The sequence below is a fragment of the Oncorhynchus nerka genome, linkage group LG5, assembly GCF_034236695.1.
Source record: "Oncorhynchus nerka isolate Pitt River linkage group LG5, Oner_Uvic_2.0, whole genome shotgun sequence".
Classification (NCBI taxonomy): domain Eukaryota; kingdom Metazoa; phylum Chordata; class Actinopteri; order Salmoniformes; family Salmonidae; genus Oncorhynchus; species Oncorhynchus nerka.
This window is the reverse complement of record NC_088400.1, coordinates 52,765,140-53,053,278: the sequence shown is the minus strand read 5'-3', so window position 1 is coordinate 53,053,278 and position 288,139 is coordinate 52,765,140. Positions and strand designations below refer to the sequence as shown.

The window sequence follows — 288,139 nt, the reverse complement described above, 5'->3', positions numbered from 1 at the left end:
TCACCTCGCTCATCAACTCATCCCTGACCGCTGGCTACGTCCCTTCCGTCTTCAAGAGAGCGAGAGTTGCACCCCTTCTGAAAAAACCTACACTCGATCCCTCCGATGTCAACAACTACAGACCAGTATCCCTTCTTTCTTTTCTCTCCAAAACTCTTGAACGTGCCGTCCTTGGCCAGCTCTCCCGCTATCTCTCTCAGAATGACCTTCTTGATCCAAATCAGTCAGGTTTCAAGACTAGTCATTCAACTGAGACTGCTCTTCTCTGTATCACGGAGGCGCTCCGCACTGCTAAAGCTAACTCTCTCTCCTCTGCTCTCATCCTTCTAGACCTATCGGCTGCCTTCGATACTGTGAACCATCAGATCCTCCTCTCCACCCTCTCCGAGTTGGGCATCTCCGGCGCGGCCCACGCTTGGATTGCGTCCTACCTGACAGGTCGCTCCTACCAGGTGGCGTGGCGAGAATCCGTCTCCACACCACGTGCTCTCACCACTGGTGTCCCCCAGGGCTCTGTTCTAGGCCCTCTCCTATTCTCGCTATACACCAAGTCACTTGGCTCTGTCATAACCTCACATGGTCTCTCCTATCATTGCTATGCAGACGACACACAATTAATCTTCTCCTTTCCCCCTTCTGATGACCAGGTGGCGAATCGCATCTCTGCATGTCTGGCAGACATATCCGTGTGGATGACGGATCACCACCTCAAGCTGAACCTCGGCAAGACGGAGCTGCTCTTCCTCCCGGGGAAGGACTGCCCGTTCCATGATCTCGCCATCACGGTTGACAACTCCATTGTGTCCTCCTCCCAGAGCGCTAAGAACCTTGGCGTGATCCTGGACAACACCCTGTCGTTCTCAACTAACATCAAGGCGGTGGCCCGTTCCTGTAGGTTCATGCTCTACAACATCCGCAGAGTACGACCCTGCCTCACACAGGAAGCGGCGCAGGTCCTAATCCAGGCACTTGTCATCTCCCGTCTGGATTACTGCAACTCGCTGTTGGCTGGGCTCCCTGCCTGTGCCATTAAACCCTACAACTCATCCAGAACGCCGCAGCCCGTCTGGTGTTCAACCTTCCCAAGTTCTCTCACGTCACCCCGCTCCTCCGCTCCCTCCACTGGCTTCCAGTTGAAGCTCGCATCCGCTACAAGACCATGGTGCTTGCCTACGGAGCTGTGAGGGGAACGGCACCTCAGTACCTCCAGGCTCTGATCAGGCCCTACACCCAAACAAGGGCACTGCGTTCATCCACCTCTGGCCTGCTCGCCTCCCTACCACTGAGGAAGTACAGTTCCCGCTCAGCCCAGTCAAAACTGTTCGCTGCTCTGGCCCCCCAATGGTGGAACAAACTCCCTCACGACGCCAGGACAGCGGAGTCAATCACCACCTTCCGGAGACACCTGAAACCCCACCTCTTTAAGGAATACCTAGGATAGGATAAAGTAATCCCTCTCACCCCCTCCCCTGAAAAGATTTAGATGCACTACTGTTCCACTGGAGGTCATAAGGTGAATGCACCAATTTGTAAGTTGCTCTGGATAAGAGCGTCTGCTAAATGACTTAAATGTAAATGTAATGTCTATATACAGTGCCTTGCGAAAGTATTCGGCCCCCTTGAACTTTGCGACCTTTTGCCACATTTCAGGCTTCAAACATAAAGATATAAAACTGTATTTTTTTGTGAAGAATCAACAACAAGTGGGACACAATCATGAAGTGGAACGACATTTATTGGATATTTCAAACTTTTTTTAACAAATCAAAAACTGAAAAATTGGGCGTGCAAAATTATTCAGCCCCCTTAAGTTAATACTTTGTAGCGCCACCTTTTGCTGCGATTACAGCTGTAAGTCGCTTGGGGTATGTCTCTATCAGTTTTGCACATCGAGAGACTGAATTTTTTCCCCATTCCTCCTTGCAAAACAGCTCGAGCTCAGTGAGGTTGGATGGAGAGCATTTGTGAACAGCAGTTTTCAGTTCTTTCCACAGATTCTCGATTGGATTCAGGTCTGGACTTTGACTTGGCCATTCTAACACCTGGATATGTTTATTTTTGAACCATTCCATTGTAGATTTTGCTTTATGTTTTGGATCATTGTCTTGTTGGAAGACAAATCTCCGTCCCAGTCTCAGGTCTTTTGCAGACTCCATCAGGTTTTCTTCCAGAATGGTCCTGTATTTGGCTCCATCCATCTTCCCATCAATTTTAACCATCTTCCCTGTCCCTGCTGAAGAAAAGCAGGACCAAACCATGATGCTGCCACCACCATGTTTGACAGTGGGGATGGTGTGTTCAGGGTGATGAGCTGTGTTGCTTTTACACCAAACATAACGTTTTGCATTGTTGCCAAAAAATTCAATTTTGGTTTCATCTGACCAGAGCACCTTCTTCCACATGTTTGGTGTGTCTCCCAGGTGGCTTGTGGCAAACTTTAAACGACACTTTTTATGGATATCTTTAAGAAATGGCTTTCTTCTTGCCACTCTTCCATAAAGGCCAGATTTGTGCAATATACGACTGACTGTTGTCCTATGGACAGAGTCTCCCACCTCAGCTGTAGATCTCTGCAGTTCATCCAGAGTGATCATGGGCCTCTTGGCTGCATCTCTGATCAGTCTTCTCCTTGTATGAGCTGAAAGTAGGCCGGCTCGGTCCTCCCCTCCTGCTCCGTGGCTCGACGACTCATTGCGAGCTCACAGAACAGGGCTCCGGGCAGCCGAGCGGAAATGGAGGAAAACTCGCCTCCCTGCGGACCTGGCATCCTTTCACTCCCTCCTCTCTACATTTTCCTCTTCTGTCTCTGCTGCTAAAGCCACTTTCTACCACTCTAAAATCCAAGCATCTGCCTCTAACCCTAGGAAGCTCTTTGCCACCTTCTCCTCCCTCCTGAATCCTCCCCCCCCCCCCCTCCTCCCTCTCTGCAGATTACTTCGTCAACCATTTTGAAAAGAAGGTCGACGACATCCGATCCTCGTTTGCTAAGTCAAACGACACCGCTGGTTCTGCTCACACTGCCCTACCCTGTGCTCTGACCTCTTTCTCCCCTCTCTCTCCAGATGAAATCTCGCGTCTTGTGACGGCCGGCCGCCCAACAACCTGCCCGCTTACATTTACATTACATTTAAGTCATTTAGCAGACGCTCTTATCCAGAGCGACTTACAAATTGGTGCATTCACCTTATGACATCCAGTGGAACAGTAGTGCATCTAAATCTTTTAAGGGGGGTGAGAGGGATTACTTTATCCTATCCTAGGTATTCCTTAAAGAGGTGGGGTTTCAGGTGTCTCCGGAAGGTGGTGATTGACTCCGCTGTCCTGGCGTCGTGAGGGAGTTTGTTCCACCATTGGGGGGCCAGAGCAGCGAACAGTTTTGACTGGGCTGAGCGGGAACTGTACTTCCTCAGTGGTAGGGAGGCGAGCAGGCCAGAGGTGGATGAACGCAGTGCCCTTGTTTGGGTGTAGGGCCTGATCAGAGCCTGGAGGTACTGAGGTGCCGTTCCCCTCACAGCTCCGTAGGCAAGCACCATGGTCTTGTAGCGGATGCGAGCTTCAACTGGAAGCCAGTGGAGAGAGCGGAGGAGCGGGGTGACGTGAGAGAACTTGGGAAGGTTGAACACCAGACGGGCTGCGGCGTTCTGGATGAGTTGTAGGGGTTTAATGGCACAGGCAGGGAGCCCAGCCAACAGCGAGTTGCAGTAATCCAGACGGGAGATGACGAGTGCCTGGATTAGGACCTGCGCCGCTTCCTGTGTGAAGCAGGGTCGTACTCTGCGGATGTTGTAGAGCATGAACCTACAGGAACGGGCCACCGCCTTGATGTTAGTTGAGAACGACAGGGTGTTGTCCAGGATCACGCCAAGGTTCTTAGCGCTCTGGGAGGAGGACACAATGGAGTTGTCAACCGTGATGGCGAGATCATGGAACGGGCAGTCCTTCCCCGGGAGGAAGAGCAGCTCCGTCTTGCCGAGGTTCAGCTTGAGGTGGTGATCCGTCATCCACACTGATATGTCTGCCAGACATGCAGAGATGCGATTCGCCACCTGATCATCAGAAGGGGAAAGGAGAAGATTAATTGTGTGTCGTCTGCATAGCAATGATAGGAGAGACCATGTGAGGTTATGACAGAGCCAAGTGACTTGGTGTATAGCGAGAATAGGAGAGGGCCTAGAACAGAGCCCTGGGGGACACCATTGGTGAGAGCACGTGGTGTGGAGACGGATTCTCGCCACGCCACCTGGTAGGAGCGACCTGTCAGGTAGGACGCAATCCAAGCGTGGGCCGCGCCGGAGATGCCCAACTCGGAGAGGGTGGAGAGGAGGATCTGATGGTTCACAGTATCGAAGGCAGCCGATAGGTCTAGAAGGATGAGAGCAGAGGAGAGAGAGTTAGCTTTAGCAGTGCGGAGCGCCTCCGTGATACAGAGAAGAGCAGTCTCAGTTGAATGACTAGTCTTGAAACCTGACTGATTTGGATCAAGAAGGTCATTCTGAGAGAGATAGCGGGAGAGCTGGCCAAGGACGGCACGTTCAAGAGTTTTGGAGAGAAAAGAAAGAAGGGATACTGGTCTGTAGTTGTTGACATCGGAGGGATCGGGTGTAGGTTTTTTCAGAAGGGGTGCAACTCTCGCTCTCTTGAAGACGGAAGGGACGTAGCCAGCGGTCAGGGATGAGTTGATGAGCGAGGTGAGGTAAGGGAGAAGGTCTCCGGAAATGGTCTGGAGAAGAGAGGAGGGGATAGGGTCAAGCGGGCAGGTTGTTGGGCGGCCGTCACAAGACGCGAGATTTCATCTGGAGAGAGGGGGAGAAAGAGGTCAGAGCACAGGGTAGGGCAGTGTGAGCAGAACCAGCGGTGTCGTTTGACTTAGCAAACGAGGATCGGATGTCGTCGACCTTCTTTTCAAAATGGTTGACGAAGTCATCTGCAGAGAGGAGGAGGGGGAGGGGAGGAGGATTCAGGAGGGAGGAGAAGGTTGCAAAGAGCTTCCTAGGGTTAGAGGCAGATGCTTGGAATTTAGAGTGGTAGAAAGTGGCTTTAGCAGCAGAGAGAGAGAGAGAGAAAATGTAGAGAGGAGGGAGTGAAAGGATGTCAGGTCCGCAGGGAGGCGAGTTTTCCTCCATTTCCGCTCGGCTGCCCGGAGCCCTGTTCTGTGAGCTCGCAATGAGTCGTTGAGCCACGGAGCGGGAGGGGAGGACCGAGCCGGCCTGGAGGATAGGGGACATAGAGAGTCAAAGGATGCAGAAAGGGAGGAGAGGAGGGTTGAGGAGGCAGAATCAGGAGATAGGTTGGAGAAGGTTTGAGCAGAGGGAAGAGATGATAGGATGGAAGAGGAGAGAGTAGCGGGGGAGAGAGAGCGAAGGTTGGGACGGCGCGATACCATCCGAGTAGGGCCAGTGTGGGAAGTGTTGGATGAGAGCGAGAGGGAGAAGGATACAAGGTAGTGGTCGGAGACTTGGAGGAGTTGCAATGAGGTTAGTGGAAGAACAGCATCTAGTAAAGATGAGGTCGAGCGTATTTCCTGCCTTGTGAGTAGGGGGGGAAGGTGAGAGGGTGAGGTCAAAAGAGGAGAGGAGTGGAAAGAAGGAGGCAGAGAGGAATGAGTCAAAGGTAGACGTGGGGAGGTTAAAGTCGCCCAGAACTGTGAGATGTGAGCCGTCCTCAGGAAAGGAGCTTATCAAGGCATCAAGCTCATTGATGAACTCTCCGAGGGAACCTGGAGGGCGATAAATGATAAGGATGTTAAGCTTGAAAGGGCTGGTAACTGTGACAGCATGGAATTCAAAGGAGGCGATAGACAGATGGATGGGTAAGGGGAGAAAGAGAGAATGACCACTTGGGAGAGATGAGGATCCCGGTGCCACCACCCCGCTGACCAGAAGCTCTCGGGGTGTGCGAGAACACGTGGGCAGACGAAGAGAGAGCAGTAGGAGTAGCAGTGTTGTCTGTGGTGATCCATGTTTCCGTCAGTGCCAAGAAGTCGAGGGACTGGAGGGAGGCATAGGCTGAGATGAACTCTGCCTTGTTGGCCGCAGATCGGCAGTTCCAGAGGCTACCGGAGACCTGGAACTCCACGTGGGTCGTGCGCGCTGGGACCACCAGATTAGGTGGCGCGGCCACGCGGTGTGGAGCGTTTGTATGGTCTGTGCAGAGAGGAGAGAACAGGGATAGACAGACACATAGTTGACAGGCTACACAAGAGGCTACGCTAATGCAAAGGAGATTGGAATGACAAGTGGACTACACGTCTCGAGTGTTCAGAAAGTTAAGCTTACGTAGCAAGAATCTGGTTGACTAAAATGATTAAAATGATACAGTACTGCTGAAGTAGGCTAGCTGGCAGAGGCTGCGTTGTTGACTATGTAGGCTAGCTGGCAGTGTCTGCGTTGTTGACACTACACTAATCAAGTCGTTCCGTTGAGTGTAATGGTTTCTACTGTGCTACTGTGCTGCTATTCGGGGCTAGCTGGCTAGCTAGCAGTGTTGATTTACGTTACGTTGCGTTAAAAGAACGACAATAGCTGGCTAGCTAACCTAGGAAATCGCTCAAGACTACACAATTATCTTTGATACAAAGACGGCTATGTAGCTAGCTATGTAGCTAGCTACGATCAAACAAATCAAGCCGTTGTACTGTAATGAAATGAAAAATGTGATACTACCTGTGGAGCGAAGCGAAATGCGACCTGATTGTTGAGTGCGGAAGTTCTGTTACGTTAAGGACGACGAATAGCTGGCTAGCTAACCTCGGTAAATTAAGATAATCACTCTAAAACTACACACTCTAAACTACACAATTATCTTGGATACGAAGACAGCAAAGACAACTATGTAGCTAGCTAACACTACACTAATCAAGTCGTTCAGTTGAGTGAAAGTTGTGCTGCTAATCGGTAGACGGTGGACTAGCTAACGGTAGACGTTAGCTAGCTAGCTAGCTGCAGGGCGGTGTAGACTGCGTTAGGACGACGAAATACGATAATTACGCAATTATCTATGATACAAAGACGGCAATGTAGCTAGCTAAGAAGAAAAATTGCTAAGATTAGACAAATCAAACCGTTGTACTATAATGAAATGTAATGAAATGTACTACTACCTACTACCTGCGGACCGAGTGCAGATGCGACCGCTCGCTCCAACCCGGAAGTCACCAAACGCTTGACCCTATTCCCTCCTCTCTTCTCCAGACCATTTCTGGAGACCTTCTCCCTTACCTCACCTCGCTCATCAACTCATCCCTGACCGCTGGCTACGTCCCTTCCGTCTTCAAGAGAGCGAGAGTTGCACCCCTTCTGAAAAAACCTACACTCGATCCCTCCGATGTCAACAACTACAGACCAGTATCCCTTCTTTCTTTTCTCTCCAAAACTCTTGAACGTGCCGTCCTTGGCCAGCTCTCCCGCTATCTCTCTCAGAATGACCTTCTTGATCCAAATCAGTCAGGTTTCAAGACTAGTCATTCAACTGAGACTGCTCTTCTCTGTATCACGGAGGCCCTCCGCACTGCTAAAGCTAACTCTCTCTCCTCTGCTCTCATCCTTCTATACCTATCGGCTGCCTTCGATACTGTGAACCATCAGATCCTCCTCTCCACCCTCTCCGAGTTGGGCATCTCCGGCGCGGCCCACGCTTGGATTGCGTCCTACCTGACAGGTCGCTCCTACCAGGTGGCGTGGCGAGAATCTGTCTCCTCACCACGCGCTCTCACCACTGGCGTCCCCAGGGCTCTGTTCTAGGCCCTCTCCTATTCTCGCTATACACCAAGTCACTTGGCTCTGTCATAACCTCACATGGTCTCTCCTATCATTGCTATGCAGACGACACACAATTAATCTTCTCCTTTCCCCCTTCTGATGACCAGGTGGCGAATCGCATCTCTGCATGTCTGGCAGACATATCAGTGTGGATGACGGATCACCACCTCAAGCTGAACCTCGTCAAGACGGAGCTGCTCTTCCTCCCGGGAAGGACTGCCCGTTCCATGATCTCGCCATCACGGTTGACAACTCCATTGTGTCCTCCTCCCAGAGCGCTAAGAACCTTGGCGTGATCCTGGACAACACCCTGTCGTTCTCAACTAACATCAAGGCGGTGGCCCGTTCTTGTAGGTTCATGCTCTACAACATCCGCAGAGTACGACCCTGCCTCACACAGGAAGCAGCGCAGGTCCTAATCCAGGCACTTGTCATCTCCCGTCTGGATTACTGCAACTCGCTGTTGGCTGGGCTCCCTGCCTGTGCCATTAAACCCCTACAACTCATCCAGAACGCCGCAGCCCGTCTGGTGTTCAACCTTCCCAAGTTCTCTCACGTCACCCCGCTCCTCCGCTCTCTCCACTGGCTTCCAGTTGAAGCTCGCATCCGCTACAAGACCATGGTGCTTGCCTACGGAGCTGTGAGGGGAACGGCACCTCAGTACCTCCAGGCTCTGATCAGGCCCTACACCCAAACAAGGGCACTGCGTTCATCCACCTCTGGCCTGCTCGCCTCCCTACCACTGAGGAAGTACAGTTCCCGCGCAGCCCAGTCAAAACTGTTCGCTGCTCTGGCCCCCCAATGGTGGAACAAACTCCCTCACGACGCCAGGACAGCGGAGTCAATCACCACCTTCCGGAGACACCTGAAACCCCACCTCTTTCAGGAATACCTAGGATAGGATAAAGTAATCCTTCTCACCCCCTTAAAAGATTTAGATGCACTATTGTAAAGTGGCTGTTCCACTGGATGTCTTAAGGTGAACGCACCAATTTGTAAGTCGCTCTGGATAAGAGCGTCTGCTAAATGACTTAAATGTAAATGTAAATGAAAGTTTAGAGGGACGGCCAGGTCTTGGTAGATTTGCAGTGGTCTGATACTCCTTCCATTTCAATATTATCGCTTGCACAGTGCTCCTTGGGATGTTTAAAGCTTGGGAAATCTTTTTGTATCCAAATGCGGCTTTAAACTTCTTCACAACAGTATCTCGGACCTGCCTGGTGTGTTCCTTGTTCTTCATGATGCTCTCTGCACTTTTAACGGACCTCTGAGACTATCACAGTGCAGGTGCATTTATACGGAGACTTGATTACACACAGGTGGATTGTATTTATCATCATTAGTCATTTAGGTCAACATTGGATCATTCAGAGATCCTCACTGAACTTCTGGAGAGAGTTTGCTGCACTGAAAGTAAAGGGGCTGAATAATTTTGCACGCCCAATTTTTCAGTTTTTGATTTGTTAAAACAGTTTGAAATATCCAATAAATGTCGTTCCACTTCATGATTGTGTCCCACTTGTTGTTGATTCTTCACAAAAAAATACAGTTTTATATCTTTATGTTTGAAGCCTGAAATGTGGCAAAAGGTCGCAAAGTTCAAGGGGGCCGAATACTTTCGCAAAGGCACTGTACATAGGGTACTAGTACCGAGTTGATGTGCAGGGGTACGAGTTATTTGAGATAGATATACACATATAACTAGAAATAAAGTGATTATTTGACCATTTGGTTAACTATTTAACTAACTCTTTAGCAGTCTTATGGCTTGGAAGTAGAAGCTGTTCAGGGTCTTGTTGGTTCTAGACTTGGCGTCACTTGAGTGGGTTGAGTCACTGATGTGATCTTCCTGTCTGGGTTGGCGCCCCCCCTTGGGTTGTGCCGTGGCGGAGATCTTTGTGGGCTATACTCGGCCTTGTCTCAGGATGGTAAGTTGGTGGTTGAAGATATCCCTCTAGTGGTGTGGGGGCTGTGCTTTGGCAAAGTGGGTGGGGTTTTATACTTCCTGTTTGGCCCTGTCCGGGGGTATCATCGGATGGGGCCACAGTGTCTCCCGACCCCTCCTTTCTCAGCCTCCAGTATTTATGCTGCAGTAGTTTATGTGTTGGGGGGCTAGGGTCAGTTTGTTATATCTGGAGAACTTCTCCTGTCTTATCTGGTGTCCTGTGTGAATTTAAGTATGCTCTCTCTAATTCTCTCTTTCTCTCTTTCTTTCTCTCTCTCAGAGGACCTGAGCCCTAGGACCATGACTCAGGACTATCTGGCATGATGACTCCTTTCTGTCCCCAGTCCACCTGGCTGTTCTGCCTGCAGCTATGGAATCCTGACCTGTTCACCGGACGTGCTACCTGTCCCAGACCTATTATTTGACCATGCTGGTCATTTATGAACATTTGTACATCTTGGCCATGTTCTGTTATAATCTCCACCCGGCACAGCCAGAAGAGGACTGGCCACCCCACATAGCCTGGTTCCTCTCTAGGTTTCTTCCTAGGTTTTGGCCTTTCTAGGGATTTTTTCCTAGCCAACGTGCTTCAACACCTGCATTGCTTGCTGTTTGGGGTTTTAGGCTGGGTTTCTGTACAGCACTTTGAGATATCAGCTGATGTACGAACAATTATATAAATAAATTTGATTTGAAATGTGATAAGTCAACAGGATGGAGAATAAACAGTAGCAGCAGCATATGTGATGAGACAAAAACGTTAGGGCAAAAAGGGTCCATGCAGAACGTCCGCGTGGCTATTTGGTTAACTATTTAACTAACTCTTTAGCAGTCTTATGGCTTGGGGGTAGACGCTGTTCAGGGTCTTGTTGGTTCGAGACTTGGCGCATCGGTACTGCTTACGAAATTTTTAGGTCCTTCCTCTGACACTGCCTGGTATAGAGGACATGGATGGGCCGTATTCACTACCCTCTGTAGAGCCTTGCGGTTGCCATCACAAGCGGTGATGCAGCCATTCAAGATGCTCTCAATGGTGCAACTGTAGAACTTTTTGGGGATCTGAGGGCCCATGCCAAATATTTTCAGCCTCCTGAGGGGGAAGAGGAGTCGTCATGCCCTCTTCACGACTGTGTTGGTGTGTATGGACCATGATAGATCCTTAGTGATGTGGACACCGAGGAACTTTAAGCTCTCGACCCACTCCACTACAGTCCCTTCGATGTGAATGGGGCGTCCTCGGCCCTCCGTGTCCTGTAGTCCACGATCAGCTCCTTTGTCTTGCTGATGTTGAGGGGGGTTGTTGTCCTGGCACTACACTGCCAGGTCTCTGACCTCCTCCATTTAAGCGGTCTCATTGTCATCAGTGATCAGGCCTGCCACTGTCGTGTCATCAGCACTCTTAATGATGGTGTCGGAGTCATGCGCAGCCACACAGACGTGGGTGAACGGGGAGTACAGGAAGAGACTATTCCGCACCCCTAAGGGGCACCAGTGTTGAGGTTCTGCATAGTGGATGTGTTGTTGCCTACCATCACCACCTGGGGGCAGCCCATCAAGAAGTCCAGGATCTAGTTGCAGAAGGCTGTGTTCAGTCCCAGGGTCCTTACCTTAGTGAAGAGCTTGGATGGCACTGTGGTATTGAACGCTGAGCTGTGAATGAACAGAATTCTCACATAGGTGTTCCTCTTGTGCAGGTGAGAGAGGGCAGTGTGGAGTGTAATAGAGATGGTGTCATGTGTGGATCTGTTTGGGCGGTATGCGAATTGGAGTGGGTCCATGGTATCTAGGATGGTGGTGTTGATGTGAGCCCTGACCAGCCTTTCAAAGCCTTTTTATGAATACAGATGTGAGTACTAGTTTACAGTGCGTACTATGAGTACTAGTTTACAGTGCGTACTATGAGTACTAGTTTACAGTGCGTACTATGAGTACTAGTTACAGTGCGTACTATGAGTACTAGTTACAGTGCGTACTATGAGTACTAGTTACAGTGCTGTGAAAAAGTATTTGCCCACTTTCTAATTTTTCTACTTTTACATATTTTTGATATTGAATGTTGTCAGATATTCAACCAAAACCTAGTTTTAGATAAAGGGAACCTGAGTGAATAAATAATGCAGCAATTACATACATATTTCATAAACAAGGTTATGCAACACCCAATGCCCTTGTGTGAAAAAAGTAATTGCCCCTATACACCCAGTAATTGGTTGTGCCACCTTTAGCTGCAATGACTCCAAACAAACTCTTCCTGTAGTTGTTGATCTGTCGCTCACATCGCAGTGGAGGAATTTTAGCCCACTCTTCCATGCAGAAATACTTTAACTCATCGGCATTTTGTTTTTTTTAAAGCATGAACTGCTCGTTTCAAGTCCTGCCACAACATCTCAATTGGGATTATGTCTGGACTTTGACTAGGCCGTTCCAAAACTTCAATTTGTTACTTTTTCAGCTATTTTCATATAGACTTGATTGTGTTTTGGATCATCGTCTTTAAAAAAAAAAGTTTTAATAATTATTTATTACAAAAAAAAACACAAGGGGTAACATTAAAGTATTAGAACATGAAGGACAAACAATACAGCATCAAGACACTATCAAACGTGTATCAGTCTTTCAGCAACAGAGCCATCCTTATGTGTCAGGGTGCGTGTGAATGATAGTGGTATAAAATATATGTCATAGTTTCCTTTTTCATGATCACAATCTTGTGAAACCCGAACCCTCCAAGATTCCCCCACAGTTCCCCAATAGCTGTCCCTCAACCATTCGAGACCCCTCCCACAGTCCCCCCCCCCCCCCAGAAGAGAAAAAATAAAAAATACAATTAATTCCATTCCCCACCCCCAAGAACCACCCAATGCACCAACAACCAAGATAATGAACTAAAGAGAAAAAAGGAAAAGACAGAAGAAAACAGCAAACAACAATGCAAATTATTTATTTTTTAAATAATACATTTAAAACAAAGGACATCAAGGACAACTGAAATAACAGCAATGCCTACTTTATATGTTTTTGTGCATTTCTGGCACTATTACATGTATGTGTGTGTTCTTGTATGTGTTTATTTGAATGAGAGTGTGTGTATATGCATGTGTACAAACACCTGCACTGCATCAGCCTCATGCAAACTGGAATTAGTTGTAAAAACACTGCCACTTAGTGTCGTTGAAATGTACTTTTAGTATGTTTTATTTTGACTTTTTTTCCCTTTATCTTTTGACCATCATTCTCTCTCTCACACAGCAACTCCACTCCCAATTCCACATACTAACCCTCAGCTTCCCTCATCCCATCTATCTCTGCTGGCCACCCACCGTGTTTCTATGATGTTTAACGTACAATTTCAATCTATCTAATCGAATATAATCTACAGATTGCGTGTTGAAGATAAATAATTTGACTAAGACTATTAGTATATTAGTAATTGACTGACCCGGTCTCTCCAGATCTCCTAACAGTACTATTTCTAGGGTCCATTTTAGATCAATGCTATGCATTTTCAGCCATTCCTGAACCTGAGACCAGAAACAATACCAAAATAAATGGTCTATTGATTCTGTATCCTCACAACAAAATCTGCAGAGCTTCGATGATTTTATGCCCCAAATATTCAACATTTTGTTGGTGGCAAAAATTTTATATAATACTTTTAGCTGAAAAGCACGAAGTCTTGAATCTTGCGTTGTTTTATATATCAACTCATACACCCTGTACCATCGAATCGGTACATCAAAAATCTCTTCCCAACTATTTTGCAATCTGTATGGCACAGTTGTCAACATCCTGGTCCTCAAATGAAACTGGTATACTTTCCTATTTATGCTATTTTTGTTCCTCTGACAGTTTTGATCCTATATTGGGCAGACAGACCAGTTCCCTACTTTCTCCCGCTGCCACCCGCCTCCTCCATTTTTGGGGCAATGCTGTAATCAATTGGTGGTACTCTTGGATTGAGCAGACCTTCCCGTACAGTTCTGATAACTCCATGAAGGACATAACTCTACCATTCCAATTTACAATATAATTTAAGAACAAAATACCCTTTTCAAACATCTTTCCCATAAATACAGATATTTTATCAACCCGCACATTTGAGTTCAGCCATAATATTTGTTGTAATATTTGTTCTATCTTTTCAGGGGGAAGAAATTTAAATTGTAGCCAGCTCTGCAATGCTTGTTTGAAAAAGAGAGATCCTTTGAAAAAAGTATCATTTTCAATTAATCAAAAATGAGACATGGCAATCTGCACAAAGGCAAAAAGTCAATTTTTAAACAATGGATGAGGTTTTCTTAGTAATCTGCTTGAGAACCATTTAGGGTTCAAATAAAACTTCTGAATGAGTGAAGCTTTTAGAGAGAGGTTTAGTGTGTTTATATTTAATAATCTCAACCCACCCAATTCATATTCATTATATAGATAGGCTCGTTTTATTTTGTCTGGTTTAGCGTCCCAGATAAAGTGAAATATTTTTTGCTCATATAATTTGAAAAACGAATCATCAGGAGTAGGCAGCGCAACAAGTAAGTGAGTAAACTGAGATATGACTAAGGAGTTAATCAAGGCAATTTTTCCATAAATAGACAGATATTTTCCTCTTCATTGCAGGATCTTGTCTATTTTTACAAGTTTTCTATCTAAATTCATTGTGAAGAGCTTATTTATATATTTTGTGATATGAATACCGAGTATGTCTACTTCACCATCAGCCTATTTTATAGGTAAGCTGCAAGGTAATGTTAAAGTTGTATTTTTTAAGGATCCAATAAGTAATATTGTACACTTATCATAATTAGGTTTTAGTCCAGAGAGTACAGAAAAGTTATCTAGATCTTTAATGAGACATTGCAGGGATCTAGCTTGCGGACTTAACATAAAACTTGAGTCATCGGCATACATGGACACCTTTGTTTTTAAGCCTTGGATTTCTAATCCTCTATTGTTGTTATTGGGGCTGATTTTAATTGCTAGCATTTCGATAGCCATAACGAATAGATATGGTGACAGCGCACACCCTTGTTTAACTCCTCTTGACAATTCAAAACGTAGCTGTTATTTACTATTTTACACCTGGGGTTACTATACATAATTTTTTACCCATTTTATAAGAAATTTTAAAAAATCCAGGCATTTATAAATAAAATCCAGTCTTACTTTATCAAATGCCTTTTCAAAATCAGCTATAAATACCATTCCTGGATTCTTATATGTTTCATGATGTTCTATTATTTCTAGTAGTTGTCGTATATTATCTCCAATGTATCATCCATGTAAAAAACCTGTCTGATCAGGATGAACAATACCTGGTAAAAACCCTTTTAATTCTGAAAAAAACAAGTAATTCTTATTTTTGTCATATATTACATTAGATCATCCTTGAATAAGTTCCTCAAGTTCTTTTTGTTTTTCCTCTAACATATTTGTATCTCTGTAGTATCGTTTGTATTGCTATCTATCTACCTGTACTATTAGTTCATGGATTTCCCTGGTTAGTCTTGTCTCTTTAGCCAGAAACTGCTTTTTTATTATTGATCAATATTGAATTGAATGACCCCTGAAGGTACATTTAAAGGTATCCCATAAAATAAGGGGATTTGCTGAACATATATTATACTGTTCAGTTAAATTCAGTTATAAATGATTTTGTCTTAGTTAAAAATAAGTTGTCTTCCAGTAAACTTTGATTAAATTTCCAATATCCCCGTCCACGTGGAAAATCTATAAGAGTTATGTGAATGCCAATTAGATGATGATCCGATCGCATTCTGTCTCCCATTAAAACTTTTTTAACCTTTGATGCAACAGAGAAAGAGACAAGAAAGTAGTCAAGACGACTAGCTTGATGAAGTCTCCTCCATGTATATCTCACTAGGTCGGGGTTTTTTAGACTCCAAATATCCACTATTTCTAATGTGTCCATAATATTTGTGGGGGCACGGTGATGATATGTTTGTAGAGTGATTATCTTTACGGTCCATTGAGGTACTTAACACTGTGTTATAGTCTCCTACCATAATGATTAGATCATTTGTTGCCTGTAAGTTCAATAAATTGGTATAAATGTTTTCGAAAAAGTGTGGATCATCCTGATTTGGACCATATAGATTAATGAGCCAAATCTCTTTTTCATCCACTTTCAAATTCAAAGGATCCACCTTCCTTGCGAATCATTCCTGATTATTTGCACATTCAGATCAACATTTTTTGTTAATTAATATCACACACCCTTTGAGTTCCTTTGTCCATGACAGAAAATGACTTCACCACCCCATTCTTTTTTCCACGCAACTTCATCTAAGGATGTAGAGTGAGTTTCCTGTAAATAGTATATGTTATATTCCTTTTCTTTTAGCCAAGTAAAGACTGATCTTCTTTTCTTATAATCTGCCAAACCTTTACAATTATAACTAGCTATACTTATTTCACCCCTTACCATAACTAGATACTATTCTCAGGCTAAATTGACCATAATTAGTGCTAGTTACTGCCATCAGAGGTATTATGAAGGTCAAAACTAGAGCTTTCAAATGTCTGATATTTAGAATTCAAGAAATAGGTTCTAGCAATATTTGTTTGTTCCCTTGCCTGTTTGCCTGTGAGCCAATGCCACAGATGTTTGAAAATTGAGACAAATTTTGTGTGTAACAAATCTGAGTAGGTTGATGTTGATGGTTGAGGTTCGCTGCTCTGGCCCCCCAATGGTGGAACAAACTCCCTCACGACGCCAGGACAGCGGAGTCAATCACCACCTTCCGGAGACACCTGAAACCCCACCTCTTTCAGGAATAACTAGGATAGGATAAAGTAATCCTTCTCACCCCCCCCCCCCCCCCTTAAAAGATTTAGATGCACTATTGTAAAGTGGCTGTTCCACTGGATGTCTTAAGGTGAACGCACCAATTTGTAAGTCGCTCTGGATAAGAGCGTCTGCTAAATGACTTAAATGTAAATGTAAATGTTGATGTGTATGATATTGGATATGATATAATGAGTGTGTATGATGTCTGTATAAGAGTAAGACTATAATGTGTGATGTCCAAATAAATAATAACTCTGCCAATTTGCATGTTTGAATGTCTATGTGTGTAACATGTAGTGCGTATAGCCTTAATATTCATAATTGTAATCCATATTGTATCACCATGATAGTTGCATCATAATTACCTTTAACATAATTGAAAAATACATCCCAGCATTTCCCTAGTTAATGACGTTTCACATGATCATGAAAGAGACCTTGCATTACCCTAGAGACGGCTTCACTACAGTCCAAATGTATTCTGTACAATATGTTATTATTCCCCAATGACCCTATTTTGATATCTTCCCCTTGCTTGTTGTAAACATACATAAACTTGTAGACAAATACATAAAAAAGATAGACAAACAATCAACACATTCAATTATAAAACGGTTCTCGACAATAGAGACAGAGGGAGAGAAGAGAAGAGAAAAGAGAGAAAGAGAGAGGGAAGAGAGCGAGATCAGGTGTGTGTGTGTATGTATAAGTCCGTATGTGTAAGCAAGTATGTAGTTGAGCACGTGTGTGTTCATATCCACTTCATAATGTTCAGATATTTTAAACAGTTCCCATAGCTTATTTTTATTCGTAACCTGAAGTCCCTGTAGAATTTAGTACAGCTACGGTGTTATGGAGCTGTCTCGGAATAGCTGTCCATCTATAAAGAGTATGTCCACAATGATGAAGGCACGCCTACCATCCATCCATCCTTTGTTTTCTTTATACCGGATACAGTCTCTTACGACTTTCGTTTATCTCCTTTGGAAATTGGTAATTGAAACTGAATTTGGTCCCTTTAAGCTCCCTTCCTCTGCTTTTGATCAGCTCCTTTTGTTGGTAGTGTTCAAATTTTGCGATGATCGGTCGGGGACCCTTGGTCTTGTTGCTCCGAGCTCCAAGTCTGTGTACTCGGTGGAAAGCCACCTTGTTTACAGTCTCTATAGGAAGTTTCAATGCGGATTTCATGAATTCTCTGATCGCGCCCTCTGGATTATCGGATGCGTGCTCAGGAATACCAGACAAAATGAGATTTTCACGCATGCTACGACTTTGTATGTCTAGTAGCGTCTCCTTCATCACCCTGTTTTCCCTGAGTAGACAATCCATGTTGGAATCGTGTATTTTTACCTTGGCTGTGAGTGTCTTGTTTTCTCTTTGGAGCTTGAGAATTTCACTCTGGCTGAACTCCAAACTCCCCCTCAGCCCTGCTACCTCCTCACACAACTTTTCCACTGTTGCACGGATTCCAGCCAGAGCACTAGCCTCTACCTCAATGGTAAGTAAATCGTCCGTGTCTGTAGATTTAATCTATTTTTCTTTTTTTTGTCGGGTTAAAGTTATTTTGTGAGGTGGTCGGGTCTTTCCACGAATGAGTATGTTGTTCCTCCATAGCTGTTGGTACTCGTCAATTTCCCTCAGGATCTGCTTTGTATCCAGATTGGCTCTATACTGCAACCAGTTGTTTTACGAAAAGATAGCAATGAGTCTTTCCCACGATGACGACCAGTGTCTGTAGTACAGCCAGCTAGCACTCGTGGAATCCACGCAACAACAAAAAAGGAACACAAACTTGCAGTCCCAGCCGTAAAGGCTAACTGCGTTGTGGAATGCTTAATAACAAAACGTTAGTTCAGATTAAAATCGATTTAATGAAAAAGTTTTAATGTAAACAACAAACCGAGTGTAGACAGTATAGTGTCCTGTTGCGCACTCTGATGACGTCGCTCTCTCGTAACGTAGCGTTCTTGATTAGGATCTAAAAGGCCAAACTAGATCAGCACTCCAACTGAGAATGTGAATACAGCTCACTTAAACAAACCTGATGGTCTACTTGCATGTATAAAAACAAATATTGAAAATATCTAAAAGAAAATCTTGAAACACCCTGATCTGTTTCACCTGTTCCTGTGATTGTCTCCACCCCTTCCAGGTTTCGCTTATTTTCCCCAGTGTATTCATCCCTGTGTTTCCTGTCTCTCTGTGCCAGTTCGTCTTGTATGTTAGTCAAGTCAACCAGCGTGTTTTTCCCGTACTCCTTTTGCTATTCTCTTTTTGATAGTCTTCCGGTTTTGACCCCTGCCTGACTCTGGACTACTTCCCGCCCACCTGATCCTCCTGGCTGCCCTGACATTGATTCTGCCTGCTCTTCGGTAGCTTTTGAACACTGAACTGGTTTTGTCCCTTTTGCCTGTCCACGACCATTCTCTTGCCTTACCGCATTGGGTGAATAAATATTGTAAGACACCAACCATCTGCATCTGGGTCTTGCCTTGTGCACTTATATAATGTCTTAGTGTGGTGTGTGAAGAAACCATTTGCGAGCGGTACAAATCCCATTATTGTGAATTAGGCCGTTTTTTTGTCTTTAATAACCTTATAGTTTAGGTTATGATGATAAGGTAAGAAAGATGTACTAAGCTCACTAGGCATAATATTCAATTAGCTGGGTATATATCATTAATTGAAATGACAAATCAAATGAAGTGCAGGACATCTTCTAGATTGTGGCTGTAGCAAAATTCCTTAAATAAACTTAACATAGAAGTATTAACAAAATCCTTGAACGCTATTGTACATAGAAGTAACACATTATTAAGGTAAAGTAACATTTTTGTGGAGCTATTTTTAATGAGTGGACCTATTAAAACCCACTCAATATCAATGCTTTATGTCTAAAAAACAAATGGTGTACATTCATATGTGCAAAAAAGGTTATTTTGGAAATGTGCTAAGGTATAGCTGCCCTACACAATTACATTAGCTTTGGTACATGCACAAAAATACTGGCCAGAAGCTACTGAAAGTAAAACAGGATTTTTTTTAAAAGTCGAATGTGGACTTTAAACCTATCTGGATCAATTGAGCAAGTGAAAAAACAGATCAAGTCGTCTCTTTATTCTTCACTATCCTGTCTCTCTCTTCCCTTTATTCACTCTCCTCTTCCACTCTGCTGTTCTGCTGCCCAGCGTCTTGGCTGCAGACTTCATGTTCTTCAGGGGAAGCCTGGTAATTTCTCCTGGTCTTCATGGAAGCCTGGTCTCTTCTCCTGGTCTGAAGGTTCACAGTGATCACAGCAAAGTCCATCCCCATAGCACAGCCCAGCATGTGAAGAGTACACAGCATATAATGTGGAGTCCATGCCAAATGGGTCTCTCTGCCCTTCAATCAAGAAGGTTGTAGTTATTGATAAACAGACCATGTTCTTCTGGTCAGAGATGAGAGCACACCAGTATCCCACTGTCCTCTGGTGAGAGGTCAGAGAGGACCAGACAGACCTAAGGGTGAAATAAATTCATTATGCCCTCCAAAACTTCAGGGAATTGTTTATACTTATCCATACATCTTGTGTCCAGAATAACATTGGCCACCTTTGTAGTCTTCCTCCGCCACTCCACCCTGTCATACTGTGGGACATCAGCTGCATGTGAGGGCAACCTCCCTTCCCTCTGAGAAAAACTCTTTGAGGGGCTCAGACTTAGGGTACACCATTAGACAATATGATATGATGACTCTTGATGGGGGCTTCTGATGGCAATCATAAAACCCTGAGTTGTTGAGCATCGGTGATGGGATGACTAGGGAGTAATTTCCTTACAATCTTCCATTCACGACGTACAATGTCTGCTTCCTTTGATGACTGAGGATTCTCCCCCACCATGTCTTTGTCCCATTGGGGTCAGGGTTGAAACAGGGAAGCACAGCCTTCTTTCCCACATAATGGTGAAAGGTGATACAGTAGATCCCTAAGATGGTTTGACTGTAAACACAACGCTGTCTCTCCACTACCAGGCATTAAATGTGAAGTTGGTCATATGGAGAGAGTATCCGTTGTCAGCCAACAGCACCCGGCCCCTTACTTCCTCCATGAAGGGATTTGCGGATTTGTTCATGTCCCAAAAGTGCTTGCGGAGCCATCTGACTGTAAAGTTACCATCCCCCCAAGAATCCCCATACTGCAGGTCCAATTTCCCTCCCAAATGAGCATACATACATACTGTATAAACTGATTATACAGCTTCAGTACTGCAGACACTGAGGTTGATGCTTTTCTGGAGTTTCATCTTGCCAGCTGTCCAGCACTCTGCCCTGTATAGTCCAGTGTCTGACAGAGATGTTCTGGATCAGGACAGTTGACATGTTATGAATCAATTTCCATCGACCCCTTAATCTCGGCATTCAGCGTGGAATATTCAGGTGAAGTGTTAGAAGAGTTCAACAAAAGCAGGCTCTCTTCAGCTTCGGATTTAAAGGTCAAACAGTTGTAAAAAGCAAGATTGTTCTAAAAAGCATACTTTCCTCCTTCTGCTTTCATCTAATAGACTTCTTAGACATCATGGATGTTTCCCATCAGAACAGAAAGTAGAATGTTCAGCTTTGTGACAGAGGCCATTGTACACACTCTGTCTCTGCTGATTGTGTTGTGACAAACCACTAGCTTTATATCGGCTTTTGCTCAGTTATCGTATGAGAGGAGAGAACGGAGTGCATTGGAAAGGTCACAGATAGGTTAAAAGATCAGAGATTGAAAAATGCTGATGTGAATTACGATTGCACCATGGGCCTTTTTATTGCTTCAGTAGCACGTTTCATTTACATATCTTAAACAGCCTGTAGCACTTTTCATATCTGCTTTTGGGTCGTTACTCGAACAGAGTACGTTTTGTGTTCCTTTGTTATTTAAATTTAAAATATTTCTCTGAAATGCTGAGTGCCTGTGATGAGAGAGCAGAGTGCAGTGGTAAAGGTCACTGATGAAAACATAACGGATTGAAAATACTGATGTGAACCATGCATCATGGGCCTGTTTCTTGCTTCTTGACAACTGAAGGTTTCCACATACATTTTTTTTGATGTTCTAACGTGAAAATGCTCTTTCTTACTTCTAATCTGACTAGGTCCTTCTTTATCCACTCCATCCCTGGCACAGAGACATCATTGCACCACTATGCGTTTTTGTGCATTCACATGACCTAAGAGCATCATTCAGCAGATGCTCTCATCCAGACCAATTTAGAATAAGTGGGTGTGCAGACTTATGTTCTTGCCCATCACTAGGGTAGGCAACATCTCCACCCCGCTGATCCTCAACACTGGGGCCCCACAAGGGTGCGTTCTGAGCCCTCTCCTGTACTCCCTGTTCACCCACGACTGCGTGGCCACGCACGCCTCCAACTCAACCATCAAGTTTGCGGACGACACAACAGTGGTAGGCTTGATTACCCACAACGACGAGACGGCCTACAGGGAGGAGGTGAGGGCCCTCGGAGTGTGGTGTCAGGAAAATAACCTCACACTCAACGTCAACAAAACTAAGGAGATGATTGTGGACTTCAGGAAACAGCAGAGGGAACACCCCCCTATCCACATTGATGGAACAGTAGTGGAGAGGGTAGTAAGTTTTAAGTTCCTCGGCGTACACATCACAGACAAACTGAATTCAAATCAAATCAAATCAAATCAAATCTTATTTGTCACATACACATGGTTAGCAGATGTTAATGCGAGTGTAGCGAAATGCTTGTGCTTCTAGTTCCGACAATGCAGTGATAACCAACAAGTAATCTAACTAACTATTCCAAAACTACTGTCTTATACACAGTGTAAGGGGATAAAGAATATGTACATAAGGATATATGAATGAGTGATGGTACAGAGCAGCATACAGTAGATGGTATCGAGTACAGTATATACATATGAGATGAGTATGTAGACAAAGTAAACAAAGTGGCATAGTTACATCGGGTTTGGGGAATTGGTCCACCCACACAGACAGCATCGTGAAGAAGGCGCAGCAGCGCCTCTTCAACCTCAGGAGGCTGAAGAAATTCGGCTTATCCCCAAAAGCACTCACAAACTTCTACAGATGCACAATCGAGAGCATCCTGTCGGGCTGTATCACCGCCTGGTACGGCAACTGTTCCGCCCACAACCGTAAGGCTCTCCAGAGGGTAGTGAGGTCTGCACAACGCATCACCGGGGGCAAACTACCTGCCCTCCAGGACACCTACACCACCCGATGTCACAGGAAGGCCATAAAGATCATCAAGGACAGCAACCACCCGAGCCACTGCCTGTTCACCCCGCTATCATCCAGAAGGCGAGGTCAGTACAGGTGCATCAAAGCTGGAACCGAGAGACTGAAAAACAGCTTCTATCTCAAGGCCATCAGACTGTTAAACAGCCACCACTAACATTGAGTGGCTGCTGCCAACACACTGACTCAACTCCAGCAACTTATAATAATGGGAATTGATGGGAAATGATGTAAAACATATCACTAGCCACTTTAAACAATGCTACCTAATATAATGTTCCCTACATTATTCATCTCATATTTATACGTATATACTGTACTCTATATCATCTACTGCATCCTTATGTAATACATGTATCACTAGCCACTTTAACTATGCCACTTTGTTTACATACTCATCTCATATGTATATACTGCACTCAATACCATCTACTGTATCTTGCCTATGCCGCTCTGTACCATCACTCATTAATATATCTTTATGTACATATTCTTTATCCCCTTACACTTGTGTCTATAAGGTAGTAGTTTTGGAATTGTTAGCTAGATTACTTGTTGGTTATTACTGCATTGTCGGAACTAGAAGCACAAGCATTTCGCTACACTCGCACTAACATCTGCTAACCATGTGTATGTGACAAATAAAATTTGATTTGATTTGACTAACACACCTGATTCAGGTATTGTACTAAGCAGTCTTCTGTCTGGACCATAAAACAAAATCAGGTGTGTTACTGCAGACCTGGACCTAAAGCCTGCACACCCAGTAGCCCAGGAGTGAAATTATACCATTTTATAGAATAATTGTAATAATTTACAATAGAGAACAATAACCTTGTATTTTTGGGGTTATGATAGGATAAGACAGATGTAATAAACCCATGAGGCATTTAGTAGTAGTTATATTCTCCAAGAATCAATGGGTACTGTTGCAGAGCAGTAGGTTAGGGCCATAAGGTGTCAACAATTTACTGTTAGTGGTGTTGAGGATCGGGGGGGGGAAAAGTAAATTCAATGTGGCACAAGAACAACCCATGATATTACATTTATTGGCAGTTTTATGCTTTTTATGAAGATACCTGCAATTAGATATCTCTGATGTGTAAGTATGCTTTATATTCTACAGAATGCGGCAGAATGCACCTAATCCTGGAGAGGATATCGGAGTATATTGACTTTTTCATGATGAGGGCCACACTTTTAAGCCTTATAGCCGATCACCAGTATCCTGCTTTCAATTCAGCCAAGGGACAAAGGAGACCAGAGATGAAATGAAAAGGCAGCTGTCACATCTGAGCTGCTTAAAAAGAAGGGGAATAAAAGAACCTTTCAAAAAAACTTATGTCCATCGCCGCGCAGCATACGCACATAAGTAGGAATCGAAAAGGGAAATCTTATCATTTGGCCCGCTCACAAAAGGTCTAGAGAGTGGCTTATCTGCTTCATCTCTCCAGTCTTTTGTGTGAGTGGAAATGGGCCCTCTGTCAATCAGCTGCCTCTCACACATCTCCTTTGTCCCCAATGAATTCGATGGCTGCCATGGACTGTCTGTCACAATGTGCGTCCCAAATGTCAACCTATGGGCTCTGGTCAAAAGTAGTGCACTACATAGGGGAAAAGGTGCTATTTGGGACACACCCACACAGTGCTCATATCTCCTGTTCATTGTGGGGCCTGGCTCAACCTCACTGTGCAGCACAGCAGGACCGTAAGGCCTCTTTTAGGTCCATATTTTATTTATTTCATTCTTCTCCCTTTTCTTTTTCCCTCTCCATGTTGTTGCTTTCCATCTGAACTGAAGTGGGTTGACTGACTGACAGTTTGATGGGCAGAGTGAGAGGAGGATAGGGGGTGTATCAATCTAAAGCTTTGGCACAGCGGTAAAATGGTAGGCCTATATTCTTGCACTTTGGAGCATGGAGAAATGTTACATTCAGATCTCAACAGAGACCAAAGGGATATCAGTTTATAAACCCATTCAACTTTGTGGTATATCTTTCTTTGGAGGGGAGGGTTGTTTTGTTTTCAGATCATGTCCTCAGTTGAATCAGTTGAGATTGTGATCTTAACACCTTTGGTTGTTCACATTGTACACAGTGTGTGTAGATGTTCCATCTCAAAAATGGCGATGTCAGATTTCAGAATCTCAGAAAGAGCAGGACATCATGTTTAGCACCACAAATGCCACAGGCTTTTATAAATCTACCCAGAAAATATGGGGAAATCATTTTCTACTTCAATCTTTGAATAAGTATAGTAGGAGAGCACTCCAAATGTCTTTCTTAATATTTACTAGAACTCCCCCGAAGAGACAAGCCAGTCTGCCAGTATCAACTCTCTGTAAGATCATAATAAACATCACTGTCTTTGACAAACCAACTTTGATAATGTCGGTTTCCACTGTGAGGGTAATCTACTATCTTGTTTTAAACACAGTATCCTGTCTAAAATTCTTATAAAGTATTTGTTAATATTTTTATTGGACAGGAGAGACAGGGAACAATAGGAATAGAGTGTTTCATAGGAAGTGGGTCGGAACGTGAATCATAGACACTGGTATATGAGTGGTGTAGGTATGGCACTAACAACTATACCACAGCCTTTAGGTATTCAATACACTTTACACCCAGGTGAAATGGTTTAGAAGGGCACGTCGTTGGTCCCTGTAGGGCACTGTCCTCTTAACGAGGAGTGTGAGAGGAAGGGAAAGGAGGAGAGAGGAGAGGAAGAAGAAGAAAGAGGAGGGGTGAAAAGAGGGGAGAAGAGGAAGGGAAAGGAGAAGAGGGAAGTGGGAGAAGATATCTCTGTCAGTCAGGCTGTCGCTGACAAACACAGACACTTTCTGAAAACGCTAAACCTTTACCACACTTCTTGGAAATAAGAATTTGTTCTTAACTGACTTGCTGAGTTAAATAAAGGTTTAATAAATTCTCAAGAGAGAGTGAGAGAGGGGGGAGAGGAATAGAGAGATAGAAGGGGGAGTTGGAGAGAGAGACACATAGAGAAAGAGCCAGAAAGGGAGATATGAAGAGAGAGAAGGGAAGAGTGAGAGATAGTGCCACATTTAAGACAAGCTTAATGAACACGTCAGCGTGGCTGTGAGAGAGACAAAAAAATAGAGGTAGCTTGAACGAGGGAAGCATTAACTCCAATGTATATGAGTGTGTGGGTAGCACAGTAAGGTAGTATGCCATGGACTTCTTGACAAGCAGCAGCTTTCGTACATTTTTACTCATTTGAGTACCATGTCTACGATGCAACAGTGCGTTTTGGTCACCAGGGGCAGTCTCGTATCATAGCTAGAGTGACTCCGAGGCTTCCTGTAACCAAAGGTCTGAAAGCACTGGCAACTGGCAAGGGAAAGAATACATTTGCAGGACTCCTCTGTCAGAAAGACAACCTTTCTGTCTGCCTGCCATTGACCTACTATGGGCCTATAGTTTTGGTGAAATATTGAAAAACAAATCACTCTTATGACAAGCAGCAGTGGTCACTACACTGTTTTGTTGACTGTCGTCTTGGGTGTTGTCATACGATATTGTATTCAAAACATTTATGTTCCATTAGTTACAGTGTAGGAGTATCACATATGTTTTTATTATTAAAAAGGGACATCCCACCAGAATTACTGCCAACAGAATACAGTGTCTTCAGAAAGTAGTCACACCCCTTATATTTGTCCACATTTTGTTGTGCTTCAGCCTGAATATAAAACAGATTAAACTGAGATTTGTCACTGGCTGGACAAATTGCTGGAAAGGAAAGAAACCACTCACCATGAGGCCAATCATGACTAAGTAAAACAGTTACAAATTATAATGGCTGGGATGGGAGAAAACTGAGAATGGATCAACAACATTCTAGTTACTCCATAATAATAACCTAACTGACAGAGTGAAAAGAAGGAAGCCTATACAGAATAAAAAATATTCTACAACATGCATCCTGTTGGCAACAAAGCACTAAAGTAATACTGCAAGAAATGTAGCAAAGCAAATCACTTTTTTCCCTGAATACAAAGTGTTATGTTTGGGGCAAATCCAGTACAACACATTAGTAAGTACCAATATCCATATTTTCAAGCATACTGGTGGCTGCATCATGTTATGGGTATGCTTGTAATCGTTAAAGGACTGGGGAGATTTTCAGGATAAAAAAAGAAACTGAATTAGCTTAACACAGGCAAAATCCTAGAGGAAAACCTGCTTCACTTTGCTTTCCACCAGACAGTGGGAGATGAATTCACCTTTCAGCAGGAAAATAACCTAAAATACAAGGCTAAATCTCCACTGGAGATGCTTACCAAGAAGTCAGCGAATGTTCATGAGTGGCTGAGTTACAGTTTTGACTTATATTTGCTTGAAAACCTACAGTTGAAGTCGGAAGTTTACATACACCTTAGCCAAATACATTTACACTCAGTTTTTCACAATTCCTGACATTTAATCCTAGACAAAAATCCCTGTTTTTGGTCAGTTAGGATCACCACTTTATTTTAAGAATGTGAAATGTCAGAATAATAGTAGAGAGAAGGATTTATTTCAGCTGATATTTCTTTCATCACATTCCCAGTGGGTCAGAACATACACAGACATACACTCAATTAGTATTTGGTAGCATTGCCTTTAAATAGCTTAACTTGAGTAAAACGTTTTTGGGTGGCCTTCCACAAGCTTCCCACAATAAGTTGGGTGAATTTTGGCCCATTCTTCCTGACAGAGCTGGTGTAACTGAGTCAGGTTTGTAGGCCTCCTTGCTCGCACACATTTGTTTTAGTTCTGCCCACACATTTTCTACAGGATTGAGGTCAGGGCTTTGTGATGGCCACTCCAATACCTTGACCTTGTTGTCCTTAAGCCATTTTGCCACAAATTTGAAAGTATGCTTGGGGTCCTTGTCCATTTGAAAGACCCATTTGTGACCAAGCTTTAATTTTCTGACTGATGTCTTGAGATGTTGCTTCAATATATCCACATAATTTCCCCCCCTCATGATGCCATCTATTTTGTGAAGTGCACCAGTCCCTCCTTCAGCAAAGCACCCCCACAACATGATGCTGCCACCCCTGTTCTTCACAGTTGGGATGATGTTCTTCGGCTTGCAAGCCTCCCCCTTTTTCCTCCATTATCATTATGGCCAAACAGTTATATTTTTGTTTCATCAGACTAGAGGACATTTCTCCAAAAAGTACGATCTTTGTCCCCATTGATTTGCACTTTTCTCACGAAAGTACATTCATCTCTAGTAGACAGAACGCGTCTCCTTCCTGAGCGGTATGACGGCTGCGTGGTCCCATGGTGTTTATACTTGCGCGCTATTGTTTGTACAGACGAACGTGGTACTTTCAGGCATTTGGAAATTGCTCCCAAGGATGAACCAGACTTGTGGAGGTCTACAAATGTATATCTGAGGTCTTGGCTCAGTGAGCTGTGACTGTAAAATCTTTGAAATTGCTTGTTGCGTTTATATTTTTGTTCAGTGTAGATGTATAGGCTACAGCATCTTGATGATCACATTGGTGGCCTCTCCTACCTCTCAAGAAGGCTAGCATGTGAGCTAGCATAGCACATCACTACAGTCTGGCTTTGCCTTAATGTACTGGGTTGCCTTTGAACATGACTTCCATTTCTATCAGTATGCTCTTTTACAGATACAGCCTACATCTAGTAATAGTTCAGAATATAATAATGTATGCCATTTTGTGGATGCTTTTATCCAAAGCAATTTACAATGGCACACAATCATGACATTGAAGAGTCATGCTTTACCAACTGCGCCACACAGTTCAGGGTCCCCAAAGTGAGCATATATAGTCCCAATCATAGCAACTATGAATAATGAACTATAAGAACTGTAGGAAGTGTTCAATTAAGTATAAGGGTTGTGATCTGGCACCCGGGGAGCACTCTGAGGATGGGTATCTTCTATCCGCAAGAGTGGGTCCTACTCCCGGTCTGGCAGGTGGCTGGAGAAACCGCCTGAAAGTAAGTGTAAAACATTTAGTCACATATATTGTTTGTCTCTGTGTGTTTTTGGATAAAGACAGGTAAAAGAGAGATAGAGAGATTGCTGAAAGTGCAGTGCGCTGGATTTAAACCCATGCTGGCAGTCCGCTAGGCCACCCCAGGCCACGTAAGCGTCAGTTTTAAAAAGAGTTACTACCGCTGCCTCGGGACAGACCGTGACAGATATTGCATTTATGTATTACCAAGAGAGGATACCCATCCATCATGTTGGTGTTTGATCATTTGCAGGCAATGCGATCCCCCCTCTAGGTGTCTGTCTGTGGGGTTGGTGGGAATGGGGAGGCCTTGGGTAGTGCAGAAGGATACAAGACAGACAGGCAGGCATATGTGTGTGAGTGTCAGGGGGTGTGTGTGTGTGTGTGTGTGTGTGTGTGTGTGTGTGTGTGTGTGTGTGTGTGTGTGTGTGCGTGTGTGCGTGTGCGTGCGTGCGTGCGTGCGTGCGTGCGTGCGTGCGTGCGTGCGTGCGTGCGTGCGTGCGTGCGTGCGTGTGTGAGAGACACGCCAGGTCAGAGCATCTGGAGACAAGGGGCTCTCACTCTGTCAAACAGGGCCGATTATTTATTTGGTTGGGGGCGTGGGAATTTGGGAAACATCTACTTTTTGACGAATAACAGTGTGTCCGGCTGGCATGTTCCTCTGCCAGTATGTTTCATGTTACGGAACCACACAAACATACATGGAATCAGCCAAGTACATGTACACATACACACAACCACACAGTACATAGATGTCACATGGACAAGCATGCACACACACTGATCTTATCTGCCCATCCTCTCTCTTACAAACATTGAATGCAGCAGATTTCATGAGTCATATTCGTAGGGATCATTTTTCTATGGTGCGTCTCTGAGTTTGACACCCTCGCCCAGACTAAGCCCAGCAGGGAGCCAGTGTCTGGAGTAGAGTGAAGCTGAGTTTCTTTCCTAGTCTGTTGGGGAATGATCTGTTGTTTCCACAACTATGTGAAAATCACCTTGAATTGCTCAAAGGGAATGTCACGGCTGTCGAATGAACTGGAACAAGGTGCAGCGTGGTGAGGGTACATATTACTTTTATTATATTGACGCCAACAAAAACAATAAACAATCAAAAACCCAACCGTAAAGCTAAATGCTATAGTGCCAGCAAACAAAGACAACTACCGACAAAGAAAAGGGCTGCCTATGTATGGTTCCCAATCAGAGACAACGATAGACAGCTGTCCCTGATTGAGAACCATACCCGGCCAAAACAAAGAAATACAAAACATAGAAAAATAAACATAGAATGCCCACTCAAATCACACCCTGACCAAACCAAAATAGAGACATAAAAAGCTCTCTAAGGTCAGGGTGTGACAGGGCCATTGATGTTTTACACAAATATGCACATATTTAACTCAGCGGTTACAATTTGTGTATTTAAAGAGTGTTTTTTTGTGCTAATGTTGCATGCCAGATGGGACATTTCTGGGCACACATTTCTTCTTTAAATATGATACTGATGGTTAAAGCTTGACTCACCACTGACCTCTGTTCTTATGTTATTTTTGCTCATAGGAAATCACGTTGTGTCTCTTTTTGCCTACTGTACAACTGCATTCGTTATAACAGCCATTGTTGTTTCTACAAGTACAGGTAGGATGGCTCCCACTCAAAATACAGAACTCAGGATATCACTGAATATGCACGAATGCACACAGATGTGTGTGCGCATATACATGTGCACACACATACAACCCCCACTTGAACGCACACATGTGAAGTCTGTGTTTCCTCCCCAAATTTGTTTGCAGGACAGGCCAGGCAGGTGGTGATGAGTCCAAGGGTCCCTTCACTGGGCATTCATAGAAATAAGCCTGGGGTGACGCCTTTATAAACAGTTTAAAAAATAAAGACCGGATATTGATGCATAACGTGGTATTTGGAGAGATATATTTTGCCCGGCGACTCTGGGGTGTTTGTTGTTTTGTGTAGTGTATTTATGGAAAGTGCAGTGCTGCCTCTTTGTGTGCGGTCTATTCATGAGAGGAAGGCCTTTTGTGAGGCTTGCTTATCCTACAGAGAACTGTTTACAGCTAGTGTCCCACTGTCCCAGTGCTGTTTGGTCTTTGTCCCAAACGGCATCCTATTCCCTACACTCTTAGAAAAAAGAGTCCCAAAAGGGTTCTTTGGCTGTACCCATAGGAAAACCCTTCTTTGTTTCCATGTCGAACCCTCTGTGGAAATGGTTCTACATTGAACCTAAGAGGGTTCTACCTGGAACAGAAAAGGGTTCTTCAAAGGGTCTCCTATTGGGACAGCGGAAGAACACTTTCAGGTTCTATTTTTTTTTAACCAGTGCCAATATTGAATAGGGTGGGTGCCATTTGGGATGAAAACTTTGTCTTAAAATCTTGAGAGATCTTGAGAGAGACTGATAACAGCATTAGGCCCTATTTCCTATCAATTATATTTGACTTTATAACAAAAATTGAACAATTCTTTATGACCTTTCCTCTGTCTTCTCTCTCTGTTACCTTCATCCCCAGCTATTTCTGTCATCCTTGCATCGTCTTCTAGCTATCTTCAACCACCTCCTCTCTCAGTGTGCGTGTGCTTCTACGTATGTGTGTGTGTGTGTGTGTGTGTGTGTGTGTGTGTGTGTGTGTGTGGAGTCTCACCACACTGTGCCTAGAGATTCCTATCTCCTGTACTGCATTATCATCTTCTCGCTAAAACAATACCATGCAGGAACATTCCTGGGATTTGCGAAGATAAATTCTACATTCCATATGTCTTCCATAAATTCCTCATGAACACTTCCATATCATCATTCATAAGTGATTGAAAGAGGTTCTGATCTGGGTGCACGTGTGTTTGCATGCTTTCATGTGTGTGTGCGTACCTCAGTGGTTTGAATGATGCTAAGCTTAGTCTTTGAGCAGCTGACGGGTTGTAAGTCCTCTCTCCCCTGGGTGCTGTTACTTAGAGCAGCACAGAACTATCAGTCAGAGAGAGAGGGGGGGAAAGAGCCAAGAGGGGTATCATCACAGTCATTACGTAAAGTACAGTCACACACGCGGGCAAACACACACGCGGGCGGGCACTTGCCCACGTGGACAAAAGTGTGTGTGTTTGTGTGCGCGCACGCATGCAGGCACGCAGACACACACTGTCAAGGTCTGTGAACATACCTCCTACAAGGCATGGGAACGTCCGTCAACAAAACCCCTGCTCACTCAGTGAGCGATAATGAACAGAACAAACCATCAGTCAACATTAAAAGAGCAGATTGGGTAAATCATTTGTTGAATAAGAGTGAATTCAGATGCAGATTATTTATGGGCAAACCTTTATAGGCTCAAAGTTGTTTTTTTTGTAACAACATTGTCAATTATTCTGAAACATATTGAAGTGCCATTGAATTTTATTATCGCTTCAATAGAGTCTGTAATGAAAGAGAAGACATTTGAGGGAAATTATGAGAAGGCCATTTGAATTATTATTCACAAAACAAAAGACAAAAATCTGCCTGCCACATAATAAAAACAAAAGAAAGATCTTGAGAACAATTGGCTGAATGATGGGCCTCAAGTTGTGTTCAGTGCATTCCGTTGTTGAGGGTGACTCATTTCTATTGAAAGTAAAGGATTTTCAATTTTACATACTTGATTGCTGGTTTTCAATATGAAATACAGTATGTCACTTTGTTTTTCACCCAGATTTATATTGACTCACTCCCATTTAAATAATTGGGTAATAATATGGCAACCAGAACTGGACAAACAATAGTTGTATTTTGTGGTTTATTAAAAAAGACCAACTTTTCAAATACTCAAAGTAGTCAAGTATACAGTACCAGTCAAAAGTTTAGACACACTGACTCATTCAAGGGTTTTCCTTTATTTGTACTATTTTCTACATTGTAGAATAATAGTGAAGACATCAAAACCCACCCACCACCTGCCAACCCCTCTTTTATGCCTCTGCTACTCTCTGTTGATCATATATGGATAGTCACTTTAACGATATCTACATGTACATACTACCTGAATCAGCCTGATTAACCGGTGTCTGTATGTAGCCTCGCTACTTTTATAGCCTCGCTACTGTATATAGCCTGTCTTTTTACTGTTGTTTAATTTCTTTACCTACCTATTGTTCACCTAACACCTTTTTTGCACTATTGATTAGAGCCTGTAAGTAAGCACTTCATTGTAAGGTCTACCTACACCTGTTGTATTCGGCGCACATGACAAATAAACTTTGATTTGATTAAAACGATGAAATAACACATATGGAAGCAAAAAGGCAGTAACTGCTCATAGCGTGGAACTGAGAAAAATGGCTTCAAAGTTTAATTGTCCAGCCAAATTAATTCTAGGGAGATAATTGGAGATGTAATGATCTGTTGCCTTAATATGAGTGAATATTTTATTAATGTTGACCCTGACATGACCTTTGACCCTTAAAAGGCAGTTACTGCCTTCCTCCTTGGCATGACATGTTATAAATTGCAGGGTAATACCAAAGCAAAGAGCAGTATCTGACATTTTCATTTGTTAGTATACTCTACTTGTCAGTGATTGGGTGCAGAGTGAAAGCGGAGTCAGGCGCAGGACACAGGTATGGAGTAATCCAATTGAAATTCCAAAATGGAACATACAACAAAACTAACACGAACACAACCATTAACGACATAAACAATCACGGACAGAACAGAAATGTATGTCAGATGGTTAAATAGGGAATGTAATGAGGGAATGTAAAACAGGTGTGTATGTAATCAGACAAAACGAAACAGAAAAATGGATCGGTAGTGCCGGTGACCGGTAAAGCCGGTGACGTCGACCACCGAACACCACCCGAACTAGGAGAGGGGCCGACTTCGGCGGAAGTCGTGACTGTACCCCCCCCTTGACGCGCGGCTCCAGCAGCACGCCGACACCGGCCTCGGGGACGACCAGGAGGACTGGAGGCAGGGCGATCCGGGTGGAGATGGTGAAACTCCTGTAGTAATGAGGGATCTAGGATGTCCTCCACCGGTACCCAGCATCTCTCCTCCGGGCCGTACCCCTCCCACTCCACCAGGTACTGAAGGCCCCTCGCCAGATGCCTTGAGTCCATGATGGCTTGTACGGTATACACCGGGACCCCCTCGATGTCCAGAGGGGGCGGAGGAACCTCCCGCACCTCAAACTGCTGGAGTGGACCAGCCACCACCGGCCTGAGGAGAGACATATGGAACGAGGGGTTAATGTGATAATGAGGGGGAGTTGTAACCTATAACAAACCTCGTTCAGTCTCCTCAGGCCCCAAAAACCGCAGACTCAGCTTCCGGCAGGGCAGGTGAAGGGGTAGGTTTTGGGTCGAGAGCCAGACCCGATCCCCCGGTGTATGGGTTACATACATACACACACCGGGGCCTCACTGTGGTAGTGGTCAGCACTCGCCTTTTGCCTCCTGACGGCCCGTTGTAGCTGCACATGGGCAGCGTCTCCTCTGAGTGCCGAAACCATTCATCCACCGCAGGAGCCTCGATCTGGCTCTGATGCCATGGTGCCAGGACCGGCTGATAACCCTGCACACATTGAAATGGTGATAGGTTGGTAGAGGAGTGGCGGAGGGAGGTTGGTAGAGGAGTGGCGGAGGGAGTTTTGGGCCATCTCCTCCCAGGGGATGTAAACCGCCCACTCCCTTGGCCGGTCCTGGCAATAGGACCGCAGAAACCTACCCACATCCTGGTTGACTCTTTCCACCGGCCCGTTACTATCGGGGTGAAAACCTGAGGTAAGGCTGACCGAGACCCCCAGGCATTCCATAAACGCCTTCCATACTCTAGATGTGAATTGGGGACCCCGATCAGAAACTTTATCCTCAGGCACCCCGTAGTGCCGGAATACGTGGGTGAACAGGGCCTCCGCAGTTTGTAGAGCCGTAGGGAGACCGGGCAAAGGAAGAAGGCGGCAGGACTTAGAAAACCAATCCACAACGACCAGGATCGTGGTGTTACCCCGCGATGGGGGAAGATCCGTCATGAAATCCACCGATAGGTGTGACCATGGTCGTTGTGGAACGGGAAGGGGTTGTAATTTCCCTCTGGGCAGGTGTTTAGGTGCCTTGCACTGTGAGCATACCGAACAGGAGGAAACATACACCCTCACGTCCTTAGCTAAAGTGGGCCACCAGTACTTCCCAGCAAGACAGCGTACCGTCCGACCGATGCCAGGATGACCAGAGGAGGGTGACGTGTGAGCCCAACAGATCAAACGATCCCGGACATCAAACGGAACATACAGACGCCCAGCTGGATATTCAGGGGGAGTGGGCTCTGCACGTGACGCCCGCTCGATGTCCGCGTCCACCTCCCATACCACCGGTGCCACCAGGCGAGAAGCTGGAATTATGGGAGTGGGATCCGTGGACCGCTCCTCTGTATCATACAGCCGGGACAGTGAGTCTGCCTTCACGTTCTGGGAACCTGGTTTGTAGGAAAGGGTGAAAACAAAACGGGTAAAAAAACATGGCCCACCTTGCTTGACGAGGGTTCAGTCTCCTCTCTGCTCAAATGTACTCCAGATTGCGGTGGTCAGTCCAAATGAGAAAAGGGTGTCTAAGCCCCCTCAAGCCAATGTCTCCACGCTTTCAGAGCCATAACAACAGCTAACACTCTCCCGGTCCCCCATATCATAGTTTCGCTCCGCCAGGCGGAGCTTCTTCGATGAAAATGCACAGGGGCGGAGCTTTAGTGGCGTACCTGAGCGCTGAGACAGCACAGCCCCTATCCCTGTCTCGGACGCGTCCACCTCAACTATGAACGCTAAGGAGGGATCAGGATGAGCCAACACGGGAGCCGAGGTAAACAGAGCCTTCAGGTGACCAAAATCCCTGTCCGCCTCTGCTGTCCACTGAAGTCACACCGGTCCCCCCCTTCAGCAGTGAGGTAATGGGAGCCCTCCGGTAGTAGTTGGCAAACCCTAAAAACCGCTGCACCTCCTTTACTGTGGTTGGAGTCGGCCAATTAAGCACGGTTGAAAAGCAATCATTGTCCATCTCTACCCCTGACGCTGAAAAGCGGTACCCTAGGAAGGAGATGGACTGTTGGAAGAACAGACATTTCTCAGCCTTGATGTACAGGTCATGTTCCAATAGTCTACCAAGCACCCTGCGTACCAGGGACACATGCTTGGCGCGTGTAGCGGAGTATATTAGTATGTCATCTATATACACCACTACACCCTGCCCGTGCAGGTCACTGAAAATCTCATCTACAAAGGATTGGAAGACTAATGGAGCATTCATCAACCCGTACGGCATGACGAGGTACTCATAATGCCCAGAAGTGGTGCTAAATGCTGTCTTCCACTCATCTCCCCCCGGATACGCACCAGGTTTTAAGGGCTCCTGTGGTCCAATTTTGTGAAGAAGCTTGCCCAGTGTAATGACTCGGTCATACTGGCTATGAGCGGTAGCGGGTAACTGTATTTTACCGTGATCTTATTCAAAACTCGATAATCAATACACAGGCACAAACCTCCATCCTTTTTCTTCACAAAAAAGAAACTTGAGGAGACAGGTGAGATGGAAGGTTGAATGTATCCCTGACCCTGAGATTCGGTGACATAGGTCTCCATAGCCGCTGTCTCCTCCTGTGACAGAGGATACACATGACTCCTGGGAAGTGCAGCATCTACCAAGAGATCTATCGCACAATCCCCCTGTCGATGGGGTGGTAAATGAGTTGCCTTCTTTTTACAGGAGGCGAGGGCCAAATCGACATATTCGGGGGGAATGTGCATGGTGGAAACCTGGTTTGGACTTTCCACCGTAGTGGCACCTAAGGAAACACCAACACACCTACCTGAACACTGACAGGACCATTCCTTGAGAGCCCTCTGTTGCCACGAAATATTAGGATCATGAGAGGCCAACCAAGGAAGACCCAATACAACAGGAAATGCAGGAGAGTCGATGCATCTATTAATTTCATTCCTGCTCCCAAAAAGGCTCTTAAATTTGCATCTTTATTTACAAATACCCAAAAATTGCATGGATGGACATTGACAGGAATAAAACCTAATATTGACGTGGTTGTACTGTCCTAATACACCCTCCTCACATGGCAACTTTGATCCGCATAGATGCCAATCATCTAGACCACAGGGATTGGTTGAAGTCATTTTGGCAAAACTGTTTTTTTTCCACATTCATGTAATGATGGCACTGAAGCAGACACATTGAGCACACATTTGTCATGTCAAAGCTTGTTGTACTAATTACATATGCCACCAACAAAGGTGATGGATACAATTTGGGATTTTAACTTTCTTGACCGAGACAGTCACACGATACTGGAATATAAAAGAAAACCAGAAACCCTGAACATGTGAGTATCTGTATTATTAATGAGCTAGCAATGCTGTGTGTGTGCGCTCAACCGAAAAATGAGTGTGGGTGGCTTTTGACAGTTCAGTATGGGGTGCACGTCCAACTGACCGTCAGCTGATCGATTGTGTGGTGTAAAGTTAGTGATTCAAATAACTCATTAAATGTCACAATACAACTATAGGGATTATAGTCATTCCAGATATAATAGATTGAAGCTAGTATAAACTGCAGATCGCCTCTTATGAGAGCATGTAGCACAAATCTATTGCTTCAAGCTAATGCTAGCCAGGCGCGTCAGTTTTAGCTAGGTGGCTGTCACAGGCAAGAAATTGTGTGTATGGTGTACTGATTCAAAGAAACAATCAGATGAAATCTATGAATATAATTCATTATATGGCTAATAGATTGAAGTTAGTATCAATTGCAGATCTCTCTTACGAGAGCAGGTAGCATTGGTCTATGCTAGCTAGCTAGTTAGCTAGCTTGCTAGTTAATTCATTTTGGTCTCAGATTTACTTAGCTAGCTAAAAAAGAAGAAGAAAGAAATTCTACTTAGCTAGCTAGTTCTTACCAGTGTCTGGATGTCGGCGTTTCAGAGCAAGTTCGAACATCATTTTCCCCCTGGAATGCTGTACCATGGTGTTGTATCCCTAGATTAGCAATGTACAGTTGAAGTCAGAAGTTTACATACACCTTAGCCAAATACATTTAAACAGAGTTTTTTCACAATTCCTGACATTTAATCCTAATAAAAATGGAATTTTCTACATTTAGAATTTCAATTGCTCCTTGGTCATGTGACCTGGTGACTTCAAACAAGGTTCAGAATATCCACCCCCGTGGGCCTACACAAACTAAGGGGTGTGCAACATGTAGGGCCACTGAGTGGACATTCTGAACCTTGTTTGAAGTCACCAGGTCACGTGACCAAGGAGCTATTGAAATTCTAAATTTAGAAAAATTCATGTAAAACCATGTGAGATGAAAATGGACAAACTAAAGGGTGTGCAATGTGTGTCTGTGCCATCGAGTTAGCTACAACCAGTTTTGAAAGTGTTAGGAGTAATGGTTAAAGAGCTATTGAAATTTGAAAAAATAGATTTGTCACTATGTTGATGGTCCCTAACTGCTGTTGGTGGACGTAAGGAAAACTACAGGTGAATATCCGTTGAATATCCAACCTCAAACTGTCTTTACCTTGGTCGCAAACCGACATTTGCATCACACGCCCTACACTCGTCTGTCCAATGCATGTAAATAACTTGCCCGTTCCATAGCAAGTTTCTCCATCCTCAAAGATTGGTGAAGTAATTTAATGTTGAGCTAAATGTAAAAAATAAATAATTTAAAGGTTTAAAAAAGAACAGAAAGAAACCGTTACTTTCTTTTGGTTTGAACCGGTTCAGAACTTTATTTTGTTGGTCGGAACAGTGGAACCGAATGAAACAAATAGTGGTTCTGTTCAGAACTAAATTATTAGAAAATAATTTCAGTTCCAATTCCTGATTCAAATAGTTTTGAAATTGTAGTTACTTTCTGAGATCTGTTTTCACATAGTTTTAAAAAGTAGTCATTCCCAGGTCTGATGGCCACATTGTTGTGGTCTGATGTGCTTGACTCATGATGTATCGTCTGTGGTGGCACTGGACACACTCAGTTTGTGCAACCGATAAACAACATATTTGTCACAACTGTTTTGCTATAATGAACCGTTTTTCTGAGCAAAAATATTTTACACAACTGTTGTTGAGACACCTCACAATAGTTGTGCGTGCCAACACTTTTGTGCAGACAAACTCTCAGTTGAATCACAAAAATATCTATTGTATCACAACTAGGGCAGTGGTATTCATGAAATTTTGCCAGCTGGTGATTGTCAAGCAAATAACTGTCGGTCTCATGGTAATTGACCACAATTAACATAAACACATTTAGCATCTCCTGGCTTCCATGCATGGCCTACCAGCCACTGATGCAGACCTTTGGAACATCTACATTTTTAAAAAGTCTAAAAATCCATTTAATAAAGCCTACACAATCACAATAAGTTATTTATTTTAGACAGTTCTAAAGAAACATGATATGAAGAAAATGTATTATATTTCAGAAGAGCAGAACGGTATACTCTGAGTTGTCCTTATGTGTTGAGCGGTTAACAAATACATGTAGAGTTATTAATGTAACTTTAGTTTTTCTTACAAGTGGCCAGTGGCCGTTGTGCCCTTGAGTTAAATTGAATAAATAGAATTCCCTACTCCCGGCTGCGTGCCGAAGCAACTCTCACTCACAAGTGAAGACCGACACATCGGGGATGCAACTGTGAGAGTCCTTATCCAATTCCGAGGTGCATATTGAAGATATTGGAAGAACTGTCCACATGTACTTTTCGTCAGCCAACAATATGAGTGGGCCTAACGAACTTCAAAAGCACTAGGCTATGTCAATCTACTTATCCCCCATAGTACAAGTGTTGACCTATTGTATTCTGTGCGAGAAATAAATATTCCAAACAAAGTATGGGACAGTTGTGGGATCCAATAGATCCCAAAGCAATACAACCATTAGCATCAGCAAACCTGTTTTACGCAATGAGCCTGACTCAACAGATGAGAACGTTTAGATCGAAATGTTGGTAAACTATATGGCTATTTCTTCACATTATAAGCGCACCAATGCACACACAGCCGTAGGCTAAAAGCGCAAATGTTCCATTAGCAGGAAAAGTGAACACAAATGCGATTATGCATGTTATGCTTTTGTTCTAAAGGTGCATTTTTATGGTGGAAATGATCTTCCCCCTAACTTGAAATTTACATGCTGCATATGTATTCCAGTTAGACACTACTACACCTGTTGTAAAGCGGATTAATATGCTTCATTTTAAGAAGTTATTTGGTCACTTTAATTGTGATACAAACATTATCAAGACATATAGGCCTATGGGCTAGGCTACATGAGGTGTTCGACGATGATTTGAAAAAGTCGCAAAAAAAAGCATTGTGATGTTTCTTGCCTTAAACTGGGCAGCATTCACAAGTGATGATGTATCATTCACAAGTGATAATGTATCATTCACAAGTGATGATGTATCATTCACAAGTGATGATGTATCATTCACAATTGATAGGCTAATATTGTCACCCATCACACTATTCTTGATTTAATTTAGTATTTACATATATTATATAATTATTGCTTGAATTTTTTAAATTTTTAGAATGGACCATTATCATGTAACTGTCTCGAAACAGGCAGGAGGAAAGAATACATGTCATCTGTGCACTTAAATAGCGAATGGAGGACGCTTTTCCCTATGGTTTATATTCATGCCTGCCGGGTAGGCTATACTCCTGTTGTAAAGATAAGCAAAGTGCTCGATATTAGCAAAGTTGAGAAGTAAATATAGTAGACCTAGCCTATAGAAAGCTGATGGGTTCCTCAACTTTTTAATAGAGGCCATCACTCTGTTTTCTCACACAATTGCATAGCCTATAGAAATGTTGTGCAACATGAGTTCATGGGCTCTATTAAAAAGTGTTTGATTAGATTAGAAGGACAATAGAGTGCCAAGTACCAGGCAGTTAGCAAGTTCGGTAGAATACTAATGACCATCAGCAGCATCAGAGCTTGGAGAAGCTTAATTACCGTGACTAAATGGTCACGTGGAATTTGACTGCTGTTATGACCGCCGTGTGACGGTAATACGGTCACTGTAACAGCCCTAATCACAACCAGTGTATCAAATGGTTTGTACATCAGTTGTACAACATGAGTGAGTATGGGGCCAGAGTGAAATATTGTCTGTGGTGGCAGTTGACATGTTGCATTGAGAAGAGAGAAGAGGAGCACATTAAGCTGGTGACCTTATGCAGACAACTGAGGACCGATTTTCTGTCACAAACAGATAGTGAAAGTAGCGACAAAAGGTTATGGGGTGTGCGGGATTACACCCCGCACATCCCGTAATCCCAAAAAGTTATTTTTCATGAGGGGCATAAACAATTTCTAGTAATGCTGCATACTTCAAGAAAGGTTTAATCTCACTTTTCTGGTAAAAATAGTCATACATTGCTGAGGTGTAATCACCTTTGAGGACACAAGCTCAAGTACACAGTATAAATATGATACATCCTATAAAATATATCATATTTTAATATTTTTTATTTCCTATTCAACATAACTGTATGAATAAATGTGCATATTTTCTAAATCCTTGACTTCGTCATTTACAAAATAGCCTCCAACACTCTACTCAGCAAATTGGATGCAGTCTATCACAGTGCCATCCGTTTTGTCACCAAAGCCCCATATACTACTCTCATTGGCTGGCCCTCGCTTCATATTCGTCGCCAAACCCACTGGCTCCAGGTCATCTATAAGTCTTTGCTAGGTAAAGCCCCACCTTATCTCAGCTCACTGGTCACCATAGCAGCACCCACCCGTAGCATGTGCTCCAGCAGGTATATTTCACTGGTCATCCCCAAAGCCAATTCCTACTTTGGCCACCTTTCCTTTCAGTTCTCTGCAGCCAATGACTGGAACGAACTGCAAAAATCACTGAAGCTGGAGACTCATATATCCCTCACTAACTATAAGCACCAGCTGTCAGAGCAGCTCACAGATCACTGCACCTGTACTGTACATAATCCATCTGTAAATAGCCCATCCAACTACCCCATCCCCCATACTGTTTATTTGATTAATATTGCTCCTTTGCACCCCAGTATCTCTACTTGCACACTCATCTTCTGCACGTCTATCACTCCAGTGTTTAATTGCTATATTGTAATTATTTTGCCACTATGGCCTATTTATTGCCTTACCTCCCTTATCCTAGCTCATTTACACACACTGTATATATACTTTGTCTATTGTATTATTGACTGCATGTTTGTTTATTCCATGTGTAACACTGTGTTGTTGTTTGTGTCGCACTGCTTTGCTTTATCTTGGCCAGGTCGCAGTTGTAAATGAGATCTTGTTCTCAACTAGCCTACCTGGTTAAATAAAGGTGAAATAAATCAATAAAAAGAAAAAGGTCTCTCTTTTAAACAAAACGTCTTCCCCCACCGCTGTGACCGCCACACAGCTCTAGCGAGTTGGATGACCATTCAAAACCATTTATCTCAGTCGGAGCTAGTATCTTTCCCAGTTGTCTTGAACGCACTGAAGTCGGAGTTCCCAGTTGCTTTGAATGTGTCGTAAGGATTGCAGGTATGTGCTTAACTAGTGGCTTTAACGTGGGGTTTTAGCCAGAAGTTTATGGACAGTCATAAGAGCGAATTAAATGGTAGGAGGGAAATCCCAACTTCAAGTGGTGACAGATTTCACATCCTACATCACACAGGCGGAAGAGATATACTTCTGTGTCCGTGAGAACCAGGGCTATGCCTTCGATCTACAGTGTCCACAGATCTATATACAAGCAACAATTTTGGTCGGAACCAGTACCAAAACCACACAGGTCCCCTAAACAGGGGACTTTATATCTATGAGGTTGTTTTTATTTTTTAAATGTAACCTTTATTTAACTAGGCAAGTCAGTTAAGAACAAATTCTTTCTCACAATGACGGCCTACCCCGGCCAAACCTGGACGACGCTGGGCCAATTGTGCGCCGCCCTATGAGACTCACAACCAGATGTGTTGCAGCCTGGATTCAAACCAGGAACTGCATTGATGCCTGAGATGCAGTGTCTTAGACCACTGCGCCACTCCGGAGCCCCATAGATATTAGATCTTTATGAAAAACATTTGACCTCAAAGGTCGACTAATAACTTGAGAAATTACCATCTGAATGGTAATTACAAACAGAGCAATACATTGATAATTGAAGGTTTCCTCTGGCTGTCTTCAGCTTTAGGAGCGCATCATTCAATCAGCTCACAGGGAATATGTATACTGAGGGAATTTCCTCCATGATGACCTTCCATGACAGGGGAGCGAGAACCAGGCTGCGTCCCAAATGGCAATCTATTCCCTGTATAGTGGTGTACTTACACTACTACAAAGTTGTGCACTATGCAGGGAATAGGGTTACATTTGGGACACAGATCCACATTGAGTCTGGCCTAGTTTGAGCTCACAAACAGAGATACTCTATGTTCTTGTTCTAATATTTCCTCCATTTATTTGCTTTCAGAAGCCATATCCTGTAGTGGCGGAGAATGAATCGCTAGGAAAGAGTGACAGCCTGTCTTTCTGTAAATGTTTAGATAGGTGGCTGTGGATGTCACTGTGTTTGGGCGATAGCGATCATAGAAATATAATTACTAGAAGGGAGGCATTTAGGTTAGCCTATGGAAGTACTCAATGTGGCCGCCAGTCCACCTATCACAGAACATTGACTTGAATGGGATAATCTATTCTAGAATCTAATTCCATTTCTATGGCAGCAGCAGCCCGGATCCCCTGTACACCCCTCCTCTGACCCAGATATAAGCTTTGAACCATTGGCACACAGGACAGGCAGGGATGTGACTGGGCTGACTTCCCAGCATGCCTTGTGAGACAGGGGGGCTGCTCAGTGGAAGGGAGAAGGAGTGTGTGTGTGGGGGGAGGGAGGGAGTGATGTGAGGGGTCTGGATACTGCTGAAAGGAATACTGGGTCAGTCTCTTGGTGCTTCTCTGTGGTCCGCTCCTGTTAATCACTGATGGGGAGAATGGACTGTCACTCCATCTCGATCAGATCCAACTCGCCCAGACTGTCAATAGGTCTATCTCTCATTTGTCGATTCAGTCACAGAGAAAATCCACTCAAACCAACTAACCTACATTCAACAAATACACCAACAACCAACAAAATATACAGCAACACCCAATCACACCACACAACACTCTCCTCTCTACATGTAATCAAGATACAAATAAATGATTGGACCTACAAAGTCCCGCAGCATAATCGCAAAACTTTTAGTGGAGCAACCACTGTAACCCTCACACAGACACTGTGATTACAGAATGAGTAATGAGCTGTGCGTCCACTGGCGCTGCCGCTCTTAATCTGGCCCTATCAGTTTACAGATGCTTTGAAGGCTGGTCTGGCAGGGTGCAACGTTAGAAGCGAGACGTCTCTCTGAGCTCATGTGGAGTATTCCATTTCCAACTCACAGAGAAAAGGGAAAAAACATAATTTTTCTTTTTTTATAATTTGAGTCTTAAGAACCTAGCCCCCCCCCCTGCACAGAACAACGACAATCAGTCTTCTTTGGTAGTTTCTTGTTGACGGTTCGGTCATGGTTTGTGTCTGGTGTGCTAGCTCGTTTCTGCTGGGATCAATCACACTTGCTCGCTAGCTAACAGATGGTGGTGTGCTCCTCTGTTGGTTCGGGTGTTGCGTTTAGGGACCATAATTGGCCTGTTATGTTGCACCGCAGAGCGTGCTAACAGCCGCGCACCCACTTTGACTGGGTAACAACATGTGTCGAGGCTCTGAATCACTGGTTGTGGAGCAGTGGGTATTACGCCCTCAGTAAAGAGCCAACTAACTCTAAGCTGAGCCACGGTTCCCAGGAAGTAGCTAACAGTGAATGTTGTCAATCCATTGTGAGGGATATGAAAGGTTATGAGACAATTACCTTTTTGGTCTGTTGTGAGGCAAATTTCCCCCTTCAAGGGATAGTTTAGCGAATTACGAAATTTCATTAAACCTTCCCTTTAAATTCAATACACGGCCTATTCATATTATGACTGTATCCATTTCCTCCCTCTTACTAATGCCAGCCAAAGAAATCCTTGCAGTCACGGATATGTTACAGGCCATACCTTCTGGTTGTGTTAGTGTTTAGGTATGAGGGCTGACATGGCCAAACAAAACCATGTGTAGGAGATGGGGAGCCATGTAAATGGAGGAAGCAGAGTAATCATATGTGTGTGTGTGTGCTTTGTGTGTTATTGTGTGTGTGTGTGTGTGTGTGTGTGTGTGTGAGAGAGATGCTGGGCACTTCAAAGCTTTGATGTTGGAGCTCCTGAACAAGGGCGACTAGAGGTCTGGGCTAATGGGAGGCCATGGAGAGATGAGAGGAAAACTATGGCTGGCTGACACTGTGTGTATGCATGTCTGTTTTCATGTTTGTGTTTGAAAGCCTGTGTGTGTGACCTATACAGAGAGTTTGTGAATACAAACGGTGTACAGTGTGTGAATAGAAATGTGCCTGTGAGGGTGTTTGGTTTGTTAGAGTGTACAAGTGTGTACATGGCTATGGACGATACAATGTACTGTGTGTGCGTGTGTGTGTGTGTACAAGCCGAGGTTACCTCAGTGTCCTCATACTAACAACCCATCTGAAACTCACACAAAGCAAGACAAATGAGCACATCCAGCGATGACCACCAACGTTCTCTGTATGGTATAAATCCTTTATTAAATAATCAGAATAACAATAATAATAACAATCATAAAAAGAACATTTCTGTACAAAGCCCCCAAGCAACAATTAGGTCTGACCAGTGTCAAGGTCGTCCTCGTGAGGTCTCTTGCCCAGAGGGGTGAGTTTGACTCATTCTTGCCCGGGGAGGTGTGTTTTAGCCCCTCCCGCCCAGACAGATTGGGCTACTGTTCTGTATCTGTAATCTGATACGGGCTACAAAGGCAAGCTGGATCACAGAAGCTCCAAGGCACTTGGAAGAGAGTCAGTGGGGTCCAGTGATGGGAGCCTCTGGGATAGGAGAGGGAATGTGGGTTGGTGGGGTGGAGGGTGGAAGGGAGAAGGGGATAGACTCTACCTCACGGCCCAGCGACCCCTCCCCCAACAACCTGGGCCTCTCGGTCAGCACAAGCCTGGGTCCACTTCAGTGCATCCAGACGCACACAGCCCTATACATGCCCAGCATTGCATCAGAATGACCAGGATACTCTGTCTTCGGTGTGTGTGTGCGCTAGCATGTGCACGCTGTGTATGCATGTGTGTTTGTGATCAGTGTGTGTGAAAGTGAGAAGTCTGAGGTACAGTGGAAAGATTTACTGTTCTCTTTCCCACTCCTCCTTCACAAGGCTAGAGAGTCCAGAGGGAGCAGATGTGTGTTTAAATCCTCCTGATTTACCTCTCCCCATAAACCTGTTTCCTGTTAACACGCCAGCCTCACCGTGACAACGTCAAAGTGTGAAAAAGAGCAACAAACATCAAACGAGGAGAGCACAAGTGAAGAACCATGACACCAAGACCACGTTGGTCCACTCTGAGGAAATGGTGTCCTTCCATTGGTGTTTCCTCTGCCAATCGCTGACTTAAAGCTCAGATGTGTGTCCACTGTCAAGTAACGATCTAGAATATATATATCTCTTTTTTTTTTTGTATCCCACTTTGTGTTTTATCGTCGATTCGTTCCTGATCCAACACACAGAGTACATTGTCCCCAGAGAGGTTGATTTAGGACTTTGTGCTCCATTGATTCATCATTTTGTTTCCTTATTCTCTCTTCATCAGTTCTCATTTGTAGATGGCTATTCAGTCTCTGCCTGGATTTCCCAGCAATCCATAGGTTGCACTGCCCAAAACCATCTCCACCTTAACCTTTTACTTCACCTAGCCACAGTTTACTGTAAACACGACTGTCAACCTTCTTTTCGATACAAACCCACCGGCAACAACAGCCTGAAACTAAATCTAACAAACTCCCTTGCTTTCTATCTTCAAAATGAACACGTTTAGAAGAGAACATGATTAGAACCCCCCCCCCCCCTTTCTCCCCCCATTCTCTCCTTTCTTTATCAGCATTCACAGGCTGGCAAAGGGCCAAAACGAGAAAGAAAACAGAGAAGAATTGAACAAATAACAAAAAGACACACCAAAGATGGTGATTAATCTAAAAATACCCCAGACCTGTCAGAAAATGGGGTGGAGAACTGAGGCTGATGTGTTACAGAGACGCAAGAGTCTAACTCAACGAAAACACTTCATAAAGAATTCACTTCACTAGGTTCTAGGCCACTGTGTCCACGTGATAGAGAAATACTATCTAAGCACTGCATGAACACCTGTCTAAGGCGTTTCCTGTGTCAAGGAGTTTAGCATAACATCTTTCCAGTTTAAAAACTAGGCCTAGAAAACTATGATGTATTTATATGGAATTTGGGGGGGGTAGTAGGTATTGATATGTGTTGATATTTGAACTCCCCTGGCAATGGAACAGTCCGCTATAGGGACCACTTTGGGAATTACCCGGTCCTTCCCTCATTGGTTTTGGTCCAGAAAACCCCACCCTGGACTGCACCACTTTGATTGAAGCAGGGTGGAAGGGTCTCAAGATCAGTCTAAAAAAGTGTATTTTCCCCAAAATGTCCTTCCATCTGGCAGGTGTAGTCCTTCAGCTCAGAAAGGAAATTCACGGTCCAAGCAAAGGAGAGAAAACAAAGGAGAAAATAATCTCCTCAAAATGGCCGCCTCTCTACATTCCTCTACCCCTCTCCCCTCTCTACTCTTTCCCCTCATGCCTCGGTGCAGCAGCGCTGCTGGTTGAGCTTCACCTTGTGCTTGAGGCCGTCGTACAGCTCAAAGTTGTAGTTCTCCAGCGTGGTAGAACTACGCGATGACAGGCCACTGTAGGAGCACGTGCAGTAGAGCAGCATGCCGGCGCACACAGCGCCCAGCAGCACGCCCAGGGAGCTCATAACGATGATGGTGACCAGGATGGGGTCCAGCGTGTACAGCCACGAGTTGTCCTTGTCTGCCGAGGAGGAGACGCGCGTCTCCAGTGGCTCGGAGGACGGGGCTGCGGAACTCAACTCCTCGGGGAACGCCCAGCCTGGACGACAGGAGGAAGAGAGAGAGAGAGAGAGAGAGAGAGAGAGAGAGAGAGAGAAAGGAGGAGTAGAGAAGGAGAGAAAAAGAGAGATGCTTATTAGAAACTATTTGGAAAAACCTATTGCAGTAATGGACACATGAAATACATTGTAGTTGATGGAAGCACTTACCTCCATCTAACTGGTCCCTGCCATTAAAAAGTCTGCTGTCTCCAAACTCTGGTCTCTTATCTATGAGAGAAGAAGATACAACAGAACAATTGTACAAAGTATGTACAATGCCAAGCATCCACACAGTACATTTTGGTTACATGCAATAATGTAGGCTGTCTATGTCAAATCTTCCTTCACTGTAATTACTAATGCCAGTAATGAATTACTATAATATGTGTTGGGGCTGCTAAAGTCCAATGGCATACAGACACATACCACAATGTAGAAAAATATCACTTTATTACCACAGACCATACTATATTCACATTCATTTAACTATTTCAAATCACACTTTCGACATAGCTCACAAAGAGGTGCAAAGCCCAAGTAAAGTATCAGCAAACAGTTTTATCATCATCATCATCATCGTACAAATAGATTATGCATTGAGCGCTAAACAGACAACGAGACAATCAAACACAGTTCCCTCCTGGCTTCCACCCACTGCGTTGTGATGTGGTGCGATCATCATGAGATACCAATGAGTATCAGCACTGAGAGTGGTGCTTAGGAGTGCATGAGCCCTCCGTTCAACGCCCCAAAATTCACCCCGACGCCGTTTTTGAAAAGGCCACTTTAACTTCAGGTTGATTTTCATCTCAAGAGGTGTGTGCGCAACACTTGGCATGTGGACAGGGGTGGGAGTAAGTGCTTGGCAGGAACACCTTAACTGGAGCCCTCAACGAGAATCATTAATATGGTCTCTAGGGGCAACTGCTGTTGGCTGCTGGTGTGTGTGTGTGTGGGGGGGGGTGCAGTGTGTGTGTCGGGGGAGGGGTGCATGTGCGCATGTGTGAGAGAGACTGCATGTGGGTGTGTGTGTGTGTTTGCATGAGAGATTGTGTCTGTGTGTACAGGAGATGGGAAAAGAGAAAAGTGCTTACCACAGCCTAAATAAATGTTATCGCTCCATTACCTAATTAGAGATATTAAGAGCTTGGAGCGGACCTACGGTGAGATGGACAGAGTGGGGTGCCCAACCCCCAGTTGATTTAAAAGCACATTGTGAGTGGATGCCAAAAAAACTCCTCTTAACTCTGAGAAAAGTAAAAAGCCTGATTGCCATACACATTCACCCAACTCTATGGGAAGACTCTATGGGAAGACTCCTTAAAGCCTTCTTCAACCCCCCCTGATAACATGGTGGCTTCCATAGAAATGTTCTATTTAATTCTGTGGAGGCATCACTCTAACCCAAACACGGTTGTCCTACTTAAAGGGACAGTTCATTCCAAACTCCAAGTTTGTCAGATGCTTTCAGACCTGGGAATTGGTCTTACGTTGCGATAAGTTCACATCCCAGGCCACCGGTTGCAAAATGGAAGCACCATCATTTGCTGATTTGATGTTTATCTTTTCCACTCATTCGAGGTTGAGGCATATAGCTGGATCTACGCAACTATGGGACGTGGACTCATCTCATAGACTACTTTTGAGGTCGGAAAACACCTTTGACATATTTGGTGGTTAAATGGGCTGAATGGGCAGGTATTGAACTAAACTAGCTCAGGATGTACAATAATGGATAGTTCAACCAAACTACACAATTAAAAAAAAAAAATATTCCCCTGAAAGCAGTCTATAGAATCCATGCTTCGGCTTTGTTTACATGGCCACTGTTTTGTAATTTGTGTGAACTTCCCCTTTAAGGGCCATCTGATTCACAGAGCTCTACATAACCACTAACAAACCAACCAACTTAAATATGTGCTAACTATAATCATAATTGGGCCTGGTCCCATTTTAAACATATTTCCAATTCTCTTGGCCACCAGTTGTTATACCATTACATTCTTTGCCATTTTGTTTATGCCCCCAATGTTCTAATGAGGGATGCATCCCGCCAGCATCGTTTGCAGTTTGTCCCTGGTTTCCATGATGTTTTGGTGCATTCTCAACTAAGAGCACACGCAACAGGAAAAAAAAACGTCTTTCAGCTGTTTGAGAGTATTGCATAGAGTTGGATGTGGGGCTTACCAGCCACATTTCTTACCAGCATCATGTCTTACCAGCATCATGTCTTACCAGACACATGTTTTCACATGGGCGACCCCATTGAGGACTTTCCAAGATAGAACACAAACAATGTGGGAATGAGCATTAATCACAGGTGATGATGATGATGATGATGATGATGATGATGATGTTGATAATGATATTATAAAGACGGGGACTCTGCTCACAGACTGACTGAGGGGTCATATTCAATCAAAAGCTTGATGCGGGGTTTCCGGTGTGGGACTACTAAAATATTATTCTTGAGCTGCGTGAATGAGATTGATTCCTCAGGTCAATAAGGGCGACACAAAAATGCTCAACTTCATATTCAAACATGCTTTTAGTCTTACACTGGAATACCCAATAACCCGGCCCACTCATAATAAACAAAACGCACATAATCGTTACAGTGTATCTATTTAACATCTCCTTCAGTAATAGTAACACTGACATCTTAGCAACCTGTCCTGAAGCACCATCTTTACAATGAAGCCTCTCCTGTAGGCACATCCATCGTCTCTGTCTGTAACATTCCCCCTCTCGCTCTTCTCTCTTCTCGGAGTGTCCCAGCGGAGCTGTCAGCAAGACACTGTCTCTCGCTTGTCTGTTTGTGGTCTGACAGTGCTGGAGGTTTTGCATGGCTGAACTACTGCACCCACACAGGGCCGGGAGGTTAGCCCACACTGAGTGTGTCTGTGCTGGTGTGATTTCAGGAAACCCCAGGGGGTAGGAATCAGAACTTGAACCAATAGTCCTGCAAGGCTGGAGGTTGGGTTTGAAACGAGCCACTCACATAGATCGCTTCATCTCTCTCTGAATCACATCACCCCAGCTTGAAGTGTGAAATGTCAACGACCAACTCCCCCAGAAAAACAGTGGCCAAAACTACGTCCATAGACCGTAGACAGATTCAAATGATAGAAATAGTGTTCGAAGAGTTAGTCTGTGAACAATAACATCCGCTGCTGATGAAAGCAGGACCCAACAGAAAATGTCACTGTCAATACCACTCCGATCCTTGTCCCCCGTTGCATCATCCATGATCCATGCCATCAAAAGGGGAGGTGCTTAGCTGTAAGCCCCACCTCTTCCTTTCAGCAGAGGGCATATGTTTGGTGGCCGTGGTTGTCTAGCCTCACGGTGAGCACGGGCTCCGTCCCTGGAGCGGCCGTCACCGGGTTACTGGCTGAGCACTGGGAGTACTGAAAGTACTGGGATTGGCTGTGGTAGGACACAGAGAGCTGGCTCTTCTTCGCTGCCAGCCTTCGTCGATGGCAACAGAGCGCCCGTACCAAGATGGACACTGCCAGGAGTATCAGGGCACCCCCGGCGGCCACGAGGTAGTACCAGAGGGTGGGTATGAGTGGCAGCGCCAACGTGTCTACTGTGGGGTCACTCCCGCCAGGAACACCTCCCCCTGGTGGAGAGATAAGGAATATGTTGGCTCGGGAGGGGGGGAGTAGAGAGGAGGCAAGCTAAGCACATCCAATTGACCGCTTTGTTTTTTGTGGGGGGTTTTCTCCCCTGTGGCTTTCCATCACATGAACAGCAGGCGTACGAGCACATGGGCATGCACAAGCATGCCAGCTCAAACGGGGAAAAAGTTATTCATCACAGATAATGGCTAAAACAAATCAAATGCATCAGGGTTTTTTTTTGATCTGAGGATTGAAGCTTGGGTTGCAGTCGATGGTGAGAGAGGTGATTTTCACACTAAGAGCAGTAGAGTATAGATACAGATTTTAAATGAGTCTGTGGGATTGAATTGATCCAATGCTCAAATGAATAAAGCTCTCATGTAATAACTTGGGTGTGAAACAAAGGGTGTGATAATTAGCTGTAACAGAACGGATGCACGCACGCACACACACACACACACAGATGTACACACACACAGAGACCCACTGGACAGATACATCTGAACAATTTGAATTGATACCTAATTAACTTGACAACAAACATCAATTCAGTTTGAAAGAAATCAAACCAAAGAGGTTTCAACCCCTGTGGTTGATTTATGATTGAAACCTGGGTTGGATCATGATACAAAAAGTCACTGATGCAACGTTACGTGACTACGCTGATGAAGTCAAATATTTTTTGTTCCCAATGAGGAGCCACTACTTCCTGTTGGTACAGGAAATCCCAGTGCTCCACTGACCAATCATAAGACCCCATGGAGCCTACATAGGAATGTTCTGGATTGTTCTCTCTTTAATTTGGAGACAGTGATGGAATATGTTGGGCAGGTTCAAATGGGTTTATTTGGAAGACACATTGCTGTTCTGTCCAAGTCTTTGTTTTTGTTGCTCTCTTGGTCAGTTCTTTCCTCTTCAAGCCAAGAAGTATCTCAGTGGAGACCCTCCTCTACTAACACAGATCCTCCACTTCAATCCTATGAACCCCTCTCACATTCTTTGCGCAATCGCCCTAACAACGTCTTCCTATGCATACAGGTCTGTGAAATCAGACGCCGACAACAGTTTCCAAGCACTCTTAGGTCTCATCTAGGAAAATGGACCAAAAGCAGCAGTTTAAGGGCCCGAGAGAGAGAGAGAGAGAGAGAGAGAGAGAGAGAGAGAGAGAGAGAGAGAGAGAGAGAAAGTGAGAGACAGCTGAGAGACTCCATGTACGGTGTAGAGTTGAAGCCACCCTGAGTATTCGACCATGTCACATAATTAGAGGGAAATGGCGCGTGTACCTGCCACTGCACTGTGCACACGCTCATTAGACAGAGCTGAGAGGATGAGAGAGACACCGACGTCGCAGCTGAGTCACTCTATTTGATTACGTTTCACTGGGAAGTGTGTATGTGTGAGTTTTTGTGCGTGTGCTTTTGTGTGTCTGTGTGGGTGTGCGTGCGTGCGTGCATGCATGTGTGTATGAGTCTCTGTGTGTCTGTGTGTGTGTTTGCGTGCGTCACGGTGGAGGAAGAAAGTGCACACCTCACACACACACATTCCCAAGCTCTTATCTTATTGGAATCAGCAGCCAAAAACGCTATATCAAGCAATAACACCAATCCCTAGAGCTCTCCCAATATTACTACTGAGGCAGACAGTTCTTTTAAAACCATGGATGTCAAAGCAATAGTATGAATTTCTCTGCAATAAACTGGATACTGCTGGATTCAGTGGGCTCTGATGTCATTTGATGATGTCTGGATGCTGATGATGATTTTGGGAATCGTTTGTCACCAAGGCAGCATTAATCAAGTGGCGAACACAGCTCTTGCACGCCCATTTCTTTTGATTGGACTGGGCTTGTCACATGGGTGCCATCAAGCAAAGCTCCCATTAGCCAAAGCTGTACAGTGCAGCGCAGCGAGCAGGAAGCGGAAACATTTGCACAGGAAGTGACATCATTACACGGCTAAAGGGACGCAAACTCACCTGTCATGTCGGGAGGGAAGGCAGCAAAGGGTTCTGAAAGAGAGAAAGAAGACTGTTTTTAACAATAGCTAGGAAAGACAGCCAAACCAACATTTAAACAAATTTAATTAAGATTCTTTTGGCACTGATATCACTCTATAGCCTATTGACAACTTTCTCAGTACTGCAAGTCAAAAGAAATAGAATGAAAGAGCCTGTAGGTATGTATGTTCTTGGGGTAGAATGCAATGTCAAAAAGTGTGTTATTGTGAGTTGGGAGACTTGGAGGGCGACTGTGTGAAGTTTGAGTCATTCAAAGCTGTGGAGTCCAGTTGAGCTGGGGAAGGCTGCTGTCTGGCTGGCTGACTGCACACACAACGTTCAGTCTGATTGACTTGGAATGGCAACAAAAAGAATTGGGGCCTGCGAGAGGGGTGACTTGGGAAGTGGAGCCTTTTTGGCGGTAACACCAATGTGCTGTGAACAAACTCGACTGCGCTGGTTGATAAGAGCACTCCCAGCATGCCTTGGGAATGAGGAATAAGGAGAAAATGGGTAGAGAGGGGGAGAGGCACTTCCTACCGGTTGACAGAGGAGGGACGGGTTTTCATCTTTCGTCTCACAACCACACTACCGTACACACGCACACTCACTAACCCAAACCACCCCACCCCCACCCCCACAGCCCAAATCTATGAAGTCAGACTCGATGATGGCAGGTTTTTGGCTCAGAACCCACAGTCTGTCAATGATCTGTTTAAGACCTACTCCTAAACCCCCCCTGCTCTGGCTAGATTAAAAAGCCCAGCACACACACACGCACACAAACACACCTGTGCCGGATCTATTGCTTTGACGGCTCTGGAAAGCTCTGTTTACAGATACGAGAGGAGAAGAAGAAATCTAACGAAACATAGATTAGCATCGCGGGGGCCCACGGGGCATTTATGGCCTACTTTCTATTCTTCCTTTCTTTTTCTGGCAGAGGAATAACACTCCACTCTTTCGTTCATTCTCTCTCCTTTCATCTCTTCGCCCCAGCTTTCAGAAGTACCAGTCAGTCTATCCCCGAGATTCTGATGAGGGAACTTGGGGTGCGTGTTTGTGTTTGTGTGTGTGTGGGGTGTTTAAAGCACAACTGGAGTGACAGGTCGGGGACCCCAAGGGAGGAGAGAAGGAGGAGGAGGAGGAGACGGAGGTAGAGAAGGAATGAGAGAGAGAGAGGGGGGAACAGAAGTTGAGTGGTGTGGTGGTGGGATGACGGAGGAAAATAACTGGGGTGCTGGAGGGTCAGGTGTGTGTATACACATGTATGTATGTGTGTCAGTGTGTGTGTACACATGTTTGTATAATCTGCAGACTTACGTGTGCACTCCTCCAAAGGTGTACCAGAACTCATGTGGATATTGTCGATCATGATATGGCCCTTGGTTCCGTGGTCAAAGAAGCCTTCCATAACCACCTGAGAGGAGGAGGAAGAGTATGGGAAGGAGGAGGAGGAAGAGTAGGGGAAGGAGGAGGAGGAAGAGTAGGGGAAGGAGGAGGAGGAAGAGTAGGGGAAGGAGGAGGAAGAGTAGGGGAAGGAGGAGGAAGAGGAGGGGAAGGAGGAGGAAGAGGAGGAAGAGTAAGAGAAGGAGGAGGAGGAAGAATAGGGGAAGGAGGAGGAGGAAGAGTAAGGGAATGAGGAGGAAGAAGCAAATTACCTACATGTAGATGCAGGGATACATCTTATACATGGAATCGATAACCATGAATATGGACCACTGCAACACATAACCACTAGTAATATACTTCTACTTGTTTCTCCAGCTAACTCTTTTCCAGCTAACTCTCCTCCAGCTAACTCTTCTCCAGCTAACTCCAACAGAAAAAAAATTCTGGAAGGGAGAGGGGAGCATGCTGACGCCCGAATACCTGGAACTCTTTAGGGGATCGGGGCAGGATGGTGCGACCCTCCTTCCAAACGGGGCCCTGGTCGCCGCGGAGTGCCCAGAGAAGGGTCTCCTTGTGATGGGCATCGCGGAGAAGGATGCGCAGGGTGCCCTGGGCCTCTCCCCACAGCTGGTAGGAGAAGAGCAGGCAGAGAGGCCCCGTGTCGGGTCCCACCATGGGGCTTAGGATCCTGGCTCGCTGCCGCTCCGTCTTGGGGTTGGCTTCGATGTACAGGTAGCTATTCAGGTCTGTGTGGGGCAGGGAGACAATGCAGTGGTGGGTTTAGAGACTTGAGATGATGCAGTGAGGGGAACACAGTATGTATACACACATATGGGCAATGCATACACATAGGCACATGTGCACACACACGAGGGAGTGTACACACACACACACGAGCGCACATCAACGCATCTGCACACACAAGAATAAAACCACACAATACCACAACTACAAGGTCAGACTTCCAATAGCACAGGGACGTGATACATACCAAAACACGCCTAACAGAAGAATAGGGTCAGTGAGAGAGTCAAGCGCTAAGGGAAGGTGATGCATTCACAGCCAACCCAAGGGAGCCATTCCCATTGGTATTCAGGTAGACCCATTACATAATAGCATTGGGTTAAACACAGACAGTTGTTTATAGAAGAGGATGTTTAGTTAGTCAATTGGATGTGGACTTTGGAATCCTTTGTGGGATTGAACCTGACAGGGTGTGTGTGTGTGTAGAGTTAAGTGGGCTACGGACCAGTATCAACACATTCCTGACAGGATCACATGTGCTTTAATCGCAGTGTGTGTTAGAGCAGTTAGGTGACGGAACTACAGATAAAAATGTGTGTGTGTGTGTGTGTGTGTGCGTGTGTGTGTGTGTGTGTGTGTGTGAGTGAGTGAGTGAGTGAGTGAGTGAGTGAGTGAGTGAGTGAGTGAGTGAGTGAGTGAGTGAGTGGGAATATTGTCCAAGAGGCACTAGGTACTAAGTTATGGATATTAGCATCACCATATTCCAGGTGAATGTTCATGTATAAACTGTTATATATTACAAACTGACATGGAAATATGTAATATATATAAATAGTATATGTCATGTCCCCTGGACTCAGGCAACAGGTGTAAATTGAAAACAATGTCTATCTTCAAAATATGATTAAAATGATCATTTTGACCCCATGGACTTTCAGTCCTTGTATCTATAGCTCCATCTACAAATTGTTTGGTGATTACATTTCTACAGCTTCATAGAGAACATTTATTTTATTTATTTCATAGAAAACACATTTTTATTAAGGAATGGCCCTCATTGCTTTTTGGTTCAAGCTAGACAATAGAATTCAAAGAACTTGAGAACACGTGCACGTCATAGTCATTGACCTCGATTGTGATGCATCTGTGATGTCATCCGAACACCTGTGAAGCAACGTTCTAGAGGTCAACCAAATCATTTAGGCACTTGAAAGCATTGCCATCTGCTCTGAACAATTGAAAAATATAGAATTACTCCAAGCTCTTTCAATAATGGACTATCTCCAATATCTGAGCCAGTTCCATCCCTTCCTTTTGGACCAGTTGATCTGGAAAGTGTTGAGGATGGTTCCTAACGACGTTCTCGCCTCATGGCTGATCACACAGATGACTGGAGGATCTCCAGCGCCTGGAGTGGCTACCTACCAGGACCTGAACCAGGTTTGTTTGGCCTAGATTATAGTGAGTAGTCTGAAATGGCAACGTATTCCCTATATAGCTAGTGAAATACTTTTGACCAGAGCCCTGGGCCTAGGGTGGGTTACTCTAAAACACGTTGTGACAAATGCTGATGTAAAAAGGCCTTTATAAGTAAAATGTGATTTAAAGATTGATTCATTGCAGGGACAATGGCAAAGTACATTTTTGAATACCCCACTTGCACGCCAGTTCCAGCCCAACTCAGCCCCTGCCACCTTCCAGCTAAACTCCAGCTATGGACAAGACCAGGACAATTTTATGGACTGGAAAGAGGGGCCCCAGATCAACAACAACAATCAAGTGCATTGTCATCAATATGTGGAGCCAATGGATGTCGATGTTGTTGTGGAGGTGAAAGACAACAGCCAATCAGTAGCCACTTGGCAGGCAACAGTCTGGCCCAGCCAATCAGCAGCCACTACCAAGACAACAGTCTGGCCCAGCCAATCAGCAGCCGCTACCAAGACAGCAGTCTGGCCCAGCCAATCAGCAGCCGCTACCAAGACAACAGTCTGGCCCAGCCAATCAGCAGCCGCTACCAAGACAACAGTCTGGCCCAGCCAATCAGAAGCCACTACCAAGACAACAGTCTGGCCCAGCCAATCAGCAGCCGCTACCATGACAACAGTCTGGCCCAGCCAATCAGCAGCCACTACCAAGACAACAGTCTGGCCCAGCCAATCAGCAGCCGCTACATTTTGGCCATCGAGCCAGACAACCACTAAACAATTATCCACTAGCCAGAATGCCACGAGCCAGACAGCATTCTCCAACAACCAATCAGCAGCCTTCACTATGAGAGATGGTGGCGACATGAGGAGCAGCAGCACTCACCAGGTCTATGACCCCAAGAGGAGGATGTAAATGTGGGAGACTCTTAAGGGTCATTTTTTTCCCAAAAATGGAGGGTCAGAGTCACAAGACTCAGTCCATCACAGAGACCTTGATGTGTGGATCACAGCATAAGAAGCTGTAGAACCACAAGCTTGACTATTTTTTTATAGAAAAATACATGTTTGATTGATTGCAAACTAAATCCAGCATGGCTCTTTTGTGTCCATGTTATGGTGGTTACTGTAGCTACATGTACATCGAAAAATAGTGTGTTGTCGTGGAGGGAACTAAATCATTTATTTGATTATATTAAACGTTTAGGCCACCTGTAGAAGGACAGCAATCAGCATCCATAATGTAAATGCAGATAACTCACTTGTAATGAATTTAACACTTTATCAAGGAAATGTACACTCTACAATTTGTACCTAACTTAAATCTGGGAGACGACTGAAGTTTGTATTGTATGTGAGAGGGAGAGAAAGCTTGAGTACATTCAAGAGTGTATTCTACTGTGCAGTATGTGCATGTGTGTGTAGCCACCCTAATAGTCGGTCACGATGACTCTCCCCCCTCTGCTCTCTAGTGTGTGTGCCACATCAGTGTGTGTGTGCTTGTAAGGAGCCCTCCCATGCAGCACCATACAGCACTGTCTATCGCTGTGCGTCTATCTGTGTGTGAGTGTGTGCGTGCGCGAGTGTGTGACTGCATGGGTGTGTGACTGTGTGTATGAGTGTGTGTGCGCGAGGGTGAGCATGCGTCCGTACGTCTGCGCGTGTGTATGTGTGGGTCTTCACCACACAGAAAACATCACCACTTTATCAAACTGATCTTAATGCGTTCGCAGAGGCCCCCCTCTCCCTACACCTCGGGTGAACCCGGCGTCTCTGAACGCTCCCCCCATTGTTCCGCAGCTTGTTCAGCAGACAGCTCATAATCGAGAGGGGCGCGTTCACGTGATATGATGCAACAGCATTATTAATCCATTTTCTCAGCAGTCTCCTGCAGCGAGCGAAGACAAAGAGATCTCAATCTACAAACACAGGCCTCGTTATGGACGCCGCAGGCACCACGCGTTGATATGCTTCGCCGCTAGTTCTCCGGCTGTTATGTTTTCACATTTTAGAGAGAGAGATCAAGAGGTTACTGGGTCTGAGTTTTCTGGGTCACGAGAGAGATAAAGGAAGGGAGGGAGGGAGAGAGGGGGAGGGAGAGAGAGGAAGAAGGGGGAGCGTGGGACAGTGAGATGGAGATAGAGAGAGAAAGGGAGAATGAGAGAGAGAGAGAGAGAACCTCTCTCTTAGGCTAACCACTAACAGAGTGATGCGATGCGATTGGGTGATTTGGCTACAATCCTCGACCTACATACCCAGGGATTCCCCGATCTAAAGCCCAGGTGACATCAGAGATTCCGAACCACTTTGAGCGCGAGCAGGTCCTGAGACTCCCCCTTTTAATTCTTCACAGCTGCAGCTTGTTAAATATTTCATGGGCCCCCATTCGAAATATATCAAAACCAATGAATTTTAAAACAAGGTCAGGATAACAATCCCTTTAACCCTCATTTGCCGGAGTCCGAAATGGCCCCCTGTTCCCTATTATAGTGCACTGCTTTTGACCAGTACCCATAGGACCGGCTCATAGGGACCTTGTCAAAAGTAGTGCACTATATAGGGAATAGGATGCCATTTATAGCACGGTCAGTGTAAGAAAACCTCAAAGAAAAACTCCAAACTGCTCATATCTTTAATTAATATGCCAAAAGCTTCACTCTTTTTTGATCTGGGGGTGTGTATAAAGGGGACTTCGTAATTGCTCTAAGTACATGGAAGGCTACATAGGGAGCCAGAGATTTGCCTGCAAGGTAATCGAGGGGCAGGAATGCACGGCTGGGAATATGGTTTTCCTGTTTTCTTCCCTCTAGAATCTCTTGCCTCTGTAGTTAATAAGTGCTACTGGTTCTTAGCTGTTAGCGTCACAGAGTTGTAGCGCATTCACAGGGAGCAGACTGGAGGAGTTACACGTTATAAGTGTGTGCGTGTGTGTGTAGGTCTGTGTGGTTGTGTGTGTTTATAAGTCACAAAATCAGCCTCGGCTGAGGCTCAAACAGAGTTTTTGTACCTCCACATGTTTACGAACACCAAACAAGTACTTCACTGTATATCAAGCTAAATTAGCCCCAAGTGGCGATCTAAACCTCTTTCTTGCCTTCTGAACATGGTGATTGTGAACCACCATTGCCAACCCTGACTTATGGGGGGAAGTTAGCTGTGCTATGCTCAGGGAGACTCACCGGTGGGGGGCAGAGCGAGATCCAGGCTGGGGCCCTGGGCTGGGGCTTTGGAGCTGCTGTGGAGGGACCAATGGAGAGGGGCGCTGAGGTCGTGAGTCCAGCCACACAGACCCTGCTCAAGGTCACACACACCACCCATTGACGGAGGGGAGGAGCTAGCTCCTGGAGAGAAAGGGTGGGAGAGGGACAGAGAAAGACAGAGAGAGAGAGAGAGAGAGAGCGAGAGAGACATCAACCATCAAACATTCTACAATATTATACAAACATAAAGTTTGCAACATTTCCACACAGTATGCTTACAGACACTCACCTCTGCCCGACCGCTGGGCAGTGCTACTCTCCATTGTACCAGACAAAGTCGGCGTGGCTGTGTCAGCCAGCGTGCTGGTTTCTATGGAGGCACAACACATAAGTGTTGTCAGTTACATCCAAGATGCTCAAAATGAAACATACTCAATGAAACAACATCGTATTGTGAATGTGACCACAGCTTTCTGACTAATCAACAATTTGCCCATGAATACAATTTCTCAATCTCTGCTTCTCACAGAATCTCTGCTTCTCACAGACTAGTGCTTACTCCACACACCTAAATGAGAGTCTGCGGTCATCTCCAATGCTCCTTCCCTCCCTCCCTCCCCCTCCCAGACGAGGTGACATGCTGAGCGAGGCGGTGATAGCCCAGTCATGTTGTGTCTCTTAGCCCCGACATCTCCCTCCCTCCATGGGTCTGTTAGCTCAGACATCTCCCTCCCTCCATGGGTCTCGACCATCCTCCACCTCCATCCACAGCCCAGTCAGACCAGTGGCTGGGGCCCTGTCAGGACAGGCCAGACACCAGTCTCCATGGGGGATGAATGGGCCTAGCTAGTTCACCCTCGAATGGATGCACACACATACACACGAGCAAGCGCGTACACACACGGATGCATGCGAGTGCGAGTGCACACACACACACTCCTTCCAGCAGCACATGGTCTACAGACTGCATTAGGAATGTTATCGGCGATAAGTGGCCATGCTATTGGGACCAGATGGGACAACCCTGGCTCCGTTATGCAATGACAGAGGGAAAGGTTTGGGTCAGCTCTGCATTCTAACCACAATCTAACCAAGGTCCTAATCATATTATCATACACCCATGGCCCCATATATCGCATCATGGGAATTTGTGGAAACTCTGTTCCAGGCTCCGTTCCAAAAGTTTGGGAACCACTGCCTCAGAGTATACTTGTGCTTTCTGATCATTTCTATGTAAAAAATCTGTATCCAAGATGGCAAAACATCCCCCCCCCCCCCAAGCATTCATACTTTCCCCAAGATGTCATTTAGGAGCGTGCAATGACTGGAGAGACACACCAAACTCGAACATCTGGAAAGCAAAGACTGCTAGTGCAGAATCTGGATGCATCTGCAGTCCAAAGACATAGCTGCTAGATAATAGCTACATCAGTGTAATGATGCTTCCTGGGCATGGCTAGCGCCGTTAGCGCTGAGCGGGCGTTTGAGAAGCACAGACGACAACAAACATGGAGGGAAGTTGATTACGTTGTCCATATTAGGACAGATTGAAACGAGTCCTGCTGGGACTGAGGCTGTCCTAATATGGACACCATAGTTGATTGATCCTTTGACATTTTACCGTGACACAACTGCTTGTGAGGAAAAAAATGAAACGGATGAAATGAATGAAACGTACACAGCCGGACGTCTGGCGCAGTGGAAAAACACAGCTAAAATAGCGCTACATGAAAGAATAGTGCCCAGCTGTTGAGGTCTCTGACTGCGTGACATTAGCCTAACGTTAATGTCACACCCTTTACTGAGGCAATTAGTTGGCCGATCAGATTTTAATCACCAAGGAGCTATGGGGACCCCACCGGAAATACGTTAACCCCCTACTCCTCCCTAACCTTTTTCACATCCGAGGACCGTGTATCCTGTTATTTTATCCCCCTTAGCGCAAGCCATTCGTACAAGCCGTTGCATCTCCGTGCTTTCAAAGGTCAGGCCTTGTCACTGTGGAAACAGATTGACCTTTGTGGGGTGTGACAGGGGTGTGTGTGTGTGTGTGTCTGTCTGTGTCTGCGTGTATGACAGAGGTGTCAGGGGTACCGGGAGAGAGACGAGGAGCTATGACCTGCCTGCCTCTCCCCGAGGGCTCTCTACTCCTTGACATGTGTGAGGACACAGCTACAGAGCTGCGTCGAGAGGCCGGCCTTTATACAGTATCACTGTTCCTTTCTCCTTGCGCAGAAGGCCTCCTCGTGCAGGAGGGCCTCCTCGTGCAGCAGAAGCAGGAGAAGGACTAGACGTGCAGGGAGAGGATCCCCTCATTCAGGAGAAGGACTCCTTATTCAGGTAGAGCGTCCCCTCATGCATCAGAAGGCCTCCTCATGCAGGGAGAGGGACCCTCGTGCAGGAACAGCCCCTGTGATTTGTCACATGCACCGAATACAACAGCTGTAGACCTTACAGTGAAATGCTTACTTACAAGCCCTTAACCAACAATGCTTTAAGAGGTTTTATAAGAAAAAGTGTGAAGTAAAAAAAAAATATATATATATATATAAGTAACAAATAATTAAACATCATTAGTAAAATAACAATAGGGAGGCTAAATACAGGGGGTACCGGTACAGAGTCAATGTGCAGTCGAGGAGAATGAGGCCTGCACCTCAGACCGGAAAGGAGTACAGGGCTCATATGTACAGAATCAAGTGTCTTATAGTAGGAAGATTGTTTTTTTAAGATCGACTCAGCCCTCTTATCTATGTTATGTCATCTGCTGTGATCTAAAAACGCAAAACCGATCCTAAATCAGAAGTCCTACACTGAGACACTTGATACAAACGGCACCAGGGGAACTGTCATGTTTCAGAGAATACAGTGAACAGCGCTCCACCCCTTCCCTTTGCTCACTGTTCTCGACCCCCCCCCCCCCTCCGCTCCTTCTCTTCTGGAAAACAGCCATAGCACTCGCTGAACAATCTGACTCAACAAAATTTGAGAAAGAAAAAAAGGTCAATTATGTAAAGAGCCTCTGTAAAACTCACAAACACACACCCGCCCACCCATACATTAAACCAGCGCAATTGTCAAACGCACGTTCCTTTGCAAATTCGACCTGTTAAAGCCGGCGCTCTTCTATTTTCAAACCCTGGATTGATTTTTTACCTGTTTTTTGAGCTTGCTTGTGCTGAGGTGGGAGGGGTGTTAATATTTTAGCGGTGTCCTTAAAAACGTGCGCCAAAGTGCCAATTTCAGGCAGCGCTCGTGAGGATATTTAAGACCAACCAGAAGCTTGTTTTAGCAATAAGACAGCAGATGCACATGGAACAAGAGATCAAGAGATAGACACAAAAACGTTTCCCCCCCCCCATTTATTTGTATTATTATTAAAAACCAAGCATAGCCTCCCCTGCAGTCGATGAAGGCAGGTTTTGTTTTAGTCCTGCCCAATGCATTTGTTTTAGTCCTGCCCAATGCATTTGTTTTAGTCCTGCCCAATCCATTCGCTCACTTTGAAAACAATCTTAAATCACCAAAGCTTTATTAAAACATCAAGGGAGCACATCAACATTTGGGAGCAGCAAAAACAGTGAGCAGACATCCCCTTTCTATCTATGTACTCTTGTACATTATTTTATCCAGCTCCTGTTATTATTTTGGATGTGCGTAAAAACCCCTCCACGCAGGCTACATGCCCAACATGGAAAGATAGATTATATAAAGGGTATATTATATATAGGTTCCTGTAACAATAGGTTGTTTTCTGTTTAGTTTGATTAAAAAACAAGCCCTTATAGGCTAACCTTACGCTACTATAACGAAAGCTGGTTCAACAGCAATGTGTCTGGTGTCTTTCTCATTAGCCAAAAAGGCTATCCATAAAAGGTTTACAAATGTTTTTTTAATTTTTGTTATTTAACCTTTATTTAACTAGGCAAGTCAGTTAAGAACAAAATCTTATTTACAATGTCGGCCTACATTGCTGTTTCGTTGTAGTAGGGTAAGGGTAGCCTACACTGGCTTGTTTTTTAATCAAACAAAACTGAAATGTTTCTAAATAAGATTGTCACCGGATCATCTCATCTATCTTTCCATGACGGGCATTTAGCCTGCGTGGACGGTTAACTGCCTTGTTCAGGGGCAGAACGACAGATTGTCAGCTCGGGGATTTGATCCAGCAACCTTTCGGCCCAACGTTTTAACCGCTAGGCTACCTGCCGCCCCTGAAATGTTTCACTCTTAGTCGTCATGCGTTTGCATTATTCCCAATTCACATAGGCCTACCTGCAGTGCACAGGCAACTCTATTCGGCTGGTATACGTCACCATTCCAAACATATTCAGTCCTATAACGCCATATCAGCGGTAGGCCCAGGCTACATGTGGCTTATTGAGAACGTGCCTCACACATACAAGACAATTCACAGGAGCCTAGTATTACTATTTATTTGAAGTGCGATGCGTAAAGGCCTTTATTCATTGACGCCAATTACAACAATTATGACTGTCAACACTCCAAACATATTGAGCAAACACCGGCTGTTTTTAAAGTTTTTTTTTACTGTGCTATTACTCATTACTGGAGCCTATGCTATTCAATCCACAATGGACTCTGAAAAATAATACTCCGTGCCACCAGCCTAATTGTAGTCGATGACAACGCAACCTGAGGCAACAGCATGCAGTATTAAGCCATGAAATGTGTTGACCAATTTATTTATTCATCAAAACCCAGAATGTCATTAATATTTGTCATAAATTCATAATAGACATGATTTTTAAAAAATCTGCCCAAAAATATGTCCAACTTTTTTGTGAGGTGTATACTTTTGTTTCAAAGTAGATTTGTTTAAGATTACAGAGAAGCACTCTGTGTGACCCTAATTTAGCCCACTGCAGTAAAAGGTTCAAATAGAGCCCAATATGTCCTTGAAGACTGTAAAACAAAGCCTAAGAGAAACCTCCGAAGTTGATCTTGAAAGAAGGCAGAAAGAGATATCCAGGCAGAGTTTTGTGTCCAAGGCATGTGTGTGTGTGTGTGTGTGCGTGTGTGTGTGTGTGTGTGTGTGTGTGTGTGTGTGCATAAGTGTGTATGTGTGTGAGGTGTGTGTGTAAGAAATGAGACCAAAGAGCCTGGAATGGACAGCAGAAAACAGAGAGGGGGAGTGTGTGATGAGAAACAGCAGAGGAGAGTGGAGGAAATAAGAAGAACAAAAACATTTACAGACCCACGCACTATGCCTAAGGGTGGGAACAGAGAGAGGAGAGGAGAGAACAGAGCCATGTGTGGGATTTAACAGTGAGAGAGAGAGAGACAGAGAGACAGAGAGAGACAGAGAGACAGAGAGAGACAGAGAGACAGAGAGATACAGAGCAAGGAGAGAAAGAGAGAGAATAAGAGCGAGAATGAGAAAGAGAGGTGGTGGGAGAAAAAAGGAGGGGTGACAAAAGATTTACAATCCTCCCTCCTGTGTTACGAGGCATAGCACTCCAACCCTCCCGCACTGTGAACACTTGTGGACCAAATGCTCTGTTGAACACCAGTGTGGTGTGAAACTACTCCATCTCTCTGGGATGTCCTCCATGTCCAATAAAGAGGAGCCTGTGACGGATTGCTTTAACACAGGGCTTTCACCTGGTCTCAATGCCTTTTACATGTGGCAGGGTTAACACCGGAATGGCTGTGGCCTCAAGGTGAAGGGTTGCCGGTGTGAATCCCAGGGCCTGTGTGTAGACCCCACTAGGGGCAGCAGCAGGAAGCGATGGGGCGAGGAGGAAGTGACATAGGACAGCAAGGAGAGAGAGATGTAGGGAGGGGAGGAATGCAGCTCATTTGTCAGTCAGTCATGTAGGCCAATCATGGGTGTGGTACTGAGGGTCCCTAACAAAGGGCACTAGCCTGTTATTCTGACAGAGAGAGAGCGTGTGTGTGTTTTGTGTCCTCTTGTTCTATGTTAACAGAGGGTTCTGGTCTTGTTTCTCCTCTCTAATGGCATAGTGAGTGAGTCAGAGAGGAGTGGGATGAAATATTAAGAGGTCCACATCCTCCTTACACCACCGAACAGGGCTGTGTTCCTTACGCACAGATGCACACGCACACACACACACGCACACACACAAGCTCTCCCCTAACACTGATTACAGTGTGTAGGTGTAGGTGTTGAGAATTCAGCGCAGACGTCCTGTGTAGGCCCATTAGGAGCCATTATAGTGTCTGTCTGTGTGTGTTTATGTGTATGTGTTGAACATCCTAGTCAGGGTGGGAACAGAGAGAGGGGTCTATAGAACCAGCTCAGGGGAGATGAGGTGTGTGTGTGTGTGTGTGTGTGTGTGTGTGTGTGTGTGTGTGTGTGTGTGTGTGTGTGTGGTGTGAGCCCACTGTCTGGTGCTGTAGCTCAGGTGTCCTGTGTAGGCCCAGTGGGAGTAGTGAGCAGTGAGAGGCCAGATGTGTCTACTACCTCACATCTGGATAGCAGACCATACCAGCAGTGTGTGCGTGCATGGTACCCTTGGGACAGATTGCTCAAAACCCGTCCAACCCTTTCTCCACTCCCTGTAACTTTAACCTTCACTCTTTCCAAGACTCCCCTGATTTTTCCACTTCCACTTGCTTTCCAACTCCCTAATCATGTATCCAGTAGACTCACAGATGATATATAGTACGCACATGCCCACACACTTTTTAAAAATATACCCAAACCGTTCAAAAGTTTGGGGTCACTTAGAATAGTCCTTGATTTTGCAAGAAAAGCTTGTTTTTTGTCCATTAAAATAACATCAGATTGATCAGAAATACAATGTAGACATTGTTCATGTTGTAAATGACTATTGTAGCTGGAAACAGCTGATCAAAGAAGCAATAAAACTGGCCATCTTTAGACTAGTTGAGTATCTGGAGCATCAGCATTTGGGTGTTCGATTACAGGCTCAAAATGGCCAGAAACAAACACCTTTCTTCTGAAACTCGTCAGTCTTCTTGTTCAGAGAAATGAAGGCTATTCCATGCGAGAAATTGCCAAGAAACTGAAGATCTCATACAACGCTCTGTACTACTCCCTTCACAGAACAGTGCAAACTGGCTCTCACCAGAATAGAGGACATTTCTAAAATGACCCCAAACTTTTGAACAGTAGTGTATATTTGTAGGATATTTTGGCAGTTATGAAATGACAGAGAGGAGAAACAGATTGAATGTTTGGAGCGGGGATTGAACCCCGGTCTCTGGTGGGGAGAGGAGTGTGCATGTGTCTAAGCTGAGAATGTTAATATAATTCCACAGGCTTACCTGGCACGTCACAGCCCAATATTTCTACTCTCATCCCGATCCCGGCAGGAGACCACCTCTCTGGATAGATCCTGATGAACTGGGCCAGGGTCTCCTCAAAACGCCGTAGCTCAGGGGTGTCGTAGTGGGTATTCCCCTCAAATATCTGCAACACACACACAGAAATAAAGCAGAAATATTGAAATGTACTGTGGCAAAAATCTTTATGTAGATTATTTAAATGAGTATAATCATACTTTACCCTGACACGCACGCACACACAACCCCAACATCACCCCCACCCCTACACATGTCCCCCTCCCCAACACCCACCTTGGGCAGGCTGGTCTTGCTGTCCATAACGAACCCCCAGTCCTTCCCGTCTAGACTGTGAGCCACGCGGTACTTCCTCACAAAGGCCCTGTTGTCCGTGCTGCTTGTCCCTTCTCCGCCCCTCGCCCCCTGGGTAATAATCCCCCGACAGTCTTGGGGACACCCAGGTCCACTTGGAGCCACTCCACCCCAGCCAGGGGCTGAGCGGGGCCGGGGAACCAGCCTGAGTGGCTGCCCACCAGGCGGGCATTCCCAGGGGACCACAGCATGTCTCGAGCTGACGAGGCTGAGATCTGGGCGTCGGGGAGCAGGCCAGAGAGGAGGCCCTGCATCTCTGAACACGGAGCATCTGAAATTAGGGAAGTAGATGGGTGGGGAGAGGGATGGGGAAGGGAGGGGGAGTGGGAAGGGAAATGATTCATCAAAATCCCCTTTATTGGGTAAATGTCATACATTACACAAAACTATCACATTTCAACCCTCACATATTATCTGTAAAAGAAGCAACGAGAGAGAAGGAGGGAGAGAAGGGGAGGGGTTACAGGAGATGAAAGAGGAGGAAGAGAGAGAGAGATGGAACTAGGAGAGAGAAGAAAGAAAGATCGAGGGAGAATGGTAGAGAGAGAGAGAAAGAGGACGGTAGAGGAGATTAGCGAGGAAGAGACCGAGGGAGAAACAGGGGGAGAGAAGACCAGAGACAAGACGAGACAGAGGGAGTGAGACCGAGAGAGGAGAGAGAGAGAGAGAGGAGGAGAAGAGAGGAGAGAGAGTGAGGAGGAGAAGAGAGGAGAGCATTAGTAGGGTTGACGGTTTAAGAGCACACAGATCAAAGTTTCATGCTGTTATCTCACAGCACTAGCAATGAATGTAAATTATGGATAAATGGCAACAGAAATGCATGTGTGTGTGTGTGTGTGTGTGTGTGTGACTGTGTGTATCGACGTGAGGTCATTGTGCTTGTCTTCAAGTGACTATGTGTGTACCTGAACGGTGAGAGCCAGTCTAACATGCACTTGCAATACTAGCTAATGAGTGGTACTCTCTCTCCCCCTGTGAATCACAGTTCAAGATTTACAAGTGAACAAGAGTGTCATGAATGATTGATTGTGACCCATTCTTGTGACATACTGCATCTGCGAGATTGTAGGGGTTGAGAGAAAGTAGGTTGATATCCTGAAGTCAAAAAAACAGTTTAAAGGGCAGGAGAGGGAGAGGGAGAGGAAGAGGGAAAAGGGGAGAGACAGAGAATTACTCAGAGGTAGAGAAAGGCTATTGATAGAGAGAATTGGAGTAGGTGGAGAGGGAGCGAGGGAGGGAGAAAGAGTGAAAAGCAAGAACAGAGTATGGAATGAGAGAGAAAGTGAGAGAAAATAAATGATTACGAGGGAGAAATTTAGGAGAAGGAGGAAGGAGAGCAGAAACATAGTGGAAATATAGAGCGAATGAGAGTGAGGGAAACGTCGAATGTGGAGGAGGAAGTGATTGGAGACGTGCTGGCTGAGAACGGAGTAAAACTTTGATTAGACTAATGCTCTGGTTGCTGTCGGAAGTTCTTATGTTTGCATGTGTGAGTGTGTGTGTGTGAGTGTGTGTGTGTGTGTGTGTGTGTGCTCATGTTACTGCGTAGTTAATGCATAAACTGTCTGGCATTTCTTCTAATGGGATATTTTAAGTTTCTTCACTGACAGTGCAGGAGATGCCGGAACACATTTTGTCTCTCAAAAATACTCTGTTTTGACGTGGAGTGGGACAGAGGACATAATGTAAAGGATGCTTCAAGTATCTAAGGCAAAATAACTGAGACACCCGTTTCCCCGTGGCTCCCTCTCACACACACCTATGATCTGGCAGCCGTAGAGCTCGAAACGCAGGGCAATGCCGTTCTTCCAGACCTGAGGCCGGATGCGTACGAAGCGGGCTAAGACGGGCTGGGGTATGCGGTTCAACACCACCTCATATGGGTCTGTGTTGGCATGGAACACCTGGAGAACACACAGAGAGGGGTATATGGTTAGACGCTGATACCAATCAAAAGATACCACATACATTTTATACCACACACACACGCGCACACACACACACACACACGCACGCGCACACACACAAACCAGCAGTGCTAGGGCACGGTGTTGAAGGTGGCCACACACCGACAGAAGTGGATAGCCTTTGTTGCTGCTCGATGCATCAGCCGGCGCGAAGGGGATGAGTGAGTGACACAGTGAAAGGAGAGGATTGCTGCGCTCAATTTCTTGACCGTAAATCGCTCTGGATAAGAGCATCTGCTAAATTACCAACATGTAAATGTGTATTAAATCTGCAGGTGTGTGGAGCTATGAGCTGTTCGTGTCAAAAAGAGGGGATTTTTGTCCTCACATTCCAAACAATAATCTTGGGACTTTATTTTTTACAAAAAGTGAAAAAGTGTGCGAGGAAGTTTTCAGTTCTCTCTTCCTCGCAATCTCTCTCTACCACAAACATCCATAGCCCGCAGTGTGAGTCTCGCTTCGCTAGACACACACAGAGCCCCAGCTAAGCACAGACAACCTAAACACAGATCCAATGACACCCACCCAGCTGTCTGTCTGTGTTTGTGGGGCAAACGGTGAGGGATGGTAGGGGTTTGGGAGGGCAGACAAACACGCTACGAACACACACACATCCCAAACACACACTCCCCTTCCCCCACCGTACACACACACTACCACCCTGGGGGGACTGAACAGTGGACAGAAATGCTTGATGGACATGACAGGGCAAGGTCGGACAGGATTGGGCGTTCTGTAACAATAACAGGAAGTCTCTGCAGGAGGGCAGGACAAGTCCAAGGACTACTTCCTGTGGCATCCGTCCTGAACGTCCACCCCACTCCTTACACCTCCCTTCCTTTCTTGACCCCTCAGGGAGCGAGGTTAGAGATCAGAGGGTAAATGTGACTGTAGGAGAGGAGCCTCTCCCTTGTTTAGGGGAAGGACACAGACAGACAACAGACGTCCCCTCATGCCCGTGGGAGGAACCAATGGTGAGAGACGTCTGACCCACCTCATGTCCTATCCCTCTATCCAGTCTGGAGGTCTTCCACCAACCACACCCCATCAAAACATCTCTCTCTCTCTACTCTCTCTCCATTCTCTGTTCCACTCCCCCTCTCTCTCTCTCCCTCCAGTGAGGCTCATTGCCAGTCTGAAACCACAGAGAGACACAGGAAACAACAAGACCGTCCTCTGGGGTGCGATGTTATATTTTCCTCTCCTCTCTATGTATCGGAGGCTATAATCATTGTACCAACCTTTCCTTCACTCTCTCTTCCTCTTCCTCACTACAGTCTTTTCACTCTCTTCCGATCTTCCTCTCCCTGTGTCCGAGGCCACTCTGTCCCCCGGTATTTTGATTGGCCCTGTGCACTGTGTATGCTCATACGCATGTGTGTTAACCGAACACCCATGAGTCCAAACCACAAACCGCCCTCCACAAGTAAACATAGCCAGTTCTCACCTGCTGCCAGATGGTATAGAGATAATGTCACTTATCTTTTAACGGCCCAAACTACATTTTAGAACTCCATTTTGTGACGTCAAGACACATTCTGTGGGGGGGGCTTGAGGGCGAGAGGGAGGGTTTTTAGAAAATAAAGAAGGATATGAGAGAGGGAGAAATAGAGAGAGAGAGGGTGGGGGATAGGAGAAGGAGAGTCGTGCTGCAGACATCCCCAGTCCCCTCTGTTTCCTCTTCCTCTCTCATATCCTTCTTTATTTACATCCTTACCCCTGACCTCAATTACCCTATCAGCAGGGTCAAAGGTCATTCCGCTCATTAGACACCTGGACATGTGCTGGAAACAGGAGAAGGGTCATAAAGTTGTGTGTGTGTGGGTTAGAGTTGATGTTTGGGTATATGAGTGTGCATGAGTTTTTGTTAGAGCATGTGTATGCTCTATGTACATCATATGTGTTCATGCAAATTACATGAGTGTGTTATTGTATGTGATGCTATGGGATGTCCCATTGTTGCTCTGGCAGACTGTGGGTGTCATTCAGCCAGTCGTCTGGGCAAACCTTGTAATCTGCCTGACGATGGGAAGGAATAGGGGGGGGGGACCAGTCTAGCTCCGCCTCTATACAGCACACAGGGCAAAGAGGGCTAAATAATTAACATTGTCATGTTGTCTCCTCGTGTGGCAGGTCATGAAATTATAACGAACCCCCCAACGAACCCCTTAACCCACCCTACCCTAGCCCTACTGCACCACTTCACACATATACACACCCCGGAACCCCTCCCACATTTATGTGACGGTCAAATGCCTGGAGCGGATGGACACCGGTGGAACAGAGGCACCATGGATATTTAACTATTGATGACCCTCCGGAGAAGAATGGGGTCACCGCGAAAGAGAAGGAGTGTGTGTGAGTGTGTGCAGAGGAGTGGAAGGAGATAGTGTCAGACTGGGCTGAGTCTCCCAGATGAAAACACTTCTCTAAAAACAAGCTGGAGAGAAAACAAAGAATAACAAATGGAGACTTACGAGAGAGAGAGGGAGAGAGAGAGAGAGACAGAGAGAGAGAGAGAGAGAGAGAGAGACAGAGAGACAGAGAGAGAGAGAGAGAGAGAGAGAGAGAGAGAGAGAGAGAGAGAGAGAGAGAGAGAGAGAGAGAGACAGAGAGAGAGAGAGAGAGAGAGAGAGAGAGAGAGACAGAGAGACAGAGAGAGAGAGAGAGGGAGAGAGAGAGAGACATGCTTATTCATTTTATCTTGTGTCCTTTAACTATTTGTACATTGTATATATATATATATATAATATGACATTTGTAATGTCTTTACTGTTTTGAAACTTCTGTATGTGTAATGTTTACTGTTAATTTTGGTTGTTTTTCACTTTATATATTCACTTTGTATGTTGTCTACCTCACTTGCTTTGGCAATGTTAACACATGTTTCCCATGCCAATAAAGCCCTTGAATTGAATTGAATTGAGACAGAGAGAGAGAGAGAGAGAGAGAGGGAGAGAGAGAGAGAGAGAGAGAGAGAGAGAGAGAGACAGAGAGAGAGAGAGATAGAGGGAGAGAGAGAGAGAGAGAGAGAGAGAGAGAGAGAGAGAGAGACAGAGAGAGAGAGAGAGGAGAGACAGAGAGACAGAGAGAGAGAGAGAGAGAGAGAGAGAGAGAGAGAGAGAGAGAGAGAGAGAGAGAGAGAGAGAGAGAGAGAGAGAGAGAGAGAGAGAGAGAGAGAGAGAGAGAGAGAGAGACAGAGACAGAGACAGAGAGAGGGAGAGACAGAGAGAGAGAGAGAGAGACAGAGAGAGAGGGAGAGAGAGGGAGAGAGAGAGAGACAGAGAGAGAGAGAGAGAGAGAGAGGAGAGAGAGAGAGAGAGAGACAGAGAGAGAGAGAGAGAGAGAGAGAGGGAGAGACAGAGAGAAAGGGAGAGACTCAACTCATTCTGAGATGATCCATTTGCCTTCTCTCTGTCCCTGCTGTGTTCCCTTCAAGCTGATGGCACCACAGGGAGATGTGGCCAAGCTCTGCACAAGACATTCTCTCTCTGTCTTTCTATCCATCCCCCTCCCTCCCTCCCGCCTTCCGTTTCTCGCTCTGTATGAAGATGTTGACAATTGGTTCCAACTGGCTGCTTTCCACTAGTGGCTTGAAGAGGGGGCCAGCAGGGCTGAGGAGTGTGTATGTGTGTGTGTGTGTGTGTGTGTGTGTGTGTGTGTATGTGTGTGTGTGTGTGTGTGTGTGTGTGTGTGTGTGTGTGTGTCTACATGAGGAGTGCTGAGGTACTCCTTTGAAATGGTCTCCCACCCCTTCACACAGTTGTTTTTGTCAATGTCTCCCACTCTGCCCCACTTCCCTCATTTCTCTCTCATCACACTGTAAGTGTGTGCGTGGGTTAGTGTGTGGGTGAGTGTGTGTGTGCTAGGTGTATGTGTGTCTACATGCCTGTGTGTGTGTGTGTGTCTATGTGCTTGAGTGTGTAGACATGCCTGCGTATATGTTTGTGTGTGTGTGTCTACGTGCCTGCGTAAATGCGTGTGTTTCTACATTTGAGTGTGTGTGTGTTTGACACAGCTAGCGTGTGTGACTGACAGTAACAGGCTGTAACTGCAGTGTGGGCTGTTTTTCTCCCAGGTCACAGAGTGGCAGATTTAGCACAGTAAGACAATGCATTTCTGCAAAACACACCATGTCTGTTTATTATTTGGGCTAATGTGATTCCCCCATTCAGGCACAATGTGTGTTTGTGTATGCGAATGTGAATGCATGTGTGTATGTCTTTATGAGTGCATGTGTGTATGTGTATGTGAGAGAGCTGTGTCAAGTAACGATGTGCATGTGTGAGTAGCATGATGCCTATTTAATAAGTCACACATGCTCCAACAATAAACGCTCACAGAGGAAGAGGAATAGCAATTTGGCACAAATGGAACTCTATGCTATGATGCCATTTCAGTCAAAATCATAGACATGGGGTGTATTTACTAGGAACTAAACTGAAGCAAACAGGCTGAAAAGGGGAGGGAGCCAACTGAATTTGTCCAATAAGAATTGCTTCGTTTCGTTTTTCTGTTTGCTACGGCGTGCACTAATGAATAAGGCCCTGGTGTTACTTGCATGATTCTACAGATCCGCTTTATGAGAACTGCTGATGTTTCCAACCTTCTGTCGCTCACTACGGAACAATGACTAGAAACCTCCAGCTGCTGTATCCATGTGTCGGCACCCTGCTCCCAAACATACTTTGACGCACACGCACACACACGCATACACACACACACACGCACACACAGCTCTGGAAAAAATTACAAGACATACTGCAAAATGATCCGTTTCTCTGGTTTTACCATTTATAGGTGCAGTTGAAGTCGGAAGTTTACATACACCATTTAAACTCAGTTTTTTCCACAATTCCTGGAAATGTAATCCTAGGAAAAAATTCCATGTCTTAGGTCAGTTAGGATCACCACTTTATTTCAAGAATCTGAAATGTCAGAATAATAATAGAGAGAATGGGTCAGAAGTAGGTCAGAAGTTTACATACACTCAATTAATATTTGGCAGTATTGCCTTTAAATGGTTTAACTTGGGGAAAACATTTTGGGTAGCCTTCCACAAGCTTCCCACAATAAGTTGGGTGAATTTTGGCCCATTCCTCCTGACAGAGCTAGTGTAACTGAGTCAGGTTTGTAGGCCTCCTTGCTTGCACACGCTTTTCAGTTCTGCCCACTAATTTTCTATAGGATTGAGGTCAGGGCTTTGCGATGGCCACTCCAATACCTTGACTTTGTTGTCCTTAAGCCATTTTGCCACAACTTTGGAAGTGTGCTTGGGGTCATTGTCCATTTGGAAGACCCATTTGAGACCAAGCTTTAACTTCCTGACTGATGTCTTGAGATGTTGCGTCAATATATCCACATATTTTTCCCTCCTCATGATCCCATCTATTTTGTGAAGTGCATCAGTCCCTCCTGCAGCAAATCACCCCCACAACATGATGCTGCCATGGTTGGGATGGTGTTCTTCGGCTTGAAAGCCTCCCCCTTTTTCCTCCAAAACAAAATTATGTTCATTATGGCCAAACAGTTCTATTTTTGTTTCATCAGACCAGAGGACATTTCTCCAAAAAGTGCAATCTTTGTCCCCATGTGCAGATGCAAACAGTAGTCTGGCTTTTTTATGGCGGTTTTGGAGCAGTTGCTTCTTCCTTGCTGAGCGGCCTTTCAGGTTATGTTGATATAGGACTCATTTTACTGTGGATATAGATAATTTTGTACCTGTTTCCTCCAGCATCTTCACAAGGGCCTTTGCTGTTGTTCTGGGATTGATTTACACATTTCGCACCAAAGTACATTCATCTATAGGAGACAGAACGCGTCTCCTTCCTGAGCGGTGTGACGACTGTGTGGTACCATGGTGTTTATACTTGCGTACTATTGTTTGTACAGATGAACATGGTACCTTTAGGCGTTTAGAAATTGCTCCCAAGGATGAACCAGACTTTCTGAGGTCTTTCCCATGATGTCAAGCAAAGAGGCACTGAGTTTGAAGGTAGGTATACCTCCAATTAACTCAAATGATGTCAATTAGCCTATCAGAAGCTTCTAAAGCCATGACATCATTTTCGGGAATTTTCCAAGCTGTTTAAAGGCACAGTCAACTTAGTGCATGTAAACTTCTGACCCACTGGAATTGTGATATAGTGAATTATAAGTGAAATAATCTGTCTGTAAACAATTGTTGGAAAAATTACTTGTGTCTTGCACAAAGTAGATGTCCAAACCAACTTGCCAAAACGATAGTTTGTTATCAAGAAATGTGTGGAGTGATTAAAAAACTAGTTTTAATGACTCCAACCTAAGTGTATGTATACTTCCGACTTCAACTGTATGTGTTTGGGCAAAATTTACATTTTTATTTTATTCTATAAACTACTGACAACATTTCTCCCAAATTCCAAATAAAACTATGGTCATTTAGAGAATTTATTTGCAGAAAATGACAACTGGTCAAAAATAACAAAATTTCACAGTGAGTGCGAGACCTGGAGAGTCCTACAAGCCACAGTGTCTCGCGCCCACTGTCAAATTTGGTGGAGGATCGGTGATGATCTGGTGATGCTTCAGCAAGGCTGGAATTGGGCAGATGTGTCTTTGTGAAGAATGCATGAATCAAGCCACGTACAAAGGTTGTCCTGGAAGAAAATGGGGCGGCAGGGTAGCCTAGTGGTTAGAGCGTTGGACTAGTAACCGAAAGGTTGCAAGTTCAAATCCCCGAGCTGACAAGGTACAAATCGTTCTGCCCCTGATCAGGCAGTTAACCCACTGTTCCTAGGGCGTCATTGAAAATAAGAATTTGTTCTTAACCTAGTAAAATAAAGGTACATTTAAAAAAAACATGCTTCTTTCTACTCTAACAATGCTCCCCAAATCTGAGGATTGGTTTTTCTAGCAGGACAATGCTCCATGCCACACAGCCAGGTCAATCAAGGTGTTTATGGAGGACCACCCAATTTCCAGACCTGAACCCCATTGAAAACCTCTGGAATGTGATAAAGAGGAAGATGGATGGTCACAAGCCGTCAAACAAAGCTGAGCCGCTTGAAGTTTTGCGCCAGGAGTGGAGTCACCCAACATCAATGTGAATGACTGGTGGAGAGCAGGACAAGACGCATGAAAGCTGTGATTGAAAATCAGAGTTATTCCACCAAATATTGATTTCTGAACTCTTTCTAAGTTAAAAAAAATAGTATTGTGTTGTTTAAAACTGAATATGAACTTATTTTATTTGCATTATTCGAGATCTGACAACACTGCATCTTCTTTGTTATTTTGACCAGTTGCCATTTTCTGCAAATCAATGCTCTAAATGACAATATTGTTTGGGGGAATTTGGGAGAAATGTTGTCAGTAGTTTATAGAATAAAACAAACATGTCAATTTTACCCAAACACATACCTATATATAGTAAATACAGAGGAAGTGATCATTTTGCAGTGGTCTCTTCATTTTTTCCAGAGCTGTATAGGCACACATCCTCACACACGCACACACTTCTGCACATAAATAAATACACACGCAGACATGCACAGATTCATAGTCAAACACATCCTGCAAACACACACACACACTCAGCAGACGGACAGGAAGTCCCAATCCCTTTACTCATACTGTAGTTGACTTATACCTGACTACATATCACCAGTGTGACATGCGCGCACGCGCGCGCACACACGCACACACGCACGCACGCACGCACGCACGCACGCACACACACACACACACACACACACACACACACACACACACACACACACACACACACACACACACACACACACACACTCCCATTACCAGCCCATTCGTTTAGCTAGAAACTAACTGTTAAATGACAATCAGAAGGGCAAATGTCCTTTCATTGCCATGCCCCCCATCGTGTTCCCTGGTTTAAACACTTAAAGGATCTCTAAGGGCTTAGGGCCAGGCTAACTCTAACTCGGACTCTGTGTGTCTGTCAGACGCCACCATTGTTGGATTAACTGTCACGGAACATACATATGGACAGAGGACTTTCTATCTTGCACGGCTCCAGATAACCCCTGGTCAAAACTCATCTCCAGTCCCAGACACCCCGCTCTGAGGTCAGTGGTGGTGTGTGTGTGTGTGTGTGTGTGTGGGGGGGGGGGGTCCAGCTGTTGGGTGTTTTTTTATTTAATTCTAAATCCATTTGCTCAAATAATCGCCTCACAGACATTGTATGCCCCCCACTGTCACCCAAAGCTGAAACAGACAAAGAGGCGCCCCAAAGGGAGAAAGGAGGTTGGGATAAAAAAGCTGATGACTCTCCCCCTCTATGAGGCTGCTGTTGTCCACATAAACTCAGGGAAAAAAGAAACATCCCTTTTTCAGGACCCTGTCATTCAAAGATCATTCGTAAAAATCCAAATAACTTTACACATCTTCATTGTAAAGGGTTTAAACACTGTTTCCCATGCTTTTTAATTAATTAACAGGAACCTGTGGAAAAGTCATTAAGACACTAACAGCTTACAGATGGTAGGCAATTAAGGTCACAGTTCTGAAAACTTAGGACACTAAAGAGGCCTTTCTACGGACTCTGAAAAACACCAAAAGAAAGATGCACAGGGTCCCTGCACATCTGCGTGAACATGCCTTAGGCATGCTGCAAGGAGGCACGAGGACTGCAGATGTGGCCAGAGCAAGAAATTGCAATGTTCATACTGTGAGACACCTAAGACAGCGCTACAGGGAGACAGGACGGACAGGTGATCGTCCTCGCAGTGGCAGACCACATGTAACAACATCTGCACAGGATCGGTACATCCGAACATCACACCTGTGGGACAGGTACAGGATGACAACAACAACTGCCAGAGTTACACCAGGAACACACAATCCCTCCATCAGTGCTCAGACTGTCCGCAATAGGCTGAGAGAGGCTGGACTGAGGGCTTGTAAGCCTGCTGTAAGGCAGGTCCTCACCAGACATCACCGGCAACAACGTCGCCTATGGGCACAAACCCACCGTCGTTGGACCAGACAGGATTAGCAAAAAGTGCTCTTCACTGACGAGTCGCGGTTTTGTCTCACCAGGGGTGATGGTCGGATTCGCGTTTATCGTCAAAGGAATGAGCGTTACACCGAGGCCTGTACTCTGGAGCGGGATCGATTTGGAGGTGGAGGGTCCGTCATGGTCTGGGGCGGTGTGTCACAGCATCATCGGACTGAGCTTGTTGTCATTGCAGGCAATCTCAACGCTGTGCGATACAGGGAAGACATCCTCCTCCCTCATGTGGCACCCTTTCTGCAGGCTCATCCTGACATGACCCTCCAGTATGACAATGCCTCCAGCCATACTGCTCGTTCTGTGCGTGATTTCCTGCAAGACAGGAATATCAGTGTTCTGCCATGGCCAGCGAAGAGCCCAGATCTCAATCCCATTGAACATGTTTGGGACCTGTTGGATCGGAGGGTGAGGGCCATTCCCCACCAGAAATGTCTGGGAACTTGCAGGTGCCTTGGTGGAAGAGTGGGGTAACATCTAACAGCAAAAACTGGCACATCTGGTGCAGTTCATGAGGAGGAGATGCACTGCAGTACTTAATGCAGCGGGTGGCTGACTGTTACTTTTGATTTTGACCCCCCCTTTGTTCAGGGACACATCATTCCATTTCTGTTAGTCACATGTCTGTGGAACTCACTCAGTTTACGTCTCAGTTGTTGAATCTTATGTTCATACAAATATTTACACGTTAAGTTTGCTGAAAATAAACGCAGTTGACAGTGAGGACGTTTCTTTTTTTGCTGAGTTTACATATCTGGGTCAAAGTTCACATTTACATTGAGTATGAGTACTATATTCGTACCTTATCCCATTGACAAACATAAACAAACGCAAGCACGCACGGACACACACACCTCTTCCACACTCCGGCCGTGTTTACAACCACTGGTGTGTGTTTGTGTGTGTGTAAAAGGATGATGAATTGCAGAGATAGATAAGGGCACACAGAGGACTCTATTGTTCATGTTTGGCAGGTTCCTCCCTCCTTCTTTCCATCTCTCCCTCCTTCCCTCCTTTCTCAATCTATCAGGAAGACACTTCATGGGATAGAGACATGACTCATGTCAACACACATTCCCAACAGGAATCTCAAAATAATTCCCAGTCATTCCCACACTATCATCGGAAGAGCACCAACAGAGCAGCTCTCCTGGCCTTGATAACTGGGACATATTTCAGACAAATTAAGAACATTTTAATCTAGTATTAGTCTGTATATTTGAATAAAACAGCCCCAATACAACAGCTTCAATACCTCCTCGCTTAGGGCCAAACTACTCCCATTTTCAATGTGGTTTAAATGGTTGAGTCAATCACACAAGCTTAATAGAGATTCGTCTTGGGAGCAGTGTACTTTTGTATTACCTGACCCATGTGGGAATTACATTACATTTACATTTGAGCAATTTAAATGTCGGGATAGGACATGCTTATCCAGAGCAAATGGAACCAGCTAGTCTCCCAGAGGGCAAAACTGTTAGAAATGACGTCATCACAACCAATTTCACATTCCTTACGACGTCATTACAACAAATTTCACATTCCTTACGACGTTGTTTTAACCAATTTCACATTCCTTACGACGTCATTACAACCAATTTCACATTCCTTACGACGTTGTTTCAACCAATTTCACATTTCTTACGACGTTGTTTCAACCAATTTCACATTCCTTTCGACGTCATTACAACCAATTTCACATTCCTTACGACGTTGTTTCAACCAATTTCACATTCCTTACGACGTTGTTTCAACCGGTTTTGCCAGCTAGGCTGCAGTTGAAAAAATGGATATAAAACCAACTTTGACTTTGAGAACTGGGTTCCACATTGGAGTTCTAGGTTTCACATTTGGGTTCTAGGTTCCAGGTGCTACATTGGGGTTTTAGATTACCTTGTGATTCTTGCCGTAGCGATAGGTCATCCAGTCCTCTCCATTGGTGCTGACCTCCAGCTTGAAGGTGGACACGTAGTAGGACTTCTGCGTCTCCTTGGAGACTGCTCCCTGGGTGGCGATGCCTGTCAGCACCTTGAGGAAGTGGAGGTCCACCTGGGAGAGAGAGACATGGAGAGAGAGAGAGAGAGAGAGAGACAGGGAGAGAGAGAGAGAAAGAGAGAGAGAGACAGAGAGAGACAGAGAGAGAGAGAAAGAGAGAGAGAGAGAGAGAGAGAGAGAAAGAGAGAGAGAGAGAGAGAGAGAGAGAGAGAGAGAGAGAGAGAGAGAGAGAGAGAGAGAGAGAGAGAGAGAGAGAGAGAGAGAGAGAGAAAGAGAGAGACAGTGAGAGAGAGAGAGAGAGACAGAGAGAGAGAGAGAGAGAGAGAGAGAGAGAGAGAAAGAGAGAGAGAGAGAGAGAAAGAGAGAGAGAGAGAGAGAGAGAAAGAGAGAGAGAGCGAGAGAGAAAGAGAGAGACAGTGAGAGAGAGAGAGAGAGAGACAGAGAGAGAGAGAGAGAGAGAAAGAGAGAGAGAGAGAGAGAGAGAGAGAGAGAGAGAAAGAGAGAGACAGGGAGAGAGAGAGAGACAGAGAGAGAGACAGGGAGAGAGAGAGAGACAGGGAGAGAGAGAGAGAGAGAGAGAGAGAGAGGTAGAAGGGGGAAGAGAAGGGCAGAGATTGAAATAATGAGATACATTTCAGAAGAAGCGCAAGATACATTTCCATTTATTACAAATACAAATAGATGACAATAAAGTATAAAGTCAACTTTATTCTATTCTACCTTCCTCCATTTTCCCAGGCACAGAGAGAGAACGAGAGACGTAAGTAGGTAAGGTTATTGGTACATAGAGATATGAAGGAACTATGCAGATCCTGCACTCCTTTAAGTCATATACCCCCATAGATAGGTCTAGACATCACTGTCAGGTTAAGAGCTATGTCCATCTGTCACAAAGACAGTGGGGAGTGCTGCCAGGCCCTATGAGGCTGCTGTTGGGGAGGAAGAGTGGCATAAGGGAGAGGAGGTAAAAATCAATGGCACACTCTTCCACTGCTAACAGCGCATTCCTGAGTAGCAAAATAATCTATCAAGTGACAGATAGCATCCTGCATCCGCTCCGCACACTGAATATTATCAAAACAGTGTTTGATTGTTTGTGTGTGTGGTGGGGGAGGGTGTGTGTGTGTGTGTGTATCTCTGTATCCCTCTCTCCCTCTCTTTCTCTCTCGCTATGTCTCTTTTTGACTGTCTGACCTGGATGTACTCCTTGGGGCTGTCCTCGCTGGGAGTCCAGGCGTTGTCGATGTTGTTGAGCCTGGCCTGGCGAGGGGACCAGCGGCCGTCGTAGAAGGAGGACGAGGCTGAGATCTGGTCGTCCGAAATCTTTCCTGACTCCAGACCAAACGCTGTACTGCAGTGGAACGCTGTGGAGAGGGGGGGGGTTAGAGGGGAATTGAGAGAAAAGGGCCAGGTGAGGGAGGATGTGGTTAGGAGACAGGGAGTTTGGGGGAAAGAGGGGGACCAGAGTTAGAGGGGGAGAGACCAGAGGGGGAGAGAGAGAGAGAGGTTGGGGAGAGGGAAAGAAAGAGAGAGAAGAGGGAGTGAAAGGGAGATCAAGAGAGGTAGAGATAGAATGTGACTATGCAGACTATAGGACACATATAGAATGGTAGAGGGAGAGAGAGATTGGAAGGAGAGAGAGAGAGAGAGAGAGAGAGAGAGAGAAAAGAAAGGGATATAGAATGCGAGAACAGGAGAATGAGAAAACGAGAGACAGACGGACGGACAGAGTCAGAGGGGTTGGGCTACTTACTGTCACTGACTTCTTTGTGCGTCATGTTGTAGCGGGCTGAGAAGCCGTCTTTGGCCACAGCCATGTCCGTGTGGAAGGACAGAGACAGTAGACCAGACGACGACTTGATCTCAGGAGGAATCTTAGTACCACAGTAACGACCAATCAGAGGGCCCACTAGAAACCCAGACAGACACAAATAGTTAGGAGGGATCTTCATGCAACATATACAGTATGTTTTCAGTGTTTGACAAAAACTGAAGAAAATACCTGTTAGACCTTTTAATGTATCTATTTCATAAAATAAAATAAAAACTTGCACGTTTTTTCGATATCATCAAAGGATTCCTACACACCTGCAAAAAAAGCAAACTCGGATGTGTTTCCTATCTTTTATATATTTATTTCAGGGTGTAACATGTTTTATTAGCATCAGTGTATTTTATGGAATGTGAGCATCTCCATTGAAAGTGCTTTTAAGTCCAGAAATAGGCTTAAACTGGAGTAAGCAACTAATGAAAACGCTGAAGGTCTGTGTCTCAGCATGAGACTCTCCCTCTCGTGTGGTTTAGGCTGGGATTAAGACCCACTGTGGGGGCAGACTTTAGATTATACACTGCTGTCACCCAATCTTCTCAATCCCACCCAATCCCACCCAATCCCACCTAATCCCACCCAGCTCCCCAGGATTACAGACAATGTTCCTAAAGATTCCCCAAATCAGTTTTCCATTCCTTTCCTTCAGATCTAAAGACTCTTCAGTGTTTCGACTAATGTGCTTGATGGGGTTGGGCTCAATTCAGTCAATCAAGGAAGTCATTTGACGTTCTTCATTCAAGTAACGAAAAATCCCTTGCTCAAAAAAACGATTCTTAAATTGGAATTTCAATGCATTTCAATGAATATTGTCTCTCTTCTCTGAGCCCAATACTTTAGTTTTTATTATGTATAGTTTTAGTCTGTAAATGTAATGTAATTCCCACATGGGTCAGGTAATACAAAAGTACACTGCTCTCAAGACCAGTCTCTATTAAGCTTGTGTGATTGACCCAACCACTTAAACCACATTGAAAAAGGGAGTCGTTTGGCCCTAAGCGAGGAGGTATTGAAGCTGTTGTATTGGGGCCGCCATTTCAAGTTTAAAATATTTGAGCAAGTGAGAGTCAAAATTCTCCTCTCTACTAACCGAACATCATCTTGCTCCCAGCCCCAGCGGTAGATACAAAGCTCTTTGATGACCGCTCTCCAGAGCTTTCTCCCACTAGTGTTCCCCTTCCCTTCCTTTCCCGATCTCTCCTGATACCACTAGCATGTAGCTATGGTGCATTATGTAACTCCGCCCACAGGCGCCTCACCGCCACGGCAACCGATACCCCTCATGCACTGCACTCTCACTCTCGCTTCAGTGTGAAGTTTCCCCTAGGTACAGATCTAGGATTAGCTTCCCCTCCCCCAATGCTAACCTTAACTACTTGTGAGAAAAATGCAAAACTGACCCAAGAACAGCATCTAGGGGCAACTTCACCATACTCCCTATTCCCAAACAGAAAGAAAGTGCTGTGTGATAAGGGCAGATTGAAGCGAGGGGGAAGTGGGGCAAAGTAGGCGTGATGAAGTGGATGAATGGGAAACAGGTCATGGGAAAGTCCTGGGAGGTGTAGAATGGCTAATGCAGGAATGGGCTAGTTCCGGGATTGTTATTGAGACAAAGGCTGCAGGAAAAGCTTCATTGAGGTATTGTAGATGACGTGTGTGTGTATGTGTTTGTGTTCAAATACATGCAGGTACCTCATATAGTGTGTATGTGTGTGTGTATGAAAGTGTATGTGTGAATGCGTGTGTAGACGTGCGTGCGTGTATGTGTCTGGTAAGCACTCACCCTGGGGCAGCCCGTCCCACACGTCCAGCCAGTCGTACTTGCAGTCTCCCTCTCCTGACAGCAGGGGATCGTTCTCCAGGTCGAAGGTCAAGAAGGTCAGGGTCACGTCCATGTGGGGCGGAGTTATGATGATGTAAGAACATTCCAGGTTGTGGGGGTACTTGTCAGGGAAGCCGGGGGACTCGATCACTCCGGAAGGACTGGTGAAATTCCGGAAACAGAATTCCGATCCTATGGAGAACACAGACATGAGCAATTTACCACAGAAAAGCAATCATATTTTTTACTAGTAGGTTTTTTTTTTTTTAAGAAAATACATTTGTCTCTGCAAGACAGCGATAATAGAATCCAGTCGCAGTTCATTGTGTAACACACATTCACATACACACGCATGCACGCACTCTCTCACACACACAGAGTGTCAGGCACCCTAGTGGTTAAGAGTGTTGGGCAAGTAACCGAAAAGGTCGCTGGTTCCGAGCTGACTAGGTGAAAAATCTGTCAATGTGTCCTTGAACAAGATACTTAAACCTAATTGCTTCAGGGTCGTCGTCAATAATGGCAGATCCCTGGCTATGACTCCACTCTCCGAGGGTGTCTCAGGGAGAGTAGGGCAAAAAAAAAAAATTCAACACATTTCCATTTCACACCTCACACTCGTACAGGTTACCCTTCTTGTACATGCAGCGAAACAGTACAAATATAAGCACCCCCATTTGACCTTTGACACACACACGCCTCATCATAAACCTCATAACCGTCACCACAACCCACAGCCCAGGAAGCTCTGCATTTACTCCCTTGCTTTAAAAAAAAGAAGAGAAGAGAAAAACACATGCCAAAACAAACGAGAGTAAAGCTCGCTAAGCGGCCCGATGTGTCGGCAGCTCATTAGCTATGCAGATTTATACGCCCTGGGCGGCTCACCTTGAGCTCTCCGACAGATGTGCCTCCCATATAAACTTCCCCCTGAGTTACTGAGTGTTTATGGACGTGCTCATTAATGATTTGTGATGTGCATGTCTCTCTCGCTCTCTCATTTATTCGAAGCACGAATCATATATACCTGCACCTTACAATCCCCAAACTCTCTGTATTCTCACCTCTCACCCTCTCGCTCTGTCTCTCTCTCTCTCTCTCTCTCTCTCTTGTTATTCAAAACATTGCTGGGTCACACACGTATACGCATACTTACAACACGCAAGCTGTGAATACACAGACAAGCTCTACCAGCAGCACATAGCACTGATTCTGTGAGGGGCAGGGCATACAGAAAGAGCAGCAAGGAGCAAGAGGCAGGGAAAGGAATACAATGGCATAAGCAACAGCAAACAGACTCTACACATTTAGGTGACTCCTAAAGCAAAGCCCCCCCCAGGTCGGATTTGACCTTGTGTGACCGTACTTCAACCACATCACAACAACCATCACCACGTGTAGTGTTTGAATGTTCTCACTATGTGTCTCCAAAGGCCTTTGTGTGTGTGTGTGTGTGTGTGTGTGTGTGTGTGTGTGTGTGTGTGTGTGTGTGTGTGTGTGTGAGTGTGTGCGCATGTGTGTTGTCCATCCGTGCATGTGTACATGTATGTGTGCGTGTTTGTGTCTCCTGTGTCTCCATTGGTCAGTCAGACCCTCTCGTTTAACGAGTAGAGACAAGGCCAGTGTGATGCCTGCCTTAACCTGTCACTATGCCGACACACTTTTATAGACCTCATGGAGATGGGGACTGCTGCCTTTCACCGCAGGAAGAGAGGAAACACACACTCACAAACAACAGACAAGTCCAGGTGAAAGCTAATTTTTTTTAAATAATGTTTTTTTTACACAATTTCATGGTATCCAATTGGTAGTTACAGTCTTGTCTCATCGCTGAAACTCCCGTACGAACTCGGGATAGGCGAAGGTCGAGAGCCATGCGCCCTCCGAAACACAACCCAACGTAGCCGCACTGCTTCTTGACACAATGCACATCCAACCCAGAAGCCAGCCGCACCAATGTGTCAGAGGAAACACCGTACACCTGGCAACCTGGTCAGTGTGCACTGTGTCCGGTCCGCCACAGGAGTCGCGAGTGCATGATGAGACAAGGAACATCCCTGCCGGCCAAACCCTCCCTAACCCAGACAATTGGGCCTCCCGGTCGCGGCCGGCTGCGACAGAGCCTAGACCACTGCGCCACCCGGGAGGCTACTACTGCTCATTGACTGCCCCTCACTGAATAGGGAATGCTGTGTGTGTGTTTGTGTAGAAGAACATGCGTGACACTATGAAAATCTGCCAGTGTGTGTGATTGAATGAAAACGCATACTGCATTCTACATAGGTTTGTGGTTTATGATAGACAGGCTATGTGTTTGTGAATGAAAGTGTGCCTCGGTGTGTGTGTGTGTGTGTGTGTGTGGTAAGCCTCAGCATGTTGTGTGAGACACACTGGCCCACTGGCCCTGTTATCCTCAATACTGGGTCAGGGTGCACTAGACTGTTACCCAGGCAGAAGAAAGAGGGCTTCAATCACACCATTGCATGTCTATACTAGCCCAGTGTGTGTTACCACCCGTCTCGCACGCTCACATCGTCACATGCCAGATATGTGTGTGGCGTGTGTGTGAAAGATGGTGTGTATGCATGAGTACTCTCCCTTTTGTTAGTCCTTATTAGTTCAAGTATATGAACATTCCAAAAACAAGACCCCCCCACACACACACACACACACACACACACACACGTCTGGCACAGCAGCCACTCGCCTGGCTTGCACATTTCACCACGAGCAGCCATTTGGCAAGAGCTGTCTGCCGGCGGGGGGGTTGAGGAGGGGGGAGTGGGTGAGTTGCTGGGTAGAAACGCGTTGGCGCTTTCCGCTCGAGTGCCTGACGGAGTAGTCTCTGCCCATGTTGTGTCAGGGAATCCCCCCTCCCTCCCACGCTCCATTCCTTCACCCCCCATCCCTAGGAGGGATGCGCAGTCTGTTCATTCGCCCTCTTCCCCCTCCTCCTTTTTTCGTCTTCCTCTCCCTCTCCTCATGCACCTCATGCTGTGAGAGTTCACCTCCACATTTGCGCCCGTCTGTTGCACATTACAACCTCTTTAACACTCTCTTCCTCTCGCTCTCCATCTTTCTCTCTCTCCGTCTCACAGCCTACTCTCGCTGGAGTCAACTCAAGGGTTTCACGGAAATACAATTGAGGCGTGTGTGTTGTTTGTGTGTGTCTGGAGGGGGGGAGGGGGGCAAGAAAAGCAAAACATCATTGTGAGCGTACCACAGCTTGACAAGTTAAGACACCGCAGTCTATTTACGCGTGCATGTATGCTCGCACGACCATTGGTTAGGAAGGGGTCACAGCCAGGTCAGTCACCCTGGTCAATCTGGGCGACATTCCACTACATTCCTAAGGTGACCTGACAGACCGGGTTAGGGGGGAACGACCATGACCCCAAGGGGAACCACAGAAAAATGAATCACGATTGGTTCTGCTAGTGATAGAGGCCGGAGGAGGTCGCTTGGCGGGAAGTCTTCCCAGCGTCACAGTAACAGAGTCACGTGACAGGGGGCGGAGTGGGGGGCTGGTTTGGTAAGAGGGGTTAGTACGCCAGTGTGTGTGAGGAAAGTAGGGCACAACCATAATGGGGGGAGGGAGGGCAGTGGGTGCACATTCACCACTGTGGGGTTATGGTGCGTGCGTATGGGATGGGGGTGGGGTGGGGTTGTTGTTTTGGGGCACACGTTCCCTCAGGGGGATAGGATGGGGGCTCAGAAAAAAAGGGATTTGGGAATACAGTTAAGGGTGAGAAGTCAAATATCTTATTGCTGTTTATTATCCCTGTATCCATTATCGGCACTGAACATAGGAAAGTGGGCACAGTATACACAAACACATATGCATGTCTGCACACACACACACACACACACACACACACACACACACACACACACACACACACACACACACACACACACTCTGCTTACTTAGCTACAACATACTCCTCATCATTAACCCTGGGTGCTGATGGCAGTCTAGGAGAAGAGAAGAGATGTACTGCAGGGTCGTGTTCATTTGGCACCAAACGGAAGAAAACAGACTGAAACAGGAAGGGACTATTACTTGGACTTTCCCAATAAGAAACACTGATTTTAGTTTCAGTTGCAAACAATTTTGAAACGTTTTCCATTGTGTGCCCTAATGAACATGACCCTGATCAGCAGCGAAAGTAGGACTGAAGGGTCAGGCTCTGGCTGAGGACAACCGCCAGCCGGACAGACACACCTCCAAGCTGTGTATTGACCTAAGATCATATCTCCACTAGTGACGCCCTCCTTCAAAACACATACGGACTAGAGCATGTACACACACGCGCGCGCACACACACTACAAGTGCACACAAATAAGACGAGAACACACATCCCTCATGCACAAACATCATTGTAAATAAACAACAGCTCTCCCACTGCGGGGTTGTGCCTGGCAGTCTCTAATCTTCTCCCAGAACTCGTAAACTACTGGGGTTTGCGGAACTATTTGGCCCGATCCTGACTTGTTAAAATAAACAACCATGATGGGTGTAGGATGCAAAGGGAGAGAAGACTGCACTCCAAAACAGATGCTCTGCGTGTCGATCTCTCTCGCACAGAAACACATCTATACGCCTACATAGGCACAAACAAAATCGTCTTACGCCCAAGCACACTGTAACCACCCACGAACACATATCACACATACATAAATATGCCCCTACACACGCATACCATTGTTTTTGCACCCCAAATGCATAGCAGGCTCTTGTTAAAACCATGGCAACAGCATACCCATCTATTCTGTTACAGAGTGAGTGTGTGTATGTGTGTATAATATTAGCCCTATCACATCATCATATCATTGTGCTGGTGGCCTTGGTAACAGAGCTAAATGACAAAACTGGGCCACGTTCAAAACAGTTGTTTTTCAAATCACGTTTAAAAACGTTTTGAAACAGAGGAGGCACTACAACCTGAATCCCACCCAAACAAATCAATGTCAATGGGATCTTACAAGCAAAGCACAGCTCAGGACAGAGTGTATCAGTATAGCTCAGTACAGTGAATCAGCACACTACCGCAAGTGTACTGTGTGTCAAGTACACTTCCTCTTATGCACTACCACCACCAGCACCGTCGTTAAACTCAAATCCCAACCCATCCTCACCCTCTCCCCCTCCCTCTCCCAGTAATCATCTCCCCACCGCCTGTAGCCCCTCTCAATCACCCTCGCCCATTCTGCCCCCTCCTCCTCACCCCTCCCTCCTCATCATCTCCCTATACAGCCTGTAACCTCTCTCCATCACCCCCCTAGATGAAGCAGATCCCAGGCCAGTTAAAAGAGGCATTCCTGAGATGCTTTTCAGACAGGATGAAAAGAGTTCAGGCTTTTTTTCCCCTCTTTCCTGTAAAACCATGTTTATTTTCCTCCCTGCCTCTTTTGAAGTTAATTGGTCGGGGTGTGTGTGAGTTTGCGAGGTGAGTGAGTGTGTGTATGGGTGTGCGTGTGTGAGGTAGACTCCGCCACATGAAGGTGAAGGTCATCATAGGTCCTTCTGCCCAAGGCATCCATAGCAAGAACTCAGTCAACCATCCAACCGTTCCACAAGGCTAGTTAGGGGAATGGCCACCCATTGGAGAGTTTTGCCATTGTGGTTTCAACCCAAAAATGTATTAGGATGAACATAGATCACATTACATGGTTTGATGAAAGCCATGTTAGCGCCTCATGGGCAATATTGACCAATAGCAATCCACAGGTTTCTAAATACACATTTTTATTGAATAAATATAATGCTCGCAGGCAACAACTTGGCATCCATCTGAGATTGGCCAAAACCTCTCTACATATGTCTCCATCCCAACCTATCAGCAACCAGTCAAATATCAATGTCCCAATCACACAACCAATAACATCGCCCCCCCCCCCCCCCCCTCCAACGACCAACAACCAATCAAAACACCCCAATAAGAGCTCATCAGGTAGAATTAAAGAATTCACTCACCTGTCTTAAAGATCATGTACCACCCCCATACACAAATAAAAATCACTAAAAACGCCTCAATAACGAGGTGCCGGACATCATTTGAGTATTGGCTCACCTGTCTTGAAGATCTCGTAGCGCAGTGAGAAGCCAGCCCCCTGGTGGGCGTAGTCTGAGACAAACTTGATGTGCAGGGCAGTACCAGAAGAGATGATGGCTGGGGGGGCGATGTTACTGCAGTGTTTACCCAGCAGCTCAGCCGAGTCCGAACCACCATCACGGATCTCAATGAAATCATACCTGAGAATGAGACAGAGAATTTCCTGAAAAATCCTTGAAATGTTTTTATGTGCGGCGTCCATATTAGGACAGCCTCGGGAATTGTTTCAATCTCAGCAGGAGTTGCCTTAGTCTCAGGAAGAGCTGTTTAATCAAAGCTAAGACTGTCCTAATATGGACATCTTACCTATGGATTTATTTAATCATGTATATGTTAAAAGAGGTGCTTTGAGAAGGATGTATTGATTTCAGTAGACTGCTTGAATGGATGAATCAAGCTTAAAACCAAGGACAAAGAGAAGAATAGAGAAGAACCGGCTTTGGGGCTCAATGTGATTGAACTCTAGTCCATATGACCTTTGACCTAAGACCTATTGACCTCCCTGAACTAACCCAAATTCTTAACTGTCATTTCAGAGACAGGAGAGAAGGGGAAACTTGGAAAAATCCCACCTGCCGCTCCAAAATCAGCCAACTCAACAGAAACGAGTCACTGACACTTAAGAAGCTAGGAACGGGGCATACCTGAGAATGAGATACTGTGCGGGTGCCTGTGTGTTCTTCTACATAGAAGATCATAAGAAATCCCAGGACAAAGTGTCTATAATACTGTAATAAGCTCATAGTTGCGGTCACAAACTCCACACAGTTGTCAATGACTAGTTGGATATTCATTTCCCCAGTGAGCAAACAATTTCTGTACTTTTTTTCCCCAGATTTGTTTTTTTTTATCAGGTTTTTGCTTGGCAGACCTTATATCTCTATTGACATTAGTCAATCAAAAATTATGAATACAACTGTTTATCAACTTGTAGCCCTGGTTGTCCTGTAAGGAAAAAGGGAAAACACTTCAACGTGAGGCTAAATATGAGTACGGAGCAAGCAGATGAATGAAAATAGTGAATTCCAGCTTTTCCACAGAGGACTTCCTGGGACGAATAATGAATACGCGTCCCCCCTCAACCCTCCCCTGGATATGTGACGGAGCGGTCAAACAAGAGCCGTTGAAACAGTCGCAACATCTAATTACAATGAAAGGCCTTCAGCAGCCTTCAGCAGCCTTCAGCAGCCTTCAGCACAGCACTGGATCACTGTTCTGTGTTGGACCCACGTGTGCAAGCACACACACACACACACACACACACACACACACACACACAAACACACACACACACACACACAAATAATACAGCCTCATACACTGTCATTGAGAGCAGGAATGTTTAGATTGACATAGACTCAGTGACCGTTAATGGTTGTTCTGGGAGCCTCACAGGGTGTGCACATATTTGTTACAGCCTAGCACTAACACTCAACAAGGGCTTGATGATTTTGTTGATGAGTTGAGTGAAGTGTGTTTGTGCTGGGCTGGAATAAAAACCTGCACAGGCTCAGGATCAAACTACACTAATGTGAGGGCCTTGATCCAATTCACACACATTCCTATCGAATGCTACATCACGGTGGCTATTAAAAGAGGATTACTCCAGAGCTCCCTTGGTTAAGCTTAGAAAACTAGAAATCCATGAGTGTGTGTGTGTGTGTACAAAGTATGTGTGTTTTTTGGTTGTAACTGACACATGCTTAAGACAAATACACACACACACACACACACACACACACACACACACACACACACACAACACACACACAAACACACACTACAGTGTGTACGTAAAAGATAAAAGGCCTGAGAAAGAACTGAGAGCCTAATTAGGTTTTAATTGATTCGGGAGTGGGCTCTCTCGCCTGTCGTGGATTAGAAGCGATGACTGAGTGTTTCTCAGATGTGATTATTGACCTGAGCTCTCCGTCTCCCCAGGCCCTGATGAATACATGTATGAAGGCTGGCCGAGTGGCAGAACGGAGTCTCTCACACACACACACACACACACATACATCCACATGTGCGCACACACGCAGGCAGGCAGGCAGGCAGGCAGACAGAGACACACAGACAGATAGACAGACAGACAGACCCTCGTCCCACTCAAGTCCATTAGAGTTCACCTTGCATTTTTCTGACTCCTTCCCTCCCCCCTTCTCCCTCACTATGTGACTGGGGTCTTTATGGGTTATGGAGTCCTGCTTGTTGGGACCCATGATGGTTTCCACCAGCCCTCCATAGAGGCCAGAAGAAACCCATAAGGGGTGAGAGGTGGAAACTTAAGGAAGTCCTTCGGGGCTGTTGTACAGCACCAGTCCAGGCATGCCTTCTCTCCTCTACTCCTTTCCCCTCATCCTCCTCTTATCCTCTCAACTGCTAACAGATCCTGCTAATTACCTTCTACACCTTCCTTGTTTGTCTGGAACTTCCGTCCACCTCTGTGCATTCCCTACAGGCGCCAGGCCAGGGACAACCCCCTCAGACAGACAGCCTCGCCTGGGAGTGTGTATGTGTATGCGCGGGTGTGCGCGCTTGCCTGTGTGTCCGCTTGCATGTGTGTGTGTCTGGGAGAGGGAGACACACACAACCACTCTGAAAACACCATGGTATAACTAGGGTGAGAACCATTTCGCCTAAACCTCCAGTCTAGTTCACTAGTGTTGCACTTGACAAAAAAAAAATGCAAATATCTGTTCCTAGAATAGTGGTGTGGCAGGTGTAATCTACACTCACAACGGAACTGTGTAGTTTATATTGACAAAATGCAATTTTGAGTGGTATACAAAGGAAAACGGCTATGAATTTGTGTGACTGTTACGGACGATATATATATTTGTTGCCACCATTCACTCTTAATCTAAAGTGCTCAACAACCACAGCTATATACGGCGCTGGTGGTCAACAACAGGGCTGAGGCCCAGACACTAAAAGGAAGTAAGGCTTCTTAGTCTGCCTAGCATAGAGCCACCTCATGCACCTCATGTACGCCTAATAAGGCATAAGTGCCTCTGAAATATTAAGTAGACGCTGGGAGAGAAATCCCAACAGATTCCCCCGGCTGCCGTCTTCAATCTGGCCTTAGAACAAATAGCACTCAGAGCAGCCATCTCCGAGCCGTTTGCTTACAGTAGCTTTACAGTTACAGATAACTGGGGTTGCGTCCCAAAAGGCACCCCTATTCCTTATATGGTGCACTTCTTTTGACCAGGGCCCATAGGTCGTGCACTATTTAGGGAATAGGGTGCCGTTTGGGACACAGGCTGGGGCTAAACCGCTAACAGCTAACCACAAAGTGTCTATATAGGCCTATAGGCTACGGCCCAAGGCTTTTTAAAGGGGCATCGCCATCGATCCCGCCAGTCTGGTTGGTGTGAGTATCTACTGCTGGGATGCCCTGTATGACCTCCTTACGCTTGTATTAAAAAATATATTTTTCTCTCTCTCTGTCTGTCTATGTCTGTCTGTCTTTCTCCCTCTCTCTGAGCATGAGAGAGTGTATATGTATTTAAAGACTATGGTCAATTGGAGTGATCGGTTGGTTGACTATTAGCGGCTATTGGTGTGGTCAAGTACACTGGACCGTAATGTGACCGTAACTCAGTGACCATGACTTGTGACTCTAGGCAGATCGGACCTGTGCAATGACCTCACTAATCTGCCCCCCCCCCCCCCCCCACGTCTATGGCCCATCAATTCCTCATTACAAGCGGAAAACAGCCATTGATCTGATTCCAACAGCTCCCATCTCCCCCCAGGGAGTGTAGCAGACACACAGGATGATATCACACTCACACGTTGAACCTCTCTATTGCTACGCCTCAATGGCACTTCCCCAGTGATGAAACTAAGTGCACGTCCTAAATGGCACCCTATTCCTTATTGGGCCTGGTCAAAAGTAGTGCACTAAATATGGAATCGTGTGCCATTTGGGATGCAAACCGAGGCACATTAGTATGGGGTGCCGTTTGTAAAGTTGAATGATCAATTCTACGGAAGAACATGACTGCAGGCTGATAGAACTGTACGGATATCAAAGCTCTACTAAATCGTCACCTCCAGTTGCCAATGTGGGGCCCACAATAAAAATGACCTCATAAAAAAACTGCATAAAAGCAAAATTGATCTTTGCGAAGGTGTGTCAGCTTTTATGGTGTGTGTGTGTGTCGCGAACATCCTTCAATTAGTTTAATCCCACTGTGCAAAATAAAGTACTTCCACACCAGGGCAGAGAGAGAGAGAAAGAAAGAGAGAAAGAAATAGAAAGATAGAGAGAGAGAGAGAAAGAGAGACAGAGAGAAATATATATATATAGAGAGAGATAGAGAGAAAGAAAGAGAATAGAGAGAAAGATAGAGAGAGAGAAAGAGAGAGAGAGAGAAAGAAAGAAAGAAAGAAAGAAAGAAAGAGGGATAGAGAGAGAGAGAAAGATAAAGAGAGAGAGAGAGAGAGAAAGATAGATAGAGAAAGAAAGAGAGAGAGAGAAAGAGGGATAGAGAGAGAGAAAGAAAGATAGAGAGAGAAAGAGAGATAGAGAAAGAGAAAGAAAGAGAGAGAGAGAGAGAGAGAGAGAGAGAGAGAGAAAAGAAAGAGGGATAGAGAGAGAGAAAGATAGAGAAAGAGAGATAGAGAAAGAGAAAGAAAGAGAGAGAGAAAGAAAGAGAGAGAGAGAGAGAAAGATAGAGAAAGAGAGATAGAGAAAGAGAAAGAAAGAGAGAGAGAGAGAGAGAGAGAGAGAGAGAGAGAGAGAGAGCTACGGAAAAAGTGGGATGCACCTCCTGCACTCCATATCGGTATCATCCCTTCAGCCCTGGTCCCAGCCAATGGCAGATTGCATTAGAGATATAGGCTTGATATTTCATCTCAGCCTTTATTGCATTTATTCCACATCAATCTACTCTGGGCTTGGAGGTAAAAGCCATTTGGCACCCTGCCGGACTCTGCCTGAAATGAAATTCTGAATTAAAGTGCCACCTCAGATATGTGAAGTCTGCATAACACTGGGTATTTTATTGCTGCAGCAGTGATGATCTGTGCGGTTGAAGCTACCAGAGCCTTTGACTCTTTGAACCCCGGGAAAGTGCTGGTTGGCCGGAAGAGGGATTAATTCTTCAGTATGGTGTGGGTTATAAAGTAAGGCTGACCTTAGGTGGGCCAACCGAACACTTTCCTTGAGTTCACATGCTCAGGGTCTCAGAGTAATTTACTCTCAGGAGAGACCATGGCACTGACATAATGTTTATGAGATGATGAGACATACAAAAGACATGGCTTACATAGAACTGTAAGTGTCCATAGATTAAAGCCCTTTACAACTCTCGCAACTATATCACATATTTACAATAAACACAGTCCATTTGTAATATTTACATTATACAGTATATACAGTATATTCAGATAGCATTTAAATAATACCCTGACCAAGTCTCCTGCCCCTCCAGTGGTTTATTCACTAAGAGCAAAACGGGCTGAAATGAAGAGGGACAAACTTGAACTTGTTCAATAAGAAACTCTTGTTTTCGTTTCAAAATGTTTTCCGTTGCCCAAAAATTGTTACTGTTTGCTACGGTGTGCACTAATGAATACAGTCCATCATTACCACTCCCTCACCTCAAACCAGAAGAGAAAAACTCCAAGTCTCCCTCCTGTCTCCCCCAGTCAGACATACTGCTATGCCTAATCACTCAGGAAGGAGGAAACAACACACAGCTGCACCAGAAACACTAACTGGAAGCTATTTGAACCCAGTCTAAAGCACTCTGTGGGAGATGGGGGCGGGGGGGGGCTTTCTCCACTTTGCTTCTTTGCTGCTTTGGCCATGAGGGCCAAGGAACACATCTTCAACAAACTAAATCTGTGTGTGTCCCAAATGGTACCCTATTCCCTATACAGTACAGTGTTCTCTGGTCAAAACACCATCCAGGGAATAGGGTGCCATTTGGGACACATCCTACATTAAAAAGGCTATAGCAGCATTAGTGAGAAAAGGGAGTTATAGGTTGGTCTTTATGAATAAATAACATTGTTGATGTGTCTCTCTTTTCTAATGGGGCTGTAAAGTATGGGCCTTTTTCTCTGAGGGGATGGATAGTGGTTGCCATGGGTTTCCCTGCCGATTACACACACTCTCCCAAACATGTGTCCATGTGCAGGTGTACACGCAAAAATAAGGACATACACACACATACAGAGAAGCACGCACACGCATGAAGAAACACACACCCACACGCACGGGCACCCACACAAACAAACAGAGGCATGTGCACCCACCCACAGCGTTTACAAAAAGCACCCACACACATCTGAGTGGAAGTGTGAGAGGGCAAAGCTTGAGATCCCACAGTCCCCTCAGGCTAATACTAAACCAATCCACAAAAAAGTAGAGCATTTCTGAGGAGGCTTTTCAATTCTCTCTCTCTATCTCTCTGAAATACTGATTAACGACAGTGAGCACATTCATTGTATCCGTCTATCACAGAACTACACATGCTATCTATGCCTAGGGGGATTTGAATGGGGATTTACGTTACACAAGACCAGATAGAGACATCATCAAATTCAACAACCACCCGAGCCACATAGAATTGGGAGTTATGGGCCTCCCGAGAGGCGTAGTGGTCTAAGGCACTGCATCGCAGTGCTAGCTGTGCCACTAGAGATTCTGGGTTCGAGTCCAGGCTCTGTCGCAGCCGGGGGAGACCAATGGGACGGCGCACAATTGGCCCAGCATCGTCTGGGTTAGGGGAGGGTATGGCCGGCAGGGATGTCCTTGTCCCATCGCACACTAGCGACTCCTGTGGCGGGCCGGGCACAGTGCGCGCTGACATGGTCGCCAGGTGTACGGTGTTTCCTCCGACACATTGGTGCGGCTGGCTTCCGGGTTAAGTGGGCATTGTGTCAAGAAGCAGTGCGGCTTGTGTTTTCGTGGTATCCAACTACCAATTGTATACCACGAAATTGGGGAGAAAAAAGGGGTACAAAAAAAGAAATAGAAAAAAAGAAATGGGAGTTATAGATCTCATTCTCATTGAATGCAAGTCTAAGAAGTAGTAGATCTGTTCTATGTGCGGCATTTCTATGCTTCCAGTTCTTACGTTTCGTTTTAACGTGTTTAACTTTCAGTTTTGTACACCAGCTTCAAACAGCTGAAAATATTGCTTATGGAAAATATATTTCACAGCGATTTAGATAGTAGAATGATTCTCTGCACTATACTTGCTTGTTTTGTCACATAAACTGAAATTAGGTGAACTATTAGAATTTTTGCAACCAGGAAAAGACAGAGAAATGTCTTCATAGTGCAGCTTTAAGAGAGCAGTAGGACAAAGGGTTAAAGCCAGGCCAGAGCATGATGACTGACTGATATGAGGTCAGAGAGACAATAGAAAAGCATATGATTCATATTATACATCTCTATGAAAGAGGAAACTGACCAAGCTGGTTCCCATCTGGCCTGTAATCACTCCACTGAACTCCCTCTCTCAAATCTGTTTTCCTGATAACTTCACCACATCACCCCTGTCTTTCTTTCAACCATTCTCTCCATTCTTTCATCCACGTTCCTTTTTCTCCTCCACCCGATCAACCTCATCCTCCTCTCTATTATCAATCAATTCTATTAATTCATCCCCACTCAATATTCAAGTATTAACCCTGACAGTCTTGGCCCTTTCTTACCTACTGTAATGGCCAACACTGTAACTATGGCTAACTATGAACTCTCTGTTACATATGTATAACCAGTTAGAGGCAGATCTGAAGTTAAAACCATCCCCGGTCAATCTCCCTCCTTCTCTCCCTCCCTCTCTCCTTCTCTCCCTCCCTCTACCATTTTTTTGAGCCTAAGTATATCCAAAAGGCCTCCCTCTCTCCCTTTCCCCCTCCAATCACCCCTCTCCCCCTTCTCTCCCTCCTCGCTCTCACCTGCAGTCCAGTCTCTCCAGTTCAAAGTGGGGGTTGAAGTTGAGGACGATGCGCTGGGAGGGCTCCGGGGCCGTGATGACCCACTGGCAATTCTGGTGGGGCGGGTACTCCAGAGGGTAGCCCGGGGACGTGATGTACCCTGCGTCGCTGGCATCCAGAGTGCCCCCACACACCTCACCTGAGAGAGAGAAAGAGAGGGAGAGAGAGATAGAGAGACATATGGTCAATACACAGACTCAAAACATCTACGAATACAAACCTTGCTATTCAAGCGATTATTGATTTGAGAATTTGTCTTCTTATTCCATAGTGATGTGATTTGTGATGTAGTGACGCACGATTTGTAATAATATCTGTGTCAGAGATACGTAGTGTTCACATGAATTCTACTATAGCAACAAAATAGACAGCCACGCACACGTCTCCCCCATGCAGACAAACTAACCCCACACCATGGCTCTAATCTCTCCTCTGGGAGCATTCTCTAAATGTAATTGTTGTTCTGGCAAGGCAATCTGCAAACATTAGAACACATTCCCTGATCCTATCGGCTCTCTCCCAGGAACAATAGCCTGCCAATAGCATCACTCGGCTGGCCCAGACAGGAAGTGACAGTAGACCCCCTGTCTAGGGGTACAAGGGTTCACCCCGAATCTGTAATGAGAAGCCAGAGAAACAAAGCCTTTATTTTCGCCGTACGCCCACGCCTCGCTCGCCGTTCCCTATCTCACACAAACACGCAAAGCACACACAAACACATCGGGAGACAATACAGTGGGGTCCCTCATCAGTCATTTTACTGCAGTATATGATTTTCCGGTCATTATTATTCTAAATGGAAGGCGAGATGAGGAAGACAAAAAATGTCTCTTCACAATGTTCACCATGACAACGATGCTAGGGGTGGTTAACTCTTTCCGTGCTGACAGAGGCTGCGTTCTGATTCTTTACCCTTCTCCCGAAGTGATGCATTCATTTACTCTCCCTCATGCATATGGTGCAAGCATGGCTGGAGGGAGTTTCCACCATTATCCCAACACCAGTTCATTCCTTTTAAATCCACGAGGGGGAGTGTACAAGTGAACAAATCGGGAGACGGTTAGAGAATCGGAACACATTTTTTATTTAACCTTTATTTAACTAGGCATGTCAGTTAAGAACAAATTCTTATTCACAAAGACGGCCTACACCTGCCAAAACCGGATGACGCTAGGCCATTGTGCGCCGCCCTCTGGGACACCCAATCACAGACGGTCGCGATACAGCCTGGATTCGAACCAGGGTGTCTGTAGTGACACCTCAAGCACTGAGATGCAGTACCACAGACCGCTGCGCCACTCGGCAGCCCAGTGAATATAAGGACATCAATGAAAATGGCGATGACTCAATATTCTGTTTCATCTGCTTCACCTATTCCAAGTTATGTGAGCACATCATCAAAGGAAGCGGGGGGGGAGATTGGAGGGTTGAAATATAATAGACTGTTCAAGTGTTGACATTTTCAAGGCTATTGTATTTTAAAAGGCACACTTAGGTTTTGGTGACATTTGATATAATAGCAAAACCCTACCATCCTTACTTGGATAGAAACTCACACACACTTATGTATACACACGTGTGCATGCACACACACACACACACACACACACACAGTCCAGCCTATCACTCAATACTGCAACCAAAGCTAAATAAAAAGACCAAAAGTAGAAGAAACGTCTCTTTATCTCCCCTGGAGGATTCAGACATGCAGGACTATAAAGTCTGCCTATGGAGTGTTCTTCTCTCCCCACCACCTCCATGTCTTCATCTTAAATGGCACCCTTATCCCGATTTAGTGCACTACTTTTCACCAGGTCCCATAAGGAATCCCATGGTTCTGGTCAGAATAGTGCACTATAGAGGGCAAGGGTACTCTTTGAGTACTATTTGAGAAGGTCCGGTCACACAAATTCCCTAGTTGGCAAAGGTCCAGATAATGTAATATATCACCATAGTAATAAACCCCCACTTCATAACCCCAAACTGTTCACACCCCTCTTGTCTGCAATTATACACATTTTGTATGGGACATAGTTTTTTAAATGTTTTAGAGCGAATTTCCTGCAATTCCACGCATTCTTCCATGCCTTATGTGTCTTTATATGATACCAGGGGTCAAAGTGCGAGCTCGTAAAAACAATATACACCTACCCATTCCAGGGTTTTTCTTTATTTTTACTATTTTCAACATTGTAGAATAATAGTGAAGAGATCAAAACTGTGAAATAACACATATGGAATCATGTCGTAACCAAAAAAGTGTTAAACGAATCAAAATATATTTTATATTTGAGATTCTTCAAAGTAGCCACCCTTTGCCTTTGATGTCAGCTTTGCACACTCTTGGCATTCTCAGCTTCATGAGGTAGTCACCTGGAATGCATTTCAATTAACAGGTGTGCCTTGTTAAAAGTTCATTTGTGGAATTTCTTTCCTTCTTAATGTGTTTGAGCCAATCAGTTGTGTTGTGACAAGGTATTGGTGGTATACAGAAGATTGCCTTATTTGTTAAAAGACCAAGTTCATACTATGGCAAGAACCGCTCAAATAATCAAAGAGAAACAACAGTCCATCATTACTTTAAGATATGAAGGTCAGTCAATGCGGAACATTTCAAGAACTTTGACAGTTTCTTCAAGTGCAGTAGCAAAAATCATCATGCGCTATGATGAAACTGGCTCTCATGAGGATCGCCACAGGAAAGGAAGACCCAGAGTTACCTCTGCTGCAGAGGATAAGTTCATTAGTTAACTGCACCTCAGATTGCAGCACAAATAAATGCTTCACAGAGTTCAAGTAACAGACACATCTCAACATCAACTGTTCAGAGGAGACTGCATGAATCAGGCATTCATGGTCAAATTGCTGCAAAGAAACCACTACTAAAGGACACCAATAATAAGAAGAGACTTGCTTCGTGCAATGGACATTAGACCGGTGGAAATCTGTCCTTTGGTCTGATAAGTCCAAATTTGAGATTTTTGGATCCAACCGCTGTATCTTTGTGAGATGCAGAGTAGGTGAATGGATGATCTCCGCATTTGTGGTTCCCACCATGAAGCATGGAGGAGGAGGTCTGATGGTGCTTTGCTGGTGACACTGTCTTTGATTTATGTAGAATTCAAGGCACAGTTAACCAGCATGGCTACCACAGCATTCTGCAGCAATACGCCATCCAGTCTGGTTTGCGCTTAGTGGAACAATCAATTATTTTTCAACAGGACAATGACCCAACATACATCCAGGCTGTGTAAGGGCTATTTGACCATAAAGGAGAGTGATGGAGTGCTGCATCAGATGACCTGGCCTTCACAATCACCCGATCTCAACAAAATTGAGATGGTTTGGGATGAGTTGGACCGCAGAGTGAAGGAAAAGCAACCAACAAGTGCTAAGCATATGTGGGAACTCCTTCATGGCTGTTGGAAAAGCATTCCAGGTGAAGCTGGTTGAAAGAATGCCAAGAGTGTGCAAAGCTGTCATCAAGGCAAAGAGTGGCTACTTTGAAGAATCTAAAATCTATTTTGATTTGTTTAACACTTTTTTGGTTACTACATTATTCTATATGTGTAATTTCATAGTTTTGATGTCTTCACTATTATTGTACAATGTAGAAAATAGTACAAATTAAGAAAAACCCTTGAATTAGAAGGTGTGTCCAAACTTTTGACTGATACTATATATATATTTATTTTCTATTTTTTCCTGGACCAGAGGTCCGTATTGACCCCGTTCTGGGTCCAGATCCGGTCCTCGGTCCACCAGTTGAGTTTGGGGGATATAGGGAATAGGGTGCCATTTAGGACGCAACCCATGTCTCCTTTTTGTATTCTCCAAAAGCTGTGCCGAGTTGTCAGTAGTACCGCCAGGGGAAGATTAAGCCATTTGGGAGAATCCTGCAGCCTCAGGACTTTTCCGCTCCCTGAACTGAGTAGACCATTCATGTACAGCTAAGGAGGAGGGTGACGGGGGGGTGGAGAGAGGGATGCCAGCAGGGAGAAAGGCAGGTAAAGAGGGATAGATGAAGGGGATGAGGATGATGAGGGAGGAGAGGGAGCGAGATGGAGGGAGAGGGACAAAAAAGTGGGAGATAAGAGGGATTGAGAGAGGGGTAGAAGGAATGGAGAGAAAGGCTGTGAGACGGAGAAGGATTAAGGCAGAGAAGGAAGGGAGGGAGGTGATTGAGGGGGAGGAAGAAAGAGAGTGTGTAGAGGAGCTGGAGAGAGAGAGCCTGACGAGGCTCATTAAGATATGACCATCCCTGTGGGGACTGACCCTGGAGGAGCTGATGGGCTGTCAGTAGCATACACAGTACATGCAGGGGAGAGGTGTGTGTGTGGGGGGGGGCGCACAGTGTGTATTGTATGTTATCGACTGGGTATGTCTTTGTTTAAGTCCCCTGTTAGGGTGGAGAATGTGTACGTGAATGTTTGTGTTTTTATGAATACACAGTGTGTTTTTCGGAGCACTATGTCTTATAGGTGCATGTGTGCTTGTGTGATAAGGAGGGAGGATGAGGAGGGAGCGTTCATTAGAGAGGTAGCCTCATGAATTATTGTGTCTGTGCTGGCTCAGGACTCCACCCATCTCCACACACGCACATGCATGCACACAACACTGCACGGACATGCCATAGCGACCCTCAACATATGTGAACAATGTTGATATATAGTATATGACATATAAGTAGCAATAACAGGTGAGGGCATGTGTGGGTCTACACATAATGGTGTGTATGTGCATACGTGTGAGTGTGTGCGTGAACTTGGGACGCAAGCGAAATGTGTGCTTTAATGAACGTCTTCAAATCTACTGTACAAGTCTCCGTCTATATATACAGCATATGCACATCTCTGTGTGTGCACATATTTCTATTAGCGGTATTATCAGTGAACAGCTTCGGACGTGTGGAAGGGCCGTTATAGATCTCCCAATCATAATCTCTTTTTTGCTCTCTCTATCTATCTTTCTCTCTCTCTCTTTTCCTCACTCCCACCTTAATTAAAAAAGTGCTGTCGCTTCGAGAGAGGGAATCAGGGGGACAGAGAGATGAGAGGCACCATTTGTTCATCCCTACACAGGGGCTGTGTCCACGACTGTTTTTAATCTAACCACTCCACACAAGACTGGACGGAGGGAGGGAGGGAGGGAGGGAGGGAGGGAAAGATTTGTGACTTTCAAAGCTCTTTACTTTAATCATTAGGCACCTACCATAAGGCCCTACCTACCTTTAGATAATATTAAAGTGTCCTGTATGGCTCAGTTGGTAGAGCACAGCACTGACAACGTCGGTATCATGGGTCTGAGTTCCATTGAGGCCACCCGTATGAAACTGTATGCACACACTTAGTCGCTCTGGATAAAGACATCTGCTAAATGACATGTTATCATTGATATTGTTATAATATTAAAGATTAATATTATATTACGCTACAAGACCATGGTGCTTGCCTACGGAGCTGTGAGGGGAACGGCACCTCAGTACCTCCAGGCTCTGATCAGGCCCTACACCCAAACAAGGGCACTGCGTTCATCCACCTCTGGCCTGCTCGCCTCCCTACCACTGAGGAAGTACAGTTCCCGCTCAGCCCAGTCAAAACTGTTCGCTGCTCTGGCCCCCAATGGTGGAACAAACTCCCTCACGAGGACAGCGGAGTCAATCACCACCTTCCGGAGACACCTGAAACCCCACCTCTTTAAGGAATACCTAGGATAGGATAAAGTAATCCCTCTCACCCCCTCCCCTGAAAAGATTTAGATGCACTACTGTTCCACTGGAGGTCATAAGGTGAATGCACCAATTTGTAAGTCGCTCTGGAAAAGAGCGTCTGCTAAATGACTTAAATGTAAATGTAAATGTAATTAAGACCAAATGGAACAATACTAAATGAATGTGCAGCAGAAATCTTAGTTAAAACGTAGCCATTCAAGTGTACACATTTAGACTTCAGTTCCAATATGAACAACACACAGATTTGGTACCCTAAATCACCATTGGCATGCTAGACTAAAGCCTCCTCTCTCTCCTGAGTTGGAGCACCCATGCATGACTCTTCATAATAGACTAAGTGGTTTTGGCTAATCAACTAAATGCATCAGGTTGGGTATAGCAATCAACTAATCACTGGATCAATTGACCACAAGCAGATGGTTGCGTTTCGCTGGGTTTTGCTTTGCTAAAATACCGCTGTCCAGATAAATGACCTGTGTGTGCAGTGTGTGTGTGTGAGTACGTTCACACAAATTAAGCAGCAGACCGAGGGGCCACCAGCTAGCCGATAGGTGTATTATTTATGATGGCCTTGTTTATAATTTCACCCTTGTCACCTTGTTCCAGGGGGTTGGCGTGTCCCCCTCCTCCCCCCCAGCACCCCAGCCCTTCTCCTGGCCAAGGTATTGAACCACAGCCCCTTTTGTTTTTCAGCTCTTGAATGCTAACTACAGTCCTGACCTTGTTTCTCCTCTGCTGATGTGTTATAGGAGTCTGGGGAGATTAAAAATATTCTGGGGTAGAGAGGGGGGTAACCAAGAGGGGGCATGGAGAGAGAGGGGGTAGCCGAGAGGGGGCATGGAGAGGGAGAGGGGGTAGCCGAGAGGGGGCATGGAGAGGGAGAGGGGGGGAGACAAGAGAAAGAAGCGAACGAGGGAGAGAAAGAAGCAAGCAGAGAGAGAGGAGGAAATGAAAGCTTTTCATTAATCTGCATTATAACAGATAGAAAGGTGAACATACAGAGACAAAGAAGACACACACTGGTCCTGTATGTTCAATTAATTACTAGTTCATTATTACGAATGACTTAATTATACTAACACAATCATGAGTCACATTGTTGTGGTTACATTATGTGCATCTCAAATGTCACCCTATTCCCTATTGTAGTGCATTACTTCTGACCAGAGCTTATTCCCTCCTTTAGCCCTATGGGCTCTGGTCAAAAGTAGTGCACTAAATACAGAAAAGGGTGCTATTTGGGACAAAGGCACAGACGTCTCCCTTCTGCTCTCCGACCCCCGAGCGGAGTGTTCATTTTCATACGCCCAACATCATCAGTTCCTCTTCCTGCCCTCTGTTCTTAAAACTCTGTGACCCTGTTGTTTGGTACTGTACCCCTCCTTCTCATCTCTATCTGTTTCTCTCGTGCTCTCTCTCTCTCTGCTGTTTGTCCTGAAAAACATGCTCTTGTTCTGCACAACATCTCTGTCACTCTCTCTCTCACAGCCTCCTGTCTTTCCCACATCTCCCTTTACTCTCTCTCATGCTGCTGTGTGTATGTACAAGATGTGCTGTTTTGAGGAGGACAGGAGAAGGCTGGAACAGTGAGTGCTTTGGCAGGCTGAGGTATCTGAGAATGCATGGGGAGAGCTGCCAAAGGCCCACATCTGAGTCTGATAAATGGGCACACAGGCAGCCAACACTGCAAACAGATCATATTGAATATCTCTAAATGGCAGGTCCAAAACCACTCTCACACACACTTGAATGTATGCAAACAAGAATCTCACACACCGCACACTTTGGAGCACATTCTAAGGAAGAACCATAGGAGCAGTCCCGTAAACCAGCCAGGGATGCGACACTGAGTAGGGCACAGAGACAGAGCAGAACGGGAGTGAGAAACCAGACAATGTTTTAAAGCTCATGAGAGCTCTATATCGGGAGTCGGGACTTGGACAAGATTCCAAAACTACAACCAAAAAATAAAATACCTCTTACGCATGAATTATGGATACAACTACTGTGACTTAGGAAGCAAGCCAGCTAGCGTAAAATCAGCACGATTCCCTGAATGGAATGGAAGGTGGCTTCGGTGGCCTTTTCGTCAAAATGTGTCATCTGGTCTTAACGTTGCAGCGCGAGTGGAGAACTGATTGTGTGGCGCCGCCTCGAGCTGCAGAGGCACAAGTGCGATTGAGGCACAAACCGTCACCATAATGATTGCAAGACTCTTGAGATAATGAGCGAGTTGTTGGTTGTGCTCTTATTGATATTAATGATGGTGGTGGTGGTTAGTCTAACTAATATTCTTGTAATTCTCCACTAACAGCAAAATACCACTTGAGGCGCATTATTTTGGTTTGGTCAATGGATTATGATGTCTACAGACGCGTTTAGAGTTGAGCATTCCTTCATGAACTCTACCAAGAAACAACAACTAAAAGAAAGTAGGTCCATTCCCCCCCTTTAAATTATTATGTAATTATCACCCTACAAAGCAGAGTCATTGGGCTATTATATGCTAATGTATGTAGGGTTATTACTTTAAAAAAAAATCTGTGATCATAAAATTACAAAACCTGCCCAATATGAACGGCCGTGGAACTATTTAACATGTACCTCCCCATGCTATGAAAACTTGTATTAAATGGCAATGACCTATTTTGGGGCATAATAGAAAAGCTTTTGAGTATCAAATAACATATCACCCAGTCATTTTTCATGGGTGGAATATTGTCACATTACTCTTGGTATACGAAAGAAGTGGAATATAAATAATGTTCTGGACTAACTAGAATAACGAATGAGAATGGGTTCATCTTTCAAGGCTGAGAGAACATTTTGTGGTTAATACCAGTACGGTTACACTACACATGATAGCCTACTGGTTATCAGACCATATCTATCTGATGCCATTCACGGCCTATGTGTTGAAATTCCTGATTTGAAACAGATGGAGCTCGTTCTTTTTTTCTTTTTTTTTTTAAACCAAACGAGTTTTCCAACGCTGACAAAAACAAGCTATTTTCCCTGTCAGTCTCCAAGACGCAGGTCTAATAAAAAAACGATGTGAGCTTTCAGTTATCATAGTTTAAAGCAAATTCTGATTTTTAATCACCCATAAAAGGGTAGTTCCGGGTACATTCGGACACGTTTCTTGACAGCCCATGTGTTGAAGAGAACTTACCCTTGTCTCCACGGACTCCCAGTGTTAGACACATTGCAAGTAAAAATCCAATCAGCGATGATAGCATATCCATTTTGGCAATGTTCAATGTCTTGTTATTTTTAAATGGTACTTCCCAGGATCAAATCAGTTGTCCATCAAGAAAATCCACACCTTTTTTTGCAGAAATGTTATTACTCCACGTAGCCTATTTTACTAAAACAATCAACGAATAATGTTTGTTCCAAGTGTACTTAATTGAATAAAAATAGGCTAAAAACAGCGGTGAACAGCTTTCCCTCCGAAGCAGGCATATAGGCTACTTGAACGAGACACTGGGATGCCACCTTATAACTTTAATACTGGGTTATCTAGCCTCGTGGATGAAATAAACTCCTCTTAATTCCCCGGTTCCATACAGAGCTTGTCCACTGATTTGGAACCTCCTGGGGTCTTTCCTACAGGGTCTGATAAGCGGCTCTTAGTCTACCTCCAAATACGACTGAAGCGCTTGCCTTTCCCCCCCCCCCTTCTCTCTCCTGTGCTCGCAGGGATACCAGGACTCCGGTCATTTACTCCTGCATTTACGACCGATGAGACACAGTTGACTGAACTATCAGCCGACAAAAAGTCTCCGTATTTAGAACAAGAATGGAGCGCAAATCATGAGAAGTGTGACGGACATGAATATAATATGTTCCGAAGGAGAACTCATTCCATCTCTGGCACCACTCCTCTAGTGTTTTTGTCTGTAGCGGAGTGTCTCTATGCGCTCCAGCGGCGTGTGTATGTGAGTGAGTGAGAGTGTGTGTTATAGCACTTTTGAACAGAGCAGCTATCGCATTACAGTCAGCGCCTCGGCTCCGCCTCCGGTTGGTTGTTGATCATGGAGAGATGCGCGCACACTCGTAAAACACACAAGCGCGCGGGCACACACACACGTACACATTTCACGTGACGCCAATAGATAAGGGTTCAACAGATAACGCACACCCTATAATCTCAGGCTCGGGAGTATTTCCACAGGCTATTTTCAAGAGAGAAGAACCAAAGAAACCAAACATTTTAAAAAGGGGGAAAAGTGAAGGGGGATGGAGGAAGGGGAGTAGTACATGCATTAGGGCTCCCGAGTGGCGCAGCGGTCCAATCAAATCAAATCAAACTTTATGCCACATGCCCTGAATACAAGTGTAGACCTTACCGTGAAATGCTTACTTACAAGCCCTTAACCAACAGTGCAGTTCAAGAAGAGTTAATAAAATATTTACCAAATAAACCAAAGTAAAAAATAATAAAAAGTAACACAATAACATAACAATACCGAGGCTATATACAGGGGGAACCTGTACCGAATCAGTGTGCAGGGGTACAGGTCAGAGGTCATTTGTACATGTAGGTAGGGGGGAAGTGACTATGCATTGATAATAAACAGCAAGTAGCAGCAGTGTACAAAACAAATGCCAATGTAATAGTCAATGTAATAGTCCGGTGGCCATTTGATTAATTGTTCAGCAGTCTTATGGCTTGGGGCACTGCATCTCAATGCAAGAGGCGTCACTACAGTCCCTGGTTCGAATCCAGGCTGTATTACATCCAGCCGTGATTGGGAGTCCCATATAGGGCGGCGCACAATTGGCCCAGCGCCATCCGGGTTTGTCCAGGGTAGGCTGTCGTTGTAAATAAGAATTTGTTAGGCACTTAATAAATAAAAAAAAGAAGGCAGCAGCATATAGTCAACAATAAATCATACAGTGGCATACAGTGCGTGTGTGTATGTGAGTGAGTGTTTGTGTGCTTTACGTGTGTGTGTGTGTGTGCCCCTCTTTACAGCGACTCTCTCACCCCATTACCACAGCACATATCAAACAGTGGTTCGAGGCTTAAAGCTGCATGGCAAATGTCACCCTATTCCCTATGTAATAGGTCTCTGGTCAAAAGTAGTGCACTACATTGGGAATATGATGCCATTTGGGACACAATCAAAGTCGTATGTTCCTGCTGCCTCGTGGAGGGAACCCACCAAGACCGGCACAAAACAGCTCTACAATCAGCCTGCCTAAATACAGCCACGCTAGCTTTACATAATAACACACTGCCTGGCCCAAAATAATCTGCTGCCTGAGAAATGCCTCTATGGTCCAGCCCAGGCAGATCCCCACTGCTTACAGAACACAAGAGGGTTGCTATGGTCCATCCCAGACAGATCCCCACTGCTTACAGAACACAAGAGGGTTGCTATGGTCCAGCCCAGGCAGATCCCCACTGCTTACAGAACACAAGAGGGTTGCTATGGTCCATCCCAGGCAGATCCCCACTGCTTACAGAACACAAGAGGGTTGGTATGGTCCAGCCCAGGCAGATCCCCACTGCTTACAGAACACAAGAGGGTTGCTATGGTCCAGCCCAGGCAGATCCCCACTGCTTACAGAACACAAGAGGGTTGCTATGGTCCAGCCCAGGCAGATCCCCACTGCTTACAGAACACAAGAGGGTTGCTATGGTCCAGCCCAGGCAGATCCCTACTGCTTACAGAACACAAGAGGGTTGCTATGGTCCAGCCCAGGCAGATCCCCACTGCTTACAGAACACAAGAGGGTTGCTATGGCCCAGGCAAGGGACAGGAAGGCTTAACATTAGCAAGCTGCATTAACTCCCTGAACCAGAGCTAATTGAAAAGGGATGTACATTAGCCTGGTCCCAGACCGGTCTGTGCTGTCTTGACCAACGACCAGATCTGTTACCAGGCTAATATTAGCTATATTACATGAGAGAATACAGTTTGTCTTTGATGACGCTTTTCTTTAGAAGATGTTGGGGGAAGGAGTGCTAAACTGACATATGGAATTGTTTTAAGATGGTCATACTATGGATTATTTAGATATTTGATTTGAACTATATATATATATAGATACCATTTTTTAAATAAAATATAGATTTTTGCCTTTACTCTGAAGCCAGAGACGTATTGAACAACACATTAATGAATGGCAAAAGGGACACTCAAAAAATAAATTATCAGAAACAAGGTTTTGAAGTGTCCTAAATCTAGGAGATATAAAAAGACTCAGGAATTATAAAAATATATACAGTTGAAGTCGGAAGTCTACATAGACCTTAGCCAAATACACTTAAACTTTAAGTCCTTCACAATTCCTGACACTTAAACTTTAAGTCCTTCACAATTCCTGACATCCTGGTAAAAATCCCCTGTCTTATGTCAGTTAGGATCACCACTTTATTTTAAGAATGTGAAATGTCAGAATAATAGTAGAGAGAATGATTTATTTCAGCTTTTATTTCTGTCATCACCTTCCCAGTGGGTCAGAAGTTGACATACACTCAATTAGTATTTGGTAGCATTACCTTTAAATTGTTTAACTTGGGTCAAACATTTTGGGTAGCCTTCCACAAGCTTCCCACAATAAGTTGGGTGAATACTGGCCAGTCCCTCCTGACAGAGCTGGTGTAACTGAGTCAGGTTTGTAGGCCTCCTTTCTCACCCACGCTTTGTGATGGGGCTTTGTGATGTGCACTTCAATACCTTGACGCTGTCGTCCTCAGGCCATTTTGCCACAACTTTGGAAGTATGCTTGGGGTCGTTGTCCATTTGGAAGACCCATTTGCGACCAAGCTTTAACTTCCTGACTGATGTCTTGAGATGTTGCTTATGTCGATATAGGACTCATTTTAGTGTGGATATAGATACTTTTGTACCTGTTTCCTCCAGTATCTTCACAAGGTCATTCGCTGTTGTTCTGGGATTGATTTGCACTTTTTGCACCAAAGTACGTTCATCTCTAGGAGACAGAACGCGTCTCCTTCCTGAGCTGTATGACGGCTGCGTGGTCCCATGGTGTTTAGACTTGCGTACTATAGTTTGTACAGATGAACGTGGTACCTTCAGGCGTTAGGAAATTGCTTCCAAGGATGAACCAGACTTGTGGAGGTCTACACATTTTTATTTCTGAGGTCTTGGCCAATTTATTTTTATTTTCACATGATGTCAAGCAAAGAGGCACTGAGGCCTTGAAATACATCCACAGGTACACCTCCAATTGACAATGTCAATTAGCCTATCAGAAGCTTCTAAAGCCATGACATAATTTTCTGGAATTTTCCAAGCTGTTTAAAGGCACAGTTAACTTCTGACCCACTGGAATAGTGATATAGTGAATTATAAGTGAAATAATCTGTCTGTAAACAATTTTGGGAAAAATGAAAAAAGCAGATGTCTGAAACAACTTGCCAAAACTATAGTTTGTTCAAAATAAATTTGTGGAGTGCTTGAAAAACATGTTTTAATGACTCCAACCTAAGTGTATATAAACTTCCGACTTCAACTGTATACACTACCTGTCCAAAGTTTGGACACACCTACTCATTAAAGTTGGTTGTTTTTTAAACTATTTTTTACATTGTAGAATAATAGTGAAGACATCAACACTATGAAATAACACATATGGAATCATGTAGTAACCAAAAAAAGTGTTAAACAAATCCAAATAGATTTTAGATTCTTTAAGGTAGCCACCCTTTGCCTTGATGACAGCTTTGCACACTCTTGGCATTCTCTCAACCATCTTCACCTGGAATGCTTTTCCAATAGTCTTGAAGGAGTTCCCACATATGCTGAGCACTTGTTGGCTGCTTTGGGTTGAGGTCAGGTGATTGTGGAGGCCAGGTCATCTGATGCAGCACTCCATCACTCTCCTTCTTGGTCAAATAGCCCTTACACAGCCTGGAGGTGTGTTTTGGGTAATTGTCCTGTTGAAAAACAAATCATAGTCCCACTAAGCGCAAAGCAGATGGGATGGCATATCGCTGCAGAATGCTGTGGTAGCCATGCTGGTTAAGTGTGCCTTGAATTCTAAATAAATTACAGACAGTGTCACCAGCGAAGCACACCCACACCATCACACCTCCATCCATGCTTCACAGTGGGAACCACACATGCAGAGATAATCCGTTCACCTGCTCTGCGTCTCACAAAGACACGGCGGTTGGAACCAAAAATCTCAAATTTGGACTCATCAGACCAAAGAACAGATTTTCACCGGTCTTATGTCCATTGCCTGTGTTTCTTGGCCCAAGCAAGTCTCTTCTTATTATCGGTGCCCTTTAGTGGTGGTTTCTTTGCAGCAATACACATATGAAGGCCTGATTCATGCAGTCTCCTCCGAACAGCTGATGTTGAGATGTGTCTGTTACTTGAACTGTGTGAAGCATTTATTTGGACTGCAATTTCTGAGGCTGGTAACTCTAAAGGATTTATCCTCTGCAGCAGAGGTAACTCTGGATCTTCCTTTCCTCATGAGAGCAATTTTCATTATAGCGCGTGATGGTTTTTGCTACTGCACTTGAAGAAACTGTCAAAGTTCTTGAAATGTTCCGCATTTACTGACCTTCATCTCTTAAAGTAATGATGGATTGTTGTTTCTCTTTGCTTATTTGAGCTGTTCTTGCCATAATATGGACTTGGTCTTTTACCAAATAGGACTGTCTTCTGTATACCACCCCTACCATGTCACAACACAACTGATTGGCTCAAACACATTAAGAAGGAAAGAAATTCCACAAACAAACTTTTAACAAGGCACAACTGTTAATTGAAATGCATTCCAGGTGACTACCTCATGACGCTGGTTGAGAGAATTACAAGAATGTGCAAAGCTGTCATCAAGGCAAAATGTGGCTACTTTGAAAAGTCTCAAACATAAAATATATTTGGATTTGTTTAACACTTTTTAGGTTACTTTCATGATTCCATATGTGTTATTTGATAGTTTTGATATCTTCACTATTATTCTACAATGTAGAAAATAGTAAAAATAAAGAAAAACCTTGGAATGAGTAGGTGTGTCCAAACTTTTGACTGGCACTGTATAGATACACAGTGCATTCAGAAAGTATTCAGACCCCATGACTTTTTACACATCTTGCTACATTACAGCCTTATTCTAAAATGTAAATGTCTATTTTTATAAATTTGTGGGATATTGTGCATACTTCGACAAGGGACATTTAAAAAACAAAACAATTTATATATATATATTTTTTAAACATATATTTAACCCCTTTTTTTGGGTTGTCGCAAAACTATCTCCATACTTCCATTTGATTTTTAAAACCAGTACCATTTACCTTCAGACAAGTCCCGCGACACCATCTTGTTTGTGAGAGTCAAACCGTTCGGAAGCTACAGACGTTGTTTGTGAGAAGACCAATTTTCGGGATGTCTCATGGTCTGACAAACACTGCTCTAGCTCTGCTACCTTTCAACACAGATGCGGAAGTGCGACACTGGCGGATGAGGTGGATAGATTTTTTAAACTGATAGATTTTGATAGGTATTTTCTTGTTATGTACGCATCGGTGCATCAATCGACTCAAGGGGGTTATCAGCTAGCGAGTCCATTAAGACTCAATGGAAGTGCAGTGTAGAAGTCATGTAGGACATTAGTTAAACATTAGTTGAATGTTTGACCACAATGCCCTTGGTGCAGGTCATGTGACGTGTGTGTGTCATGGCATGTCTGTAGCCTCCGTCTGCTGTCAATCTAAGTTGGCCCCCAAGCACCCAGTCATTTCACAGATTTCTAACACCCTGTCAATCAATCGGGACTCTACCTATAGCCTCAGAGGTTCCTTGTCACTTGTGATTGGCTAATATCAGATCTTGGACGTCGCCACACACAGGCTGCCAGCCCCTTTGGCCGATGTCGCAGAATCCTGCAGTTATTTGTCAGTGTCTGTATGTTTTATGGCCCCCTACGGATGATGCATTCAGTGTGTGTGTGTGAGCATGTTCGCCCACATGTTTACACTGTATATACCACATGTGGTTTTGAGTGTGTGTGTTAACAATTACTTACACCCTAAAAATATATATATAAAAAAAATGTAAAATACCTAGAGCGTATATGTACACTACAACTAGCGCATGTGCATTTGTGTTGTTTTTGTGTCCAGTTGTCACCCCACCTCCACACCTCTCCACTCATTCACCCACTACTCTGTCCTCCACCACTCCTTCACCCCCAAAACAAGGGAAGCGCCTCTCTCTCTCATGTTAGGGACTCATCAGTCAACTTATCAAACACCCTTTGAAATAGTTTGGTCAATGGAGATTGAGTGAGCATTGTTATCAGCTATCTCTCTCCTCCGAAAGAACAACAGATGCCTTCTAACCTTCCCCAGAGCAGAAGATAAGGCCCGGGCTGGACTTCATTTGACCCAAAGTCCTGTGTTAGGCAAGGTTAGGCAGTGTGAGCAAAACAGAGGGAGGTTTTGTTATTCATTGTAAATCAATCACACCACATGCAGTGGTTTACTATCTGAACCTGCTCTCCATACTCACAGACCACACATTCCATTGCACAGCCTCACCGGTGTAAAATACTTTATTTAGAATGTTTCTTTATTGAGTTATTTTTTAAAATCGTAACAGAAATATATTATTATATTTCTTAAAATATAGCAACATGTGGGGACACTATCTGCATCCGAAGGGAACTCCAATACCCTATTTATTTGTCCACACAGCCCACCGCTTTTTTTGACAGACATTTCCAATCCAACACATGCTGATGTTTGATGCGCAAGTTCTTCCCTTCTCTTCTCAAGGACCAGGAGAATAGACCACGCCCTGGAGCGCCCGCCTGTTTACTGTCCAACACGGCTTCTCTTCACCAAACGAATTCCAGTCTACCCACTGCATAGGCCTGCCCAACCCAGGGTAATAATTATACACATACACTATCCACTAATCTGCCTGGCGACTGTCTCTACTGTAAGATATGTGCACATCTGGACTGGAGTCAATTTTTTAAATTTTTTTATCCTCCTCCCTGTGTTCTCCCCTCGGCATGGAAAATACCTCCTCCCTGTGTTCTCCCCTCGGCATGGAAAATACCTCCTCCCTGTGTTCTCCCCTCGGCATGGAAAATACCTCCTCCCTGTGTTCTCCCCTCGGCATGGAAAATACCTCCTCCCTGTGTTCTCCCCTCGGCATGGAAAATACCTCCTCCCTGTGTTCTCCCCTCGGCATGGAAAATACCTCCTCCCTGTGTTCTCCCTCGGCATGGAAAATACCTCCTCCCTGTGTTCTCCCCTCGGCATGGAAAATACCTCCTCCCTGTGTTCTCCCCTCGGCATGGAAAATACCTCCTCCCTGTGTTCTCCCCTCGGCATGGAAAATACCTCCTCCCTGTGTTCTCCCCTCGGCATGGAAAATACCTCCTCCCTGTGTTCTCCCCTCGGCATGGAAAATACCTCCTCCCTGTGTTCTACCCTCGGCATGGAAAATACCTCCTCCCTGTGTTCTCCCTCGGCATGGAAAATACCTCCTCCCTGTGTTCTACCCTCGGCATGGAAAATACCTCCTCCCTGTGTTCTCCCCTCGGCATGGAAAATACCTCCTCCCTGTGTTCTCCCCTCGGCATGGAAAATACCTCCTCCCTGTGTTCTCCCCTCGGCATGGAAAATACCTCCTCCCTGTGTTCTCCCCTCGGCATGGAAAATACCTCCTTCACTGAAGCTAGAAATCCAGTGTGACATCTATAGGTTAGACAGAAATTATTCAATGCCTCGCAATCCTACCAAAAGTCTTTGTGATGAAATAGCAACTTAGTTATTTTGCAGATATCCATTGAACCAAAACATGACAAAAATATAAGAAATTGTTACAGTTCATCCACTCACTTGGCTGTGACTATTTGTGGTGCAGTGCATGTTTGGGCCATATGGGGGCAGGCTATTTTTGGAGAGTTCCAAGAAACAGTTCAAAGAAGCACCCAAACATTAACACGTGAGATAAAGAATCCTCTACATACGTCTAGACCATCTAAGAATTCAGGAGACCGTAAAGACTTCTCTCGACAATGACAGGCATTCCTTGTCAGAATTCCACTGTGGCTGTTGTTATTAGCCTATTTCCTTTAATTACAAGATAGCCACCTCAAATATGTAGCTCCTTTGTCTTATTTACTGTAAATGAATGCAATACCCTGGCACATCAAGAGCAGAGGAAGAGATGTGGCTTTATTTATGTTTAACAGGAGCCAATTTTCTCTTGTTTCCTACTCTGTCATCCTGTAGTCTCAGAAGCTCTAGTGAAGCTTCCCCTAGGTACAGATCTAGGATCAGTTTCCCCTTCCACAATCCTAACCTTAACCATTAGTGGGGGAAATACTAAACTGACTCAATATCAGCGTCTAGGGGTAACTTCACCCTTTCCTCTACAAATTCCCCAATCCAGAAAAAGGCTCTGTGGAATGTGCATGTATCGGACATGTTTTAATCAATCAATATTTGTTAAGTGATAATGCCCTCGAAGCCGGTTTTTGGAGGATATATTGGCACGGGTGTTGTTAGGCCGTGTAAACCGTGCCAATATATCCTCCAAACACCAGCTTCGAGAGGATTATACTTTTTATACAATGGTTTACCAACATATTCAAATACTGATTTACATATTTTCATTATTTTTAGGAATTTATTCATACTATTTCATCCTTCCACAAGATATAGTCCTGACACAAATTTAGGGTTGCTACCCAAGCCGGCTGGTCGTTCGTTCTGTCGGTTCGGTTGTCATAGACGCGACTCAGTCATTCAGTCTTTTTGTTCTGTATCATTTGTTCTAAAAAATAAAATAAAAAAATAAAAAATTGTTCTAAATGTTCCATTGCCATACTGGCTGGCAACGTTCTTATCCCTTGCTTGCTAGCTAGACAACACTGGCTAATTTACAGTCACATCAAAAAGTGCAGCCTTTGTATTTGTTAAAGTTGTTTTCTAGTGACATTTATTTGGATACATCCATAACAATGAGCTAATGAGGTGTGATTTCACCTGGCATAGAAAATGTGCTCACTCGTGAGGACACTGTTGTTCAGAGGAGCTAGCCAACAACCCAGCTAACACAATCACTTCAAACTGAAGCTGGACTTGGTTTCTTTTAAAATTTGTTCAATTGACGTTTCTTTGAACATATTCATAAAGATAATGCCAGCTGATTTATGATTTCGACTGGCTCAGAAACGCTGTCTGTCTGTCTGTCTCGTCCCGACTCCCGACACGTTCATTACTATTGGACAGCTGGAGATCGAACTTGAATATTGAAACATTTACATTACATTTACATTACATTTAAGTCATTTAGCAGACGCTCTTATCCAGAGCGACTTACAAATTGGTGCATTCACCTTAAGACATCCAGTGGAACAGCCACTTTACAATAGTGCATCTAAATCTTTTAAGGGGGGTGAGAAGGATTACTTTATCCTATCCTAGGTATTCCTGAAAGAGGTGGGGTTTCAGGTGTCTCCGGAAGGTGGTGATTGACTCCGCTGTCCTGGCGTCGTGAGGGAGTTTGTTCCACCATTGGGGGGCCAGAGCAGCGAACAGTTTTGAAACAATGTTGCAAATGTCGTGGGAGACAGAGAGCCAGGTTTATACAAATATCTGCTGTTGAAAACTAAATATTAGTCTAAAAGAAATGTGAGATAATGTCTAGATGCTTTTTATAGTGGAGATCAAGTTTATAAAGTGCCTGGCTGGGCTGATGAGTCAGATGGATTGCGCAGTCAGATGAAACAGAGTAAATAGACATTTTAACATCATAGATTTAGCAGGTGGTAACTTGGGGACACCGGCTGGAATGCGCTTTTAACCAATCAGCATTGAGAATTAGACCCACCTGTTGTATAATTTTCAACATTTAGAAATTGATCATCAAATTTGGAGGCCTTAATTAAATTGGCTATAGATAGCAAGACTGAGTGAAAGAGAGAAAAATAGGGAAGGAGAGACCATTGACTTTTTCAAGCTCTTTTTGTCTTATGCCTATGTGTGTTCATTGGTTCGTTTGTGGGAGTTGTCATATGTTTTCAGGTGTGTTTGTGTGTTACATTGGGAGTTATACCACCTTGCTCCGCAATCACCTTAGAATGGAGGTTAAATTAGCTCTACATCTAGGAAGCCAGTCTGCAGCTTCCAGTTAGTCTGTCCAGACACTCCTACACCTTGTTTGCTCTGTGAGGATTAGATCACGGGAGCAGCCCTCGACAAACTGGGAGAAGATAACAGTGGAGGCTACAAATGGATGTTAATGATCCCCAGCCCATTCAAGTGGGTGAATCACCAAGTCCTATTGTTTCATTGTGAGGAGGCTGGAATTGCCCCACCACATCCTGTGTGTGTGTGTGTGTGTGTGTGTGTGTGTGTGTGTGTGTGTGTGTGTGTGTGTGTGTGTGTGTGTGTGTGTGTGTGTGTGTGTGTGTGTGTGTGTGTGTGTGTGTGTGTGAGAGAGAAAGGATAGGGAGATCGTAAGGTCAAGGAAGACACGCACGCACACGCACACACAGAGAGAGAAAGCGAGAGAGAGCGAGAAGTCAGTGAAGTGTTCTGTTTAGACAGGAAGTGAGTAAAGGATCCTCCTTCTTGCTTCTTCCTCTGTTAAAGGTGATTTATTGTGACTTGTTGTGGAATTCCACTGCGTTTACAGTTTAGTTTAATGGAGGCTATGGGAACGCCATAGTATTTATGAGTATGTTGTATGTCTGTGATAAACTCCTGTCAGGCGATCTCTACACTTGCCTCTCTCACCCACCTGCCATCTGAGACTGGAGGCTTTGACATATATTGCTCTGGCATTGTCAGTTGAGGATCCTGTGGGCAGGGGTGTTCAACTCTTACCCTACGGAGTCTGCTGCTTTTCTGCTCTACCTGATAATGAATTGCACCCACCTGGTGTCCCAATTCTAAATCAGTCCCTGATTAGAGGGGAAGAATGGGAAAAAAAAGAGTGGAACTGGCTTCAAGGTCCAGAGTTGAGTTTGAGGGCTGTGGGGTAATATCAATAGCATTCTGTTTCTAACAGGACTGGCTTAACCAGTCCATTAGCAATCTCGTGAAAATGGAAATAATGTGTCTATGGTGTGTATGCGTGTGTGTGTGTGTTTATGTGAGTGTGTGTGCCGAGGCCAACAAGGAAACAGGAGATGGCTATGGGAAATGAAGAGAGGGCATTTTAGATTTGATTTAGTGTTAATGGCATGGTGTGGAGACGGCTATCTGCCCGTCCCCATGCAGACAAACCTAATAGACTTAGAGCCTCTGTCTGAGCATCAAGGTAACGTGTGTCACGCATGTACCCCCTTTCCAATCACACACACACACAGGTACAGACAGACGCGCGCGCGCGCACACACACACACACACACACACACACACACACACACACACACACACACACACACACACACACACACACACACACACACACACACACACACACACACACACACACACACACACACAGACAGGCACACACACACACACACACAAACAGGTTTAAAGGAGCTACAGTGGGGCAAAAAAAGTATTTAGTCAGCCACCAATTGTGCAAGTTCTCCCACTTAAAAAGATGAGAGAGGCCTGTAATTTTCATCATAGGTACACTTCAACTATGACAGACAAAATGAGAAAAATCCAGAAAATCACAGTAGGATTTTTAATGAATTTATTTGCAAATTATGGTGGAAAATAAGTATTTGGTCAATAACAAAAGTTTATCTCAATAATTTGTTATATACCCTTTGTTGGCAATGCCAGAGGTCAAACGTTTTATGTCTTCTTCACAAGGTTTTCACACACTGTTGCTGGTATTTTGGCCCATTCCTCCATGCAGATCTCCTCTAGAGCAGTGATGTTTTGGGGCTGTTTGCTGGGCAACACGGACTTTCAACTCCCTCGAAAGAGGATTTATTGGGTTGAGATCTGGAGACTGGCTAGGCCACTCCAGGACCTTGAAATGCTTCTTACGAAGCCACTCCTTCGTTGCCCGGGTGGTGTGTTTGGGATCATTGTCATGCTGAAAGACCCAGCCACGTTTCATCTTCAATGCCCTTGCTGATGGAAGGAGGTTTTCACTCAAAATCTCACGATACTTGGCCCCATTCATTCTTTCCTTTACACAGATCAGTTGTCCTGGTCCCTTTGCAGAAAAACAGCCCCAAAGCATGATGTTTCCACCCCCATGCTTCACAGTAGGCATAGTGTTCTTTGGATGCAACTCAGCATTCTTTGTCCTCCAAACACGACGAGTTGAGTTTTTACCAAAAAGTTATATTTTGGTTTCATCTGACCATATGACATTCCCCCAATCTTCTTTTGGATCATCCAAATGTTCTCTAGCAAACTTCAGACGGGCCTGGGAATATACTGGCTTAAGCAGGGGGATACGTCTGGCACTGCAGGATTTGAGTCCCTGGCGGCGTAGTGTGTTACTAATGGTAGGCTTTGTTACTTTGGTCCCAGCTCTCTGCAGGTCATTCACTAGGTCCCCCCGTGTGGTTCTGGGATTTCTGCTCACCGTTCTTGTGATCATTTTGACCCCACGGGATGAGATCTTGCGTGGAGCCCCAGATCGAGGGAGATTATCAGTGGTCTTGTATGTCTTCCATTTCCTAATAATTGCTCCCACAGTTGATTTCTTCAAACCAAGCTGCTTACCTATTGCAGATTCAGTCTTCCCAGCCTGGTGCAGGTCTACAATTTTGTTTCTGGTGTCCTTTGACAGCTCTTTGGTCTTGGCCATAGTGGAGTTTGGAGTGTGACTGTTTGAGGTTGTGGACAGGTGTCTTTTATACTGATAACAAGTTCAAACAGGTGCCATTAATACAGGTAACGAGTGGAGGACAGAGGAGCCTCTTAAAGAAGAAGTTACAGGTCTGTGAGAGCCAGAAATCTTGCTTGTTTGTAGGTGACCGAATACTTATTTTCCACCATAATTTGCAAATAAATTCATAAAAAATCCTACAATGTGATTTTCTGGATTTTTCTTCCTTCTCATTTTGTCTGTCATAGTTGAAGTGTACCTATGATGAAAATTACCGGCATCGCTCATCTTTTTAAGTGGGAGAACTTGCACAATTGGTGGCTGACTAAATACTTTTTTGCCCCACTGTATCTACCTAAATCCAGCACTGTTAAACCACAGTATTGTTTGAGATTTCAATTGTTGTGCATTGTGTGTGTCAAATAAATGAGTTCATAACACATACATCAATACATACAGACTGTCTGCTGGGAGGCAAAAACTGGACTCCACTTCTGACAACCAATGTGGTGTCTCAATATCTGTCTGTCACCACCAGTCACATCACATCTACACCGAGAGCCAGAGAGAAAGAGGGAGAGAGGGAGAGAGGGAGTGAGAGGGAGGGAAAGAGAAAGATAGGGAGGGAGAGAAAGAGAGATCAAATGCCTTATTTCAATAGAGACTTACCCCCATACCAGTGTATCACCAGAGTTGTATGTTAATGTTGGCTCTAGTGCAATTGTATTTCTATTAGGAGTGTGACACTAAGAACTTCGGGGGAACAGAATCAACAATCTCTGCGTCATCAAGACGGTTACTTTGTGAGAAGATGCTGAAGTTCACAGTTGGAGATTGTTATGTAAAATGCCAGCTGAAAAGTGCCAGTGGCCCGGCTTTGGCCCCAGGCGATAGCAGGTCCGCTGGAGCCATGGCCCAGTGAGACACAGTTTCCGGCCCGCGCAGATCAAAACAGAAAACCCACTGGGCACACACTGGTTGAATCAACGTCGTTTACACGCCATTTCAATTAAATGTAGTTGAACCAACATGGAGTAGATGCTGAATTGGGTCTGTGTCCAGTGGGAAGTCTAAGCGGTTTTGGTAAAACAATGGGGTAAATCATGTATGGAAATGTGCCAAAAGAGAGATTAAAGAGAGAGAGAGAGAGAGAGAGAGAGAGGGAGAGGGAGAGAGCAGGTTAAATTGACAAGGCAGGGATGAATCATTATTAGTTGAGGATGTAGAATATCAACAATAGGATACAAGACTCCTATCATTATTCTATTATTAACGGCGAGACGAGAGACGACAGAGATATGCTCCTATCAGACCACCACTCAATCTATCTGAGTGGTAATTCAATAAGACCTTCCTGATTTTCCCTATAGCCAATCAATTGCACTCGGTGCAAAAACAAATAAGCATTGCCACTCCAATAACCGTCAGTCATAAATATATTTCAGCTCAACTGACAGTGTTTATCAAAGCTCAATGTCTATTTCACAAATGGCACCCTATTCCCAATTTACAGTAGTGCACTACTTTTGACCAGAGCTCAATGGGCCCTGGTCAAAAGTAGTGCACTACATGGGGAAAAGGGCGCAATTTGGGACGGTTCCTATGTCTCCAGTTTCAGGAAATGTGTAAATTGGAGGGAACGAGTTGACAGTGGTATGTGCCATCACTCCCCGAGGTGGCTAGTGACCAAGATAACACAGATAGTAATGAGATAGCAGTCACCCCCTGCTACTTGTGAACCCAAGCTTGACCAAGTAAAACAGATTGGGGGATTTACGTTGGCTTGTAAACAAAACAAACAAGTTCATTGAGGAACGAGTACCACAGCTTTCGTAGGCCTAACCCCCACATCATATAGACACACGCGCACACACACACACAGACACAAACACACACACACACACACACTGGAGGGAACAGAGGGAACGAGTTAATGGTGGTATGTGCTATCACCCCCAGAGGTGGCTAGTGACCAAGATAACAGAGAGAGTAAAGAGAGAGAGATAACAAATCGATAGCAGTCACCCCCCTGCTACTTGTGAACCCGGGCTCGACCAAGTAAAACAGATTGGGTGATGAAGTTGGTTTGTAAACACAGAGATACAGAAAGAGGGATATACCATTTTTAAAAAATAGTTGGTCAATCACCTCACGAACACATTGATTACAGGAACGCCACAAAAGCAGTGTGTACAGGCAAGCTGATCTCGTTTACTCTCCCTCTCTCTCTCTCTACTCACTCTCTCTGTCATTACATTTGACATTTTTCTATTTTAAAATGGCTTTATTGGCATGACATAATGTGCATATTTCCAAAGCGTACATTGGAAATGGAATGATTGCCATGAACAATGTTAACATTGTTGTCAACGCTAAAGGACAATTGGTTAAAAAAAATATTGGACAACATTCTCTCTTTCACTCTCAATCTCACACATACACCAACATTAACTAGGTGAGAGCCCTTTGATGTTGGCTTGGGTGAGACTAAACCACTTTGAATGGCCTTCTGAACAATTATTCAGATGAGTACACCAGTGAGGGGAGGGATGGAGCGGGGGACTCAATGGAAGCTGTCATGGCACAGTGGTGATAGAGAAGGGGTGCTTCCCTGATTGGAGTTGCCATGGCGATGGCAATAAGTGTGTGTGTGTGTGTAGGGGGGGGGTGTTGTGTTTATGTTTTTTTTAATGAATCTTTCATATTTGGGTATTAGCAATGTTGTCAATAAAAACTTAGCAGGGTACAGTTTTTTATTTTTTATGCATGCGAATGATCAAATGCTATGGGGTGACAACAAAGAACTGGCGACGCCGTGGTGGTGTGACAACTGGAGGTGCTTGAAATAAATATCTTCATCTCCGGACTGAACACAAGCCATCAAACCCACATTCAGTTCTATGCAAATGCAATCTTCTCTCCATGAGCTGCCACCCACCCAAGCAAAATGACACAAAATTGCGGCATGACGACTTTGTTGATCAAATACATGCCCAGACATGCACACTCGCTCACGCATGTAAATGAGTGTTTCGTTGCTCATTATTTTTTCAAAACACTGTTCTGGGGTCAGCCGGCTCATGTGATAGGTTATTCCTTAATGGCCGCTCTGAGGTCAGCTAGCCATTTGTTGCCAATGCTAAAAGGTTAAACCAACAGCACCATTATGCCATAGTCATTAATACCACTAGTCACAATAAATTATCGTAGGCTCCGTCACATAGCAAGGTAGAGGGGGAAAAAAACAATGTTGTCCATTTCCTTACTACTTCACTCCTAGAAAAATGGCCCCTGATCTACCAGCACATCTCTGGATATAGAACAGTTGGGATTTTACGGTGTCCATATTAGGATAGCCTCAGAGTCATAATTGTTAGCACAGCGATGTTCTTCCACTTATCGGTTCACTGTTGACATCTAATGACATTTGTTGCACGTAAACATTAACATTTGGAAGCAATTCAATGTTTGTGTGTGGTGAGAGAGGCTGGACATCAATGAGCAATTAGGCTGACAATGAATTTAACGTGGTCGAGGACGGCTCATTTCATTATCAAACAAGCACGAGTTGTCTTCCATATTGATTCATCTACTTTAGAAAAAGGTATTTAGCACATACGCTCTAGCATGCCCCCACCACACACACACACACATTTTAGATGCAGTAAATGGCTCTTAATTGATGCACAGCATCCTTTCTTTCATTATTTAGGAGCCTAGCTCATTATCCTGCCATTCCCAGCTGTAACTAAGTACAGCGCTGTACAGCCTCCTTGGAATAAACAAATACAAAGAGAAGCACCCAGAATAGCAAATGGAGCCACTTCATCATTCTGAAAGAGAGAGAGAGAGTGTGGTGTGTGACTGATTGTGTGCATGTGTGTGTGCGCGTATGCACGTTGCACACACTCCTACCCTCTGGAGATGAGGCACTCTGGTGGATTTCCCCAGTGCCCAGTGATGCTGTTTGGACACTAAGCCCAGGTTTAGAGTCCACGACGGCGTGACATTCTAACATGCTGCTCTCTAATTGACTCATTAGACTCTGTCAGTCAGGGGCGAGCTCACCTGTTCAGCTCACATCCAGAACCAATGATTGACAAGCTGTACCCTAATGCCCTAGCTATTCATTTCTCATTGGCCTTGTCTCAGGATAGTAAGTTGGTGGTTTGAAGGTATCCCTCTAGTGGTGTGGGGGCTGTGCTTTGGAAAAGTGAAGTGAGGTTATATCCTGCCTGGTTGGCCCTGTCTAGGGGTATCGTTGGACGGGGCCATAGTGTCTCCCGCCCCCTCCTGTCTCAGACTCCAGTATTTATGCTGCAATAGTTTGTGTGTCGGAGGGCTAGGGTCAGTCTGTTATATCTGGAGTATTTCTCCTGTCTTATCCAGTTTCCTGTGTGAATTTAAGTATGCTCCCTCTAACTCCCTCTCTGTCTCCCTTTTCTTTCAGAGGACCTGAGCCCTAGGACCATGCCTCAGGACAACCTGGCCTGATGACTCCTTGCAGTCCCTAGTCCACCTGATCGTGGTGCTGCTCCAGTTTCAAATGTTCTGCCTGCGGCTATGGAACCCTGACCTGTTCACCGGACGTGCTACTTTGTCCCGGACGTGCTACTTTGTCCCGGACCTGCTGTTTTCGACTCTCTCTCTCTCTACCGCACCTGCTGTCTAACTCTGAATGATCGGCTATGAAAAGCCAACTGACATTTACTGCTGAGGTGCTAACCTGTTGCACCCTCTACAACCACTGTGATTATTGTTATTTGACCCTGCTGGTCATTTATGAACGTTTGAACAGCTTGGCCATGTACTGTTATAATCTCCACCTGGCACAGTCAGAAGAGGACTGGCACCCCTCAGAGCATGGTTCCTCTCTAGGTTTCTTCCTAGGTTCCTGCCTTTCTAATGAGTTTTTCCTAGCCACCGTGCTTTTACATCTGCATTGCTTGCTGTTTGGGGTTTTAAGCTGAGTTTCTTTCTGTACAGCACTTTGTGACATCGGTTGATAAATACATTTGATTGACCTAGTTCAATGACCTCTCTCTCTCTCTCCCTGTCTCTCCCTGTCTCTCCCTGTCTCTCTCTCTCTTCTCTCTGCTCTCTCTCTCCTCCCATCTCGCTGACTCTCTTTCCTTCTCCATTTACCTCGCTCTCGCTGAATGCAATGATGATATCAATGTAGACAAGTCTCTCTCCTCTCAATATCCTTTGTGCCTCCCCCCCCTCCCAAGTCCACACAGATCCCAGAATAAGACTGCTAATTGTGTCAATCCTACACCATTCTGATGACCACATTCAAGGTTCAGTTACTGTGCTCAACGTTTCCATAGTCATCCTATAGGTATGATATTTTAAACTGTTGCAGTCTTTGGCTGTTGTCCAGCTGTCTAACTCCAGTAGGCGTTTCTCCATATGTTATCCCCAGTGATTGAAGGGATTGGACTGTACCATAGGAGCATTATATATTTAAGGGTGTCTTATTATCTAGATCAGATTGGGATCCGGCTTCTACACTCTCTCACTTGTGTACAGATGCTTATAAGGTTATTTCGCTCATGCATATGCACAGGCGCGCACACACTATCTCGCTCACATCTCGTTCACATCTCGCTCGCTCGCGCACACACACACACACACACACAGGGCAGCAGACAATTGATCCATGTTGGCCGGCACACAAACACATGATGGAAGTAATGATTTGACATGTGAACGGGCCAATCCCTCTCTCTCACAGTGTTAGATTGAAAATAGGATTCTGGGATCATAACTCAAAGAAGGTTCAACTCTCAACTCAACACAACAAAGGGAAGCAAATATGAAGCTCACTTGAAAGAGGCTATCTCGGATTGGTACATCCATTTGTGGACTTCTAAATAAGTTCTAAACAGCCATTGATTCTTGTGGAACTTAGTGCAACTGTCTTACTCCATCACAATCCAAAATATGCACTTGTTTTTCTCCATGTAAACTAGAAGTTTGGCAAAAAAAGGTAGCATAATTTATAACAGTATCTTGCAGGAATCAATAGACGGAGTTGTAAGAGTTGGAATCCAGAAAGAACAAAACCCTGCCCTCAAACATCATCCTTCATCAATTTTGTCTTCTTTTTATTGCGTAAAACAAAAATGCCAGTGGTGCCCAAGTTGACCTATTTTAAGAAATGCCATTAGTCGGTGGATATAAAGTCAAAGATCTTTGATAGGCTGATGCAGCATTTGTTACAGGTTAGCATAAGGGCTAAATGTGTCAGGTTATCTAATGGGAACAGCTAAGATGTACATCATTGTATCACATGCAACTACATCAACTATTTTAATTGGCTGATGCACATTTTGAGACTGAGAAAAGGCTTAAACTTAACTTTTTCTAATGTTCGCAAGTATGGACCCATCATTTTCATCTTATGGATGATCAGTCCTTGCATCCATAGCTCTGTCTATACAGTTGAGTGGTTATATTTCTCCAGCACCATCGCTCAGCTGTTTACCAAAAACATGGCAGGGGTGACTACTTTCTTGCAGTTTGAATCCCAGATTCAAACTACAAGAAAGGTGCTGTGTGGTACCATGTTTCCTGTATTCTTGGAAAAGAGGAGCAGCGATCACTGCGTACAGTAACACAGTAGTATCAAATTCCCCTGCAATGACTCACTCATCCTCAATAGCCATGAGTGGAGCCTCGCACCCTGCCTGGACATAGAAAGGGTTCGGAGAGAGGACAAGAAGAGATCCCTTAGCCTTTATGGACACCCTGTGTGTGTGTGTGTGTGTGTGTGTGTGTGTGTGTGTGTGTGTGTGTGTGTGTGTGTGTGTGCTTGCTGGGGGCTCCAATGTGTGTGTGTGTGTCTAGAAGGAATCTTTTGTGAGTCATTTATCAGGCCAGCGTCTCTGCCCCTGGCTTTCGTGTGGCTGTAGTCTCAGCGCAGGATGGGGCCTGGGTGGCTACACGCACTGGGGTCTACAATGGCAACATTATTCTCGCACTGTCTGTCTCTCTCCAAGAGGCCTTGAGTGTGCTGGGACTGGGCCTCAACCAAAGCAGAAGGGCAATCCCCTTCCCACGGGTGTGTGTGTGTGTGTGTGTGTGGTTTGAGATAAGGCTTGCTATGATGACTCACACTCACAGGGTGGTCAGAGGGGCCAGGTCAGTTATCCAAAGCGTTTATAGAATGTGGGTATTGGAGGGTGTGAGTGGGTTTATTTTCTAAACTTGGCTGGAGAGTCATCTGGGCCCAGTTTCTCAAACCATTTCTGAAGGGAACTATAAATTGTGTATTTGAAGACTGAAAAATTAGATTCTGATCCTCCGGATATGGATTTGATGATCCAATCTTGACCTGTAATCAGGATTAAATGTTGATTTTGCATTTTTCTAAACTCAATGGTAGGGATTAGGATAGTTTTGATGCTGAACATTTAGATAATCTTGAACCCACTGGAAAGGTGGATTCAGAAAGGTGAAAAACACGACAAGCAAGATATTTCAAAGTAACTCCTTCAAAGTAAGGAGAGGTTGTTTAAAAAAAACAAAGCTTCATTATGTTAAATTGACTGCTGTATAGGTGTGTGGTCAGTCGTTATATTGAATGTCATATAAATGCATGTACTTACTTAGAAGCGAAATGCAGTCTCTACTTCTTATTTATAGTTCCCTTCATTCATGTAGTTTACTCATCTTCGTTTCCCTATGACAGCGTAGAAGTAGTAACAAAACCTGTCCAGTAGATGGCAAGGTGTAGGCCCTATTCAATTCTGCAATCTTGATATTGAGGCATCTGGATCAGAATGATCCTATTCGATCCTTTCTGAAAAACTGCCTCAAAATCGGATAAGATAAATCTGATCCTGGATTGAAAAAAGGGGACTACAGGATAATTGTTATCCAGATTAAAAATACAAATAAATAAAAACTGGGCTCAGAGAGCAAGGATTGTTTGGTGGAAAATGTATAAATCTCTCAAACCAAAGTGCGAGTGTCTTAATGTGTTTATGTGTGTGTGTCTCAGAGAGCCAACACTAAGAACGGACTATTCTAGGTCACGATAGATCATATGCCTCACTGTAACCAGAAGCACAACCACTGTTTGCCAAGTTTCCTACTGCTTCCAGATAATGAGGCCTCTGACTCAACAGAACTCATTAGCACCAAACTAGGATGGACTCACCTCATCAAGTGCCTCCAACCGGTGAGAATGCGCTGATGTGGGATAGAGGTCAAAGGGCACTCCCATGGCAGTGAACCACCACGGCTCAGACAATCAGAGGAGCAACACAAATAAATCACTGCTCTGGACTCCCGGCATCCAAACCACACAAAGAACAGGGTGGAATACACAGACAGGTGTGTGTGTGTGCGCATGTAGGTGTGTGTGTTAAGTGTGAGGCGGTAAGTATATTTGTGTATGTGTGCCATCAATAATATTTGCAATAATATTTGTGTACGTGTGCTATCAACTGTCTGTGTATTCTCAGTTCATTGGTTCAAACCTTTGTGTATGTGTGTGCCATGTGTGAGGAGATTAGTATATTTGTGTGCGTGTGATATTAATCATGTTGTGTACATGTGCTATCAACTGTGTGTCAAACCTGTGAGTGAGTGTGAGGGAGAGTGTGTGCGTCTCTGCGGTGTGTGAGACATGTGAAAGAGTAAGCCCTCTCTCTCCTAATTTTGTGCCCAACGTTGGTGTACTGTATGTGTGCAATCAACTCTGTGTGTGTGTGTTTGCAATCCTCTGTGTGCATGGCTAGCTCTGGGAATCTTGCTTGTTGTCTACGGCTGTAGGTAACTGGAGAAGGTAGTGAGGGACGGAGGTGGAAGGGGATGGGAGATGGAGGTATTGAAACTTGTGTGGAGGAGATGAGTGAGAAGCAGCAGTTGGTTACGACAGGGTGCCGTAGTGAGATGTGAAGGGAGGTGTGTGTGTGTGCGCGCGCATTGATAGATGGGTCAGGGAAGTTAGTGGACTGGTATGTCTGGGAGCTCTAGGGAATGTATAGAAGATTACAATGTAGACATAGGAACTTGACTAATGAGACACTCACATCTGTCTGTGTGTGTGTGTGTGTGTGTGTGTGTGTATGAATGGATACTCTTAACTAAACACTTGTATGTTTACTCTACAAATTGCATAATTTCACCATCTAAAGAAATCTGATAGAGATCCGATATTTCAACACGTCCGCAAAGATACATTTTCAGTTTCTTGTGTCTCAAAGGCTGCGTTGACACAGGCAGCCCATTTCTGATATATTTTTTACTGATTGGTCTTCTGACAAATCAGATCTGAAAAATATCTGATGTGGAAAGATCTGATGTGCTTTGTCAAAAGACCATTTAGTGGAAAAATATCTGAATTAGGTCCATGTTTAACCGCTGTCAAAATCTTTGTAGTAAAAACACCTAGACCACACAAACTGAAACTTCTCAAATATATTCCTCTCCGATTCCCAAGAGCTATACTGTGCCAAATAACCCCCCAAGAAAACCTGAATATGAGATTCAATTCTGTAAATTGGTCAAGATTTCGACACATGGAGCACAAAGCTGGAGAGTCAGAGTAACCATCTAAGTTTGTTTTCACTCAATTAGCAACTAATTGTTTTGCCTTAAATGAGCAGCATACCAAATAAAATACCAATTCGGCACTAGCCATATCCACCCGCCCACCGCTGAGTACTGCCTCTCAGGGACCTTGTTGCATTACTCTCTTTGCACTCTTCACAATACTACTGGACTCTGATATTGCTTTGCAAAGTCTGATTAAGGACATTATTCAGTTGTACATGTCTACCTTGGTAACCTCTTTGCTGCTATCCCTGCATTTCAGTTGCATGCCTCCTTGCACTTTCAATTTGCTTTCATTGCACATTTAGACTGGCCATTTGCCTTCATTGCACATTTATACATCCCACTTAATATCATACATTGTACTTAATTGTTTTACTTGTACATTTTTTGCACTATTATTTGCACTTCTGATCAGATGCTAACTGCATTTCGTTGTACTGTACTTGTACTTGTTCAATGACAATAAAGTTTAATCTTCATTTTCTTAATGGGTGCATGCTTTATAGTAACTGGGATAAGCAATTTCATAAATGTGTCAAGTGCAACATCTGTTTGCACATAATTACACACCACTGACCAACAAATATTCTTTACATCAACATAGAAATCACTACAAGACTTTTCAGTAACAAAGTGATGTGGTTTTATTGACAGGGAGATTAAATGAAGGGGTAGAGAGCGATAGAGGGCATACTGTGTAGAAGTGCCGTGGGACCAGGATTTGATCCCAAGCAGGTAGAGGTCTACCTATCATAATACATTGCTGGGTGCTTATATTTGTCCTGTTACACATTTCCATTACACACTTGTACAAGTGTGTATCTTTTTTTGAATAAAAAAAAAAAGATTACAAAAAACACAAGGGGAAACATTAAAGTATTAGAACATGAAGGACAAACAATACAGCATCAAGACACTATCAAACATGTATCAGTCTTTCCGCAACAGAGCAGAGCCATCCTTATGTGTGAAGGAACATGTGCATGATAGTGATATAAAATATATGTCATAGTTTCCTTTTTCATGATCACAATCTTGTGAAACCCGAACCCTCCAAGATCCGCAATAGCTGTCCCTCAACCATTCGAGACCCCTCCCACAGTACCCCCCCAGAAAAAATAGAATTAATTCCATTCCCCACTCCCAGAACCCCCCAATGCACCAACAACCAAGATAATGAACTAAAGAGAAGAAAGGAAAAGACAGAAGTAAACAGCAAACAACAACGCAAAAAAAGAATAATATATATATATTTTTCAACATAAGGACATCAAGGCCAACTGAAATGTGTATCTTGCATATCCCAACTCCCCTGAGACACCCACAGAGAGTGGGGTCACAACCAGGGTCACCATTTTCCAGTGCCCTTGGAGGCTTAACTTCCTTGCTCAAGAGCACAGCGACATATTTTTTCACCTTGTCAACTACGGGATAGGAACCAGTAACCTTTCAGTTACTAGCTCTAACCTCCAGGCTATCCTTCTGCCACATATGCCAAGGGCAGAAGCCTTAACTGCTCGACCAACCTCAGGCACATCAATCTGAGTGTTAAGCTAACAGGAATACTTGACATGCCATCACAGGGCAACCTAGTAATTCTGACCCTGGCACCCCTGTGACTGCCAACAAAAACATCTGGCATTTCTCTGGAAAGGGAGCCAATTTCACACCTTGTGCCAAGCTGTCAGCGAAGTCTCGGTCACTCACATGGAACGCAGTGCAGTGTACGTGTGTAGGATATTTGTCAGTGTGTGTGTGTGTTTTTGCAGACTGAGTGTATGTGCATGCATGTGGGTGTGTAAATGCTAATGTATGAGATTGGGTCAGGCACTAATCAAGCATCTCCTTTATGCCTACATTCCTTCAGAGCAGGGGTCTGGCAGTTTAAGTTTAGTTTTGAAGTTTCCCCTAGATGTTGATCATGGGTCAGTTTAGCATTTTCCCCACGAATAGTTAATGTTAGGATTAAGGGAGGGGTAGCTGATCCTAGATCTGTACGTAAGGGAAACGTGTCGCCTGGAGCCTGCCTGGTGTTGAATGGCAGATGGATGGGCTCCCAAGCCATGGAATCCAGTTGTTGAGTTTCAACACACCATAGCCACATCACCATTGCTCATGTGTTTGGGCCCTGGTCAAAAGTAGTGCACTAAATAAGGAATAGGGTGCCATTTGGGATACAGTCCATGGTTTAGTTCCCATGAATTTAAATGGAGTATTTTCCCTCCAGATAACTCTGATATTTCTTAACTCTGTTTCTTAACTCTGTTAATAAGAAAGTCCTGAATGTGATGTAGTGAATCTGTCGTAACACTCGGTGTAAAATACCACAAACCAGATAGAAACTGCAAACGCTATTTGATTAGTTTGATGCAACGTCATATCACTGAGTCGCAGTGCAAACTTGTATAGGTTATGTTAGCCACATGCTAACACCTGAACTCATAACTCTGCTCTGAGGTATTGAATGACAAACAGACTAGCATGTTCATTTGCTAAACGTGGTGTGTGGAACCCATCTCGGTGTTGCCACGGCAATGTCATTATCCCCCTGCCCCCACAGTGAGGGATGCTGTGCCAGGAGCCACGGCGTTGCTATGACGATGGTCAGTTGAAAAAGATGGTGGATGGTTCTCGTGTGTGACTGACTGAACGTAGGGGAAGCAGCCAGTGCTTTTAGGGTAAAATGTGGCACGCATTTACACCAGGTTACTTTATTTATTTAAGGTCTGATTCAAAGGAGAAATCTCACAAACAAGTCAGCCGAATAAATAAAATAAGTATGAAGTTGGGTGAAGTTACCCATAGACCAGGGCTGTTCAATGTCAGTCCTGAAGAGCCAAAACACTCATTTTCATCCTCTCCTTCTGATCAAGGACCAACCAACCAGTTAGAAACAAAAAAAATGAATTAGAACAACCCTTCCCTAGACGCTGATCTTGGGTCAGTTTTGCTTTTCCCCACTAATGGTTAAAGAGTGACTGAACTATTTCTATTGCTCATTATTAAGAAAAACAAGATTTCAGTTTTGAGGGAGTGGTTCGATGTGGCAGTTACTGATGTTTGTCCCAGTATCACTTCCCCAAAATAGAATGAATATATGATAACTCAAGATATCTCTAATAAATATACATTTTTGCTGAGATTTCAGGAGCGCAATTTTATATCTAGCGAAGGTGTTTGGTGCAGTATTTCTTAAGTAAAAAAATGCAAGTTCGATCCGCTGTGCAGGTCTGTCTCATTGTGTGTTCTGCCGTACGATTGAATAGACTGCAATCACCGCAGCTGTTTATCCCGTGGTAGTGGACATTGTTGAAATCAAAAACCAACCCTCAAGAAAGTAATGATGGACTCTTGTACACAACTCTCACAAAACTCAGGTTTGGACGATATTGACTTTGCGACCAAAATTAACCTACTTGCACTTTGTCAATTATGGCATTAAGAAATGTTTCTGACTACTATCGATGTCACATATGCTGTTTTCAACAATAGAAGTTGGATCTTGAGTTACGTTTTGTTTTAAGGTTTAGATTAGGGGAGGGGAAGCTGATCCTAGATCTGTACCTCGGGAAAATTTCACCCCGGAGCCAGCTGAAAGCCACAGCGCTTTCTGCAGCCGGCTGTGTTAGTCCAATGGGTATAAGGACAGGTGAAGGTCCAGTCAATGACTAACTCATCAGCCCGTCATTCCCATCTCCATTGAAGCACCCACTTAAACGTCCCCATTTTAACTCTACGTTACCCTCCCACTTTCCTATTCCCATGGCCCGTATAACCCCAAGACTGTAGTGCATCCCAAATGGCACCCTATTCCCTACATAGAGCACTACTTTTTTGCTCTGGTCAAAATTGGTGCACCATATAGGTAGAGGGTGACATTTAGGACCCAGCCCATGAGTCTCTGGCTTTATAATGGAGTATATAATGAAATGAGGAAATACACTCAGGCTACACAGTGAAGTCTGATTAGCTCTGATACGGACCTCATGATGTCATTATAAGGAGGGGTTGAAATGAATGCGGGACTGCGGTGATGGACGATGGAATAGGGCTTAATGCATCGGAATGTGGTTTTATAAAGAGGGTGAGGTCATGATGACATCGAGAACTCGTCTGTGTCGTGGTTTCGGTCATTGCGAGGGCGTACGGGACTCCTACATGCTCCTGAACGCTCAGCTCTTATCATTTTTTTTAGGGGCTGCATGGGAGTGATAACTGTTTCCCGCTTCACCCTCTCCAGAGTAGGGCTTTGATTGACACATGTTAACAAGCTAAGGTGTGCTAGGAGGCGCTGGTGGAACAGGGAAGCTCAAATCAAATCAAATCTTATTGGTCACATACACATGGTTAGCAGATGTTATTGAGAGTGTAGCGAAATGCTTATGCTTCTAGATCTGACAGCGCAGCAGTATCTAACAGATAATATATAACAATTCCACAACAAAACCTAATACACACAACCTAGTAAAGAAATGGGATGAGAATATATAAGTATAAAATATATGGATGAGCAGTGACAGAGTGGCTAAGATGTAATAGATAGTAAAGGATACAGTATACATTATACACATATGAGATGAGTAATGCAAGATATGTAAACATTCTTAAAGTGGCATTATTAAAGTGACTAGTGTTCTATTTATTAACGTGGCCAATGATATCAAGTCTGAAGGTAGGCAGCCACCTCTCTGTGCTAGTGGTGGCTGTTTAACAATCTGATGGCCTTGAGATTGGAAACAGCTTCTCTCTCTGTCCCAGCGTTGATGCACCTGTACTGACCTCACCTTCTGGATGATAGCGGGGTGAACAGGCAGTGGCTCGGGTGGTTGTTGTCCTTGATTATCTTTTTTAACATACTGTGACATCGGGTGTTGTAGGTGTCCTGGACGGAAGGTAGTTTACCCCCGTGTGATGCATTGTGCAGACCGCACCACCCTCTGGAGAGCCCTGCGGTTGTGGGCGGTGCAGTTGCCGTACCAGGCGGTGATGCAGCCCGATGCTCTCAATTGTGCATCTGTAAAAGTTAGTGAGGGAATACCACGTCTGACTATTTTCTGTTTTTGAGAAACGACGAGAGCACTCCGAGCCCTGTTTTTTTTAGGATTCCGTGTTTTTTGGGGATTCACAGAATGTGAAATTAGGAGGTTTCAAATGAATTTAACATCACCCCTTCGAGCTAGCCCCGAATAAGAAAACAAGTAAAAACATATATTAAAAGGTAATACATTTGTAGAATTGAGGAGAAGAAAAAGAAAGACCAGACATCCAGAACTGACAAATAGAAAGTACAAGTGGGAAAAACAGAAAGAAATTAGCTGAATTTCTAGGATATCAAAAATACAAAGGCCAGGTATTCCAAACTGACAGAGGGAGTAGAAAACGGAGTCAAAATGTGACTCGGCAGATACGGCATCCTGTGATGGGCCAATTTATTTGAGTGAGACGACTTCTGTCTCAAAGTGGGGAAATGATAAGACCTTGACATGAAGATTAAAAACAAACCCGACATAAAGCATGATAAGATGGCTGAGGCGCCAAATGAGGGATTGTGACCCTGTGAACATGGCCGACTCCATATAATGGGGTGTGACAGTGGATTTGTCATGCGGCGTGATAGAGGATTTCTTGTGTCCGTCCGTGACCGTGCCTGAGTGGGAGAGAGACAGTCAGACAAAGACTACACAGACAACGCACTCGCACAGACTGACAGTCCTGGCTCTCAGAAGTAGAATGAGTACAATGGGACAGACGCTCAAATTTAAAGTATTGCATAGTGTGAGGCCTGGCAGCCATATTTAAGTTCTTTTGGAGTTCCCCTTAAATTGATGCTTACCACAATAATCTTTGAGGTTCTCTGTATCCTATATGGTATATCTTAAAGATTAGAAACAAAGACATGCATAAATAATATGCATTACACAGATATGTCACTTGTCTGGATAACCTCTTTTTTGTCAGAATTGTGTTCATTAGGCACCAAATGCAAAACAATGGCCTGAAACAGGAATGGACTAACTGGACTTGTCCAATAGGAAAAGCTGATTATCGTTTTCCTTTGCAGAACATTTTGAACACAACACTAATGAACACAACCCAGGTAAGGTAAAGGGGTTAGGGTGTTTCAACCCAGTCTGGGTTGTATTTATTAGGCATCAAACAGAAGAAATTAGATTGAAACAGGAAGGGACTACCTGGACTAAATGCACATTTATTTTTCTGTTGCAAATCGTTTAAATACGGTGTGCACTAATGAACAAGACCCAGGTGGTGTGAAAGGTGTCAAGGTGTTTCACCATAGTCTGGGTACACAGTGATCTGTGGAAGTTTAAGGATGCATCCCAAATGACACCCTATTCCCTATGCGCCCGATTCCAACTTAAGAAATATATTCCTTTCCAACACACTTCTCAGTAGTTGGTATTTAGCCTTACCTTAAGCAGGTCCGTAACGACCTTTGCTGGCATGGTTCCCTTATTTATGCACATTTTAGGTTAGGTATGAATGAATCATAAGGTTTGGAGAGCCTTTACGCACAAAATATATTGATGAATCAAAAAAACAGTGGTTTGATTCATTCTGAAAGTTGTTACATTCAAGTTCAATCCATGAGTTATAGGAAGATGGAAAAACAGTGTACAATAAGGGTTGAACAGTAGTCCTATAAATCTACCCTAATCATGGAAATGTATGAAAACGGTCCAGTGAACTGTGTGCCAGGCTCCAGGTTTAACCTGCTACGTGTGGTCTGAGTTCCATAATGAATCAAATAGGATACATGTCCCAAATTATTGCATAATGTTAGCCTAATAAGACCGACTAATGATAACGACCCTCAGGAACAACTACACAGACATGACAGAGGAAAGGTAAACGGAATGGAATGATGCAAAATGCAAGCTACAAATCTAAGAAAACTAACACTAAAGTAACAGTTACACTGAACAAAAATAAAGATTTTACTGAGTTACAGTTCATATAAGGAAATAAATAAATACATTCAGTAGGCCCTAATCTATGGATTTCACATGACTGGGAATACAGATACAGTGGGGCAAAAAAGTATTTAGTCAGCCACCAATTGTGCAAGTTCTCCCACTTAAAAAGATGAGAGAGGCCTGTAATTTTCATCATAGGTACACTTCAACTATGACAGACAAAATGAGGAAAAAAAATCCAGAAAATCACATTGTAGGATTTTTAATGAATTTATTTGCATGCAGCGTGACACATGGCCTTCGCATAGAGTTGATCAGGCTGTTGATTGTGGCCTATGGAATGTTGTCCCACTCCTCTTCAATGGCTGTGGTAAGTTGCTGGATATTAGTGGGAACTGGAACACACTGTCGTACACGTTGATGTACAGTATCCCAAACATTCTCAATGGGTGACATATCTGGTGAGTATGAAGGCCATGGAAGAACTGGGACATTTTCAGCTTCCAGGAATTGTGTACAGATCCTTGCGACATGGGGCCGTGCATGCTGAAACATGAGGTGATGGAAGCGGATAAATGGTACGACAATGGGCCTCAGGATCTCGTCACGGTATCTCTGTGCATTCAAATTGCCATCGATAAAATGCAATATACCATAACCCCACAAAGGACAATTGCTAACTAACAGGGCCGAAAAAAATGTGTGCACAAAATTTGAGCGAATTAAGCTTTTTGTGAGAATGGAATATTTCTGGGATCTTTTATTTCAGCTCATAAAACATTGGACCAACACTTTACATGTTGCGTTTATATTTTTATTCGGTGTATAAATGTCTGTGGGTATTACTGACGGTGGCTCCTGATAGTGGCTAATATTTAACATGATACAAATTGTAAAATAAAATGGTGAAAAGCTTATATAATTAAAGCATTTTAAAGCGCATACATCAACTCGGCAGATTCAGCCCTACATAAACCTATAGTTTGGTAATCCAAATTGCATACACACATTATGAGGGCACACAATACAATTTTTGAATAACTGCATAGCTATTTATAGCCTACTTCACTGAGGAAAATGGGCCACAATACATATGTTATTCATGGTTTCCTCGTGCGACAAGGTCAGAATACATCTGTAGACACACCTCAAACACACCTTTATTTCTTAGATCTCCACCCAAAATGAATAGCGTGTGAACAGCATGCTATTCTCATGCTTAAGTTCAAGGTCAGAATGCGCATAGAGAGTGCATTAAAGGGAATTACGTTCCATTTACGCACGCTTAAACTCGGGTTAGAATCGGCCCCAATATGCCCTACTGGCCCTGGTCAAAAGCAATGCACCATGTAGGAAATAGGGTGCCATTTGGGATGAAGTCTGAAACACACTGACTGGCCTCGGCGGTAATTAAACACTAACTGATAAAATGAGCTCTCAACAGATTCTAATTATCCTAATTTCAACCTCTAATTCCACCAATCAGCCAGATCTTACTTTTCCGTGGGAGCAAATTGGGAGGTAATCACTTCAGCACAGAGATCTCCTCAGTCTTAATTGTTGAGGGTGATTCAGTCTTTATCAGCAGTAAGACTGGGTCTACGTCCCAAATTGCACCCTATTCCCTAAATAGTGCAATACTTTGACTAGAGCCCTATGAGCTGGTCCAATGGGCCCTGGTCAAAAGTATGGCACTATGTAGGGAATAGGGTGCCATTTGGGAAGCAGCCTGGGCCTCTCTGTTATCGTAGAGGGCTAATTTATCTCAAATGGGAAAGCTAAACTGGGTTGAAAATCTTAATGAATCATTTGGGCGAGATGAGTCATCATATTGGTGACTCATTATCAGGACAATTTGCATAACTTTGCAATTTCATCATCCTGTAAAATGAGACAGCTAAATTGGTGAACAATAAATTAATTCATCTTGGCATATTGTATATGATCATTTACAATGTCTATTTCATGCACGGCATAATATAAAAACATGCATTTACAAACAAAGGTTCAAATGTATCGTCATCAACGTACAATATGACATGATATGGTCAGCGTTGTGATTCTTTACCATCACACAAGGGACATTTATTTTATTTATTTAACCTTTATTTTACTAGGCATGTCAGTTAAGAACAAATTCTTATTTTCAATGACAGCCTAGGAACAGTGGGTTAACTGCCTTGAAATGAGATCAATGGCGAGAAAAGATAATAATCCCGGTGCATATGAGTAACATGTTTAAGTGTCTCTCTTAGGCCTTTATCACTGGGAGACTGTGGCTGTGCCCCAAATGGCACCGTGTTCCCTATGTGGTGCACTACTTCTGACCAGGGTTCATAAGGCTATGGACACAGCCCATTAGGGTCCTGCTCAAAAGTATATAGGGAATAGGGTGCCATTCGGGACACAGCCCATGTGATGAATAAATATAGTTAGTCAACACAGAGCATACATTTTAATTTGTTACAGTGTCTTTATGATAACATAAACTAAATTTGACACAGCCGTTTAAATCAAACACAACACACATTATACTTTACTTAAAAAAGCACATTATGGGCAGCAGAAATTTGTTATAGGCAAAAAACTGTTAATTGAAGTTTTTTTTTATTTTTAGCAAAGGCCACAACCAAAACAAAACACTTTCAAAAGACACCCACATCTAAAATGCGGATGGAAGGGACACGGCAGGCGGGCAAAAATGCTTTGATATGGACATTTCCTGTTCCCTACTTCCTGTTCCTCTGACCTTGTTTCTTAGGATCAACTTCCTGTCCAGTGTCAACTTCTTGTCCAGTTGTCTTCCGTTATCTCGGGAATAGGGTGCCTTTTGAGTCGAAACCCTAACTTCACCATCCCTGGCCTCTCACTGTTGTTCCAGAAGGGGAGGGGCCTGTTTTTAAGCTTGTGCAAAAAGTTTGTGCAAGCCAGCAACCCTGCAAGAGTTTGGCTGGTATTCAATTAAAAGTCTCTTTCCAATCTGTACATTATGTCTAACTCCAGTCATTCTGGACGCCTGTGAATCAAAAATACATCATTTACATCCCCACACGTGCATAAAGAAACACACATTTCTAAACATGTCTCCATACATACTGTACATACAGTACACATATAGACCTTTACTGCTTCTAAAACATGTCAGCAGCTGAGAGGAGTGTTCTGATGATGGCCTGGTCCATAAACCACGCCTTCCAAATGACACCCTATTCCCTACATAGTGCACTACTTTTGACCTGGTCAAAAGAAGTGCACTAGAAAGGGAATAAAGTACCATTTGGGACCCTACTGCTTTGATGTTTGTAGATCTCAAAGACCTGGATAGGTGTAAGCAGTATGGCTCACGCCCATTGGACGTCTAGTTGGAGCCGTATTATTTACACCAATCTGATTCCTTCAGATTTGCAGACACCAAATGAGGTAGGGGGGCGAGGATGTTTTCAGACAGGGGGCTGTAGAGAAGCAATGAGTGGGTCTGATTTAGGGTTGGCGTAATCAGTAATCTTTCCAAAATTCCAAGGTTTTCCAAAAATCCTGGTTGGAAGATTCCAGGAATCAAGAAGAAATATGGCAGAAACCCGGGAATCTTCCAACTGGGGAATGTTACCAGAATTCTGCAATCCCAGTCTCAGTCCATCTAGCTATGGCACCTACACCACTCCGATCATGCTGTTCTTCTGGCCTGGGTCTGGCTGCCTGCCGTCCCTGTAGCCGCCGCCGTAGCGCTCAGGGCTGGCGTCACGGTAACCGTCCCTGCCCACTGTCTCGTAGCGGGGGGCACGGGTGCCTGGTGAGGGGGGCACATCCTGGTGCTGGTCAGCCCGGTGGGGCGAGGATGGGTAGTACCTGGGGTCCACCTGTAGTGGCCCAGGGGCCTGGCTGGAGGGGCGGGGCTGGGCCTCTTTAGGGGGGTAGTAGTTGCCTCGGCCGGGGTAATCGGGTGCTGTCCTAGACTGGGTGGGGTAGTCATTCGGATCCGCTCTCCTGTGACACACACACACAGAGGACAGAATCATATTAGAGAGTGTAGACATTTATTTTCAATTCCCCCCCCCCACAGTCAACTTGTGTGTGTGCATAAGCTTGTGTGTAAATGCACATATCTGATTGAGTGTGTGTGACCCAGGGGGGGGGGGGGGGGGTTAGCGCAGTAAGGAGGCTGCAGGCAGCTGGGTGTCTCTGATTCCCTACCAGTGACTGTGGGGTGATTAGGGGACTAAGCTCCTGGGGTAAGGAGACACGCAGGGCGACTCACAGAGGCAGGGTGGATCACCTTTCACAGCCACATCCACATTTTTCCCTGCTCACGCTCTGCCCTGCCTGGGCTAAGTTACACACACAGCCAACAACCAGAACCAAATCCCAAAACTAGGCCTTCTCCCAGGTCAGATAGAGGTGATAGAGGGGAAACTGCACTGGTAAATTCCCTGCACATTTTCATACATGTGTTTGTGATACCAACATGCTTTGCTTTGCTTTGCTTTACACACACACGCACAAACACACACACGCACAAATAAGCATTACACACATGACCACATCCCACCCGCCAGCTCTACATCCTCTGAGGACAATAAATGTCGATCTATTCATCAATTCAGCCATCCCTCAATCTCTGGATGGAGAGACGGATAAAGTGATAGATTAATAGATGTGATGCTGTGAAAGGGTCATTTCGGGGGCATATTTGGCCTGTGTAAGCTGGTGGAAAGATGTTTAGGCTAGTGGGAAAATGGAGAAGGATGTGGAGGTGAAAGCCTGTTTGGAGGCCTTGAGCTGGGGTGAAGGTTCAGGTGCTCTCCCCTCCCTCAAAACCCCCGCTGGCCAGCTGCTAATCACTAGTGATGAAACATCTGGCATTCATTTCTCTCTCCACTTCTTTCTCACTCTCCATCTCTCGCTCCCTTTCTCTCCCTGCTTATCGCTTCTCTGGGCCCTTAGTGAGATCATAGGGCCCCCGGTGCTGAATGATAAGGGACCACCTGTCCATGTTTGGGTGGTCAAGTCTACATAAACCACATGCTGTTGATATCTGGCATGCCTAGCCCACTGCCCCACACACCACAGAGATCTCCCAAGGGAAGCACATACACAACATGTTATGGCGCACAGTCAACAGGTGCAGAGCTGTCACACTGAGCACGCCTGTGAGTGGACAGTGAGAGCTCTACTCTCACTAACTCTAGGAGAGCTAGAGACAGAGAGAAAGGCGCAAAGAGGGCTTTCAAACTCCATGCATACGTAACTGCCTGTTCAGGGGCAGAACGACAGATTTGTACCTTGTCAGCTCGGGGATTTGAACTTGCAACCTTTCAGTTACTAGTCCAACACTCTAACCACTAGGCTACCTAGGCGATTAGGCCTGGCTAATACATGTGAATATGTGCATCTAAATGCATGTCAGTATAATGGATGTGTGTGTGTATGTATGTATATGTACGTGTGTGTGTGCATGTTTGTGAGTGTATGCGAGTATGTGTAAGGGGTGTAATACACACTATATACACAAAAGTATGTGGACACCACTTCAAATTAGTGAATTCAGCTATTTCAGCCCCACCCGTTGCTGACAGGTGTATAAAATTCAGCACACAGCCATGCAATCTCCATAGACAAACACTGGCAATAGAATGGCCTTACTGAAGAGCTCATGGTTTCCATGACCGAGCAGCCACACACAAGCCTAAGATCACCATGCGCAATGCCAAGCGTCGGCTGGAGTGGTGTAAAGCTCACTGCCATTTGACTCTGGAGCAGTAGAAACGCATTCTCTGGAGATGAATCATGCTTCACCATCTGGCAGTCCGATGCCAGGAGAACACTACCTGCCTGAATGCAACTGTAAAGTTTGGTGGAGGAGGAATAATGGTCTGAGGCTGTTTTTCCATGGTTCGGTCTAAGCCCCTTAGTTCCAGTGAAGGGAGATCTTAACGCTACAGCATACAATGACATTCTAGACCATTCTGTGCTTTGTGGCAACAGTGCACAAAGCAAGGTCCATACAAAAATGGTTTGTCGAGATCAGTGTGGAAGAACTTGACTGGCCTGCACAGAGCACTGACCTCAACCCCGTCAAAGACCTTTGGAATGAATAGGAACGCCGACTGGGAGCCAGGCCTAATCGCCCAACATCATGCTCTTGTGGCTGAATGGAAGCAGCAATGTTCCAACATCTAGTGGAAAGCCTTCCCAGAAGAGTGGAGGCTATTATAGCAGCAAAGGGCGGACAAACTCTGATTTTGGAATGAGACGTTCGATGAGCAGGTGTCCACATACTTTTGTAATACAACCTGACAGAGGGAAGTGTGATCCTATCCACATGGGCCAAGTGAACGCTACTAATAACATGTCATGTAATAAATCAGACTCACACCTCTCAACTGTCAACACTATGGCTGCATCCCAAATAGCACCCTATTCGCTATATTGCGCACTACTTTTGATCAGGGACCATAAGGCTCTGGTCAAAAGTAGTGCACCATGTAGGGTATAGGGTGCTACTTACATTTTGGGACAACCTACACCATGCAAACAGCCCTTGAGATGTGGCCTGAAAACGGGGAGAAGGTGCATGTGGTGTGTGTTTATGTGGTCTGTGTGTCTCTATGTGGCTTGTTATGTGTATGCGCTGTGCGTTTGTGTGTGCGCAATGACATTTGGGCATAGTTTCCACCTTACGACAAGGAGGAATTTGGCCCTGGTGAGTGAGGGGGGACTATTTGCACCTGCCCAAGGAAACGGAAGGAAAATTAGGCCCTGTGGTTCTTACCTGACCCTCAATAAACTCCATTGGTGTGAGGGAACACAGCTGGTAGATAGCAGCCATGGAGGCCACCGAGGGGTTGCTTGGAGGGGATCTAACCCATTCTCTGGAGGGTCCATAGCACTTACTGACAATCTGCATACGTGTGTGTGTGTGTGTATACGTGCGAGTGTTTCAGTTTGTGCTATGGATTTTCCAAAATAACGGACACATATACACACACACACACGACAGGCAGAGTGCTAAAAACAGGCCAGACCAGGCTGGTTTCACATTAAAGGGATACTTTCAGGATTTTGGCAATGCAGTCTTTAATCTACTTCCCCAGAACTAGACACCCATAGATTTCCATTCATTGCGCTAGTCGCAAAACTACCTCTAACTTCATTCATACTGGGACATACAGAGACATACAAATGGTATCCACGAGTTCATCTGACTCTGTAGAAGTAGATAACGGGCCTCCTTGTCAAAATCCCAAAGTATCCCTTTAAAGGAAAACCATTAGGCTGCAATGGAGAGAGGTTATCTGTGTTAATGAAACCAACCTAGATAAACATAGACATGCATGCACACACCCACACACAAAATGTCTCTGCGTTCTCCATCACTCTGTCTACTCTATAATGAGTACAGTATGAATGACACTTTGCAGCACTGTATCCCACTGAGACCTTTACACAGGAGTAACACGCACTAAAATGAGACTGAATAGCACCAACAATTCTATCAGATATCCTGGTGGCCAATGACTAAGTGGCCATCTGTAAAGTCAAAATAAACATTCCAGATTTAACTACTGGTACGTCAACTGGTTCAGATCTAAAATACAGTGTCAGCCTTGACTAGATCTTTCCGTCTGTTTTGTGACTTCACTGGTCAGCGGTCAAAGACCTCACTCACTCAGTCTCTGTCTAAGTGTGTGTTTATCCTTTGTTTTATTTATAAATCCATGATTTAATTTTCCATAAATGCTTGTGCCTGCCTCGGTGTCTGTCGGAGAGGGAGAGACCGAAAGAGGGAGACAGAAAGAGCGTGACCTCTCCAGGCAGCCAGAGCCCATTGACGCGATGCCTTTATGGAAGCCTAACGGCTAAACCAGTTTAATTTCCAAAATACTGATTTCATTACGGGCCCGTTTCATCGAAAACAGAGTTAGCGGGGGAAAAGAGTGCCGCGGCCTGCATTTACTCCGGACCGAAACGGCAACACACTGCCACAAAAAGGAGCAAGGAAGTGGCGACGCCAAACAAAAAAAGGTCCAATCACTTCGTAACAGGTTCCGCAGATATTTGAAGAACAAACCAGGACTCGTATTCAACGTTTCCCACAGTAGGAGTGCTGATCTAGAATCAGTTCACCCATGTCATTTCTTCCATTGTGATCATAAGGCACTCCTACTCTGAGACGCTTGATACATACAGCAAGGAGCGTCGCAAGGAAGCCGGTACGGAATGTCTGCGTTTGGGTCTGAGAAACCTAAAATGACTTAGCATACCAAGAAAAAGGTCAATGAATTGAAATGATCTGAATTGAAATGAAAAGTAAGGGATGAGATTAGTGAGAGACCAACGCTCATGTGCTGATCAAACATTTACCCAGCATGCACCTGTTTAAGCAACATACCGTGCTGACGTGGCCATCTGTCGGAGAGCGAAAGGGAGGAAACGCACACCAACACACACAGCTCCAATCACGGATCATTAGCAGGAGAGAAGAGACCACAGATCAGTGGGTCGGAGATAGGTGCCGTGGAACAAAACTACTGAGCTGAGACCAGGGAAGGTTAAACAGAGTGTATGTGTGGTCAGACTGGTCCTCATGTGTTCAAGAGTAGCGTAGCCTTGCACTTTGTGAAGACATTTACGTTACTACAGTAGCTCTGGAGTTAAATGTGCCATTCAGACCACACACACACACACACACACACACACACACTTCTGCAGACCAAAATTGACGAGGGTAATATCAGTCCTCCATCTGAAGCACTGGCCACCGGCTGCACATTAATCACGCAATTATCAGCCCAGCGACCACTGTTCACGCACACAACCTCGGCTTAGCGGCCTAATCCAATCACCTATGGGGTCATGGGCCGTTCAGACTGGATAACCTGGGGCTGAGCCGTGGAGCCCATGACCCAGTGCTTCAGAACAGTAATGACCTTAATGTGCTCCATATGGGTTAGAATGAGTGTGTGTTTTACCCCTCCCTCCCTTCCTCTGCCTCCCCCCGAGCACTAACACCCCAGTCTAGGGAAAAGCTGATCCCCACTACAGGAGACGGGGTTGGGATGGGGAGAATAGAGGGGTACCACCATTCCCCCCTAAGGCAGTGGACTTTCCAGACGTGCAGCCCCAGCCGCATCCCCAGCAAGTGCAGGCTCCTTCCTCACAAAAGACAGGCCAAATGTATGCTAATGGAACACAGCCGCACAGCAGAGACACACTCATTTGTGAGGAAATTACTCTCAATGAGCTGGGCCCGGGGGGGGGGGGGGGATCTCGCACAAAGTTCAGCTTGGTTTGAAAAACACATTTATTTAACTTCCCTCTCGATTCCTCTCTCCATATCGCTCTCCCTCTTTCTGTATTATTTCCCCTCCAAAACCCAGAAATTACACCCCCCCCCAATCTCTCGCTCTTTGTTTTGTCAAATTCCTGGAATAAATTTAGGTCCCCCGTCTTGGTATTGACGCTTCGGGGAGATGTAGTGTTTCTGGGGTACAGGGCTCGTTTCATCCTCGAGTGAACATCTAAAACAAGAGAGCAAACATATAAGATTTGGAATGACTCATTCGGAGGCAGCGTGCGCGGCACTTTCCTCCCTCTTTGTTCTGGTGCTGAAGACGTGCTGCTCCCCACCAGCGGTTGAATGCTCTTGTCACTCTGTGTACCATCGTCTCACACAGAGACTTGAACAAAGGCTTGTGGGGTTGACACCTCTAACTAAAATCAGAAGAGAGGGCTAAGCGACAGCTCGGACATTTTTCTCGACAGTTCATTTAACCGCCTGCGATTCGACGCCGGTCGAGTGAGTAACCATAAGTTACGTCATCTGAGACATGTGTTAGCATAAGCTTAGCATTAGCTCAGGAAGGGCCTACATGCAGAAAGCCTTAGGCTTTAGCTCACAGTCCAGACCTAGTCAGGAACACTGCTCCTTTCAGTGGATGCTCTGTTCAGTTTTAGTGCAGCTCAGTCAGCATCTCAGTCAGCGCTGGGGGACTTTAACACAGCAGAGTGTGTGTGTGTGTGGGGGGGGGGGAAGAGTGTGTGAGTGAGTATGTGTACAGCAGGTACTAAGCCTACATGTGTGCACATGTGTAAGTGCCATCTGACATGAGGATGTTGAGTCAGATGGAGAGAGAAACGTAGTAAGTGTTATATAATATAATGTATGTCATTTAGCAGACCCTTGATTCAAAGCGACTGACAGTAGAGCATGCATACATTTCCGTATGGGTGGTCCCAGTCGGAATCGAACCTGCGACTTTGGCATTGGGCCGTGCTCCGCTAACAGAGCTGCACAGAACCGCATCATGCTCATGCATAATCTAGGTGGACCTTTGTGGTGCAGAGAAAGGATCCATCCCCCGTCTATTCTTCGTCTCCCAGGAGCTGATCAGGGCTACTCCCGGGATGAGGAGGCTTTCCCAAGGCAAACACTCCAGATTTAATTATAAGCTCTAAAGAGGATTACTCTCTCTGCTGCCGTGTGTGTGTGTGTATTGTATTGATGGTGGCCTAAAACAGATAAGAAGACAGACAGACACACAGACAGACGTGCATGCACACACACGCCAAGGTTGGGCTCAATTCAAATTGAAGGCAGTCAATTCAGGAAGTGATTTGAAATACAAATTCAGAAATGTAAAAAACTTTTCAAATAAACAGCAATCACTGAAGTCACTGAAAATAACAAATGCCTTCTTTACGATTATTGAATTGTAATTAAAATGTACTTCCTGAAATGAACCTACCTGGAGTGGGCTGCGTACTGTCGCTCCTCGTCCTCATAGCAGGGTCCCGGGCGGATATCAGGTCCTCTCACGGCCATCTGTGGAGGAGAGGAGCACATAATGGTTAATATTATTACTACACATCTGTCTGTCTGTCTCTCTCTCCACCATCACTAGCTAAGCCGGCTTAATGTTAAGGTTCATATTAGGGTTAGCGTTAGCTATAAGGGTAAGGGTTAATAATGGTTAGACGTAGCTGTAGCCTACAGTCACGTGAGAGAGGACAAATAATGTTATTACAAATACATGCCTGTCTACCCCCACCGTCACATGATAAGTCTCAGAATGGCTTAGTGGTAGGGAAGGGCTTTACAGTGCGACCATTTTACTCGCATATGCACCTAAATATTTTGCTGTGCGACCAGGAATTTTTTTAGTTAGAAGATGTAAGGAGTCTAGCTTTAATATCTCAAATATTTTCCAATGTAAAAAAAGGTCAGGGTAGGGTTTGTAGTCATGGTTAGAGGGTGGGCTTGGCCAACGACAAAAACATGCAATCCCCTGAAAAGAGCATTTTACCTCCACATCCCACACTACACATTCACCGTGTATTTATTCCCGTGACACTATAAGTATTCACATATATATACATATATATATATACATACACATATACACATATATACACACATATATATATATACACACACACATATATATATACACACACATATATACACATATATATATATATACACACACATATATATACATATATATACATACATATATACACACACATATATATATATATATACATACATATATACACACATATATACATATACACATATATACATACATATATATATACATACATATACATATATATATACATACATATATATATATATATATGTATATATATATACATATATATATATATGTATATATATATACACATATATATATATATATGTATAATAAAAAAAAATATATATATATGTATATATATATAAAAATATATTTTTATATATATATGTATATATATATAAAAAGGGAACACTAAAATAACACATCCTATATCTGAATGAATGAAATATTCTTATTAAATACTTTTTTCTTTACATAGTTGAATGTGCTGACAACAAAAAAATGACAAAAATTATCAATGGAAATCTAATTTATCAACCCATGGAGGTCTGGATTTGGAGTCACACTCAAAATTAAAGTGGAAAACCACACTATAGGCTGATCCAACTTTGATGTAATGTCCTTAAAACAAGTCAAAATGAGGCTCAGTAGTGTGTGTGGCCTCCACGTGCCTGTATGACCTCCCTACAACGCCTGGGCATGCTTCTGATGAGGTGGCGGATGGTCTCCTGAGGGATCTCCTCCCAGACCTGGACTAAAGCATCCGCCAACTCCTGGACAGTCTGTGGTGCAATGTGGCGTTGGTGGATGGAGCGAGACATGATGTCCCAGATGTGCTCTATTGGATTCAGGTCTTTGGAACGGGCGGGCCAGTCCATAGCATCAATGCCTTCCTCTTGCAGGAACTGCTGACACACTCCAGCCACATGAGGTCTAGCATTGTCTTGCATTAGGAGGAACCCAGGGCCAACCGCACCAGCATATGGTCTCACAAGGGGTCTGAGGATCTCATCTCGGTACCTAATGGAAGTCAGGCTACCTCTGGCGAACACATGGAGGGCTGTGCGGCCCCCAAAGAAATGCCACCCCACACCATGACTGACTGCAAATGCCAAACGTCCTGCACGGTGTTGGGCTGTAAGCACAACCCCCACCTGTGGACGTCGGGCCCTCATACCACCCTCATGTAGTCTGTTTCTGACCGTTTGAGCAGACATATGCACATTTGTGGCCTGCTGGAGGTCATTTTGCAGGGCTCTGGCAGTGCTCCTCCTTGCACAAAGGCGGAGGTAGCGGTCCTGCTGCTGGGTTGTTGCCCTCCTACGGCCTCCTCCACGTCTCCTGATGTCCTGGCCTGTCTCCTGGTAGCGCCTCCATGCTCTGGACACTACGCTGACAGACACAGCAAACCTTCTTGCCACAGCTCGCATTGATGTACCATCCTGGATGAGCTGCACTACCTGAGCCACTTGTGTGGGTTGTGTGACTCCGTCTCATGCTACCACTAGAGTGAAAGCACCGCCAGTATTCAAAAGTGACAAAAACATCAGCCAGGAAGCATAGGAACTGAGAAGTGGTCTGTGGTCACCACCTGCAGAACCACTCCTGGGGGTGTCTTGCTAATTGCCTATAATTTACACCTGTTGTCTATTCCATTTGCACCACAGAATGTGGAATTTATTGTCAAACAGTGTTGCTTCCTAAGTGGACAGTTTGATTTCACAGAAGTGTGATTGACCTGGAGTTACATTGTGTTGTTTAAGTGTTCCCTTTATTTTTTTGAGCAGTGTATATATATATATATATAAATATTAAAAAAATATTTAACTCTGCATTGTTGAAAATGGACCCGTAAAGTAAGCATTTCACTGTTAGTGTCACGATCGTTAGTATAGACGGACCAAGGCGCAGCGTACTTTGAGTTCCACATAATTTATTAAACAGTGAAACTTAGAAAAAACAAAACAATAAAGAATAAACGAACCGTGACGACAATTCTGTGCTAACAGGCAACTAAACAATATCCCATAACCCACAGGTGGAAAAATGCAACTTTAAGTATGATCCCCAATTAGAGACAACGATTACCAGCTGCCTCCAATTGGGAATCATACACAAACCCCAACATAGAAAATAAACCTAGAACCCCACATAGAAATAATAAACTAGACTAAAATGCCTAGTCATGCCCTGACCCACTCTATCATAGAAAATTCAGGCGTTCTATGGTCAGGACGTGACAATTAGTTTACACCTGTTCTTTACGAAGCATATGAGAAATACAATTTGATTTGCTATACAGTACCAGTCAAAGGCTTGCACACACCTACTCAAGAGTTTGCAAACCTGTCATCAAGGCAAAGGGGGCTACTTTGAAGAATCTCAAATATAAAATATACTTTGATTTGTTTAACACTTTTGGTTACTACATGATTCCATTGGTGTTATTTAATAATTTTGATGTCTTCACTATTATTCTGCAACGTAGAATATAGGTAAAATAAAGAATGGAATGAGTAGGTGTGTCCAATCTTTTGACTGGTATTATATTTTCAATTTATCCACAGGGCTGCACACACACACACACACACACACACACACACACACACAGTTTTTGGACAGTGGGTTGAACATTGCACTCCAAAACACCTTGATAACTGGCTGATTCCCTGATGTCTTGCACACGTTTAAGGCTTCCAGGACCAGAGGCAGTAATGCAACTCCACAATATTATTGAACCTCTAATGTTTGATTGTCGGGAGAGTGTTCTTTTCTTCGAATGCTTTTTTGGTTGTTGGTAGCTCTGGGGTGCCAATAATTGTAATTCAAATCGTAAACAAAAATGTAACTGGTTCTGCAATGTTGAAAATCCAATAAGGTGTGGAGACCAAACCTTTTTTCCAACTTATTTTAGAAGAAATGGGGAATTATTTAACAAAAGTGCAAGGGTGCCAATATACTGTATTTGGCTGCAACTGTAACTAGCTACGACAAGCTACGACAAGGCTTTCCTAACCATACCACCATACCCATAACTCTCATCTGAAAATGAATGTAGAAAGGGAAATGGGGATGCCTAGTCAGTTGTACAACTGAATGCATTCAACTGAAATGTGTCTTCCACATTTAACCCAACCCCTCTGAATCAGAGAGGTGGCGGTAACAGAGGGTTACCTGCCTTGTTCAGGGGCAGAACGACAGATGTTTACCTTGTCAGCTCGGGGATTCCATCCAGCAACATTCCGGTTACTGGCCCAACGCTCTAACCACTAGGCTACCCGCCAACCCTCCATGTCTCGAGCTAGACAGAAACCATGAGCATAAACCACATTATGCCGAGGGGTAGGCCATTTGGGTATTGAGTATTGAGCCGCTCAATCTTTGTGTGAAGGTTAAAGGCATTATGCAAAGAGGTGCGGGGTAATGGCTGTCGTCGCTGTGTGCCATTTGTCTCGTCGGCCATGTTACAAATGGCACCCTATTCCTTACATAGTGCACTACTTTTGAACAGTGCCCTACGAGCTGGTACTATGGGCCCAGGTCAAAAGTAATGCACTATAGGGAATAAGGTGCTATTTGGGACGAAGCCAGGGAGAGCGGAAAGCCGGGGGCCAGGGTTCAGGTTAGAGCCGCTCGGTTGCATGTTAAGTTTGGTCATATGTGCCTCTGGGGAAGAGGGAGAGATGGAGGAGAGAGGGAGAGAAAGGATGAGAGGAAGAGGGAGAGTGAAAGGGGGATAGGAGGGGAGAGAGAAGCAAAGAAAGAGAGGAGCAAAAGAGCGGGAGAGAAAGCGGGGGAGAGAAAGAGGGAGAGACAAGGAGACAAAGAGAGCGACAGACAGAGAGAAGGAAAGAGGGAGAGAAAGAAAGACAACGAGAGAATGTCAGCATAGAGAGCCGAAATTCACTCCAAACATTTTAGTAACAGAGTTGGATGGGTGAATTTGATCATTGGCCAGTGGACTACTAGTGGACTATCAAACAAGAATATAAAAGTATGTACTTTATCATTTTGTTCATGTTGTAGCTATCGAGCGAGTTACTGTCAGTCTATGAATAGTGACCAGAAAAGAGTGTGTGCCGAAAGGCCTCGACTCCTCTAGGGTGGTGGTGGTTAACACTTCCTGGAGTCTGACCCCTCAACCTCCATCCCAAGCATATCTGCTCACCATGGCAACAGGGTAGAGTATAAATATTTTGGACACAAAACAGAGAAGATCATATTAAATTCTGTTTCCTATTAAACTCACGCACATTTTGGTTATGAGCCTGATGATGTCGTGTAAGTGTAAGTGTGTGTGTGTGTGTTGCTGTGGATCGCAGAGGCAGTGTTAATGTATTCTACAGGCAGGGTAGCTTACAGAGGACCAGCCTTTCTCTGGACACACTAAGCAGCTGAGGCCAGGCCACATGCAGCCCATGGGGCATTGTGAGAGGTTGGGGTTACCCTCCTGCACTGAGAAAGTTAAGTGCGCCATGTGGCAGCCCACTCTTCCCACCACGGACGACCTTTACGTCGTATGAAATTAAAACTACAGACTGCCATACAAGACTGACGGACTACTTTCCCTCACAGTAAAAGACAAACGTCACAGCCAAATGGAGAACCACACAGTAAGAACACGGGCTTTTGAGTAAAGGACGAGTTGATTTTCAAGCTCGAAAATCACCCTCTCTCGCTCGTTTTCCCCAGAAAACTAAGCGTCTGGAGTGCCACTAAGTGTGCCGCAAAAACACACCAATCAAGTAGTTAAAGCCAGCTGTCGCATTCATCAAAAATACTGTGCATATACAGGAAATGAGTTTCCTGGAGCACTTCACTCCCCTAAGCAATTTACAGTCACGTGCGTACAATAAGCCTCAAACGAGGGCCTGAATGTCTTGACATAAAATACGAGGAATGCTTTCATGGTAAAACGGAGGTACGAGAGGAAAAAAAACAATATTCTGAGCCCCTCTCTTTCTCGCACCCTCTCTTTTTGAACAGAGTAATTGCTTGTGTTCTCTCTGCCATCCATCCATCTCTGATGCTAATTAGCCGCATCTCTCAGTGAGGAATCGCAGCCTGCCCCCCCCGCTGGCAGCGGACGTGTCCGCCTGCGGTCGGCTGGCATGAAGCAGCGGCAGGCGAGATCCATCCAATATCTGCACTTCCTCATAATTTTCCGTAATGAGATTCCATTGATTTCCACTCGGGAAACAAACTGGCACTGAGGGAACAGTTTTAGCAGTGGCAGGAGGGTGGGGGCTTTCAGGGGGACTGAAGTCTCAAACTGTGTTACTTTGTTCAAACTGTGTCTCACAAAACTCACACTGTGTCTCGCTACTAACTCAAACTGTGCTCATGGTGCTCTTGGTGTTTCGTAAAACAAACAAACTGTACTCAGTCAGTCTCTAAATCTCACTCTGCGGATCTCTCCCTTATGTCTGGCCCTACATTACGTGTGGTATTGGTCTGTTTGACGCTTCACTGCTACAGTCATGCAGCACTGTCCCCTAAATACTCCCAGAGCTCGTTAGCAGCAGATGGTAAGACTGGCTCATTTGGGGCCTAGTCATGCCTCCCCATACAGCCATGTAAGGTTACTTCCAAACTGAGTGGAGTGGAGAGCTGGCTTGATCAGTGCAAGTACATGGTACAATCTGCCTGTATTGTATTAACTTGTTTTGGGAAATTGGGTGGGATGGTGGGTAAAGGGGTAGGGTCGAGGTTCAGTCATTTACATATAAACTTATTTGTAGCCCTTGGGGTGTGCGCAGTCCAATTGGTCTCTGATTGACTTGTAACTTTTCAACGACAGTGTTGGCCAAAGAAGCCCTCCCACTGGAGAGCTGTGTAGGTGCATGGTTTTAGTTAAATCCTGTTGTAACACACTGGTTTGGATACCGGTCATCAAGGTCCCGGTGAGCAACTGATTAGGAGAATCAGGTGTGCTAGATTGGGGTTGGAGCAAAAGCCTGCAGGAGGGAGATCTCCAGGAGGAAGTATTGACACAACTGTGGGTTTGAGTGGTGTTCTCCACATGTTCAGGGTTACAACTTTGAGTAGGTAGGGGTGTGAGGAAATTCCACAAACGGTCTGACCAATGATTTTGGTGGAGGTGATGAGGAATTGGGGTATTTCCCCTTGCCTGGCTCCAGGTGAGCTGCAGTATCGGATCTCCCATCTATTTAAAATGTTTGCTCACAGCGCGTGTGTTTGTGAGAGGAAAATGTCCCCCATAGTCTAGACACACAGAGTGCTTCCAGTACTATGAGCATTACAGTATTCTGTCAAGTCATGGCAGCATGCACACCCAGGGAGCCTGCCAACATCAAAGATGGGAAATAATGACCTCAACACACACACACACACACACACTAAAAATAAAATAAAAACTGAGGGAAAGGTGATGAGGTGATGTGTACCAACCCAAGCGAAGGCGAGAGTGTGGGGAATCGGGATTGTGTTCGATTGCAGTTTAAACTGCAAACAGATCACACACACTCTCCTGTTGGTCAAAGACAAGCTTTCTAGCCTCGGTGATAAAGAGGCCCAAATCAGTCCCGGTAGCCTTCGGAGAGATAACCTAGTCTGGACTGTGCTCACGGAATTCAGAATGAACCGACATAAAACAAAGAGAAGAAGTGAAGCTCTTTGTGTCAGGGGTCAGGGGATGAGGAGGCGGCGCGGGGGAACGAGGACGGAGAGGAGAGGGGTTCCGTGTTCGGAATGACTCATTGTGACTTTGAAAAGTGTGGAGGAAAACTCTGGAGAGAACTGATGCGACACCTTAAAAATGTGTGTGTGTATTGCACATTACATGTAAGGTGTTTGCAAACACATTCATCAAAGGAACATCAGAGCAGACAGGAGAAAAAAGGCCATATCAAAAGCCATTCCAAAGACGTAAGCTAGCTAAGCCACCAACGAAACTTAGAAACAAAACAGAATAAAGAAGCTGATGACAGATTGAGGGTTGAAGATGACTCTAGTCTCTAGATGCTGATCTAATGTCAATTTGTCATTATACCCTCTTATGGTTATTTTAATTTCACCTTTATTTAACCAGGTAGGCCAGTTGAGAACAAGTTCTCATTTACAACTGTGACCTGGCCAAGATAAAGCAAAGCAGTGTGACAAAAACAACAGAGTTAAACAAACAAATGTACAGTCAATAACACAATAGAAACATCTATGTACAGTGTGTGCAAATGTAGAAGATTAGGGAGGTAAGGCAATAAATAGGTCATAGAGGTAAAATAATTACAATTTAGCATTAACACTGGAGTGATAGATGTGCAGATGACGATGTGCAAACAGAGATATTGGGGTGCAAAAGAGCAAGAAGATAAATAACAATATGGGGATGAGGTAGTTGGGTGTGCTATTTACAGATTGACTGTGTACAGGTACAGTGATGGGTAAGCTGTTCTGACATCTGATGCTTAAAGTTAGAGAGGGAGACATAAGCCTCCAGCTTCAGTGATTGGATATGGTGGGTAGTATATGGGGCTTTGGTGACAAAACAGATGGCACTGTGATAGACTACATCCAGTTTGCTGAGTAGACAGTTGGAGGCTATTTTGTAAATGACATTGCTGAAGTCAAGGATCGGTAGGATAGTCAGTTTTATGAGGGTATGCTTTGCAGCATGAGTGAAGGAGGCTTTGTTGCAATATAAGAAGTCGATTCTAGATTACATTTTGGATTGGAGATGCTTAATGTGAGTCTGGAAAGAGAGTTTACAGTCTAACTAGACACCTGGGAATTTGTAATTGTCCACATATTCTAAGTCAGAACCGTCTAGAGTAGAGATCGACCGATGAATCGGAATGCCCGATTAATTAGGGCCGATTTCAAGTTTTCATAACAATCGGAAATCGGTATTTTTGGGCACCAATTTGCCGATTTTTTATTGATTTATTGATTGTTTTTCTTGTATACCTTTATTTAACTAGGCAAGTCAGTTAAGAACACGTTCTTATTTTCAATGACCGCCTAGGAACGGTGGGTTAACTGACTCGTTCAGGGGCAGAACGAGAGATTTTCACCTTGTCAGCTCGGGGGATCCAATCTTGCAACTTTAAAGTTAACTGGTCCATCGCAATAACGACCTGTCTCTCTCTCGTTGCACTCCAAAAGGAGACTGCCTGTTACGCGAATGCAGTAAGCCAAGGTAAGTTGCTAGCTAGCATTAAACTTATCTTATAAAAAACAATCAATCATAATCACTAGTTAACGATATTACTAGATATTATCTAGCGTGTCCTGCATTGCATATAATCTGACTGAGCATACAAGCATACAAGTATCTATGTATCTGACTGAGCGGTGGTAGGCAGAAGCAGGGGCATAAACATTCATTCAAACAGCACTTTCGTGCGTTTTGCCAGCAGCTCTTTGGTGTGCGTCAAGCATTGTGCCATTTATGACTTCAAGCCTATCAACTCCCGAGATGAGGCTGGTGTAACCGAAGTGAAATGGCTAGCTAGTTAACGCGCGCTAATAGCGTTTCAAACGCCACTCGCTCTGAGCCTTCTAGTAGTTGTTCCCCTTGCTCAGCATGGGTAACGCTGCTTCGAAGGTGGCTGTTGTCATAGTGTTGCTGGTTTGAGCCCAGGGAGGAGCGAGGAGAGGGACGGAAGCTATACTGTTACACTGGCAATACCAAAGTGCCTATAAGAACATCCAATAGTCAAAGGTTAATGAAATACAAATGGTATAGAGGGAAATCGTCCTATATTTCCTATAATAACTACAACCTAAAACTTCTTACCTGGGAATATTGAAGACTCATGTTAAAAGGAACCACCAGCTTTCATATGTACTCATGTTCTGAGCAAGGAACTGAAATGTTAGCTTTCTTACATAGCACATATTGAACTTTTACTTTCTTCTCCAACACTTTGTTTTTGCATTATTTAAACCAAATTGAACATGTGTCATTATTTACTTGAGGCTAAATTGATTTTATTGATGTATTATATTAAGTTAAAATAAGTGTTCATTCAGTATTGTTGTAATTGTCATTACAAATAAACAAATAAAAATCGCCCGATTAATCGGTATCGGGTTTCTGGTCCTCCTATAAATTGGTATCGGCGTTGAAAAATCATAATCGGTCGACCTCTACTGAATAGTATGACAGAATTCCAGCTATGTCTGCAGTAGATTGCAACTCCGCCCCCTATGGCAGTTCTATTTTGTTCGTAAAATGTTGTAGTTGGGGATGGAAATTTCAAGATTTTTGGTGGCCTTCCTAAGCCAGGATTCAGACACAGCTAGGACATCAGGGTTGGAGGAGTGTGCTAAAGCAGTGAATAAAACAAACTTGGGGAGGAGGCTTCTGATGTGAACATGAATGAAACCAAGGCTTTTACGGTTACACAAGTCAACAAATGAGAGCGCCTGGGGTATGGGAGTGGTGCTGGGGGCTGCAGGGCCTGGGTTAACCTCTACATCACCAGAGGAAGAGAGGAGGAGTAGGAAAAGAGTATGGCTAAAGGCTATAAGAACTGGTCGTCTAGTGCGTTGGAACAGAGAGTAAAAGGAGCAGATTTCTGTGCGTGGCAGAATAGATTCAAGGCATAATGTACAGGATGGTAGGATGTGAGTACAGTGGAGGTTAAATCTAGGCATTGAGTGACGATGAGAGGTTTTGACTCTAGAGGCACCAGTTAAGCCAGATGAGGTCACTGCATGTGTGGCGGGTGTGACAAAAGGACTATCTAAGGCATATTGGGCAGGGCTGGGGGCTCTACAGTGAAATAAGACAATAATCACTAACCAAAACAGCAATAGACAAGGCATATTGACATTAGGGAGAGGCATGTGTATCCGCGTGATCATAGGGTCCAATGAACAGAAATAGGTGAGTCATGAAGCCGATTCAGGAGTCACTACTATGCTAGGCGAGCTGGAGACACGGCGATTCAGACAGCTAGCAGGCCGGGGCTAGCAGAAAGGCCTTCGGTGACGTCGCAACGGAAGAGCCTGCTGAAACCACCTTGGGCGATTACGTCGGCAGACGAGTCGTGATGGATCGGCGGGGCTCCGTGTCGGCAGTAAAAGGTCCGGGCCAATTGGCAAAAGAGGTATTGTAGCCCAAGAATTAGCTGGTGGACCTCTTCGGCTGGCCGGGAGATGGGCCTAGCTCAAGACTAACTGGTGCTTGCTTCGGGACAGAGACGTTAGCCACTCGGTTTGCAGCTAGTTGGCTGCGATGATCCGGTGTAAAGGTTCAAAAGCTTGCGGTAGGAATCCGGAGATGTGGTAGAGAAAAAGCAGTCCGATATGCTCTGTGTTGATATCGCGCTGTGTGGACTGGCAGGTATTGATCGAGTTGACTGGCTGGTGTCCGAGTTAATGGTGAAGACCGCTAGCAGTGGCTTACTGACTACTAGCTTGTTAGCTTGCTAGTTTCTGATGGGGTTCCGGTAAAGTATAAAAAAAGCAGATGCGTACCACATTGGGTGAGGCGAGTTGAAGGAAAGTATATTCAGTCCATAGATGGAAAGTGAGATTAAAATATACACGAAAAATATACGGAAAAAAATGAGGAAAACGACATTTACATGGGACAGGACAAAACACATGTCCGACTGCTATACCATCTGGGAAACAACTGGTTAGGGATGTGAGGGAAGAACACTGTGCATAGGTCTAACTTCAATCTCTAATGCTGCTCATCCGGGGTGCAAGATCCCAGTCTCTCTTTGGCCAGACCCATTGGTCTCCAGTTCAATTAATATACACTACATGACCAAAGTATGTGAACACCTGCTCGTCGAACATCTCATTCCAAAATCATGGGCATTAATATGGAGTTGGTCCCCTCTTTGCTGCTAAAACATCCTCTTCTGGGAAGGCTTTCCACTAGATGTTGAAACATTGCTGAAGGGACTTGCTTCCATTCAGTCACAAGAGCATTAGTGAAGTCGGGCACTGATGTCGGGAGATTAGGCCTGGCTCGCAATCAGAGTTCCTATTCATCCCAAAGGTGTTTGATGGGGTTGGGGTCAGGGCTCTGTGCAGGCCAGCCAAGTTCTTCCACCCTGATCTCGACAAACCATTTCTGTTTCTCTGAAACAGGAAAAAGCCTTCCCCAAACTGTTGCCACAAAGTTGGAAAGACAGAATCATCTAGAATGTCATTCTATGCTGTAGTGTTAAGATATCCCTTCACTTGAACTAAGGGGCCTAGCCCAAACCATGAAAAACAACCCCGACCATTATTTCTCCTCCACTAAACTTCACAGTTGGCACTATGCCTTGGGGCAGATAGTGTTTTCCTGGCATCGGCCAAACCCAGATTCGTTCTTCGGACTCCCAGAAGGTGAAGCGTGATCCATCACGCTAGAGAACACGCTCCACTGCTCCAGAGTCCAATGGCAGCGAGTTTAACACTATTCCAGCCGACACTTGGCATTGTGCATGGTGATCTTATGCTTGTATGAGACTGCTCGGCCATGGAAACCCATTTCATAAAGTTCCCGACAAACAGTTATTGTGCTGACGTAGCTTCCAGAGGCAGTTTGGATGGGCACTCGGTAGTGAGTGTTGCAACCGAAGACAGACGATTTTTACGTGCAGAGCACTTTAGCACTCTGTGGTCTCGTTCTGTGAGCTTGTGTGCCTACCACTTTGCGGCTGAGCCGTTGTTGCTCCTAGACATTTCCACCTTACAATAACAGCACTTACATTTGACCGTGGCAGCTCTAGCAGGGCAGAAATGTAACAAACTGACTTATTTGAAAGGTGGCATCTGATGACAGTGCCACATTGAAAGACAATGAGGTTTTCAGTATGGCCATTCTACTGCCAATGTTCGTCTATGCAGATTGCATGGCTGTGTGCTCAATGTGATACAGCTGTCACCAACGGGTGTGGCTGAAATAGCCGAATCCACTAATTTGAAGGGATGTCCACATTTTTTAAAATATATATAGTTTACTTCTGTCATTACGGAAAGCAAGCATCTCTTTATCTCTCTCACCTCTCTAGCTCTGTCTCCTTCCTTTGTGTCATTCTCGTTCAGTCCAATCTCAGCTAAGCCTTAGATAAACACACGTGCACACACACACACGCGCATACGTACACACACAAACGCGCACTAGGATGACCTAGGTGTATTTGTGTGGTGATACGTTTTTTTCTTTTTAGAACCCCACCAGATACCAATTCACACACAGGCACACACCATCCAAGGGCACCGAACCTCAAATATGTGCAGACCAAAGGCAGTTACGAGTTCAGTGCTCTTCAAGGGGCCAAGCCAAAGACTCCCGACCCACCCTGCCCCATAACAACTTACCCACAGTCCACGCACACACACCTTACAGGGCTGGAGCGAGGGCCACTGCCACGGCCGGCTTCAGTTACAGCCTATAGCTACTGTGATTAAAGGCTAGTGTTAGTCCCCACCTTTGATTTGGGCTGGGCTGAACTTCTCAATTATACTGCAGCTTATGTAATTATATGAGTCTGTTAGAAGTTAGTCTTTGTTTCATACTCCAGGAATAACTGAGCGACTGGCATAGTTAGGAAAGGGAGGGAGACTATGATCAGTTATATTGGGCAGTCAGTTATACCAAAGTGTCCAATAGACACGCTGACATGAGAAGAGCTTAGAAGGGAGAGAACGAGAGAAGGGAGAGAACAGACCTGGGTTGAAATAATTGTAGCATTTGCCTCAGCCTGCCTAGAGAGCCAGATGGGCAGAGTTTGCAGTTTTGCAACTAGGACGCCCACCAGCCTCAAAAAGACTCGCCTGAAGGTAGCCCGGTATCAGTTAAAAAGACCACCATTAAGACCACCTGCTCTTTCCATGACAGACTGACTAGGTGAATCCAGGTGAAAGCTATGATCCCTTATTGAGATCATTTGTTAAATCCACTTAAAATAAGTGTAGATGAAGGGGAGGAGACTGGTTAAAGAAGGATTTTTAAGCCTTGAGACAACTGAGACATGGATTGTGTATGTGTGCCATTCAGAGGGCCAATGGGCAAGACAAAAGATTGAAGTGCCTTTGAATAGGGCATGATAGTAGGTGCCAAGCACACCGGTTTGTGTGAAGAACTGCAACGCTGCTGGTTTTGTCAACAGTTTCCCATGTGTATCAAGCTGTCCACCACCCAAAGGACATCCAGCCAACTTGACACAACTATGTGAAGCATTGTAGTCAACATGGGCCAGCATCCGTGTGGAACGGTTGACACCTCGTAGAGGCCATGCCCCCACGAATTTAGGCTGTTCTGACAGCTTCCTGATCTTCTCATATACCTCAGATATAGGACAGACACTTCAAAACAAACGTTCTTTAGATTTTCTTTTGACTATGTTTATCCATGTATGAATCTGGTATTCAATGCATTTCTATGGGCTAATAGCAGTAAGGCCAAATTCAATGTTTCATCAAATATATATATAATTTTTATATCTGAAGGGGTGCTAAAATTCAAATATCAAAATGATCCTTGGTATGACCACCTTAAAACAATTCCATATGTTACCCCCACTATTTGTTTCTGCAGTGAGGATTAACCCTCTTTAGATAATTATTTTGTAAATTATCTGCAGAAAAACATTGTTTTGAGCTCAAAAAGCAGTAGCAACAGTATGCAAATCAGGGAGCCAAATTAACAGCTCTTTCACTGATGCGATTCGGTTCATGAACGACCCATCACAAAAAACTAGGCTGTCGAAGTATGGTATTGTCCAAAAAAGTGTGTATATTGTCATAAATAATTATATTTTTATTATAAAATATTCACTTAGCCACTCAATCAATGTGATTTTGTGAGCGGAGTCTGTCTGTATATTTGGTTAATTGATCCATTGCTGCACAAACATAGAAGGCTTATATAGAGCCTTGGCTATTTTCCTATCCAGTCCCAATCCCACTGACACCCAAAATCCTAACTCCTGTTTCGCATGAAAAATTCCTACGCATGTCAAAATAACGCTATAACATTTCCCCCAGCTTCTCTGTGCTGTCTCGTACTTGCTGCCCATATGAGAGCATCAGTAGAGAATGTGTGATCAACGGTAGGAGAGTAGATATGGATATTTTCTTAAACAGAGTCGGGTCCCCGTTAATAGATCTTGATATATAAACTATTTTCACTCTTCAACTCCCCATTTTTCACGAGCTAATCATCAACAAAATGTTGCCAAACATCTGAGATATTCTGCCATTCGTTGAATGACTTTATCTAGCAATTTTAGCATCTATGGTCATTTTACTTTTGTTTGACTGTCGTTTGTATGATTCGAAAATCTGTGCGATTCGACAATGCTATCGCCTACTCGGCGTGCGTCCTGAGAGTCATTCTTTTTTTGGGAGATCCCTTGCATAGTAGCTATATCTTCATTTTAAACACTTTATATATGCACTTCCGAGTTTGGCAGTTTTTCCAAGGACTCAAAATAAATATGAATTATTTCCGGTATTGAAATTAAGGATTAATATTTTACAGAAATCTACTAACTTCTACATTCTCCCTCTCTTGATAAACCTCCCTTTTCTCCCTTCTGGGTCAATCCACCTCAAAAAGCAAAAGAGGATTTCGAAACCCATAATTTCAGATTGTTACTAACTACAGAAACGGTTTCAGAACAGACACGATTAACATTCCTGAAAGTTTGGTTCAAATCGGATGTTGGGTTTATTTATTGAATATTATCTGAATCCTATACAGTGGGGTAAAAAAGTATTTAGTCAGCCACCAATTGTGCAAGTTCTCCCACTTAAAAAGACGAGAGAGGCCTGTAATTTTCATCATAGGTACACTTCAACTATGACAGACAAAATGAGAAGACAAAAAATCAGAAAATCACATTGTATGATTTTTAATGAATTTATTTGCAAATTATGGTAGAAAATAAGTATTTGGTCACCTACAAACAAGCAAAATTTCTGGCTCTCACAGACCTGTAACAACTTCTTTAAGAGGCTCCTCTGTCCTCCACTCGTTACCTGTATTAATGGCACCTGTTTGAACTTGTTATCAGCATAAAAGACACCTGTCCACAACCTCAAACAGTCACACTCCAAACACCACTATGGCCAAGACCAAAGAGCTGTCAAAGGACACCAGAAACAAAATGTTAGACCTGCACCAGGCTGGGAAGACTGAATCTGCAATAGGTAAGCAGCTTGGTTTGAAGAAATCAACTGTGGGAGCAATTATTAGGAAATGGAAGACATACAAGACCACTGATAATCTCCCTCGATCTGGGGCTCCATGCAAGATCTCACCCCGCGGGGTCAAAATGATCACAAGAACGGTGAGCAAAAATCCCAGAACCACACGGGGGGACCTAGTGAATGACCTGCAGAGAGCTGGGACCAAAGTAACAAAGCCTACCATCAGTAACACACTACGCAGCCAGTACATGTCCAGGCCCGTCTGAAGTTTGCTAGAGAGCATTTGGATGATCCAGAAGAAGATTGGGAGAATGTCATATGGTCTTTGGAGGGAGTTGAAAGTCCGTGTTGCCCAGCAACAGCCCCAAAACATCAATGCTCTAGAGGAGATCTGCATGGAGGAATGGGCCAAAATACCAGCAACAGTGTGTGAAAACCTTGTGAAGACTTACAGAAAACTTTTGACCTCTGTCATTGCCAACAAAGAGTATATAACAAAGTATTGAGATAAACTTTTGCTATTCACCAAATACTTATTTTCCACCATAATTTGCAAATAAATTCATTAAAAATCCTACAATGTGATTTTCATTTTGTCTGTCACAGTTGAAGTGTACCTATGATGAAAATTACAGGCCTCTCATCTTTTTAAGTGGGAGAACTTGCACAATTGGTGGTTGACTAAATACTTTTTTGCCCCACTGTAATTTATAATGGACAATATTAGTGCAATCAATAAGGTTAATTTCTCTGAGATAAAAAAAAATATGTTTCAGGAATGCTAATCTCACCTGTGTCTAACTACAGAAATGATTATTTTATAACAATCTGAGATGGTGGGTGTCATGGCTTGCTGAAATAACATGGAGTGACTCTTCTACCTTTTCTCTCACTGTTAATAAACCTCCCTTTTCTCCCTCTCGCTACACCTTCCTGTTCTTCACCAGTTTCTCCACAAAGCAGCCTTTCTTTTCATCTCTCTCCCCCCTCTCTGCTTCCCATCATTCTACCCCCTCCCTCTCAGCCTCCTCCCCTCTCTCTCCTCCAGTCCACAACATAATTATGTGGTAGGCTACCCACTGTGCTACAGTATGTAAGCAACCCCCCACAGTAAGCACACACACACACATCAGGAGAAGCACACCAGCTCATCCATTACCCCTTTTGTGTTGGTGCTGCTGGGCTGTCAGGCACAAACAAGACTGATCTCTGGTCAGTGGTAGATCAGTCACTGATCTAAACACAACACAGGTCACTTCTCTGTAGTACAGCATTAGCTCCCTTCTACGAGGCTTTGATATACTAGATAATAAATAATGGTCCGACTATTGCTAGCAGGGATAATCTAGACTCCAGTAGGGGATGGGCGGGTATCTCCGGTCCTGGAGGGCCGTAGAGTCGGCTTTTGCTCCAGCTCAGCTCTAATAACATTTCTATTCAAACTTATTGGGGTCTAAATTGAACGGGCACACGATCGAGTCACTGTTTGAGTTGTTAGTGCTTAGGCCTGAACAAAAGCCTGCCGTTACCGTGGCCCTGAGTTGCCCCGTCCACCCCTCATCTGAAGGGAACATCATGCTCAAAAAGACTAGGCTCTACACACCCACCACACACAATTATGGTTATGCCTGGGCATCTGCGTGGCTCTAGGGGTTTTCTTGCCCCCTGGGCGTCCCACAATCCCACAGCGCTCCTGGGGGTAGAGTAGACCATCACCATCAGACGAGAGGCACGCTAGCCATCCATCACTGTGACAGCGGTGGTTTTTGTTTACTTAATGATGTGGAGGGTGTTTATGAAGCGACGCCCGCCCGCCACAGCTCGCATCATCTGCCCCCAGGAGCTGACATTAAAACATCATCAACGTGATCGATGTCCACCCGACAACAGAGGGAGGGGGGGGGACTGCTCCGGAGGAAACGGGTCCTATCTTTTGTGGAGTGTGTGGGAGGGTGGAGTGTGGGTAGTATGTGTATTTGTGCGATAGAGTAGGTGTGTATTTGATAGAGTGTGTGCGCGCGAACTTGTGTTCGTTAATGTGCCACACACACTGCCCCTGTGTGTGTCTGTGATTCCCAGGGTAATGCGTTGGAGATAAGGTGTTGATTATATTCCTCCTGCGCTATCGGCCCCGCCAGCGCCCTCCCTGATATCCAAGTTACAGTCTCTTGTAGCCAGTTCACTTCCTCAAGCCTTCATTTTTCCTCCCTTCATGACTTCAATTATGGTTGTATCCCAAATGGCACCTTATTCCCTATATGGTGCTCTGCTTTTGACCAAAGCCAATGTGTCTTCTATCCATCTTCCATGGTCAAGACCATTTTCCGCTGTAAATCGCAATCTTCGGTACATGGACGTTTCAGAAAAGGACTTGTAAAACACTTAATTTGATTTAATTTAGTTGGGTGTTTTTCAGTCGGCTAGACATTCACCGAATACCAAAGATGTCTGGATTTGACCAAGTATGGCTGCCTTCCTATTCCCCAAATAGTGCACTCCTTTTAACCAGGACTCATTTTGGACACACCCTTCCCTTGCCTATACCACATGCTTGTGGTAGAGTGGAGCTCCAAAATGGCTGCCAGATGCATGTGGCTTACTGGGTAGGGGACATCACTGCCAGCTACTGTGGCAGGCAAATAGACAGCCACATCTAAAAATACCAGAAACTGGCCAGTCTGTACACGGAGGCCCAAGAGGCGACATGACATCATATACACAATCATTATCATGTCTCGAAAGGATAAAAAGCTCTAGAGCATTGTCCCAAATGGCACAGTATTCCCTATATAATGCACTACCCTTAAGCAAGGCAGTTAACCCCTAAAAACAAGTGCTCCCCGGGCACTGATGGTGTGAACTTCGATTAAGGCAGTCCCCCGGACCTCTCTGATTCAGAAGGGTTGCGTTAAATGCGGAAGCCACATTTCGGTAGAATGCAAGTTTTACAACTGACTAGGTATCCTCTTTCCCCATAGGGGCCTGGTCAAAAGTAGTGAGCTATTTTGAGAATTAGGGTGTTATTTGGGACGTAGCCCCTGTACTTGGACAGATGGTACAGCTGAAGTCGGAAGTTTACATACATTTAAACTCCGTTTTTCACAATTTAATCCTAGTAACAATTCCCTGTTTTAGGTCAGTTAGAATCACCACTTTATTTTAAGAATGTGAAATGTCAGAATTATAGTACAGAGAATGATTTATTTCAGCTTTTATTTCTTTCATCACATTCCCAGTGGGTCAGAAGTTAATATACACTCAATTTGTATTTGGTAGCATTGCCTTTAAATTGTTTAACTTGGGTCAAACAGTTCAGGTAGCCTTTCACAAGCTTCCCACAATAAGTTGGGTGAATTTTGGCCAATTCCTCCCGACAGCTGGTGTAACTGAGTCAGGTTTGTAGGCCACCTTGCAGGCCTCCTCTCACACACTTTTTCAGTTCTGCCCACAAATGTTTTATAGGATTTAGGTCAGGGCTTTGTGATGGCCACTCCAATACCTTGACTTTGTTGTCCTTAAGCCATTTTGCCACAACTTTGGAAGTATGATTGGGGTCATTGTTCATTTGGAAGACCCAAGCTTTAACTTCCTGACTGATGTGTTGAAATGTTGCTTCAATATATCCACATCATTTTCCTACCTCATGATGCCTTCTATTTTGTGAAGTGCACCAGTCCCTTCTGCAGCCAAGTACCCCCACAACATGATGCTGCCACCCCCAAGCGTCATGGTTGGGATAGTGTTCTACGGCTTGCAAGATTCCCCCTTTTTCCTCCAAACATAAAGATGGTCATTATGGCCAAACAGTTCTATTTTTGTTTCATTATACCAGAGCACATTTATCCAAAAAGAACTATCTTTGTCCCCATGTGCAGTTGCAAACCGTAGTCTGGGTTGTTTATGGCGGTTTTGGGGCAGTGCCTTCTTCCTTTTATTTTTTTATTTTATTTTACCTTTATTTAACCAGGCAAGTCAGTTAAGAACACATTCTTATTTTCAATGACGGCCTGGGAACAGTGGGTTAACTGCCTGTTCAGGGGCAGAACGACAGATTTGTACCTTGTCAGCTCGGGGGTTTGAACTCGCAACCTTCCGGTTACTAGTTCAACGCTCTAACCACTAGGCTACCCTGCCGCCCCTTGCTGAGCGGCCTTTCAGGTTATGTCGATATAGGACTCATTTTACTGTGGATATAGATACTTTTGTATCTGTTTCCTCCAGCATCTTCACAAGGTCCTTTGCTGTTGTTCTGGGATTGATTTGCACTTTTCACACCAAAGTACGTTCATCTCTAGGAGACAGAATGTGTCTCCTTCCTGCGCGGTCTTGATGGCTGCTAAGTATGTAAACTTCCGACTTCAACTGTATGCTGTAGTGTAGCGAGACTGACGCCTGCACTGAGTGTAGCGAGACTGACGCCTGCACTGAGTGTAGCGAGACTGACGCCTGCACTGAGTGTACCGAGACTGACGCCTGCACTGAGTGTACCGAGACTGACGCCTGCACTGAGTGTACCGAGACTGACGCCTGCACTGAGTGTACCGAGACTGACGCCTGCACTGAGTGTACCGAGACTGACGTCTGCACTGAGTGTACCGAGACTGACGTCTGCACGGAGTGTACCGAGACTGACGTCTGCACGGAGTGTACCGAGACTGACGTCTGCACTGAGTGTACCGAGACTGACGCCTGCACTGAGTGTACAGAGACTGACGTCTGCACTGAGTGTACCGAGACTGACGTCTGCACGGAGTGTACCGAGACTGACGTCTGCACGGAGTGTAGAGAGACTGACGTCTGTACTGAGTGTAGCGAGACTGACGTCTGTACTGAGTGTACCGAGACTGACGTCTGTACTGAGTGTAGCGAGACTGACGTCTGTACTGAGTGTAGCGAGACTGACGTCTGTACTGAGTGTAGAGAGACTGACGTCTGTACTGAGTGTAGCGAGACTGACATCTGTACTGAGACTGACTGGTCAAGACAAATCTAGAGAGAAAGGGGAACATGTGATGAAAAGGAGAGGGAACACGAGAGAGCATACAGGAGTCACAGACAAGAAAAGGATCACACACACACACCTATATTCATATATGTGTGGATAAAGGGTTTGAACGAAGCACCAATTCACAATCTGCACTTTTCTCCTCAAAGAGCTGTGGAATGTTTTTGAGATAAGTTTGGGAGATATTTTAGCCAGGGATGGAGGGAGTACAATATCTTGTTGGTTAAATTCCCTTATTGTATTTTATGCCTCAAATATGTTTTATTGAGGAGTAAACGAAGCAGGATTGTGTACTCCCTTTCTACCATTAAAAGACAACAGTGAAAAACAATTAAACAGAAAGGACACAGAAAAACGTACCCTTATTGTATTTTATGTTTGCTGTTATTGTACGTTTGTGAAAATGTCTAAATATACGTACAGTGGGGCAAAAAAGTATTTAGTCAGCCAGCAATTGTGCAAGTTCTCCCACTTAAAAAGATGAGAGGCCTGTAATTTTCATCATAGGTACACTTCAACTATGACAGACAAAATGAGAAAAAAAAAATCCAGAAAATCACATTGCAGGATTTTTTATGAATTTATTTGCAAATTATGGTGGAAAATAAGTATTTGGTCACCTACAAACAATCAAGATTTCTGGCTTTCACAAACCTGTAACTTATTCTTTAAGAGGCTCCTCTGTCCTCCACTCGTTACCTGTATTAATGGCACCTGTTTGAACTTGTTATCAGTATAAAAGACACCTGTCCACAACCTCAAACAGTCACACTCCAAACTCCACTATGGCCAAGACCAAAGAGCTGTCAAAGGACACCAGAAACAAAATTGTAGACCTGCACCAGGCTGGGAAGACTGAATCTGCAATAGGTAAGCAGCTTGGTTTGAAGAAATCAACTGTGGGAGCAATTATTAGGAAATGGAAGACATACAAGACCACTGATAATCTCCCTCGATCTGGGGCTCCACGCAAGATCTCACCCTGTGGGGTCAAAATGATCACAAGAATGGTGAGCAAAAATCCCAGAACCACACGGGGGGGCCTAGTGAATGACCTGCAGAGAGCGGGGACCAAAGTAACAAATCCTACCATCAGTAACACACTACGCCGCCAGGGACTCAAATTCTGCAGTGCCAGACGTGTCCCCCTGCTTAAGCCAGTACAAGTCCAGGCCCATCTGAAGTTTGCTAGAGAGCATTTGGATGATCCAGAAGAAGATTGGGAGAATGTCATATGGTCAGATGAAACCAAAATAGAACATTTTGGTAAAAACTCAACTCGTCGTGTTTGGAGGACAAAGAATGCTGAGTTGCATCCAAAGAACACCATACCTACTGTGAAGCATGGGGGTGGAAACATCATGCCTTGGGGCTGTTTTTCTGCAAAGGGACCAGGACGACTGATCCGTGTAAAGGAAAGAATGAATGGGGCCATGTATCGTGAGATTTTGAGTGAAAACCTCCTTCCATCAGCAAGGGCATTGAAGATGAAATGTGGCTGGGTCTTTCAGCATGACAATGATCCCAAAAACATTGCCCGGGCAACGAAGGAGTGGCTTCGTAAGAAGCATTTCAAGGTCCTGGAGTGGCCTAGCCAGTCTCCAGATCTCAACCCCATAGAAAATCTTTGGAGGGAGTTGTAAGTCCGTGTTGCCCAGCAACAGCCCCAAAACATCACTGCTCTAGAGGAGATCTGCATGGAGGAATGGGCCAAAGTACCAGCAGTGTGTGAAAACCTTGTGAAGACTTACAGAAAACTTTTGACCTCTGTCATTGCCAACAAAAAGGGTATATAACAAAGTATTGAGATAAACTTTTGTTATTGACCAAATGCTTATTTTCCACCATAATTTGCAAATAAATTCATTACAAATTACAGGCCTCTCTCATCTTTTTAAGTGGGAGAACTTGCACAATTGGTGGCTGACTAAATACTTTTTTGCCCCACTGTAGATATATATATTTAAAGATGGAGAAATGCTACACGCTCCTCTATATTCTTTTCAATGAAACATTTTTCCCAGCGCGGTACGAGGCACAACAGAAGAATGGGCCTTGTGTGACCTCGTATGAGCAGCGCAATACTCAAGTGTCATTAAATCTTAAAACATTCAAGGCTACCAAACTAGGCTGCTGAAAAGAGCAAAGACAGACAGCTGAAAGGAGGGCACAATATAGGCTACGCAGGGAGACACGAGCGCAACAATTGCCAGAGTGAATGAAACGTTGAAACATTTTGATTTACTCTCTCTCTCTCTGTGTATACATTGTGACGATTGGTCTGCTGTCTCTTCCCATTTAACTTACAGTATTTCAATTTTGTTCTCAAGGTTTACCTCACACATTCCACATAGGCTATACAATAAATAGGTTTAACATGCTTCTATAAGGTCTCAAGATGCTTTCGGTCTCTGCCTGTGATTTCATTGGAGTCTCTGTTTAAATGATAATGTTCCATAAGCAGCTGCCTCAGGGGAAGCACCTACAGCTGTGCTGTTTGACGTGGTGTGTGTTTCCACAGCAACTAACAATGAGAGGATGGCGAGTTGCCTCACACTCACTGCCTCCTAATTGTGTTTGAACAAGGCTATTCGAAGGAACACACAACAACCGATTCCAAGAGGCATCGTTAGGCTGTTTCAGCGTGTGAATAATGTTCTTTGACGGATCAAACAGAACCGGGGAGCATGAGGATGGTTTAATTGTCTCAGTGTTTGGATAACGTTGGATAACGTTATAAGACGGTTCCACACACGCAGCCAGAAGTGAGCAAGAGAGGAAAGTGAAAGAGAGCATGTTTGTTTCAGGCTGAGCAGTAGCGCTAAAAAGATCATATGAAAATGTCACCACCTTAATGGTTATTTGCTTAAAGAGCGAGAAATAGAGAGAGAAAGAGGCGACTGTAGAACACTTAATCCTAACAAGAGAGAGCTACAAATAAAACAGCCAGGCAGGCTCTAAGAAAAAAAAAATGGATCGATGCACTCCCTTTTGCCCTCAGAACAGCCTCAATTCTTTCGCTGCTTGGACCCTACAATGTGTTGAAATCGTTCCACAGGGATGCTGGTCCATGTTCACTCCAACACTTCCCACAGTTGTGTCAAGTTGGCTGGATGTCCCAAGGGTGGTGGACCATTTTGATACACAGGAGAAACGGTTGAGCGTGAAAAACCCAGCAGCATTGCAGTTCTTCACACCCTCAAACCGGTGCGCCTGGCACCTATTACCATACCCCGTTCTAAGGCACTTAAATATTTTGTCTTGCCCACTCACCCTCTAAATGGCACACATACACAATCCATGTCTCAATTGTCTCAAGGCTTAAACCTGTCTAACACATACTAGCCACATCTACACTGGTTGAAGTGGATTTAACAGTTGACATCAACAAGGGATCATAGCTTTCACCTGGTCAGTCTTTGTCATGGAAAGAGACATGTTTTGTACCCTCAGTATATAGAGTGCTTAGGATCTCCTTTCTCTCAGAGCCAGGGTGTGTTTGTCCCAAATGGCACCCAAGCTCGGGCTCTGGTCCAAAGAAGAGCACTTTCTAAGGAATAGAGTGCCATTTGGGAAGCGAGCAGATAGACACTTGATATCTCTAGGCAGTGGGCAGGGACTCGAAGTATGGATTATCATGGAGTTAATCTCCATGTTCTGCTGAGATGATGCGCGTAAACCACTTGTGGTGGTTAATCTAGTCGCTGTGATCTGCGTAGGCACAGCAGGAGGCGAGCCAGAGGACTCCAAGTGAGGACACACACACATTCATGTCCACACTCATACATTCAAGCACCCACACAGATGCATAATGTGTCCGAGCACACATGCGCGTGCACACGCACGCCCCCACACTCACTCGTGGTGGGTCGTAGTCAAGGGCTCTGCGGCGTATGACCCCTAGCTCTTAGTAAGCAGGCACAGCACAGGCCTGCTGGAGCTCTCTCCTGAGCTTCTGGTCACGCTCATTGAGAGCAAGAGAAATAAAAAGAGAGAGATAAAATCACAGGAAGACACAGGAACCATACAACACAGGAGCCATATATGTAGAATGCACTCTGCATTACACGGAAAGAGACGACAGACCAATATAAGATGAGAGAGAGCGGGCGAGAGAAAGAGCAGGAGTTCACCAAGTTTGGTAACCCACACACACACACACACAAATATACAAATTTATGCATACACACCCACACCCACAAACAAACTAGACTCCCAACCTCTCCCACTCATACTAATGATGTGACCCAAGGCAGGTATTGATTCTGGGGCAGGAGTGAGAGCTTCATTAGAGGGGAACCAGCACAGGCATAAATGCTAGAAGTTCCTTTAATGACCGTGGCCTTAATTAGCAGGCCTGGCTGGTGCTCCGGTGGTGCGCTGACAAGAGCATGTGTATGCGTTGCTCTAAATCGTCCTACCTCCTGTCAATGGGGACAGACTGAGGCAGACATCCATTGATATGCAGAGTCTTCTCTCTACCCAACCCAGCCGAATACACAGAGGAACAGACTGACAGACAGAGCTGCAGTCCCTCACCTGCCACACAATCAAAAACAGACACACACAAAACGCAATACCCTGCAGCTACCGCCACTCAGGGACTAATACCAACTTGAAATTTAGGCGCATAACTCGAGTTCTCGCCTAATTCTTCCATTGATTTAAATGCGCAATTTACAATAGGGCCAAATTAGAACACGGTCCTAAAAGAATACGTGAAGACTAACCCTTGGTCTTCACGTAGCATCGTTGATGTCATTTGTTTTGAAATTGAGGACTTCACTGTTTAAAATATGGACCAATCCTTTCATCCATCACCAACTCAACCCCCCCCCCATCCATCCCCCTTCTACCCCAGTAGGTACAGCAGCTGAGCAGGGACATTCAGGGCAGAGAAATAAAGACATTTTCAAAAACCCATTCATGCGGTCATCGGACCATCATTAAGGGCTGCCATCTTGATTGAGCATGCATGTCGTCTCTCGTAATGAATTTTAAAAAATAAATTATTATAATTATTGCTCCAACCTAATCTCGCACACCTGATTCTAACAATTAACTGGTTGATAAGCTCATGTTAGTTGCAACTGGGGATAGAGCGAAAACCTACAGGAGGGTAGCTCTCCAGGGTTGAGCAGCCCTGCATTATGAAGAGCGCTTCTTTTAGGGACTAGGGTGGTGCCATTTTAGACACAGTCCATGTGAAGGTTCAGCACATACCTACTAAATGACTCCCCATTCATTCTGTTAACCTTTTTGGGATAGGGGGCAGCATTTTCACTTTTGGATGAATAGCGTGCCCAGATTGAACTGCCTTCTACTCTGTCCCAGATGGGAATATATGCATATTATTACTAGTATTGAATAGAAAACACTCTGAAGTTTCTAAAATTGTTTGAATGATGTCTGAGTATAACAGAACTCATATGGCAGGCGAAAACCTGAGAAAAATCCAACCAGGAAGTGGGACATTGAGGTTTGTCGTTTTTCAAAGCTTGGCCTATCGAGTACAAATAAAATCAAATGTATTTGTCAGATACACATGGTTAGCAGATGTTAATGTGAGTGTAGCGAAATGCTTGTGCTTCTAGTTCCGACAATGCAGTAATAACCAACGAGTAATCTAACCTAACAATTCCAAAACTACCACCTTATACACACAAGTGTAAAGGGACAAAGAATATGTACATAAAGATATGAATGAGTGATGGTACAGAACGGCATAGGCAAGATGCAGTAGATGGTATCGAGTACAGTATATACATATGAGATGAGTAATGTAGGGTATGTAAACAAAGTGGCATAGTTTAAAGTGGCTAGTGATACATGTATTACATAAAGATACAGTAGATGATATAGAGTACAGTATATACATATATATGAGATGAATAATGTAGGGTATGTAAACATATTAAGTAGCATTGTTTAAAGTGGCTTGTGATATATTTTACATCAATATCCATCAATTCCCATTATTAAAGTGGATGGAGTTGAGTCAGTGTGTTGGCAGCAGCCACTCAATGTTAGCGGTGGCTGTTTAACAGTCTGATGGCCTTGAGATAGAAGCTGTTTTTCAGTCTCTCAGTCCCTGCTTTGATGCACCCATTTTGACCTCGCCTTCTGGATGATAGCGGGGTGAACAGGCAGTGGCTCGGGTGGCTGTTGTCCTTGATGATCTTTATGGCCTTCCTGTGACATCGGGTGGTGTAGGTGTCCTGGAGGGCAGGTAGTTTGCCCCCGGTGATGCGTTGTGCAGACCTCACTACCCTCTGGAGAGCCTTACGGTTGTGGGCGGAGCAGTTGCCGTACCAGGCGGTGATACAGCCTGACAGGATGCTCTCGATTGTGCATCTGTAGAAGTTTGTGAGAGCTTTTGGTGACAAGCCAAATTTCTTCAGCCTCCTGAGTTTGAATCGGCGCTGCTGCGCCTTCTTCACAATGCTGTCTGTGTGGGTGGACCAATTCAGTTTGTCTGTGATGTGTACGCCGAGGAACTTAAACTCCCCACTACTGTCCCATCGATGTGGATAGGGGGGTGCTCCCTCTGCTGTTTCCTGAAGTCCACAATCATCTCCTTAGTTTTGAGGTTATTTTCCTGACACCACACTCCGAGGGCCCTCACCTCACAGTCTCTTCGTTGTTGGTAATCAAGCCTACCACTGTAGTGTCGTCCGCAAACTTGATGATTGATTTGGAGGCGTGCATGGCCACGCAGTCGTGGGTGAACAGGGAGTACAGGAGAGGGCTCAGAACGCACCCTTGTGGGGCCCCAGTGTTGAGAATCAGCGGGGTGGAGATGTTGTTACCTACCCTCACCACTTGGGGGCGGCCCGTCAGGAAGTCCAGTACCCAGTTGCACAGGGCGGGGTCGAGACCCAGGGTCTCGAGCTTGATGATGAGTTTGGAGGGTACCATGGTGTTAAATGCTGAGCTGTAGTCGATGAACAGCATTCTCACATAGGTATTCCTCTTGTCCAGATGGGTTAGGGCAGTGTGCAGTGTGGTTGAGATAGCATCGTCTGTGGACCTATTTGGGCGGTAAGCAAATTGGAGTGGTTCTAGGATGTCAGGTAGTGTGGAGGTGATATGGTCCTTGACTAGTCTCTCAAAGCACTTCATGATGACGGAAGTGAGTGCTACGGGGCGGTAGTCGTTTAGCTCAGTTACCTTAGCTTTCTTGGGAACAGGAACAATGGTGGCCCTCTTGAAGCATGTGGGAACAGCAGACGGGGATAAGGATTGATTGAATATGTCCGTAAACACACCAGCCAGCTGGTCTGCGCATGCTCTGAGGGCGCGGCTGGGGATGCCATCTGGGCCTGCAGCCTTGCGAGGGTTAACACGTTTAAATGTTTTACTGACGTCGGCTGCAGTGAAGGAGAGTTCGCATGTTTTGGTTGCGGGCCGTGTCAGTGGCATTGTTTTGTCCTCAAAGCGGGCATTGAGATATGGATGAGGCTGCACTTCCTAGGGCTTCCACTAGATTGTCAACCGTCTTTAGAAACTGGTTTGAGGATTCTACTATAAAGGAGGGGCTCATAAGACCTCAGTCAGTGGTCTGGCAGAGAGCCTTGGGCTCATGACGTGCGCTCCCGACAGAGTTACTTCTCGTTCCAGTGCTTTTTCGTTTGACATGTTTCTAAAGGACTGTAACGGAACTGAGTTTTTGTCTGGATGAAGTGCCTGCGCCTCATGAAGATGGATTACTGGGCTGAACACGCTAACAAGTCGCTATTTGGACATAAATGATGGAACTTTATGGAACAAATCAGTCATTTATTGTCGAACTGGGATTCCTGGGAGTGCCTTCTGATGAAGATCAAAGGTAAGTGAATATTTATGGTGTTGTTTCTAACTTTGTTGATTCCAAAATGGCGGATATTCCTCTGGCTGTTTTGGGTTCTGAGCTCTGTTCTCAGATTATGCTTTTTCCGTAAAGATTTTTTGAAATCTGACACAGCGGTTGCATTAAGGAGAAGTCTATCTTTAATTCTGTGAATAACACAGTATCTTTTATCAATGTTTATGAGTATTTCTGCAAAATCACCGGATGTTTTGGCATCAAAACATTACTGCACGTAAGGCGCCAATGTAAACAGATGTTTGGATATAAATATGCACATTATCGAACAAAACATACATGTATTGTGTAACGTGATGTCCTATGAGTGTAATCATTTCTGCTTTTTGTGACTCCTATCTTTGGCTGGAAAAATGGCTGTTTTTTTTCTACTTGGCGGTGATCTAACAATCATATGTTGTGCTTTAGCTGTAAAGCATTATTGAAATCGGACACGATGGGTAGATTAACAAGATGTTTATCTTTCATTTGCTGTATTGGACTTGTTCATGTGTGAAAGTTACATATTTTTTCAAAAATATTTTTGAATTTCGCGCACTGCCTTTTCAGCGGAATGTTGTCGATGTGTTCTGCTAGCGGAACCCCTGCGCTAGAAAGGTTTTAAGAACCCTATTTCGATGATTATTCCCTATAGGAATTTGGTCTCAAGGTACCATCTCTAGGGTCAGAGGTTACTGTAAAGCAAGTCTTTGTAATTGGCATCTGGGCCCCTGAGCCATAAAATCGGTAATGGGTGTCGTTAAGTGATTAAGGCGGTTCAAATGTATAGTCTATTCAACCCCCAGGTCCCAACCTTGATATCATGTTTTGGAGGGCCGAGTGTCAGCGGGTTTTTGGTTTTTCCTTTCAATTAAGACCGAGACAACCAGTCGAGGGGAGTTCCTTACTAATTAGTGATCTTAATTTATCAATGAACTACAAGGGTGGAGTGACAACTTATTATTTTTTTTTAACCTTTATTTAACTTGGCAAGTATTTACTACCCCAGCCAAACCCATACAACGCTGGACCAATTGTGCGCCGCCCTATGGGACTCCCAATCACGTCTGGATGTGACACTGCACTGAGATGCAGTGCCTTAGGCAGCTGCGCCATTCGGGAGCTCCACCATCTAGAGGGTGACAGATTATTACAAACCTTGCAGAAGTGTAGTTTGGTGTCCCTATACACAATTTGTTTAATAAAGCACAATCGGCCTCCTGGGTGGCGCAGTGGTTAAGGGCGCTGTACTGCAGCGACAGCTGTGCCATCAGAGAATCTGGGTTCGAGCCCAGGCTCTGTCGTAACCGGCCGCGACCGCGAGGTCCGTGGGGCGTTTCACATTTGGCCTAGCGTCGTCCGGGTTAGGGAGGGATTCGCCGGTAGGGATGTCCTTGTCTCATCACGCACCAGTAACCCCTGTGGCAGGCCGGTGCAGTGCGCGCTAACCAAGGTTGCCAGGTGCACAGTGTTTCCTTCGGCACATTGGTCGGCTGGCTTCCGGGTTGGATGCGCGCTGTGGTAAGAAGCAGTGCGGCTTGGTTGGGTTGTGTATCGGAGGACGCATGACTTTCAACCTTCGTCTCTCCTGAGCCCGTACGGGAGTTGTAGCGATGAGACAAGATAGTAGCTACTAAGACAATTAGATACCATGAAATTTGGGGGGGGGGTTAAAAAATAAATAAATAAATAAAACACTTAAATATATTGCTCTTGCATCCAGCATTTCTCCATACCTTAACCAGTTTTCAATTCAGTGCACCGAAACTGCTACTGAAAGTACTTTGAAGTATCAAGGGGGAGAGAGAGAAGATAGTGGGCACTATGTTTGAATGGCGAGAACCCAGCTACCGAGATTAACCGGGATTTGCCACCCAAAACCACTCCCTTTTCACAGGACAAATAACTGCGAGGTACGGGTAAATTATAATAAATGATTTATATGGAAATGGAACTGTTAAATGACATGCAATGTCTAAATCTGGCTTCTCTATGGCCTCTGCATGATGAATCAACAACGCTCAGGGTGGGGACAGACAACCCATCTCAGTATGGAGCGCAGTTCACAATGCATGTACATTAGACCTATCATCTCATCATGGTAACTTACTTTTTTTGTGACAGGTCGGCCTGCATTTTCTGCAGCATGGTCTATGCTGTAATATAAAGACGGAATGCGTGTCTGATTTACCCATCTCTACATGGCTTTCGGGGTCACCTTATTTATTAATTGTAAAGATGATATATACAAATTTATTTGTAATTTTTATTGCAGCTTGAATATCAGTGCACGCGTGAGCACTCACACAGTCTTTCTCTCTCCATCAACTGCATTCAAATTGCATCCACACTAAATAATCCTGTTCTAGATTGACACAATATTTATATATATATATATAGAGAGAGAGAGTAATCATTTTTTTTTTTACCCAAGAGAACATATAGCTTGCTCCATCTATGGGCTTTTAGGTTTTTCCTGTTGTGTGTAATGTGCAGTAGCCATATATAATATATGTATTGGATAATGGCACAATCATTTGGGCTTGGCCTCATTAAAGGCCTCATTAAATGTCTAATGTAGGGCTCATAAGGCTCAGGTAGCGTCAGGCTTGAATTTCGATCAAAGCTCTAATCAAATCTGGACATCGGCCTATTCATATGCTTTACAATTGAAGGACAATTCCAGTTTTGGCGGGAAATACCAGGTTATCTGGGAGAAAAGTGATTTATTCTCAGGATGGAACAATTGTCAATAATATTTAACCCTAGTGGGAACTGGGCAGAGGGTTCTTTACTTCAGTCAACTGTTTAACAGAATACAAACATTTCAGAATAATGTGGGAGGTTATAACTCCTCCATTAAGCATACACTTTAGACAGAAAGCAGAAATACTAAGATTAGAGAATTGGTGATTCAGCTGGCCTTTGAGGTCAGGTACACCCAAATGCACCATGTCTATGCAGGCACGTGTGTGTGTGTGTGTGTGTGTGTGCGCATCGAAACCAGGTTGTCATCAGAAGCTAATTTCCCATCGTTTGCCACCCAGACACCAGGGAGCCCAGAGCACCAGTGGAAAGTTCAGTAAAGGGTAAAGATATTTATTTTTCCTCTTATCCAGGGGGAGGGATGTGGGAGCCAGAACATTCAGAACCTTCCGTTCCCTTTGGTCTCAGGGATGTTTGTCAAACCTGTGTGTGTGTGTGTGTGTGTGTATGTGTCCAACCTCAGGAGGGCTAATTAGGGAGACTTGGCCATTGAACTAGGGCCACCGGGACTCGGACTGTCTCTGACTGGCCACATCAAAGAGAAGACAGGACAGAAGGAAGGAAAGTTTAAGTAAACCGAATTGGTGCTGTATTGATCATCCGTTGAGGAACGTTGCAATTATGGTGGCTGAGAGGGCAATGGTGCAACGAGTCGGTCAGCATAGTTCTGGAGAACTCCAACCACACCATCTCCCCGTCTTTCCTACTGAAACCACTAGTGCAAACTGTCCTTATAGGTTGCAGATGGACTAGTGTCTAGGATTAGGGCTATATACAGTTGAAGTTGGATGTTAAAATACACCTTAGCCAAATACATTTAAACTCAGTTTTTCACAATTCCTGACATTTAATCCCAGTAAAAATGTCCTGTCTTAGGTCAGTTATGATCACCACTTTATTTTAAGAATGTGAAATGTCAGAATAATAGTAGAGTGATTTATTTCAGCTTTTATTTCTGTCATCACATTCCCAGTGGGCCAGAAGTTTACATACACTTAATTGGCATATGGTAGCATAGCCTTTAAATTGTTTAACTTGGGTCAAATCTTTTCGGTAGCCTTCCACAAGTGTCCCACAATAAGTTGGGTAAATTTTGCCCCATTCTTCCTGACAGAGCTGGTGTAACTGAGTCAGGTTTGTAGGCCTCCTTGCTCGCACACAATTTTTCAATTCTGCCCACTAATTTTCTATGGGATTGAGGTCAGGGCTTTGTGATGGCCACTCTAATGCCTTGACCTTAAGCCATTTTGCCACATCTATGGAAGTATGCTTGGGGTCATTGTCCATTTGGAAGACCCATTTGCGAACAAGCTTTAACGTCTTGAGATGTTGCTTCAATAAATCCACATAATTTCCCTTCCTCGTGATGCCATCTATTTTGTGAAGTGCACCAGTCCCTCCAGCAGCAAACCAGAGTCTGGCTTTTTTATGGCGGTTTTGGAGCAGTGGCTTCTCCCTTGCAGAGCGGGCTTTCAGGTTATGTCAATATAGGACTCGTTTTACTGTGGCTATAGATACTTTTGTACCGGTTTCCTCCAGCATCTTCACAAGGTCCTTTGCTGTTGTTCTGGGATTGATTTGCACTTCACACCAAAGTACGTTCATCTTGAGGAGACAAAACGCATCTCCTTCCTGAGCGGTATGACGGCTGCTTGGTCCCAAAGTGTTTATACTTGCGTACTATTGTTTGTACAGATGAACGTGGTTTCTTCAGGCGTTTGGAAATTGCTCCCAAGTATGAACCAGACTAGTGGAGGTCTACAATTGTTTTTCTGAAGTCTTGGCTGATTTATTTTGATTTTCCCATATTGTCAAGCAAAGAGGCATTGAGTTTGAAGGTAGGCCTTGAAATAAATCCACAGGTACACCTCCAACTGACTCAAATTATGTCAATTAGCTGATCAGAAGCTTCTAAAGCCATTACATAATTTTCTGGAATTTTTTTAAGCTGTTTAAAAGGCACAGTCAACTTAGTGTATGTAAACTTCTGACCCACTGGGTTAAATAATAATCTGTCTGTAGCAATTGTTGGAGAAATGACTTGCACAAAGTAGATGTCCTAACCGACCTGCCAAAACTATAGTTTGTTAACAAGAAATGTGTGGAGTGGTTGAAAAACGAGTTTATTGACTCCAACCTAATGTGTATGTAAACTTGACTTCAACTGTACATTCTGTATTCCGACGTTCATATTTTTTATTTAACTACATTGAAATACGATACATGGCTTTATAAGAAACTCCTCAGGTGACTATTTTTTGTTCCCTCTTTCCTCCCTCTCCCTGGTCTGTGGAGAGACTAGATGACCTTTCCTCTAATAATATTTGACAAGCGTTTTTCTCCACAGGTCCGCCCCTAGTGTCGCTGTAATCAAATGTGACACCCATCCATGGACGCACCTGCCATCGAAGTCCTAATAAAAACATTTCCGGGCGCTAAATTATGTAGACACTCCGGAGTCAACTTGCTCCTCTCTGACAGGTGAGGGGGGAGGAGAACGCATCACTACTGAGCATGTGCACATCAAACACACACACACACGTGTACACACAAACATGTACACACAAACACACACTATAATTCAGCAGCATTGGATTCTAGACTGGAGTGTTGCTAGGTTACAAAAAGGCTTCGCAGCAAAACCACTGAGCGGGTTTGAGTGTGTGTCGGCAAAGCTGTGTGTCCATATGCATGAATGAATCAATGAATGGGTGCGTTTCGCAAGCAGATGTGTGTTGTAAGTCTGTAAATGTGTGGGTGTGGTTGGAACACAGGACCATGTGGTGTAACTAAACTATCATACAGTCAATTCCAACCAGAATAAGTTGATCATGTTACGCCGTTGCTAGTTAGTCTTCCATTACACGTCAGTAGAATATGGAGCGTTCAGATTATGCTGCTGTAGTCGAGCAGGGAGAAAGAGAGGCAGGGAGAAAGAGAGGCAGGGAGAAAGAGAGGCAGAGACAAAGAGAGAGAGAAAAGGAAAAAGGGAAAGCGAGAAATAGAAAGAATGAGGGAAGAGGAAAGAAGAACAGAATGGTGGAGTAATTAAGTGGCCAGTTAGAGGAGAGGAGTCTAACTGATCTGTCAAGCTTGCTAGACTGTGGCTAATTATCCTCCCCTTTTTTCCCCTCTCTATGTCTGACTCATTCCCTTCATTGCAGTCAATCAATTATTTTCCCATCCCTCTCTCTCTTTCCTCTATCACAATCGCCCTCTAACTTTCAAATAAAATAACATTTTATTTGCCATATGCTTTGCAAAACAGGTGTAGACGAACAGTGAAATGCTTACTTACTTACTGACTGACGGGTCCTTTTCTCTCACATGCAGAGTTAGGATAAAGATTTTTAAAAAGAAAAAGTAAATAGTGACATGATGAATAACAATAACGAGTAAAAATAGCATGGCTATATAAAGGGAGTACCAGTACAGAGTCGATGCGCAGGGATACGAGTTCATTGAAGGAGCTATGCACATATACATTGGCAGGAAAAAGTATGTGGTGAACCCTTTGGAATGACCTGGATTTCTGCATAAAATGGTCATAACATTTGATATGATCCAAGTCACAACAATAGACAAACACAGTGTGCTTAAACTAATAATACACAAGTTACTGTATTTTTCTTGTCTATATTGAATACATAATTTAAACATTCACATCCTGGGTCCGAAAAAGTATGTGAAACCCCGAGGCTAATGACTTCTCCAAAAACTACATGGAGTCAGAAGTCAGCTGACCTGGATTTGAGTTTGCTATTCACAAGAAGCATTGCCTGATGTGAACCATGCCTCGAACAAAAGTGATCTCAGAAGACCTAAGATTAAGAATTGTTGACTTGCATAAAGCTGGAAAGGGTTACAAAATTATCCGTCCACGGTTATACAAATTGTCTATAAACGGAGAAAGTTCAGCACTGTTGCTACTCTCCCTAGGAGTGGCCGTCCTGCAAAGATGACTGCAAGAGCACAACGCAGAATGCTCAGTAAATTTAAGAAAAATCCTAGTGTCAACTAAAGACTTACAGAAATCTCTGGAACATGCTAACATCTCTGTTGACAAGTCTATGATACGTAAAACACTAAACAAGAATGGTGCTCATGGGAGGACACCACGAAAGAAGCCACTGCTGTCCAAAAAAACCCATTGCTGCACATCTTTAGTTCATGAAAGAGAACCTGGATGTTCCAAATTATTCTGTGGACAGATGAAACTAATGGGGAGGGAAAAAAGGCACAGCACACCTCATCCTTGCTGTAAAGTATGGTGGAGGGAGCATCATGGTTTGGGACCGTTTTGCTGCCTCAGGGCCTGGACTGATTGCTATCATTGACGGAAAAATGAATTCCAAAGTTTATCAAGACATTTTGCTGGAGAATGTAAGGCTACCTGTACGCCCAATTGAAGCTCAACAGAAGTTGAGTGATGAAATCGGACAACGATCTAAAGCACAGAAGTAAATCAACAACAGAATGGCTTCAACAGAAGAAAATACACCTTCTGGAGTGGCCCAGTCAGAGTCCTGACCTCAACCCCGATTGAGATGCTGTGGCATGACCAAGAGAGAGTGGTTCACACCCGTCATCCCAAGAAAATTGCTGAACTGAAACAGTTTTGTAAAGAGGAATGGTCCAAAATTCCTTCTGACCGTTGTGCAGGTCTGATCCGCAACTATAGAAAACATTCGGATGAGGTTATTGCTGCCAGAGGGTCAACCAGTTATTAAATCCAAGGGTTCACATATTTGTTCCACCCTGCACTGTGAATGTTTACACAGTGTGTTCAACAAAAGACATGAAAACATAATTGCTTGTGTGTTATTAGTTTGAGCAGACTGCGTTTGTCTATTGTGTTGACTTAGATGAAGATCAGATAACATTAAATGACCAATTTATGCAGAAATCCAGGTCATTCCAAAGGGTTCACATACTTGTTCTTGCCACGGTAGGTAGGGGTAAAGTGACTAGGCAAACATGGTAGACAGTAGTAGCAGCATATGTGGTGCGTGTGAATGTGTGTGAGTGTGTATGTGTGGCGTCAGTATACATGTGTATGTAGTGTGTGTTGGGGTTTCAGTGTAAGTATGTGTGAGTGTGTGGGTAGGATCCAGTGTGTGTGCGCAGAGTCAGCACAAGAGAGTTGGTGCAAAAAAAGGGTCAATGCAGGTAGTCTGGGTAGCCATTTGATTAGCTATGTAGCAGTCTTGTTTAGCAGTTTTATGTCTTGGGGGTAGAAGCTGTTCAGGGTCCTGTTGGTTCCAGACTTGGTGCACTAGTACTGCTTGCTGTTCGTTAGCAAAGAGAACAGGCGTTTGACAATTTAGATGTTGTTTGTTACCTCTCTCTCTCTTTAAAATGACACCATCTCCTTAATGATTCTAAACAGCGTACATTAAATGTTAGCTTCGGGCAAAGCTTGAGGCTCTGCAGACCCTAAACCCCCATGCTGACAGACACTACAGTACAGTCTACTGATAAATGATGCATCCACGGCTGCGCGTTGGGTTGTTAGCATTCGGAAAATATTCAGACTCCTTGAGTTTTTCCACAGTTTGTTATGTTATAGCCTTATTCTAAAACCGATTAAATTGTTTTTTCCCTTCTCTCATCAATCTACACACAATACCCCTTAATGACAATGCAAAAAAGGGTTTAGAAATTTTAGCAAATGTAAAAAAAAAAAAGTTTTTTAAATGAAATCACATTTAAATAAGTATTCAGACATTTAAATCAGTACTTTGTTGAAGCACATTTGGCAGCGATTACAGCCTTGAGTCTCCTTGGGTATGACGCTACAAGCTTGGCACACCTGCATTTGGGAAGTTTCTCCCATTCTTCTCTGCAGATCCTCTCAAGCTCAGTGAGTTTGGATGGTCATTCCAGAGACGTTTGATCGGGTTGAAGTCCGAGCTCTTGCTGGGCCACTCAAGGACATTCAGACTTGTCCCAAAGCCACTCCTGCATTGTTTTGGCTGAGTGCTTAGGGTCATTGTCCTGATGGAAGGTGAACCTTCGCCCCCAGTCTGAGGTTTTCATGAAGGATCTCTCTGTACTTTGCTCTGTTCTGCATCTTTCCCTCCATCCTGACTTGTCTTGTGGTTCCTGAAGCGCTGTCTATAAGCTTCAGGCACCAACTCATATCGTAGTGTAAACTGTCTTCCAGGGAGAGAGCAGCTACTACTTCCTGGGCTTTCCCAGACAATTTACATTGTAACAAGAGCGGTCAAACCTTGAGTGGCCAATGCAGCGCAGCTGCCACACGCTCAAACGCAGAGAAATAGGAATCAACTTCCGACTCTCGAAATGGAGGGACTAAAGCAATATGTTCACTCACATCGAAGTGGGCTTGATGATGAGCAGCTTGTGGAGTCGCACTGGAGCCAGCGTCTAGCTCCAGTTGTCGGATCCTCACCTCCTTGTCAGCTTCTATTTTCCTAATTTCAATTTCAAACTGCATCTGTCTCTCTTTATTTTTTTGCTCCATTTCTAACCGAGCCAGCCTCACCTTCAGCCTAGTGGTCCCGCCTGAACGACCCGAAGCAAAAGATAAAGGGTCAAATCGGGGCAATGTAAAGGGGGTACGAGCAACCCCTTCCTCCGCCCTGTCCTCCGACTTGGCATCGGAAGGTCTACCTGTCTCCTCTCCTTGCAACGAGAGAATTCGTTCTCTTACTAAACCCTCCCTGACTAGCACCAAAAGCTCAGCCTTTAGGGCTTTCTCAGGGATAACGAATCCATAATGGGCAGCTACAGCTAAAAGGTCTACTTTATGAAACCTCACCAAACAATCAATAGATGGCGCTTCAAAAAAAACTTGGAGATGGCGGAGGCAGCCATCTTGTACACAGCAATCTACTGGACACACAAAAACTAAACAAGTCATCCAAACTCACAACCCACCATCACACCTCAATCACTAATCACAGAGAGCTCAGTGCAGCAGGGTCCGGTGGGTTTAATCAGCAGGGGTGTCAAAGTCAAATGGACGGAGGGCCAAATAAAAAAATCAGCTACAAGACGAGGGCCGGACTGTTCGAATGTTCATTGAAAATTTTTTAAATGACGCATATAGTCTAGTGAACCTAATTGAACCTACTGAAAACCTAACAAATATATTACAATATGATCAGATAAATAAAGCAATATTTTCTTATGGCTCTGTCAGTAATCTTTAATTTTCAACAGACACAAAAGACAAATTTCCTTTATATAAATATCCCCATAACATGAACATTAAATGAAAGAAACCGGTATTCAAGGCACCATCAGTAGACTATATTTTCTATTTTAGCAAAAGTGGGCTAAATTTACTTCAAAGAAAAAACAATAATAGCAATTTTCTATCATCCACTCAACTGAAATATTTTTAAAATATAATTGGATTGAAATACAAAAAAATAAAGTGCAAAAATCTATTAATCAAAAACAACACTTTGTTTAAGGAGAAGTAACATGCAGTGAAAACAAATATTAAATTTTAACTTTTAAACTTGAACTGAGTAAAAACTCTAAATATGTGATTGCACAGTAATGTTCACTTGTTTGAGGTTGAGGGTGATACTTGGTGGTGTCCCATCTTTTCCACAAGTTCATCAATGTTCGGGGTAAGGCTCTGAGCTGAAGAAATCCTCAGAATTGAGTGGAGGTGTTCAGCAGTAAGTCGACTTCTGTGTGATGTTTTGTTCAGGTTCATCAAAGAAAACAGTTGTTCACACAGGTATGTGCTGCCAAACATAGACAACGTTTGAGCAGCCTGGATGCGCAGCTGGGGCATTGTGCCGGGAGGAAACGGGCGAACTCCGCAGCACCCACTGCCGCATATTTTGCCCTCAGTGCATCATTGCATTGGAGGTCAATCAACTCCATTTGGAGGTTTGGTGGTGAGCTTTCCACGTCAACAGCAAATGGGTTACCGAGCAGTTCCAACCTGCTTTTTTGTGCTTCAAAGTCAGCAAATCGGCGTCGAAAGTCAGCGGCAAGCATACCTATTTTATCAGCCAACTGTGTGCTCGGAACGCACTGGTAGAGAGCTTCTCTTTCATGGTCTGGCAGCTGGGAAAGTGGCTCAAATTTTCTTTCCGCATCTGCGTCTCCCACAGAGTCAGTTTGGTTTTAAATGCCTTCACTGTACTGTACATATCAGAGATGACACGATCCCGACCCTGCAGCTGCAAGTTTATTGCATTCAGATGACTCGTAATGTCACACAGAAAAGCCATTTCACACAGAAACATTTCGTCTCGGAGTTGTGTTGTGTCTTTCCCTTTGCTGTCCAAGAACAGACAAATCTCCTCACGAAGCTCGAAACATCTTTGAAGCACCTTTCCCTGGCTTAGCCATCGCACCTCTGTGTGATAAGGCAAATCACCATGCTCCGTTTCTAACTCCGTCAGAAATGCCTTGAACTGGCGGTGATTCAAACCTTTGGCTCTGATAAAGTTAACTGTGCGCGTGATGATGCTCATTACATGCTCCATTTTCAAGGCTTTACCGCACAACGCTTCCTGGTGTATGATACAATGATAAGCTGTCAGCTCACCTGTCGCGTTTTCCTCTTGCATCTTTTCCCGTATCTTCGCCACCAGTCCGCTCCTGTGTCCACACATCGCAGGTGCTCCGTCGGTTGTCAAACCCACAAGTTTTTCCCAAGGCAGCTCCATCTCATTTACACATCTTGACACCTCTTCATACAAATCATGCCCCGTAGTTGTGCCATGCATAGGACGTAAAGCCAAAAACTCCTCTGTCACACTTAGGTTGGAGTCCACTCCGCGGATGAAAATTGACAACTGGGCAATGTCAGAAATGTCGGTGCTCTCATCCACAGCCAAGGAATATGCAATAAAATCTTTTCCCTTTTTCACAAGCTGCTCTTTTAGATTGATGGACAACTGGTCTACTCTCTCGGCAATGGTGTTTCTGCTCAGACTCACATTTAAAAAGAGTTGCCTTTTTTCTGGGCAAACTTCGTCACAAACTTTAATCATGCAGTTTTTGATGAAATCCCCCTCCGTAAATGGCCGGGCTGATTTAGCGATCTCTTCTGCCAAAATAAAACTGGCCTTGACAGCAGCCTGGCCTTGTGATTTGGCTTTTTTGAACAGAGCCTGTCGAGATTTGAGGCCTCGTTTTAATTCCTCTGCCTTTTGTAGCCTTTGTTCCATGTCCATATTCTTGTTTTTGTCCGCGTGTTTCGTTTCATAATGTCGTCTCAGATTATACTCTTTCAGTACCGCCACACTTTCTCCACACAGAAGACACACAGGTTTTCCAGCTACCTTCGTGAACATATACTCCGACTCCCACCTTGTTTGAAACCCCCGGTTCTCAGTATCCACCTTCCGTTTTGCCATTTTTGATGGGTATCTGAAAGTTAATTTTACTGTGATGCTGACGACTGCTGTGCCAATAAATATTGAAATGAAGCAGCCTACTGCTCGGTGCGTCACCTTTGCATTGTGGGAAATGTAGTATTGGTGCGTGTAAAAGATCTGCGGGCTGCCGGCTTGCTGCGGGCCGGTTCTAATAATAAATCAAGATCATCCCAGGGGCCGTAAAAAACCTTCTTGCGGGCCGGATGTGGCCCGCGGGCCTTGACTCTGACATATGTGGTTTAATGGAATGATCCCGGATGAGCCCCCATTATGTTATGTACGCCTCTGTGAAGAGGGAACGCAACACCCTGCTACAACTCAACTCTCCGTGAAGTGAAAGAGGTATGGGACTGTAGGTGCAAGTAAGGATGACAAAAAGCAGAGAAGTTACCGTTACACGGTAATATGGGGAAAAAGGTCTGGATGGAACCAAAGCAAAGAAAGTAAATATCAAAGCCCCCTCTCCTACCTTACCTGTCTACCCACCTCTTACCCAACTTAGCACCACGTGGTGCGCTAACCAAGACACAGAGGGTGGTCCGCCCAGGTCTTTCCTAGTGTGCCTAGACTGTGAATATACTATGGGTATATGTATGCCCGCGGGCCTCTTGCCTGAAACACACACTCAAATGCACAAACTACAACACAGAAACTGGGGAACGTAACACCCAGTCCCTGACGATCAAAAAAACATGGTGCCAGGTTTCCTCTTGACGCATTCAGGCCAAATATCTCAATCTCGGTTTCATCAGACAAGAGAATCTTGTTTCTCATGGACTGAGAGTCCTTTAGGTGCCTTTTGGCAAACTCCAAGTGCCCTTTACTGAGGAGTGGCTTCTGTCTGGCCACCCTACCATAAAGGCCTGATTGGTGGAGTGCTGCAGAGATGGTTGTCCTTCTGGAAGGTTCCACAGAGGAACTCTGTCAGAGTGACTATTGGTTTCTTGGTCACCTCCCTGTCTAAGGCACTGCATCTCAGTGCAAAAGGGGTCACTACAGTCCTGGTTCGAATCCAGGCTGTATGACAACAGCCTGGATTGGCCCAGCGCCGTCCGGGTTTCCCCAGGGTAGGTCGTCATTGTCAATAAGAATTTGGTCTGACTTGCCTAGTTAAATAAAGGTTAAATATACGTTTTTAATTTTTATTAATTTGCACACTTAACAATCCATCAACCAGCTTCACCTGGAATGCTTTTCCAACAGTCTTGAAGGTCTTCCAACATTTGGTGAGCACTTGTTGGCTGCTTTTCCTTCACTCGGTGCTCAAACTCATCCCAAACCATCTCAATTGGTTTGAGGTCAGGTGATTGTGAGGGCCAGGTCATCTGATGCAGCACTCCATCAGTCTCCTTCTTGGTAAAATAGCCCTTACACAGCCTGGAGGTGTCTTGGGTCATTGTCCTGTTGAAAAACAAAGGATAGTCCCTCTAGGAGTAAACCAGATGGGATGCCATATCCCTGCAGAATGCTGTCGTAGCCATGCTGGTTAAGTGTGCCTTGAATTCTAAATAAATCACTGACAGTGTCACCTGCAAAGTGCCCCCACACCATCACACCTCGTCCTCCATGCTTCACGATGGGAACTACACAAGCAGAGACCACCTGTTCACCTGCTCTGCGTCTCACAAAGACACGGCAGTTGTAAACAAAAATCTCAAATTTGGACTCATCAGACCAAAGGACCGATTTCCACCGGTCTTGTGTCCATTACTCGTGTTTCTTGGCCCAAGCAAGTCTTCTTCTTATTGGTGTCCTTTAGTAGTGGTTTCTTTGCAGCAATTCGACCATGAAGGCCTGATTCATGTAAACTCCTCTGAACAGTTGATGTTGAAATGCGTGTTACTTGAACTCTGTGAAGCATTTATTTGGGCTGCAATTTGAGGTGCAGTTAACTCTAATGAACTTATCCTCTGTAGCAGAGGTAACTGTGGGTCTTCCTTTCCTGCGGCGGTCCTCATGAGAGCCAGTTTCATCATAGCACTTGATGGTTATTGTGACTGCACTTGAAGAAACTTTCAAAGTAATTGACATTTACCGGATTGACTGAGCTTCATGTTGTTTCTCTTTGTTTATTTGAGCTGTTCTTGCCATAATATGGACTTGGTCTTTTACCAAATAGGGCTGTTTTCTGTACACCACCCCTACCTTGTCACAACACAACTGATTGGCTCAAACGCATTAAGGAAAGAAATTCCACAAATTAACTTTTGAGAAGGCACACCTGTTAATTGAAATGCATTCCAGGTGACTACCTCATGAAGCTGGTTGAGAGAATGGTAAGAGTTTGCAAAGCTGTCAAGGCAAAGGGTGGCTATTTGAAGAATCTCTTTGTTTAACACTTTTTGGTTACTACATGATTCCATGTGTTAATTTCATAGTTTTGATATCTTCACTATTACTCCACAATGTAGAAAATTGTAAAAACAAAGAAAAACCCTGGAATGAGTAGGTGTGCCCAAACTTTTGACTGGTACTGTACGTATGTGCACACACAGATTCCATGTCAACCACACACACGCACACACACTAGCAATTCACAGCTGAGAAATGGTACCCATCGCTCACACAAACACTATTACACCCACACACATATGAACCAAACTCACTCCCAAACGTTAGCGCCTTTTAGCGCCTTTTCCTCTGGTACAACGGTTAAAAGGTTGGTGATAATGCAGTGTGATCATTTTCCACAGTGTGTTAATGCAGTGGGTGTGTTAGTGATTTGGAAATGTGGTTGAGATGATGATTAACTGGTATTAATATACAGCATGTATTCTGAACTGATACCACATGCTTTCTGACAGACAGAGGTGAGAGTGTGTTGCTCCGGGGAGAACTTTCCCCTAGGTACAGAACTAGGATCAGTTTCCCATCCCCCTACCCTAACCTTAACCGTTAGTGGGGAAAATGCAAAACAGACCCAGAGTCAGCATCTACAGGAAACGTCACCTTAATCTGACCCCTAAAATATTTTAGTTTTATCTTCTCCCATATATTGAACAAAAATATAAATGCAACATGCTAAATTCATTAAGCCCTAATCTATGGATTTCACATGACTGGGCAGTGCCGCAGTCATGGGTGGGCCAAGGAGGGCATAGGCTCACCCACTTGGGAGCCAGGCCCAGCCAATCAGAAATAGTTTCCCCCAACAAAATAGCTGTATTACAGACACAAACCCCCCCATCCTCAGACAAACCAGCAGGTGAAGGAACAGGATATGGAGGTCCTGGGCTGGCGTGGTTACACGTGGGCTGCGGTTGTGCGGCCGGTTGGACATATAGACCATGTAGACTCCAATGCTCCCCACAGTTGTGTTGAGTTGACTAGACGGCCTTTGGCTGGTGGACCATTTTCTAAAACGACATTGGAGGTGGTTTATGGTAGAGAGATTAACATAAAATTCTCTGGTAACAGCTCTGTTGGACATTCCTGCAGTCAGCATGCCAATTGCACGCTCCCTCAAAACTTGAGACATCTGTGGCATTGCATTGTGTGACAAAACTGCACATTTCAGTGGCCTTTTATTGTCCCCGGCAGAAGGTGCACCTGTGTAACAATCATGCTGTTTAATCAGCTTCATGACATGCCACACCTGTCAGGTTTATGGATGGATTACATTGGTCAAGGAGAAATGCTCACTAACAGGGATGTAAACAAATGTGTGCACAACATTTGAGAGAAATAAGCTTTGTGTGTATGGAACATCTCTGATATCTTTTACTTCAGCTCATGACACATGGGACCAACACTTTACATGTTGCGTTTATATTTTTGTTCTGTATAGTTTATTGATTGATTCATGTCAGTAATTGGCCAAAGTCTATTTGCCTGGTATACCGGGTCTGAACCAGTCCCTGATTAGAAGATTCAAAACCAGGGCCTGTATTCACAAAACATCAGTAGAAGTGCTGATCTAGAAACAAATCTCCCCTCAATCATTTGGATAAAAAAATGCAAAAATGATCCTAGACAGCACACTTTGTGATTACGGGCCCTACAGTGTTTTTGCTCTCCAGGCATGGAGTTGAAACACATGTCACTCTCCAGCTTTTTAAGGGACACTCTCAAACAAAACATGGTTCTCTGAGCTACTGATTATTCCCCCAATGGCCTTCACAGACAGAAAGACATACACATCCCTGGATTAATTCACATATCCATACTGAACAGGGGACCGTGGTGTTTGGTGTGTGCGTGTGCATGTCAGCTCCCTGCTGAGTCCAATCTGATGTCTGTGTTTAGCTCATTAGGGACAGGGGCTTGTCTTAATTCTTGTCACTGGCTCTTCTCATTACAGCCCTGAGGGGGACATGGTGTGAATGGCAACCCAGATGGAGGACAGAGGACACACTCAAATCAGCCGATGATCACTGCACTGCTGCAGGGTTGCCAGATTGGAGGGGAATTATCACAGAATACAATCGCATTTTAACCTTGTCACTTTGCAGCTGACCCAGGTGCATGGGTTAGTCCTAGGCCATATTTTTCAAGCATCTCGGGGGTAGGATCACTTTTGCCTTTACATTATGGACAGGGAGGACCTGATCCTAGATCAGCAAATTACTCTGAGATGCTGGATAAATACGGACTCTGGAAAGCAAGCTAATGCTAGTCAACTTTGCACCAGTGACACTTAATACCTTTGAATATGAGAGTGCAGCCTCCATCAGCCTACTCCAGATTACATCTCCAGACTATAAAAACAGCTCTAGGAATAAAAAATCTCACTTGGCATTCAAACATTTCTTCAAGGCCAACTAGCATTGCTTCCCGTACAACCTGCAGACATTGAATCACTGTTAGAAGAATCGTAATATGAATGGCCGATATTATTGCCCATTCTTAGCATGGTGCTGGCAGTAGTATCTATTTCACAGACACTGGCAGTCTGGCCCTCAATGAGAGAAGTGAGCTGGGTGGCTCGTCCCTCTCTTTCACACAGTATTGTGTATGTGATGGAGATCCACAGATGGCCTGAACCTTGTGTCCATAAATTAGACCACCTCTCTCTTCTTGTGTGAGTGAGTGAGTGAGACAGAGACACAAATCGATATTAAACATTAGGAACACCTTTCTAATATTGAGACCCCCTCCCCTTTTCCTTCAGAACAGCCCCGTCTGGGCATGAACTCTACAAGGTGTCGAAAGCATCCGAAAGGGATGCTTGACCATGTCGACTCCAATGCTCCCCACAGTTGTGTTGAGTTGACTAGACGGCCTTTGGCTGGTGGACCATTCTTGATACACACGGGAAACTGTTGAGCGTGAAAAACCCAGCATTAGGCTTGGGCGGTATGCAGATTTTCATATCACACAGTCCTCTAATTCTGGGTTTTACAGTTTTTACTGGCATAGCACACAATGGGGCACTAAAAACACAAGAAAAGCCCGCTGGGCTTCTGTTACCAGAATGCGAACAAAATGTGAAAAAACGAATAGTCAAAATCACATAGACGCTGGTAGCTAAATGCTAATGAGAGAAAACGAACAAAGTAATTGCAAATCCAGATCATAAAGTTATACAAGCATAGCTAGTAGCTACTGAAAGTCACAAGTGAAAGGTAACAAGATAAATTGTGCAAATGAACAGCTGTGATGCATTATTTTCTGAAGGAAGAGCAGCATGGGTACATGGAGCAAATGGGAGAAAAACTGATGGCAGAAAGCCACAAGATATCTGATGGCAAACATTTAAGTAGTGAATTGCATACAAACACGTGACTGGCTCAACTGTTCTGGGGAACAACGGTAAGCTTCATAATGTACACATATTTTAAAGGTATCGAAAAACCATCCCGTGTCTTTTCCCAAGTACCCCGGTATACTGCCCAAGCCTACCTAGCAGCATTGAGGTTCTCGACACATTTGAACCGGTGTGCCTGGCACCTACTACCATACCCTGTTCAAAGACACTTAAATATTTTGACTTGCCCATTCACCCTCTGAATGGCACACATACACAATCTATGTATCAAAGCTTAAAAATCCTTCTTTAACCGGTCTCCTCCGCATTCATCTAGACTGATTGAAGTGGATGAATGAGGGATCATAGCTTTCAGTATTTTTTACTTAAGTACTTTACACCACTGACACTCAGTATGTACCTGCCATGGGGAAGGTTCAAACCCATTTTCCCTCCATCATAACTTTTCGCTCCTTCATTTCCATAATCTCTCCCTCTCTCCTCACCATTTCTTTTCCCAAGACAATCAGGTTGTGGAGATCTGAATTGGTGGTCAGATTTGTTTTAAGACAACAACAAAAATGGGAAGAGGTGTAATCGCTTTCCGGCGTATTTTGTTTCTGGATAAAGACAGAGTGAATGACACAAAGCAATGCGATCAGATGACCAGTAGAAGGAGACAACTTCCTGATGGCTCAATGGGCTTTTTCATTGGTCGATGAGTCTCCATGTTTCTGGATGAAGATAGAGTGAAGGACCTGAAGTGCTGTGGATCAGATGACCAGGAGACAACGTCCTGATAGCTCAATGGGCTTCTTACATTGGTTGAAGAAGTCTTAATGAGCTTCTTTCATTGGTGGATCAGCCTCCATGAAGACAGAGGCCATAATCACGAGCATCAAAACTGTGATGCGTCATGGCTGAACAACAACTCTTCGGAGCTGGATTCTATCTAGCTGTGCAAATTCGTCCTTATATCAAATCATGTTTATTCGGACATACAGATGTCATTTCCTGTTCCCATTTGATGCTGAGATACCTGACAGTTCCACACGGTAGAGAAGACAACACAGGAAGATGGTCACCACCCTGTGTGGGAAAGCTCATTGGGAGCCACCCACAGCCACACAAAGAGTGGGAGATCTCATTTAAAACACACTACACCTACATCATAGCACTGGCTGCATTACTTTCAAACAATGGTGTAATATGGATGCTCTGGGTTACTGGGTCATTGGTGTCACGGTTTAATGTGGTCCCACTGTCACAAGGGGCCAAACGGAACCATTATTAGCATAGCACTGTCATCATTAGTCTGCCTTTGCCGGTGTGCCAGAGTCACCAGAATGTCTCCTGGGTTTACAACGGTGACACTCCCCCTGAGAGGAAATGAAAAAACTAGAACCAATATCCCCAAAATATCCAAGTATGACAAGACAAAAGACTGTCCGGTTGAGTCCCAGTGAAAATATGCTTTTTTGGAAGGTGCCTTTACTCATCATCTTTAATCACCTCTTCCAGAAGCTTCCCCATGCTCATTACATGACATTCTGAGGAAGTGGGTGAGAGAAGGGGGGAGTAAAAGAAAAGGATTGTGTCTTCTTTCTAATGAGGTTCAAAACACAGTGAGATCACAGACAGCCTGGGTGATGTAACTGCCCTGCGACCTGTGGAATTGGCTCCCTAGGGAGGGAGGGAGGGAGGGAGGGAGGGAGGGGGAAGGGAAGGAAGGAAGAAGGGTAAAAAGAGGGAGAAACAGAGACGAGGCAGAGAGAATGAGGGAGGGAAATAGAGAGAGTAAGAGAAGAAACATACTGTGGCCTATTAACCAGTATGTGTGCTAGCTACACGATATAACAGCTTTTACCTATGTGTGCTAGACTCATTTCCTCCATTATCATCTCTGTGGTTGGCAGCTCAGGAAATGAAGCTGCTTTTATTTTTTTACAGTGTGACAACAAGCAGAGAGCAGGGAGTGGTGAATAAACAGGCTTCCTTCAGAGCTGGTGGACGGAGCCAGTGGGACACTGGTTACCGGTGAGCACTATCGAGTAGCTAAACAGGCATTCAGTCGGCAAGAGTGATGTGTCAGGTGACAGTTTACAGTCTGTCTGTCGGTCTGTCAGGGGAGTTCATTGATGGCGTCTGTCTTTTATGATGGAAATGAATGAGGCTAATAGCTGAGATGGTGCGTCTGGTGTTACATAGACGCGCACACTGCGGGCACCCGCACACTTCCAGTTCCACGCACACAAAACCTCTGACATTTTTCCAGATGGGTAGGACTGACCTCTTAGGCCAGCTGAAGCACCACACACACACACACACACACACACATTCCACAGCACGAGGAGTTGATCGCCCATAATGCCAGCTAAATATGCATCTGCCTTTGAGTACCAAAATAACAAGCTGGGAGAGAAAGAGCGAGAACGATAACGAGAAAGCGCACATGGAGAATGAACGAGAGAAAAAACGAGAATGAGAGAGGGAGGGATAAGCTAAAGCTCCCATGAAAGTAGGGTACGGTTGGAGCTTAGGAATATATAGAGAGAACAGTGAGGCTTCCAGAGGCGGAGAGAGAGATAGAGAGAGAACACTTAATCTCACAGCCTATAAATGTTATCACGGTAATTAGATTGCTGTGTGTATTTTCTACCGGTACCTCGGTGGAGTTGGAAGTTTTGGAAGCCAGAGAGACAAGTAGGGATAAGTTCAATTAACAACTACAGTTGAAGTCGGAAGTTTACATACACCTTAGCCAAATACATTTAAACTCAGTTTTTCACAATTCCTGACATTTAATCCTAGTAAAAATTCCTTGTCTTAGGTCAGTTAGGATCACCACTTTATTTCAAGAATGTGAAATGTCAGAATAATAGTAGAGAGAATGATTTATTTCAGCTTTTATTTCTTTCATCACATTCCCAGTGGGTCAGACGTTTACATACACTCAATCAGTATTTGGTACCATTGCCTTTAAATTGTTTAACTTGGGTCAAACGTTTTGGGTAGCCTTCCACAAGCTTCCCACAATAAGTAGGGTGAATTTTGGCCCATTCCTCCTGACAGAGCTGGTCTAACTGAGTCAGGTTGGTAGGACTCCTTGCTTGCACACGCTTTTCAGTTCTGCCCACTAATTCTCTATAGGATTGAGGTCAGGGCTTTGTGATGGCCACTCCAATACCTTGACTGTTGTCCTTAAGCCATTTTGCCACAACTTTGGAAGTATGCTTGGGGTCATTGTCCATTTGGAAGAACCATCTATTTTGTGAAGTGCACCAGTCCCTCCTGAATCAAAGCACCCCCACATTTACATTTAAGTCATTTAGCAGACGCTCTTATCCAGAGCGACTTACAAATTGGTGCTTTCACCTTATGACATCCAGTGGAACAGCCACTTTACAATAGTGCATCTAGGTCTTTTAAGGGGGGAGAAGGATTACTTTATCCTATCCTAGGTATTCCTTAAAGAGGTGGGGTTTCAGGTGTCTCCGGAAGGTGGTGATTGACTCCGCTGTCCTGGCGTCGTGAGGGAGTTTGTTCCACCATTGGGGGGCCAGAGCAGCGAACAGTTTTGACTGGGCTGAGCGGGAACTGTACTTCCTCAGTGGTAGGGAGGCGAGCAGGCCAGAGGTGGATGAACGCAGTGCCCTTGTTTGGGTGTAGGGCCTGATCAGAGCCTGGAGGTAGTGAGGTGCCGTTCCCCTCACAGCTCCGTAGGCAAGCACCATGGTCTTGTAGCGGATGCGAGCTTCAACTGGAAGCCAGTGGAGAGAGCGGAGGAGCGGGGTGACGTGAGAGAACTTGGGAAGGTTGAACACCAGACGGGCTGCGGCGTTCTGGATGAGTTGTAGGGTTTAATGGCACAGGCAGGGAGCCCAGCCAACAGCGAGTTGCAGTAATCCAGACGGGAGATGACAAGTGCCTGGATTAGGACCTGCGCCGCTTCCTGTGTGAGGCAGGGTCGTACTCTGCGGATGTTGTAGAGCATGAACCTACAGGAACGGGCCACCGCCTTGATGTTATTTGAGAACGACAGGGTGTTGTCCAGGATCACGCCAAGGTTCTTAGCGCTCTGGGACGAGGACACAATGGAGTTGTCAACCGTGATGGCGAGATCATGGAACGGGCAGTCCTTCCCGGGAGGAAGAGCAGCTCCGTCTTGCCGAGGTTCAGCTTGAGGTGATGATCCGTCATCCACACTGATATGTCTGCCAGACATGCAGAGATGCGATTCGCCACCTGGTCGTCAGAAGGGGGAAAGGAGAAAATTAATTGTGTGTCGTCTGCATAGCAATGATAGGAGAGACCATGTGAGGTTATGACAGAGCCAAGTGACTTGGTGTATAGCGAGAATAGGAGAGGGCCTAGAACAGAGCCCTGGGGGACACCAGTGGTGAGAGCACGTGGTGAGGAGACGGATTCTCGCCACGCCACCTGGTAGGAGCGACCTGTCAGGTAGGACGCAATCCAAGCGTGGGCCGCGCCGGAGATGCCCAACTCGGAGAGGGTGGAGAGGAGGATCTGATGGTTCACAGTATCGAAGGCAGCCGATAGGTCTAGAAGGATGAGAGCAGAGGAGAGAGAGTTAGCTTTAGCAGTGCGGAGCGCCTCCGTGATACAGAGAAGAGCAGTCTCAGTTGAATGACTAGTCTTGAAACCTGACTGATTTGGATCAAGAAGGTCATTCTGAGAGAGATAGCGGGAGAGCTGGCCAAGGACGGCACGTTCAAGAGTTTTGGAGAGAAAAGAAAGAAGGGATACTGGTCTGTAGTTGTTGACATCGGAGGGATCGAGTGTAGGTTTTTTCAGAAGGGGTGCAACTCTCGCTCTCTTGAAGACGGGAGGGACGTAGCCAGCGGTCAGGGATGAGTTGATGAGCGAGGTGAGGTAAGGGAGAAGGTCACCGGAGATGGTCTGGAGAAGAGAGGAGGGGATAGGGTCAAGCGGGCAGGTTGTTGGGCGGCCGGCCGTCACAAGACGCGAGATGTCATCTGGAGAGAGAGGGGAGAAAGAGGTCAGAGCACAGGGTAGGGCAGTGTGAGCAGAACCAGCGGTGTCGTTTGACTTAGCAAACGAGGATCGGATGTCGTCGACCTTCTTTTCAAAATGGTTGACGAAGTCATCTGCAGAGAGGGAGGAGGGGGGGAGGGGGAGGAGGATTCAAGAGGGAGGAGAAGGTGGCAAAGAGCTTCCTAGGGTTAGAGGCAGATGCTTGGAATTTAGAGTGGTAGAAAGTGGCTTTAGCAGCAGAGAGAGAAGAGGAAAATGTAGAGAGGAGGGAGTGAAAGGATGTCAGGTCCGCAGGGAGGCGGAGTTTTCCTCCATTTCCGCCGGCTGCCCGGAGCCCTGTTCTGTGAGCTCGCAATGAGTCGTCGAGCCACAGAGCGGGAGGGGAGGACCGAGCCGGCCTGGAGGATAGGGGACATAGAGAGTCAAAGGATGCAGAAAGGGAGGAGAGGAGGGTTGAGGAGGCAGAATCAGGAGATAGGTTGGAGAAGGTTTGAGCAGAGGGAAGAGATGATAGGATGGAAGAGGAGAGAGTAGCGGGGGAGAGAGAGCGAAGGTTGGGACGGCGCGATACCATCCGAGTAGGGGCAGTGTGGGAAGTGTTGGATGAGAGCGAGAGGGAAAAGGATACAAGGTAGTGGTCGGAGACTTGGAGGGGAGTTGCAATGAGGTTAGTGGAGGAACAGCATCTAGTAAAGATGAGGTCGAGCGTATTGCCTGCCTTGTGAGTAGGGGGGAAGGTGAGAGGGTGAGGTCAAAAGAGGAGAGGAGTGGAAAGAAGGAGGCAGAGAGGAATGAGTCAAAGGTAGACGTGGGGAGGTTAAAGTCGCCCAGAACTGTGAGAGGTGAGCCGTCCTCAGGAAAGGAGCTTATCAAGGCATCAAGCTCATTGATGAACTCTCCGAGGGAACCTGGAGGGCGATAAATGATAAGGATGTTAAGCTTGAAAGGGCTGGTAACTGTGACAGCATGGAATTCAAAGGAGGCGATAGACAGATGGGTAAGGGGAGAAAGAGAGAATGACCACTTGGGAGAGATGAGGATCCCGGTGCCACCACCCCGCTGACCAGAAGCTCTCGGGGTGTGCGAGAGCACGTGGGCGGACGAAGAGAGAGCAGTAGGAGTAGCGGTGTTGTCTGTGGTGATCCATGTTTCCGTCAGAGCCAAGAAGTCGAGGACTGGAGGGAGGCATAGGCTGAGATGAACTCTGCCTTGTTGGCCGCAGATCGGCAGTTCCAGAGGCTACCGGAGACCTGGAACTCCACGTGGGTCGTGCGCGCTGGGACCACCAGATTAGGGTGGCTGCGGCCATGCGGTGTGGAGCGTTTGTATGGTCTGTGCAGAGAGGAGAGAACAGGGATAGACAGACACATAGTTGACAGGCTAGAGAAGAGGCTACGCTAATGCAGAGGAGATTGGAATGACAAGTGGACTACACGTCTCGAATGTTCAGAAAGTTAAGCTTACGTAGCAAGAATCTAATTGACTAAAATGATTAAAATGATAGAGTACTGCTGGGGTAGGCTAGCTGCGTTGTTGACACTACCCTAATCAAGTCGTACCCCACAACATGATGCTGCCACCCACGTGCTTCACGTTTGGGATGGTGTTCTTCGGCTTGCAAGCCTCCCCCTTTTACCTCCAAACATAACGATGGTCATTATGGCCAAACAGTTATATTTTTCTTTCATCAGACCAGAGGACATTTCTCCAAAAAGTACGATCTTTGTCCCCATGTGCAGTTGCAAACCATAGTCTGGCTTATTTATGGCGGTTTGGAGCAGTGGCTTCTTCCTTGCCGAGAGGGCTTTCAGGTCATGTACACGTTTCCTCCAGCATCTTCACAAGGTCCTTTGCTGTTGTTCTGGGATTGATTTGCACTTTTCGCACCAAAGTACGTTCATCTTTAGGAGACAGAACGGGTCTCCTTCTTGAGCGGTATGACGGCTGCGTGGTCCAATGGTGTTTATACTTGCGGACTATTGTTTGTACAGATGAACGTGGTACCTTCAGGCGTTTGGAAATTGATCCCAAGGATGAACCAGACTCACAGAGGTCTACAATTGTTTTGTTTGTTTAGGCCTTGAAATACATCCACAGGTACACCTCCAATTGACTCAAATTATGTCAATTAGCCTATCAGAAGTTTCTAAATCCATGACATAATTTTCTGGAATTTTCCAAGCTGTTTAAAGGCACAGTCAATTTAGTGCATGTAAACTTCTGACGCACCGGAATTGTGATACAGTGAATTTTAAGTGAAATAATCTGTCTGTACACAATTGTTGGAAAAATGACTTGTGTCATGCATAAAGTAGATGTCCTAACTGACTTGCCAAAACTATAGTTTGTTAACAAGAAATTTGTGGAGTGGTTGAAAAAAACGGGTTTTAATGACTCCGACCTAAGTGTATGTAAACCTCCAACTTCAACTGTAGATAAAGAGGTGTGATGTAACAAGGGCTCTTTGGTGTCTTCTGGTACAGAACACTGGAATGCTGCAGTGTTCTGTGCAGTAGTGTACATCACGCATGGGCCAGTTAAGAAGCTAGAAGTTTACAAGTATGTTGAGAAAGAATGAAACGGTCCATCTAAAAAAAATCAGGGGGTCATGACTCTCATTTGTGTCCTTTCATTCAAAAACACAGACACGCACACAGAACTCTGCCACCCTCCACACTCTTCCCCACTATATCCCTCTCTACCTTCCTCTTCCCTTGATTGACAGCATGATAAGCTAATCCCAGTTCCTTCCTGGCAGCAGAAAGCTACGCCCCTCTTCAATAATTAAAACAGAGTCTCTCGTCATTCCCACGGGGCATAATTAAATCTATTTCTCTTATTTCTCTCCATATGCATACTGCAGCAGGCGGCGGCAATTTGGGCTAAATCACCTCCCCATTAACGCTTCGTATTACGAGTTATACGACCAAATGGATCAAAACCACCCTCCCAGATGAATCTATTGCCGTTAGAACCGCCACTGCCGTCGAGCCAACTCGGATCATCGTCGAGCCAACTCGGATCATCGCAATAAAGACGGTGTTGAAGCGAGCTTCGAGTGAGGCCCAAAATGTATGGTGTTACTGATTTAACGGTTCCTCGATGGATGCAGTACGCATGCACCCGCACACATCCAGTTGCATTTGACGTCCCAGTTGCCTGGAAATCCAGCAGCACGCACAGACCAAATCAAGATATACAGTCTTAAGAAATTAACGCAACACAAAATATGATTACCGATATCGAGAGGCAGAATGGGGAATGGAAGAAGAACCGAGGAGAAAGTAGGGTTGTAAGCAGAGAGAGCTGAGAGAGAGAGAGACCGAGAGAGTAAAAGTGGGTAAGCGACAAGACGGAGAGAAAAATATGTTTTCAGGGTGTGAGGTCGGACTGGTGTGATAGATATAATGTTATCAGGAGTGTCTTCATTAACGAGGGACGAGTGTGTATGTGTGAAGTGAAAGCGTGTATGGCGTGTCTGTGTGAGAAAAGTGAAAGGTGCGTGTGAGTGTGCATCTTTAAACAGTGTCTGGCCAGTCCCGGGTGTAACGCTGCGTCAATCAGACTGCTTAGCCGAGAGAGGAATGAGAGGAGAGAGGGAGGGGGGCACTCCCTCTCTGACAGCCACAGAGTGAGAGATGAATCTGTCACCCAAGGGCGGCACGTGAAATATGGGCTTTATTTTAATTGTTTGCGTTTCTGACTTCTGGCATATTTTAACGATTCATGCACAAAGCGCTAGCTCCAGGCAATTTGTCTTGTCTCCAATTCCCCCCCATTTCTGTCAAAAACAAATTAATATTTAACAAGTCAGTTACACATCTTATTTTCACACTCATTTGGGAGGGAGAGAGTGATCTTTGGCGTGTGTGTGTGTGTGTGCGCGCGCAAGTGAGTGATTATTTGTGTTTGTGTGTGCGAGTGAGTGAGCATGTGTGTGCGCATGCGTTTGTGTGTGTGTATGTGCTCATCTGTGTGTGTGTGTGTGTGTGTGCTGATCTGTGTATGTGTGTATGTGCTCATCTGTGTGTGTGTGTGTGTGTGTGTGTGTGTTGTGTTTCTCCAAGCACTGTTTGAGCCAGTCACTATTCCAGCCGCAAGTCCAGGACAGCACACAGAAACCGTGATGAAGAGATACCGTAGGGTGAGAGAGTGACTGATCAAAGGTCCCAGTAGAACTACTCCATCCAGGTTACTAAAGGTGTTGAGGATTCAGACACACCAGAACAATGACAAAGACCCTAACAAGTAGTGAGCAGTTGTAATGAAAGACAGAGGGGGGGAAAGAGAGAATGTACGTGACAGAGAAAAGGAAAAGAGAGCGCGCGAGAGAGAGAGGAAAAAAGGCAGCCGCACCATTGGCCAGCCAATAATTGCACTGCACTTTGATTTCAAAACAGTCCAAGGAAGAAAACGAGAGAATAAAAAAGAAGTGTGACCCTCCATATCTCCAACTCCCCCCTACAGACTGCATTCCTACCCCATGAAAAGGGCACAGTTAGAGGTTAACGTGCTGTGACCACTCCTGCCCTTCTCCTTAGACCTCATAAGAGCCACTTAATCTTTTCCTGTGAGGGAGGGTACGTCACACACACACACACACACACACACACACACACACACACACACAGATACCCATCGATCACATTGAGCTTGACGACGGGACGGCGGCAATGGGAAGAGGTGTAATCGCTTTCCGGCGTATTTTGTTTCTGGATAAAGACAGAGTGAATGACACAAAGCAATGCGATCAGATGACCAGTAGAAGGAGACAACTTCCTGATGGCTCAATGGGCTTTTTCATTGGTCGATGAGTCTCCATGTTTCTGGATGAAGATAGAGTGAAGGACTTGAAGTGCTGTGGATCAGATGACCAGGAGACAACGTCCTGATAGCTCAATGGGCTTCTTACATTGGTTGAAGAAGTCTTAATGAGCTTCTTTCATTGGTGGATCAGCCTCCATGAAGACAGAGGCCATAATCACGAGCATCAAAACTGTGATGCGTCATGGCTGAATTGTGACTGATCTACAAATCATTTTGAGTAGTTATTTATGATGCAAGGAGATTCGTAGATCAGTCAGTCTCGACTGCAACGTCAAACTCAGCCAGTTACGTGAAGGACTTGAAGTGCTGGAGATCAGATGACCAGGAGACAACTCGCCGATGGCTCAATGAGCTGCTTTCATTGAACGATGATGAGCATCCGTCGTCTGAGGTTGACTGGTGTTTTCGTCTAGCCATATACATATGTCTGGAATATCCAGACGTCCATATATAAGTCTTTACTGAAGACTCATCTCTTCAGTGTGTCATATGATTGAGTGTAGTCTGGCCCAGGAGTGTGAAGGTGAACGGAAAGGCTCTGGAGCAACGAACCGCCCTTGCTGTCTCTGCCTGGTCGGTTCCCCTCTTTCCACTGGGATTCTCTGCCTCTAACCCTATTACAGGGGCTGAGTCACTGGCTTACTGGTGCTCTTTCATGCCGTCCCTAGGAGGGGTACGTCACTTGAGTGGGTTGAGTCACTGATCTGATCTTTCTGTCTGGGTTGGCGCCCCCCCTTGGGTTGTGCCGTGGCGGAGATCTTTGTGGGCTATACTCGGCCTTGTCTCAGGGTGGTAAGGGTCAGTTTGTTATATCTGGAGTACTTCTCCTGTCTTATCTGGTGTTCTGTGTGAATTTAAGTATGCTCTCTCTAATGCCTCTTTTTTTCTCTCTCTCGGAGGACCTGAGCCCTAGGACCATGCCTTAGGTCTACCTGGCATGAGGACTCCTTGCTGTCCCCAGTCCTCCTGGCCGTGCTGCTGCTCCAGTTTCAACTGTTCTGCCTGCGGCTATGGAATCCTGACCTGTTCATCGGACGTGCTACCTGTCCCAGACATGCTGTTTTCAACTCTCTAGAGACAGCAGGAGTGGTAGAGATACTGTTACTGATCGGCTATGAAAAGCCAACTGACATTTACTCCTGAGGTGCTAACTTGCTGCACCATCGACAACTACTGTGATTATTATTATTTGACCATGCTGGTCATTTATGAACCTTTATTCATTTGAACATCTTGGCCATGTTCTGTTATAATCTCCACCCGGCACAGCCAGAAGAGGACTGGCCACCCCTCATAGCCTGGTTCCTTTCTAGGTTTCTTCCGAGGTTTTGGCCTTTCTAGGGAGTTTTTCCTAGCCACCGTGCTTCTACACCTGCATTGCTTGCTGTTTGGGGTTTTAGGCTGTGTTTCTGTACAGCACTTTTGAGATATCAGCTGATGTAAGAAGGGCTACATGGATACATTTGATTTGATATACGTATCCTGAAGCAATTTACCTTACGAGGTTGTCATCGTACATGCCAATATATTGCACTGAATGCGGGATTAGCAATTACAAGGACTTGAACCCGCCTGCCCTTTGTTTGTCAGGCCAAAGCCCAAGCCATTACACCAAGAGGTCCAAACCTCTTGACATAGATCAATGGTGTTATACTAAGGGAGCTATGCTATTCAGGAAAGAAGAAGCCTGCCCGTCATGTTGACGGTTTAGTAGCCGATATATATGCATGGGGATTTTCCCTTTCTTTGGCCGTTTTTTCTTCTTCCAAAATCCCTCTAATGCTTGATTGACAGGTCACCGCAGCAACAAGTAAATTACCAAATCATTTCAGGAAGCAGTCCAACATAGAGCAAAAAAATATATATAATTTGTTTTTCTCGGGCTGCGTACAACGATAGCGTGACCCGCTGTTGATGTCCATAGGAAAGATATAAATGAGAATTGCGTCATGCCAGAAATATAGGATATAGGATGCACCGTGCCTCAGAACGACAAACATTTTCAGGGAGGAGGCAATTTGGTGGTGGTTGCTGATGGACATTGGACAGGTTTTTAAATCAACATTCCAGAAAACTGAAAAAAAATTATAATTACGAAATGAAAACTACTGCCCTGACTACTCAAATATTCTAGTTGTTAAGTAAGTCATTTACCCACAGGATGAGTGGTGAGACAAACTTGGGAGTGAACACAACCTGCAAAACAGACACAAAAAAACACAAGACAAACATTCTCCCAAGACACTCTGACATGTTTTCGAGGTGAAAACCTAAGGTCAACAAATCCCCTCCTGTGAGGACAAAGAGCCACTAGCCTTCAAAGCGTCAAAACGGTAAACCATGACGTGACAAACCATGACAAACTTAGCTAACAACATTACGGTTAAGAAAAACATCCCAGCTTCAGCTCGTCACAGCTTAATGTCACCGACACGTAAACACATCTAAACACGTCTTACAGCTCCAGCATCACTCTAGTCCACTTACAAGAACTACGCCTAAGTCTCAATTCACCCAAAAGTGTGCACTTGCACACTCCCCGTCATGGATTTAAATGTATTGGATTGGTGTAAGCATTGGCTAAATCCATGATGGAAAAAGTGCAAGTGTACACTTCGGGAGAAGGGTGGCAAATCGGGATGCAGGCCATCTATGGGGGATTTACAGTAGGTCTGAGGAGGGTGTGGTCCGTCTATGGCGCCCATCCTTTAGGATAACATAACCACATACTGGGCTTTCTGATGGAAATGAGAGAATGTAGGTCCGGAACTGGCCCTGCTAATTGGCTTGGTTCCCTGTCGGATTTCATCCGTCCCCGGGAAGAGAGAAAGAGAGGGAAGAGGATCGAAGCGAGCGGAAGGGGATTTGTAAACAGCGGATCAGCATGCTGGCTTTCATGTCCCCAATTTGGCAGTAGTAGCGGGAACGGCCGTGTCCTGTCTGTCTGTCACACCGAGGGCCTCAGTGACAGCCATTCTGAGCTGGAGTGACGGGCAGAAGAGGTGGGGAGGGTGACGGAGAGAGAGGAAGCAGTGTGGGATAGAAAGACCGGGCGCACAAATGTACAAGGATACGCACACATACAGGTCACAGGAAAGTGCCTGTTATTGGAGCTGTGATCAGGCAGAAGAGTAAATACAACCTACAAACAGCCACACAGACTAATGCATACAGACACACAGGCCGTGTCCGGAATTTGTCTTTACTACTACGTACTAAAACAAAATATTGTGTACTTATTATACTACATACTATTTAGAACATACGGTTTAGTAAAAAAAAAAATGCAGTAAGCAGCAAATAACATACTTGGCTCACCCATACTGAGAATGCATTCACTGATGCGTAATTGTAAGGTTGGCGCCATTCATTCCTTTTGGCACAATGAGTCTCCTTATGGGCAATTCCTTGGTAACATGGTAAAATGTAAGCCAAAATAAAACCGATGATTGCAAAGTTTAACCGTACAACTATGCACGAGAACGACTTTTAGCAATTTTCACTAGAAGTATTACAAAAACACATTTACTTGAAGATCAGTGCAAAGTTTGGTAACAGAATGACGGCACAAACAGCACAAACTGTCCTTCTGTTACCAAACTTAGCATCGGCACTGTTCTTCAGGTCATTTTTATTTTATAGGGGAGAAATTGTTATAAGTAGAGTTGTAAAGGTTTAACTTTGCAATGATCGGTTTTTGTTTGACATACATTTTAAAGTGAAAAATCTTTGTTACTGTGGAATTGCCCTTATCTGATTATCAGCTCATTATCAGCTGCTGTCAAACAGACGTGGGTCTGAAAAGACAATATCTTTCCTTAATAGCATGCAGCGAATTTGTACAAGATGAAAAGCGAAAATGATGAAGATGAAAGAAAGATGAAAAAGATGAAAATGAGTATGACATCTTGGCATTTAAAGCGCACAAAATGCTCTAAATGTCACATACTATAAAACTACCTATTTTCACATACCCAATCAGCCAACTATTAAGAATACAATTATGGGTTGGGTATTCGGGCACGGTCAGTCGGCCAGTCAGGAAGAGGACCTCAAAACAGGCAGGCTCGTGTTGACGGGACCATTGAGACATCTCATCGTGCAGTAAATGTAGACATCTTGCACACATACCCATGAGGATATAACGTCAATTTTAGGCTTCGCCAGCACTTTGAAAAAGCTGCCACACCAGTCTCTGTACTGAACATACTGTACATATCTTTCATAAGAGCCTATGAGAGAGTGTACTGTATATGTGTGCACACGGTGGGGAGTCTCACGTGGCGGACGAGTAACGTGGCTGATCTTCAAAAGGCCTGTCAATGCCGAAACTCCCTCAGGCGGTTCGCTCGGCAAGGACACTTCAATCTCTACTGTTGTAGGTACCGAAGGGACAACCAGTCATCTCGCATCAAAGACCGTCTTTATGGTTGGGGGGGTAGGAATATGAGGTATGTAGGAGTGTGTGGATGGCGAGGGGAGTGCAGTTGAGATAAAAATGAAATTTTATTTGTCGCATGCGCCAAATACAACAGGTGTAGTAGACCTAACAGTGAAATGTTTACTTACAAGCCCTTAACCAACAATGCAGTTTTAAGAAAATACCCCCCCCCCCCCCCCCCAAAAAAAAAGTAGTAAGAGATAAGAACAACGGTCACGACTTCTACCGAAGTTGATGCCTCTCCTTGTTCGGGTGGTGCTCGGCGGTCTTCTAGCCATCATTGATCCATTTTTCATTTTCCATTGGTTTTGTCTTGTCTTCCTACACACCTATACACATGCCTTTGACAACAACAAATAATTAAGGAGCAGAAGTAAATAACAATAGCGGGCCTATATACAGGGGGCACCGGTTAGTCGAGGTAATATGTACATGTAGGTAGAGTTATTAAAGTGACTATGCATAGATAATAACAGAGAGTAGCAGCAGCGTAGAACGGGGGGCAATGCAAATAGTCTGGGTAGCCATTTTGATTAGCTGTTCAGGAGTCTTATGGCTTGGGGGTAGAAGCTGAACAGTTGGAAAAGGGGAGTGCTAAAAGAGGCAAGAATGGAACTAGAATTCAGAGATACATATTATGAAACGTAAAGAGGGGAAACATTGGTCCCGTGTGGCTCAGTTGGAAGATCACGAAGCTTGCAACGCTAGGGTTGTGGGTCTGATTCCCACAGGGGACCAGTACAAAAACGTAATGTATGCACTCACTACTGTAAGGTGCTCTGGATAAGAGCATCTGTAAAATTGTGAATGGTTCCCTACCTTAAAGAGGCCGAATCCTTTCTTCTTGGCCTTCTCCTGGTCCTCAGAATTCACAGTTTTCTTCACTTTTTCTTTGCTTTTCTTCTCTTTCTTCTTCTTCCCTTTGGTCTTCTTCTTCTTCCCTGCCCCTGATTCGATCTGGTCCTGGCGGGATGAGCCACTGACGGGCATGTCTCGGCCGGAGCTCTGCTCTGACAGGTCACCTGAGAGGGAGGTATCAAAGGTCAAAATGTCAACGAGGGCTGACTCCGTTTAGTCTGGTTGATTGTTCTGTCAATAGGCTGATGGTCGCCCGAGATTTCTTTAGTCGAGCAGTCACAATTTCTTTCTTTCATGGTGCACAAGACACCACCTGTCTGTTTCGCGCCCGTCTCAGTGGACTAAATCCATTGCTGAGGCCACGGGGATGGCACAGTCCATCACTCTAAGACACGTGACAGTGAAATTGTATGTGGTTATATTATGTCAAAATAATGGCACAACACTAATATTATTTTGTAACAAATGCGTTTTCTCCTGCGTTGGATACGGTCACTGTCTTCAGTTCTGAAACATGATCTTCAGTTCGCCGTAGAATCGATGCCTTTCCCTATGTCGCTATGTGCATAATAGCAAAGATAACCAGCATATTGAGATGTAGAACAATGCAGCAGAGGCAACAGCAGCAGAGATGAGGAAACAGCCCTGGCCTTAGACTAATTGTCTCAGAAAATGTAGGAGGGTGGCAAAACCCAACTTAATTAGGTCTATAATCAATAGTCTAACTTAGATGTGCCTGGCTTTATAAATCATCCCTATATATCTACAGAAGTAAGACAGATCTCGCTTTTGTTGCCTGTCTAAGTGTTTGTTTAATAGCCTACTGATTCCGTGGTCACCAAGCCTCATGCAACGGGCAAAATGTTGGATAAAGCAATTTCACAGATTCGGCTGTTTTTAAATCTTTGCTATGCTTTAATAAATGCCTTACACTTTTTTTCCCCCCGTTACAAAAGACTGCTATTACTTATCATTTATTTAGTGTTGTTACACTGTTCCAAACAGGCAGAAAAAGAATGTTGTAATCCAACAGCACCTGTTTGTCACACATAATATGCCAGCAGCTCTCGCTCCCACACCCTCGTTTTCTTGATCTCCTACTTAGTCATTACAATTATTATCATCATCATTATTATAATAATAAGCAATGTCGTTATCATTAGGAGGCTTTGTATAGTAACCCCCATTGAGCTGTATGTAGGCTTAAGAGCACATCATGTTTCGTCTTAATACCATAACTTATTTAGGCCTATATTTCAATATATAGTATCAATCAATCATTCATTCATTTGTTCATGCCATCACACAGCATACACAGCATAAGTTCATGCTTTGAAATGGAATCAAGAATTTTTGTTCAAAATGTAATAAAGGGAGCTTTGAATAATTAGCCTAAACAATAAATAAAAGAGCAATTCACGAACGCGTGCAATTGTTTTCAGCTTGCTGTAATTAGAACCGGCTCTCTGCTGCGCTTACATATTTACTGTTGTATACGCTGTTCTAAAAGGTCAGGAACAAAATGGAATATTGTAATCTAACAGCAACCGTTTGGTACACATAATACTCGCGCCCCGCTTGCTCCTCTGCCCTCCTTTACCTTGATCGCCAGTAGCATTCACAACTAAGTTAAATGTCTTCCACAGATCCGACTTTCCCCTCTACCTCCTGAGCAAACGTTCACCCGTTTCGAGTTTCTTTTTCACGTCCGCCACATCCATCTCGCTGTCACGTGTTACGGTGTTCCGAGATTGTTCAAACCAATTTATTGATGTGATTATGAAAGGCTATAAGTCAGGCCTTGGCCACATACTGTACATGCGGCACTTGCATGTAAAGAGTAAAGAGAGCTCAGGGGTCAGGGAATATTTTCCCTAAACAAATTAGGGATTTCCGTAACGGAACTTTTCAGTCAGAAACAAGTATTAAACTAAATGGCTGAACATGACGTTGCAGCTAACACCGTGCGTTAAACACATGCTGTGCTGTGGTGCCTTCACGCTGCAGGAGGGAGCAGAGCGAGACAACGTGCGCCAGTCACACGATGTCATTGTTTTAACAGTGTGGCCATCGAGCTCTTTCTTGAGTCATTTGTGTGTCTTAACTATTTCATCAAACAGTGTGCTTAAAGCATCAGACAAGCTCAGTGCACATGTAGTTGATTTTATTCAAACACATTGGGCGTGTCTATATGTGGAAAAATACGTTTAAACATTTCGACCAAACAATGTGAACAGGACGACTCACAGTCGACCAAGATTTATTTTTTAGCCAGGGACAGCCTTAAGGTCAACACAGATGCCGTACACCCAATAAACTAGGCGGACAAACACAAACTCATATACCTCCCCCATCCCTCCTGCAGTGACTCAACACTTTGCAGCCGGGTTCACCGACATGTCTTTTTGGGAAAGTGGGAGAGGGGGGGTGCTGACTCCAATCTTGTATTCAGAATCACTGGTTCCCCCCTCTAAGCCTGAGGCAACCACTCCCTGAGGCCAGAGGGGAAGTCAGAGGCAATTCTAGTGCTTTACAGTTCAGTTTGGATGCTCAGATGGTCACACACACACACACACATCACACACACAGACAGATCTTTGGCTTCACATGAAAGATGTTACATCAAAAATGTGCAGCTGTGGGATTAAATAAATTCCCTGGCCAGAAACGCTGACTACATATTCATTGAGCCGCTAAACAGTGTGTCCTTTTGCGACCCCCCCATTTGCTGAACGTCAGCGAGTTACGCAATGGCTAAATTACTCATTATTAATATCCGTGATAAATCAAAGTTTATACAACTCATGTGTGGATATTTCTGAATAACCGGTCCAAAGGCAATCATACACTGAGTGCACAAAACATTAGGAACACCTTAATATTGAGATGCAAATCCTTCTGTCCTCAGAACAGCCTTAATTCGTCAGGGCATGGACTCTACAAGGTGTCAGAAGCATTCCACGGGGATGCTGGCCCATGTTCACTCCAATGCTTCCCACTGTTGTATCAAGTTGGCTGGATGTCCTTTGGCTGGTGGACCATTCTTGATACACACGGGAAACTGTTGAGCATGAAAAACCCAGCAGCGTTGCAGTTCTTGACACACTCAAACCAGAGTAAAACTCAGAAATCACCTACAATCGCCTACAGTACAGTGCAGCTTCTTACCCATTGATTTCAATGCACAGAAAGAATTCTACCTACTGTTAAGTGGAAGTTCGTATTCGCCCCAGGTGACTTCAAATAAGTATGTGGACAAGGAATAAAAATACAGTGGGATAACTAAGATTACTATGATGTCTCTATACCACAACATTGGGGCCCACCCTACGTTCCTTAGTCTCCACGTTTGTCCCCTCGGCACGCACTGACCAATTTCAAATCAAAATTGGCACAAATGCTTATTGGTATTGTAATGAGATTTGGCCTTGTTTGGGGAAGAGGATAATTGGAATGATACCCAGTGTGCATTGCAAGTGTCAATTTTGGACAAAGTGTCAATTTTCAACAAATTACAAAATACTCAAAATTAAAATACGTATTTGTCCTCCCTGCCCCTTCGACCCCTGGTTTAGAAGATAGGGCTGTGGGAACACTGGGCTGTGGGAACTGAGGGAACATAGGACCCAGGGTACATACGTCCAAGGGAACATAGTCATGTTCAGTGTTGCATTAAAGTTTATGGTGATTTCCCTTACCGCCCTCCGGCTCCGAGGGCCCGTCGTAGGACTTGTTGATGGCGGCACGGAAGCTCTGGCGCACAATGTGAGGCCTGGGACGGTGGAAGGGCACCTGGCTCAGCTGCCGGGCCTCCGACATGGCCGACTGGAGGCTTTCCAAGGAGCAGGACTTCCATATGCCCAAGGTGGGACCCAGGTCTCTCCCCCTGGATGAGGCCGCTGACAAGGGGAGAGACAGGGAGGGAGGGGAAGGAGACCCCAGTCAGCATGGATAGAAGGATGGAGGAGGAGGACTGGAAGTGGAAAGAGAGAGAGAGAGAGAAAGAGAGATGAGCGGTTGGGAAGAAATGGATGTACAATTTAAAATGGGGAGTTAGAGTAAAAAGGATAGATAGGGACAGGTGTAAGAGATGGGAGGCGAGAGAGGGGGAAAGGATGCATTCATGTAGAAGCAAAGGAATAGGATGAAGGGGAATGGAGGAGAGCCAAAGGACTGCCGTGAGTAGACACGCACGGGCCACAGTTAGGAGGAAGTGAGACAGAAGAAAAGAGGACATGGGAGGAGGACCACGAAGACGATTGGACAGGCGAAAAAGAGGAAGATCGCAGTTAATGAAGAGGGAGAAAAAGAGAGAGACGAGGTGGAGGTAATGGAGGAGGAGTGCGAGGAGGATAAAGGAGAAGAAACAAAAGCGGGAGGACACAGAGGAGAAGGGAGCGGACAAAGAAAGAAGAGAAAGAAGAAAAGGGCCAGGCAGGAAAAGGTCTACTGCACATGTCATACACATGGCCAACCCTCTTCAAGGGGAGCTCCTGGGTGTACAGGTGTTTGCGTCAACCCTGCTGGAACACACAACAAAAGGTCCCCGTGAGCAGCTAGAGCAGTAGGTGTTCTAAATTAGGGTTGGAGCAAAAGCACGCAGGAGGGTATAGCTCTCCAGGAGAAAGGTCTGTCCAATGGCTAGTGCTGTAGGTTAGTCACAGAGGTCCATCGCCAGACCAGGGCATGCATGAGTAGGCCGCAGAGACAGACAAGCAAAGGGGATGTGGCGAGAAACACACAGCCAGTCCCAAATCGTTCCCTTATCTTTCATTTGGCCCTAAAGCTATTTTGCTAAAAAGGTATGGAAAATAGTTGAAAACCGACTGAAAAAGTGACTATTTCTAAGTGTCTGTTTCTAACTCCCACCAGGGATTTGCCAGACTTTTACGCTTCAAAACGCTCTCGGAGATGGTAAACGCTCAAAATGTTCTCGTTTTAGACTCTCTTTTGTCGACTCAGTCTTCAAAGCATGAGAATATTCCTCATTGAAATTGATCTTTGGAGAGTGGGCGATAGAGTCGAGGGGAAAGGAGGGAAAGTGAGCCAGAGCTGCTGCGGCAGTGGCTTTTAAGTCCTAAATTGACTTTGAGGAAGAAGTTGGATTTGTGTGAAATAAGGGTTTATAAATAGAGAGCGGGTACGTTTAGGAATAAAACACTCAATTTGAGAAGCAGGATTTGTGTCACAAATGTAATTGTGGCTGTCCGGCTAGCAGCTTGATAGAATTAAGCCGCTTGCTGCTGGGTTCTGCAGTGAACGCTGTGCTCAGAGTGTGTGTGTGTGTGTGTGTGTGTGTGCAGTACACGCTTGTGTGCATTTGCAAGCATAACACCACCTGTGTGTGTGTGTGTGTGCATTGCATTGCGTGCGCAAATGCACGCATACATGTTTGTGTGTGTGTTTGTGCGCGCCTGTGGGCACGTGTGTGTGTGTGTGTGTGTGTGTCTGCTCTTCGTCCATATCCAGTGTAGGTATGTCACACGGGTGACTGTAGATGTAACTGAATAATGAGCGCTACAGGAGGGCGATCATCCGCCTGCAGAATTTCAAGGGTGAAACAAGCATTTGACTCCTATCACTGCCTGCTGTGGACCAGATGCTCAATGTGGGTTCACTCACTCATCATGTCAGGTCAACAAGCATCGGTGATAGGTGCAATCCTCTGACAGGAGTTCCGTAGGGGGATTCACACAAACCAATACTGCCCATCTGAATACAACTTTGAGCAATATGAGTAATGTTACGCAACTACCTCCAGCAACACACACCTGCGTATTTCAAATCAAAACACATTAGGACCACAAGTACGATGCAGAGAAGCATAGACGCACACGCCAGAATGCCTCTTGACTCGAATACTGCAGTCACATTGGATGCCACTGGGTTTCAGTCTTACAGCAGAAACACACGCAGCGCTAGGATACTACCGCAGTGTACATAGGGCCGAGGTAAAGCAGAGGGCCGAGGTAACGCGCATAGGGCCGAGGGAACGCGCATAGGGCCGAGGGAACGCGCATAGGGCCGAGGGAACGCGCATAGGGCCGAGGGAACGCGCATAGGGCCGAGGGAACGCGCATAGGGCCGAGGGAACGCGCATAGGGCCGAGGGAACGCGCATAGGGCGGACCTCAATGGTACGGTATGGTGTGGTATAGAGAGAATATAAGATATACTTTATTAGTCCACGCAAGATGAAAATTCTGCTTTTATTCAACCCCCGATATACATATAGTACACAAACACACATTAGATTGGAGAGGCTGGAGCAGAGGGCAGCCACAGTGCATCGCCCAATGAGCAATTTAGGGGGTTAATTTACTTGCTCAAGGGAACATCGACAGTAGGTGGCACTTGAGATATTGATGCATTTGTAAGCATTTCACTCTTTGACTAGAGTGAGCATTTCTGCAGCTCAGCTGAGCAAGGGCGCCACCGGTGATGGAAATGCCACTTTTTAAGCAGCCTCTCCCTGCAGTGGATGATTTAAAAAGGTCAGTTGTCATGGAGACACCTCTGTCCGTGTCGGGGTGTGTGTGTGTGTGTGTGTGTGTGTGTGTGTGTGAGCCTCCCTCTTCTTCTCATCATCACGGAGGATAAACCGATAATGTCTATCTTTCCAACTCGGAGAACCCTGGATTCAATCTCTCGGCTAGCCTATAAAACCACGTTCACTGTGATGGGAACTAGTGAAACAACCTATATTTGAACCCTTTCCAATAAATGGAAAACGTATATAACGGTTTCAATGTGGGTGGGTGGAAACCTTCAAACCTATTTTAATACCAAAACCTTTGGGTGTTGACATTTGAGCTCCACCAGATGAAAACCGAATAATTTAGTGTTCATAGGGCAAGGTAAAGTATAGGAGAGGCAGACACAACAAAACAAACAGGTTTTAGAGTGGTACAGTAAGCAATGCACATGAAAGTGGCCACTACCCTGTCTTGTGTGAAATAATTCACTTAACCCAAAAGTTCAAATCAAAGTACAGTCCAATTAACGTCCCGACCAATCACAGTTTAGTTCCAATTAACGTTGCAACCAATCATAGTTGATCTACTCTCCCTGAGTGCACTCTGATAAATCACTAACGTTGCGTCCCCAGACGGGACACAGATGCAGGCAGTGGGCAGTAATCCTGTTTAGATGTATAGATGGAGCCTCAGGCTGCATATTTGCTCCGTTGGACGTATGGCTCTAATAATGGTCGGGGACTTAAAAGGCCATTTCATCATTACAGACTCACCTTTAGTGGATTAGTCGCATGGAGGGATGGGGGGGGCAGCGACTAGAGATGGGACATGTGCCACTTGTTAAAGCTAGGTTTAATGAAATACACTACTATGCTGCGGTAGAACACAAAGCATGTAGTGTGGGCAGAGCACACACACACACACACACACAGACAGATGGCCCTTCCCGCTACAGAGTGATCCATCAATTCAAATCAGCCAAACATGGTGACTTTCAACTTGAATCAACAACAGTGAGATGGGGGAGAAGGGGGCTGGGTAGAGAGAGCGATACGAACTACAACAAAGCAGGGTTCCATGTTGGCAGGGGAAAATGGAAGGCTACATGTTTTCAAAGTCTAATTGCAGAAGGGGACAAGACAGAATAATGGACACTGCCAGTTGCACAGCAGGCCAGAAGCTAGCCAGTGTTTGCCGCATCTAACAGGGCTTCAGCGTAGGTGGATATCCCCCATCTCCAACAGAAACAAACCCAGGCATCAGCAGAGCAAAACATGCACACACACACACACCACAACATTTGTTAGAAGACCTGTGTGCGCGCAGGGCTACTAAGTGGAGTGTGTGTGTGTGTGTGCGCGCACGCGTGTTGGAAGCGTTCCCAGACCTGTGTGTGAGTAGAGCTGCCAGAGGGAGATGTTAAGAGCCTGGGGACAGACAAAGAGGAGGATGGAGAGATGGTGACAGAGACCACACCGGAGAAATGGAGTGAGAGAGTCCCCCTCCAAACATCCATCTATCCCCCTCTCCTACACGAGCATGTTCTCCTCCGGCTGTTGATACACACTAGTCTATTCAGAGGACCTGAGGATTACTGCCCTCTTTTACATACATGCAAAGAAACACACACGCACATGTGTAATCCACAAGTTTCTTGTTTCTATGCGTTAGTGTTTCTTTGCGCACGCACACACACGCACAGATAGAGAGAGAGAACCTCTTTAAAGACTGGCTTATACAGGCTGTAGCTATGAGAAGGTAGAGAGCGAAGGAGATATAGGGGCACTAGGAGAGAAGGGAAAGGGAGGATTATTTGGAAGGGGAAGCTCAAAGGATGGAGCATGTTACCTATAATCACATAACACTAGGAAAGCACAGAGGAACAGAGAGGAAGGAGGATAATTGGGATATGGAGAATAAGAGAAGATGAAATGGGGATAGGAGACAGACTAAGCGTGAGAGAGACAAGACTGACCGCTCCGGAGAGAGAGAGAGAGAAGAGAAAGAAGACTAAGAAGAGTAACAAGAAAGACGCTTAAAACAAACATAAAATGGTGAGGAAGATAGAAAGGGAGTGAGAGCACAGAGAGAGCGAGGAATAGAGAAGGAATGGAGAGAGGGAGAGCAAGAGAGGAAGAAGTCAAAAGCAAATGAGAGAGCGAGAGCGATAGACAAAGCATGACAGAAATAGGAGAGAGAGAAAGAAATAGTAGGAAAAGAGAGCGAGCGAGTTGGGAGAGAGAGACAGGAAAAAAGAAGGAGAGCGAGAGAGAGAAAGAGTAACTCTGCATCATACTACATCTCCCCCCCAGCCCGAACAGAGGTTTTAGCCAGATTAAAGCCAGAGGCGGAGCCCCTCTTAAAGACCATCCTACTAATGAAATATGTCAAGGCCTATAAAGAAGCATGGGGCCATTTAAAGAATCATGCACGGGGCCAAGTCCAAAACAGCCCTGTCAGCAAACTGGCCTCAGTGCAGCCTGTCAATACACATTAGCTTCCACATCAGTTAGAGGCTGATGTAGAAAATGAATCTCTTTATCTATCATAGCCCATAAGGGTTATTATGACTACCGATCAGAAAATGGGCTTTGAGGGAAATCATGTGTGGGGGGGCTGAGCCTGGTACTTTACTGTGGGGGTGGGGACTTGTAGAGTTGTTGTTATGCGGCAACAGGTTTTTGCTGCGGGAGATTTAAGGTGTGTGTGGGCGCGTGTCTGCAGGGGGCGTGCGTTCAAGCCTATCACTCAATCCCTGCACCCTCTTTCTCACTTAAGTGAAAGGAGACAAATTAAGAACATCCCGGTCTAATGCAATCTAGGGCTGTCGGAGCAAAGAGGCAGCTTAACAAATCACTTCCTGCTGCTTCCAGCTGAGTAAGGAGAACACATAAAACAGGTGCAGTGACACAAAGCATCTCCCCGCTGAAGTGTGTTCGCTCCAGGGTGAAGTTTCCCCAAATGTACAGATCTAGGATCAGCTTCCCCTTCCCTCAATCCTTACATTAACCATTAGTGGGGAAATGCAAAACTGACCCATGACCAGTGTTTAGGGACAACTTCACCCTACTACGGAAGGGTCCTGAACAGGTCATAACTTGTTTTGCGGTAAGTATGACAGCACACTGAAAATTAGGATTATTTTTCATACCTTTTTCAATGTTCAGTCGCTTTCTTTGTTTGAGAAGGTGTGTGTTTGTGTGTCTGAAGAGTGTGCGTGTGGTGTGTGAGAAGAGTGTGTGTGTGTGTGTGTGTGTATGTGTTGGGGATATGGATAGGGGGAAGAGCGTGTTTCTTTACCTGGTCTGCTCTGCCAGGGATCTCATGTTGCTCTCATCAGCCACTGAAACACAGAAAACACACACAGTGAATATTGGAACACCATAAACTGTTGCCTTTGCTTTCTCTGAGCAGAGATGGAGAAAAAGAGAGAGGGAGCAAGACACGGAGAGAAGAGTGAGAGGGAAAGAGCGATAGGGTGGGGAGGGCAAGAACTGGGTACTCTCTCCCTCACCCCCCTTCTCTCATCACTCTTTCCCTCTCTCTAATCCACACCAACAGGATTGAGGAGGCAGGCAGGGAGCGGCATCAGCTGCCAGAGGGGCACTGCACCACGGGACACAATAATAGGTTTTCATTACGTTGCAATTTCTCTGAAATAATCCCTTTTCATATTTTATGAGGTCAATTTTCTCCCGGCAGAGAAACGAGAGAGCGGAAGGAAAAAAAAAAGGAAAAAAAGAGAGGGAGAGGAAATGCAGCTGCGACAGAGGGGACAATGGATGAGACTGGCTGTTATATTTGCTGGCTTCACGCGTTACGTTTTCCCTCAAATACAGTAGCCACAAAAAGGTTGGTGGTGTGTGTGCGTGTGTGTGAGCTGTGTGGCTCGAAGCTAAAGAATAATGTGCATATGAATCTGCTTTTATTGTTACAGAGACCCCCCCACCCCCCTGTTCGGAGAGAAGCATCAACGATCTCTCACCCACCCACAGATAAATGTTCTGCTGCTGGGATAGGAATTTGTCGCTGGTGTTGGTGAGCTCAATATGGCTACTGCTCAGTGAATTCCACGGTTTCTTCTCCACGCGTGTGCCTTCATGTACATGACTCAACTAATGTCGGATCAGGTCATGTGGTCAAGGGAAAAACTCCTGGATCTGAATTCAAAACGTGTCTCAGAGTAGAAGTGCCGATTTAGTCCCCTTATGTTCCTTATGATTTCAAAAGCAAAACTGATCCTAGATCAGCACTACTACTCTGAAAGGCTTTATGAATACGGGCCCAGGTGCAACCATTAAGAAAGACTTGAGAGCGAGTGTTTAGGATCACAGTCTTGGCTAAGCCTATTTAACCAACGTCTGATACCTCTGGAATGCTGAAGAAGCCATGCGTGCATCCTAAATGGCACCCTCTTCCCTATTATAGTAAGTCAAATAAATAGCCTTGTAGCATGAGGCAGCTTGATGTATAAGTACACACTCTGGCCAAAAGTTCCGGAATAGGGTGCCATTTGAGATGCAGCCCATGTTTTGCTTGTGCACCCTACAGTCCCCATAAGAAAACATTTGCTAAGCACCAGAGCTTAGATTGCTTATTACTTTTTGCTTAGTGCGAAAAATAAACCCTCAGACTTGACTCAACCAGCTTAACCCCCGTTTGGAAATGGGAAACCTCCCCCTTGTAAAGGGGGTGATCCTTACAAATGTGACACACAGCACAGGGTCACAGTGTCATACAGTCCCCATGCCTCTGGTAACAACCCCCCCCCCATCTCAATCTGTCATTTTCATGAGTGTGAGAGTGAGATAGTGAGAGAGTGTGTGAGAGAGAGAGATCCACAGAGAGAGAGAGAGAAATCCACAGAGAGAGAGAGAGAGATCCACAGAGAGAGAGATCCACAGAGAGAGAGATCCACAGAGAGAAAGAGAGATCCACACAGAGAGAGAGATCCACACAGAGAGAGAGAGATCCACACAGAGAGAGAGATCCACAGAGAGAAAGAGAGAGATCCACAGAGAGAAAGAGAGATCCACACAGTAAGAGAGATCCACAAAGTAAGAGAGATCCACACAGAGAGAGAGAGAGAGAGAGAGATCCACAGAGAGAGAGAGAGAGAGAGAGATCCACAGAGAGAGAGAGAGAGATCCACAGAGAGAGAGAGAGAGATCCACAGAGAGAGAGATCCACAGAGAGAGAGAGAGAGATCCACAGAGAGAGAGAGAGAGAGAGATCCACAGAGAGAGATCCACAGAGAGCGCGAAAAGAAGGAGAAAGATGGACGGAAAGGGAGTGAAAGAACAAGAAAGAAGGAGAGAGATTACGAAAAAGAGAAAGACAAGAGAAGCAGTGAGCAGGATGCGGGGGTCTCTTCCTAATAAAAGCCAATAAATGTGCAGTAGTGGCGGGCAACTAGTTTAGGAGGGGGAACCCAATCCACAACACTAATGAACTGGGATTGGAAACCAGCGACAGGCAAATAAAAAACTTCACAGAAAAGAGAGAGATGGGGGAAGAATGAGAGAAGAGAGCAACAAAAAAAAGGAAGGTGGGAGCAAGAAGAAAAGAGAGGCTAACAGGGTCACCCAGGGGCCAATATGAGGAAATAAGCTGCTGTGCTCTCAGCTTTCAGGGAGAAAGTTGGGTACGACTGAAGGATCCATGCTTGGCACCGACTGGCAGTGTCATGCGGAGACGTGCGCATACGCACGCACACAGAGCAGTGTCAGACTGACTAGACACACAAGTCTAGTTCAGGAATTGTTGTCTTGAAAAGGTCAGGCCTCCCAAGTGGCACAGCGGTCTAAGGCACTGCATCCCAGTGCTTGAGGGGTCACTACAGACCCGGGTTCGATCCCAGGCTGTGTCACAGAGTCCCATAGGGCAGTGCACAATTGGCCCAGCGTCGTCTGGGTTAGGGGAGGGTTTGGCCGGGGTGGGAGCTTTACTTGGCTCATTGCGCTCTAGCGACTCCTTGTGGCGTGCCGGGTGCCTGCAGGCTGACTTCGGTGTGTTAACTCTGACACATAGGTGCAGCTGGCTTCTGGGTTAAGCGGAGGTTAAGGAGCGCGGATTTGGCGGGTCATGTTTCGGGGAACGAATTACTCGACCTTCGCCTCTACCGAGTCCGTTGGGGAGCGATGAGACAAGATCATAATTGAAATTGGGTGAAAAAGAGGGTAAAATACCCCCCAAAATATATAATGTTAAAAAAATTGGCAAACATTTCATGGTCATATGCGTGCATAACATTATAAGACCATTACAATGGGCCCATGTGATAATGTTGAATCTGTGCTTGAAATGCAATAGGGACCTTACAGATGTTGTATGCATGGTGGACAGTGGAAGGGTCAACAAGTGCTCAGCAACAAGGGCCAACAAGTGCTCAGCATATGTGGGAACTCCTTCAAGACTGTTGGAAAAGCGTTCCAGGTGAAGCAGGTTGAGAGAATGCCAAGACTGGGCAAAGCTGTCATCAAGGCAAAGGGTGGCTACTTTGAAGAATCTCAAATATAAAATATACTTTGATTTGTTAAAAAAAAATGGTTACAGTGAAATGTTTGCACACCTACTCATTCCACGGTTATACACACACACACACACACGTATATTATATATAATAACAAAAATATTTACACAACATGTAATAGTTTCATTGATTTTACTGAGTGACAGACACTCATATGAGGAAATCAGTCAATTGAAATAAATTCAATAGGCCCTAATCTATGGATTTCATGACTGGGAATACAGATATGCATCTGTTGGTCATAGATATTTTAAAATAAAATAAATAGGCCTCAGGATCTCGGCATGTTATTTTTGTGCATTCAAATTGCCATCGATCAAATACAATTGTGCTCATTGTCCGTAGCTTATGCTTGCCCATACCATAACCCCACCACAGGGCACTCCGTTCACAACATTGACATCAGCAAACAGAAATTCAATATAAATCTTTTTTTGAAAAGTGATTTTTAAACTGAATGCAATATTCATTCAAGTCCGTTTCAAATCATGAAATATAATACTGAATTTATGAATAAAATTATTCAATTTGAGCATTACAAATTTAAAAAATAATACATTCAAATTCAATACCAATTAAAAACTATGGAATTCAAATGCAATTTCGGTTGGCACTGAAATCCCTCCATATCGGAATGTGAGTGCATGTGTGCAACACTGTGTACTCACCCAGGTCCGTGCTCTTAGAGTTCCTTGTCTGAGGGTAGTCCGTCTGCCTGGGTTGCTGTGCTCTCTGTGTGTCTGGGTGAAGGGGACCCTCAGGAGAATAGGGAGTCTTGTTCCGCTCACTGAGAAAAACCACCACAGATTATAATCAACACTACTAACATTGTAGCCTGTACTTTTGTTATGTCCTATTTTAATGTTTAACCTCGCTTTCATAGTGTATTTTATGTAAATATACTTTTAGTGTTACTTATTTTCCAGCAGTGGTGGCAAGGGTAGTGGGGGGGGTGCATTGCTACTAGCATTAGAGCAATAACATTGTAGCTGTTTCTATAGACTTCCAGTCATTGAGCCAATGACAGTCCATTTAAAAGAATGTCTTGGCAAAAAATGATTATACAACAACATTTACAAAATATTTTTTGTAGTGGTGGCAGTGGGCCACCTAAACACATATATTCAAATCTTACACATGTATTAGCTAATTTTCCCCCAACATGGGACACCACCTAACTTGGGACACTCTAGCGGTTAGAGGATTAAATCACCTCGAGCTCAACATTTAAATGGACTGGAAAATAACAGTAAGTTTTGCGACTAAAGATTTTCATTGCAATTTATCTAAGTTGAGTTAGGTTGAGAGAGTTTTCAATATATATATATATGCTGGCCCACGTTGACTCCAATGCTTTCCACAGTTGTGTCAAGTTGGCTGGATGTCCTTTGGGTGGTAGATCCATTCTTGATACACACGGGAAACTGTTGAGCATGAAAAACCCAGCAGAGCTGCAGTTCTTGACACAAACTGGTACACCTGGCACCTACAACCATATCCTTCATCTACACTGAGCAAAGTGGAATTAACAAGTGCCATCAGTAAGGGATAATAGCTTTCACCTGGATTAGCCTGGTCAGTCTGTCATGGAGAGCAGGTGTTTTTAATGTTTTGTATACTCAGTGTATAACATAGTTGTGTCATGATCTGAGCTGAATCATACATCACTTATTCGAAAGGACTGGACAGGTGAAAGCTAAAGTACGTGGTGGAACCCATGCGTCCACCTATCCAATCATGGTCGTATTCACTAGGAACCAAATGGAAGCAAGTTTGTTTTCGTGCAGAATTTTTTGCTATGATGTACACTAATGAATATGACCAATGTATAATTTTAAAGCAACGCGTCCCAAATGGCAATCTATTCCCTATTTAGTGCAATACTTTTGACCTGGTCTGGAATTCAAACGGGGCCACAGTGTAATGACCTCCGGTGAGGTTGTGTTGTGCATGGGAGTTTAGCGTTCGTCTCCTCCACGGAGCCAGGCAAAGGTGTCGAGGGGAAATCCTCCTCTATCTCTTCCTCGTGATGGGCGTAGCCACCGTTAGTGGGAGGAGCTGGACGGGGAGAGGATATGGACAAACAGCACAGACAGACACATATCAATCAGAAATTCCACCAGTGACCAGTGCCTTTAAAAGAGTAGGATGGAGTGTTTAATCTAAGACCAGTTTTGAGTCTATCGCCCTAAAGACTACGGTTAAGATTGAGGGTGGTTAAGCTGAACCTAGATCAGTGCTGACTGGCAACTTCTACTCTACTACTACTGTGTCACGCATACAGGAAATCTCAGACACATGAATGAGGTCTATGCCATGTAAATGCAGGATCACATTTGGCAAAAGTCCTGTTATAAGAGGAGAAATATATCTTCCTCTGGCTGGAGCTAAAGCAGTCATCACTTTTCATGAAGGGCCACTGAGACAGGAGGCATTGGATATGTCCCAAATGGCACCCTATTTCCTATATAGTCCAATACTTCTGAGCCCGATGGGTGCCATTTGGTATACAGCCATTGCGTTGGAAGCTGTGTCAATGCTAGTTGTCTCTAAGACTGCCTGCCTAGGAGAGTAATGCAGTAGACCTAAACACACTCAATCAACTGACGGAGACAAACAGTATTGAGGGATAGATTTTCAACTGTGTGCACGCAAGCACATACACAATGGAAATGAATGCAACTGATTCTCCTTGAATAATGGATCCATACTTCATTTAGCTGAGCAAGGCCAACTCTGTACGTCTCATGAAACATGTACAGAATACACACACACACTTTCCGTATTGACTGTCTTAAAGTAATGAACTGTTGTTTCTCTTTGCTTATTTGAGCCGTTCTTGCCATAATATGGACTTGGTCTTTCACCAAATAGGGCTATCTTCTGTATACCACCCCTACCGTGTCACAACATAACTGATTGTCTCAAACACATTAAGAAGGAAAGAAATTCCACAAATTAACAAGTTAAATCTGTTAATTGAAATACATTCCATTTGACTAACTCATGAAGCTGGTTGAGAGAATGCCTGGTTGAGAGTGTGCAAAGCTGTCATCAAGGCAAAAGTTGGTACTATATATATAGTACCAGTAAATATATGTATGTATGCATGTATACTACTGTTCAAAAGTTTGGGGTCATTTAGAAAATGTACTTGATTTTTTAAGAAAGCACATTTTTTTATCCATTAAAATAACCTAAAATTGATTAGAAATACAGTGCAGACATTGTTAATGTTGTAAATGACAATTGTAGCTGGAAGCGGCTGACTTTCTATGGAATATCTACATAGATGTATAGAGGCCCATTATCAGCAACCATCACTCCTGTGTTCCAATGGCACGTTGTGTTAGCTAATCCAAGTTGGTCATTTTAAAAGGCTAATTGATCATTAGAACACCCTTTTGCAATAATGTTAGCACAGCTGAAAACTATTGTCCTGATTAAAGAAGCAATAAAACTGGCCTTCTTTAGACTAGTTGAGTATCTGGAGCATCAGCATTTGTGGGTTTATTACAGGCTCAAAATGGCCAGAAAGAAAGAACATTCTTCTGAAACTCGTCCGTCTATTCTTGTTCTGAGAAATGAAGGCTATTCCATGCGAGAAATTGCCAAGAAACTGAAGATCTTGTACAACGCTGTGTACTACTCCCTTCACAGAACAGCACAAACTGGCCCTAACCAGAATAGAAAGAGAAGTAGGAGGCCCCGGTGTACAACTGAGCAAGAGGACAAGTACATTAAAGTGTCTAGTTTGAGAAACAGACAGCTCACAAGTCCTCAACTGACAGCTTCATTAAATAGTACCCACAAAACACCAGTCTCAACGTAAACAGTGAAGAGGCAACTCTGGGATGCAGGCCTTCTAGGTTCTTTTGCCCATCTTAATCTTTTATTTTTATTGGCCAATCTGAGATTTGGCTTTTCTTTCCATCATCCCGGAGTCGCCTCTTCCCTGTTGATGTTGAGACTGGTGTTTTGTGGGTACTATTTAATGAAGCTGCCAGTTGAGGACTTGTGAGGCGTCTGTTTCTACACTGTATTTCTGATCATATCCATGCATGTTATTTTGATGGACCAAAAATGAGTTTTTCTTTCAAAAACAGGGAAATGTCTAAGTGACCCCGAACTTTTAAAGGGTAGTGTACACACACACACACACACACACACATAGAAACTCAGCATAAAAAGAAACATCCCTTTTTCAGGACCCTGTCTTTCAAAGATATTTTGTAAAAATCCAAATAACTTCACAGATCTTCATTGTAAAGGGTTTAAACACTGTTTCCCATGCTTGTTCAATGAACCATAAACAATGAATGAAAATGCACCTGTGGAACGGCCGTTAAGAGACTAACAGCTTACAGACGGTAGGCAATTAAGGTCAGTTATGAAAACTTAGGACACTAAAGAGGCCTTTCTACTGACTCTGAAAAACACCAAAAGAAAGATGCCCAGGGTCCCTGCTCATCTGCGTAAACGTGCCTTAGGCAAGCTGCAAGGAGGCATGAGGACTGCAGATGTGGCCAGGGCAATAAATTGCAATGGCCGTACTGTGAGATGCTAAAGACCGCGCTACAGGGAGACAGGACGCACAGCTGATCATGCTCGCAGTGGCAGACCACGTGTAACAACACCTGCACAGGATCAGTACATCTGAACATCACACCTGCGGGACAGGTACAGGACAGTAACAACAACTGCCCGAGTTACACCAGGAACGCACAATCCCTCCATCAGTGCTCAGTCTGTCCGCAATAGGCTGAGAGAGGCTGGACTGAGGGCTTGTAGGCCTGTTGTAAGGCAGGTCCTCACCAGACATCACCGGCAACAACGTCGCCTATGGGCACAAACCCACCCAAAGACAGGGTCCTGAAAAGGGACGTTTCTTTTTTGCTGAGTTTATATATTAACACAAACTGTACAAAAATATAAAAACAACATGTAACAATTTGAAAAATTTGACCTAGTTACAGTTTGTATAAGGAATTGTGTACAGATGTTTGTGACATGCATTATCATGCATGACAATGGCTCTCGTCATCTCTGTGCATTCAAATTGTCATTGATACAATGCAATTGTGTTCGTTGTCCTTAGTTTATGCCTGCCCATATCATAACCCCACCGCCACCATGGGACACCTTGTTCACAACCAGTCACCCGCATGACGCCATACACGTGGTCTGCAGTTGAGGCCGGTTGGACATACTGCCAAATTCTCTAAAACAACGGAGGTGGCTTAAGGTAGAGAAATGAACATTCAATTATCTGGCAATATCTCTAGTGGACATTCCTGCAGTCAGCATGCCAATTGCAATCGCCTTCAAAACTTGATCCATATGTAGCATTTTAGAGCGGCCTTTTATTGTCCCCCAGCACAAGGTGCACCAGTGCAATGATCAAGCTGTTTAATCAGATTCTTGATATGCCACACCTGTTAGGTGGATGGATTATCTTGGCAAAAGGGGAAATGCTCAATAACAGGAATATAAACAAATTTGTGCACAAAATATAAACGTCTTTTCTGGATATGGAACATTTCAGCTCATGGAATATGGGACCAACACTTTACATGTTGCGTTTATATTTTTGTTCAGGGTATATAACGGTTGTGATAAAGCCGCTGTACACTGTTTGTTTTTATGGCAAGTGTGAATGTTTGCGTCTGTGTGTATACTATATTCATCTGTGTGTGTGTAAGTCAAGCACCAGTATGAGTGTGCTCATCTCTTCCCTAGTTCAGGCCCTACTGTGTCCTCTCACCTCCAAAGCTGGGACCATGGACGGCTGGGGGCTGGGACCGTTGCTGTGGTGGTGGGACTCCAGGGCTGCAGCTAGAGCCGGGGTTCCGGAGGGGCCGTCTGGGATCTGGTGGCTAGCCGCCTCCTGGCTCTCCTGTCACAGCCAGGGGGAGAGGAGCAGAGGTCAGTGCATTGCATTAGGGCCTAGGGAGTTTTTCCTGCTCCTAGGGAGTTTTTCCTGATCACTTGATTTGGAATGGCCCAGAGTTTTCCCACAATGGATGCACATTGAATGTGTTTTTAAGTTTTCATGTGAGAGGTATGTAAAAGGTACATATATAAAATATGAGAAGGATGACACTGGACATTAAATCAGAGTGAGAAAAATATATATGTGCTTTTTAATTGAAAAGGTATGAGGACAATAAGTGCATAGTATAGATGCACATATGTCGTGCTGAAGTGTACTTACGATCATAGAATATCTTTGAGAATCAGAGTACTATATCTATGACTACAGTCGGAGACACAGTAGCCGCTTACCCACTATCGTTCTACTTCCGTTCGAGCCACAGTGGGCTAGCGTCAGAGAAGCTTGAAAACCGAGAAACTCAACACGCCAGTGAATGAGTGTGCCACTCTTCCATTGACTTCAGTCGGAATCTTCCTCATGCTCTCATGAGAGACCACAGGAAGTAATCAAATCGCTTATTTGGTCTATCGATTTTCAAGCTTATCTGGCGGCAGCATGCACTGGCTCGCATGGAAGTAGTGTCAGTTTCTGAACGGCTATTTCACAGAATCAATGCACTATACACACACTCTACCTGATGCACTGTACAAGAACTCTACCTATTTCATATTGAAATCATAACGGACATCTTCCCATTGGCTTACATTGTGTTTCATCAGTGAGAGGACAATAGCGCCACTGAGACTCACTGTTTGGTTGAGGGTTCGTAAATAGCGTAACTACATGAATCCCTCATGCTGATGACAGGCATGTTATTGAACAGTCTCCACCGCCACAGAGGAACAGGCGGAAAAGCACCCTCTGGGCCCCGGTCAAAAGTAGCGCGCTATGTAGGGAATAGGACACCATTTGGGACGCAACCAGACAGATAGGAAGGGCTGGTGGCAAAGTGAGATGTACCGCAGATAAGATATGCCTCTCCTTTGAGAGCGATGTGTGGTGGGATCTACAGCTGTCACACACACAGGCGCACACACACACACACAAATAAATGGATAGACACAAAATCACCCACACCCAGTCTCTCTCGAACTCTGTGGGTGTGTGGCTATGGGCTTTGCATCATCGCCACATTATACGTAATGAGCAGTGGTGGCGTTGCACGCTCACCGTCTCTATGTGATAACTCTTTTCATTAGGCCATCATCCTCATATCAAAGGGGATTTTCATTGTGTGCGTTCGGTAGCACAGTGTGTGAGTTAGGCTTTGGGGGGTGTCCGTTGTGCTTTTGTTCCTGCGTGCAGTCACACACGTTCCCAATGGTATCATTAGCCGGCAAACCACAGCTCTTTACATGTATTACTGTCACACACACACACATCTTAGTCTGTCAGAACGGCTCTCACACACACACACACACACACACGGTACTGCTCCATCCACCCATCTGTCTCATGGGGCTTTGACAGCCAGGCAGAGCCATCAAAGAAGCCAGAGAGGAGCTCACATCCTAATCCGCAGAACAATAAGAACCTGCTGGTCAACACAATGAGGCTATGGAGGAACACGCCACCAAACGCACACGGTGTCCCCCAACACCCGCTCCTCGGAGTTGGGTAGGGTGAGCGAGAGAGAGAGAGGTGGGGGTCCTGGAGCTACCCTCAAGGCTTTGGTCTTTCATCTTGGGGTCTCGTGGTCTGATAAGATTAGACCTGGTGTGTGTGTGGATTGCTGAGTGAACATAGGCTGAGGCCTACCGAGAAATGCAGTGAGAACTGCACTGGCAGTTATACAATTTTCCTACAGGCTCTGAGGGAGCACAAACACAATGTCTTTTTCTGCCGATTTGGAAGGATGTGGGGTAGGGATATCTTGCACCCACATACATAATTTTCCATGCCAATTTCCTAAGACCGCACCACTTGGTGTGGCCAAGGAGAGACTGACAGGAGGACACAAAAGGGGCGGGTCATTGGTCACACCCATTTAATCCCATAACCCCCTGCTGTCTCATCTCATTCTCCACCCTGCCCCTCCATTATACACTACCATCAGCCATTAACACCGTAATAGTTCATTTTTTTCTAGTCTTTCTTCTTCCACTAATAGCTACCTCGTCACGGTTCACAATGCTTCTGAATGGCTGTTGTGATTAACCAAGGTACAGCTGTTCACTAGGAATGGGATTCAAACTTTTTTTTTTTTTTTACTCGGGGGGGCCCCCCCCTCCCAGCATTGGGGAACATCCCGCGCCACCCGTGCGCACGTGTCACAAAAACTATTTTTTTTAGCTGACATGATCTAGTTAATCTGGACATTTCTGATAAGTTATAAAATAGCTCTCCAAGGTATATAATGACTAACGTGACAAGAGGAAGTGATGATACACTACCCAATTTCCAACTTTCAAGAGGAAGTTTAAAAGCAAGAGCGAGTTCGCCCCTACATTTATTAACTGAGAATGAGAACAAATCAGTAACAAAAACCTAAATAATTGGTAGTAGTGCAAAAAACAACTAAGTATGGCAGCCTGTCTGTATTATATTGTCATGAGTCCGCTTTTCTGTCATATTGCTATAGGCGCTTACATACTGCTCTTCCCTTTTCTGACCGTGGAATTCTGAAGTGCATATACTCATAGAAAGAGGATAGTGCAGTAAACTACACAGTAGTAGAAAACGTGATCATCACTAAGGGGAAATGGGTTTTTCCAAATTTCTTTGGCTTCTTTAGATGAGACTCAGTGAGTCACTTGACTGTGTGTGTTAGGGGTCGGTATGGGGGATAAGGGACGATACCCAGCGGAGAGAGAGAAAGAATAAAGGCCAGAGTGAGAATGAGACAAAGATGGAAACAAATCATTCCAAAGAGAGATGGATAGGTCTATAAACATCAGGGAAAGAGAGGAAAGGAGTACTAGCCATTAGAAAGGAATCACCACCCCACCACCACAGTGAAACAGACAGCATGCAAGAGGAAGACTTTTTATTGAACAAAGGACTATTGTGAGATTAAAACCATAACATTGAGTGACTAGTCTGGTGACAAATGAACAACACAAAAATAATGAAAATAAATAAGTTCGCAAATACAAGGAACAGAACAGGTTTAACAAGCATTTCAGGGATAATGGTAATATTACCCGATTGTCAATAGCATTGCAGACAAAGATTTGAAGACAGTGAAACAACAGTGCCCATTTTTGTGAGGTACAACTATTGTCTACAAAATTATTGGTAACTTCTTAATAATGATCATTAATAAGCAATTCATTATTTATAAGTAGTGCACAGACATTGTTTTTCTCCTGAGTTTTAGTCACAGTGGGTTTCTGGTTAACAGTCATTGCCTGTATGAAGGTGGTCATTGTGGGAAGAGGGAACAGTTTGGGAAGGGGAAAGAGTTAATGCTGCACACACAGACACCTCACATAGATACACACGTATCAGTAAATGCACACACACACATATATATATAAATATCCGCACAAACATGTGTGTGTTCTCTCAAAGTCCTCCCGAGAGCCTGCGGTGGTGATGTCGCATCAGGTCCTGGTTGTGTGTGTAGTTGGATCCCTGTGTGTCTCTGTTTCTGTCTAAGTGGTTGTGTGTTTTGTCGTGTCTGTGTAAGTCACCGTACATTGCCCCTGTCAGCATCCTTATGCTCTCTGCATAGGCATGTGTGTTGCTGATGTGTATGTTGTCGGGTGAGTGGCTACGTGTGTGCCTTTAGAGTATCTGTGTGTGTTGCTCTGTACCTTGCTGTGTGCTCCTTGCATGTGTTTGTGTATGTTACCGAGTGTTGGACTACGCAAGTTCCCTTGCGTTGTGTACCTGTGTATATCACTAAGTGTATAGCTTTGCGCTGAGCCCTGCATATATCTGTGCCTGTATCGGAGACCCCTCGGGTCAGAGGCTTGCCAGCGAAGTAGTGAACCGTGGCGATCGTTGTCCCTGTGCCCTGTTCTTAGCGTACCTGTGCGTTGGCGCTGTGGGCGGAGCCAGATGAGGGGGCGGCGCGGAGGAGCACCAATTGGATGGTGCCGCGGGCATTGCCCTCCCAGGACATGGAGTGGCGTAGGGTCTCCATAGCGACGTGGTTGGAGAACTCCAGCAGCTCCTCGCCGTTCACCACAATCAGCTGGTCGTTGACCCGCAGGCGGCCGTCCTGGAGAGGGGAGTCGGTGGGAAATAGTAGAGGTGGGGGAGAGCAGTGAGAGAGAAAGAGAGGGGTAGGAACAATGATAGAGTGAAAGAAGCATGGAGAAATTAAGGAGAGAGAGAGACAAGGAGGTGGAGAGAGATAATTTGTATGTAGTAGCTACTGTTCTAGAGACCAAGACACACACACACATATATATATGTGCCACCAGCCCCATCAAGCCATTAGTCACCACTGACCTCAGTCATTAAGCAGCCCGCGCCGGGCCCTGACCTCTCACACCACCAATAACCTTCTGATCCTATCAGATCACACACAATTTCAAAGACATGCAAGCAAGCACACACACCAAGTAACACGTACAGGCAAGCAGAAGCCCACACACACACACAGAGAATTACACATACGTGTGTGAGCAAGCGCACACACACACACACTTTAGACATGCACAAACAGGAAGTCAGACACAAACACACACACGTTTGTTTCACTATCCTTGTGGGGACCAAACAATTGATTTTTAAAATCCTATTTTCCAGGCCTCCCGGGTGGCGCAGTGGTTCAGCGCCAGCTGTGCCACCAGTGACTCTGGGTTCGCGCCCAGGCTCTGTTATAACCGGCCGCGACCGGGAGGTCCGTGGGGCGACGCACAATTGGCCTAGCGTCGTCCGGGTTAGGGAGGGTTTGGCTGGTAGGGATGTACTTGTCTTATCGTGCACCAGCGACTCCTGTGGCGGGCCATGTGCAGTGCGCGCTAACCAAGGTTGCCAGGTGCACAGTGTTTCCTCGGACACATTGGTACGGCTGGCTTCCTGGTTGGATGTGCGCTGTGTTAAGAAGCAGTGCGGCTTGGTTGGGTTGTGTATCGGAGGACGCATGACTTTCAACCTTCATCTCTCCTGAGCCCGTACGGGAGTTGTAGCGATGAGACAAGATAGTAGATACTAAACAATTGGATACCACGAAATTGGGAAGAAAAAGGGGTAAAATTTTAAAAAACTACAACAAAAAAAATCTAATTTTTCCTAACCATAACCCTAACCTTAACACCAAACCTAACAAGAGGTCAACCGATTTTTCAGTGCCGATACCGATATCGATTATTGGAGGACCAAAAAAAGCAGATTTTAAAATGTATTTGTAATAATGACAATTACAACAATACTGAATGAACACTTATTTTAACAATATAATATATCAATAAAATCAATTTAGCCTCAAATAAATAATGAAACATGTTCAATTTGGTTTAAATAATGCAAAAACAAAGTGTTGGAGAAGAAAGTAAAAGTTCAATATGTGCCATGTAAGAAAGCTAACGTTTAAGTTCCTTGCTCAGAACATGAGAACATATGGCAAGCTGGTGGTTCCTTTTAACATGAGTCTTTAATATTCCCAGGTAAGAAGTTTTAGGTTGTAGTTATTATAGGAATTATAGGACTATATATATCATTAACCTTTGACCATTGGATGTTCTTATAGGCACTTTAGTATTGCCAGTGTAACAGTATAGCTTCCGTCCCTCTCCTCGCCCCTACCTGGGCTCCAACCAGAAACACGTCGACAACAGCCACCCTCGAAGCAGCGTTACCATGCAGAGCAAGGGAGACAACCCCTCCAAGGCTCAGAGCGAGTGACGTTTGAAACGCTATTAGTGCGCACTAACTAGCTAGCCATTTCACTTCGGTTACACCAGCCTCAACTCGGGAGTTGATAGGCTTGAAGTCATAAACAGCGCAATGCTTGACGCACAATGAAGAGCTGCTGGCAAAATGCACGAAAGTGCGGTTTGAATGAATGTTTACACACCTGCTTCTGTCTACCACCGCTCAGTCAGATACTTGTATGCTCAGTCAGATTATATGCAACGCAGGACACGCTAGATAATATCTAGTAATATCATCAACCATGTGTAGTTAACTAGTGATTATGATTGATTGTTTTTATAAGATAAGTTTAATGCTAGCTAGCAACTTACCTTGGCTTACTGCATTCGCGTAACAGGCAGTCGCCTTGTGGAGTGCACAGGGACTAGTTAACTACATCTTGCAAGATTGGATCCCCCGAGCTGACAAGGTGAAAATCTGTCGTTCTGCCCCTGAACGAGGCAGTTGACCCACCATTCCTAGGCCGTCATTGAAAATAAGAATGTGTTCTTAACTGACTTGTCTAGTTAAATAAAGATTAAATAAAGGTGTAAAAATATATATAAATAAATCATTTTAAAAAATAGGCAAAATCGGTGTCCAAAAAATATCCCAAAACTTGAAAAATCGGCCCTAATTAAATCGGCCATTCCGATTACTCGGTCGACCTCTAAACCTAACCTCAATTCTAACCCTAAAGTTAAATAAATTCACAAATGTACCTAACCCTAACCCTCTTTCCTTGTGGGGACCAGCAAAATGTCTCAACTTCTGGTCCTCACAAGGAAACTGACTTCCACATGACTTCTGGTCCCCACAAGAATAGTAACCATCCCCCCCACACACAAACAAACAAAAACACACAAACACTGTCAGAATTGGGTTAGGTCCCAGTTTCAGTGTGAGGCTGTGGCTTCTCCTCCCCTGGCTGCCTGTAGAGAGACAGCCAGAGAGAGAGACACTGGGGACAGATGGATTGTCTCAGCCCTCCCTGCACACGCTCATTAGCTAGCCTCTTTAGAGTTTTCAATTAGCATTCACACACACACACACACACAGCGCAGGGAGAGAGCCTGCGACAACGGACAACACGCACATGCAACACACAAGAAGAGAGAGACACGCGCACATACACACCTCAGCCCCCCAAACATACGCACTTTCAATTTATGCTAAAATATCTCATCAACTTTCTCTCGCTCCAAGTTTGCCTTTTTTAAATCTCTCTCAATCCCCTTTCTTCCCTGTTTCTTGTTTTTGAAAAAGGGTTTGACTAAAACATTTTGAGAAGGCAACCAGAAGAGGAGATAGAAGATCTCTTTTCAGGGTTTTTCTTTATTTTTACTATTTTCTACATTGTAGAATAATGGTGAAGATATCAAAACTAGGAAATGACACATGGAATCATGTAGTAACCAGAAAAGTCTGAAAGAAATCCAAATATATTTTATATTTGAGATTCTTCAAAGTAGCTACCCTTTGCCTTGATGACAGATTTGCAGTCTTGGAATTCTCTCAACCAGCTTCATGAGGTAGTCATCTGGAATGCATTTCAATTAACAGGTGTGCCTTGTTAAAAGTTCATTTGTGGAAATTATTTCCTTCTTAATGCGTTTGAGACACTCAGTTGTGTTGTGACAAGGTAGGGTTGGTATACAGAAGATGGCCCTATTTGGTAAAAGACCAGGTCCATATTACGGCAAGAACAGCTCAAATAAGCAAAGAGAAACGACATGAAGGTCAGTCAATTTGGAAAATGTTGAAAAACCATCAAGCACTATGATGAAACTGGCTCTCATGAGGACTGCCATAGGAAAGGAAGACCCAGAGTGATCAGCCCCCTCTTGTTCACCCATGACTGCGTGGCAAGCATGCCTCCAACTCAATCATCAATTATGCAAACTACAGTGGTAGGCTTGATTACCAACAACGATGAGACAGCCTATAGGGAGGAGGTGAGGGCTCTGGCAGTGTGGTGCCAGGAAAATAACCTCTCAACGTCAACAAAATTAAGGAGATGATCGTGGACTTCAGGAAACTGCAGAGGGAGCACCCCCCTATCCATGTCGATGGGACCGCAATGGAGAAGGTGGAAAGCATCAAGTTCACAAACTTTTACAGATGCACAATTGAGAGCATCATGTCGGGCTGTATCACCGCCTGGTACAGCAACTGCACCTCCAACAACCGCAAAGCTCTCCAGAGGGTGGTGTGGTCTGCCCAACGCATTACTGGGGGCAAACTTCCCGCCCTCCTTGATACCTACAGCACCTGATGCCATAGGAAGGCCAAAAAGACGTCAGCCACCCGAGCCACTGCCTGTTCACCCAGCTATCATCCAGAAGGAGAGGTCAGTACTGGTGCATCAAAGCTGGGACCAAAAGACTGAAAAACAGCTTCTGTCTCAAGGCCATCAGACTGCTAAACAGCCATCACTAGCACATCAGAGGCTGCTGCCTATAGACATAGATTAGGAATCACTGGCCACTTTAAGGAAATGAAACACTAGCCACTTTAATAATGTCTCTGTATCTTGCATTACTCATCTCATATGTGTAAACTGTACTCTATACTATTCTACAGCATCTTAGTCACTTTAATTGTTTGTAAATATTGCATCACGCATCTCATATATATATATACTGTACTCTGTACTATGCCGCTACCTTAGTCCAACGCCGCTCTGACTTATGTATATATATCCTTAATCCATTCCTTACTTAGATGTCACATTCTGACCTTAGTTCCTTTGATTTGTCTTTTGTTTTGGTATGGTCAGGGCGTGAGTTGGGTGGGTTGTCTATGTTAGTTTGTCTATGATTTTCTATTTCTGTGTTTGGCCTGGTATGGTTCTCAATCAGAGGCAGCTGTCAATCGTTGTCCCTGATTAAGAACCATATTTAGGTAGCCTGTTTTCCATTGTGTTTTGTGGGTGGTTGTTTCCTGTTTAGTGTTTTTGTTTCACATTTCAGGACTGTTTGTCGTGTTTGTTGTTTTGTCTAGTGTTGCATATTTCATTAAATAATATGAACACTTACCACGCTGCACCTTGGTCCTCCTCTCCTTCCCCAGACGACAAGCGTTACAGATGTATGTGTATTTTGGGTATGTTATTTAACTGTTAGATATTACTTGTTAGATATTACTACACTGTCAGAGGTAGAAGCACAAGCATTTCCCAACACCCCCAATAATATCTGCTAAACACGTGTATGTGACCAATAAAATTGTCTTTGATTTGCAGAGGATACATTCATTTGAGTTAACTGCACCTCAGATTACAGCCAAAATAAATGCTTGACAGAGTTCAAGTAACAGACACATCAACATAAACTGTTCAGAGGAGACTACGTGAAATAGGCCTTTATGGTCAAATTGCTGCAAAGAAAACACTACTAATAATACCAATAATAAGAAGATACTTGCTTGGGCCAAGAAACACGAGCAATGGACATTAGATCACTGGAAATCTGTCCTTTGGTCTGATGAGTCCAAATGTTTGATTTATGGTTCCAACTGCCGTGTCTGAGACGCAGAGAAGGTAAACGGTTCCCACCGTGAAGCATGGAGGAAGTGGTGTGATGGTGTGGGGTGCTTTGCTGGTGACATTGTCACTGATTTATTTAGAATTCAAGGCACACTTAACCAGCATGGCTACGACAGCATTCTGCAAGGATACGCCATCCCATCTGGTTTACTCCTAGAGGGACTATCCTTTGTTTTTCAACAGGACAATGACCCAACACACCTCCAGGCTGTGTAAGGGCTATTTGACCAATGAGAGTGATGGAGTGCTGCATCAGATGACCTGGCCTCCACAAACACCCGAAATCAACCCAAATGAGATGGTTTTGGATGAGTTAGACCGCAGAGTGAAGGAAAAGCAGCCAACAAGTGCTGAGCATATGTGGGAACTCCTTCAAGATTGTTGGATAACCATTCCTCATGAAGCTGGTTGAGAGAATTCCAAGAGTGTGCAAAACTGTCATCAAGGCGAATGGTGGCTACTTTGAAGAATCTCAAATATATAATATATTTTGATTTGTTTAACACTTTTTTGGTTACTACATGATTCCATATGTGTTATTTCATAGTTTTGATGTCTTCACTACTATTATACAATGTAGAAAATAGTAAAAAAATTATGAAAAACACTCGACTGAGTAGGTGTGTCCGAACTTTTGACTGGTAGTGTAGGTAAATTGCAGTTGGTCCAGAACAAAGCAGCGTGTATCGCCCCTAGATGTACACGGAGGGCCAGTGTCAGTAACATGCATGTCAATCTCTCCTGGCTCAAAGTTAAGGAGATTGACAGCATCAATATTGGTCTTTGTGCGATGTACTGATGTGTTGAAGGTCGCAAACTGTCTCTTCAAGCAGTTGGCACACAGTTCAGACACTCATCGGTACAACACAAGACACGCATCCAGAGGTCTCTTCACAGTCCCCAGGTCCAGAACAGAGGCTTGGAAAAAACACAGTATTAAATCGAGCCATGAAGACATGGAACTCTCTGCCACACCAGGTATCTCAAGCTAGCAATAAAACCAGGGTTTAAAAAAACATCTAAAATAATACATTACTGCACAAAAGGGGACTGTGAAGAGAAACATCTGTTTTATATATCTTGTATTGTAATTTGCACTGTATTATGCATTAGACCTAGATATAGTATGTATGTACTGAGATGTAGACTGTGTGAGACGTTTTAAAGTGATGTAGTTCAATCCTTGACTAACAATGTTCTGTACCATGTATTATGTCATGCTTCATGTGGACAGAAAGAGTAGCTGCTGCTTTTGCAGCGGCTAATGGGGATCCTAATGAATACCAAATACCTCTGAGAGAAGAGTTTATAAGTCCAGTTTGAGGCTTCCATCGAAGTACTGATGTACTAGTATTGCTCAAGTACCTCATCTCCCTGTTCCCAGTGCAGGCCTTATCTACACAGGGACACAACACCTGCCCTACTGCTTTCATCTGATCTGTGGAAAGAGATGGGAACCAGGGGAGTTCAGAGTGTATCTATCAACTCCAAGTGTCACTACAGTGATGGAGTGTGGCCCTCAGTGGAAGAGTCTAGAAAGGGCCCTCAATCCGATCCACCCGAAAAGAGAAAAGTCTAAGAAAAAATTCTGAGCACACTGCCAGAGGGCCGAGGTCAATGGGGTCACCAGGGGTCAGAGGTCAGGGGAACTGAAACAGATGTGGGCTTCAGACTGGACAGGACTGCTGAGTATCGGGGTTTACAGAGTAAAGAGAAACAGATGGGACAGAGAGAGCCGGAAGATAGAAGGAAAGAGACAGTAGAAAGGGAACCAAGGTGGAGAGAGAGACAGAAAGAGAGCAGGCTGAGCGAGAATTGGAAAGAGGAAAAGAGAGACAACAGAGAAAGGAAACATTGAGATAGAAAAAAGACCGAAGCAAAACAGCACCATTCATTCCTGCTTCTGTACCTTGAAGGTGGCCCCTCCGCGAATGATGGACTTGATGAAGATGCCCAGGTCCTCGCCCTTCTCCCGGGACTTGTTGCCCTTGAGGCTGATGCCCAGGCCGGCCGAGCCAGTGTCGTTCAAGAGCACCTCGACCATCAGCTGCTCCCGCCCATCCTCCAGCACCAGGGGGCTTGCCTCCTCCCTTTTCTGAAAGAGGGAAGGAGAAGAAGAGGACAGAGAGAGAGAGATTGTTTTGATAGTGAAACAAGCATAGGGCAGTTAATGAAAATAAAAAAAATACAACGCTGAGAGTGAAATAGACACACAGAAAATGAAACATCTCGTCAATATGAGAACTCATCGAATGAGGATGACAGGGAGAGGGAGCGGGAGAGGACGAAAGAAAAAGGTAACAGAGAAGGTGAAAGAAAAAGGTGAAAAGGGTCAAACACAAAAGAAGAGGGATATTTGCATTATGGATCCAAGGTGGTGGAAAACGGGTGAGGGGATGAAGAATACATTTTAAAAAAGAGGAAGAGGATGATGGGAAGTGAGAAGGAGCAGGTGGTGAGAAAGAGAGAACGAGGGAGGAGAAGGCAGGCAGAGAGGTAATTCCATTTGAACATGAAAGGCAGACAGAGAGCGTGCCATTTCAAAAGGAAGCACAATAACCTTTTTATACATCCTTCTAGAGAGCGATGGAGGGAGGGCGACAGGGGGATCATTTAAAAGTAATAACCCATCCCTGGAGATACCCACTCTCCCATTCACTCTCTCTCCCCCCCGCAGTCTTTCTCCCCCTCTTTTCTCTCTCCTCCTTCATCCCACTCTTAACGTGAACAAAATGACCCGGTGGTTCGGGGAGCGAGAATTGGCTACCAAATGAAAGAAAGAGAGAGAGAGAGAGGGGGAGAGAGAAGACAAAGAAATGGCAACAAAAGAAAAGAAAAATGTCTGTCATTATGACAGAGTGGTGAGAGAGAAAGTGGTGCTAGGGTTTTTTCACCAGGGAAACGGGCCTGTAAAGAGGTGCTTTGAGGCTCTTTCACATAGCCGGCCTATTTTCCTGTGAGGAGGAGAGCGAACAACGCAGGTGGGGAAAAATACTGTGTGTACTGTATATGTTTACATTTGTTAACAATAATGGTGTGTGTTACGCCACATTAGTCCAAACTAAGAGACACCGAGTGTGTATGTGAAGTGTCTGATTTTGTTTTTGCACAGCTGCCCAATGTAAAATCCAAAAGCTCATTGAGCTGCTTTCCTTCATACCTTATCTGTTATTGGAAGCAGATTTATTTTGAACCTCCCAGGTTGCCATATAATATGGCCAGCGGTCTAGCGACAGAGGCAGGAAAGAACGGCTCAGTGTAGCTTTACAGGTTTCTCACTATAATCCCACTAGTGTTGGGTGACATTCACCTGAGTCCTGAGGAGGCCCTTGTTTAGCCAACAGAACACCCCCACTGTTCTCCACCCCTTGATCCTCAGCAGGGGAAGACCTGACAGCCTCTTTACCTGGGTAGAGCCCCTTAGGAAAATGGGCAGTCTAGTCTGGGGCCTCACTCTCATGGAGCTCCATCACCATCACCTCGAGCTATTGTGGAAACTCCGTTGTACACTGAGTAGTAAAGATGGGAAGCTTTCATTCGGAACGAGGCTCCATTTATTCTTTATTCAATGGAGTCAGTGAGAAGACTGATGCAAGGATCCAGCAATCCAGCTCAGACTAGACACTTTGACAGCTGACGTGACAGACAGACGGGTCTCGTTGGGCATCTCTATCCCTGACACACATCCATAAGGGAGAGGAGGAGAAGAGGAGAGGTGGAATCTGAAGAGACGTAACAGCTGCAGGATATTCCATTGTCAGTGTAAAAGGGGAGAGATATTCCAGCAGCACTTTGTAACTAAAGTTATTTAAACTTTTTTATGAATGTCTTTGGTTTGATCTGTTGATGCAAAGAGCTGTCTTTTTGGGTCACTGTGTGGCAGGCTAAGTTAAACACACACACACGATATGTCCACCGTTCTTAAGAGACTAAACCACATTTAAACAGCCAACTAAATCTCCCGGTATAAGACACACACCCCTGGTGGTCCACACACACACACATAATCCCCCCCCCACCCCACACACACACAGAGCAAAACCCTTCCATTCCTGAGCCCTGTGGCTCCACTGGCGCACAACACGCCTCATTGTCTCTCCTCAAGTGCTTGTTAACAGGCTTTAAGAGGGGAGACCACCCTTGATCAGAGGAACGAGGAAGACAAAAGGAACCTTTCTACACATGGGGAAGAAGAGGTGGGGGTGTAAGGAGACCGATTAATACACACTCCTGTCAGCCGGGCTTCTGAAAAGACGCTTTTCAAAGTGGCAGATTAGCGACGAGAGCGACATTCAATTAAGATGAGATCTTTCTCGCTACTGCTCGATCGGAGAGAAATGAAGTCTGCCAATTATTGGAAGTAGTGTTGAGTTCTTATGTTCCCTGTACCTGTGCCTCAGTAGGGGGAGGAGGGGAAGCCAAATTGCTGATGGTTGGGATCATTTGTGTGTGTGTGTGTGTGTGTGTTTGTGACCTTGAGTGGTTAGCTACCATGGTTCCAGGACACAACCACCCTGGTGCTAACCCAAGAATGAGAAAAGAAGTGCAGAGGAGTGGAGAAGGGAGAGGAAGCAGCTCTATGCGTGATGGGCATGCCGACAGCTCTATGCGTGATGGGCATGCAGAGGTGTAGGTGACCACCACGCTGAGCTTGTCCGAAGACGGACGGACAGACAGAAAGACAAAAGGAGCTTTCGACCAACGCAGCTCACTTTTAAAGGCGAGTCGAGACTGATTTAGATCTACAAACCACCTTGCATCACAAATTCAATCCGAAGGACAAACTAAACACTGACAATCAAGTCCAGATCAGGTTTTATCATTAAGTTATTCTTGAAAGGCGAGGATCACACCTCGATACAAGAACAGGCCCGGGACCCAGTCACCTATTCTTATTGTCTAAGTAACCGGAGTCACGTTCTGCGCATGTGCAAATTGAACTTGAAGCTATCATTTCACTTCTAAACAAGGGCTTCAGCTCATCTGATGGACAGCACAGTTTGTGGCTTGTATGAATATTTCCAAACAATATTAATAAGCATGTGGCAGTAATTTAGATGGCAGTATACTCTGAGCGTATAAAACATTAAGAACCCCCCCCCCCTTTCCCCTCATAAGGGCCTCATTTCATCAGGGCATGGACTCTTCAAGGTGTCGAAAGCATTCCACGGGGGCGCTTTCCTAGCCACCGTGCTTTGTTTTTCCTAGCCACCGTGCTTCAACATCTGCATTGCTTGCTGTTTGGGGTTTTAGGCTGGGTTTCTGTATCGAACTTGGTGACATCGGCTGATTTAAAAGGGCTTTAAAAATCAATTTGATTGATTGATTGACTCCAATGATTCTCACAGTTGTGTCAAGTTGGCTGAATGTCCTTTGGGTAGTGGACCATTCTTGATACACACAGGAAACTGTGGAGCATGAAAAACCCACCAGCATTGCAGTTCTTGGCGCACTCAAACCAGTGCGCCTGGCACCTACATCCATCCCCCGTTCAAAGGCACTTTGTGCGGAGTCAGAAGACTATTTTTAGCTTAGGGGTTAGGTTTAGGTTTACACATGGGGTTACAATAAGGGTTAGGGTAAGGGGTTAGGTTGAGGAGTTAGGTTGAGGGAAAACAGGATTTTGAATGGAAGTACATTTTAGGTCCCAACAAGGACAGAATAACAACGTACGTGTTACCGGCCAAATTGTCCGGGAGAAAGAAAAAAAAACGATGCAAAATCATGCCCCATTGACCTCATGCTTTATTCATTGATGGAAATACCAATGTGCTTCAACTTCAAAGGCAAAACGATTACAGGCTAATAAATCCTCAAGCTGCTTGGAAATTAGTGTCGGGTGTGTGTGTGTGTGTTTCTATTTCTACTCACACATAAGACGTCAGGTCTTCATAAGGGACTTTAGCTGAAGATTGTGTTGATTGTCCTTGTTTCCAGTGTGCCCATCGAGGGGGGATTCTTTCTCCAAAACAGAGTAAATAAGGCCTCAAGAATGCGACTTCTTGAGGATAAAGCATTAAGGCTGATGGGCATCACAAGCTGCTCCAAGGAGTTGGGCAGTTTTGACTTCCCAGCAGCAGCGGTTCTGTTGTTGGGGGGGAGGGGTAAATAGAGGCTAAATGGATGGGTCTTTGTATTGGGGGCTTTGTGAGCGCAGCTGCAGTATTAGGGTTGTGACTGAGGCAGAATAAGGAGAGAAGACAAGTGTTATGTATGTATGCGTTTGCTGTACAACGGACCACAATTGCATCTAAATGTGGAAGTTTAAGGTATTGGAATGAGTTGTGGTCGATTGTGTGTGTGTTGCGCCTGCCTGCATAAGTTCTGTCTGTGAGCATTGCTAAACTTGAGTGAGGGTGAACATGTACATGAGTTTGAAGGACATGAAACTATATTTGAGGAGGAGGCCTGCAGAGAAGATAAGGGGTTCATCTTTAAGGGAATCTAACTTCAACAGCCCAGATAAAGACAGAGTTCAAAAAGAACAAGATAAGAGGAAGTCAAGAAGCACCTTAGCGTGGATGTTGTGGAAATGTTGGGTATTTTAATGAGGGCTAATGTGAGCACTGTGTGTATGTGTGCATGCGTGCGTGTTTCCATGTGAATATGCATCGTTCACTACAAAGCGTCGGAGTTGTCCCTCCTGAATGCTTTGAAGTTGAGGAAATTGAATAATGCGAATAATCACAGGAGTAGTGAGTGGCACACAAGGACAGAGCTCTGTTTTCTGAGAGGACCAACACACACACACACAGGACACGCACATGCACACACACACACACATTGCAATACACAGGACACGCACATGCACACACACGCTCCTATAGGGTACCACCGGGGCAGTTGACAGGCAGCTTATTTAGATAAAGGGGTCAAAACACGCCACCCGGGTAGGAGTCAGAAAGGTCTCTGGCCACAGCTAAACGGTCACTTAACACCCGTGTGTGTCGGCACGCACCACTTCCTGCGAGGCCGCAGGGACGTGTGTGTGACTTCCTGTCAGCCTCTGAGTCAACAAACCCAGATAAGGGCAGGAAGAGGAATGGGGCTCTGGGTACGTGTGCTGGGCCTGGGTGTGTGTGTGTGTCAGTGCTTGTTTGGAGGTGAGGGCATGCGTGCAGGGGGGAAAAAGGGCAGTTGAAAGAGGTTGAACGCCTTTCACTAGTAATAGAAAGAGAAAGACGTTTCAAGGGGTAACAACATGTATAAGACAAGGAGGGGAAAGGTGGAAATTCCTGGTAACGTATCTGCATCAAAGATCATGCAGAGTCAAGAGCAATTGAAGGTGGCTAGAGAGAGATAAAGGTGTCTGTTCTCACTAGCTCTCTGGGTAGGAAGATCTCCTCTTGTCTGGCCAGAACCACAGAGACACACTCCCCCTGCTTGGTGCTGCGCAGCATGGCCACCGGCTCCTCCTGAGTTCGATCCGTCAGGTCTACACTGTTCACCTACACACATCACAGGAAAGGGTTCAAATATGTACAGTATATACACAATGTGCTTCACAGTGCATATAAATACATAGAATGAATACCTACACCTAGATCTTTAAAGGTTTAAGGACCACCTTCCAGAAAAAAAATACAACTAGTTTATCAGCCACAGACGGCACTGTTTGAATACTTGAAAAAGTGCTTCCTTCCTCCATTCCATGAAGCAATCACTGATGATTAGAAATGAATGGACAGGTGAATGCCGTGTGGTGGAACACTTGAGTTCACCTATCGAATCATGCCGAATCAGTCATTACTTTAAGGATGGCAGGAAGGATGCACTTTTAAGGAATTCAAAGGTCAGAGGTCAAATGACTGTTTCACCTCCAGGATGTGGTCGCCAGGCTGCAGGCGGCCATCTTTGATGGCGGCGCCCCGGGCAAGGATGCTCTTGATCAGGATGGGCCCCGGGCCATGGACTGTCGAGTCACCACGGTGAAACCCAGCCCCTCGGTACCTGGAGAGGAACGATAGAGGGACAGAGAGGGGGAAAGAAAGAGAATGATGAAGAGATGAAAAAACAAGAGCGATAGAAGTTGAGTGGGGGACAGAGGGATATTATCAGCTATCCTGATAACAGTCTTAGCTATACCATCTTTCTTTTCCTTGATTGGATTGATTAGGATCCCCGTTAGCTGACGCCAATGCCTGGGGTCCAACATAACGAAAAAGAGATTACACACAAAATACTTGACAGTTTACAGACATTCACACGTAGTGTGTGCGCGTGCATCAATCAGTTACACATACATGTCAGTACATACACACAACAACAAGTGACATGGGTGAGAGGCATTGTGTCGTGTGGCGTTGCTTTATTTGTTTTTTGAAACCTGGTTTTCTGTTCACTTGCGCTTTATAAGACGTAAGGGAGTTCCATGCACTCATGGCTCTGTATAATACTTTATGTTTCCTTGAATTTGTAGTTAATTTTACAAGCGCTCCACACCTGTTGAATATAGCCGGTGTCAGCAAACGTCGGCAAAAAAAGCGTAATTAAATTGTTGCCAGCAGCAAAGTAACAGTCACCAACGCTGTGGATAACATGAAAACTGCCTAACCAGCTCTGCTAGGGCGAGTAGAATGGTCAGAGTGGTCTCATTTGTGTCTGGAAGTAGCTAGCCAACGTTAGCTTGGGTGCTTGACGTTTTAAGGTCAGAACTCTCAAATTAACCCTACTCCTCGGCCCGAGCGTCCAGTGTGCGCTCCGAGAGCGAAACGCTCTGAATTTATGAGTGTACTCTGGCACTCCATATTGGATTTAAGAACTCACACGAATGTAAAATGTCAAACTAGAGGGCCTCCCGAGTGGCACAGTGGTCTACGGCACTGCAGTCCTAGCTGTGCCATGGGAGACCCATGGGGCAGCGCACAATTGGCCCAGCGTCGTCCGGGTCAGGGGAGGGTTTGGCCGGCAGGGATGTCCTTGTCCCACCGCGCACTACTGACTCCGCACAACAACACGGTCGCCAGGTGTACTGTGCTTCCGGGTTAAGTGGACATTGTGTCAAGAAGCAGTGCGGCTTGGTTGGGTTGTGTTTCAGAGAACGCATGTCTCTCGACCTTCGCCTCTCTCGAGTCCGTACAGGAGTTGCAGCGACGAGACAAAATTGGATACCACGAAATTGGGGAGGAAAAGGGGTAATAAAAAGTCTAACTAGCCATTTGTTATGCTAACTAACTAGCAACAGCATCAACTTCCGGTAGACAGGCGGAGAGCTAGTACGCTCAACTGAACAGTATGCTAAAATGAACGAATAATATATAGTATGTAGTATATACTCATTATGTAGTGTACAGTGCATTAGTATGGGTATTCGAACACAGCTTAGGTCTTTCTTTGCAGCACTTGATCATATGACTGGACAACAATCATGATAAGATAAAACTAGAGCCTGCAGGACTGGAGTGTGGTGTCAAAAAAGCAGAGCATTTACGGACAGACCTGTCCCCATCATCACGACCCCACATCATCCCATCACGTCGCAATAAGGTCACTTGGTGTGCTAATAAATGGGTGACATCTCCCCACTTGCCCTGCATCCTGTGTGGGGCTTAGTGGGTTCCTCCTGAGTAAACTGGTGATCAACTTCCACTGGTCTGCTGTGGGGCGCTCTCTGCTAGCACCATATTCCCTTTATAGTGCACACGGGTCCTGGTCAAAAGTAGTGGTACTATAAATGGAATAGGGTGCTATTCGGGATGCAGACCTCAGCCAAAAGCCAGCGGAAAAACGTTTTTCTTATGTGGATTAAGAGGAGGACTGCCTTCAATTTCACGTGTGAGCAGGCCTCACAATGCCTGATGGAGGAAGGTGAAGGGAGAGAAGGAAGGTGAGGGGAGGGAGAGAGAGGTATCCGGAGATATCATTCCCTCTCGCATGGCTCCTCTCCCTGTGGACTCACAGTTTGATTTCAAGAGTGCTTGTGTGTGTGTGTGTGTGTCCAAGCTCACATGTGTATTTATTTGTGTGTTTGTGCATGCACGCCTGTGTGTGCACGTGCCTCCAAGCAATGAGTGAAAACTGCCACCTTGGTGAGCAGTGGAGAAAAGTCAAAAGAGGCATACTAAAAGATAGTGAGTGATAAAATCTCATCTGGCAGCTAAGCTTCTGCCTACCTTCCATTAACGCTACTAAACCTCCTAGCAGTCACTCACAGTGGGAGAGTAGTCTTTAAAAGGGGAAATCATTATTTGCTACATCCATTTTTTGACTTATAAATTACTGGTATGTACCCAATGATTCTTGATGAATGTAATTTATGAATGCCTTATGAGCTTAGTTCAACTGTCGTACCCCATCAGATCACAAAATATAAGCTTGTTTGCTCCCAAGTGGCACAGCGGTCTAAGGCACTGCATCTTAGTGCTAGAGGCGTCACTGCAGACACCCTGCTTCAAATCCAGACGATATCACATTTGGCTCAGTTTCGTCCGGGTTTGGCCGTCATTGTAAATAAGAATTTGTTCCTAATTGACTTGCCTAGTTGAATAAAGGTTAAATAAATAAAATATACATTTACTCAAATGTTTGTAAACAAAGTAAATGTAAAAAAATCATTTAAAAAGCACAATATAGCCTCAAAACATGGTTATAACTATCTAAACTATTGATTTGAGAGTGGTTACATTTCTCCAGCCCCATACCTCAGCTTTATACCGAAACAGGGGCGGGGATAAATTATTGTTTCTACAGCTGATTGACGCTTTAACCATGGAAGAGCACAACCACAATCTAAGGCTAGGTTTACACAGGCAGCCCAATTCTGATCTTTTGGCAAAATATCTGATATGAATAATAACAGAATTGGGCTGCCTGTGTAAACACAGCCTAAGAACTCAGTTCCCAATTTATCCGTTTTCTAGGATGATTAATTTCACTGAATCGACTGGATTGAAAACTAAATTGACCCCAACACAGCAACACATTATACCTTTACTAAAGTACAACAATCTGTTGTGGGGCTTAGTGGGTTCCTCCTGGTTCAATTGCTGCAAAGAAAACACTACCAAAGGACACCAATAATAAGAAGAGACTTGCTTGGGCCAAGAAAAACAAGCAATGGACATAAGACCGGTGGAAATTTGTCCTTTTGTGGTTCCAACCGCTGTGTCTTTATGAGATGCGGTGTGGGTAAACAGATGATCTCTGCATGTGTATTTCCCACCGTAAAGCATGGAGGAGGTAGTGGTGTGATGGTGCTTTGCTGGTGACACTGTCTGATTTACTTAGAATTCAAGGCACACTTAACCAGCATGGCTGCCATAGCATTCTGCAGCGATACGCCATCCCATCTGGTTTGGCCTTAGTGGTACTATAATTTGTTTATCAACAGGACAATGACCCAACACACCTCCAGGCTGTGTAAGGGCTATTTGATCAAGAAGGAGAGTGATGGAGTGCTGCATCAGATGACCTGGCCTCCACAATCCCCCGACCTCAACCCAATTGAGATGGAAAAGCAGCCAACAAGTGCTCAGCATATGTGGGAACTCCTTCAAGACTGTTGGAAAAGCATTCCAGGTGAAGAGAATGCCAAGAGTTTGCAAAGCTGTCATCAAGGCAACTGGTGGCAATTTGAAGAATCTCAAATATAAAATATATTTAGATTTGTTTAACACTTTTTTGGTTACTACATGATTTCATAATGTGTTATTTCATCGTTTTGATGTCTTAAGTATTATTCTACAATGTAGAAAATAGTCAAAATAAAGAAAAACCCTTGAATGAGTACTGTAGGTTTTCTAAAACTTTTGACCGGTAGTGTACATCGAGATTGCCAGGCAGTATATTAACTATCTGCTATCTAACCATCTGCCCAACATTTATTGACTTGATTAATTACATAATTCTTAGCTAAGTGGTATAGTCATGCGATTCATTGGCTATCTACTCCGATTTCAGAGCACTCTCGTGCAGAATAATACGGCCGATGTCAGTAAACATCAGCAAAATAAAAAAGTTATTTAATTGTTGCCAGCAGCACAATTACAGTCACCAACGCACTGGATAACACGAATAGCCTAACCAGCTCTGCGAGGGCAAGTAAAATGCTCAGTGAGGTGTTCTCTCATTCGTGTCTGGAAGTAGCTAGCCAACGTTAGCCAGTTAGCTTGGGTGCCTGACTGCCATTGAATGCTCGGATCAACCCTTTTCCACGGCCAGAGCGTCCAGTGTGCGCTCTGTACTCTGACAACGCTCTGGATTTACGAATGCCCAGAGCACACTCTGGCACTCCAGATTGAATTTACGAACACACCCGAAATCGTAAAATGTTTAGTTAGTCATTTGTTAAGCTAACAAGCTAGCAAGAGGTTGCATAGCAGCAGCATCAACTTCCGGTAGACAGGCGAAGCTCTAGTACGCTCAACTGAAAGGATATACTGTAGTTCGTTTCTAGTATACTAAAATGAACTAATAGTATGAAGTATATACCCATTAAGTATGTAGTATACAGTATGTTAGTATGGGTATTCGAACACAGCTATACCCCCTTTTCCATAGTGCTTCCATACCTTTCCTCCGCTCTATCTTCAGCTTCCGGCCTCACTTCTGGTTGGCCAGGTTAGGGAGCCCAGTGGGACTCTTTCCCCGGGACAGGGGGCTCTCGCTCACCCCCACCGCCGTGGGGGAGGCTCCATCCCGATATCTGACCACCGGGGCTGGGGACACACTGAGGGGCATCTCCTCTGGGACGTGCCCAGTCTGGTACTCCCATAGCGGGGTGAGAGAGGCTGGCAGATCGGGGTCTTGGAGCGGAGGACACGGAGCTCTGGACGTCTCGGCTCCAGTTTGGGACTGATCTGCTCTGGTTTCACGGTTTCTGGTTTCACTTCTGGTTTAGCGGCCATTTTTTGGTGGATCATGAGGGGGCTCTTGGCTTTGGGGACGGAGTCGTGACTGTTGGTGAAGAGCTGCCCGACGAGGCGTTTCTCGTATCGCTGCTTGTTAGCCAGCGGCAGGATCTCCAGGCGCACCAGAGGGGAACACATGGCCTGACGGAACACTTCCTGGGACCTGTGGGTGTGAGGAAGTGACATCATCAATGTCCGCCTCTGGAGGACATGACTGAAGGTTGAGAATACTGTTATATCAGACTTAATTGTACGGTTTTCCACTATGTACACCAAGCACAGAGCTTCCATTGGTATCAACACCAGTACAAACTCAAGCTTAGGTCACAGACTAGACCCTCAAGAGTCAATTCACTAGAGACAAGTAGTCTTTAGACAAGTAATAGTAGTAGTCACTAGCAGCAACTGCTTATCCAGAACCAGTGTCAGACCTATTGTCAAGCCTCTTCTGGGCTATACTATCAGATCTAACAAGGTCCACCTCTTTTACTGGGCATTTCATTCAGGTAGGGGATTAGACAATCCTCCTTGATGCCCACCAATTCCTTCTCTTTTTACTGTTTGTCTATCTCTTATCTTTCTCACTCACTAGCCCCACTCCTTTTGAAGTCTAACCAAATGCTGTGATGGTCATAAATGAACCTATTCCCGACAACAGTGAAGCGAGAGAATGAGTGTTTCTCGCTTTCGTTTTCTCTCTCACACGCTTTTGTTGCTGTGGAGATGGGGTGTGAGATAAATCCAGGAATAGGGAGGATTTGTAAGAGCAGGGATTAAGAAGGGCTCCTAATAAAAGGGAAAATAAAAGGGAAACTGAGTGACAGACCGGCCTCATACTGGTAGATTTGTGATAGTGTAGGGCAGGCTTGCATCCAAAATGACACAGGACGCGTCTCAAATGGCAACCTATTCCCTACATAGTGCACTACTTTTGACCAGGGACTCATGGGTCAAAAGGAGTGCACTATAAAGGGAATACAGAGACATTTGAAACTCATCCTGCGATAGCGTAGAGCCGAGGTACGTACTGGGCAAATGTCTTGTCCATTAGCTCGGTGCCGCTAATCTGAACGATGCACTCATCCTCCCGGAAAAGGCCCTCTCTCTTGGAGCGACTGTTCGCCTCGATACTTTTAATGTGCAGGCCCAGGGTCCTGAGAACGGATGATAAACACAGTCTGAACACACACACACAAACAGCCTTCAATGCATGGGTAGGGAATGTGTAAGAGAGTGCGTGAAAGTGAGTGCGTTACATTGAGCGAGTGAAAGTGAGTGTGTGTGCGTTCCTCACCGTCCACTCAGCGAGGAGCAGTAGGGGACGACATGGATCCCCAGCGGTCCCTGTTCTCCAGAGAGCTCCCCACTGTCTCGGTCAGGGGGCTGAAGAGACAAAACACACAGTCAAGAGATAGGGAGTTTGTGTTTGTCAATCTCACTCACGCACAAAAATGGTAACAGGAACACAGATACCTACAAATAGGAACACACACAGTAATACATACACCCGCAACCCTTTTCTAGAGTACGTTCAGTCTTTACATTTACAAGATTTTACTGGCACTTGTGAGATGAACACACACACACACACACGCACACACACACACACACACACACACAAACACACACACACAGGGGTTAAAGCAACAACAAATACATCTATCTCTGGGTGCAAGTTAACCTCCCCTTTCATGTAAAAAAGTAATGACCATAGTGCTTCTAGGGAAAGAGGATTATTTTGTACATTTATTTACCTGCAAGTTTGACCAATTCCAATCCCCTTGCTTAAGGGGTCCTGTGTCCTTTGAGATAATTTTTTACGAAGAAGGACTGAGAAGCTCAGTTCTGATTACTTTTTAAAAAGGACATTCTACTCCCAAATGAATAAAAATGTCATTATACTGACACCATCTAAAATATAATTTCCACCTCGAGAAATTAGCCCAATAACATATTGGTAAGAATTGAGTAAAAATGCGTAAAAATTTGTGCCATTAGCAGTTTTAGTTGAGCGCCGCGGTGGTGGTGAGCATTATAGATTGTTTAATTCCCTTCATCTGAACATCAGTGTCAGCAACAATCGTGCATGTCAGTCCAGCACACAAAGCGTAACAGTGAAAATAAAGTTTTGTATTTCGTAGAACAGACATGCTTCTGTATTAGGCTGGCATCTCCAAACCAGCCCACCCCCGAACACCCCAGAGACTTTTATCGTGGATCTACACGGATCTCAAAAAACGACCTCTCTAGAATCCATATGATCTATATACGTTGCAGTGACAGAACTTAAACACTTGCAAAACAGAGACCAAAAACAGAGTCACACTCTCTCCCCCTTCCCTCGCTCTCTGAGCCAGACAGTGGTTGAGTGAACAAGGTCAAGGTGAATTAACTGGCATTTACATGGTCCAGCTGCGCTTATGCAAGCGTGTGAAACCTGCCCTGTCAGGTTGTGTAAGTATGATGCTGGAGCGTGGTGGAGCGGAGAGGTGTGTGATGCTAGGTTTAGCTGCTTGCCTTTCGAACGTGATTGGTTTCAGGCCACAGGGCATGCTGCCCTTCGACCTAGTGTGTGTCCCAAATGGCACCCTTTTCTATATATAGTGCACTACTTTCGACAAGAGCCCCATGACTTTGTTCAAAAGTGGTGTATTATAGAGGGAACATGGTATCATTTGCGACGCATTCCAAGACTGTATACACACACCCTCTACTGTAACAAATCTTTTTCGCGTACACACATACCAGGCTGCCATTAGACCCTAGTAGACAGAGGGGAAGGATTCTCACAGTGAATGTGCATAGATTTACCAACACACCACTGAGCAGGGGAATGGAGCTAATGGCTAGATCTGGCTGGCCACAAATTTACACACGTACACACTCAAATGTGCATCAAAAGACCCTGTATGCCCAGTTGAGAACCGGGATACTGCCTCTGGAAATTGAAGTATGTAGGTCCAATGCCAGCGATGAAGAAAAGCGGCTATGTACAGCCTGCCATTTAGGGAAGAAGAATGAACGGGATGGAGAATGAATGGTACTTTCATTTTACTGTACTTTTACTGTAAACCATAGCAATTCTGGATTAGTGATTAAGACAAACTTGAATGGATATTTAGAAAAATAAGTGTTCCTGGGTGCAAATGTTATTTCCAAAGCTTAGAAGATAAGACAATGTTATGTTTTAAGTTTAAACTATTTTCATTTCCCTAGGAAGGCTTTCTGAACACGTCTACATTAATGTGGATGCTACCATGATTCAGGATAATCCTGAAAGAATCATGAATAATTGTGTGAGAGCGTTACAGAGGCACAAAGATACCCCCACGAGATGCTATCCTCTCACCATTTCCAGTACCAGGGGAGGTGAACCTCTCACCATTACCGGCACCAGGGGAGGTGAACCTCTCACCATTACCGGCACCAGGGGAGGTGAACCTCTCACCATTACCGGCACCAGGGGAGGTGAACCTCTCACCATTACCGGCACCAGGGGAGGTGAAGCTCTCACCATTACCGGTACCAGGGGTGGTGAAGCTCTCACCATTACCGGTACCAGGGGAGGTGAAGCTCTCACCATTACCGGTACCAGGGGAGGTGAAGCTCTCACCATTACCAGTACCAGGGGAGGTGAAGCTCTCACCATTACCAGTACCAGGGGAGGTGAAGCTCTCACCATTACCAGTACCAGGGGAGGTGAAGCTCTCACCATTACCAGTACCAGGGGAGGTGAAGCTCTCACCATTACCAGTACCAGGGGAGGTGAACCTCTCACCATTACCAGTACCAGGGGAGGTGAACCTCTCACCATTACCAGTACCAGGGGAGATGAACCTCTCACCATTACCAGTACCAGGGGAGGTGAACCTCTCACCATTACCAGTACCAGGGGAGGTGAAGCTCTCACCATTACCAGTACCAGGGGAGGTGAAGCTCTCACCATTACCAGTACCAGGGGAGATGAACCTCTCACCATTACCAGTACCAGGGGAGATGAACCTCTCACCATTACCAGTACCAGGGGTGGTGAAGCTCTCACCATTACCAGTACCAGGGGAGGTGAAGCTCTCACCATTACCAGTACCAGGGGAGGTGAAGCTCTCACCATTACCAGTACCAGGGGAGGTGAAGCTCTCACCATTACCAGTACCAGGGAGGTGAAGCTCTCACCATTACCAGTACCAGGGAGGTGAAGCTCTCACCATTACCAGTACCAGGGGAGGTGAAGCTCTCACCATTACCAGTACCAGGGAGGTGAAGCTCTCACCATTACCAGTACCAGGGGAGGTGAAGCTCTCACCATTACCAGTACCAGGGAGATGAACCTCTCACCATTACCAGTACCAGGGGAGGTGAACCTCTCACCATTACCAGTACCAGGGAGGTGAAGCTCTCACCATTACCAGTACCAGGGAGGTGAAGCTCTCACCATTACCAGTACCAGGGGAGGTGAAGCTCTCACCATTACCAGTACCAGGGGAGGTGAAGCTCTCACCATTACCAGTACCAGGGGAGGTGAAGCTCTCACCATTACCAGTACCAGGGGAGATGAACCTCTCACCATTACCAGTACCAGGGGTGGTGAAGCTCTCACCATTACCAGTACCAGGGGAGGTGAAGCTCTCACCATTACCAGTACCAGGGGAGGTGAAGCTCTCACCATTACCAGTACCAGGGGAGGTGAAGCTCTCACCATTACCAGTACCAGGGGAGGTGAAGCTCTCACCATTACCAGTACCAGGGGAGGTGAAGCTCTCACCATTACCAGTACCAGGGGAGGTGAAGCTCTCACCATTACCAGTACCAGGGGAGGTGAAGCTCTCACCATTACCAGTACCAGGGGAGGTGAAGCTCTCACCATTACCAGTATAATACAATTATTATGGATATATTAATGTAATAGTTTGTTTAAAATGTTTAAAACAATCCAAATAAAAGTTCTACCACAGCGACAATGTTATTTTTGCGAAGCCTATTAGGAGTTTGGACATATAAAGTTTGTATGTGAAAACTATAACGTTTTATACATTTTTTTAATGTGAACTCACTTCACTTGTGAATAAAAGGGAGGCTTGCGCTACCGTTGCTGACACATGACCAGATCAAATGCACTGCTGGAGCGCTGATTAAGCTCAGAAAACCAGGTGTTTTAATCAGTGTATGCTTACTTCGATTTTGAACTTTCAAGATAAGCAGAGTAAAGCGTTTACATGGCTATTGCCATATTCAGCCTACTGCCATAATCAGTTTAATATCGAAGTATTAGTGTGCATGTAAACGTACTCATTGTCTTACAGGCCCATGTGGGCTGGGCATCCTGAAGATGAATAATACATACGCAAAAACACAACTACTTTCCCTCTCTCTCGCACACACACACACACACACACACACACACACACACACACACACACACACACACAGGGATGACCTGCTGGCTGGCTGCCTGTCCTGCTCATTAGGGCAGTGTAATTAGTTGTGGTTCTGGGGGTCTGCTACAAACACAGGAGAACTGACTATCACTCATACACACAGACAGGAGAGGGAGGGAAGGAAGGTGGAGAAAGAGGGAGAGAGAGAGAAGGAGAACAGGAGCCTGATTAGAGTGGTTATGCATCAAAGAGAAAGGGAGCGAGGGGTAGAGAGTGAGAGGGAGCGCGAGAGAGAGGGAAAGAGGGGGGAGAGAGAGGAATGAGCATCAGGTAAGTCAGCAAAAGAGGAATAAAAGGATGAAAGGGAGGGCGAGAGAAAACGAGATGCAAGCAAATCAACCTGAATGAGCAAGGTAATCAACTGCCTATCATATAAGCCTTTATCAATAACACAGGACCATGTGTTAGTGGAGAGCAGAAAGGACATGGTAGACACACACACACACACACACACTATAGAGAAACACAGATGCACACACTCGCCCTCTCCCTCCCCTTAGCATCCACTTCAGATCCATTTGCTGTTTCCTGAAAGCTACACTAAGACAAACAAATGAGCTTAAAAAGGTAGGTGTGCCGAGGTGGAACAATGGAGGAAAGAAGGGTGTGTGTGTGTTTGAGTGTGCACGTTAGTGACAGAGAGCGAAAAAGAGAGAGAGAGAGAGGAAGCATGCATGTGTGTGTGTGTTCGCACGTGATTTGCTAGCAATTGTGCATTTAGACGACTGTAATTTTATTAAGGTAGGTAGGTGAATACTTATAATTTTAAGGTACAAGCACCACTAGTATGGATGCATGTTTGCATGCATTCAATTTAGGTAAGGCTGTGTGAGCCTCAATGTACAATGAACATAACTGGATGTGTGAGTATGTGTTAATGTCACTTCATAGAGGTTGTGCATAGTACAATCCAGTACTGTATGTATGCAGTGTGTGAATGTGTGAGTGTGTGAGTGAGTGAGTGTGTGTGTGGGTGAGAGAGACCCTAGTGAAGGTTAAAAAGAATAGTGTGACAGTGGAGTCCTCCCTCTCTCCCAAATGATGCCAGCCATGTAGGGAATAAACCTGACCCATTCCACCCAGATACAACCAGTACTCAATTCTAACATATCCTGGACTTTCCAGTGACCGTTTACTCTTCTGTCCTTTCTCAAAACAACCCTTCCCTGGTCATTATACTGCACACACTAATGACTACCATAATGATCCTCATACATTAGTTATGTCCCTGAGCTCTACACACACGTGTGCAAACTCCCACACATGCGCAAATGCACACACGCACGCGTGAATACGCACAAGCATACAAACTGCGGTTTCCTCTGATCTTATCTATGGGAACTCTATCACTATCAAAGGCCGTGCTCTCTGACTATCGGCGCTGTGATGTCCTTGTTTATCTCTGGTTGAAAGCCACAGCTCAGTGCTTTGGAGATAAACTGGTGAAAGAGAGACACAAACTCATCACTGTCATTTATTATATTTCTCTTTTCCTCTGTTCTGTCCTTTTGTTTATGGGGAAGTTCATAGAGAGAGTACACCTGCATCCCAGGGTTAGACACACACACACACACACACACACTCTCTCTCCCCCTTCTCTGCAACAAATTTACATTCACAAAAACAAACGCTGGCACAAACAAGCTCATCAGAGGAAGCCAGAGCTTGTTAGCGCCAGGCTATAATACATGCATGCTTACGCTCCTCTCCCTTTTTAGCATCCCGTGCATACACAAACAAACACATCCATTCCTCTGAGGTGGTGGAGGGAGGGAAAGAGGGAGAGGAGAAAGAGATGGAACACCCACTCTTTTCTGACTAGTCGTAGATCAACTTTGGTCTGAAGAATCTCCTCACTACCAAACTTGCTTTCCTTTTTTTTTTGCCATATAAATGGCAAATTATTGGTGATAAACGAAGCCAATTGCTGGTGTTGAAAGTGTTTTCACTGCTCGTAAGATAGGTGAGTTCTCTCCATTTACAAAGTACAGTTCTTTAAACTCTATAGGCATCGAATCCATTCTTAAATCGGAACGAAAATACTGGAGCACACTGTCAATATATTGGTCATGGTTTACTGTATATCAGGTTAGGTTGTGCATCCTGGCTCCTGGGACTGTGACAACTACAGGAAGTGGAGACACACACAGTCACACGCCACAGGGAGTCACATGACCACCGACAGACTGGGATATTATGGTCTCTTGGGGCACTAGCCATGGGCGGCACTAACAGACAGCAGCGGTTGCCATGGAGAGACACACACACCCGCCTAGCCAGGTCTCTACAAATTCAGCTTGCAGAGTGAAGTCTCTGGGCGGCTACTGGGCAGGAGTCAAAGGTATGGTGGACTAACAACTCTCTCGCAATGGAACTCTCTCTAGCACACACACACACACACACACACACACACACACACACACACACACAAGGCTAATGGCTAAGGCAGTTTAATCTTCTCACAGCAGGAGAACAAAGAACGGAGGCATTTGTAATCCCTCTCAATGTTGTCAGTCCAGCCCAGAAAGCGAGAGAGCGAGCGAGCAAGAGAGAGAGAGAGAGCGAGCGAGAGATGCACACACATAAGAGACAAGTAGTTACAGATATGCAAACACAAACATGCTTATGAAATAAGAGAACAGCACACAAACAAACCTTGTAAACATATCAACCCATGCAAACATGTGAATATGTAGTTGTGTGTTCACACACACCCCCCCTACCTGAGTGTGACCCGGCTCATCTTGGCTGTGGTGGGGATGTCAAGCCTCAGTCGGTGTTCGGGTTCTCCTCTGTGGGTCAGTGGATGGCTGTCATCCTGTGTACACACACACACACACAGTTAGCCAAGTCTACTGTTGGTATCTCAGTCCCTCGCTCTCCACTAGTCCACTAACAGGGACACCAACCAACCAAACAACATCTTCAGTTGATATCAATCACAGAGTCAAAGACCTTTAAGACATGACAATGGCCAGATGGACCTGGGTTCCAACCTCATCCGTGAGTGTCCCTCTCTCCTCCGTCAACTCAATCTGCTCTTCTTTGTTTTACTCTCCTTCCATATCGCTCAGGAGAGAGAGGCTCATTTGAAGTCATGCATGCTAAGCACCACAACAGCAGCCCCGGAGTGAAATATAAAGGAAAGAGGAAAAAATATATTAAATAAATAAAAACGGCAGAATCAGAGTGTTGACGGACAAGAAAGAAAAAAAAATGGGGGAAAGAAATGACGACCTTCTGCCTAGTCACTTTCATTGTGTCACCAACCTCCTCCATTGTCTCAACCCCCTCGTAATGACACATACAGGGGGGCCTCCCACTTACCCCTCCCCGATCCCTACGCCCTTGGCCAGCCAGGACCCTCGTTCCAACCCCTGCTTCACCTCTCCTAAACACACATTACAACACCACCACAACACACAATGATCCATGCACAGGTAGACAAATAGTGGCCCAATTATTAGGCCGCTAAGCTGTTATCCACAATGGGCCACATGTTACCATGTCTCCATTGTTATTGTGCATCGCTCCTCGATTCCTCCATCTCACCCATTAAGAGTTCTGCTATATTCACACGGCCCAGGGGGAAATGGACAGAGAAACAGAGAAAGAAGGGGAGAGGGCGAGTGTGAGGAGGGGGGAGAGGACAAAAGGCTAAAATGTGGTTTAACCTCCGTATGGATAAGGGTACATTTAAATGTTTCTTACTGAAGAAATATGCATAAGCATGGTAGGGGACGTGTTGGAGATAATGGGGAAATTATTAGACCAAAGTTGAGGACACAACAGTTCACCTGACAAGACTTAATCCAAACACTGTTGATTTTATGTGCATTTTACATTCTGTACTTTTTGCCACATTTGTTGATAACTAAATGTGAAAATACTCTGGATACATTCAGTAACATGATAAGAATATTCTTGTTAAATGTGGGGGTAGGTGCAACATAAGACGAAACATTTTGAAGGGTTTGAGTGAGAAGACTGGTGTCTCCAAGTGGCCACACACACCTCTCTAAAGTGTGCACAGTTAATAAGTTATTTCAATGCACTTTTATGACTTTAAGAACAGTCAACAATACGTTTATTTTTATTTTTAAGTTACTCTTCTAGCTGTGCCGTTGAGGAACTAGAGCAAGCGCACTTGTAGTTGTTTTGTTTGGAACAGAAACCCACCATCCTCACCATCACTATTGTTGTTAGCACAATCCAAAAAACACCCATTTTAAATAGCAATCTGCGTCAGGTGGGCATCATTTGAAAGCTTGTTCAATTGACAACATGACTAGCTAAATTAGAAAATACTATCGTACAGGGTTAGGTTTTCACAAGGCAATTCAGAGAAACAGATCGTTATTTGAGTGCATTCAGGTGAGTGTTCCACAGCTAATTTTCTGAACAATAGACTTAACATAGGCTCATTCTGTTCAGAACAACCCAGGGTATGACAGCATGTCATCTTTTAAAACGTAAACGTTGACACACGAGTTTTATGATATGGAAATGTGAAGTGCACGTTTGGACTCACGCGAGTTCTCTTCAATGACAGCATTACCCTCACTCAGACGACAAAAAAGTTGAAAAAGGGGCCCAATTACCGGGAGGGATGGGGGCAACTTCTTGTTGTTGCTGTGCTCAAACTGCCTTATTAATTATCTCCCATGATTAGTATCCAATACATTCTAATAGAAACGCACTGACGCTTGGATTTCATAAAGTAAATAATTGTATGCCGCTGTGTTTTTCCTTCTTGTGACCGTTTTTTCCTCAGGAGAAATTAAGTATTCTGTGGCCAAATATACATGCCGGGGCCAGCGAGAACGTACATGACAAATGAGGTGTGTGTGTGTGTGGTTGTTGTCATACGCATGAGAAATGAGGTGTGAGTGTGTTCTCTGGGAACGCTTCTGTGATCTGCTAAACGTCAGATGTGGTGAGAAATGGTGTGTGTGTCTGTGTCGGGGAGTACTTTCCTGTGACCCTTGACCCCTGTCATATCCATCACAGAATTGCCCCTTACTCACAGCTGAAGCATTACCCCTCTAGGGAAGGGGTCAGGACACACACACACACAACCGTACTACTGACGTGAGCTCCTCTGTACAGTTCTCACTCAACATTACAGGGTATGGAGCAGTAAAACCACACCAAAACTGCTGCCCTTAAAAAACGTTCCCTACACTCACGCCCTTCGCTCCTTTTTGTTTACATGCGGGGTGATAAATGTTAGTTTCAGTGTTTGGAGGTGAAATATGGCCTACGTCCCAATACAGTGTCAATAGAAAGTCTACATCCCCTTGAGCTTTTTTCACATGTTGCCGTCTTAAAATGTCATCAAAAGGGGATACAATTACAATTTTTCCCCCCTACAGATCTACACAACCTACTCCACATTTTCAAAGTGAAAGAAAGTTGTAGAAAATGTTCCAAATTCAGAGAAAATCTAAAGTGAAATATCAGAATTGGATAAGTCTCCACCCCCCCCCCTGAGTTAATACTTGGTGGAAGCACCTTGGCAGCCATTACAGCTATGAATCTTTTGACATGACAACTCTTATGGCAGCATATATACAGTGCCTTGCGAAAGTATTGGGCCCCCTTGAACTTTGCGACCTTTTGCCACATTTCAGGCTTCAAACAAAGATATAAAACTGTATTTTTTTGTGAAGAATCAACAACAAGTGGGACACAATCATGAAGTAGTGCATCGGTCCTTGGAAAAAGAGTACGTCCCAAGTGGCACCCTATTCCTTACATCGCGCACTACTTTTGACAAGGTCCCCGCATAGGGCTCTGGTCAAAAGTAGTGCACCATAGGAAATACAGTGCCATATGGACTGCAGCCTCAATCTTGTTTAAGGGCGTGACAGTAAGGGAGCTAGGGTTGCCACCACATACAAGCTATTCTAACTGGTAAGGCCTACAGCTGTGGTGTAGCCTATGGGCGATACGGATATCACTTGATATCTACATACTGCACCACATTGATGTGAATCACACTGCTGCCCTCTATTAGCTATTTGCGCTTTACGGATTGTGGTTGTTGTGGATGTCTGTTCACAAATGTGTTTGCGTATTTTAACACAATAATGGTTTAATTTAAAAGTTTAAGCAGCCAAACAATCATTGTTTTTGCGACCAGGGGACAGTCAGTGAAAAAAAGAGTGCTTTCGCAACAGCTGCATAGTGCGGATCCCAGCTGATGGAATAAATATGAATAAATCCTCCCTTCTAAACTCCTCCGTGGTATTGTGCTCCATACTGTCAAAAACAAGTTCATTTAAGAAGACCATCTGTGGGGATTTTATTGCTCAATCTAATAAATGCTGATAAAAAAAAATTCTAAAGGCCTACACACAGTCAAACATGCACACTTTTAAAAGACTTAGATAGCTGCAAATGATCGCGATTGCAAAGTGTCACCAACAAAAACATAAACAACAGGCCTATAGCAAATGCAGCATATAGCATTCATTATTCACATGCAAATAGCATTTTTCGGTAGTGCTCAAACCATCCCATTTAATGAAAGCAGCATTTCTTTTTCAACTTGAAGCAATGAGTCCAATCAGTCCTCCATGTAAACAAAACCATAAACAATAGAGTGGCCTAATACAGCACAGTGTTACAGCCCAAATTCAAAATGGTTTAAATCTTTTTCTCTCACACATCTACACACAATACCCCATAATGTCAAAGTGAAAGTGAGTTTTTAGAAATATTAGCAATCTACTGAAAATGAAATACAGGAATGTAATTTATTCACACCCCTGAGCCAATACATGTCAGATTCACCTTTGGAGGTGTGTGTCTTTCTGGGTAAGTGCTTTGCACACCTGGATTGTACAATATTAGCACATTCTTTTTAAAATTCTTCTAGCTCTGTCAAGTTGGTTGTTGATCATTGCTAGACAACCATTTAAGCCTTGCCATAGATTGTCAAGCCAATTTAAAGCAAAACTGTAACTAGGCCACTTAGGAACATTTAATGTATTCTTGGTAAGCAACTTAAGTGTATACTTGACCATGTGTTTTAGGTTTTCCTGCTGAAAGGTGATTTGGTCTCCTAGTGTCTGTTGGAGAGCAGACAACCAGTTTTTCCTCTAGAATTGTGCCTGTGCTTAGCTCTATTCCCTAGATTTTTATCCACCCCAAAAACTCACTAGTCTTTGCTGACAACAAGCATACCCATAACATGATGCAGCCATTCATTTATTTGCCACATTTTACTTTAGTGCCGTATTGCAAACAGGATGCATATTTTGGAATGTGTGTATTTTATATAGGCTTCCATCTTTTCACTCTGTCATTTATGTTAGTATTGTGAAGTAAATCCTATCACAACCATTAAACTCTGTTTTAAGTTGTTTTAAGTTTATGGTAATGGTAAAATCCCTGTGGTTTCCTTCCTCTCCGTCAACTGAGTTAGGAAGGTCACCTGTATCTTCGGGTGTATTGATACACCATGCAAAGTTAAATTTATTACTTCACCATGCTCAAAGGAATATTGAATGTCTACTTTTTATTTATTTATACCCTACCAATAGGAAGGTGCCCTTCCTTGTGAGGAATTGGAAAACCGCCCTGGTCTTGTGGTTGAATCTGTGCTTAAAATTCACCGCTCAACTGAGTAACCTTACAGATAATTGTATGTGTGGGGTAGAGATAAGGTAGTCATAGAAAAATCATGTTAAACACTATTATTGCACAGTTCATGCAACTCACTGCGACTTGTTAAGCAAATCTTTAGTCCTGAATTTATTTAGGCTTGCCATAACAAAGGGGTTGAATACTTATTTTTTATTTATCAGTAAACATTTGTTTTAACATAATACCATGTTTACATTATGGGATACTGTGTGTAGACCAGTGACTCAAAATCTAAATTTAATCCATTTTAAATTCAGACTAACATGTGGAAAAAGTCAAGGGGTGTGAATACTTTCTCAGGGGGGGGGGGGGGGGGTCTCTCTTTCCCATCAATCAGAAAGAGAGAGTGACTCAGATTACGCAACAGTCCATCCCATCGTGCGGGAGCCAGCAGAAGGACAGACAAATAAAATGTGATTTTACTCTTGAGAGGGTGGTGGCGGCATCCCTTTTTCTCTCTTAATCCATGATTGTGTCCCAACTATCTCTTCTTCATCCCAAAGTGTTACCTTGTTCACATTCCTTCAATGATTTGAAAAGGAAATGACTGGTATAAGAAAGCCCATGCCGCCTCCACCAGTCCAATGATTTTATAATTATTGATACGTAACATATAAGTTTATAGGACAGGGGCCAGTTACACACATACCTTAATCATACACCAATGTAAAATGTGAAAACAAAAATATTGGGAAGCACTGCCTCAGAGGAAAAAGGGCATAAATAAATCAAAATCACACAAGCCACGATCAGACAGAGACATAGTCAGGGATGCAAACTGGTGAGGGCCCAAAAAGGCTTTTTTTTTTACACTGAAACATGCAAAAAATCCCTGCTAGGGGGAAATTCAGGTTTTAACTAATTAAAGAACAATTAAAATGATATACATGATCAGTCTCTGTGTGTAAAATAAAAAGTGGTTAATGTGAACCTAGCACAGCTAAAAACTAAGAAAAGCAATCTAAGGTTATTTGTTGCCTAGACTTTACTGCAAATGACACTCAAGTCTTGAAAAAAAACAATACACTAATATTGCAGTTAGCCATGACAGCCTTTATAATAGAATGCTTGTGACCACAGACATCTTAACCCTAGAATTAAAATGACCCGGCCTAATGTTTTCTAATATTTTAGGAATTCCTGGAATAATGAAATGTCTTTAATGTTCTAACATCCTAGTTGTGTTTTTTTTAAATGTCTTATTATTTTAAGTAAAAGTAGTTTGAGCATCACTACCTCAAGTTTTCATTTGTGGGTCAAATAAGACCCGTATGTATTTTCTATGGAAATACAATAATAAAATCTAAGTACTTCATAAAATATTTATTACATATCTTGTTTTTAATGTTCTTTAATCACCATTTTCATTTGTCCTTTTCAACTCATTGAGTAAAAGGAGTTTCATAAGAATGTTGCCAGATACACAACCAAAATGGTTTTACAGATGCTGGATGAGGAAGCCATTGGTGCCTCTGACTCAGAATCTGAGGTATCCAATTCAGGTGACACAGACTATGTGTAGTTGTGAATGCAACTGGTAGTCCAGCTGTCATAGATGATTATACAGATGGGGAGGATTCCTCCTCTGAAGAGTGAAAACCAGTCAAACAGACTGAGTAAAAAGGGGTCTTACTGGAGTGAATACCGCCCCCCACCCACTAAAGGCTGAACCAAAAGCCAATACATCCTGAGGAGCTGCCCAGGGCCTGTGCTGGGGTCAACCGATGTGTCACCAAAAGTTAGTGACATCATCATTGAGGAGGTCCTAAAGTGTACAAATTTAGAAGGACGGAGAATAGCAACAGCAAAGGGGACAGAGGTGTAGAGAGGTCAACAAAGAGGTACTAAAGGCCTTTATCGGCATGGAGAAAAGGTGGGATGTCTCCAAACGGGAGCTATTTTTGGATCCACTGCAGAATCCAATGTACGAGGCCACCATGTCGGTCGGAAGATATGAGGATATCCGTCGCTACCGGAGGCTTGATGACAAGAGGACCAGAGTGTTCAGAGAGGCAATGGACCACCTGTCAGCATTCCGGTGTGTGTGGGACCTTTTCCGAGGAAACTCGGGAAAGGTCACAGTGGATAAGAAACTTTCTTCCAGACGTGACGCTTGGCATCCCATCCAAAGAGTTCAATCTTGGTTTTCATCAGACCAGAGAATCTTGTTTCTCATGGTCAGAATCTTTTAGGTGCCTTTTTTGGCAAACTCCAAGCGGGCTGTCATGTGCCTTTTACTGAGAAGTGGCTTCCGTCTGGCCACTCTACCATAAAGGGCTGATTATTGGATTGCTGCAGAGATGGTTGTCCTTCTGGAAGGTTCTCCCATCTCCACAGAAGAACTGAGGCAATGGAAAGATGTGGGGTGATGAAAGAGTCATGCCACCACCACTCAGATCAGCCAGGGCCAGAAGAGGTGCCAGCTCTGCCCAAGAGCAAAGGAAAGAAAAGTCAGTTGCTAGTGTTCTCAGTGCAACCCACCCGTCTGCAAAGAGCACAGTCACATGCTTTGATTTGGAACAAATGCACAGACTAAGACAGCATAAGTAAGCATCACAAACACGCCCACTTTTCTGAATTCACAATTGTTAGTGTTGTCTTTTATATTGATGATGACCTTTGGATTTTCAAATAAATGTTTTGAAATATTATAAAACATGCTTAAAAGGTGGTTTTATTTTTTGTTTTTCACACTAAAAGGTTGAATGTGAAACTTGGATTGTAATATTGATTGTAAGAAAAATATGCTAATATTTTCAACAGCTGTTATAATTTTCTTAATATGCTGTCATTGAAATGTGTATCAAATTGTTGAAGAGCGACTAAAAACATTTCAAACAATAAAATAATTATTGAAAGGTCCAAATCATCACTCAAAATAATTATGTTCAACAAAAAGGATAATATTTTAGACCCATATAAATAAAACACAGATATCACATTACCGGGTCATTTTGGCCCAGCATATACATTCTTGGTGTGCCATGTTTACTATGCATCCTAGGGTTAAAGTAGAAATAGAATGGAACAGGCGTTCTGTTTGCTCTATTATAGTGGCCTCTATAGTAGACATCGATCAAGTGCACAAGGATACATGTGTGCAAAAATACCCCCCCTCACTCACACAAAAGTGTTACTGTCAAGTTCAACACAACAAAAGCAATATCTTTGGGCTACACTGCACATTATTACATTGTACACTTTCTGCCTGCAGACATCTGTTCTACGATGTGCCAGCAGAGCATGATACCGTGTTGGCATAATCTCTTTCAGGCAGAGAGTACACCTGGCATACCCCTTTTTATCCACTGTTTTGAAAGAGGGGAAGTGTGTGGCGTTTCTTTCACCTCTATTGGCATCCAGCATAATAAGCAAGGCCCAGCTCCAGCTACACTTGATCCCCGAATCCACTTGTTTAACAAGCCAGTTAACACCTCATTTTTCATCTAATTCTCTCATTCTGAAAATTAACCACATACTGTAGAGGGAAAACATTAGATCAAAGATTACTAGTTGAATCCAACAGACGAAGAACTTTGTGACATTAAAAAAAAAGATATACATGAAAAATAATTATTTGACACCCTTTTTCTATAGTGAACCGGTTTCACAAGCTTTCCACGCGTTAATTAACAATCATTTTAAATGTAAAGATAGGCTCTCGTGGAATAAAAGTTTATGTGCACCACTCAGAATGGACGGACAAAAGCACAACTTTTCTGTTGCTGATGAAAATCTCCGAAATGTGGGAAAGAAACGTAAAACAAAACTAAAAGAATGGAAAGATAGGCAAAGGAAGACCTTTGGATGCGGGAAAACCCTATACAAATAGCAAGCGTCAAGAAAAAAACTGGGAAAAGCTGTCCAAAAGAGGTATGTGGATGAACCGTATATCAAACAATCAAGCTAGCTAGCTATAGAGTACAATAACTAACATGTATGTTCTGGGTTGTCTAATTCGTAACTATAGAGAAAACATATTAGCTAAAGTTCGTTGGCTACTAATTTATACATTATCGTTACAAATGTTATTGCTAGATGATAGAAGAAACATATCCAGCTACTTTTTCTCCATCCACCGGATGATTCGACATGGCTACCGTAGCTAGCTAGTTATATGTAACGTTACACTGTATCCTACAGGGATTGCACACCGAGGGTCCATTGAGGTGGCAAGCTGCATATTGAAGTGGTGCGCAAGTTGATCATCTTCAGTGACAGATGCTGTGGGCAGAATAACAACTGGCGGATGCTCAATATGATGTTGATGCTTGTCTCTATGGGTTACTTTACCCAAGTTGAGCAGAAGTTCATGGTCTCTGGTCATTCTTGTCTTCCTTGTGATGGATCTTTTGCCACCATCGAGAAGAGGCGCAAGGTGTCAGTCCTTCATACACCTGAGGATGTTTCAATGATACTTGAAGCACAACCAGCAAAACCATTCAAGGTGATGAGGATGCAATGTGAAGACTTCAGGCACCTCCCAGATTCTGTCCTCAAGCGACCAGCTGGACTACAGACCACCACAGTGAGGTGGTTAAAAGTCACAGGTATTGCACAGAGAATAGTTTACTAACATGCAACATGTTGTTCTAACAATGAAATATCCTAATGCTTGACTGTGAACGTTGTTTATTGATGTCAGGAACTTCAAATGTTTCTGTTCTAATTTCAGTTGAGGACCGTTGGAATCAGACGGAGCCAGACAGAGCCACAGTCTATTTGAGGGATAGAAATTGTGGCTAATCTCCAAACCAAAACAAGGAGCTACACCTCGACCTCCCTATTTTGCAAGCCACTACCCTAGAGCATATGAGAGTCCTCTGCCCATCAAAACAAAAACAAGTACCAAGATCTGATGACCTGCTCAACTACTTGCCAGCTGCTGCATGCTCTTTTTATGAATCACTGCAGAGTGAATCATTTGTTGTTAAACCAAGCTACATAATTATTATTTTTTTTTTTTTTTTTTCTGTGACTTTATCATCCCCTGAACCTGTATAGTATGTTGAATCTGAATACATTTCAGAAGACATGTCACCCCTATTGTAGGAAATTAAATGTATAGTAGGTGTTTTTTATGTGAATCAATTTATGTATGATTTGAACCAGCACAATATATTGAATTAATTGAATTTTAAGATGTTGTTCCTTGTGTAGAAAATGTTATGTACAATGTGTTCTGTTGAGAATTATTTTGTGTGATCATTTGAACCTTTTTTAATCTGAATTGATTAAAAACAAAGAAAGTCAACACATACAGTATGCGAGTATTCATTTGATCTTGATTCAATTTTTTGTATTAATTACAAAATACAGTACATCTCTCTGTCACCACATTTAGCATGAACTCTAAGCAGTTAATACTTATGTACTGCTGTCACCTCAGTACAGAAGGACATGTCTTGCCTTTAGCATGGGTTTAACGCAATTCAAAACACAATTGCTGATCATAGTGTTAAACGCAAAGAGAATGGTTTTCTGAACGTTTTGTAATATTGACCTTAGGGACCTGCATAATGGACATGCATATTGGCACATCACAATGATCCATATTTGATATGTACAAGTTCTGCTTGTTTTGATTTAATTAATTTAATTGTATTCTATTTTTGTAGTTATTCTATGGTATGTTCACATTGAGGGCTTCATTTTAAATTATTTCATGACTCAACTTTTAAGAAAAGTCATCAGTGCTAAAGTTGATAGACCACCTTTAACTGAACCTCCATACAAATGAATTAATAACATATTGCATTTAAGTTATTTACATGAAGTGCATCTGTACTTGAAAGTACTTAAAACATCATATCAGGTGTTAAAAAAGGACATCTTACAAGAGTCATGCAAAATGTCACATATACTGTTCTTCCACAAATTGAAATCATCACTGGAGATATACTGTTCTTCCACTGTTTCTAAAAATTAAAACGGCAATAAAAAAAGAATTTTTTGAAATAACAAAAAAATATAAATTGTTGGAAGATATGGGTATGGTGAATTATTTGTCAACCATAAAACACCTAATGTGGTACACACAATTAATAATAAATGATTATCTTAAAATAGAAAAATGGTCAAATATATGGTTCTTCGTCTGTAGGATTCAGTTAACGAACCAACTGCTAACATTTCACACAGATTGCCAAGGTCCAGTAACAGGCTGACTACACCGCTCGCGACACGTGCAAGCGTTGCAAAATACATTTAGAAATCTATATTATTCAATTATTCGCACCCACACTGCTCCCGCATGCCAACGAGCGTCTGCGTTGCCAAAGGATAAAATAGAAGTCAGTTCTATTTCTGACGCAGATCGTGCTGCAAGTCCTGCCTCTCCCATCTCCTCATTGGTTTATAGAAGCAGGTACCCACGTGCCATCTCCTCATTGGTTATACCCATGTGGGTGACTGAAGACAAACAAGGTTAGAAATGCACCTAATTTATGAAAGTTGCCAATCGCAAAATAAACTCTAGAGATGAAAAGGCCTGGAAGGATGAACGATGACCGTTTTTTCGGTTGACCGTTTTATGTGTGGATTAATTGGTGGAGTAGAGGACTTTCTGCATTTCAGTAAAATAACAACTCAATGTTTATATCCCTGGACAAATTAGCTAGCAACAGCAAGCTAGCTTAATAAGACAAATTAGCTAGCAAGTGCAAGCTAGCTAGCTACGTTGCCATAAATGTTTAAAGCTTTTCGACCTGTCCCCAAATTAATATATTTGGTTCAGAAATAGTTTTGATATTTTAACCTGCGTGTCATGATCGCATTTGGTGTGGGGGGACAAAATACATTTATGCACAATGGAGCATGGACGGCTCGGTTTGAGTTCCGTGTAAGCAACTAACTCGTTAAAACTTGAGGAATGTTAGCTCATCTGATGTTGTAACGTTAGCTAGCTAATGTTAGCTGTCTGACTATTAGTCAGCTAATTTTCACACAAACTCAATTATTGTTGCTCAACATTTCTCTGGCTAGCTAACACGGAACCCAAACCGGCAGCACACGTGCACCATCATGCATAAATGTATTTTGTCCTATTTTGCTAGCTAAATAGGATAAATTAGCTAGCAAGTGCATGCTAGCTAGCTAAATTGCCATAAATGTTCAATGCTTTTCGAACTGTCCCCAAATGAATATAATTGGTTCAGAGTTTGTTTTGATATTTTAACCTGCGTGTCGTGATCGCGTTTGGTGTGGGGGGACAAAATACATTTATGCAGGATGGCGCACTCGAAGATTTCTAAATTTATTTTTGCAATGCTCGCATCGCATGCAGTCAACCTGTAAGGCTTCTCACCTACCTCTCCGTTATCGTTCAGGGGATGTGCTGCTGTAACTGCATTGCACGATCTCCTGTCTTGCCAGAGCACGCGCTGATTCTGTAACCAGCAAATTGGTGGTCTCTTCTCTCTACTGTCACGTGCGGCATTCTATTGTTATGTGAACGATTGGCTGAGCCTTGGATACAGCCAGTATTGCTCCAAACATGCATCACTCGTTCACTTACAGCCAGTAATGATCCAAAGCCCCCACCCCAACTTTTTCTCATCGGATCTACACGATTCACTTAGGTCACCTATTTTGGATTCAAAACGGCAAATTTTGCCGAAAGGTGACTAGTTTGCATCCCTGCATATTGTATGTGCTGTGAGACCCTGGACAAAAATAACTCTGGTTGGGGGGGGGGGCTTGGTGGTGAGGTCTCACAGAGGGCCGCAGGTGCTGCTAGCCCTGAGGATTAAAAACAACCTCAGAGAGAGGAAATTACTGAGACCACAGGGCTGCTCGGAGGAAAGGAGGTTTGGGGGGAGGGGGGGCAGAATGAGCTAGAGGGCGCAAGGAGGAGGGAGAAAGGGGGTGCTAGAGAAGGAGAGACAAAAAGAAGGGGGAGACATGGAGGAGTTACAGGTGGCAATAGCCTGCAGACTAGGAGGAGGGAATCGGAATACAAGCGGTGATACAGGGAGCGGAAGAGAGGGAGACAGGGGTAAAGACAATGGAGAGACATAAAGAGTGTCAAGCGAGACAGATCATATTTCCATGACCCGGTCACGGACTGTTTGGGAGGCTGAGGGAACATTGTGTGTGTATATACGCGCTCGGCTCTGTGTGGAGCCTCTTACAAGGAGTGACTGTAGGAGCCTGCTTTCTGAAGAGTGTACAGGTGTGTGAGGCAAGGATGGAGGTATAGGAGTATAAGGGTATAGGAGTACAACTGCATGTCCTCCAACGCAGTGACAGGGCAACAGTGACTTGTCTGGGTTACAGGACGTAAGTTGTGAGATGGTGGAAACATAGTCAAGTCTCAAAAACAGAGAAGAAATAAAGTAACCTCTAGACCAGGGGTATTCAAATCCTACCCTGGAGGTCAGGGCCAAAGACTAACTTTTCTGTATACCAGCCACTGTGGCAGGTAAATAAAGAAATCTACCAGCCACTCAGATTTTTTTACCAGACAAAATGTTTGTTTTTTCAGTATAATTGCACCAAAAAACACACGAGAATGCTTAGTAACGTTTTAAAACAAGAAATGTATTACTAGTAACAATGTGGTATACTGCTCAATTTAATTTAATATTCTTTTAACCAAAATATCACAGAGGCAAAAATGTTGCCCCTTTAAGGTTACTTTGGTAAGAGGGCCACTCAAGTCATCACTTGTTCCTGCGAGAATCTCTCTAGTAGAGGCTGACAATGTCTCTTTTTGCTAGCAGTGGAAGCAAAATCAAACATTGAAAGGCAACCTTTTGAACAAAACAATGTAAATTGAAAAGAAATGTGAGGACTATGTCTCACTTTAGTAGACTTGAGTAAATTAGACCAACTTTTATGCCTGTGCGCATCGTTTCTAAAAACTACTTTTTCAGTACTTCACTGTCTGTGCTCACAGACCCCAGACAGATAGTATTGCTGCATGAGGTGGGATAGCTATAACGGTAGGAGTCCGATTTCTTTGTGCATTACTTAATATCAAACAAAACGGCAGAAATTAATTTGTAAATGTAATTTTAGGCCCTGCTGGAGGTCCAAAGTACTGCTTTTTTCTATTGTTCTATTGGTCTAAATCAATCCCTGATTAGCGTGGAAGAATACATTTAAAACTGATTTGAGGTACAGATTTGTATTTGAGGTCTCTAGACTCCAACCACATCTCTGGGGGGAAAAAAAGACTCATGGACTTTTTTTTGTTCTCGTCTTTGTATTACATTTTCTAGGTTTGCTGTATTTTACTCAGCTGAGCACAGTTTGTACTTTAAGACAAAGTCTTTCTCACCATTTCAGCTGGTCTGGCATTGAGGTCATCAGGGGGAGGTGTCACAATTTCCAGTGGTGGGGCCAGGGCAGAGTCACTGCTGCTCCTCACCAGTAGAGGGATGTCTGGGAAATACCAACACACACAGAAAGAGAGAGGGAGGAGGTCAATGTTGTCCATTAATGCAAATGTGAGCCTCATGCAGTAGTACACTGATTGTGTTTGTGTAAACTGATCTACGCTTGGTATTAAGTTAGGCACTGTTTTCCAACAACACAAATCCACTGTAAATTTGGTGCCTTTTTGACAGGAGGATGAAATAAGCATCGGAGGGACAGAGGGAGGGAGAGAAAGAGCGAGTGAGCCGGGACACACATACTTTGCGCCCCCCCCACCCCTCCTTAAATGGGAAGTCAATCTGATCAGCAGCTGCTGCGCCCCCCCCCCCCCCCCAAACACACCCATGCCTTGCAACCTAACCCACTCCCCCTTACGCAATCAAGCCAATTACACCACATGAAACGGCTTGGGGTACCAGAGAGGTACACCGAACTACGGGGGAGGAAAATATTTTTACTCTGCTTTTAAAAGCGGCATCAGGGCCAGACCTCAAATAGGCCTGGGCTAACTCGCAAATGGCACTCTATTCCCTATATAGTACACTACTATATAGAGAATAGGGAGGCCCTGGTCATAAGTAGTGCCCTACATAGGAAATAAGGTGCAATTTGGGACACATCTAAAGAGCTGTAGGGGCAACTGAGCTTTTTATACGACTGTAACCTAAAGAGAGTTGGTTAGACCTGGAAGCCACAGAGGAGCGAGATAGAAAAGGGCGAAGGAGAGGGAGGAGTGAGGGAGAGAAGCCAAAGTGATCCCTCTGATCTTTATAATCCCGTCATCAATCTCACTTTAAGGGGAAGAGGCCAGGTCTTTCTGGTCCAATTGGGCCAAAATAAAAGACGGATGAGTATCAAGTACATGAAAAAGTTCAAAGGAGAAGAAGTGTTACTGCACTGTATCGGCCAGTCCCACTTTGCTCCTTTGACCTTGCTTTGATGTTAGGACTATGGTGGAATCTCCGTCCCTATGGTAGCGGCTGTATGAAAGGCCTAAAGGATAGATCCTCTGCAGAGACAAGAGTAGGGGCCAATCATTTTTATTGACCACATGACCTGACCAGGACAAGCACTCCTTGCTCCTAGTGTTGACCCACCCAGGCTGCTGACCACATCAACCAAGCAAGTCACCCTACACCATACAGACAACCTCAGACCAGACCTACCAGGAGGCGCTCTCTACTAGAGTAAATACACACACACTTTCAGAGGCAGGCACACATCTTAAGGAATCCAGAAATGCCTCCACCTTAACAACCTATTTCAAAACCCTTACAGTGCTATGCTCCTATAAAAGACCTACCATCTGGAAGCCCATTTTTCCAACGATTTACAAAGAAACAGACACATTAGAATAGTGTCCCCGATGTTTAACCGAACACTGCTTCTGTTAGGAGATGATGTATTGTCTGTCTGTGAGGTAAAGCTCTGTGTTTAATCCTCTATGTCACTTGGATCCATTTCCTATCTGTCTATCACGGCATTTGTCTGTATATCGATATTTAAAAAGGGTTCTGGATATAGAAGCAGTACCCTAGTAAAACCTTAATGGACAGCTTTTACAACCAATATTGTCAGTCTCTCTTACTGGTGGACCTACCTGCATGACATCTCAATATGACTTAAACACAAACTAAAACACATATGCATTGACACTTTACGTTCACACACACACACACACAGCTCGATATATATTTTTTTATTTTTTTATTTAACTGACTTGCCTAATTCAATAAAGGTTAAGAACAAATTCTTATTTACAATGGAGGCCTACCCAGGCCAAACCCTAACGAAGTTGGGCCACTTGTGTGCCGCCCTATGGGACTCCCAATCACAGCCGGTTGTGATACAGCCTGGAATTGAACCAGGGGCTGTAGTGACGCCTCTAGCACTGAGATGTAGTGCTTTAGACCGCTGTGCCACTCAAGAGCTCCAAATAAATACACGTAGAGTTGTATTATAATCGATATTTGACTACGAGTATTGACTACGAGTATCAATTGTATTTCCATTACTGATCAAAACAAATTGTCTCATGCTGTCTCTTCAGCAAGATGTTTGGAACATCAAATTGCAATATCGAATTGCAATACATACAGTGCCTTCAGAAAGTATTCACAAGCCTTTTCCTTTCTCACATTTTGTTGTTACAGCTTGCATTTAAAATGGTTTAAATTGAGATTTGTGTCACTGATCTACACACAATACCCCATAATGTCAAAGTGGAATTGAGTTTTTAGTACATTTTAGAAATTAATAAAAAATGTTAAGCTGAAATGTCAATAGGTATTCAACCCCTGTTATTTTGGCAAGCCTAAAAAAATGTACCAAACAAATTGCACAATACGTTGCATGACCTCATTACATGTTCAATAATAGTGGTTAAAGGTGGATTTCACCATAGTATAGGAGAGTTAAAATGGTTATTCCATCACACTTCAAATTATTAGTAGTTCACAAAACAGAACAGTACATCCAGGTTAAGGTTCAGAGGCGCAAGATCGCGAAGAGGAATGTTCCAAGTTCAGACAGAAGGAGGAAACAGATCGCTATGATCGCCAGGAACCATACTTTGATTTATATTTTCATCTGTTGCGCTACTAGTACTGCCTGTTGATGTTAACGAGGTAGCTACAGCAGCTGGATGATATTAACATCTTCGGTTTTTATTTGATTAAATCTACTTCATTTCATCTAAGTGCTTGTCACCTACTAACACCCCGGTACTACCCGTAGCTCCCGTTCTCCTCAGTCCGTGAAAACACAGAGAGAAATGGGTGTCGCTGATTACTCCTGTGGAGAAGTCCATAATGTGAAATCCAGCACACAATAAATAAATGGAGATGTGAGACAGAATGCGTTTTACTTTCCTCCATGCTCCTCCAAAGAACAACTTGACAGATGGTGCATTGAAGAATGATGCATTCCAGTCCTGACGTTTTCATAATACCATTGCAGGTATGGTTATATCGTCTATGAATTGCTATTTTACAGCCTGTGTATTGAAGTTTGTTTATTAATGTAGTCTATACAGTATTGCTTTATCTATAAATGTGATTGTGTGGGTCCGTGAAAACAGAGCGAGAGAGAGAACAACTTGTCAGACGGTGCATTGAAGACTGATAATCATTCCTAACCTGACTTTTCATAATACCCTTGCAGATCTACATAAAAGCCCAAAAAGGACAGCCATGGGGTCGCTCTTCATTTCTTGGTTCTTCTGTGGTACATATAAAGACCACTCCAATGAGGCCAATGGTGATTTTAATGGTTGTGAAATGAGAAAACGGAGGATGGATCAACAACGTTGAAGTCACTCCATTACATTAACCTAAATGACAGAGTGAAAAGAAAGAATGCACAGAATTAAAATATTCCAAACCATGCTTCCCGTTTGCAACAAGGCACTTAAGTAATACTGCAAAAAAGAGTTATGTTTGTGGCAAATCCAACACAACACATTACTGAGTACCACTCTTCATATTTTAAGCATGTGGTGGCTGCATCATGTTATGGGTATATTGTCATCGGCAAGGACTAGGGATTTTTGTGGGGGATAAAAAGAAACGGAATCTATAAGCACAGGTGAAAACCTGGTTCAGTCTGCTTTCCAACAGACACTGCGAGATTAATTCACATTTCAGCAAGACATTAACCTAAACCACAAGGCCAAAACTGGAGTTGCTTACCAAGACAACATTGAATGTTCCTAGTGGCCTAGTTACAATTTTGATTAAAATCTACTTGAAAAATCTATGGCACAACTTGAAAATGGCTGTCTAGAAATGATCAACAATCAACTTGACAGAGTTTGATGAATTTTGAAAAAATAATGGGTAAATATTGTACAATCCAGGTGTGCAAAGAGACTTATCCAAAAAGACTTACAGCTGTAATCACCACCAAAGGTTATTCTACAAAGTATTGATTCAGGGGTGTGAATACTTTCATTTTCATAATTTCATTTTCAATAAATTGGCAAAAAACACATTTTCACTTTGTCATTATGGGATATAATGTGTAGATGGGTGTGTAAAAAAACAACAACATTTTAATCCATTTGAATTCAGGAAATAACATAACAAAATGTGAAATAAGTCAAGGGGTATGAATACTTTCTGAAGGCACAGTTTCGTATCGGCGCCTAAGTATCATGATAATATCGTATCGAGAGGTCCCTGGCAATTCCCAGTCCTACCAAATACCGGCTCAGACTACTCAGTCATGGACAAAAAGCACTTCAGAGTCCTCCCAGGGAAAGGTACCTATGATTTTGTTATATGAAGAGGCTGATTACACATAATTTAGGGCCCCAGAGTTTATCCTCACCTGACTTGACCAGGAAAAACTCTGATGACCAAGGTAGAGGTTAACTACAGATCAGTAAAATGTCTCTCTCTTCAATGCTCCCACTTTAAGGGGCAAATCCTAACTCCCACTTTTAAGTAGAATTTTCAATGGGAGATTAAGTTTTTTGCTTAAGTGGGATTGAAAATGTGCTTCCTAAACCTGAGGTATTTAGGGAGAGCGAGGGAGAATCTCAATTGCATATTCTTCACGTCCTCTCGCCTCGGTTCCTTCTCAAAAACCCATTGGATGAGAAAGCCAGAGGTCCAACCCCACAGATAAACGTCTCTGACCTCTGACCAGAAGAGAAGGGCAGTAGATTGTTTAGTCTTCTCTGTCTCAATGTTGAGTTTAATGATAATCCATTGACGAGTATGTATCCTAATGGACTGCTAATTCTGTTTGTAATCTGTAACAGATGAAATAACCATTCCCATTTGGCATGCAGTCCTGGGTGTGAGTGTACGCGTCTCTGTGGGAGCGTGTCTGTGCGCGCCCAGAGTGATCTTGTCTAGTCAGATCAATAGAACCCTCCTGCCCAGGGTGCTTGTGGGACGCAGTGATAAGGACTGTCATCCCCTCTCGTCGACAGGAGAGTGTGTGCGCTCAGTGCAGTACAGGGATCGATGCAGGTCTAATCATCCAACTGGGACTCTGCTGGGGCTCAATCACAATGTGAAAACAACCAAGTTCCAATCCTGTCCTCTACACTGCTATAGCACATCCACACACAGCTGTCAAATTGTACCACTAAACAACACCCAGGGTTATGACTGGGGCCAGAAGTATTTCCTCACCACAGCGGCTAGCGAAGGAACTACTGTTGTCTGCCGTTATCTCGCTTTCCAATCAAGGTGCATGAATTGAGGAGAAACTGAAGTGGAAATGCACTCACCACAGGAAAAAACTATGAACAGAAAAAAAAACTGCGCCCTAGTTACGGCACGTAAGTAGGACATCATGACCGATCATAAAACAAGACCATGTACGCTGAACAAAAACATAAACGCAACACGTAAAGTGTTGATTCCATGTTTCATGAGCTGAAACAAAATATCTCAGAAATGTCTCCTAAGCACAAAAAAAAGTACTTCCCAAAATTTGAGAGAACACATTTGTTTACATCCCTGTTAGTGAGCATTTCTCCATTGCCAAGATAATCCATTCACCTGACAGGTGTGGCATATCAAGAAGCTGAATAAACAGCATAATCATTACACAGGGGCACCTTGTGCTGAGGGCAATAAAAATCCACTCTAAAATGAATAATATTGTCACACAAAACAATGCCACAGATGTCTCAAGTTGAGGGAGAGTGACGCCGGAGGGGAGGGCTGCCGTTTTATGGGCTCCAAACAAACTGTGCTATTTTATTTGTCTTTTTGAATTGTTTGTAACTAATTTTGTACATGATGTTGCTGCTACTACTGTCTCTGATGTCCCAAAAATAGTTTCTGGACATCAGAACAGCGATAACTCACCTCGAACTGGACTAAGATTTTTTTTTTACGAGTTCGACGCGAAGGACATACTGCTTTGTCAAGACAAGGCCCAAATTCGTCATAAGCGTGAAGATGGAGGAAAAGGGGGAAGAGGGCGGGGTAACTTGTAAGAATTCGGAGATGATTAGGTTAAACCCCAAATACGCTCAGTATTATTGGCCAACGTGCAATCATTGGAAAACAAACTGGATGATCTACAATCAAGACTATTCTACCAACGGGACATTAAAAACTAATATTTTATGTTTCACCAAGATTTGGCTGAATGACGACATGGATAATTGGGGCTGGCCGTCTTCTCCATGTATCAGCAGGACAGAGCAGACTCACATCAAACATCTCCAATCGAAAATCAAATCAAGAGTCGGCTTTCTATTCCGCAACAAAGCCTCCTTCACTCACGCCGCCAAGCTTACCCTAGTAAAACTGACTATCCTACCGATCCTCGATTTCGGCGATGTCATCTACAAAATGGCTTCCAACACTCTACTCAGCAAACTGGATGCAGTCTATCATAGTGCCATCCGTTTTGTCACCAAAGCACCTTATACCACCCACCACTGCGACTTGTATGCTCTAGTCGGCTGGCCCTCACTACATATTCGTCGCCAGACCCACTGGCTCCAGGTCATCTACAAGTCCATGCTAGGTAAAGCTCCGCCTTATCTCAGTTCACTGGTCACGATGGCAACACCCATCCGTAGCACACGCTCCAGCAGGTGTATCTCACTGATCATCCCTAAAGCCAACACCTCATTTGGCCGCCTCTCGTTCCAGTACTCTGCTGCCTGTGACTGGAATGAACTGCAAAAATCGCTGAAGTTGGAGACTTTTATCTCCCTCACCAACTTCAAACATCAGCTATCCGAGCAGCTAACCGATCGCTGCAGCTGTACATAGTCTATTGGTAAATAGCCCACCCATTTTCACCTACCTCATCCCCATACTGTTTTTATACTGTTTTTTATTTTATTTATTTATTTACCTTTCTGCTCTTTTGCACACCAATATCTCTACCTGTACATGACCATCTGATCATTTATCACCCCAGTGTTAATCTGCAAAATTGTATTATTCGCCTACCTCATGCCTTTTGCACACATTGTATATAGACTGCCCATTTTTTTTTCTACTGTGTTATTGACTTGTTAATTGCTTACTCCATGTGTAACTCTGTGTTGTCTGTTCACACTGCTATGCTTTATCTTGGCCAGGTCGCAGTTGCAAATGAGAACTTGTTCTCAACTAGCCTACCTGGTTAAATAAAGGTGAAATAAAAATAAATAAAAAAATCTGGTAAGACGAGGGGCGGGGGTGTGTGTCCATTTGTCAATAACTGCTAGTCTAATATTAAAGTCTTGAGGTATTGCTCGCATGAGGAAGAATAACTCATGATAAGCTGTAGACCACACTATCTACCAACAGAGTTCTCATTTATATTATTCGTAGAAGTCTATTTACAACCACAAACCGATGCTGGCACTAAGACCACACTCAACGAGCTGTATAAGGCCATAAGCAAACAAGAAAATGCTCACCCAGAAGCAGCCGGGGACTTTAATGCAGGCAAACTTAAAATCGGTTTTACCTCATTTATACCAGCATGTGCATCCACCGGGGGGAAAAAAACTCAAGACCACCTTTACTCCACACACAGAGACACATACATAAACTCCATTTGGCAAATCGGACCATAATTCTATACTCCTGATTCCTGCTTACAAGCTAAAATTAAAAGCAGTAAGTACCAGTGACTCACTCAATACGGAAGTGGTCAGATGACACGAACGCTATGCTACAGGTCTGTTTTCCTAGCACAGCCTGGAATATGGTCTGGGATTCATCCAATGACATTGAGGAGTATACCACCTCAGTCACCGGCTTCATCCATAAGTGCATCGACAGCGTTGTCTCCATAGTGCCCACACAGACATTTCCCAACCAGAAGCCATGGACTACAGGCAACATCCACACGAGCTAAAGGGTAGAGCTGCAGCTTTCAAGGACCGAGACACTAATCCAGATGCTTATAAAGAAATCCAGCTATGCCCTCAGACGGACCATCAAACAGGCAAAGCATCAATACAGGACTAAGATTGAATCCTACTACACCAGCTCTGACACTCGTCGGATGTAGAAGGGCTTGAAAACTATGACGGACTACAAAAATAATCCCAGCCGTGAGCTGCCCAGTGACGCGAGCCTACCAGGCGAGCTAAATGCCTTTAAGGCTCACTTCGAGGCAAGCAACACTGAAGCATGCTTGAGAGCACCAGCTGTTCCAGGTGACTGCGTGATATCGCTCTCCGTAGCCGATGTGAGCAAGACCTTTAAACAGGTCAACATTCACAAAGACACGGGTCCAGACAGATTACCAGGACGTGTACTCAAAGCATGTGCGGACCAACTGGCAAGTGTCATCACTGGCATTTTCAACCTCTCCCTGTAATGGCCATGAAGTGCTTTGAAAAGCTGGCATGGCTGACATCAACACCATCAAGCCAGAAACCCTAGACCAACTACAATTCGCATACCGCCCCAACAGGTCCACAGATGACGCAATCGAAATCCACAATTCCCTTTCCCACCTGAACAAAAGGAACACCTATGTGAGAACACTGTTCTTTGACTACAGCTCAGCATTCAGAGTGCCCACAAGGTTCATCACTAAGCTAAGGACCCTGGGACTAAACACCTCCCTCTGCAATTGGATCCTTGACTTCCTGACAGTCCGCCCCCAGGTGGTAAGGGTAGACAACACATCTGCCACACTGATTCTCAACACTGGGGCACCTCAGGGGTGGGTGCTTAATTCCCTCGTGTACTCCCTGTTCACCCATGACTATACGGCCAAGCACGACTCCAACACCATCATTAGGTTTGCTGACGACAATGATGAGAGTCTGATCACCGACAACAATGAGACAGCCTATGGGGAGGTGGTCAGAGACTCCGCAGTGTGGTGCCAGGACAACAACCTCTTTCTCAATATGAGCAAGACAAAGGATCTGATTGTAGACAATAGGACAAGGAGGGCCGAACAGGCCAGCATAAACATCGACGGGACTGAAGTGGAGCATTTCAGGTTCCTTGGTGTCCACATCACTATCATGGTTCAAACTAGGGTTGCACATTTTGGGGAATATTCAGAGGTGGAAACTTTGTGAGAATTAACAGAAATATATGAAAATTAATATTAATACCATTTAAAATGTAAATGTAGATGTTTTTTGCATTGGATATACAGTGAGGGAAAAAAGTATTTGATCCCCTGCTGAGTTTGTACGTTTGCCCACTGACAAAGAAATGATCAGTCTATAATTTTAATGGTAGGTTTATTTGAACAGTGAGAGACAGAATAACAACAACAAAAAATCCAGAAAACCACATGTCAAAAATGTTATAAATTTATTTGCATTTTAATGAGGGAAATAAGTATTTGACCCTCTCTCAATGAGAAAGATTTCTGGCTCCCAGGTGTCTTTTATACAGGTAACAAGCTGAGATGAGATATGTTGGCACGACAGCCATATTGCATCTCCATCCCAAAGCCCTTGCTTGGAAGTGTACTTCGCCAGACTGCCAAGAACCTTGCCCTCATCCAGGGCAAGGTGGCGAGACCCAGTAGTGATGACACCATAGGCCTTGTTGATCTCTGCAGCAGACGGATGCTCTTGCCAGCCCACTTGGGGTCCAACATACTCTGAGGTGTGTATGGGCTTCAGGTAGAAGTCTTCACGCTTTTGTTTTGCATTTTAGAACTGCAGTTTCCTCTGCTTGGCGCAACAGTGAAGTGGGCAGGATAATACGGATTTCTTCTCTTACATCTGCAAGCAGTCTGAACATCAGACAGGATAGAATTGCCTCCCTCAATCCGTGCAATGGCTACCACTATAGGTTTCAGGCTGCTTTACCACTCTCTCCCAAAATACATCATCCAGGAGGATCCTCTTGATGGGGCTGTCCATATCGGCAGACTGTGGTATGGCCATTTCTTGGAGAGACTCCTTCCCCTCCAGGAGACTGTCAAACATGATGACAACACCACCCATCAGGTGTTGCTGGGCAGCTTCAATGTGGTGCTCTTATTCTTCTCACTTTGCTTGGTGAGGTAGATTGCGGCTATATCTTGATGACCCTTCACATACCTAAACATTTCCTTTGCTCTCTTGTAGAGTGTATCCCATTGTTTTCAGTGTCATGATGTCCTTGACGAGCAGATTCCATGCATGTGATGTGAGGGTAGGAATCCTCCACTTTAGACCAAGCAGCCTTCATGTTCGCAGCATTGTCTGTCACCAGTGCAAATACCTTCTGTGGTCCAAGGTCATTGATGACTGCCTTCAGCTCATCTGCAATGTAGAGACCGGTGTGTCTGTTTTCCCTTGTGTGTGTGCTCTTGTAGAATACTGGTTGAGGGGTGGAGATGATGTAGTTCATTATTCCTTGCCCACGAACATTCGACCACCCATCAGGGATGACTGCAATGCAGTCTGCTTTCTCTATGATTTGCTTGACCTTCACTTGAACTCTGTTGAACTCTGAATGAGTAGATAAAGCATGTCTGGTTGGAGGGGTGTATGCTAGGTGATAAACATTCAGAAATCTCTTCCAATACACATTGACTGTGAGCATCAGAGGTGAACCAGTTGCATACACAACTCGAGCAAGACATTAATCAGCATTTCTCTGACTACATTCATCCATTGATTCAAATAAAAATATGATTCCAGGAGGACCATGAGCTGTTGCTATCGATAAGGTGGCTGATTCATAATTTTCACCTCAAATAGAAGTAGAGGGACTTTTGTCCGAGGTTGCTTGTGTTGAGCGCTGAGGGATCTTTATGCACTTGGCCAGATGATTCTACATCTTTGTTGAATTCTTCACATATGATTTGGCACAGTATTTGAAAATCTACAGTTTTTCCTTCTACATTAGCTGCAGTGAAATGTCTCCACACATCAGATAGTGCCTGTGGCATTTTCCTGTAAAGATTAGAAAAAAGAAAAAAATACAATTCTATGTACAGATAAATAGTTAAGCAGTTAGATTGAACAACTCATTTGTAAGATAAATGTTTTTAAATGAAAATATATGGAAACAAGTGAATTAACACTCCTCAGTTAGCAAGCTCAAACAAGCTAAAACCCACATGGTAGCAAAAACTAACTAGCAGAAACTTTTAACAAGTCATAAATTATTTAAAAACACTTTGCTGTTGGCTACTATTTACTAATTAACAAAAAAATAATGTACGTCCTATAAAATATATTCATCTGACCCAGTATTGTAATCAAAACTTACCATAAACCATGTGGTCCTTGGCTCAGACAGTGTAGTAGTATGGGCCCAACAGCATCTCATTAGTGTGCAAGATCTTGAGAATCAGCTGTACATGTGATGGAAGAGTGCACTGCACATGTGATGGAAGAATACACTGTGCATGCAGAGGGTTGCAACTCCATTGAATTGGGGATAGCTTAACTTCTTATGGCTGGGGGCAGTATTGAGTAGCTTGGATGAATAAGGTGCCCAGAGGTGCCCAGAGTATACTGCCTGTTCCTCAGTCCCAGTTGCTATTACAGTGGGGCAAAAAAGTATTTAGTCAGCCACCAATTGTGCAAGTTCTCCCACTTAAAAAGATGAGGCCTGTAATTTTCATCATAGGTACACTTCAACTATGACAGACAAAATGAGGAAAACATTTTCCAGACAATCACATTGTAGGATTCTTAATGAATTTATTTGCAAATTATGCTGGAAAATAAGTATTTGGTCAATAACAAAAGTTTCTCAATACTTGTTATATACCCTTTGGTGGCAATGACAGACGTGAAGACTTACAGAAAACGTTTGACAAGGTTTTCACACACTGTTGCTGGTATTTTGGCCCATTCCTCCATGGAGATCTCCTCTAGAGCAGTGATGTTTTGGGGCTGTTGCTGGGCAACACGGACTTTCAACTCCCTCCAAAGATTTTCTATGGGGTTGAGATCTGGAGACTGGCTAGGCCACTCCAGGACCTTGAAATGCTTCTTACGAAGCCACTCCTTCATTGCCTGCGCGGTGTGTTTGGGATCATTGTCATGCTGAAAGACCCAGCCACGTTTCATCTTCAATGCCCTTGCTGATGGAAGGAGGTTTTCACTCAAAATCTCACGATACATGGCCCCATTCATTCTTTCCTTTACACAGATCAGTCGTCCTGGTCTCTTTGCAGAAAAACAGACCCAAAGCATGATGTTTCCACCCCCATGCTTCACAGTAGGTATGGTGTTCCTTGGATGCAACTCAGCATTCTTTGTCCTCCAAACACGACGAGTTGAGTTTTTACCAAAAAGGTTCTGTTTTGGTTTCATCTGACCATATGACATTCTCCCAATCTTCTTCTGGATCATCCAAATGCTCTCTAGCAAACTTCAGACGGGCCTGGACACGTCTGGCACTGCAGGATTTGAGTTCCTGGCGGCGTAGCGTGTTACTGATGGTTGGCTTTGTTACTTTGGTCCCAGCTCTCTGCAGGTCATTCACTAGGTCCCCCCGTGTGGTTCTGAGATTTTTGCTCACCGTTCTTGTGATCATTTTGACCCCACAGGGTGAGATCTTGCGTGGAGCCCCAGATCGAGGGAGATTATCAGTGGTCTTGTATGTCTTCCATTTCCTAATAATTGCTCCCACAGTTGATTTCTTCAAACCAAGCTGCTTACCTATTGCAGATTCAGTCTTCCCAGCCTGGTGCAGGTCTACAATTTTGTTTCTGGTGTCCTTTGACAGCTCTTTGGTCTTGGCCATAGTGGAGTTTGGAGTGTGACTGTTTGAGATTGTGGACAGGTGTCTTTTATACTGATAACAAGTTCAAACAGGTGCCATTAATACAGGTAACGAGTGGAGGACAGAGGAGCCTCTTAAAGAAGAAGTTACAGGTCTGTGAGAGCCAGAAACCGTGCTTGTTTGTAGGTGACCAAATACTTATTTTCCACCATAATTTGCAAATAAATTCATTAAAATTCCTACAATGTGATTTTCTGGATTTTTCTTCTCATTTTGTCTGTCATAGTTGAAGTGTACCTATGATGAAAATTACAGGCCTCTCTCATCTTTTTAAGTGGGAACACTTGCACAATTGGTGGCTGACTAAATACTTTTTTTGCCCCCACTGTATATGCATATTATTAGTATATTTGGATAGAAAACACTGACGTTTCTAAAACTGTTTGAATGATGTCTGTGAGTATAACATAACTAATATGGCAGGCAAAAACCTGAGAAAAAAACCCACCAGGAAGTGGGAAATCTGAGGTTGGTCAATTTTCAACTCGGCCCCTATTGAAGATACAGTGGGATATTGGTCATGTTGCACTTCCTAAGGCTTCCACTAGATGTCAACCGTCTTTAGAAACTTGTTTGATACTTCTACTATGAAGGGGAGCTGAATGAGAGGGGAATGAGTCAGAGGTCTGCCAGCAGTCACGCGCTGGTCACGCGCATTTCACATGAGGTAGCTCTCGTTACTTTGCTTTTCTGAAGACATAGGAATTCTCCGGTTGGAATATTATTGAGGTTTTATGTTAAAAACATCCTAAAGATTGATTCCATACATCGTTTGACATGTTTCTACGGACTGTAACGGAACTTACATTTCGTCTGCAACTAGTGAACGTGCTTCGTGAGTTGATTTGTTTACCAAACGCGCTAACAAAAGTAGCTATTTGGACATAAATGGACATTATCAAACAAAACAAACATTTATTGTGGAACTGGGATTCCTGGGAGGGCATTCTGATGAAGATCATCAAAACAAAAAAAGGCCCCTGTGCACACAGAGTGGTCCCTGTCAGACAGTCATAGCAGTGACTGGATGATCGGGTTTAGGCTGAGCCTGTTTAAGTGAGTTCTCCACCCATGCTTTTGTTAGTAGACAGACTAATTAAATAAGCTTCTTTTGTCATCTCAACCTATGTGGTAGAGCTCCACAGGGCCATGTCCTAACTCTATAAGGGGTTGAGGGGTGGCAGGAAGGGGCCATAAAATGTTTGTTTTTTTAAAGAGTTGAAATGAGAGGCATTGGAAAAAAGTGTTCATGCTAGGCTGGACCCTGGGCACGCTAACAGGCTACAGCGTTAATCCAGTTAGTTGCTGAGCCCCATCCCAGAGCACTGCGGTTGGTTAACGAGGAGCTGTGATCCAAAAGCCAAGGGTTAGGGAGGATGCGGTGATAGAGATGGGGGGGTCTGGGGGTTGGGTGAGTGACTGGCAGGTGGTGAATGGTGTGGTAGGGGGTGGCAGAAAGAGGATGGGGGGGTCAGAGGGGTTGGCACTCTGCTCTGGGTCATGGAACATCTGATGGATGGTGGGAGAGGAGGAGAGACTGAAAGAAAGGGGGAGTAGGATGAGAGAAAAGGAGGACAGTAGTAGGAGAGAGAAAGGGGTGTGAGGAAAGAACAATATTATAACGATATCTAAACGATATAACCGCCATCGATAAAAGATAGTACTGTGCAGCCGTCTTCATCGACCTGACCAAAGGCTTTCGACTCTGTCGATCACCGCATTCTTATCAGCAGACTCAATAGCCTTGGCTTCTCAAATGACTGCATCGCCTGGTTCACCAACTACTTCTCAGATAGACGCAGACGACACCATTCTGTATACTTCTGCCCCTTCTTTGGACACTGTGTTTAACA

General features: G+C 44.5%; 1 protein-coding gene and 1 pseudogene across 1 annotated transcript; both read right to left on the bottom strand.

Annotated features, from left to right (window-relative positions):
• Nucleotides 1-45,477: 45,477 nt before the first annotated feature.
• LOC115129614 (neuropilin-2-like) lies at nucleotides 45,478-108,326 on the bottom strand. Its single transcript, XM_029660178.2, is given in 18 exon segments — nucleotides 45,478-47,883; nucleotides 48,053-48,112; nucleotides 53,485-53,517; nucleotides 54,829-54,925; nucleotides 55,378-55,643; nucleotides 60,248-60,409; nucleotides 60,558-60,638; nucleotides 67,544-67,688; nucleotides 67,856-68,007; nucleotides 68,010-68,204; nucleotides 69,693-69,837; nucleotides 80,822-80,977; nucleotides 82,118-82,287; nucleotides 82,677-82,832; nucleotides 84,535-84,765; nucleotides 90,649-90,830; nucleotides 98,617-98,794; nucleotides 107,559-108,326. Coding segments are annotated over 18 exon segments (2,799 nt in total). The 5' UTR covers nucleotides 107,632-108,326; the 3' UTR covers nucleotides 45,478-47,566.
• Nucleotides 108,327-138,473: 30,147 nt separating this feature from the next.
• Nucleotides 138,474-256,453, bottom strand: LOC115129176 (partitioning defective 3 homolog B-like; annotated as a pseudogene).
• Nucleotides 256,454-288,139: the final 31,686 nt, after the last annotated feature.